At 42.6% G+C, this 274,595-nt stretch overlaps 42 protein-coding genes, 2 long non-coding RNA genes and 1 pseudogene across 57 annotated transcripts in view; 24 read left to right on the top strand and 21 right to left on the bottom strand.

Annotated features, from left to right (window-relative positions):
- LOC4326516 (hexokinase-3-like) overlaps positions 1-8,556 on the top strand; it is a 9,030-nt gene extending 474 nt beyond the window's left edge. Inside the window, exons 2-9 of the mRNA NM_001398018.1 lie at positions 2,501-2,648; positions 2,729-2,896; positions 5,449-5,523; positions 6,798-6,953; positions 7,075-7,173; positions 7,255-7,382; positions 7,503-7,584; positions 7,674-8,556. Coding sequence (NP_001384947.1) covers positions 2,501-2,648; positions 2,729-2,896; positions 5,449-5,523; positions 6,798-6,953; positions 7,075-7,173; positions 7,255-7,382; positions 7,503-7,584; positions 7,674-8,048 — 1,231 coding nt within the window. The 3' untranslated portion in view covers positions 8,049-8,556. The remainder of the gene's footprint in view (positions 1-2,500; positions 2,649-2,728; positions 2,897-5,448; positions 5,524-6,797; positions 6,954-7,074; positions 7,174-7,254; positions 7,383-7,502; positions 7,585-7,673) is intronic.
- Positions 8,557-10,828: 2,272 nt separating this feature from the next.
- Positions 10,829-13,670, bottom strand: LOC4326515 (cytokinin dehydrogenase 4-like). Its single transcript, NM_001398017.1, has 5 exons — positions 12,832-13,670; positions 12,583-12,710; positions 12,213-12,473; positions 11,816-12,078; positions 10,829-11,725 (listed from the first exon to the last, which is right to left on the bottom strand). Exons 1-5 carry the CDS (start codon positions 13,442-13,444, stop codon positions 11,401-11,403), a joined length of 1,590 nt encoding a protein of 529 aa, NP_001384946.1. The 5' UTR covers positions 13,445-13,670; the 3' UTR covers positions 10,829-11,400.
- A 28,265-nt stretch (positions 13,671-41,935) lies between these two features.
- On the bottom strand, positions 41,936-62,779 carry LOC4326513 (S-formylglutathione hydrolase). 2 transcript variants are annotated; one of them, XM_026022465.2, is made up of 7 exons: positions 62,539-62,779; positions 62,339-62,456; positions 60,860-60,907; positions 43,594-43,790; positions 43,336-43,434; positions 43,145-43,237; positions 41,936-42,319 (listed from the first exon to the last, which is right to left on the bottom strand). In XM_026022465.2, exons 1-6 carry the CDS (start codon positions 62,704-62,706, stop codon positions 43,166-43,168), a joined length of 702 nt encoding a protein of 233 aa, XP_025878250.1. In that variant the 5' UTR covers positions 62,707-62,779; the 3' UTR covers positions 41,936-42,319; positions 43,145-43,165. The 2 variants fall into 2 exon arrangements, with proteins under 2 accessions (XP_025878250.1, XP_015621309.1); XM_015765823.3 differs by having other exon boundaries at positions 43,172-43,237.
- A 1,315-nt stretch (positions 62,780-64,094) lies between these two features.
- Positions 64,095-68,445, bottom strand: LOC4326512 (probable glycerol-3-phosphate dehydrogenase [NAD(+)] 1, cytosolic). The gene is made up of 6 exons (NM_001398016.1): positions 68,205-68,445; positions 67,246-68,123; positions 66,095-66,316; positions 65,236-65,483; positions 64,957-65,096; positions 64,095-64,488 (listed from the first exon to the last, which is right to left on the bottom strand). The coding sequence occupies exons 2-6, from the start codon at positions 67,880-67,882 to the stop codon at positions 64,365-64,367; spliced, it is 1,371 nt and encodes a 456-aa protein (NP_001384945.1). The 5' UTR covers positions 67,883-68,123; positions 68,205-68,445; the 3' UTR covers positions 64,095-64,364.
- A 1,213-nt stretch (positions 68,446-69,658) lies between these two features.
- On the bottom strand, positions 69,659-72,838 carry LOC4326511 (eukaryotic peptide chain release factor subunit 1-3). Its single transcript, XM_015769649.3, has 3 exons — positions 72,715-72,838; positions 70,144-71,595; positions 69,659-70,049 (listed from the first exon to the last, which is right to left on the bottom strand). The coding sequence occupies exon 2, from the start codon at positions 71,564-71,566 to the stop codon at positions 70,256-70,258; it is 1,311 nt and encodes a 436-aa protein (XP_015625135.1). The 5' UTR covers positions 71,567-71,595; positions 72,715-72,838; the 3' UTR covers positions 69,659-70,049; positions 70,144-70,255.
- A 2,395-nt stretch (positions 72,839-75,233) lies between these two features.
- Positions 75,234-77,576, top strand: LOC4326510 (proline-rich receptor-like protein kinase PERK5). The gene is made up of 3 exons (XM_015772360.3): positions 75,234-75,428; positions 76,732-76,995; positions 77,208-77,576. The coding sequence occupies exons 1-3, from the start codon at positions 75,256-75,258 to the stop codon at positions 77,263-77,265; spliced, it is 495 nt and encodes a 164-aa protein (XP_015627846.1). The 5' UTR covers positions 75,234-75,255; the 3' UTR covers positions 77,266-77,576.
- Positions 77,577-78,400: 824 nt separating this feature from the next.
- LOC4326509 (uncharacterized) lies at positions 78,401-83,218 on the top strand. Its single transcript, XM_015777708.3, has 7 exons — positions 78,401-78,580; positions 79,882-81,357; positions 81,452-81,721; positions 81,881-81,961; positions 82,544-82,652; positions 82,739-82,805; positions 82,915-83,218. Exons 2-7 carry the CDS (start codon positions 79,891-79,893, stop codon positions 82,934-82,936), a joined length of 2,016 nt encoding a protein of 671 aa, XP_015633194.1. The 5' UTR covers positions 78,401-78,580; positions 79,882-79,890; the 3' UTR covers positions 82,937-83,218.
- A 787-nt stretch (positions 83,219-84,005) lies between these two features.
- Positions 84,006-87,348, top strand: LOC4326508 (uncharacterized). The gene is made up of 4 exons (XM_066306775.1): positions 84,006-85,581; positions 85,667-85,736; positions 85,837-85,910; positions 86,222-87,348. The coding sequence occupies exons 1-3, from the start codon at positions 84,227-84,229 to the stop codon at positions 85,840-85,842; spliced, it is 1,431 nt and encodes a 476-aa protein (XP_066162872.1). The 5' UTR covers positions 84,006-84,226; the 3' UTR covers positions 85,843-85,910; positions 86,222-87,348.
- Positions 86,596-93,996, bottom strand: ACA1 (calcium-transporting ATPase 1, plasma membrane-type-like). Its single transcript, NM_001398015.1, has 7 exons — positions 93,470-93,996; positions 91,182-91,236; positions 89,114-91,056; positions 88,871-89,029; positions 88,338-88,509; positions 87,921-88,219; positions 86,596-87,332 (listed from the first exon to the last, which is right to left on the bottom strand). Exons 1-7 carry the CDS (start codon positions 93,662-93,664, stop codon positions 87,024-87,026), a joined length of 3,132 nt encoding a protein of 1,043 aa, NP_001384944.1. The 5' UTR covers positions 93,665-93,996; the 3' UTR covers positions 86,596-87,023.
- A 227-nt stretch (positions 93,997-94,223) lies between these two features.
- Positions 94,224-96,379, bottom strand: LOC136354920 (uncharacterized). Its single transcript, XM_066306776.1, has 3 exons — positions 96,120-96,379; positions 94,845-95,028; positions 94,224-94,710 (listed from the first exon to the last, which is right to left on the bottom strand). The coding sequence occupies exons 2-3, from the start codon at positions 94,982-94,984 to the stop codon at positions 94,617-94,619; spliced, it is 234 nt and encodes a 77-aa protein (XP_066162873.1). The 5' UTR covers positions 94,985-95,028; positions 96,120-96,379; the 3' UTR covers positions 94,224-94,616.
- Positions 96,380-96,968: 589 nt separating this feature from the next.
- On the bottom strand, positions 96,969-99,700 carry LOC4326505 (nascent polypeptide-associated complex subunit alpha-like protein 1). The gene is made up of 4 exons (XM_015766682.2): positions 99,548-99,700; positions 98,610-98,691; positions 97,675-97,805; positions 96,969-97,577 (listed from the first exon to the last, which is right to left on the bottom strand). The coding sequence occupies exons 1-4, from the start codon at positions 99,608-99,610 to the stop codon at positions 97,245-97,247; spliced, it is 609 nt and encodes a 202-aa protein (XP_015622168.1). The 5' UTR covers positions 99,611-99,700; the 3' UTR covers positions 96,969-97,244.
- A 5,608-nt stretch (positions 99,701-105,308) lies between these two features.
- LOC4326504 (uncharacterized) lies at positions 105,309-110,185 on the top strand. The gene is made up of 5 exons (XM_015766813.3): positions 105,309-105,853; positions 106,878-106,987; positions 107,063-107,431; positions 108,147-108,831; positions 109,623-110,185. Exons 1-5 carry the CDS (start codon positions 105,559-105,561, stop codon positions 109,703-109,705), a joined length of 1,542 nt encoding a protein of 513 aa, XP_015622299.1. The 5' UTR covers positions 105,309-105,558; the 3' UTR covers positions 109,706-110,185.
- Positions 110,186-110,718: 533 nt separating this feature from the next.
- On the top strand, positions 110,719-112,475 carry LOC4326539 (uncharacterized). Its single transcript, XM_015786859.3, has one exon. It carries the CDS (start codon positions 111,585-111,587, stop codon positions 112,341-112,343), a length of 759 nt encoding a protein of 252 aa, XP_015642345.1. The 5' UTR covers positions 110,719-111,584; the 3' UTR covers positions 112,344-112,475.
- A 2,710-nt stretch (positions 112,476-115,185) lies between these two features.
- LOC4326538 (RNA-binding protein BRN1) lies at positions 115,186-120,740 on the bottom strand. The gene is made up of 9 exons (XM_015755219.3): positions 120,354-120,740; positions 119,171-119,253; positions 117,834-117,885; positions 117,627-117,752; positions 117,432-117,514; positions 116,991-117,173; positions 116,244-116,580; positions 115,731-115,874; positions 115,186-115,627 (listed from the first exon to the last, which is right to left on the bottom strand). Exons 1-9 carry the CDS (start codon positions 120,595-120,597, stop codon positions 115,497-115,499), a joined length of 1,383 nt encoding a protein of 460 aa, XP_015610705.1. The 5' UTR covers positions 120,598-120,740; the 3' UTR covers positions 115,186-115,496.
- A 4,620-nt stretch (positions 120,741-125,360) lies between these two features.
- Positions 125,361-127,102, bottom strand: LOC4326537 (photosystem II reaction center PSB28 protein, chloroplastic-like). The gene is made up of 2 exons (NM_001398024.1): positions 126,948-127,102; positions 125,361-126,026 (listed from the first exon to the last, which is right to left on the bottom strand). Exons 1-2 carry the CDS (start codon positions 127,021-127,023, stop codon positions 125,560-125,562), a joined length of 543 nt encoding a protein of 180 aa, NP_001384953.1. The 5' UTR covers positions 127,024-127,102; the 3' UTR covers positions 125,361-125,559.
- Positions 127,103-127,398: 296 nt separating this feature from the next.
- Positions 127,399-130,420, bottom strand: LOC107276608 (pentatricopeptide repeat-containing protein At3g16610). The gene is made up of 2 exons (XM_066306774.1): positions 129,615-130,420; positions 127,399-129,502 (listed from the first exon to the last, which is right to left on the bottom strand). The coding sequence occupies exons 1-2, from the start codon at positions 130,320-130,322 to the stop codon at positions 129,446-129,448; spliced, it is 765 nt and encodes a 254-aa protein (XP_066162871.1). The 5' UTR covers positions 130,323-130,420; the 3' UTR covers positions 127,399-129,445.
- A 3,334-nt stretch (positions 130,421-133,754) lies between these two features.
- On the bottom strand, positions 133,755-134,939 carry LOC4326536 (classical arabinogalactan protein 26). Its single transcript, XM_015788225.3, has one exon. The coding sequence runs from the start codon at positions 134,560-134,562 to the stop codon at positions 134,086-134,088; it is 477 nt and encodes a 158-aa protein (XP_015643711.1). The 5' UTR covers positions 134,563-134,939; the 3' UTR covers positions 133,755-134,085.
- A 1,362-nt stretch (positions 134,940-136,301) lies between these two features.
- On the bottom strand, positions 136,302-137,769 carry LOC9266490 (chitinase CLP). Its single transcript, XM_015784728.3, has one exon. The coding sequence runs from the start codon at positions 137,729-137,731 to the stop codon at positions 136,427-136,429; it is 1,305 nt and encodes a 434-aa protein (XP_015640214.1). The 5' UTR covers positions 137,732-137,769; the 3' UTR covers positions 136,302-136,426.
- Positions 137,770-143,118: 5,349 nt separating this feature from the next.
- LOC4326535 (chitinase CLP-like) lies at positions 143,119-144,601 on the bottom strand. Its single transcript, XM_015790311.2, has one exon. It carries the CDS (start codon positions 144,556-144,558, stop codon positions 143,230-143,232), a length of 1,329 nt encoding a protein of 442 aa, XP_015645797.1. The 5' UTR covers positions 144,559-144,601; the 3' UTR covers positions 143,119-143,229.
- A 1,695-nt stretch (positions 144,602-146,296) lies between these two features.
- LOC4326534 (chitinase CLP-like) lies at positions 146,297-147,887 on the bottom strand. Its single transcript, XM_015790792.2, has 2 exons — positions 146,866-147,887; positions 146,297-146,786 (listed from the first exon to the last, which is right to left on the bottom strand). The coding sequence occupies exons 1-2, from the start codon at positions 147,813-147,815 to the stop codon at positions 146,405-146,407; spliced, it is 1,332 nt and encodes a 443-aa protein (XP_015646278.1). The 5' UTR covers positions 147,816-147,887; the 3' UTR covers positions 146,297-146,404.
- Positions 147,888-148,972: 1,085 nt separating this feature from the next.
- LOC4326533 (putative disease resistance protein RGA4) lies at positions 148,973-158,308 on the top strand. 3 transcript variants are annotated; one of them, XM_066306769.1, is made up of 9 exons: positions 148,973-149,178; positions 149,548-149,639; positions 149,722-150,077; positions 150,188-150,674; positions 150,974-152,137; positions 153,216-153,428; positions 154,471-157,023; positions 157,385-157,524; positions 157,638-158,308. In XM_066306769.1, the coding sequence occupies exons 4-7, from the start codon at positions 150,252-150,254 to the stop codon at positions 154,516-154,518; spliced, it is 1,848 nt and encodes a 615-aa protein (XP_066162866.1). In that variant the 5' UTR covers positions 148,973-149,178; positions 149,548-149,639; positions 149,722-150,077; positions 150,188-150,251; the 3' UTR covers positions 154,519-157,023; positions 157,385-157,524; positions 157,638-158,308. The 3 variants fall into 3 exon arrangements, with proteins under 3 accessions (XP_066162866.1, XP_066162867.1, XP_066162865.1); XM_066306770.1 differs by lacking the exon at positions 153,216-153,428; XM_066306768.1 differs by lacking the exons at positions 148,973-149,178; positions 149,548-149,639; positions 149,722-150,077; ... (1 more) ...; positions 150,974-152,137; positions 153,216-153,428 and having other exon boundaries at positions 153,743-157,023.
- A 1,153-nt stretch (positions 158,309-159,461) lies between these two features.
- On the top strand, positions 159,462-165,408 carry LOC4326532 (putative disease resistance protein RGA3). 2 transcript variants are annotated; one of them, XM_066306771.1, is made up of 5 exons: positions 159,462-159,670; positions 159,818-159,939; positions 160,423-160,907; positions 161,178-162,341; positions 163,074-165,408. In XM_066306771.1, the coding sequence occupies exons 3-5, from the start codon at positions 160,602-160,604 to the stop codon at positions 165,255-165,257; spliced, it is 3,654 nt and encodes a 1,217-aa protein (XP_066162868.1). In that variant the 5' UTR covers positions 159,462-159,670; positions 159,818-159,939; positions 160,423-160,601; the 3' UTR covers positions 165,258-165,408. The 2 variants fall into 2 exon arrangements, with proteins under 2 accessions (XP_066162868.1, XP_015649424.1); XM_015793938.3 differs by lacking the exon at positions 159,818-159,939.
- Positions 165,361-166,958, top strand: LOC112937623 (disease resistance protein TAO1-like; annotated as a pseudogene).
- A 477-nt stretch (positions 166,959-167,435) lies between these two features.
- LOC4326531 (chitinase CLP-like) lies at positions 167,436-168,822 on the top strand. The gene has a single exon (XM_015794007.3). It carries the CDS (start codon positions 167,451-167,453, stop codon positions 168,657-168,659), a length of 1,209 nt encoding a protein of 402 aa, XP_015649493.1. The 5' UTR covers positions 167,436-167,450; the 3' UTR covers positions 168,660-168,822.
- A 1,835-nt stretch (positions 168,823-170,657) lies between these two features.
- Positions 170,658-172,110, top strand: LOC4326530 (chitinase CLP-like). Its single transcript, XM_015774032.3, has one exon. The coding sequence runs from the start codon at positions 170,718-170,720 to the stop codon at positions 171,975-171,977; it is 1,260 nt and encodes a 419-aa protein (XP_015629518.1). The 5' UTR covers positions 170,658-170,717; the 3' UTR covers positions 171,978-172,110.
- A 1,341-nt stretch (positions 172,111-173,451) lies between these two features.
- Positions 173,452-174,908, top strand: LOC9267890 (chitinase CLP-like). The gene has a single exon (XM_015776671.3). The coding sequence runs from the start codon at positions 173,493-173,495 to the stop codon at positions 174,765-174,767; it is 1,275 nt and encodes a 424-aa protein (XP_015632157.1). The 5' UTR covers positions 173,452-173,492; the 3' UTR covers positions 174,768-174,908.
- Positions 174,909-179,072: 4,164 nt separating this feature from the next.
- On the top strand, positions 179,073-180,613 carry LOC4326529 (chitinase CLP-like). Its single transcript, XM_015787446.3, has one exon. It carries the CDS (start codon positions 179,139-179,141, stop codon positions 180,405-180,407), a length of 1,269 nt encoding a protein of 422 aa, XP_015642932.1. The 5' UTR covers positions 179,073-179,138; the 3' UTR covers positions 180,408-180,613.
- A 5,666-nt stretch (positions 180,614-186,279) lies between these two features.
- Positions 186,280-187,596, top strand: LOC4326528 (chitinase CLP). The gene has a single exon (XM_015784718.3). It carries the CDS (start codon positions 186,298-186,300, stop codon positions 187,594-187,596), a length of 1,299 nt encoding a protein of 432 aa, XP_015640204.2. The 5' UTR covers positions 186,280-186,297.
- Positions 187,597-188,551: 955 nt separating this feature from the next.
- LOC136354889 (chitinase CLP-like) lies at positions 188,552-190,035 on the top strand. Its single transcript, XM_066306707.1, has one exon. The coding sequence runs from the start codon at positions 188,797-188,799 to the stop codon at positions 189,871-189,873; it is 1,077 nt and encodes a 358-aa protein (XP_066162804.1). The 5' UTR covers positions 188,552-188,796; the 3' UTR covers positions 189,874-190,035.
- Positions 190,036-192,715: 2,680 nt separating this feature from the next.
- LOC136355324 (chitinase CLP-like) lies at positions 192,716-194,458 on the top strand. The gene has a single exon (XM_066307735.1). The coding sequence runs from the start codon at positions 192,740-192,742 to the stop codon at positions 194,012-194,014; it is 1,275 nt and encodes a 424-aa protein (XP_066163832.1). The 5' UTR covers positions 192,716-192,739; the 3' UTR covers positions 194,015-194,458.
- Positions 194,459-198,239: 3,781 nt separating this feature from the next.
- Positions 198,240-203,321, top strand: LOC4326527 (vesicle-associated protein 2-2). The gene is made up of 8 exons (XM_015765155.3): positions 198,240-198,596; positions 199,810-199,880; positions 200,416-200,497; positions 201,105-201,220; positions 201,305-201,877; positions 202,422-202,484; positions 202,629-202,706; positions 202,797-203,321. The coding sequence occupies exons 1-8, from the start codon at positions 198,548-198,550 to the stop codon at positions 202,905-202,907; spliced, it is 1,143 nt and encodes a 380-aa protein (XP_015620641.1). The 5' UTR covers positions 198,240-198,547; the 3' UTR covers positions 202,908-203,321.
- LOC9271510 (uncharacterized) lies at positions 203,300-203,989 on the bottom strand. The gene is made up of 2 exons (XR_001542328.3): positions 203,842-203,989; positions 203,300-203,621 (listed from the first exon to the last, which is right to left on the bottom strand). It is a non-coding gene; the product is annotated as an uncharacterized lncRNA (long non-coding RNA).
- Positions 203,990-205,429: 1,440 nt separating this feature from the next.
- LOC4326526 (uncharacterized) lies at positions 205,430-208,473 on the top strand. Of its 3 annotated transcripts, none has more exons than XM_015765143.3 (2): positions 205,430-207,093; positions 208,060-208,473. In XM_015765143.3, the coding sequence occupies exons 1-2, from the start codon at positions 205,599-205,601 to the stop codon at positions 208,254-208,256; spliced, it is 1,692 nt and encodes a 563-aa protein (XP_015620629.1). In that variant the 5' UTR covers positions 205,430-205,598; the 3' UTR covers positions 208,257-208,473. The 3 variants fall into 3 exon arrangements, with proteins under 3 accessions (XP_015620629.1, XP_015620623.1, XP_066162864.1); XM_015765137.3 differs by having other exon boundaries at positions 208,039-208,473; XM_066306767.1 differs by having other exon boundaries at positions 205,430-207,132; positions 208,039-208,473.
- Positions 208,474-208,862: 389 nt separating this feature from the next.
- LOC9272650 (uncharacterized) lies at positions 208,863-210,527 on the bottom strand. Its single transcript, XR_001542329.3, has 3 exons — positions 210,382-210,527; positions 209,060-209,136; positions 208,863-208,975 (listed from the first exon to the last, which is right to left on the bottom strand). It is a non-coding gene; the product is annotated as an uncharacterized lncRNA (long non-coding RNA).
- LOC112937622 (uncharacterized) lies at positions 209,538-210,121 on the top strand. The gene has a single exon (XM_026022461.2). It carries the CDS (start codon positions 209,718-209,720, stop codon positions 209,862-209,864), a length of 147 nt encoding a protein of 48 aa, XP_025878246.1. The 5' UTR covers positions 209,538-209,717; the 3' UTR covers positions 209,865-210,121.
- A 4,970-nt stretch (positions 210,528-215,497) lies between the features above and the next one.
- Positions 215,498-220,054, top strand: LOC4326524 (lipase). 2 transcript variants are annotated; one of them, XM_066306766.1, is made up of 11 exons: positions 215,498-215,769; positions 215,842-215,911; positions 216,633-216,707; positions 216,834-216,899; positions 217,017-217,064; positions 217,153-217,220; positions 217,427-217,499; positions 217,577-217,738; positions 218,987-219,181; positions 219,438-219,526; positions 219,680-220,054. In XM_066306766.1, the coding sequence occupies exons 5-11, from the start codon at positions 217,026-217,028 to the stop codon at positions 219,867-219,869; spliced, it is 816 nt and encodes a 271-aa protein (XP_066162863.1). In that variant the 5' UTR covers positions 215,498-215,769; positions 215,842-215,911; positions 216,633-216,707; positions 216,834-216,899; positions 217,017-217,025; the 3' UTR covers positions 219,870-220,054. The 2 variants fall into 2 exon arrangements, with proteins under 2 accessions (XP_066162863.1, XP_015616791.1); XM_015761305.3 differs by having other exon boundaries at positions 216,625-216,707.
- Positions 220,055-220,270: 216 nt separating this feature from the next.
- On the bottom strand, positions 220,271-224,641 carry LOC4326523 (receptor-like cytoplasmic kinase 185). Its single transcript, XM_015761300.3, has 5 exons — positions 224,190-224,641; positions 222,988-223,184; positions 222,645-222,834; positions 222,051-222,442; positions 220,271-221,521 (listed from the first exon to the last, which is right to left on the bottom strand). The coding sequence occupies exons 1-5, from the start codon at positions 224,308-224,310 to the stop codon at positions 220,946-220,948; spliced, it is 1,476 nt and encodes a 491-aa protein (XP_015616786.1). The 5' UTR covers positions 224,311-224,641; the 3' UTR covers positions 220,271-220,945.
- Positions 224,642-228,851: 4,210 nt separating this feature from the next.
- Positions 228,852-230,337, bottom strand: LOC4326522 (putative glutaredoxin-C2). Its single transcript, NM_001398020.1, has one exon. It carries the CDS (start codon positions 230,247-230,249, stop codon positions 229,872-229,874), a length of 378 nt encoding a protein of 125 aa, NP_001384949.1. The 5' UTR covers positions 230,250-230,337; the 3' UTR covers positions 228,852-229,871.
- A 2,079-nt stretch (positions 230,338-232,416) lies between these two features.
- Positions 232,417-234,575, top strand: LOC4326521 (succinate dehydrogenase subunit 4, mitochondrial-like). Its single transcript, NM_001398019.1, has 3 exons — positions 232,417-232,643; positions 233,717-233,812; positions 233,967-234,575. Exons 1-3 carry the CDS (start codon positions 232,446-232,448, stop codon positions 234,306-234,308), a joined length of 636 nt encoding a protein of 211 aa, NP_001384948.1. The 5' UTR covers positions 232,417-232,445; the 3' UTR covers positions 234,309-234,575.
- Positions 234,576-238,411: 3,836 nt separating this feature from the next.
- LOC4326796 (probable leucine-rich repeat receptor-like protein kinase At5g49770) lies at positions 238,412-241,083 on the top strand. Its single transcript, XM_026022460.2, has 7 exons — positions 238,412-238,954; positions 239,078-239,298; positions 239,645-239,771; positions 239,862-239,936; positions 240,025-240,217; positions 240,392-240,524; positions 240,663-241,083. Exons 1-7 carry the CDS (start codon positions 238,801-238,803, stop codon positions 240,912-240,914), a joined length of 1,155 nt encoding a protein of 384 aa, XP_025878245.1. The 5' UTR covers positions 238,412-238,800; the 3' UTR covers positions 240,915-241,083.
- Positions 241,084-241,288: 205 nt separating this feature from the next.
- Positions 241,289-246,061, bottom strand: LOC4326795 (cytochrome c1-2, heme protein, mitochondrial). Its single transcript, XM_015763988.2, has 8 exons — positions 245,909-246,061; positions 245,399-245,460; positions 244,034-244,242; positions 243,435-243,714; positions 243,274-243,345; positions 241,969-242,085; positions 241,807-241,872; positions 241,289-241,722 (listed from the first exon to the last, which is right to left on the bottom strand). Exons 2-8 carry the CDS (start codon positions 245,450-245,452, stop codon positions 241,606-241,608), a joined length of 915 nt encoding a protein of 304 aa, XP_015619474.1. The 5' UTR covers positions 245,453-245,460; positions 245,909-246,061; the 3' UTR covers positions 241,289-241,605.
- Positions 246,062-247,155: 1,094 nt separating this feature from the next.
- On the top strand, positions 247,156-253,417 carry LOC4326794 (uncharacterized). 4 transcript variants are annotated; one of them, XM_015761935.3, is made up of 15 exons: positions 247,156-247,473; positions 247,871-247,943; positions 248,171-248,192; positions 248,336-248,414; positions 248,612-248,644; positions 248,781-248,929; positions 249,020-249,176; positions 249,943-250,183; positions 250,257-250,498; positions 250,950-251,213; positions 251,285-251,395; positions 251,822-252,046; positions 252,133-252,336; positions 252,757-252,933; positions 253,025-253,417. In XM_015761935.3, exons 1-15 carry the CDS (start codon positions 247,201-247,203, stop codon positions 253,241-253,243), a joined length of 2,469 nt encoding a protein of 822 aa, XP_015617421.1. In that variant the 5' UTR covers positions 247,156-247,200; the 3' UTR covers positions 253,244-253,417. The 4 variants fall into 4 exon arrangements, with proteins under 4 accessions (XP_015617421.1, XP_025878243.1, XP_066162862.1 ...); XM_026022458.2 differs by having other exon boundaries at positions 249,928-250,183; XM_066306765.1 differs by having other exon boundaries at positions 247,273-247,473; positions 248,603-248,644.
- A 21-nt stretch (positions 253,418-253,438) lies between these two features.
- LOC4326793 (probable potassium transporter 2) lies at positions 253,439-259,462 on the bottom strand. The gene is made up of 10 exons (NM_001408972.1): positions 259,309-259,462; positions 258,065-258,302; positions 257,599-257,847; positions 257,442-257,492; positions 256,607-256,867; positions 256,437-256,489; positions 255,844-255,958; positions 255,507-255,761; positions 254,236-255,380; positions 253,439-253,964 (listed from the first exon to the last, which is right to left on the bottom strand). The coding sequence occupies exons 1-9, from the start codon at positions 259,348-259,350 to the stop codon at positions 254,293-254,295; spliced, it is 2,352 nt and encodes a 783-aa protein (NP_001395901.1). The 5' UTR covers positions 259,351-259,462; the 3' UTR covers positions 253,439-253,964; positions 254,236-254,292.
- Positions 259,463-261,624: 2,162 nt separating this feature from the next.
- Positions 261,625-263,484, top strand: LOC4326792 (protein LATERAL BRANCHING OXIDOREDUCTASE 1). Its single transcript, XM_015772589.3, has 3 exons — positions 261,625-262,025; positions 262,224-262,471; positions 262,698-263,484. Exons 1-3 carry the CDS (start codon positions 261,744-261,746, stop codon positions 263,266-263,268), a joined length of 1,101 nt encoding a protein of 366 aa, XP_015628075.1. The 5' UTR covers positions 261,625-261,743; the 3' UTR covers positions 263,269-263,484.
- A 659-nt stretch (positions 263,485-264,143) lies between these two features.
- Positions 264,144-268,203, bottom strand: LOC4326791 (cullin-1-like). Of its 4 annotated transcripts, XM_066306764.1 has the most exons (10): positions 267,704-268,203; positions 267,498-267,593; positions 266,944-267,097; positions 266,751-266,844; positions 265,987-266,172; positions 265,830-265,877; positions 265,569-265,754; positions 265,396-265,482; positions 264,767-264,853; positions 264,144-264,681 (listed from the first exon to the last, which is right to left on the bottom strand). In XM_066306764.1, exons 3-10 carry the CDS (start codon positions 267,069-267,071, stop codon positions 264,595-264,597), a joined length of 903 nt encoding a protein of 300 aa, XP_066162861.1. In that variant the 5' UTR covers positions 267,072-267,097; positions 267,498-267,593; positions 267,704-268,203; the 3' UTR covers positions 264,144-264,594. The 4 variants fall into 4 exon arrangements, with proteins under 4 accessions (XP_066162861.1, XP_015625736.1, XP_015625726.1 ...); XM_015770250.3 differs by lacking the exon at positions 267,498-267,593 and having other exon boundaries at positions 268,063-268,203; XM_015770240.3 differs by having other exon boundaries at positions 266,751-267,097; positions 267,704-267,840.
- Between the last annotated feature and the right edge of the window lie 6,392 nt (positions 268,204-274,595).

Raw genomic sequence — 274,595 nt, 5'->3', positions numbered from 1 at the left:
TATCGCCTGCATCTTTTCGTTTCTTTTGCCGAGTCTTAATTAATTTTACAGACGAAACGTATTACTATTTTTTTTTGTTTTTTTCTTTAACCAACAATATTTGGTTGTTGGATCATACGCTTGCATCTCGCCGCCATCGCAAATGTGGTCTCTTCCTGATTTCTTGCCTTCCGGATGGCGTGGAGTCATGCGCACTTCACGCTTTTCTTTTGGGTGGCTGTTTGAATAGCTATACGAGCACAGATTTGCCTTTTGGTTTTGAGCTCTATATAAACGCGATGCTTTCTCTCTCGATCGTTTTGTTTTAAACTGGCGCACGACGATGTGCATTTCTTGCTGCTTTCCGCCCATCGGTGGCCTGCATTGGGCTTGTCATCCTTTGGACTAATCGTCTGAATGCTACTAATACTGAGTTGGGGCGTTTCACATATGGTGTTTATCTTATCTCTATTGTTGTTCTTGCTTCGTGGTGCTAATGTGGAACCATAAACAAATTTTGTTGGCTACTTTGCTGATGTGTTCATCCAATAGTAATCAAATTTCGTGCCGTCACTTTTCCTGATATGTTCATAAAGTCGCTATCTTTATTCGATTCCGTGTAATGCCGCGCACATTTCGGTCGATTTTCTTTCAGAAATTTTCGCAAACACTTGGGGTTCATAGATGCTGCCTCCTTTCATGGAGAGGCACAGAAAAACGACGCCCTTTTCATGCTTGGTCCCTCCGCGGGGGATTACAGTCTCTACCCTTCGTCTAATCGCCATTTTTGCAAGGATTTGCATAGTTGTGAACTTGTGATGTCTGATGCCGCCTGCAGTGCTATACCTTTGTGCCGGAGCAACTCTGGGGCGAAGACAATTAATCTGCCAAATGCCGAGAATTTGTCATGTGGCTCTTATGCCGCCTGAAGCAAAGCACTGTTTGGTTCGACGCTTGCTTTCATGGCTGGGTTGTTGTTCAGGCCGCCATAAAGGGGGCAGAGTGTGCTATCTTGGTAAATGAATCTGCCTACGCTTTTATGTACCCGGCATTGTGTTTACTGGCCAGGTTGTATTCCACAATGGCAGTGTGTGCTGGGACGATCTCTGTCAGATGGGAATCATTGCTTGAGGGGCACTTTTTTTGTTAGGAGTTCATCTTGTTTTGCTTGGGTGGATTAGCGCGAAAAAAAAACTGTGTGTTGAAGTGGTTGAGGATCCACATATGTGCAGTTACACGAATGATTCTGCTGTTGTGAGCTGATATGATTTTTAAATAAATCAAAACATTTGTGATGAAAGACCTACATCATTTCAATCCCACCTTCCGTTCTTTGCTCGGTTTCGACAACCCATTTCTTGGATGGTTGTACTTGCAACAAGTTGGCGTCTTGTTAGAACCTAGAACTGCATGACAGACGGATGCACATTGGTTTTGGTTGGCGTTTTGTATTTTTGTTTCTGTCACATGTTTGTTTTCTTGTTCGTTTTTCTTGATTGCCATGTGCCTTCGTAGTAAGTATATCTGTAAGCATTGTGCCAGTTTTTACTGTTTTAGTAACATTGTAGCTGGTTTGCATTCATAGTGTGTTTCTTTTGGATAGCATCGCTTTGTGGCAGATGTGTCTTGCTGTAAAATGTGGAGCGATATCTTAAATTAGTGTCTCTAGTAATCCATGTTCGCCAGTAAAAAATAAAGACAACCTTTCCCAGGATACCGATTTAAAACTTGAGACCAGTGTTACATATGAATAATTTTGGCCAGAAGTTTATGTACATAGTATACTATTTTCCAATGCTAGAGTTCTGTTGCAAGTACTCTTGCCGGCGTCTTGTCCACACAGTATCCTTGCAATATTGTGGGAGTAGCAGATGATCCACACATTCTATAATGGCACATTTGTCCACACAGTGTTGTATACCTGAAGAAAGACCATCTTTATGTTGCTGTTGATTAGCTCTCACCTAATTTGTTGTGTATGTATGCCCTACAGTATTAGATTAGCATATTTGGCAATGTTTGCCTCACAGATGCCTCACAACTTATGACAGTGATGAGCCATCTAAGGTGTCATGCGTAATGGTATATAGGATACAGAATAGGGCAATAGGCAAAACTTGAGCAGGCGCGCCAGTAGCTTAGTGCAGAACTGCAGATGATAATTTACATGGTTTTCAGTTTCTGCATAGTTACATCTTCTAGGTTCAAAATGTCTAATATAGCGCAATGTAATACAAAATTTGATTGAACACAAAAAGAGTGTTTATTAATGATTGCATTTTGAGGTGTTATATTTTCTCCTTCGAGTTGAAGAGCACAATTGTGCTGTTTGTTTCCTCAAGATGACAGTTGAAGCCCGTTGCTCCAAGTTAGCTTCTCTTTGCAAGCATTTTGTTTTATGAAGCCATGGTTGATGCATTCTTTATGCCCCCACGATCAGTTGTGATATTTACAGTTCTCTTGTGTGTGCGTGTCTATGGAACCATTGTACTAAATTTGTTCTGGCCATGCACTTCAACAGGAGTGAAGAAGGTGTATATTATTCTATTGATCTTGGAGGAACAAACTTCAGAGTCTTGAGGGTACAAGTTGGTGCGGGATCTGTGATCGTCAACCAAAAGGTTGAACAGCAACCCATCCCTGAGGAACTGACCAAAGGCACTACTGAGGTACTTGTTTAATCATATTTTCTCAGTTGTCTAATGTATATCCTGTATAGATGTTTAAGTTTTTTTTTGGTCAATTGCAGGGTTTATTCAACTTTGTTGCCCTGGCACTAAAGAATTTTCTTGAAGGAGAAGATGACCAAGATGGAAAAATGGCACTTGGTTTTACATTTTCTTTCCCTGTTAGACAAATTTCAGTGTCTTCAGGGTCATTAATTAGGTGGACAAAAGGATTTTCCATCAGAGACACGGTATGGCAAAATTTTTTCCTTGCTAGTTATCATATGGTTCAGTTTAATTTCCACATTGATGTAGTTGTATATAACCTACACAGCTAGTGGTTTTGGTAAATATTGTAAATTTTTCTATGGTTCAAGGTGAATGCATAACTAGCTACCACTTTTTTGACTATCTTGTGTTACTACATGAAAGAATATATACTTGTTACCTACTAGAAATTTGTAATGATGAGTCCTATTTCTGTTTGTGTTATGGGTTAGGATTCATAGGGGGTAAACACCGCCGGGAGGATAGCCGGGCGGCGACGGCTGCTAGGGATGAGAGGGGGACTTAGGTTGGGAGAGACTAACCTTGATTCATTGCTTAATTAGAATGATGATACAAACCATCCTTATATAGATGGAGGGAGGACCCAGTCTAATCCTATCCAACCAACTCTATCCTTATCCCTAGGGCCTCGACCCCTCGGCCCACTACCTATGACACTACATCCCTCCTTTCGAGCAGCTCGCCCTCGAGCTGCAGCACAATTTAGCTGACCCAAACGACTCCCTAAATAAAGCCTTATATGACTTAAGCCTTTTACATCTCGGCTTATTACTTTATGGCAAACTGAAATTGAAAGGATAAATAAATCAAAGATTATGATGCACCACCATGCTATCTCGCCGACATCAGATGTAGGTGGACCCCATCCCAAAGCTTTGAGAGAAAGGATAAGTCCATAGCACGTTGCAAGCTTGATTGCACATCTAATCTGTTTTCCAAGGTGGTTTGTAGATGGCACATTCAGATTAGCTCCACCGGACCAGCACAACAGCCATGGTGCCAACATTTCTAGCCCACACTGACTGCCTAAGGCCCAAGGCATAGTTGAAGGCCCTTGTGTTGTAATTTGTGGACCAGCCCACTGGCCCAAGAGCCACCAAGATGGCTTGATCGATCTGCTGATCCCACCAGGACGTGAAATCTTATCCACTGAATGCAACGCTGCCGGTAGTTGGAGCCGCGCTTCCGCCGCTCGTGGGCTGCGCAACTGCTGCGTCGTCTCCCACGCCTCCGCGCGCGACGCCCGCCGAGAATCAAGGGCCACGCCGCACTTCCCCAACTGCCGCGCGCACGAATCGCGCTGTTGTGCGCGCCGCGTTGCCAGGAGCCCGCGCCAATGCGCCTGCCGCCTTGCCGCTCGCTTCCCAAAAAAAAAACCAGCCCGCGTCTTCGTGGCAGCCGGAATCGCCGTCTTCGCCTCCGATGACCCCAGCAGCGGCGGCGCCAGCGCCATAGCCAACTGCATGGGCGAGGGCTACCCGAAAATGGCCCCTGCTCCTGCCAACAAGGATCCCCCGGCCGCCTTGCTTCAGGGAAGGTTGTCCCAGAGGAAGCAGGTGCAGCTGCCCTCGGCCGCGCACCACGCCGCGCGCCATGGCTTGCCCTGCACCCTGACGACCTGCCTGAATTACGCTTCTTGAATACATGCTGTCGTGGGCGCATGGATGATAGATGATGGCACGACACAATAGCCTCCATTGGGGAGGGCTGAGAGGATGGAGCCGCGGCCAGCGACGGCATTGCTGTGCCCACCACCGCCGTCTGCAGATTGCACTTCTCTTCCTTCTCGATTGGCGCATGCTCCGTCCTCATTGAGGCTGCAAGTACCGCCAGGTCGACCTGCATCCTTTTGAGGATCCGGATGCACATGTCTCTAGGATCTTTGATCATATCTTCAACAACCATGGCTCTGATACCAAGTTGTTATGGGTTAGGATCCATAGGGGGTAAACACCGCCGAGAGGATAGCCGGGCGGCGACGGCTGCTAGGGATGAGAGGAGGACTTAGGCTGGGAGAGACTAATCTTGATTCATTGCTTAATTAGAATGATGATACAAACCATCCTTATATAGATGGAGGGAGGACCCAGTCTAATCCTATCCAACCAACTCTATCCTTATCCCTAGGGCCTCGACCCCTCGGCCCACTACCTATGACAGTCTGTTGGATATTTGTTGTGGTTGCATAAACAGGGAGCATATCCTATGCACACAGGCCCTCGCGTGTACACACCGTGTACACCAACTAAAAATTATCACAAAAAATTTTAGGAAAATTCATACATGTACTTTCAATAGTATTACATCTACGTGCAAAGTCGCATCTTCAAATTCATTCTACATAGAGAATAACAAAAAAGATAAAATTCTGACAAAATTGCAACCTTAAAACTGTCAGATTTTTTGTTTATTTTGTTACGGCTAAAATATAATGAATTTGACGTTAAGATTTTAACCCTAGGTGTAATACAATTGAAAGTATGTGTATGATTTTTTCTAGTTTTTTTGGTGACATTTTTTAGTTGGTGTGCCCGTGTGTACACGTGAGGGCCTGTGTGCATAGGATATGTTGCTGCATAAACATGCATGTGTAGCCGTTTCCCTCAACTTCCTAACTAAATTATATTTTTATTTGAAGGAAACACATATTGCTTTGCTTTATTTTCTGATTTCTTCTTTGCTTCGATCTGACATACTGATTTTGAAACTGCTACTGTGAATAATGGAATCTTAGGTTGGCAGAGATGTTGCTCAGTGCTTAAATGAAGCGCTTGCCAATTGTGGGCTAAATGTGCGGGTCACTGCATTGGTAAGTCTTTTGCAACCGTTTTTTTGGTGGGTGTAACTCTGTTACATTTATACCATTGAATACATTTTCTTGGCTTGAAAGTACTGTTATAGTGCTTGTTCACTACTAGTGTGGAGCTTAGATACATACTTCCTCCGTTTCATATTATAAGACTTTCTAGCATTGCCCACATTCATATACTCCCTCCGTTTCACAATGTAAGTCATTCTAGCATTTCCCACATTCATATTGATGCTAATGAATCTAGACATATATACCTATCTAGATTCATTAGTATCAATATGAATGTATTCATTAATATCAATATGAATGTGGGAAATTCTAGAATGACTTACATTGTGAAACGGAGGGAGTATATGTTAATGAATCTAGACATATATGTGTGTCTAGATTCATTAATATCTATATGAATGTGGGCAATGCTAGAAAGTCTTATAACCTTTTTTTTTGATCTCAAGTCTTGTAACCTGAAACAGAGGTAGTAGTCAATAAGAAATGCATTCAAAAGATGACGCTTGCCATCGAGGAATTTGAAATGAAAAATCCGAAGGGTGACCCTCTAGTTCTTCTGTCGGGGTTGGTCTAGCTGTGACAGCCTTTCTTTCCCAGTGTTCAGTTCATAGTTATGAATTTGCTTGTAGAGTGCAAGCAGTGTTCTAGATAAGGGAACAGAGCTGGTAAATAAAGTAAAAACGGATGTACACAGATATATACTGATCATGTGTGTATCAGTAATACTCCCTCCGTCCCAAAATAAGTGCAGCCATGGTTTTCCACGCCCAACTTTGACCGTTCGTCTTATTTGAATTTTTTTTTAAAAAAATTAAAAACATAAGTCACGAGTAAAGTACTATTCATGTTTTATCATCTCATAACAACAAAAATGTTAATTATAAATTTTTTTTAAATAAGACGGACGATCGAAGTTGGGCGCGGAAACTCATGGCTGCACTTATTTTGGGACGGAGGTAGTAGCATTTTTTTGGGGTAGTGACCAGCTTCAGAGATGCTTGTTATCAGCATGTTATGTTCAAAACACAGAATAATCCTTGCTGCTAGAAACCTTCACTCAAATCAAGAGGACAATGCCATGATTATAGGGGTAGTGCAGTAATAGTATTGGTGTCATGGCCTGATACTATACCCTTGTTCTGTTTGGGATGGCTGCTGGTGTTTGGCCCAATGAAGTATAATGCCATTGTGTTATATTTTTATTATATTTTGTTGAGGAGTGCCTTTTAAATGATTATTCTTTTATGCTACTTTGTACTTAGGTGAATGATACAGTGGGGACATTAGCTCTAGGGCATTACTATGATGAAGACACAGTGGCTGCTGTGATAATTGGGTCTGGCACCAACGCTTGCTACATTGAACGCACTGATGCAATTATCAAGTGCCAGGGTCTTCTAACGAACTCTGGAGGCATGGTATCTTATTTTCTCCTTTATCTGTAGTCAGTTCAATTTCCTTGTCAAATGCTCATCAGCTTATGTGGAGTAAAGGAATTATGATGCCCATGTGCGTACCCTAAAACATTTCGTTAATCAGGTAGTAAACATGGAGTGGGGGAATTTCTGGTCATCACATTTGCCAAGGACGCCATATGACATCTTGCTGGATGATGAAACACACAATCGCAATGATCAGGTAGCAACCTGGGTAAAATTCAATTATTCTGGTATCTTGTGTTGTGGTTTAGACTGAACACTTTGTACTACCATGATTCAGGGCTTTGAGAAAATGATATCAGGAATGTATCTTGGGGAAATTGCAAGATTGGTATTTCATAGAATGGCCCAGGAATCAGATGTTTTTGGTGATGCTGCTGATAGTCTATCCAACCCTTTCATTTTGAGGTATGTCCGGATGTCAAATTCTACTGATGTTTGTTTCGTACCTGGTGTATTTCTGCATAAACACAATTAGTAAAAAGAAGTTGTTCTATGTGTTGTCTGATTTCAATTTTGCAAATCCAGCACACCGTTTCTGGCCGCAATTCGCGAGGACGATTCACCAGATCTGAGCGAAGTCAGAAGGATACTTCGAGAACATCTGAAGGTTAGCTCAGAATTATTCCAGCCATTTCATCGGGCACCATTCTTTTTTCCATTCCATCCATCTAGTTGTCTGATGATTCTCTCTTCCAGATTCCCGATGCTCCTCTGAAAACTCGACGGCTGGTCGTGAAAGTCTGCGACATTGTGACTCGCAGAGCCGCCCGTCTAGCCGCTGCAGGCATCGTGGGGATACTGAAGAAGCTGGGGAGGGATGGGAGCGGCGCGGCGTCGAGCGGGAGAGGTAGAGGGCAGCCGAGGAGGACGGTGGTGGCGATCGAGGGCGGGCTGTACCAGGGTTACCCGGTGTTCAGGGAGTACCTGGACGAGGCCCTGGTGGAGATCCTGGGGGAGGAGGTGGCGCGGAACGTGACGCTGAGGGTGACGGAGGATGGGTCGGGGGTCGGGGCTGCCCTCCTCGCCGCCGTACATTCGTCGAATAGACAGCAACAAGGAGGTCCCATATAGTGAGAGAGACAATGAAGATACAGCTAGCCCCTCTTGTTCAAATGTAAAAAAGGGACATTGTTTGATATCTATATTCATATATATAAAAATCTGGGTCTTGTGCAGAGAAATCCCGTTTTTTCTTGGCCTGCCATTCATGCTATGATAGTCTTACAGTATTTGCCATCTCTTGATTTCTGAATTCTCACAGGCGAGGTGAATAAGGCGAAGTGAATGGAATGAGAGTATGAGACGAGTTACGTTCAGTAGCTTGGTTTTCTACTACAAGTGGGGAGCATGTAGTATATGTTTTCGCATGCGCTTTTCCATTGGCAACGCACTGGATTCATGTAGCCTTGTTCTTTATTATGGCATATGGCATGCAACGTAGCTAGCTTGCATGACAGCATGAGTGCAAAACGACGTGCAATGGAGTGTAATACTAATAAAACTTATATAAAAAAAAGTGCACTCCACCTTTCAGGGATTAAAAATAAAAAATAAAAATAAAACGGAGCCTTCTAGAAAGAAAAAAAAAACAAAAGAAGCCCACTAAGCTCCGAGAGGGGTAAAGGAAGGAAGCAGAGGCCCACTCAACCACATGTTGCGTGGACCACAACGGCCCAAAGTCCGAGGCCCATATTAAACTCCCCCACCGCGTGGCGTGCGCCGTCTTCCTCGAATAGGCGCGAGGTGGAGGAAGGGCCACCGCCTTATTCTCCGCGACGCCTTCCTCCAAAAGTATCCTCTCGCCATCTCGCCGCCTCCCCGCGCTGCCCCCTCTCTCCCTCTCCCTCCCTTCTCCGCTCACCTCTCCGTCCGAATCCAATCCAATCCAATTCAACGTAAGCTCCCTCCCCCGTTCGCGCCTCTCTCCAAATCGCATAAGTTTGCCGCTTCGATTCGTGTGTCATGTTTTTTTTTCCTTTTTCTGCTTTGGTTTTTGAAATGGGGTTTCGAATTACACTCGTGTCCCCGTTGTTCGCGTTGTATGGAAGTGCGGGATTGTAGAACACGGATTAGATGAATCCTGGTACACACGTCACACGAACGGGTGATGTTGTTGCAAGTGTATAATCATCACAGCCATAGGTGGACTGGACTGCGATTGTGTCGTGGATAACTGTATCACCTGAACTCATTTGCTTGCGATCTTCATCAACTCAAGTGGTTTATCAAATTGTCTTCCTCCAATTATTGTGGCGCGTGTGAATTCTGATGGACATTGGAGGAGGTTTTGAGCAATCGCACGACTGCTGTTTGGTTTGCTCTGGCTTTCTGTTTCGCTGAATCTTCATTTCTGATGAAGGGGGTGATATTAAGTTAAACTGAATTAATTAGACTCTCTGGTGGGGGAAATGAGGTCAATCAACAGCAGATTCAGGCAACTGGCCCGCTATTAGTCTTCAGTCTGCTTATCGCTATTAGTCTTCAGTCTGCTTATCCTTTTGCGTGATTGACATATCACCAACTGTCAGAAGGGGACACATTACAGATAGCTGTAATAAATGATAGATAAGATGGAATCGAACAGTTGGAGTTTCACTGTGAGACTGCAGCTGGTTGTCTCTTTTTTCAATGTGTAGTCTGGAAGAACGTTTCTTTCAACTCCTAATGTGCCCCTTCCAGTTATGTGAGCGTGCGATAAGAAATCAAGAAGATAACTGTTACATTAGAACTGTCTCACATTTTTTTTTCTTTTCATTTACACCGAATCATGGTGAACATGTTCTTCTGCAACAGTGCATTGGCATGCATTATACTAATCATAACCTAAGTATTTATCTGATCACAAGCTTTGTCTAATCAGATGAGTAAAAGATTTGAAATCCTTAGCTGATCCTCCTTGTAATCTCAAGTGTGATGTTTTCAGTTTCAGATGAACAGAGCAGTGATGTTTATGTTGCTAACAGTATGTGCAATACTCATTGACAGGTGATGCTGCTGCTAGTAGTATCAGAGCTCTACATTGAAAGATTGCATCTGATTAGGACGGTTCAGGCCAGGGTATGAGCCAAACCTGGTCTTATCTGTACTCTGTAGTATTGATTAGATCAGTACATAGATTTGTCAAAGTTGCAAATGCTTTTACCTGTCACTATATTTACCTCTGTAGTTGTACTACTAGCAGGTAATCTGCTTATGTTCCACTTTGAATCCAGTTGAACTGTGCACTTTCATATGACACTGATCTTTTCCTTCCAAAAATGTAGTTGGACAAACTAACTAGGTTGTGCACCTTCCATGAGCTATCCATACAACATTATCTCTAGCCGAGTGTGAGTACCTGTCTGGATTTCAGTTCTGCTGATAATATTGTTTGAAGGGATTCTTATGGAAGTTCAATGTCACATTCAAACAGCAAAAGTATCACAGAAAGTGAAGGTCTGGATAATGTTGGGTGTGAGTGTGACTGTCAATAGTAGGATGTTTTCTTAGGATGTTATGAGGCTTAAAACATATAAGGGGCTACATTCCAGTAAAAAGTTCATTATTGAGCTGTTTTTTTTCCTTTGCTGACATGATAATTACGTTACTGTAGCAGATCATGCTCGATTGCTATAATATGCAGGAGCATGGCATTGTCTGCTTGCGGTTTGCAGTTTTCCTATCAATATGCCTGTTTGTTACCTCGTCAGAAGAATTTTGCACTATACATTGGTTCTGACCCCACACTTAATGTTACTACTTTCTATCTGATGCGCCATCCCACCGAATGAAAACTGTGTCACATCTTATGAAATCTCACAGCTCCACTCTTACTTTATTATATTACCTCAAATGGAGAATATATACGGTGATTATCGTATCAAGGGAATTATAAAATGATTCAGTCCCATTTATTCTTGGAGACGAATGATTAATAAGAAACTTTGCTGTTTTTTTCTTTAACATTTGCAAACATAACATTCGATTCATAAAAACTAATGTAATCTGCTGCATTTATGCAGATAGTACTCACATGCAACAGGCTGTGTTATTTGCTAATCAAGGGTCTACCCTGATGCTACCTTCTGCAGTGTTGTTAGCTGAACACAAACAACTTAACATGAGTTACACTAGTCAGTGATTTAGTGATCATTGAGGTAGCACAGCTCTTCTCTATGCTGTAACAACAGCTGGACTTCAGTTGCTAGGACCACTGTAATCCTCCAATCATTTGCCTCCAAAGCTGCAACCAGAGTTAAGGCCACGCTGCTTTGCTTTGAAGTCTTTTGTGAGGTATCTTCCACTACTTCTTGAGTTCTAGTCTACTGGTTGCCCCGCTGTGTTCTTTAAGCTACCTTCCGTAGATTTCGTCTTTACAAAGGATATTTTCGCTACATTTTTGTACAACATATGCTCTACAAAAGCCTTTTCACAGCATATACTGTCACAAGGACATAGGTAGTGATGCCTTTGGAAATATTCTCTGCCCTGGAGCTAGGATTGCTAGGGGATCGTACGTGTGTTTCCTCCGTTCAAATGTCTCCCACCTTGCTCCGAAGTGGGCTTTCCACTGCTTCTGTGTAGTGTAGGGTGCTAGATACTGTTTCATCCCAACACCATTCTTTTCACAGAAGTCCACTATTTTGTTGTTCAGGTTCATTGCATGTTCGACACTACCATGACCTGAGGATGATGGTGCTGAAGATAGGAACCCAACCAGGTAGAAAATTTCTTCATCTGGTATGACCACTGATGTTCTGTTGTCCCACCTGCATCAACCATGTTAAACTTTTTTTAGTTACCAAAACTTGAAACTGGATAGTATAGTATAGGACTGCAATTTGGCTAGTTATATTTACTTGGTTCTGTTCACTGGGTAAAGCAGTATGGGACCATTGTTGCTATCTTTTAGGATCTTGCCGAAGACTTCCTTTGCAAATTTGTGGACTGTGCTCCTTGGGATCAGAAGATTCAGCCACGGGTGTGGGACTTCCCAGAGGCCTTGAGCCCTCAGCTTCAGCTCAGAAGTGTGCACCCTGTCCAAGAACTCCAGGTATGTGACATCGGTGTAGAATAGAGTGGACGATATGTATCTGAGTCGAGATAGCAGCGCACCAACTTCCTGTAAATACATATACAAACACCAACCATTAATTAAAAAACACCTGCACGGCCTGGGCTATCTAATATCCTATATATATATTTCCTGATACGTCAACATCTTGATGCAAAGAGAAAATAATTAACTCAGCTCACCTGTTCCATGATGTCAGCCTCATCGTGGTTGAAGTTCATCGTCAGCTCAAGGCAGTATAGCACTCTTCCATCCGACTGGAACTGGCTTGCCTGCACTGGGTCCTGTGGCTTGAACGACGTCCTCCAGTTGTTGAGGATGCCTGTCCTGTTTATGATCACAAACCCTTCGATGTAGTCGAAGGTCTTCTCAGACGCGATCAGCTTCTCCTGGTCCTCGGTGAAGGTCTCAAAGTCCGAGTAGAGAACACGTATCCACCGCACCTGTCATTGTATATCTAATTAGTACGTGAACATGCACCAATGAAACGAATCAAATAATGGCCAGTTTTTCCATCATTGAGTTGACACAAAATTGATTGCTTGATGTTACCATCTTTGGAGCAGGTTCAAGAGCAATCCGAGCCCTGGTGATGATCCCAAACTGGCCCAGGCCGCCAAGAGCAGCGTAGAAGAGATCAGAGTTCACCTCGTGCGAGCAGGTGACAACTTCTCCCCTCCCTGCATTTGGTAGTTCATAGCAAGAACAAATTTAGTCATCTAATTCCTATGCTGTTGTTGTAGTAGTAGTATTAGAGCGGCTGTATATGTTTTTATCGTGCGTGGCGGGTTTGTCAGAGACCTGTCACAATCTCCAGTTGGTTGACATTGCTGACCTGCGGTCCATGCCGGAACGCCTGCCCGCTGACCCCCGCATTCGACAAGGTGCCACCGACTGTGAGATGGAGGTAGTCGGTCCATGACCTGGGCGCCAGCCCGTGCTTGAGCGTCTCATGCAGCACGTTGATCCAGAGCTCGCCGCCCGGGGCGTCCACGTGGGGCGACGCGCCGCCGTGCACCCGCACCGCCCTGGCTGCGGCGGCGGCGAGGGACTCCATCTTGACGACGATCCCGCCGGCGGCCTGGGACTGGCCGAGGAGCGAGTGGCCGTGCCCGCGCGCCGCGACGGTGAGCGGCGAGCTCCTGCCCAGCTGGAACACGCGCCTGACGGTGGCGGCGACGTCGGACACCGAGCCAGGGTGGAGCACGGCCGCCGGCAGGAGGCTGCACCGGTTGCCGAAGTCCCGGGCGGCGGCGTGGGCGTCGTCGAAGCTGAAATGGCCGTCGAGGCGCAGCGCCCCGAGCGACGCGACCACGTCGTCCTCGTCGGGGACGTGCATGGTGACCCCGCCGAGCGCCAGCAGCATGAGCAGCTTGAGGCAGTGCACGATCGACGGCTTCATGGCTCCCCGCATGCTTCCTGGTCTATATAAGCTCAAGATCCCAACCAGAAGTACTATCTATCTGTGGATCAATCGAGTTTGGCAGGTCGGTGAAACAAGCTTGGAATTAAGAGATGAGACCAAGCTGTATAATCTTGCTTGACACTGGCAGTGAGTGAGAGTTGTTGGGGGTGCAACAGGTGCAGGAAGAGAAGGAGAGCGAGAGCGAGAGGAGGCCACCAAGGTAGGTAAGGGGAGGGTGGAGAAGGAGGGAGGAGAGGGAGGGAGATTTAAAGGCCGGCCGGCCACGCAGGCTCAGCCTCAGGGGGGGCTCCATCGTCGTAAGTGGTATGGTCAACCAATCCTAGCACTGTTCGGGAGAATCCGTAAGAAGACTGGTTGCTTCCTTTGCTTGCACATTTGGATGCAGACATCTCCTAGTGCTTGCAAAGGTTCTTTTTTTTGGGAGTCCTGGTCTTCTCGTTTCAGGCTTCCAATCTTAAAAAGCATGGCCGGTCAGGTAGCGTACCACCATGTCGTGTGTTGTTAGCCCCAGTCTGCCAAATGTGAATGGACAGATTGAGCAGCAAATCGGAACAAACACACAAGACCTTCAGATTTCAGAACATGAGATATATTCTCCACGCAGTGCCATGGCAATTTCAGAGGAATATTGGTTTTGTTTCCAGTTGCAGAGGTGTATTATTCGACTCGATATTTTCTCATTAAATTGTGAGATGTTGACTTGGCTGCACTGTTGTCAGTCTCGGGCGAAGGAGTCGCCTGGAACCTGTCGCCTGGTCTGCAAATTGCGTTGGTAAGGTGATACATCAGTCTTCTCCGAAGCTGCCGTTGGATAATCAGGGTCGGGTTTGCGCTCGCAAATTTCACATGGCAAGCGAGCGTCTGTCTGCGTCTAAACGCACAGGGGGCATCTGCATACTAGCACCTTGTTCATATGCTGCTGGAGCTGATAAACATATCTACTTTTCTCCTTTTGCATGATCTTGCAATGGATCCGCTGGTGCTGAATAAAATTGGATTCGATCAACGTTTCGGTTAGCTCAATCGTATGGACATGGATCACCAGTGAGTTGTTTTTGCTTCTCAGAGCTATAAGAGACCGACTGGAGCAGCTGCTATCACATGATAAATATGGGGATCACTTGCCCCACTTGGCATCCTCAGACCGGGTGTTCCAATCAGCTCGTTCATTTGGGAATTGAAGATGCGTATGACTCTCACCAGCCAAGCCAGTTTCTCAGATCTAACAGCATCTCCCTGATGGCAACATATATGGTCAGACATATGCATTGCAACCACTTTTTTTCTGGCACGATTTGGACTGTCTTATTTGCTCCGGCTTGAAGTATGTGTGCATGGGAGCCTAGCTACGTACACATATACGCAAGATCAGCAGCATCCAAGCTTCTGTGGACATCTTTGAGTCCATTGCACGCACGCAGGAAAGCGATCAAACAGCTAGGTAGCTGACACGTGCGTGCATTGGAATTCGACAGCAAGGCAGCATGAACACAAAAAAGGCAGCAGCAGTATCTGCAGCTCCAAGCAGTATGCGATCTAGCTAAGCTTAGCTTTGCTGCTGGGTGTCAAAAAAGGGGAGATGAAAACTGAAACCGACACGATGGGCGTTCGCAGACGGCAGCGCATCAGACATTCAGAATGCAACCGGCAATTGAAGTGGTTTGGTCGAACTCGAACACAAAGCATGCGAAGCAGGGGAGACCCACCGGTCGTCTTCAGTGTAGAGACCACTTTGACCACTCATCACCCCGTCTCCGGCTGCCTGGTCAGGTAGGCAGACACCACGAGACAGATTCTTCTCCTCTCTGATCCCCTCACACATGGAAAAAAACGGCGCCTCCTCTCCTTTTTTTTTGTTGTTGATATTTTTGTTTTTGTCACTAAGCCAAATAGAACCACACTTTTTTTGTCATTGTGTTGCACATGATAAAAAACAAATGAAATACTATTATCAATCTTTAGTGGCAAGGCGAAAACAAAATCTCCAAACTTCTTTTGTTGCACTATGTATGCAAGCTATATATGTGGCTGCAAACTGCATTTCTCCAAATGCAATCCATTATGTAACAAACTATAAAGCTAACTGGTTACAGCGACAGGTTTGTACACATGAGTTTAATTGGTAAAGTTTATATGCCGTGTTCGCAAAATAGTAAAAATATATATAGGTGAGGATTCGATCTAATTCCTCCTGAGAATGTCCCATCGTGTATCTTTTTCTTCTTCTTCTCAAATTTAATTTAAATGCTGTTCTCCTGTGAAACAGTAGCACGAGAGAGAGTGGACAATGCCATGCGGGGTCCTGTGAAGTCTCCTTCCAGATCGACACGGTCACCGTGGGCTCCTCCAAGTTGGAGGCAACCACTGCACTGAGAGAATGGTTGGATGGCACCATGCACCATGGACGATCGTGTTGGCAATGACCGCTTTTCGGCACCTGACCTCGACGGCCTCCCGTTTTGTTGCGATGCATCGTTGTGTCAATGCCGTCCACACAAATCCTCATCAACGGCCACCTGAACGCACATATATATAATGTGCAATACGCTCCAAGCCTCCAAGGTAATGTGCAACAACTTCCACGGTATTCTTTTTTGTGTTCGCGAAAAAAAAAGCGTCCAAGATAATAAACATGGTTCGGTTTCTCTAGTTGCTGTTTCTTGACAGGCAGTTTTATTTGTAGAATCTAGCAGTTGCTGAAATCGTATTGCACAATGTATGTTACCTTCTTCGGTATAGGCATCCCACGAATTTTGGCATTTGCCATTTAGCTTCTAAAGCAATCATTGCATGGCATAATCCTCTGAAAAATCATGAATAGCATATACTCTTTTTGCGCAATCACCCATGTTGTCGACTTCTTGTGTTAGGTGTTATCGAACTGCCAAAATTTGGCTCTGACATAATTAGTCATCAACCAAACAAGCATTAGCCATGCTCATTCATACGTTTTCTTGTACATGGTAAAAGTGCTTTAACGAGTTAAAGATGCCATATTGTACGTTAGTTCATGCCACCATTTTAGTACTAGCTAGCTCCGGTTGATCGGTTGATTTTCTTTAATGAAGGGTATTTCGATTTCTAAATGTCAACTAAGTTTTGCAGCAAAAATGCATGCAGTCTAGTGGTTGCAGTGACCTAAGCAGTACCCCAAAGTCTTGAGTTCAAATCTTCATAGGAACGAGTTTCAGATATGATTGTTTGAGGGGCTAAGTTCTTAATTTAAAAAGGATACACATATCCGGTTAGATGTAGAGGCCGGATAAAAAATACCCCTCTAAAAAACTAAGCTTGGTAGTTTTTGACCAACATTTAGTGTATAAATTGTACCAACAGAGATTCATATTATTTCAAATTTCTTCCGCCCAAAGTTTTGTAGCACATACACAGACCACAGGTACAAATTCACATACACATTTTTCCGCAGACTGATCAATCGATCGGCCTGTATATGCATGTGACAGGCTGATTTATTATACAAGTAATTACATGATCTATTTTTAATAATAAAATGCTTTATATTTTCAGCCTATGCTAACAAGCATATATCCAATAGAGATTTGCTCCCGTCTAACAAAAAAATATCTCGAGCTACCGGTACCTCACATTACCAAATTATTTTTGATCGTTGGATCCAACAATACCCATCTTGTCTAGCTAGATCCAACGATCGGAAACGATTTGGTACCATGAGATATTTTTTGTTGGATCGGAGCAAATCTCTAACCAATAAGTTTTGCTGTCATAAAAACACGACATGGAGTGATCAGACGAATCCCCATCTCATCTGATAAGATAACTAACTCAATTAAAGTCTAAGAAAAATCATATAAACTCATCATATAAGTTTATATAAAATCATATAAGTTTATATTTGGCTCTGTTCGGCAGTGGAAGAAAGAAAGAAAGTTTGTTTCGTTTTCCGCATGCACGTTTCCCGAACTACTTAACGGTGTGTTTTTGTTAAAAAATTTCTATAGGAAAGTTGCTTTAAAAAATCATATGAATCCATTTTTAAAATTTAAAATAGTTAATATTGAATTAATCATACGCTAATGGCCCACCTCTTTCTGCGTATCTTCTCAATCTTCCAATCTTCTCTCAAACAGAGCAAGTTTAATAGTATAGCGCTCCAAATCACCTATAGCCAATGTAATAGCCAATTCATACAATAGTTACTTACTATACTATTAATACCTGGTCCCACATGTCGTACACACATTACGTATTGGAGTCCGTGTTACAGCTAGCTATAGATATGTAGCCCACTGCTCTTCTTTCTCTTCCTTTATCTCTTTAAAATATGTTTATAGCTGGCTTATGGCCTGCTATTGTACCTACTCTAAGAGTGTAGAACCATTGTGCATTAGGATCTTTGCTCTTCCTATGATAAAATGAAGGATCAAGAGTGTATATAGTTGGTAGATATGAACATACATGGTGCCGTAGAGGAGTATAATGACAACGCTTGACGGGACTTCTAGAAATTATAAAAATAAAACCCAACGAGATAATAAACTCAAAAAAAACTATAAGAGGTTCTAAGGAGAATGAATAGAAATAGTGGTAGACCGAGCAAACAAATAAAAAGTATATGACAGAAGTAAGGGGTAGCAGCTGGTGTGACTTTTAAAAACTATATAATTAGAAATACGAGGATAGCTATTTAATAAATCTTAAGTAAAATCATACTGAAAAATACTCCCTCCGTTTCAAAATATTTGACGCTGTTGACTTTTTAGCACATGTTTGACCATTCGTCTTATTCAAAAAATTTAAGTAATTATTAATTCTTTTCCTATCATTTGATTCATTGTTAAATATATTTTTATATAGGCATATAATTTTATATATTTTACAAAAGTTTTTGAATAAGACGAACGGTCAAACATGTGCTAAAAAGTCAACGGTGTCAAATATTTTGAAACGGAGGGAGTATATGATTTTGTTTGGGTGCTAGCCGCACAATCTTACGCGGGATTTATGGACAAAAGTTAGCCCGGATTACTTAGATCTTTGTTGTAGGAAAATGAGGGATTTGCTGAGTTCAAAAGTAAGAGTACTTCAGTGAAAAAGCACAAAATTCATTCCCAATTCGATTGCGCGGGCCACCTAGTTAGTTACAATATAAGTCAATATAAGTAGTATGTAATTATAATATAACATGGGTGTAAATTGTGTATAACTATATATTGTGCGTTGTGGCGGCTCAGTGGAAGAAGCAAGCGTGCACGATCGTAAGTCATAGGATCGAGCCCCGCACGCACATGTGGTTTTTCGTTTCCCCTCGTCACCGTTGCACGAACCTTCACGCGTATCTACCGGTCAGCATGAATCTTGGCGCACATTTGATGGCCAAAAAGATCGACATATTTTTTCACGATATTCTATCGAGAGTAAAATAGAAAATCCGAATCGAGATTATATAAGGCCATTTTGGACCGATACTAAAATGTGCCCTACTAATATTATAGTAGTTTGAATAGTAAATATGATAGTTTAGCTTGAAGCCAATTAGTTGGCAATATCCATATTCAATTTAACATAAATCTATAACTTTCATTATTATAATAAGATATAATTTTGCTTTTAATTTGTAATAGCAATATTTTTTAAGATACTAAAACTGTGTTATTAAGTCCATTTTCCCAACTTTACCTTCCGGTATGTTTTTTTTACAAAATTTTCTATAAAATAGTTACTTAAAAATTCATATTAGTCCATTTTAAAGTTTTTAAAACTAATTCTTAATTAATTATGTGATAATATGCCGTTTCGTTTTACGTTCTTAGGGAAGGAGTTTTCAACCATTACACAAGAACACACCCTGAAGCCCTAAACCAAACAAACCCATTATCTTTTTTTTTTACCTAGTCAATATAGGCCAACCAAATTTATTTAAGATTGAGAAATATGTACAAATATACAAAGTAATGGAAGTTGTCACGGAGCAACCTCCCAAAAGAAAAGGATTACATTGAGATTGAGGGACTACATTCCTATATTTCTGAAAATCCCAGCTTCCTTCCAAATCACCACTTCCTCTTTAATTGAACCAAACAGGAAACCAAACCAGCCGAGCGCCGCGGGTTCTAAAACACATGCATATTTCTTTTCTTCCAAACCATCATATTTCTTTCATTCCAAACCATCCAACAAACAAGCAGCACATGTCAATGGCGACCCCGTAGTTGTTCCGACAAGCCATAGTCTCATAAAAGGAAAGTGCTGAATATCCTTGTGCATCAATTATATAAGCCTGTGCACATGTGTTTGTACTATACTATCCATATGGTTGTGGGCGTGTTTCTGAGCGGTGACTTTTTGGGAGTTGGAGAGGGCAGAGTGAATAGGAGATGGCAATGTATGTTACCAGCTGGCTCGTCGGCGGTGGTGGCCGGCCGGGAGCGATCGCCGGTGCGGCCCCGGCCTTAGGATCGCGCGGAGGTGGAAGCCCGGGCCCACGACCCACGTGGCTCCCTTTGACGTTTTCCCGTGGGCTTTCAGCCCGTGGGGCCGCGCCGACGTGGCAGCCGCAGAGGGCGGCATATGACCTGTGGGGGCCATGGGCCGCACCGGTCTTTCGCCGCGGCGTACTTGCTGCCGATCTCACCATCGCCTTCTTCTTTAGGCTGTGTTTAGTTCCAATAAAGTTTAAAATTTAATTAAAATTGAAGACGATACGACTGAAAAGTTGTGTGTATGAAAAATTTAATGTGATGAAAAGTTAAAAGTTTTAAATAAAACTTTGAAACTAAACACACCCTTAAAATCTTTACAAGTAGCTTTGCTATGCAAATGGTACACTCAACTCATCATGAGCGCTGGCTGGTACCCCATGGCCTGCCTCTCAAACTACTGCTCGTCCACCATTTGGTCATTCATATCGATTATTTTCTCGTTCATAAATACCCAATCAGTTTTCTTTACCTCTTGCCCGTGAGCACAATGCAATTTTTCTTATCTAGAAAAGTTGGATACAAATTTGGATATTCGTGCCACGCTTTTCAAACGGCTAAACGTTGTGTTTCGTGCGAAAACTTTCTACATGTAAGTTGCTCTAAAATATCAGATAAATATATTTTTCAAGTTTGTAATAATTAAAACTCAATTAATCATATGTTAATACTACATGGTTTTACGTAAAACACTTAATCTTTATTTTCATGTATGATTTTCAAATATCACCCTAATCTGTATACTTCTTCCATAAAAAAACAAATATATATGATGTAACCTATACGATAGACTTTTGTCCAAATTAATTATACTAGAATATATTACATCTAATTTTAGATTTGTTTTCAAGGATGGAGGAAGTATGTATGCTATATTAGTAAATTGGCGTGTTATATATCGTTTGTTATTATTTTGTGCTATTTAATTGTTAAAGCATGTCCTAAAAGAGGGGGAAGTATTGCCAAAATTTTGTTTTGATTTGTCTAAGTTTTATATATATATATATGCAAATATATCGTGGTAAATTTTGTTTTGTTTATATATATATATATATATATATATATATATATATATATATATATATATATATATATATATATATATATATATATATATATATATATATATATATATATATATATATATATATATATATATATATATATATATATATATATATATATATATATATATATATATATATATATATATATATATATATATATATATGAAAAAACTACTCCCTCCGTCTCATAATATAAGGGATTTTGAGTTTTTGTTTGCACTGTTTGACCACTAGTCTTATTTAAAAAAATTTAGAATTATTATTTATTTTTTTGACTTACTTTATTATCCAAAGTACTTTAAAGCACAACTTTTCGTTTTTTATATTTACACAAATTTTTTAAATAAGACGAGTGGTCAAACAATGTAAGCAACAACTCAAAATCCTTTATATTATGGGCCGGACGGAGGGAGTAGATTGGTATATATATAAATTTGCCACGATAATTTCAGATGTGGATTGAAGATGTACTTGATTTTACCAGGCACAGGACACCACATGCTTTAATTTTAATTTGCTAGTACAACATGTATACGCCTATATGCACATCTCGGTCATCCAGTTGCGCATGCAGACATGAACAGGCATCGATATAGTATCACATGTCGTGTCAAGCAAACAATGGGTGGCCATAGCCATGCATGTCCTTATTTCCAAACTCCTTTTGACCAATTATCAGAAGCAGTGGTGGTACGAAAGACGGCCATGTGTAGCAGAGAGCGACCGAGCATTAAATTCACTTGGATGAAAATAACCAGGGCCAGGCAGGGCATCAGTGAGTTGGTCTATGATCAAAACTATGACAGAGACACTGCCGCTCACAATGTTAGTGGATATCATCTCTACTGTCTTTTGTTGTCTCTTGTGTCTGGATCCATTCCTAGGACGATGATGCATGCACTCCCTGTTGTAAGAAATGCAAGATTAAATTTTAATCATGAATGGTATAGTACTATCAATTTGCAGTCTGAAAGTTAACCATTAATTCCATTGTCTAAAAAAAGTACTGTCAAATATGACAAAATATATATATCATGAAAAATATTTTGCCAGATGAATACATATAGTCAGTACATTGATGTTTCTACACATTGAGTATAACCAAACTTAAAAAAAAACACGAGTGTGTGGAGAAGATTAACGTTTGCTAACATCAGTATTTGGTGAAAACCAGCGAATAAGTAAAAACCAGTGAAAACCGAACTTGGAAGCTCTCTAAATTCATAAAAAAAACACTGAAGAGAAGTGTAGGCATGAAATTCATTCTCACTAAATCTCAAGTTCAAATTTTAAACTTCATTTGGGAGGAAAAAAGAGATAAATTTTAGGTGAATAGAATATGACACTGTTCACCTGAAATTTACATCTTTTTTCTTCCTAGATGAAGTTGAGTTTGTAATTAAGATTTAGTGGTAATATATTTCATGCCTATATCATTTTTTAAATAATTTTTCTATCAATTTAGAGAACTTCTAAGTCCGTTTTTATGGGTTTTCACTTATTTGATTATTTTCACTGGACATTTTCACATCTGAATACAATTATAGTAGAGCATACGCATAAAAAAAAGTAATAACGGAAGATAAGCGTATTGGATGTATCCTCTAATGTTGATATGCATAAAGTATTAACCCCGTCCACAAAGATAATTAAGATCCTGAATATGCAGGAACAAGTATAATATACACTTATGTCAATAAGTGGATGACTTTTGGGATGTGCTGACACATAGTATTACATTCATCTCATTGTGTATGCATGCGTCCACGCATGTTCAGACAATGTGAGGGATACTTTAGGTGGGGGAGTACCGAGGATCACTATATTGAAATCCAAATATTTGGTGCATGGATTATATATAACTTTATATAAGCTGTTGTACATGTGCAGTAGTCAAAAGCTAGATGGCATCAGAACCAACCCTAAAAGCTGGGCCTAAGGCAACCCCTTAACTTGCTTTACTATGGTCAGCAGCCAAACCACCTGGTAATTGCCCAGTGTTTAGGTAGACAGTTCACTGTTTGATTAACTTAATTGGTCATCTATTGCCGGCATCTTTGAATAGGGTTAATTACTCCATGATATAACCATCATACATTTCACATCATTTGCAAACTAAAAATCACTACAGAGATAAGGGGGACCAGTTAATATATGGTAGCTATATATAGGATCAAACCAACACAAAAAATCCACTTCCTCTTATTATTCCACCAGACAAAGACGCATGCTGTAACTAGTCAGATAGTGATATACATTAATTGAACGGACAATGCATGTCCAATGACAAGTTTATATCAAAGCTACTTGCTCTACAAAACGCCTACACAATAACAACCAGCGGCCCATTGTATGTGAATTAATTAAATTAAATGGTAGGGCCGGTTCCAAGTTGGGACCTTAATTAATTAATTTGATGTATATGATCGTTTAATAAGCTAATTGCCTAATTTAGCTTACTTCAGATAGCACTTCTTAATTAGCATGACGCTCCTTTATTAGTATGTAATCCTTTTTTACTTGATAGCAAAATGAAAAGCCGAATCATATGTCTTCGCATGATTTTTCTTTTTTGCGAGGGAGTGATAATTAAGTTAGTGAAAAAAAAATGAAGTTGAGACATCCAAATTATTCAACCCAGAGAAAACCTTGAACATGGGTGATATAAATATATATACGGGCCCACATCATAATAAGAAAACTTGCATTTAGAGCTTCATTTTGCCAGTGATACATCGGTACATAATTAACTTCACTGTTTTCTAAAAAAAAACGAGATTTGGAGGGAAAGACGTCCCTCCAAACATATTTTAAGAAGAATTGTGAGTGTGTTGGTGATTGCCAGGGTTATGTATACCACATACCTAATAGTAATCGACTAAGCTCGGCAGGACCCACCACATATCAAGTCTTATACAGTATCGTACCTTATAAGGAGTTCCGGATAAGAAATGATAAATAGAGTTCTATATGGAAACGACAAGTACTATTCAGATTGTATCCATATTGGTCTTCCTAGTTTTACTTGGATAAGAGGGCATCTATGGGTATAAATACAAGCCCCCCTAGGGAGAGAGAGGGGACACCCACCATAGATGCACAATACACAAGCCAATATACACAAGACAAGTCGTCGGATATAACAACAAAGATAAGTCTAGACATATCCTATCCGGTACTTACGGAAGTCGGCAAGAGGGATCTAGCGTCATCTCTGATCTCGACGAGTTCGTACTTCAGGAGGAAGACTACTCTGTTGTCGACTACGAGTTGGTTATCTAGCCGTTAAGTCGACGACAGCTAGATAGGTTATCCCAAATATTATATTTGTGTGATCCAGATGAATAAAGAGCAACACCGGCTTCGGCCAACAAGATATAGGGCTATTACGTGTCAAATAAGGGGTCTGAACCTGTATAAAATCCCTGTCTCCATCTCTTTTACCTCAATCTCGCATATACCCTGGTACCAACGATCCCATACCATCCAAATACCTTAGTCGTGATCTCAAACGTCGCCAGTGATTGAACACGAGATTTCAGGGTTAAAACCAAACACCCCTTATCTATCAAGTGCATCTCAACTTCACTGTTAGCATGTTAAATACATTGGCTTAATTATAGAGATTAGAAAAGTATTGATTGACCAGCTGATATATGCATGGTTCTACAAAATCCAAGCATGTGATCCAAATCTATGTGGGCCCTGCCAATCTATGTGGGGTCCACATGAATGTAGAAATCCACCCTTTCTTTTCGCCCTAATTTTGTAACCAAAAGAGCCACATCCTACGTGTTTAGCAAGGGGCTAGGGCTACACTCCCTTAATTATTGTGATGGCAAGGGCAGGCAAAACATCATTATTATTCATACACACACACACACACAGAGATGTGTTTGCATATATTGGAGAAGTTGATGCTTATACACTACTGCTGAATCTAGTACTACCAAAAAGAAGACCACAGGTTTGATGCATGTATAAGCCTATAGCAGATAGGACTACTAGCTAAGCTATAGTATTAGTAGTTGTGTGCAAGTATAGTGTATCAAGTTATGTATATATATCAAATATATAAAATAAATTAAAAAGGTACTAATGCTCGGATGCATTTACTTGCATGATCACAGATTCAACAATGGCCAATAATATATGTATAGTGGTCCGCAACTCGCATTACATTAAACAAAAGTTTATTGAACATTGAATAGTGTTATGGTGTACTTTAGACCTGAATTTGTAGTTAATTAACTATATGTGTATGCCTTTCTCGCGCCATATGATGTATGAAAATAACTAGTATATTTTTATATATGTTTTCGTGTACGTACTTGGTTTGGCTTTTGTTGACATGACATGCAACAAACACAAAGGCAAGTTAACTGGTTTGACAATATATACTCTATGTTCTTAATTAGTTTGCTTTAGACGATCGATGCCTTTGGAGTTTGGACCGTGTATGGTCATGAGGCCGCTTGAGAGCAAGGTAGTCCAGGTCAAAGGCACGAATGAAATTAAGCTTATTATTTTCTCGAAAATATTTTTTAAAACTAAAAATTAAGCTTACTGTTGTATTTTACTAAGTAATATTCCTATTCATATGTTTTTTCCTATTAATTAATTCCGACATGTTTCGTTTGTGATGCATGGATGCAATCTTATCTTCTCAGCACCAAACGATTATTGGAATATACGCTCAACTTGATCATCTAAACTAGCTCGGTTGACATCACGCGATTGTGCAACTTGCGCATGCATGTAAAGTGGTGTACTGTTCCTGAATCTTTGTTACGTAACCAGAGAATTGTCATGACTCATCATCGCTAGTGCATTTACACGGGACGACTTTTCCAGGATTAAGATGTATAATTGCTACCTCCGGATCTCACGAAAATAATTATATTGTGGCATGGGATACACACTAGCAAATTAAATCTTCAGTCACTACAAACAATCCGTAACTTTCTAGCCGGTCAAAAACCATCAAGTATAACATGAAAATCGCCAAAATTAATTATTTCGCCGGCCGATCGTCAAGTCTGAAGCCAGGGATATACCGATTTCTTGGCTGCTAACCATAAGGGAATGTCTTCTTCGCGGTCGAACCGCCAAGCAAACTAAGAAGATTACGGACATTCGAAAGCATAGAAATGTAACAACTGACAAGGAAAGTTTTTAACCTTGCGGTTCTGCATAGCCGCTAAAAAAACATGTCTATACTTGGCAACTAGTTAGAACCGCTAAGAATATATTTAAACTTGGTGGTTGTTTTTTTGACCGCTAAAGAAATCGGTTGGCCACAAAAAAATTACGGTGTAGTGTGCAGTTGATTAGTGTATGTGTACATTCTTCTTGGGAGGAATATATATATATTTAAATTGTTGCAGTTGCATATACTCCCTGTGATCACAAAAGAATGCCATTTTAGAATTTATGTAGTCAACATAAATTAATTTTAATCATAATCATTGTTGTTTAAAATATAGGCTATGAAACTAATGTCGTAGCTAAGTTTATTGGAACAAAAGATTTCATAAATTAATATATTCTTATGCAACCATCTTTTAAATTTAAGCAAAAAGAATTAGGTGGTTAAAAGTTATGTCTTATTGACTTTGAAAAGTCTAAAATGTATTTTTTACTGGAGGGAGTATATATTTCTTTTACCAAACCGTGTGTTTTTACATTGTTTTGGAAGCTTCATCATAATTTATGGAAATGTTATGTTATTGATCTCTAACATATAAGAGGGGGAGTTAACTATTAAAGTCCTCTTTATACTCATAAATACTTATTATATTGAACACTGATACAACCTTACAATGCAACTTTAGCCACTAATATCTTACTATTATAATCTAGCTCCATCGTTTGCTCTACAACTTTTCAGTCACAACTAAAATTTAAATTTTAAAACTTGATTTTGAGTTTGTTTTGATGTTTTATTTATCATAGTTTATTTTAAACATTGGTTTTTAAGTCGCTATTAACACGTACACATACCCATACTATTTTCAAGTCGGTAATAAGGCCATGTTTAGTTCTTTGGGTGTAAAATTTTTGAAGTATACGGACACACATTTGAAGTATTAAACGTAGACTAATAACAAAACAAATTATAGATTATGCCTGTAAACTGCGAGACAAATTTATTAAGCCTAATTAATCCATCATTAGTAAATGTTTACTGTAGCACCACATTATTAAATCATGGCGCAATTAGGCTCAAAAGATTCGTCTCGCAATTTACACGCGAACTGTGTGATTGGTTTTTTTTGTCCACATTTGATGTTTCATGCATATGTCCAAATATTTGATGTGACTTTTGGCTAAATTTTTTTGGGATCTATACAAGGCCTAAGCAGCATTACGGTTTATAAGCAGTTGCAGCTGGCGAACGATAGGACTTATTCATAGAACCTACTAAAATTGTATAATATATGAATATACTATTTGGTGGAGTAGTGACGACTTATCAAAATTTCCATTTCCATTAGATCGAGAATATCAGTGTAAGCGCTACGATTTGCCACTCCAATAGCTAGTACTAGCTAGCTAGGACAGCTAATCTCTAGCTAGGGAGAGACGATTAGTAAACCTGGTTCGCTGACGATGTATGCACCGTCCATTCTGCCGACTTTGAGAAATTAAAGCTATAAACAACAGCCGCCAACCGTTGCTTTCACCCATGCATAAGGTCGCATTTCCCATGTAATGTTCTTCAGTTCAGTGGTGATCAAACGTACATTTAGCTCAACTTTTTAAGCTTCTAGAGACATTTAGCTTTGACAATTATGTATGTATGCATGGATGGTACTGATTAACAATAACGTACAAGTATCTTACTTCTTGTCTTTTACCTCATTGATCTCACTAAATGAAACACTGATTAGTTTATTGGTGGGAGTTATCTAAAGTGCTCTCTTAACCTAACTAATATGTAGCATGCCATAAGTTATGTCAAGTTGAAAGCCTAACTAGATCACACAGCTAGAGCTTCTATGAATATATATAGTCCTATATATAACTTTTGCTGATTTAAGCATGAAGCAACTAATCTCTGGCACCAAACACCGTATCTTAGTTATAATCATATAAAATTTGTAGTGCCTGTTTGAATTAATTACTAGCTGCTAATTGAAAAGCAGCTGGTTAGGCCGAATTAGCAACTGATATATTAAAACTACTCTCTTCATCTTAAAATACAACAATTCTACATTTAAATTTGTTTTAGAATTAATATAACAACCTTTTCACCTATTTTGTCCCAACCAATCACAACAATCTTATTTATTTTTTTACGTTCTCACCTTAACCAATTACATCAATCCTATATTAAATTCTACCACTTTCTTGATCACCATTAATAAATAGAAATTATTATATTTTAGAAAAAAGAGGACGGAAGGAGTAGCACTGAACCAACGATATCCAGCGACAACATGAGAGGTGAAGAAACCAACACTAGAGGAAATCAATCGCTAGCCAACCTTGTGCAAGCTTGCAACAGCATGCGTACAATCTAGCTAGCTATAGCTACTCGTCTGTACATATATTTTGGAGATCTTTTTTGAACAGGGCAACCTTTTTGTCCACAGTTAAATTAAAGTTCAAGTGTACATTCCCATTTGAAAAGTTCAAAATTTTGTGGGAGATTTGGTCTTTTGTTTGGTACATGCCGGGCGGCCCTGTTGCCGGAATCCGGATGCATTATAACCAAATTCAATTCTCTGACCGTGTTTAGCCCGGCATTATGTCACCTAAAGGCCGAACCGCGTGAGAGAGCACCTACTATGCAGTGGATATCTTTGTTAATTCATCTTTGGTCAGAATTTCTCTGCGTTGGAATGACCAATCGATCGATATGGTCGCTTGCTTCAGAATCTATGCTCTTTAATTTGGATGGAATTAATAATCAATCCTACTCAGATGCAGGGGTTCTGTTTGTTCGCTGTGCATGGATATATGATTCTCCAACAGAGAATTAAGCTAATTTGTGGAGTGAATTTATAGAATGAAAATTTAATTTAACTAAGATCTAGCTAAGCTATCTTTATTTGATAAAAAATATCTACTCAAAATTAAGCTAACTGAATCAAAGCTTGATAATTTGAACGTGCTGGGCTATGCAATGTTTTCTAGAGGTAAATATCAAACATTTTCACATCTTGAACTTAGTATAATAATTTGAAAGTTGTGGAAAACGTGGATGTTTGTTCCTGGTTTAAATCGATCTTAAGATCCACATCATTCTTCCCAGCACCTTCATTGGATCTTGTCTCTCATGAAGATTCTTTAGTCCCTTTCATGCATGTTTCAAATTTCGCTGGTTCAGCTGTCTATATATGCTTAGGTGTTGCATTGAAAGAGGGCAACCAATTAAGAGCTAGCATTTTAAACATGCTATGTATGAGGTGTACAATGTCTCAAATAAAAAAGGTAGCCATGGACAGTGTTTAGCGTTCCGTTCAAACTTCTAAAAATTCCGTAACATCACATGTTTGGACACATGTATGGAGCATTAAATGTAAAAAAAAACCAATTGCATAGTTTGTATGTAAATATAATTGCGAGATAAATTTTTTGAGCCTAATTATACCATGATTTGACAATGTGATGCTACAATAAACATTTACTAATGATGGATTAATTATGCTTAATAAATTCGTATCGCAGTTTACAGGCGAAATATGTAATTTGTTTTGTTATTAGTCTACGTTTAATACTTCAAATGTATGTCCATATACTTAAAAAAAATTGGCACACGAACTAAACACGACCATGGTGACATTTAAGGAGGTAAGATCGATAGGATAACTGTCTCTTACAAGACAGGGTTAATTCGTGGGGAAAATCCAATACTATCAGAAACCTGAGCTAGCTTGACAATAACCATTTTTCATGATGGGGCCGCATGCATCCCGTCAACGACGTTTTCCCCATCGACATTGGATTGTCCCTGACAGTTTTTGTTGGCTGTCGCGAAAGATACAATTTATGGTAGTGCAAGTGTGCAACCTCCCAACACACACTGGGGAGGAGGGAAAACAAGGGAAGAAGATAAAAGGACTAACCATTTTTACCATCTAAGATTATCTCGGCAATAGCCTATTTTAGAACCCTAATGACCAAATAAGGGGTTATCACCTTGTGAGGACCCTAAAAAAATTCCTCCAACTCCAGCAATAAACATTATTTCTCGTTCTCTTATATATTTCAACTTACACTCCATGTTTGCATCTAATTTAACACGACAATAAATTCGAACATATATTTATAATGCATAGAATTCAACTATATTCAAATTCGCAATTTCAAAGACCACAATCCAAATTCAAATTCTCAAACATGGAAATGACAAATCTTGGTAGCAAATGTTCAAGAGACCACTTAGTTCATACATAATGCAATGAAACAAATTATGGAGCACTTCAACAATTGTCTTCTGTCAAAACAAGTAACCGAGAATATACAGTGAGAGTAACCCTTGGAATATTTTAATCGTAGAAACCAACAGACATAAAACGGTTGTGAGAATCTCAATGAATTGGTTATTGCAGATTTAGCAATATGCTAAGGGTAGGAAGGTGGTGGCCTTGAGTGGAGCATGCTTGGAGTTATTGCAGATTTAGCTCAATGAATTGGTTATTGCAGATTTAGCAATATGCTAAGGGTAGGAAGGTGGCGGCCTTGAGTGGATCATGCTTGGAGGAGGGGGGAGCGCGCGCTGGTGACTGAGATCAGGGGTGAGGCCGATATGCTAAGGGTAGGAAGGTGGCGGCCTTGAGTGGAGCATGCTTTGAGGAGGGGGGAGCGAGCGCTGGTGACCGAGATCGGGGGTGAGGTTGAGGACTCCGGCGTAGGATGGTGTTGAGTGGAGCATGCTTGGAGGAGGGGGGAGCGAGCGCTGGTGACTGAGATCGGGGGTGAGGCCAAGGACTCCGACGTAGGATGGTGTAACAACCCTCCCTCCAGAACCGCGTAGCCAGCCCATCCGACGGGCGGACCCACTTACACATGCTATTCCACTTACACTTTCGTCCTCACTTCGTGTAAAAGGGTTAACCCGGGAGTGGTATGGTTGGAGGGAAGAGGCCTTATAAATTAGCTCCACTTTTGCTAAACTAACAAGGTCGTAATAAACATGCGCCCACAGCTCATATGGGCCACACATGCCTCATCATAATTGGACTAGGATGTCACAGATGGGGAGGTGGCGCATATCACGTGAATGGAGAAGACCATGTATGATGCATGAGGCCAAAAAAATAATTCCTGCGTGAGAAAACCGTTGATGGGGTTTGGGGTCTAGAACCCCCTAGGAATGAGGTTGTGTGTGTGTGTGGGGGGGGGGTGTTTGAGATTTGGGGTCTGACTATTTTGGTGGCTTTAGTACAATCCTTAGGCCTTCTTTTTCCTCGGCGGACCATAAAAACTATTATCTAAGAGCTGAAGCCCCGCTAAACAGACCTGGGTCACATAAAAATACTCTTCCATCAAGGATTGATGTTGTTTCTTTTTTAGATTACATGGAATATAGACATTTCTAGCTAGTACAATGTATAGCTTGAATTTGGGGAGTGCTCCAATAATTTAATTATTAAGGGCCTGTTTGGTTTCCAGGGACTTATTCTAAGTCCCTATCACATCGGATGTTTGGACACTAATTTGGAGTATTAAACATACACTAATTACAAAACCCATTCCATATCCTTGGACTAATTCGCGAGACGAATCTTTTGAGTCTAATTACGCCATGATTTTGACAATGTGATGCTACAGTAAACTTTTGATAATTATGGATTAATTAGGCTTAAAAAATTCGTCTCGCGGATTAGCTCTCATTTATGAAATTAGTTTTTTTTTATTAGTCTATGTTTAATACTCCAAATTAGCGTCCAAACTTCTGATGTGACATGTGCTAAAAAGTTTTAGCCCCATCTAAACACCCCCTAAGACACTCCCTCTTGATCATACATGCATGCACACTGATCCAGTCGCATGCCTGGCATATGCCTCACAAGAAACTATAAAACAATATTCTCCACCGGTGGGGAGCAATCTTTGTTGGCTCCATTCCACTGAAACGGTAGATCAGGAGACAAAAATAAAATTAAGGTGTGTGCGTGTGTGTGTGTGTGATATTCTGCCGATCGAATATGTGAAACAAAAGAGAGATCGATTCCATCAACGACCCATCAAAAGGGGTTTCACGCGTCTCGTCATTTCTTCTATAATCCCTATGGGAAGGTGATCGAGGTCAACGTCGATCTGTTGATGATTTTGTATATATTAACATATTTCTTGGACACGTTGGATGATGCTGTCTCAAACCAAACATGCTGGATCATGCTCCATGACGTGTCGATTGTTCATGCGATAATAAATGCTAAAACAATTCCATCCATTCGAATCCACAACAAAGCAAAATTAAAAATGCACAAATGTACGTCTTTCAGGGCGCATGCACCTATCATCTTAGTTCTCTTCGGATGAAACGTGTTCATTTGGTGTCAATGTCAAATTATTCTTTTCTCCTTCCTTTTTTTTTTGCGATGAAAGTGTCGAATAATTCTACTTGATCATTTTTAGCACAGAAGTGACTACTCCCTATAAACATCTTTCACTGCTAGCTATATATATTGCTGCTGTTAGAAGCTAGGAGATCTGGCTATCTAGGAAATGAATTTTTATAGAATCTATAAAGTGAATTATTGGGGGGCATACAATGTATCAAGCAGCAAACACAGCGCGAAAGATCATATATACGATCTTGATCGGTAAATGCTATTGTTATTGCTGAAATGGTCCCGGCCGGGTGCCCCTCTCGTAAAACCAGTTAATTCCGTTGAGCAATTGATCGGTAAATGCTATATAGCAGTATGCATATATATGCAATATATTTTGACGGCCAACCACCAAGTAACAACCTCCAAGTCTAGAGTGTCAGGGAAATCCTCCAAGTCTAGAGTATCAGGGAAATCCAGATTTCTTGGCTGGTAACCGTGAGGGAAAGTTTTAAAGAAATCAGCTAATCGACGAGAAAATTATGGCTTGCAAGTAGTAAACAAACTCTCTAAATGTAAACATATTGAATTTGATATATAATTATTAGATCTGTCACAAAGATTTGTAAATCAAAGACAACTATTTCTACAGTACATATATGTATGCATGTGTACATTACAAAAATATAGATGTGCAAAATGGATAGGAAATTTCCTTAAAATGACAATCAAAAGGGCAAACTATGAACATAAGATCCATTTTGCACATCCCTCGATCGAAAGATGATCCATGCATCCCTTCTCTAACGGCCATTTTGAAATTTTGCATTATCATATATATGAACATAAGATTTCTTTGGATACATGCCCTTTTCACTTAAAAACATGTTTATATATATATATATAATATACTGTATATCTCCAACCTTAAAAGAGTTCATCGGTAACCCCTTACGACCTACCTCAAGTTATAGTATTAAATATGTTTTATCCCTTTAATACTCCTTACCTTCGTATCTCTGGCAACATAACTTTTCTATTAATGAAAAGCAGAACTCTGATATTTTTCTCTTAGTACTAATATGTCGTAGAATTAGTATATATATCGTGTCCTAATTAGAAGGAGTTAGCACTTTTTTTTTCCTATATTTAGTTGATCTTGAAGTATGTTTGCCTTGTTTGCACGGACATATATGGAGTGATGTACTTTATAGAGATAATCCATGAAATGCCATTGATAAGCATCTAAGTCCCAAAAATGCCATCGACAAGTGTGAGTTCCAAAAAATGCCATCGTACAAGCGATTTTGTCCCAAAAATGCCATCGCCGTTAGGGTTCCGTCCATTCCGCGCAGTTAAATACACTGTTCATCCTATAGAACTTAACGGCGTGGAATGGACGGAACCTTAACGGCGATGGCATTTTTGGGACAAAATCGTTTGTACGATGGTATTTCTTGGAACTCATACATGTCGATGGCATTTCTGGGACTTGGACGCTTGTCAATGGCATTTTATGGATTATCTCTTATTTATAACATGCATTAATTATTATCTCATTCTATGCTGCTTAGTGTCATTTTCAAGATATTCTCTTTAATCATGCCTACAATCGCATGATGACATGATGTAACCACAATCCAATCTATGCATGTTAGATATGATAATGCCTCCCTCGTATATCTTTGTGGTCCAAATACAACATAAAAAAGAACCTTGTTGAGCTCATTAGAAATAAGGTGTGCAATACTAAAAGCTAGGCTGCAAATCCTGGATGACGCCGCACGAATTAATTAAACAAAATACAGAGAACATTAAAACATGTATGCTTTCATTCTATAAACCCCACTACTTGCCAGAATATTTTTCAAGCAAACTGTTGTCGTCTAGTATAGTATGTATGTAGATTAATAACTCCGAAAAAAAACCAAAGATAAAATGGCAAGCAGATAACTGAAAAATGCCCAGGTTTTGGGTGGAAACATCTGGGATTGTCACTAATTATACAAGGTTGGTGTATGTTAATGAATGATATATGTATTACAAATTACTTCTCCAGTTAGAGTTTAAGGGAGTAAAGTTTTATCCTTTTATTTTACTAAATATAGTCTTTTATGGCTTTAAAATAATATAACCTTTTTATATTCAGTCATAAACTTGTCTAGGACGTCGTTAAAATAAATTGGAAAAGGAAATCTACATTTTGTCTCTTACTTCTATCATCCATCAGTTATGAAACCAGGCAAAACCCGTCCCTCATCTTTCAAACCTTGATAAATTATTTTAGTTCCATAAAAACTTACTCAGCTGGGCGGATTTATTTCATTAATTACTGGGAGATAACAAAATATCTAATAAGTGATTGGTGGCAGCATAATTTAGGCCTTTTTTAGTTCGCGAAAAGAAAATTGTTGGGTGTCACATCGGACGTTTGACCGGATGTCGAAAGGGTTTCCGAACACGAATGAAAAAACTAATTTCATAACTCGTCTGGAAACCGCGAGACAAATTTATTAAGCATAATTAATCCGGCATTAGCACATGTGGGTTACTGTAGTACTTATGGCTAATCATAGACTAATTAGGCTTAAAAGATTCATCTCGCGATTTCCATGCAAGCTGTGCAATTAGTTTTTCATTTTATCTATATTTAATGCTCCACGCATGTGTCCAAAGATTCGATATGATGTTTTTGAGAAAAAAAATTAGGAACTAAACAAGACCCTATTAGCAAGTTCTGCCCTTCAATTTTTACAGTATATATAGGTGGCCTAATCAAAGTGGGTACCCCTAGAAAGCCCTAGGACAGCATCAATCTAGCCCTACTCCTGTCCAAAGTCCACAAGTTAGAAAAGTAGGGGCCAAGAAGAGAGCAAGTTGGGTAAAAGGGAGGCATGGCCTATTCTGATTTCTGAAGGTGGGGAGCATTTCTGAGGCACATATCATTGCCGGAGGGGGTGGAAAGGGTCATATTCATATGTAGGAGTATATGCATGCAACAGCAGATATATGCCTCCGCATGCATTTTGCTCTGTGTATGAGACAAATAATGTCCTCCATTTTAGTCCAAATAGTTGTACAACTCACTCCAAAAGAAGGATCCACTGTACTAGAAAAAGCTTCCAATCTCTTGTGCTGCATGTCTTAACTTTTACCTGAATCATACATCCTGTGCTACTACAGCAGCTAGACGTGTTATGGAATCAGACACAAATTATATGCACAGAAACGTAACAACTGCAGCATGCGTGGGTCATGGGCTCCATTATTTTGTTCTTAGGCTAGCTAGACAACCAATGTCAGCTAGCAAACCAACAATGAATTCTTGAAATGGTTATCCGTGTCACGGGCTCGATCGACTATTTGATGACTGCTGCATACATAAATGGTTATCTTAGACTTGCCATTGCGTTGTTAGAAAAAAAAAGTTATTTCCTCCGTTCCAAGATATAGCGACTTTTGACTGGGTATCTAGAAGTTGCTATATCTTAAGGTGAAAGGAGCACATATGAGTTCTTGATTTTTTTTGTTCCATTCCCGTGTTATGTTTTCTTGCATTCCAAACATGCCTAAACTTTTCTTTTGTTAATATATACTACTCAGAATGCCATATGTGCATGTCTAATGGTCCTTGATAATTGGTCCCAGAGCCACAATCATGTGGTGAATATCATAATTAAATCATACAGAGAAATCATGTGATGCACAACTAAACCCAATTAATAAGGAGAAACCATGTGATGCACAACTAAACCCCTAATAAGGAGTAAATATCCCTGATGAACATCACTATGTTAGCTGTACTCACTAGTTCTTGACAATTGGTCCAGTGCCACATCACCCCTCTTATCATCATGGGTTGCCATGAGACAAAGGCATGATGGCATTTGGGACTAAAAACCTCACCCTGTTAGTGGGTCTGTGCAGGGTGGGCAAGTGCAAGAGCTAGGTAGGGGCAGAGATGAGAGAAGCTAGCTAGGGAAGGTGGTGGAAATTATGCAAGAAATTTAAAGAATAATTGGCTATATATGCAGGGGGTGTAGGCTAGGCCCATCTCTACTCCTGTCTCTCCTTCTCACTACATTCCACCCTCAATCCTGCCCCCTTGTCTTGCTCCCAGCCCCTGTCAGGGAGGAACAGCAGGTGTTGCATGCCACCAATCTGCCTAAAGATCCCCTCCATCATTAACCATTTACATGCACATAATTAATAGTTTTTCCCCTTTTTTTTCTTTGATATGTTTTACTCCTTCCGTCCCAAAATATAACAACATATAGCTTTTAAAATTTTTTGTAAAATATAACAATTTTTTCACCTATATTCTTTTCTCAATCAATCACAATCTCTCACCTTTTAATTTCTCTCATCTACTCTCATTTTTGAACCAATCACAATCTTTTCTTATTTTATTTCACTTACTTTCTTAATACATATGTCTAGCCTCAGAACTTTGTATATGCTGGGACAGAGGTAGTACTTTGGATGAATTGATATGTTGATTAGCAATTAAAATAGTACACTGTAGGGTTTGCCTGTGAGCAGCCTCTCTTTTGGGAGGCAATTTGGTTCACATCATGTCTAGGATTGCTGGGAGCCTTCAGCACCAAGGGATTCTCCATGACCTAAGAAATCACGAGGTCGAAAACCATTTGCTGTTTAAGTGCAGAGATCTGATTTGCCTCTTTATGTAAAGCATCTCTGTTGATTTGTGGTATACTCCCTCCGTTTCTAAATATTTGACATTGTTGACTTTTTAGCACATACTTAACCGTTCATCTTATTTAAAAACTTTTGTGAAATATGTAAAACTATATGTATACATAAAAATATATTTAACAATGAATAAAATGATAAAAAAAAGAATTAATAATTATTTAAATTTTTTTAATAAGACGAACGGTCAAACATATTTAAAAAAGTCAATGGCATTAAATATTTAGAAACGGATGGAGTATATCAAACATGGCTCGTGAACGCGACCTGTACCCTTTTAATCCAGACGATAATGCATCATATCTGTTAGATCACTGCTGGTGATTATATTTATTGAACATATCTTGGCATAATATTCCCTTTTATTTTACAAAGCTACACAGACTGTAGAACGAGTATGTAACCTTGAAGCTGTATGTATGTACATTGCACAGCCGAGAGACTACAAAATAATGCAGTTAATATCAATCCTCCGATCTCACTTTGCATTCATATATATAGCTAGGATGGGAAGTAGCACCATATTCGCCTTAGCTTGAGAGATCTAGAAGGCTATAGTAGGTTAATATCCATTTGTATGCACTATTAACTATTTAGGCAGATTCAACCCTGGGGTAATGGCATTATCTTCAATTAAGGTAGTTCACGTCATCAAAAGACGCCCCCTCAAAGTTTTTCATGTATAAATAATACATACTCCATTTGTTTTAAAATATAAGTATTTCTAGATTCTTTTATAAAGGAAATACTTATATTTTTAGGAGGTGTTTAGATCAGAGGTGTAAAGTTTTGGCGTGTCACATCGGATATTATATAGGGTGTCGCATGGAATGTTCGATCGGGCACTAATAAAAGAACTAATTACAGAATCCGTCAGTAAACCGTGAGACGAATTTATTAAGCCTAATTAATCTATCATTAGCAAATATTTACTATAGCACCACATTGTCAAATCATAGAGCAATTAGGCTTAAAAGATTCGTCTTGCAAATTAGTCGTAATATGTGTAATTAGTTATTTTTTTAGCCTATATTTAATACTTCATGTAGGTGTTCAGACGGAGTGTAAAATTTTTGTGTGGGGAACTAAACAGGGCCCTAAAAAGAGGGAGTATAAAATAAGTTGTATGGCATTTAATATCGATTCTCACTTCTTTTTCTCTCATATCATATCTTATACATGATATCATACAATATTTGAATAAGATATATATATCCCAAACGTCACGAAGATATATCAACTTTATTCTCATCCACATTAGTAAAATGAATATACTAAATATGATGAGATGCCTCGTTAATTGACATGGTTCGTACCTAGCTCCTTCTCAACTGGAGTTCATGAATCATGACATTAAATAACATACATACCATGTAAGGTAAAAATTAAGGCGACACTACAACTGATACAGAGAGAAGTAAGACTTAAGCCTCAGCGTGAGATTTAACTTCAGCACGAAGACTCCACCAAATAGCATAAACATTACACTAGGTGAACAATTTTTTAGTTGTGTACTTAAATGACATGAATAAGATAGACTCTGGTTCGTGGTGTATGCATTAAGGCTGTGTTCGGGAGGACTCCTCCACGGTACGAAAAACGAAATACGTATTATTGCATAATTAATTAAATATTAAACTAATTTCTTTTTGAAAAATGTATTAATATGATTTTTTTAAAACAACTTTCACATAGAATTTTTTTTGCAAAAAAATACATCGTTTAGCAGTTTGAAAAAAGCGTACGCACAGAAAACGAGAGATGTGAGTTGGGAAAACTAGGGGAAAGAACACAACCTAAGGCTGCGTCCGTGAGCAAGGGTTGGGAACCCTCCCTCCCATGCACGCACAACGAAGCGACTGTTTAATGCATGATTAATTAATTATTAGCTAAAAAACTTGAAAAATTAATTAATATGGTTTTTTAAAGCAACTTATGTATAGAAAATTTTTACAAAACGCATCGTTTAGCAGTTTAGAAAACGTGCACTCGAAAAATGAGGGGTGAGTTGGAAAAGTTGGGGAAAGAACCCAACCTAAGACTGTCCCTGAGAGGTGTGCTTTTTTTAATGAAAACCAATAAGAAACCGTGAAATTTTAAGGTTCACCTTTTCGATGAAGGACAAGTAGATTTCGATGGTTCAACTTTTCGATTGAGTGCTAGATTCTGACCCCTAGCAGTACAACATTTTAGACCAAACTTCAACAGATTTTTTATTAAATTTCGGTCAGACTTTACCCTTTTATATTTGAATTTTCCAAAACCATTCAAAATTTTGTTGTAATTTGGTGTTCTTTTATAATAAAGATAAAGTTAGGGCACATAAAACATGAAAACCATTAATTAACATATGATTAATTGAAATTGATTTATTTAATATTTTAAAATAGCTTATAAATAGAAAGTTTTGCATGAAACGTACCGATAAGTAGTTTGAAAAACGTGCTAACGTAAATCAAGATAAAATTTATGTCTTAATCAGAAAATAACATCACTGAACCTCAAATTTTCACGGTTTTCGATCGGCTCTCTTAGAAAACGTGAACCCCCACCGCGCCCCTACTGCGAACAACCGCATCGCTTGGGATTACTGCTGAAGCGTGAGGGCGAAGCACTGAGCCAATGACAGGCTGCATGCCACCACCACGGTGCCTGTGAGCCACCAGCTACACAACTAGTGCAGGTGCTCGACCACACAGCTAAGCTAAGCTTGTGCATCGCAGGCAGCTGCCCTGCCATCGAAGCAAGGACCCATCTATACAGTCTACCTGGCTCAACTAGCTAACTAGCTAGGCTTGTGCATTGCAAGGCCACACCAGTCACACAGCCACAGTCACACCAAGCAGCAGGATGCGAGGAAGAGAAAATCGCCTGCATCACACTCACACGGATCGTTTCGCGCCCGGAGATCTTGACGCGATCTACCACCGTTGCGTCCGAAAGCGACGGTGGATGGACAGTCACTGAGGCATCTGCAGTTTCTGCACAGACACAATTCATTGCACTCGATCGGAACAGCTACTCGACCTGAGCTTGATGGGTGGGAAAAAACGATGATTTTTCCTGGAGTGATGTGTGATCCCTGATTCACAGATAGGGAAAGAAAATAAAGATGTTTCCTCTTCAACATTTTCTCCTGATTTGATCCTCTCTGACCTCACTAACGCCATCACGTTGGCACATAGACAGCTTGACTGATTACTACTGTTTCCATTCCAAAATACTATAAGCACTTGAAGTATTTTAAATTTGAGCATAAATATAAGCGCTTTTAGTAATATTTAGAGTACTATTTATCCTATCAATCATCTAGCATTTGAATTTCTTTTCATCATACCCTAATTCTCTGCTAAACAAAACTATGGAGGGAGTATTGTGGCTTCAGTATGTACTATGTAATTTAATTTAATATTTTGACAAGCACTTTTCTATCGACAAATTTTGAAACACATACTGTACGATGTTATCCAAGCATGCAACAGGACAAATATTACCATATGGCAATCCATTCACCATAACATGACAAATTCAAAGATTACCCAGTTGTAGCAACGAGTGCACACCTTCCAGTGGTTGTGAGAGAGCAGAGCACCATGGTAGCCTGATTTATTAGCTCGGTCCCGGAGGAGCGTTGAATCAAATCTGGACGTACCTGGCTAAAGATTTCCCCCTTTACGAGCACTATGTACGCATCATCATCGATGTGGTCGCGCGCGGCGCGCCGAATTGCGTTTCAGGCCCAGGACAGCGAAGGGGGCGGATAGTATAGTACCTACCCTAATCACACGCATGAAAACTGTACGCCGGTCTCACGCTGACCTAGTAGTGCTTAGGGCAGGCTGCGCCAACAGCGCTAATGCAGACGCATACAGTCACATTCTGGAATCATGTGAACCAACAATGTTCCAGTGATCATATATCTTGAATCATACATTGTGAATCTTCTCTCGTTACAGAAATCGCAAAAGGAATATCTCTTTACCTCTCAGTATTGTATAATTTCTATCGTTCACCCTAAAAAAGAATAGGTTCCAACTCAAGTTTTATGTGAAAGCTTTCACCACTCTGCTGTGCTTGGGGTCACATTTGCTTATCAGAATTTTCTATTGCAATCACGCACGTGCATTGATGCAACGTTTTGTCTATGTAGAGCGCATCACATAGGAAAAAACGACGCATAGGAAAAAGGTCACCCGAGTTTTGTATTGAGCTAGGATTCTAGGCATTTCATTCAGCTCAGCTGTCGTAAGACTTGCTTCCAAGTTCCAACCAGCGACTGAAACCGACCCGGTTGGCATTATCGTCATGGCTGCAGCCGAGAGCCGATGGAGCTAAGCGAAAACAGATAATTGACGTCGACTACACAGTCCCTTTGCACAAGAAAACAATTGCATGTTGCATGCTACGACAGCAGCAAATTGCAAGTATCGCAACAAAAGACAGCAGCAAATTGTAAATATACTAGCAATACATACAAGAACAGCTAAAGACAACACAAAAGTGCGGTTTCAGGGGGAGAAAAGAATTGGTTTCAAAAGGGAGCAGCAAATTGATTCTGACGTGGGAAGACATCGACATATTAGGCCTACTAGATCTTCGTCTGGGCTACGAGCCTACCAATCATATGATTTGCTTACCTGTAGAAGTCTAGACGAGTTGATCCACATTTCTAAGCTTAACAAATCGTTCACCAGGGTCAACAAATCTACAGAGTAAAAGACAGCGAAGGCGGTATCAAGATCCAATTATACTGTACTTGAATAGCCTGCAAAACCAAATCATTCATCTTATATCCAGCTGGAGATACTGTTCGACTCAGGCTATCAAAGGCACCTGACATTGTCCGGGCTGAGAAATAATGCTAGGGCATAGTAAGTAGAAAGATTGAAAGCCTCCCCTGTCTCTCCATTGCTTCAATTACATGTGGCTTGGTAGTCAGGCACTCTTCAGAAATTGAGAGTGGTGAGCAATGTGATCATCAATGAATGTAGCAATAAAAAAGTAGGAGTGGTCGTATCCAGGTTGCATGCGGAGAGTCAAAGGAGCTCCCACAGCCTTGCACGCCTCCTCAAAGTTGCGAGGTAGAAGCTGCTTTGCCAGAAATTTGTCATCCTCTCCCTGCTCAAGTTCACAAACCAGTGTAGAAAATAAGATATCTTACAGATGATGACTTCCTTTTTGCTTCATTTCATTGGAGTAGTTTAAGAAAACCATGTTAACAACCTAACACAAATTAGAAAATTTTGCAAACAGATGCACACTGGGGGGTATGAATGATAGCGAAAGGTCCTGAAAACTTATCAAAAATCAAGCCAATGCCTACTTATATTACGGTCCTGTACTTTCACCTTGTTCAATCAACACCTAATGATGCGTTATTCAATCTATTCAAACTGTTTTGTTGACATGACGAGGCAACAACTCACAATCCATGAGATATAATCTTTGTACAGTTATTGTGCCAACCTGGTGGAAAAAGGATGCTACGCTGATGGAACAGAAAGTATGTCAGATACAGCGATACTGCGTGAACATATGATAGACTCCTAACAAATCTAACTGTATTAAACGGTAGATGTTTACCACTTGAGGAGCTAACAGTTACACACCACAGAACTAAAATAGTTGCAACACGCCATGATGCAGTGCAAAAGAATTGGTTTCAGACTCTCATATACTAGCACACATAAAATTGATAAATGCCTCCCTCTTATGAGTTATGATTAACCATCACTTGCTCATCATCGAAGGGGGAGACCAATTGAAGGTCAGAGGTAATTGTTCAACTTCAAATTACTGTTTATGCCTCCTACAAGTACTTGAATGACAATTGGCGATTAGTCCTATATGCAATAACTATATGCCAAAAAAAAAAGTGGGTTAGCCATGTTCCAAAAACAGAATAAAAGAATGCTGGACCAATAATAAATGCAGGAGGCAGACCTGATTCAATTCATTGCCACGTCATACCTGGTCAATCAGAATAGGAGTTGAAATTTTGTTGCACTTCTTGATCAGGCAGGTTGCATCATATTCCTGCAGTTAGGTACAACAATGTGTGAGGGAGAGCGAGGCCACGAGGGTGAGGTGAAGGACTGAGCAAGAGAGAGATTTTGTCTCTACAGAGGAATTACCTTCCAATCTGATTTAGCTGGGCCCAAATAGTTTGAGAATGCTTTCTGACCCCAAGGGCAGTTGATTGGATTGACAACCGGAGAGAATGCAGACACCGACTGAAGAGAGACGACACAATAAAGCCAAGTGAGACGCAATGTGAAATGCCATAGTTGTCAATAACTGGGGAGATTTCTAAATTGTAGATTAACTTGAAAACACTTCATAGGTAGGACTTACTAGATGTGGATGTCTTAACAATGGCATAAAAAATGTACCTTGTATTTATCAGTGTTCTTTAAGTAGATTGTTAGTGCACCGTGCCCTCCCATTGAGTGCCCAAAAATAGATGCCCGTGAAGTGTTCAGCTGTTCAAAGTTGTCACTTAAAACTTTTGGAAGCTCCTTCACAACATAGTCATACATGCGCCAATTTTTCCACTTTTCATTTGTTGCATTCAAATAGAATCCAGCACCTACTCATTGATGGTTAAAATAGAAACAGTAAGCACATCCAACTATATTCACAGAAAGGAAAGTCCATTATCATGCTAAATGATTTCATTCATTGAATTCAAACAAAATCCAACATATACTTGACAATAGTTAAAATAGAAACAATGAGCACATACAACCATATTCAGATAGGAAAGTGCATTGTGAACATGCTAAATGGATTTTATTTGTGGTATTCAAATAAAATCCAGCACTTATAATATTTTAAAACAGAAACACATCCAACCATATTCACAGACAGGAAAGCCCATTATTAACATGCTAGATAGAACTTCAAATGGTGCTCATATATTCTTCCAAAACGAACAGAATGTTCTACGAGAGAAAACCAGAGCCTCAAATTGCATTAAAACTACTGTCATTTCCAACTAGAAAAAACACTTGGCATAACTTCTTTACATACTCAAAACAGAAATCATATCAAGACTAAACATCATATATTCAATTATGCATCATCAAGATCATACATATCCACGCAATATTTCTAATTGGATTCCCCTCGAAAAAAATATTTCTAATTGGATCTATTAAATCCATAACTGCTATAATTTAGGAGCATCATATATCAGCCATGACATTGAGTCTCAGAGGATGATATAAACACATCTTTGCTATGACAGTCGCGCTATTTTCTGGTTAAGTTCAGCCCATATTCAGATGCATTAATGTAAAATGGAAATGAACAATCCTAGCACAGTACAGGGTGATTAAACTATTGTTTCCTCAGTGACTCATGCCACTCAACATCATCGTGCAAACACTATGTCTTTGAGCATGAAAGTGGAGTTTACCACCAATATATCTTGCAATCAAACAGACCATCATTTCACTATGCAACACAAATATTATGTCATAACAAGCTCATATGAAAATAGGCATACTAATAGAATTCAGACATGCATGTAAAGCTAATACTGATTTGGGTAGTTTTTGGTCCAGGGATGAGCTCTTGTCCAAGTATTTGGTTTGAGCTAGTGCTGGACGAGATGTTCCAAGTTACCAAATATTCAAGAAGGATCCAGGACAATGTGGTCCTATGTGTGTGTGTGCGTGTGTTTTTTTTTGACAGAATGAGCGATGAAATTGGATCACTGGCCACTTCCAAGCAAAGTGACCATCATCCTTGTGCAAGGCATGAAGGGCTAGGACAGCAACTTGTTAGTGATATACCCTAGACGCAATCGCATCGATGACGTATGACATGCCATGTTCATGTTGGGGATAAGATATCCTTGTTATAATTGGATTACATTGCCAGGAGATGGCTTGGCCTCTTTTAAGGCATTTTAAGCGATCCTACATGCAACACAAGGGACAACACCCAAGCGAACGCTAGTGAGAGGATAATCACACTTCCGTATCAAAATCCCAAAATATTTTTTAAAAAATATTATATGCCCACTGCTATCTCTTGAGTAGGCCTGTATTAAATACTAATTCCATGCTAGCATTGTCAGTTGACTAGCTAAAGCATGGTATTGGGGCCACGCAACATCCCTTGCTTAAATAGCAAAGACTTCAAAAAAAATGCTTTTGGAATAACTACTAATTTTCTATAAGTTGGCTCTCATCAATTCAGGAATATGATGCAACTTTAAAGGAGAAACAAACTTTGATGATGTTTGGTTCAACAGAAGATAAAATTAATGTAATTTGCTAATGTTTACTAAAGAATTGTAGTCGAATACATTACACTGCTTGGTTGAGAGAATTGATATGGCATACCAGTTATGATCTGAGGCAAAGTCTGAGAAACTTGGATTTAGACAGATCTATTACCCAAACAATTCAATTCAGACAAAACAGATCTATCAGGAAAGCTACAGGAAAACGAGAAAAGGGATAGATACCAACAACCCACAAAAACAGCTATTGTTGCAGTGACAGTTCGATCAAGAAATTCTAGAAAGAGACAACCATAAAATACACCATCAAGAGTACATCGGGGGCAAGAAAGAAACCAATCCATGGCTGCAACACTGAGTTCGCCATCGATTTGTGTCTGTATGACAGCTCAGCCTAAGCATTGCCTCCCAGATCCAGACCATTAAGTGCATTAACTTTTGCGCTGTCACGCATGGGGGAGCCAGGAAACACTTGGAGAGAGCGATGGAGATGGAGAGTAATCGATCACTTAGACATAAGGGTAGGGTTGCAAAGAATAGGACAATGGTGGGATCAAGAGGAAGGAATGATGAAATCTTGGGATCATGAAGCCACACCTAATTATCCTTGTCATTGCAGGGATGAAATGTTGACCGTTTTGAGAGTTGAGAGACCTGTAGTTGATGGACCACAATCAGACCAAGGCAAATAGTTCAGGAGACAAATGTGGAGATTTTCCCCTAATTTGTGGGAACATACATTTGAGTTCCAAATTTAACCTCAAGTTTTTAATTGAAAATATATTATAACCTTGATAATCAGGTTTTACTTGAAAATAAAATGCAAGTATTCTTAGAGTCCAACAGTGTTACATGTATAGGGATACTTTAAAAAATAGGATTTGGGGGATACTTCTAATATATATTAAATTTATTCATTTACAAAACTTAATTACAATGGTCATAATCTTATCAATCCCCATGCAGCAAAAGAACTACTAACCTGGCAATCAAAATCAGTAAGTTTCATGCACAGAACATTGTGTACAAAAATCTCACTGTCAGCCTATCTACTCATGCCGAAGAGAGTCCGCCATATCTACTCATTCCTTATGTTAGCTGCATCTACATTGCATAAAGTCAACTTTATGTAGAGCACATTATGTCACACTAACCTCATGCCACCGTACCTACTTTTCCTTTATGTTAGCTGCATCCACATTGCATAAGGTCAACGTTATGTAGTAAATAATAAGTCACCATTAGAGTCACCAACTGACTACACTATATGAACAGGACAAATCGCGAAGTGAATCCACCATATAAATGTAGCACAAATTCAGTCAAACACTAGCCTCATGAGTCATGACACACTCATGCTATGTTGCTATTCGATAGATTAAATTTCAGATTATAGTTCAGAATACCAGGCTGATAGAAAGGCAAAATCTATATTTCATAAATAGCATATAACAAGGCTACATGCATTATTTCACGTGGGCAACGCGAGCAATAGCATGGGCATCTACAAAAAACACATCATTTCACAGGCTACATCGTTTCACTGCTTTACGGCGTGAGATGTTGAACAAAGAAAATTGCAGCTTCAACATCTCACGCCGCATTGTAATGGGTCATCTGGTATGGTACGTTCAGTTGCCCATTTTGGCATTGGAGCATCACTAATATTTCAGCGTGCTAGAAAGTCCGATCATTCAGACAATGGCAACCTTCCTGGCAAGAGGGGAAAGCACCTCGCTCTAGAGTACCCGCGAACCGGTGAACCTTTCATAGATACACGCGCTAGAGCTTGCATTGCCTAGTCCATGTAGCCTTATTATCTACTATCTAGAAATATGGATTTTTCTGTTGACCCGATATTGTGAACTCTAATGTGAAATTTAATCAATCACTTAGACGTTTGGCATGAGTTCAATCCGCCCATCCAGATTTCGACCACTCCAACATCAAGGCCTTCCATCGACTAAAGCTCCGGTAGAGACAAAACTCATTGAAAATTTTGGCCCCTAGTTCCCGAGGAATCTCTCGACCTTTGAGCATATGATGAGGAAAACACAGGTGATAAATGATGTGTTAGTAAACAGATATACATGTGGCAATTTTCATTCGCTACTTTGTTGTTTACTCGATGTGGAGCACCGCAAGCCATTCCCGCGGTGAAGCTCAGTTAGCAAACACACTTCACCAATGTAAATGCGCTAGTGGGGATTGAATTGAAATTGAAGCATAACCTTCAAGTGCAGTAGTTGGGATTTAAAGGTAGAAGATGAAAGGTTTGGCAAGCCGATAGCAAGAGAGTATGCAAAGCTCAACTCTAGTTGGATCCCAAGGCAGGTGCAAATCTTGACATTGCTCATGGTTGAAATGTTGTCCAAGATTGCATAAGAATACCTTGATTGTGTTGTATTGTCCAAACTACTTCCATTCAGAGAGCAAACCAAACTGCACTTGCTAAATAAAAATGTGTGTCCAAGTGAGGTAGTACTAAGCCTAAGAACTAGTCTGTGATTTCCTTCAATAGATGTTTTTATTTCCCAGCAATCTTCAAAGCATAAAGCATGCAGCAAAATAGCAGCTGCATGACAAGCATTACATGAACAAATAGCTTGCATTATCGTAACAAGGTTCACGAAGAACTAAAAAAGGGAACACTGACATTTGAAAAAAGTAAAATATAGGTGTCAAGTACAAATTTTTGGATAAAAGGAAGCACTATTTTATACAGAAATACCAATTTAGAGTTCAGAAACCAGAATGAAACTCTCAAGCAAGAAACCAAGACAATGTTTTCCTCAAAAGAAAACACTAGTTTTGGGAAGGAATCAAAATACAAATTAAATTGTTATATGCATGAAATTGACTTTTCCATTTATCGAGCACCAAAATTCAGAAAAGCAATTATAGATACCAAACTTTGTTTCCAAATCAAAATAAAATTGATGAAAATGATACATATTTTGTTGTAATACAACAAACAAGATAAAAGCTTTAGAAAAATAGATTTGTGAAACACGATAAAACACTAGAACAGTCTGGACCTACCAAATATAAGTGTTAAATATGAAATTAAGATGTTTTCAACAAAACAAAACACTATATTTCAAAAAATATATATTAGAGGATAGCAAGTTAAAGTCAAGAATCCAATGAGAAATGTCGGGCAAGAAGCCATGAGAATCTTATTTTGGGTACTACGAATCAAAATAACAAATTAAATTGTTAAAAACAAAATTGGGTTTCTTTATTTCAATAAATGGGAATACCAAATTTCAGAAAACCAATTATAAGTACCAAATTGAAAAGCTTTAGACAATGTTTTTCTCCATAAACAAAAACATGATTCTGAAAAACCAAATAAAAACTCTTGGAAAACCCATTAGAATTAGAGGTACAAAGTGAAAGCTTTAGACTCCACGAATAGAAGCGTTAAAACATTAAAAACGAGAATACTAACGAAGGACACAAAACGAAACATCAAACTCCAAAAATCTAATAGTAAGTACAATGATAAAAGATTTAGAATCCGAGTAGAAGCACCATGCATGAAACAAAGAGAATGTTCCATTGATAAAAGGAAACAACATCAAATTCCAAAATTCAAGTTCAAGCTAAAGACTTCAGAATATAAATGGAAGCATGAAACCAAGGCAATATTTTTTTTTAGATAAAAGCATAGACCATCTTGTAGAAAATCAATAGTAAGTACCAAGTAAAAGAACTAAAAACTAAATACAAATGTCCTACGGGGAAACCAAAATAATGTATTTATAAAAACAAACACCAAATTTAGGAAAACCAATTATAAATACTACATTTAAAAGCTTCAGAGAAGTTTTTCTCCATAATAAGGAACACGATTTGAAAAACAACTAGAAACATTCTTTTTGGAAAACAAAACTTCTAGAAAACAAATTAAAATCAGAAGTAGCAAGTCATAGCTTTTAGAATCCACGAATAGAAGCGTCAAAGAACTAAAAATGAGAATACATCTTTGATATAAGCAAAAACCACATTTCACAAAACCAAAATTAGAACCAAATTGAAGATGTAGAAGGATAAGCATGGTATTTACAAAAAAATAAACCAAAAGGATGTGAAAAAACAAACAAGAAACTTCTTTTTGCAAAATAATACAACTTTTAGAAAACCAACTAGAATTAGAAGTACCAAGTGAAAGCTTCAGAATACACGAATAAAAGCGTCAAATTATTAAAAAGATAATAGTTTTTAATACAAACACCCACATTTCAAAAAACAAAGGATAAGCCAACAAAATTCATACAACGGAAACACAAAACTGCAAAAATCCAAAAGTAAGTACAGTGATAGAAGATTTAGAATCCTAGAAGATAACCAAGAGAATGTTTTTTTCATAAAAGGGACTTCCAAATTCCAAAAAAAAAAAACAAATTATAAGTTCAAGCTAAAAGCTTTTAGAATCCAAATAGATGCATGAACCCAAGGCAATGTTAAAAAAAGGATAAACCACCTTTAAGAAAACCAATAGTAAGTACCAAGTTAAAGATTTAGATTATAAATACAAATGCAAGTCGGCGACAAAAACAATGCTTTCTTTTTTTACAAAAGCAAACATCAAATTTAGGAAAACCATTTAGAACGTTTTCTCCATAAAAGGAAAACACGATTTTGAGAAATTAACTACAATCATTTTATTTGCAAAATAAAACAACTTTCAGAAAAACCAATTAGAATTAGAAGTACACATGAAAGCTTTAGAATCCAAGAATAGAAGCGGCAAAGCACTAAGTTTTTTATAGAACCAAGCACGACATTTAAAAACCAAAAAAGAACATAAGGATCTAGAACAATCATGATGGTACTGACAAGGAAGGAAACAAAAGAAGTTCATTAAACAAAACCCCAGACTCCATAAACGCAATAATAAGTATGATGTTAAAAGATTTAGAATCCTAGTAGAAGCACCAAGCACGAAACCAAGAGATTGTTTTTATCGATAAAGGGAACATCAAATTTCTAAACATAGATAATAAGTATAAGCTAAAAGCTATAGAATCAAAACAAGAGCAAGAAACCAAAGCAATGTTTCCTTTCAATAAATTGATAGACCACCTTTAAGAAAACCAACAATAAGTAGCCTAAGAATCCAAATACAAATGCCAAGGAACCCAAAACAATGTATTTTTGTGAAAGCAAACAACATGTTCAGCAAAAGCAATAATTGGTACCAAATTGAAAAGATCTAGAGAACATTTTTCTCCATAAAAGAAACAATTTTATATAACTTTTGGAAACTTCTGCAAAACGAAACAACTTTTGGAAAACCAATTAGACTTGGAAGAACAAAGTGAAAGCTTCAGAATCCATGACTTGAAGTCTCAAAACAATAAAAACGACAGTACTTCTGCAATAGAGACAAACACCACATTGGACAAAACAAAAATAAGTACCAAATTGAAAATTTTGAAAAATCATAATGGCAATGACAAGAATGAAAACAAAAAGATCATAGAATCAAACATCAAACCGCATAAATTCAACAATTGAGTATCGTGTCAAAAGATTTAGAATTCCAAAAGTACCAAGCACGAAACCAGGAGAACGTTTTTTTTTTCAATAGAAGGTACACCAAATTCAAGAAAAAGCAAATTATGTGTTCAATCTAAAAGCTTTAGATCCCAAACAGAAGCAAGAAACCAAGGTAATGTTTTTTTTTTTGCATAAAATGATAGACCGTCTTTTGGAAAACCGATAGTAAGACCAAGTTCAAGATTAAGAATCCAAATACAAATGTCAAACAGGGAAACCAAAATATTTTTTTGTTGCAAAAGCAAACACAAACTTGGGAAAACAAATTATAAGTACCTAATTGAAAAGCTTTAGAGAATCTTTTTTCTCCATACAAGGGAACACGATTTTGAAAAAAGAACTATAAACATTCTTTTTTTGCAAAACAGAAGAACTTCTGAAAATCCTATTAGAATGAGTAGTACCATGAGAAAGCTTTACAATCCACAAATTGAAGCGCCAAAGCATTGAAAACGAGAATACTTTTTTATAGAAAACCAAACTAAGAATCAAGATGGCATTGACGAAAGAAAACGAAACACCAAACTCCATAACTCCAACAGTAAGTACCGTGAAAAAAAATTACCAAAATGTTTTTTGATAAAAGTAAACACCAAATTTCAAATAACAAGGAATTATTAAGTTCAAGCTCAGAAGCATTAGTATCCAAATAAAAGCATGAAACCAAGGCAATGCTTTTCTTATAAAATGATAGGCCATCTTTTAGAAAACAAAGAGTATGTACCATGTTAAAGATTTAGAAACAATTATGTTCTTCAAAGAAAATCAAACACCAAATTCAGGAAAAGTACAAAATTGAAAAGCTTTTACATATATTTTCTCCTTTTAAGGAAACAAGACTTACAAAAACTAACTACAAACTTTTTTTACAAAGCAAAATAACTTCTAAATCTACAAATTGGGAGCCAAAGCATTAAAAAACAGAGTATTTTTAATAGAAAGCAATAACCATATTTCACAAAACCAAAACAAGTACGCAATTGAAGATCTACAATGTGATGGCAATGAAAAAGGAAAAACGATTTTGAAGAACAAACTAGAAGCATTTTTCCGGAAAAAAAAATTAAACTACTAGCGAGTAACCAATGAGAATTAGAAGTACCAAGTGAAAGCTTTTGAATCCACGAATAGAAGCGCCAAAGGATTAAAAAGGAGAATACTTAAGTAAAGCTTTAGAATACAACTAGAAGCATCAAGTAGGAAAACAAGAAAATGGAACACCAACCACCATGTAACCAAGAAAAAAATCATTATAATTAGAAATTTACCAAGTAAAGCTTTAGAATACAACTAGAAGCGTTAAGTAGGAAAACAAGAGAATGAAACACCAACCACCATGTAACCAAGAAAAAAATCATTATAGAATCCAATTAGAAAACAAGTAAGATAAAAGCTTTAGAACAATAGATTTGTGAAGCAAGATAAAGGTTAAATATGAAACAGAAGATGTTTTCAATAAAACAAAACACTATTTAAAAAAACAATTAGAGAATACCAAGTTAAAGTTAAGAATCCATTAAGAAATGTCAAGCGAGAAGCCATGAGAATCTTTTTTGGGTAATACGAATCAAAATAACAAATTAAATTATTACAAACAAAATTGGGCTTCTTTATTTCAATAAATGGGAACACCAAAATTTAGAAAACCAATTATAAGTACCAAATTGAAAAGCTTTAGATAATGTTTTTCTCCATAAAGAGAAACATGATTCTGAAAAACGAAATAGAAACATATTTTTGCAAAATGAAACAACTGTTGAAAAACCAATTAGAGTTGAGGTACAAAGTGAAAGCTTTAGAATCCACGAATAGAAGTGTTAAAACAAAACGAAACATCAAACTCCAAAAATCTAATAGTAAGTTTGATGATGAAAGATATAGAATCCGAGTAGAAGCACCATGCATGAAACAAAGAGAATGTTTTATTGATGAAGGGAAACAACATCAAATTCCAAAATATGAATTATAAGTTGAAACTAAAACTTCAGAATTTAAATGGAAGCATGAAACCAAGGCAATACTTTTTTTTACATCAAAGCATAGAAAACCCAATAGTACGTACTACCTCCGTCCCAAAATAAGTGCAGCCTTGAGTTTCCGCGCTCAACTTTGATCGTCCGTCTTATTTGAAATTTTTTTATAATTAGCATTTTTGTTGTTATGAGATAATAAAACATGAATAGTACTTTACTCGTGACTTATGTTTTTAATTTTTTTAAAAAAAAATTCAAATAAGACGAACGGTCAAAGTTGGACGCGGAAAATTATGGCTGCACTTATTTTGGGACGGAGGTAGTACCAAGTAAAGGAATTAAAATCTAAATACAAATGTCATACAACGAAACCAAAATAATGCCTTTACAACAACAAACACCAAATTGAAAAGCTTTAGAGAACATTTTTCTCCATAGTAAGAAACATGATTTTAAAAACTAGAAACCTTTTTTTAAAAAAAAAACAGAACTACTTCTAGAAAACAAATTAGATTCAGAAGTAGCAAGTAATAGCTTTTAAAATCCACGAATAGAAGCGTCAAAGAACTAAAAGTGAGAATACTTTTTTGATAGAAGCAAACACCACATTTCACAAAACCTAAGTTAGAACCAAATTGAAGATGTAGAAGGATCAAAATGCTATTTACAAGAAAGAAACCAAAAGGAGGTCAAAACACAAAACACCTACGGCATAAAACCAATAACGAGATTTACAATCCCAGAAGAAGCACCAAGCATAAAAACAAAGAGTGTTTTTTCGATAAAAGGTAACAAGTTCCAAAAAATGAATTATAAGTTCAAGCTAAAAGCTTTAGAAAAAAAATAGAAGAACGAAACCAAGGCAATATATATTTTCACGATAAAAAATAGACCACCTTTTAGAAAACTAATAGCAAGTACCGAGTTGATTTAGAGTTAATACAAATGCAAGCAGGGCAACCAAAATAATGTTTTTTTATAAAAGCAAATAAATTATTAGTACCAAATTGAAAAGCTTTGGAGAATGTGTTTCTGCATAAAAGAAAACACGATTTTGAAAACCAAACTAGAATTTATTTTTTTTGCAAAATAGTACAAGTTTTCGAATACCAATTAGAATTAGAAGTACCAAGTATAAGCTTTAGAATCCAAGAATAAAAGAGTCGAAGCATTAAAAAGAGAATAGTTTTTAATACAAACACCCACATTTCACAAAACAAAAGGGTAAGCCAAAAAAACTAATACAACTGAACACAAAACTCCATAAATCTAAAAGTAAGTACCGTGATAGAAGATTTCCATAAAAGGGACCTCAAAATCCAAAAAAAAAAACAAATTATAAGTTCAACCTAAAAGCTTTTAGAATCCAAATAGATGCATGAACCCAAGGCAATGTAAAAAAATAAAGGATAAACCACCTTTAAGAAAACCAATAGTAAGTACCAAGTTAAAGATTTAGATTATAAATACAAATGCAAGTCGGCGACAAAAACAATGTTTTCTATTTTTACAAAAGCAAACATCAAATTTAGGAAAACCATTTAGAATGTTTTCTCCATAAAAGGAAAAAACGATTTTTATAGAAAACCAAACTAAGAATCAAGATGGCATTGACGAAAGAAAACGAAACAACGAACTCCATAACTCCAATAGTAAGTACCGTGATAAAAAAAATAAAATTATCAAAATGTTTTTTGATAAAAGGAAACACCAAATTTCAAATAACAAGGAATTTTAAGTTCAAGCTCAGAAGCATTAGAATCCAAATAAAAGCATGAAACCAAGGCAATGCTTTTCTTATAAAATGATAGGCCATCTTTTAGAAAACAAAGAGTATGTACCAAGTTAAAGATTTAGAACCAAATATGCTCCTCAAAGAAAAGCAAACACCAAATTCAGGAAAAGTACAAAATTGAAAAGCTTTTACATATTTTTTTTCTCCATATAAGGAAACAAGACTTTGAAAAACTAACTACAAACTTTTTTTACAAAGCAAAATAACTTCTGATCTACAAATTAAGAGCCAAAGCGTTAAAAAATAGAGTATTTTTAATAGAAAGCAATAACCATATTTCACGAAACCAAAACAAATACCCAATTCAAGATCCACAACAAGATGGCGATGAAAAGGAAAAACAATTTTGAAGAACAAACTAGAAACATATTTTCGCAAAAAAAGTGTACTATAGAGTAACCAATGAGAATTAGAAGTACAAAGTGAAAGCTTTTGAATCCACGAACAGAAGCGCCAAAGCATTAAAAAGGAGAATACTTTTCGACATGAACAAACACCACATTTCATAAAACAAAAATAAAAATGCACCACCTTTCAAAAAACAAATAGTAAGTACCAACTTAAAGATTTGAAATAGAATTGTCAAGCACAACAAGAGAATGTTTTTTTCAACGCAAGGGAACACCAATTTACGGAAAACCAAAAGTAAGTGCCAAGGTAAAGATTTAGAATCCACATAGAAGTGTCAATCAAGAAACTAAGAGATCCACATAGAAGTGTCAATCAAGAAACAAGAGAATGTCTTCCAGGTAAAATAAAACACCAATAAAAATATATACAATCCAAGAAGCGCAAAGCACAAAACCAAGAGAATGTTTTTTCGATAAAAGGTAATTTTAAATTCCAAAAAAAAATTAAATATAAGTTCAAGCTAAAACCAAGATAATGTTTTTCTGCATGAAAGATAACACGTTTGAAAAAACGAACAAGAGAATTTTTTTTTTTGCGAAATAATACAACTTTAAGAAAACCAATTAGAATTAGAAGTACCAATTGAAAGCTTTAGAATTCAAGAATAAAAGCGTCGAAGCATTAAAAAGAGGATAGTTTTTAATACAAACACCCACATTTCACAAAACAAAAGGTTAAGCCGAAAAATATCATACAATTGAGCCCAAAACTCCAAATTCCAAAAGTACCGTGGTAGAAGATTTCCGTACAAGGGACCTCAAAATCCAAAAAAAAAAAACAAATTATAAGTTCAAGCTAGAAGCTTTTGGAATCCAAATAGAAGCATGAACCCAAGGCAATGTTTTTTTAAAAAAAAGGGATAAACCACCTTTAAGAAAAATCAATAGCAAGTACCAAGTTTAAGATTTAGAATCCAAATACAAATGCAACTTGGCAACAAAATTTTTTTTTACAAAAGCAAACATCAAATTTAGGAAAACCATTTAGAATGTTTCCAACATAAAAGGAAAACACGATTTTGAGAAATGAACTACAATTATCTTATTTGCTAAATAAAACAGCTTTCAAAAAAAACAAATAGAATTAGAAGTACACATGAAAGCTTTAGAATCCAAGAATAGAATCGTCAAAGCACCGAAAACGAGAATACTTTTTGATAGAACCAAGTACCACATTTAAAAACCAAAAAGGAACAAATTAAAGATCTAGAACAATCACGATGGTACTGACAAGGAAGGAACCAAAAAAGTTCATTAAACAATACACCAAACTCCATAAACCCAATAATAAGTATGATGTCAAAAGATATATATCCTGGAAGAAGCACCAAGCACGAAACCAAGATATTGTTCTTCATCAATAAAGGAACATCAAATTCCAAAAAAGAACAAATTATAAGTCTAAACTAAAAGCTATAGAATCAGAATAGAGCAAGAAACCAAAGCAATGTTTCCTTGCAATAAATTGATAGACTACCTTTAAGAAACCAACAGCAAGTAGCTTAAGAATCCAAATACAAATGCCAAGGAAACCAAAATAATGTATTTTTGTAAAAGCAAACAACATATTCAGGAAAAGCGATAATAGGTGCCAAATTGAAAAGATTTATAGAACATTTTTCTCCATAGAAGGAAACACGATTTTAAGAAAACTAGAAAAAATTCTGATTTGCAAAACGAAACAACTTTTGGAAAACCAATTAGAGCTCGAACTTGAGAAACAACAAATAGAAGTGTCAAAGCATTAAAAACGAGAATACTTTTGCGACAGAAACAAACACAACATTTGACAAAACAAAAGTAAGTACCAAATTGAAAATTTAGAAAAACCAAAATGACAATGACAAGAATGAAAACAAAACGATCATAGAAAGGAACATCAAATCGCATAAATTCAACAATGAGTATCGTGTCAAAAGATTTAGAATTCCAGAAGTACCAAGCATGAAACCAAGAAAATGTTTTTCTTTTTTTTTCAATAGAAGGTACACCAAATTCTAGAAAAAACGAATTGTATGTTCAAGCTAAAAGCTTTAGATCCCAAATAGAAGCAAGAAACCAAGGTAATGTTTTTACTTTTGGATAAAACAAGACACAATCTTTCGGAAAACCAATAGTAAGACTAAGTTCAAGATTAAGAACCCAAATACAAATGTCAAACAGGGAAACCAAAATAATTTCTTCTTGCAAAAGCAAACATAAACTAAGGAGAACTAATTATAAGTACCAAATTGAAAAGCTTTAGAGAATCTTTTTTCTCAATACAAGGTAACACGATTTTGAAAAAAGAACTAGAACATTCTTCTTTGCAAAACAGAAGAACTTATGAAAATCCTATTAGAATTAGAAGTGCAACGAAAAAGCTTAACAATCCACAAAGCGCCAAAGCATTTAAAACGAGAATATTGTTTTACTAGAAAACAAACATCGTATTTTACAAAAACCAAAATAAGGAAAATTTGAAGATGTAGAAGAATCAAGATGGCATTGACAAGAAATTAAATTAAACACCAAACTCCATAACTCCAATAATAAGTATTGTGATAAAAATATCAAAATATCAAAATATTTTTTGATAAAAGGCAACACCCAATTCCAAATAACAAGGAATTATAAGGTCAAGCTCAAAAGCATTACAATCCAAAAAAAAGCATGAAACCAAGGCAATGCTTTTCTTATAAAATGATAGGCCACCTCTTAGAAAACAAAGAGTGTGTACCAAGTTAAAGATTTGGAACTAATTATGTTCTTAAAAGAAAAGCAAACACCAAATTCAGGAAAAGTACAAGATTGAAAAGCTTTACATTGTTTTTCTCCATAGAAGGAAACATGACTTTGAAGAACTACCTACAAACATTTTTTACAAAGCAAAATAACTTCTGAATCTACAAATAGAGAGCCAAAGCATTAAAAATAGAGTATTTTTAATAGAAAGCAAAAAACCATATTTTCGCAAGGCGATGAAAAGGAAAAACGATTTTGAAGAACGAACTAGAAACATTTTTTCACAAAAAAAAACTACTAGCAAGTAACCAATGAGAATTAGAAGTAAAGTGAAAACTTTAGAATCCATGAATAGATGCGCCAAAGCATTAAAAAGGAGTATACTTTCTAGATAGAAACAAACACCACATTTCATAAAACCAAAATAAAAATACACCACCTTTTAGAAAACAAATAGTAAGTACCAACTTCAAGATTTGAAATAGAATTGTCAAGCACAACAACAAAAGAATGTTTTTACGACGCAAGGGAACACCAACTAACAGAAAACCAAAAGTAAGTGCCAAGGTAAAGATTTAGAATCCACATAGAAGTGTCAATCAAGAATCTAAGAGAATTTCTCTTAGTTAAAATAGAACACCAAACTTAGAAACGAATCAGAAATACCATATAAGATTTTTTTTTTTTTGATAAAAGGAAACACCAAATTTTGGAATCCGTAAGTACCAAACATAATAGTTAAATTTATAGTAAATGTAAAGCACGAAGAACTCAACAGAGATATTTATTCGGTAAACAGCCACCAAATTACCCAAAGCCAAATAAAATAAACTTGTGATAAAAGGAAACACCATCTTGTGGAAAATAGATTGGTACCAAGCAAGTTTTAGAATCCAAATAAAGGTGTCAAATGCTAAATCAATAAATGCTTTTGTGACAAAGGATGAAATCCAAAAGTAAGTGCCTAAGTAAAGATTTAGAATCCAAATGTAAGTGACAATCAAGAAACGAGAATGTTTTTTAGGTGAAAAACAAATTAGACAACCAAATCAAAGTGTCTCGAACAAAATTGGTTTTCTTTCTTTCAATTAAAGGAAACAACTACTTTCAGAAAACCAATTGTAAGTACCAACATAGAGCTCTACAAACAAAATGAAAGTATCAACATGAAAACTATATGTTCCGTTTATAAAACAAACCAAATTTATTTTTTAAAAAATAGAATAAGAAATCAAAACTTTTGAATATAATCAATTCAACAAATGGGAATACCAAATTTTAGGGAAAAAAATATAAGTACCAATATAAAGTTTTAGAATCCAAATAACATCATCGAGCATGAAAACAAGATATGTCGTTTAAAAAATAAGAATTACTAAAGTAAAGCTTTAGAATACAACTATAAGCGTTAAGCAGGAAAACAAGAAAATGGAACACCACCACCATGTAACCAAGAAAAAAAATCATTAAGCGTTGCCAAGAGATGTTTTTACAAGATGAATCCAATTTATTGCGAAACCGATCACAAATGCCAACTTGAAGCTCTAGATAGAAATGTCAATCAAGAAGCCAAGAAAATGTTCTTTAACACGAATCACTATTTTTTGATAAAAATCATAATAGCAAATTAAAGTGTCACACATAAAATTGGGTTTCTTTGTTTTAATAAAAGGGAACATCCTGTTTCAAAAAAAATTATAAGTATACCAAACAAAAATAGAAATGTCAACCATGAAACAAGTAGATTCTTTTATGAAATGAACCCCAATTTTTGCAAAACAAATGATAAATACCAAATTAAAGCTTCAGGTTACAAATAGAAGCATCAAGCAAGAAGCATAAATAAAAAGGAATCACCAATTTTAGAAGAACAAATTAGAAGTAGCAAACTGAACGAGTAGAATCCAAATAAAAGTATCAAATACAATATCGTTTTTTTAAAGGAAGTTTAACACTATTTTTCAAACAACCAATTAGAGAGCATCAAATCAAAGTTTAGAATTCAAACAGAATTGTCAACCAAGAAACCAAGAAACGTTTTTTCAATAAAAAGGAACACCAGTTTTGGAGAGCAAATCAGAACACTTAATTAGTGTCACACACTAGACTGAATTGTTTTGTTTAGATAAAAAAAGGAGCATCAAATTTCATAATACCAATTATATGTATCAAACATATGTTTCAGATTCCAAATGAAAGGGTTATGCATGAAACCAAGAGATATTTTATAAAAAGAACCCCTATGTTTGGACCAATCAGAAATACCAAAGTTTAGTATTCGAATACAAAACAAAATAATGTTTTATCAGTAAAAGGGAACATCACTTTCAGACAACCAATTTAGTAACCGAAATATGTGTGAAATACAAAATCAGGAAATGTTTTGCGATAAAGGAGAACATTAATTTTTGGAAAGCCAAGAGAACGTTTATTCCAGTCAAAGAAAACCATTTTTTCAGAAAACCAATCATAAATACCAAATTTGCTGGTCATTTTTACACGTTACATTTCCATTCGTAATAATGTAAAGGCTATCAGAAATGATAAAAAGAAATACAAGACATTTATTTTTTAGGGGAATATGTCCAACAATATTCCGTATCATATTAATTGTTTACTAGAATAATGCATTATTTATGTTTATAGATTTTCAGCAGAGCATACTGCTGTACATGACCATTATGTGTATAGATTTTCAGCAGAGCATACTACTGCACATAACCAGCAATGAATAACAAAAAAATGGACGGTTTGCTAGGCATATCTTACAGATTTAGGACAACAGATGAATGTTTTCTAGGACATGAATCATCTAAACAAAGCCAACAAAGAGATAGTCCATTGTTTATGGCAAAGAAAGGCCATGCAACATGTTGTTATATGGTATAGAATGCGAAGAGCACAACAATTGAATATTGTAGATTAAATCCTTACCAACACCAAAATCCCAACTGTCTGCCTCTCCCTCTATATTAAGCCCACCTGCATGAAGAAAGGAACAGAGCAATAAGAGAAGGAACTGAACTGAATTGGCAAATATGAAAAGGATAATAGCTGCTCAAATCACATTAGAGCATACACAAATTATTTGTGAGTACAAAGGAGGTGTCAGAACTTTACAATCAAAGCAAAATGTTACCAAAGCTATTCCTAACTCCAAACCAGGTAGACTGAACCGACATTTATATATATAGAACCACATCCAAAGCAAGAAAGAAATAATTCATAGATAGATGTCCTTGCCAAGAGGGGGATCTTTTTTTCCCTTGCCATTAAAGTTGATAACATCAACTGACACATTAAATCCAACTAAATATCTACAATGGATGCGATGTATCCAAGCTCCATAAACCAGAAGCACTGAGTGTTGGACTGCTGGTACATGGCTACATAAAGGTTATTTAACCTCCTTTAGGAATAACATTGTCAAATATTTATTATGTACAGCAGAACTACTAAAGTACAACAATCATCGTAGAAGACAATATAAATGCTTCCATGTAGTAGAAAACATCTCCAGTACAAACATAAATCAGCACGATACAATAAGTCATGGATACACAGATAGGCACACGCTCACACATACAAACAAAATAGATCACAAAAATAAAAGACAATAAACTGCAGCAAAGTACTAAAGAATTGTAATGCTTAGCATATGGTCAAGGGCAACAGGGAAATCATATTGCGTGAGTGGCATAATATCATGATCATCACATGTCAAAACACTGCTGCAGTGACAGACCCAACCACGTGATTTACTACTGATTGTTTTGCATCATGTATGATCACATGCTGTGAAGCCATCTACATAGGAATCAGTGTTCAGAAAACATTAGTCTAACCCTAAACAATAAATAAAGAACACAAGAATGGTTATGCAATGCCGCCATGGAGACTCCCTGCTCCCTACAGTAGCGATCCTGCTGTGTAAAATACAATGCACATGAGTGCATCAGTATACTCTGATCCCTTTCGCTGTATTAATTGACAGTGAGCAAACTAAATGAAACCTAGCAGCAGCCATCTGATAAAACAAACAGCAGTTAGCTTGTGACCCTAAAATCCTTATCAATGGTACTCAATGGTTTATGCGCCGCCTCCATGGAGGCTCTGAATCCCTACTGTGTAAAATACAATGCACAATGAATGCATCAATATACTCTGGTCCCTTTCGGCTTTCCTAATAGACAATGAGCGAATTCGAAGAAACATAGCAGCAGCATTGATACAAACTAACAGCAATCTGATACAAAATCTCTCTCAAGGGGTCCTCCAGTAGCTCAAAGCGTAATCCAGCAAATTCTCGCCAAACAATCAAAATTCCCCCCAAACAAGTCTCCTGAATTCCACTCCGGAACGCATAAACCCTAGAAATTGTACGCGACGGGAGGGGGATCAGGTCTCACATACGTGGGGAGGTGTCGGGGGCGACGAGGGCGATGCCGTGGGCGGCGGCGGCGCGCTGCGCGCCGGCCTTGGTGACGAAGTTCTCGTCGTTGCACGTGAGGCCGGAGAGCCAGTACAGCACCTGCGCACAACCACGCGGTAGCATGCGAAACCCCTCATCAGATCTCGAGGCGGAGGAGGAGACGAGGCGGAGGAGCACTTACGGGGAGGTCGGATGCCGGCGACGGCGGGAGGAAGACGGAGAAGGTCATGGGGCAGCCGAGCGTGGCGCTGTGGTGGCGGAAGCGGAGGTTGTGGCCGCCGAACATTTTGGTCCTGCTCATCTGCTCCAGCGCCGCGACGGGTGGGGGAGAGGGCGCCGCCGCCGCCATCACGCCGATCCGCGCGCTCGCCTTCGCCGGAGCGGGAGGAAGGGGAGGGGGAGAGCAGTGTGGAAGTGGAAGTGGAGGAGGGGACGAGGAGTGGTGGCCTTGGTGGGGTTTGGGACCGAAGAGGTTTCGAGAAGAAGGGTGGGGTGGTTGCCTGCGCGGCTGCGCCTGGGCCTTGTTGGGTGGGTGGCGGTGTAGATGGGCTCTTATAGGAGACGGGAGGAAATATCCAACTCCGACTCGGACTCCGACTCTCCGTTTGTGCTTTTCTTGGGCCGCCCGGAAGCCCAGAACCAGAAGCCGTTGAGGCAGTCCAATTAATGAAACAAGTCCACTTTAAGTCCATTTTTAACTCCCTAACGTATAGCTCTAATTTAATTCGTATCCCTGAAACATGATACCAAATATCTTGACCCTAAATATTAAAATCAGTTTAATTTTGACTCCTTTAGTGGTTTTAGAGGATGGTTGCGCTAATGTGATGCTTTGACCTGATCTATCCCGCTAAGTCATCTCATGGGCCCCACGAGATGACTTAGCGAGATACAACAGGTCAAAGTGGAACGTCAACGACGCTACCCTCCAAAACTACTAAGAGAGCCAAATTACAATGGTTTTAATAGTTGGGGGTCGAGATATTCGGTATTTGTGGTTTAGCGATATGAATTAGAAGAGCTATATTTAAGGGAGTTAAAGTGAACTTAGGGGGTGTTTAGATCCAAGAGTATGAAGTTTTGGCGTGTCACATCGGGTATTGTATAGATGTCGCATAGAGTGTTCGGGCACTAATAAAAAAACTAATTATAGTATCCGTCAGTAAACCGCGAGACGAATTTATTAAGCCTAATTAATCCGTCACTAGCATGTGTTTTCTGTAGCAAATACATTGTCAAATCATAGAGCAACTAGGTTTAAAAGATTCGTCTCGCAAAGTAGTCGCAATCCATGTAATTAGTTATTTTTTAGCCTATATTTAATATTTTATGCAGGTGTTTAAACGTTCGATATGACAGGGTGTAAAATTTTGGGGTGGAATCTAAACAGGCCCTTATTCCAATTCAAAATCATGGCATCTACACCAGAATTCAAGTAGGAGCATGTGCAACTGGAGAAGTTTGTTAGAATTTTTGATTGTGCGTGTGCAGCCCAAAGAGAAAGGGCAACTCAAAATTTGAACTTTTGACCTTAAATTTAGAGTTGATTTTGGGGTTTTTTTCATCAAAGTTTATTTTTCAGCCTTTGCTTATAGATCGCTAAGAACACGTATATAAAAGTTTTATTCACAAATTATTTTTCGTTTGCAAATATGCCATTTCGCTTATTCCCCGAAATGTTTATTGACTGTGCACTCTGTACGCCATGAATCATGATGATCAAAGAAGCACGAACAATTCCAGGAAAATAAGCCCCCATGAAACTCACACATGGCGTGTGTAGGAAATTCTTTATTGACTCTGTGCACTCTCTCTTGTACTGTTGTACGGCATGATAATCAAAGTACTAACAATTCCAGAAAAATAAGCCCCATTGGGATTCACAGTTCACACATAGGCCAGCGACAATCACCTTCTTCAGGCTTAATAACGAATGATGCTAAGCATGTCAAACTAGAGGTCTCATCCAACCTTGTTTATGTTCTAATCATATACAGGACGAACAGGTCATGGTTTTCCTAGGAGAGATGGGCGGTAGAATGCATGGCTTTGCGCCATCTCAATCCTTTCACGAGGATCATTCATGGTTTCATCTCTCAGGGCTTGCAGAATATCTCTTGTCGAGAGCTCCCTGTAGATCAAAACAGTGAGTTAAAGATACATTGCTGGTTGAAACAGATGTGTTATACTAAGTTATAGAAAAAGTTGATGATTGACCTTGACATGTAAGAAAACAAGTTTGTTATGCGCAATACACACAAGCGCCTCAAAAGAAACTGCTTAGAATTTTAACCAGTATTTCAAGGAAAAATCTAAAGAGCACCTACTAATGAAATGAAATGTCAACAAGCACACGGTACTTCTGAGCTCTTTATGCCCATAGACTTCTGCATGCTGGAGCTATGTTGAGTTCATGAAGAAAGGTGATTGTTTTCTTACTGCAGTTTATGATACTCTCTACAATCTATTCACACTGGCAAGTGGAAACAGCTAGAAGCAGTGAAGGATGTGAAGTTGTGAACTGCATTCCTCGTGCATACTGTACATAGTTGAAGGAGCCCAGAGCACCATAGCCATATTGGTAAAACAGAGCACAGACCTTTTTATTAGTATTCTATAGAGCCTCTTCAAGATCGGGCACAGTTCAGCAGGTGCAACTTGCTTATTTTCCTCTGGGTGTTGCACACTTAAGCTGGGTTGACTGAGAAGCTCAAAAAATGCACCAACAGCAGAGATACCCTGTAGAGTGAAAAGTGAACAGGTTATATCCAGGATGATGTGATATCTTTTGCAAGTTTTGACTTCCAGCATTCTTCAAAAATACGCTCAAAATTCATATAACTTTCGGGGAAAATAATGAGTAGTTTTATGAGATAACCTGAATCATCCCCTTCCCCTTGATGCTGTCGCCCATGTCAGGGCTCAGTTCTCCCTTCGCTAGCATTTGCCCATACCACGCATTGCGACCTTTCAGGAGAGTAACATAAGTATCAGCCAGCAGAGGGCCAGCAAGTTTCTCAGGTTGTTCTGTGAGCAAATGAGTAATGAATATCATCTCTGACGTGCAATGAGCAAAATACACCGACTTGCTTGTTGCACTCTCATTAGTTAAAGCTGCAACCATTCCTGGAACAGAAAGTGGGTTATTATTAATCTCAAAACATGACATATACCTTGAACAGAGAGAGAAAAAACTATAACTTGTAAACAGTCTTCAAACAGAACTGTTGTGAACGTCGAGTTGGTATAATGCAAAAGAATATGAACTTGTAAATATGTGGTCAACCAAATTTGCATTAACTATCTTTCACATACCCATAGCAGTTTGTGGCAAATATGAAACAGTACATTTTTCATCCAGGCTAGCCAAAAGCAACGAACCGGAGTTTGAAAGAGTACAGTTCAAATCAATATAGACCACAGTTCAAACTAGAATGGAAGAAGCTAAGTTTTCAGATAGTCATGAGCTTCTCAGACTAGATGAATGGTTTGTTTCAGATTGGAAGAATAAGTAAATAAACTCAATTACCCAGACAAATGGAGGCAAGTGATCATGGTGTGAATTAAACAAATTAAGTAAAACCTGAACATATGGCAAACCCATGATTGAATGGAAGGATCAGTGGAGAAAGCAGCAACTCCATTCGTTTGTTAGTAGGATTAGTTAATTATTTTTACTGTTATAAAGATAGTTAATATTTTGGAAAACAAACAGAACGTATTTAAAATATTCTTACCAGCACCGATGGCGTAGACATTCTTCAAACCACCCATCACCTCATGTGTAACAAGATCACTGTTATCCCAGACAATGAAATGTGGTTGTCTCAGAAACTTAGCGAGAGGTTTCCTCCACTTGTTGGACCCACAGATTCGAGCATTTGCATATTCTTTGTTATAAATCTCTGAGGCAATGTTTGGGCCTCCAAGATATAGTATATTCTCAGTTGGAACTCCAGCTGCAATTTATTTTAAAATGCTGAATTAGTTGTAATTTGAATAAAACAAGGGAAGGAATAGGTTGGGTCAACGAAAGTTAATATCACATAAATGCATGTCAAGATAAGACCATCTTTAGCATGAGTCAGAAAATAAGTAGCATGTCCCTGTCTATAATGAATTGACAAGAACAGTGTATTTGTGTTTTCATGTAAACAGTCTTCAAACAGAGCAGGCCATGTGATGTGATTAAGCAAAACCAAGGGTTAGTGCACACCCAAAATGTCAATGAATGCTACAGAATTATACTCCCTCCGTACTCGTAAAGGAAGTCGTTTAGGACAGCGACACGGTGTCCAAAACACAACTTTGACTTCTTATTTCTATAAAAATATTTATTAAAAAATGATATATGTATACTTTTATGAAAGTATTTTTCAAGACAAATCTATTCATATAATTTTTACATTTTCAAACTCAATAACTTGAGAGTTATTCATGATTTATATTCCCAAGGTTTGACTTAAACATTGTCCTAAACGACTTCCTTTACGAGTACGGAGGGAGTACATGTCATGGCAACTATAAGTACTGAATACATTTTTGTTCTGTAAAGCTGGACATTGACAGTTACCTGATAAAAATACTGAACTGGTACTTCGGAATGTCATGTGCTCTAGTTAATAGCATCAGCAGCAGAAATTCAAACATCGAAGAGCACACTGTTTAAATCATTAATAAGCCCTTCACTCAATGTATGCCCTTTGGGAATCATTTAGTAACCTATTTATCCATAGTACAGTACTATGTGTTTCTTTCATTAAATATATTTATTGCAACCTTCCACTAACCAACTCCATTTCTATTCCTTGATGACACTATGACATAAAGAGTATCTTAATAGGTGAGCATGTAGGCATAAGCAAAGAGATAAGAGAGAGCTGCTTACTTGCAGAACTAATCATCTGCGTGGGCGTAATGATACGAGGAATTGGGTCCAAGGATGCTTCTATCCCCTTTGCGAGCGAGATTATCACCGGAACGCTGATCCGCTCCTTCCAGTACTTGCTGATCTCCTCGAACACCTCCCTCGTCTCGGTGGATGGAAGGCCGTTCACCACAATGTCAGCATCCCAGACAGCTTCCTGCAGGTTGGTGACCACCTTGAGAGGGCAGAGTGGCGTGTCGATCATGTTCAGGCAGAAGCCGTCCCTCAGTATCTCATCGGCGTACAATGTCCTGTCGCCGAGGCGCGCCTCGACGTACTTGAGGTAGGCGCAGCGGCGGATGAGCCGCCTCAGCACGTCCTCCCTCGAGTTGATCACCTCGAACAGATGCTCCGCGGTGGTCCGGTCCACCGACCGCCCCGCCCGGCGCCATATCCGTATCTGAACCTTCTCCCGGAAACGGCCGTAGGCGTCCTGCAGCAGGGCGGCGAAGACGCTGCCCCACGCGCCGGCGCCAATGCCGACGATCTTCAGCAAGTCGCCGTCGGACTTGCCGAGCAGGCGGCGCAGCTCGTCGAGCCTCTCCTCGGTGCCATTGCCGCCGTTCACCGATCCATTCACGTGCACGCTCCCGACCATCTGTCTCCTCTCGCCAACAGCCGTAATTCAGCAGCGAAATCAGAGGCGTGCGCTCTCAGCGGCAATTGATCGAGCACCTTAAGCGCGAGGCTTTCACAGCTTCCCAGCTCTCGCATCACCCAACGACCACGCGCGAAACCGCTTCAAACACCGCTCACCAACCAAGAACCAAACACCCCCCACCACAATGCACGCACTCGCAGCAGCAGAATCCCAAGAACAGGTGATCCACCACCACCACCTACAACCACACAAAGACATCAAAAAGGGCAACAAAAAGGATAAGTAGAGAAGGAAATCATTCCTTACAACCGTCACCCACCTCCTCCAGCTCAAGGATACCGGGGGCGGAGGTTGGATGGGTGGGTGGGTGGTGGATGGAATGGAGAGGATGCAACGGCCCGTGCCGAGAAGCTGGCGCTCAGCTCATCTTGTTAAGTGGAGGAGTAGTAGAGTGTAGGGATGGGCGAGGTGGATGGAGGCATTAATGGAGATGGACGGCGCCAACGATGCAGTGGCCGCCATTAATGAGCGAGCGAGCGACGAAGTGGGCGAGAGACGACGAAGGTTCTCCTGCTCCCATCTCGCTGGATACTTGTTCCTCAACTTAAATCAATTAAAAAAAAAAGCACTTCCTCCGTTTCGCAATATAAGAGCAACCACATTCAAAAGCAGGTAATAAGACATAAATGCACCTCTATTACCAGGTAATAAACATTATGGTAAGGGGTAACAACTGCTACCCGGTTTTAGTACTACTACCGGTAGCAAGAAAATAAAGAAATAATAGATGTGCAGCAGCTTCATGGGGTAAGCAATTATGTTATATAGAAAATGTATAGTTTTTTCAGTGGCCCCACCTTACTACCCCTAGCAGACAAAATATACATTGTGAACTTCCTATGTAGCTGCTACCTCTGTTACATGGGCCCACGCTAATGCCCACTTGAGCAAGATACATTGGGCATGCCCTAAATTATTATAGCACTTCCCACATCTATATTGATATATTCATATTAATGTTAATGAATCTAGATAATGGCTTACATTGTCGGAGGGAGTATGTTCATATGCACTATAGCTGTGTATAATGTTAAATCAAATTCAGTTGGACTTGGATCGTAATTTTCTTATTCCAAATCTCTTTGGATTAGCGAGAATCCTGCTTCAAAATCCCTGCTCTCCTCATCCGAATGGATTAGGCAGATATCAACAAGACTACTCCGTACATCAGCATTCAGCACTATGGTCGTAAAACATCAGCAGGTTGTGACATGCGGAATTGCAGACGAATTCTCAGTCCTTCCGCGTACAGAGATCGCAATCTCGCATTCGCATTGGCTGTTGTAAGTTGTAACCTGTACTAAGCCTGTAACATTGGCAACGGAAAGGAGATCAACACGGAAACAAATCGCTGTCAGGGGAGACCCGTGTATCAGCTCGTCTGATCGTGGGCTCGGACGCATTCATTCCAGGATTTGTCGCGAGTGCCAACCACCAAACTATTTCCCGGACAACTTCAGAGAGAGAGTCCAGGTGATCTGTACGTGCTTGTCCCTGAAGGGATGAACCGTGAACGAACGAGATGTTCCAAGGTATACTGATAGTCTAGTTCGCCGGCGAGTATTACTATACAGTCAGCATGGCTGTATTGCTTAAACATGTAAAAAATTAAATGGACATGGTTGCGACTTGCGAAACAGTAAAAACAATGAAGTAGAAGATGAACATGGATATGCATGGTTTAAACATGATAGGCCTTAACACATCCAAACATAGTACTAACGACTCACTTTAGTTTAGAACCACGAGTAGCTGCTGCAGCAGCAACAACAAAACACACAGACTCGACTTCACATGCTCATGCTGACATAGAAGCCACTCCTTATTGACAACTTAGAATTTAACTACTAAAATATACGAACACGAGTAGCTGCAGCAGCAGCAATGCATGACAGACTTAGAGCACATGTTTAGGCTGACATAGAAGCCACTCCTTATTGATAACTTAGAATTTAACTACTAATAAATATGATGGTCTTCCGATGGAGGAAATCATAATGCATCATTTATTCTCCCCATGAAACGGACAGAACTTGACTTCTGCAGTGGTATCATGCTTCATGACATGGCGACAATCACTATGTCTCAGGTCTTCTCTTCACCCCTATAAAGACAGGAAAGATAGAAGATTAGATCCAACGTCACAGGGTACATGGAAATATATGATGTTTACAGGTTGATTGCAATATGTCATGGACCTTAAGTGTTCCCCGATGATCTTGTGGACGTCTTGGCCTCCTCTTGTCCCGATGCGTTCGGGGCCAGCACAGGCTCCTCCCGGACCGGAATCACTGAAGTTTCAATTGATTGCTATTCGTAGTCTTCATCGTACTCCTCATCAGACAAGTCTTCGTAAGCATTGATCTCAACCTGATAGCGGAGAATCCCCCCTATCCCACCAAAGCCCCTGACAAACTGAGAACCTTCCTGCGACTTGTTCGTGACAAACTCTAGGCTGCAACCAAATTGCCGGTAATTTTCTGCAAACCACTCGAGCAACAAGGTCTTTTCTATTACCTCCAGTTCTGCAGAAGTCGCCTTATCTCGGAAGTTGCTCTGATCTGTCTCCTGTGCCTTGTTGAGGTGCTTTACCGTAGTTTCTCCAGTGACAGAATTTTTCAAAACATATCGGTTGATATCAAGATTTTCCCACACAATCAGTGTCTCAACTGCACCCATTTCAAGTGCTGACATCGTATCATCCACACTAAAAACATACTTCCCAGTGTCTTGGCTAATCTCTTCAAAATACTTCCCAATCAACTTCTTTTCTTGAATGAACTTGACATTTGAAAGCTCTTCAGCAGATATCTCAATAGCCTGGTTAAAGCCATTCTCCCCACCATAAGAAACGTCAACCACCTTGAGTATCTTGGCTTGTAGACGCTGATCAAACATGTCAGATTGACTCAATTCAGTCTTAAAGTCAGCAGAACCAGCTATAATGAGCCCAGAAACATTTGGCTGGCTGGTGGCAGGGTTGATGAAGAATTGGGTAGCAAGCTCAGCTGTCTTGCGCACATAGTTGTGGCGTTTCTCCATGCGTAGGCGGGCAAAGCGAAGTGCTGACTGCCCTCCTCGTCCATGTTTCTTGGGGAGATCAACAGAAAACTTATGAAGAACTTCTCTTGAGTTGCCACTGAGTGTTCCGAACAGCGTCCCGTTGCCATCCATGATGATGAAGCCAAACTTGTCATCAGATTCCAACAGCTCATTCAACGCTTCGGTGTGAAACTTGTTGTCACAAAGGTACAATGAAGCATTGATTGGCCTGAACGGCTCAAAGTCAACGGTGACTTTCTTTTCTTTGCCCTCGTCTGTGACAATGGTTCCAGTGTAAAGCACTAATCCATTGGGGGGAACTCGGTTGTACAGCTTCAACCTTTGTTGAGCAGATGTGATAGCAGCCAAAACAGATTGCCTGTTGACTCTGCTCTTGATGTTTGAGGCAGTTCCGTATTCATCACCCAACATCTTGGTGACTCGAGAGACCTGATCACGAGGTGGCATGATCAGTGATATCATGCTCGTCCCATTTCCACGTGCAGCATCAAGTCCTTTAATCAACTTCTTGACCTTCCAGATCTCAATGTTCTTGTCAGTTTCATGGCTGTCAGCCATCTTGGTTGTACTCCAACTTCTGTCTCCACCTACAATATAGAATATCCAAGTAGGTACAAAATGTTAACAAAACTTTCTGAAAGGGAAAATATAGTATACAACCAAGATCAGAAGTTTAAAGGGTAAAAAGATAATACTCCATCCGGTCATTATTAATATTATGTTGGGAGTAAGTCGTGATATATTTAGTGCCTAGATGGAGTACGTCGTGATAGGTTTATCTAGCCATAGAATACCTATTCTAAAGGAAATAGATGTGAAAATTTAAACATGATAATTGATAGGGATAGGCAAATAAGGAATGACTAGTGTTTGAGTGTAGTATGTCTAATGCGAAGAAGCTAAGGTTAATCAGATAAAAGGTATTAAAAATAGTGCAACAAAACTGCCAGGAGTTGCATGATTTTTCTACATTATAGATACGGAAGGGTGCAAATAGAAAAAAAACATATATACTTGAAAAGGATCAGCTCCAACTTTACATGATTTACTTAGCAATTCTAACAACATATATGGCAATAAGTGATAAAATAGCATCATACAGGAAGATGGAAAATCCAAAGCTATTCAAAGGAAGATGATAAGGTCATAGAAAGCAGTATGTATTCAGATCAATGGCGGTGCATACAGATTACAGAGCCTATATACAACGACAGGATTGAATAAGATTAAAAATCTAAGAAACTCAGCAGTTGAAACACGATTGTCCTGATTGTTTTCTCAACAATTGAACAAAAAAAAACAAGTTTAAAAATTATCAGTGTAGCAGAATTGACAGTCCTAACATCTTATCCCTCATAAGCAACTTGCACACAGTAAAGGTGAACTACACCATATAGGCACATTCAATACTACTATTCGCTTTGTGAAGCTGTGAAAGTAAATGTTTTTTTGGTAACAGCAATAGAATGTAGTGATGAGCGAATTAGGCTAGTATTCCAGTATTCCACATGACATCAACGAAATCCGCAACTATCTTCCTTCGCCGCCGACCCGGCGAAAAAAAAAATCCACAACTATCTAGATTGGTGTGAGCATTCGTAGCCAGAACGGGGAATTCGGACTCACGATTAGTTACACGCAACAGAAAAGGGCGTGAAAAGAAGATCGCGGGCAGATTGGAAGAACCGGAGCGGCGAAGGATTTACCAGCAACGGATCGCCGCTCGGCGGCCCCCGGCGGAGGGGAGGAGGAGGAGGACGACGACGACGATTACGAAGAGAAAAGCTCGTGTCGTGCTCGCAGAGGTGTGGTGTGGAGGCGGCCTGGATCGAGGAAGACGAACCCTATGCGATCCAAATATATAGGGCGCGCGGCCAAGCAGAATCAGGCCGGAACTCCGCGGTTTGGGGAACGGACCCAATGGGGATTCCCAACATGGATTGGGCCCGCCCCACGCACATTTGATCTGTTTTTTTGTTTGCGTCAGACGCGGCACAGCAGAGATCGCATCGGACCCGGCCTTACTTCCGTTCAAGGGGCTGTTCAGATTACAGTCAAATTAAATTTTATTAAATTTTGGTAATGCTAAATTTTTAGTAAATTGATAATATTGTTAAAATTTTGGTAGGATTTTTTATGTATTTACTAAAATTTGGTAACAAACTAAATGTAAATATATTTTTGACAAATTATGTCAAAAAAATGTTTATGATGTATACACCAAGGCTGTGTTTAGTTCACATCAAAATTAGAAGTTTGGTTGAAATTGAAACGATGTGACGGAAAAGTTGAAAGTTTGTGTGTGTAGGAAAGAAATTGGAACGATGTCACGGAAAAGTTAAAAGTTTGTGTATAAAAAAGTTTTGATGTGATGGAAAAGTTGAAAGTTTAAATACTCCCTCCGGGCTGATAATACTTGTCATTTTGGACAAGGGCACGGTCTAAAAAAAACAACTTTTGACCACTATTTTTCATTATAATATGTATGAAATTGTTAGCAAATATATGATCTTATTAAAGTACTTTTTAAGACTAATCTATACATGTAGTCACCATATTTGAAAGATAAATATTTTAAAAATGATTAATAATCAAATATTCTAAAGTTTGACTTCACCCTTATATAAAACGACAAGTGTTATCAGCCCGGAGGGAGTAATAACTTTAGTACTAAACACGGCGCAAGCAACTTCGTTTGCCGATTGATAGTGACGCGTTTAAGACCTGGCGTTTGCCTCACATCCAAGGATAGCACCATCGGTACCGTGCATACCAAGAAGGCAAGAACCGTGAATCCGTCGTACCGATACCAACATCAAACAAGAAACAGCTAGTATAAATAGTTAAAACTAGCGTGATGACGCACTGACGCCACTAAAAACGTGAGAGCTGCTTTGTAGTTTAGTAAACTTGGAGTAATAACTATACAGAAATAGTATAAAACTTTCAATTACTTTTTTTAAAAAAACTTTTAACTATAATATTTATTTATTACGTATTTTATAAAAACAGTTAATGCTAAGCACTGTCTTTAACTCCGCATGGCTGTGCAACACGTGCCACATCTCACTAGGGACACGCGCGTGCCGTCATCATGCATGGATGCCCTTACATCTGGTGTTTTGTAGGAGTAGCAGTTAGGGCTGTCAACGAGCCGAGCTCGAGCGAGCTCGTCTGCCCAAGCTCGAGCTCGACACAAGCTCGAGCCGAGCCTATTCTACCTTCGAGCTTTTAGGCAAGCTCGGTTCGAGCTCGTTCGAGCTCGAGCTCGGCTACCGAGCTCGGTCATAAGTAGTATAATATATATTTTAATGATAATCTTTTGATAAGTATAATTATTTTTTAGTTAATCACACTAATAAAAGAGTAGAAAATAATTAAAATAAATATATTATGCTAACACATGCTAATTTATTGTGTAAATAGATACTAATATATATATTTACCTATTAGTTTATTATATTAATAAGGTGAACATGCAATATGAACTATAAATAGTCAAGCTCGGCCAGGCTCGGCAAAAGCTCGAGCTCGGCTCGGTAAAGCTCGCGAGCTTTTGCTCAGGCTCGGGTTCGGCTCGTTTGAAGCTCGAGCCGAGCTCGAATCGAGCCTAGGACGAGCCAAGCTCAAGCTGCTCGCGAGCCTCGAGCTTTTTTGACAGCCCTAGTAGCAGTATGTTAATCACTCTGGTCATGGAACATATGTCGGCATATCTCAAATTCAAGTTTTTAAAACTTTTGAACAGATCAAGATATATTGAAACCATCCATGTATAAACTTAAAATGTATTCCCATTGTATAATTTTATTTATTTTATAAAGATAACAATTATAAAATCTAGGCTGACAAGCTCCTATGTTTTGATGAACTTTAGGCAGTGTTTGGCTAACGGGTTTGGGAAATGATTTCCCATCCACCAAAAGACATCTTTAAACCATAACCATTCATTCTCCTTCTTTCATTTAATCCTAACCCTTTATTCATTTCCCCATCTCAATTCCACTCCCCATTTCCCATTATCCAAACATACCCTTACTTTATCAAAGGTTAATGAGAAATAGTAAAGGAGCGGCAGAATACACTTGCGGCTGCTTAATGGGCCCCACCGTGCTATCTCGCTGATTCGGCCCAAGCAATACGCTCGTAGGCTTTCTTTAACAGGCCTAATTAGCAAGAGGCCCAGATAATAGACTAGACCAAAAGAGGAACCAGCCTAGAGCACCGCGACCATTTCCCCGGCTCGCCCGATGTCGCTGGTCGCCTACGACGCCTCGTCCGACGAGGAAGACGCCGGCGGCGAGCCGCCGGCCGCCGCGGCGGCTTCTCCCGCTCCCGTCCCCTCATCCTTCGGACCTCGGCCGAGGCCTCCCTCTCCCTCGACGTCGGTCGGCGCCGCTCCTCAGCCTCCGCCCCACAGCCAGTAAGCCCATGGTGTCTCCCTAGGGTTTCGCTTGTAGGAATTGGGGGAGGATAAGGGATTGCTGCGGGAGACGTGGATTCGGGCGTTTCCTCGAGCATTTGTGTTTGTACTAACTAGGCTTATGGTTTGATTAGCTGACCACTTACCACTGAGTAACTTTGAGATACGTGGATGTATATGTAGCTTTGAGATGCAGACGAGTCTCACATGCATATTAGGATTTTCTTGAAAATTGATACATAGAAACACGCGAGGATTGCTTATTTTTCGAAATTTTAGGAGGGTGCAATAGATATCAAGTCAGTCTTAAGGTTTGGTATTTAGAATCTCATGTGCCTTCTTCTATTTGATTGGTAGCTCAAATTCTTAATGTGCATTCTTGTTTCAAAGCTGATCATATAATTTATGCCTGCATATGAAGGAACAGCATAGAATTGGGACAATTACTGATATAAATATGTAATACTTATGCATGTCGCCTTCACTATGTTTATAATTCTTGCTAATGACTGTGGGCAAGCTCATGGGACTGCAAATGTTGACCATTAATAGCTATATTGTGGGGGAATGTGCATCACATTTGAAACAGTTTATTTGTTACTGACTGTGAATACTTCACTGTGCAGTCTATCACTACTTACCACGTAACTCAAATTGATAATCCCTTTTGTTTCTTCTACTTTAGCATACCATTATTGCAATTTTGTTGCTTCACTTTTGACCTATAACACAAAAGAGTTTCTGTGAGGTATTCGGTTCCTGTTCTGATGGTTTTTCATACCTTTACTCATCCCACTAATCCAGTAATGGCCTAATGAGTTCTACGCAAGTACATTTCCGTGCATGCACAGTTTTCTGAATTTAGCCTTGCAGGTTTGATGTAGGCATGTTGTGTATCATGGCACTTATATGCACTTGGTATTTTTATTCACCAAAAAGTCTGTAAGCAACTTAGTGGCCATTCCATGTGGTGAAGCTGGAAAAGTTTTACGCTATTCATAGCATATGACTGTGGAGTTTCCAGTGTGTGAATCCATTCTGTTCGCACATATGTATCTTACAAAGGTTTCATCTCCTTATCATATCTCCGATGAAATTTCTTATATTCGCTGGTCTCTATTATCTTGATGTCTGATATAGGCTTCTCATTGGTTGAACTTGTCTGACTGGAAGTGTTATATGGATTCATAGCTAGCATATATTTTTTAATTGCTGTGAAGGACTAGCCACCCTGTCACTTTCTAGGTTTTAATGCAATATCAAAGAGTTATTAACTTCTCGCATTTCTGCCTTTTCTCTCCAGGAATATTTCTTCCACTAGTTCAAGTAATATCTCCCTGCCCACACCGTCACTAGACCTTCCAGATGTTGCAGATCTGTTTTCTTCCCCTTCTCTGCCCTCTAGAGGATCTACTTCTATGATGGACAGCACATCAAGGAAACGAGAATCAAATGGATCTGCATTTCAAGACCCACGCAGTAAATTTCCAAGGGTTCAATCGGGACAATCTCGTGGTGCCAGGATCGCTGCTGGGAACACGTTAGTTCCACCACAGCTTAGTGGAAGGTTAGCCTTACTTTCACTTACTTAAGAAAGATGATTGGTACATGACCCATAGTACTAGTTAGTGCTTTCCTTAAAGTGAATCAAATGATTGAGCATACTATATTTGATAAATAGGCGTGCTCTCCCAATTATGCTGACAGAACTTCTTCAGCATCATATATCTGTTGTCTCCGAATAATATTTGTTATTTTTTGTGTTTTTCTTTTTCACAGGAGCAACGTTGTCACTGAAGATATGACCAAGTTGTTTGTGGCTAGACGCAAAGAGTAGTGCTGATGTTTTTGTTAGCCTCTAATTGTAAACCATCAACGAATCTACGGCGCCCCATGGACAGAAGGACCTGATTGGACGATTTGCTATTTGCGAATTGTGATCTATAATCCTAGACAGCTGGATTGGGAATGCTCTCTTTTTTCACATTATCTAGTGCCCATGCAATTGATGTTCACTTGTGTTTATGAGCAATCCGTGATATGTTAAAGCATGTGACAGTGTTAGGAGAACTAGAAACTTGTCTATTCTTAAGAACTAGATGTTGTTCATCATCTGGTTAGTAAGTAGTAATGGATTACTATCCGCTATGTGGCAAGTTCTACCTTTACTTAGAAATATGTGCATTATAGCGTATCATGCATTGCGATAATTTTTATTTTATTTTATACTGATGCATGTTAACTTACTGTGCAATGGCACATGAGTTTACTTCAAACATAGCTTTTCTTTTTTCTTTCATTTCTCGTGGGAAGAGCTCTTTTTTCTTTCATTTCTCGTGGGAAGAGCTGTTTGTTTCAAGATTTCTGCGCTATAAACTATCTTCACTTTTTTAACATAAAAAAATTAGGACAATTTTTATCAGCCTCCATCGTTTGCTTTATTAGTTTATCGCCAAAATCTAGAATTTGAAACGTCATTTTAGTGTTGATTTTATCTTTTATTTCTATTGTAGTTTACTACAATTATAATATGAAATGGAGGGAGTACCATTTATCAGCTTTGACTTCTAAATCGATAAGAATGCATATAATCGATAAGGACGCCTATAAAAGTTTTACTAGTGAATTTTCTTTTCTTTGCTTCGTTTAATGTTTGCTTATGACTTATCATTCCTAGAGCAAACAATTTGATTATCCATGATGAAATAGTGATTTTTTTTCCTTTGCTGCGTTTAATGTTTCTTTAAGACTTATCATTCCTATAGCAAACAATTTGATTCTCCATGATGAAATAGTGACAAATATTACAGGAGCATTCCAACTTTAAGAAATAATCGATCCGAACAAATTTTCACATCAAATTTATTTTCTCCCAAAATGAGGCGCGCAACACAGCTCAGAAGAGAAAAAAAAAGGGCGGGGTGTTTTGGCTTCTCCAGCACACTTCCCTCCTGCGCGCGGGCTTGGAACTTGTGCTTCTCTCCCCCTTTTCTCACTGCACTCGCCGACTCATCTCACCTCTCTCTCTCATCCGTTCCCCAATCCATCCAGGAGTTCATGGCGGATCAATGGCGAAGCGAAGGAGCTAAACCCTAGAGCTCTCCAGCGCCTCGTTCACCTATCCAAAACTAAAGGTGGCATCCCCTTCTCAGGTAATTTTCCCATCCCTTAATCGGATCATCGTGTTTTAGTTACTTTTCACGCGATGCCTTTTGGTAACACCGAATCGCGCGTTTCTCGAGTCGATTTTTTCGGTTCTTAGTGTTGAACGCGCCGATCGATCGGTGGCAGGCCCGTTGGATTCGATCGTTCTCGAATTCGTCGCACCCGTTTGTGTCTAGTAGATGTATTCTCACCTTTCTTCGCAGTATATTTATTGTTCAATGGCACGGCAATGATCAATTTGTGATAAGATCCCCTTGACGGATCATTTGCTGCCACAGCATGCTAGTAGTAGATAATCTGATGGATCATTTGGAGAGATGGATTTGAATAGTGAAGTGGAGTTTAGTGTTCTTGTTCATTGAGAAGAACAGCCTGCGTTTATTGCTATATACTCCTATTCTAAAATAAAAATTGCTATATACTAGTATTCGTCAGTCGTCTGTTACATATTTGACTGGGTGATAACCAAATTTATCATAAAATCCATTTTTCCAATAGCAATAAGCATATGCATTACTTCTGCGAATACACTGTCTGATATGAATCAGAATCCAACATTTTTTTTTGGCTCTTTCTAGTTGGTACGAACCCCACATCAACTGTAATACTAAAAACCGACCATAAATCTTGCTGCCTCTCTCGCTCTCGCCCGCGTTTAGCTTGCAACCACTGACCGCCGGTGCCGCATCTAATCAACTGCTGTCACTACCTGCATCTGGAGATCTTTCCATTCATGAGCTCGACGGCGGTTGCCCCCTCTGTTGGTGAGCTAGGCGGCAGCCCCCTCCCTTCACTAGCTGTCTAGCTCAATGCCTGGTCACACCACCACCCGCGCCAAGAAGATTTTGGATTTTGCAATTTTTTCTTAATTTTCCGTTTATTTTTGTAAGGCAGGGATTTTTGTTGGCTCTTTTTATTCCAAACAATTGGGTGGAATTTCCCAAGGGGATCCCGTGACACCCAAAAGGTCCCTCCTGTGGATGTTCTTCCCTGTTTTTTTTCACCCCTAGCTCTCAAACAAGCCCATAAACGTTGTTTATTTTACTTATGATCATACACTTCTGTCTTCCGTGTGCATAAATATTTTGGTATGTGTATCTTGATTTAGAAACTGTAGCATCTTAAAATATGTTCCTCTCATATACACAGTTCAGTCTGAGAAGATTCCAGCTCTTGGTTTCAAGTATTGTCTACTCAGCATTTAGGCCATGATCGATCAACTCCATGTTGTTAACACCATTCACAGTTAGCCTACAAGTTCATAACAGGTGTTTTCTGTCTATTTCAGTATTACAGCATGCACATGATGACTTCTGCAAGCGGATGTGCAAAGTTGGATTACCTTAGTTCGCAGGAGCCTGGTGATGAATCACAGATCAACGCTATTGACATTGTGGATAGGCTGCTAGTAGAAGATGATATAGAAACTTATCAGCAAATAAGCATCGACCAGACAACGAGGGCAAAGTCAGCTTCTACTTTAGGTTCAGATATAGCTCAATGCCTGGCCAAAAGGGCTAGGTGCAGTTCCCCACTAAAAAAGGCTGGAAATTTTGACTGGGTTGATACCCCCACTGTTGATGATTGCAGAACCAGTATTATTTCCATGGAAAATACAGTAGATCGTGCTAATAATCAAGTGAAACACGGTGGCTGTGGATCAAGTACCAGGGCTTGGCCCATACTAGAATGCATTGATGAGGACTTGGGTACTAATTGTCTGAAGAAAACGGAACCATTTTGTGGTACTGATGATTTATACCAAGAATATGATATTGGGCCAAATACTCAGATGGCAGCTGAAGCCATGGAAGCATTGTTCAATGCTTCAACTGTCAGTTATGATGTCAAGGAGAATGAACGTCCTGAAGATTCTGTTGTTAAAAATATGACAAAAGGAACCAAAGTTGATAAGACATGTGCAGTTCATTCACCAATTCAAAAGAGAAAGGTAAACTTCTTGCGTCACAGATCAGGAGTGGCAACAGAATACAAGCAAATCAAGGTAGATGATACAGTAAGGGAAAATGGTGAAAGTTCAGTCTCTCATACAAACACATCACAAACCAGGAAGTATACGAAACAGATGGCAGGGAAAGCAAAAAGAAACATCAGCAGTGGGATTACTCAAAGAGACATAGATCATGAGGTGTCAGAAGTAATCACAAGATCTGGTACAAATGACTCAAATATTCCTCTTTCACTAGATACAGATGCTTTAATCCATCCTAAAAGGAGGAGGACATATATATTTACCTCGGGAAGCTCAAAAATTGAGTTCATTGAAGCTATCAAGCCAACGGCACTTAGAGCCAAAACTACAGAAGTAAAACAGCTTTCAACAGCTAACACAGTAAGCGTATCTGATCAAGATACCACAAGTGGCTTGAGAATGAGTCAACATTCTTCTTTTGCTGATCATGAAGCATCAGCAGGTAGTTCATACTTCAATCCACTTGCAGAAACTTTTACTGTAGGGCTTGAAAAACAGTCAATACCTGAGAAGAAGGGTCATGACTCTAGTTTGATGCCCAGTGTACCGCTGAGAGAGCTAAATGGTGCAGGGCCCCAAGCTAGGACACGTACATCAGAAACACCGAAGAGAGTCCTGAAATCACCAGGTTCCAGAGAACTTGCTAACCTCTTTAGAAATGAAGTATCTCCAGTATTGCAATCTAGCAGGCGAAGGAGAAAGCATATGTCCACAGTCCGTGTACTACTTAGCCAAAGTATGGGCAATGAAACCCTCAACGATCAAACAAAGGTACCATCCATTTCTTAATTGCACAAACTACACAGAGTAATGAAAGGTCTCTCAATGGTTCTCACCTCTTAAAACTCTATTTGGCCATTGGCAGATTTTGATACATTTTGGATTATCAGTGGCAACAACTATTTCAGAGGCTACACACTTTGTTGCTGAAAAGTTTGCGCGCACAAGGAACATGCTAGAGGCAATAGCTACGGGCATACCTGTAGTCACACCGGCATGGCTTGAATGCTGCAGGGAAGCTAGGAGTTTCATTGATGAGAAAAGATACATTCTGAGGGATATAAAGAAGGAAAAGGAGCTAGGCTTTAGCATGCCTGTCTCACTAAGCCGAGCTTGCAAAAAACCTTTGTTAGAGGTGATATTTTAGTTTATTAGCTTGAAAAATATAATCAAAATGAGAACAAATACTAGCAATTTTTGGCAATTATATTATCTTGATGCCAAGAGATACTTTAACTTCAGTATGCCAAAATATGAAATGTTTATGTTACCTAAAAATTTATTGAATTTCCAGGGTAGAAGAGTGCTAATCACACCAAATGCTAAACCTAGCAAGGAGCTTTTGAAAAGTTTAGTAGTGACTGCTCATGGCAAGGTATACGCTTGTTATATACCTCTGTTCAAATCAATCTGAATTTTCTTTTGGAGCACTTTCCTTGTCTTTGGTAATCTACCCTTTGTTGCATTCATTTATTCTGTGTTGTCATCTCAACTATCTCCAGATTTTAGATGGTACTTGTTTCTGCAACAGTATGAACTTTCCAGCTGCTTAGAAGTTAATGCACATAAAGGACTTCAATTCTTCACATTGTTATGTAAAGTGCACAAAAATCTGGAGGCATTGTGTTTGTGATGCAACAACAAATACGAGTAGGATCAACGTGGATTACCATCAATCTGGAACATTTTCTAGTGACCTGTGTTTTTTACAATGGAGATTTCTAGTGACATGTGTTTAATTCAATTTTGTTGTTGCCAATATTACTGATTTGGTTTCAAGATATAGCTAAAAGGTGTGATGAAAGTTATCAAATGATTTGTGGTTCGTTTTTAATTGCATTTTCTCTGTTAAGAACACTACTTCATTACATGCCAATATGTTAGGATCCCATACTTGGATACATAATTTCCATTTCTTAAATTGCTTGCACAACGATTACATTTGTTGGTTTGCCAGGTGTTGGAGAGAAACGCAATGTCCAAGATGAAGAATAGAAGTTTAATGGGAGCTTTTGTAATCTCTTGTGAACAAGACTACAAAATATGCGTGCCATTCATTAAGAACGGTGTGTGCTACGCTCCCTGTACCTAATAAAGTTCTGGGGCTTACTCCATTTGTCGTAAACCGCTGGTTGATGTTGCACCGTTGCAGGTTTTGAGGTGTTTGAATCAGAGCTTGTGCTTAATGGTATTGTCACCCAGAAGCTAGAATTTGAAAGGTACGCTCTTTCTCGTCAGATTGTAGCGTTATCATTTCCAATGGAATGAACATCAAGCCATGCCTGATAACTCAACTCCCAACTGGTGGCCGTGGCTTCTATCTTGCAGGTATCGTCTTTTTTCAGGATAAAACCGTGTGAAGTGTCCGCGAGTCTTGATAAATTAGGTACTATGCAACAAAGCGTATTATTGTACATAAATCCTTATTATATTCCTCTAGTTACTCGTATTCGTATGTTTCCTCGCAAATTTGCGAACGCTTGTTGCAAGTATTTATCCCTGCAGCCTCTTCTTGGCATGACTATTTCTGTGGGTAGACACCAAGCTCTTGTGTGAAGAAGAATGATGATGTCATTAACATGGTTACTCATTTACGTGTCATTGTGGATGAATAGTTCAAGTTCTGGGCTTCTTGCATGATAGTGAGAGCCTTGCCCAACTCGAAACATGTGAGTTAGTGTGGCAGGTAATTGCCGAAGTGGATGGGTTCTCTGGTCACTTTTAACGCCCCCTTGATACACATAGCTCCGCCCCAGAAACCTGTGCACCAGCTAGTTGCAATCAGCTCTAAACATTTGTTCGAGCCAAGGAGCGTGTCATCGTGTCGACAGCCAAATGACTTTTTTTTTTCTCATCTTAATAGGATCCACACGGATTCTCTGATGAATGATTGGACGGATTATAGACGGAAGAAAATTGCTTATTTGGATGAATAAAATATTATAAAGCTAACGAAAAACTTAGAGAAAATTAGTTAGACAACTATGAGAGAATTTTTTTTATTGAAATTGTATTTTTAAGGGTTAGTGTGTGCTTTGTGTACGTATACGTCTGTATTGTATTGTGTTTCTTAAAAAAAAGATAGTTTTTTGGATAACGCTCCTCGTCAGTGGATCGATCCGAAAAAAATATCACTCTCTAAACTTTTCAACCAACTACCTACTCTTTTATTTTAGCTTTCTTTTTACTTCATTCATACATACATGTCTCAATCTTCAAAATAATTATTTTTTCTAAACTATTTATCCAATTCTGAGTTTTTTTAAAAAAAATCTTTTGCCACTTTGCCTACGTGAGTTACTATATGAGGTAGCCAGTGTGGACCAGTGATATGCAATGTCTGTTTTGCCCCTCGCCTTCGTTTCTCTCCTTGGAGATGAAACTCCCAATTTAACCAGCCGTCTCTCCTCTCCGAATCCGTTCGCTTGGCGGATCAACTCGTTGGATGCAAATCCAATTCCGATCAGGAGTAGGCATTCACTCTCGTTTCCTGCCGATATAACTGAGCGCTAGATTGGCCATCGACCACATCACCAACAACTCTCGCCGCCTCACACTCGCAGATCTGACAGTTGATTTGGGGAAAAAAAATTCAAAAAATAAGGAGAAAATCTTTTCGCCGCCGACGAGGAGGAGAGGGATGTCGCGGCCGAGGACGACGAGATGCCCAAAGCGGCCTGCGCCCCAGCTGGCCGTGGCTCCGTGCGCCGCCACCGCCAAGCGCCGCCGCCTCGCGCCCCCCGAGTCGCCGTGGGCGTCGTTGAACCCCGACCTCCTGCGGCTGGTCGCGGAGCGGGCGCTCGCCAGCGACCTCCTCGACTACGTCCGCCTCCGCGCCGTCTGCGCCGCCTGGCGCTCCGCCACCGCCTGCCCGCGCGGCCGCGGCATCACCGACCCGCGCTTCCACCCGCGCCGCTGGATGATGTTCCCCGAGGGCCACGGCCTCCACCCCGGCCACGCCAAGCTCCGCGGGTTCGTCCGCTTCTTCAACCTCTCCACCGGCGCCCTCGCCCGCGCCAAGCTCCTGCTCTTCCAGGACCACATGGTGCTCGACTCCGTCGACGGCCTCCTCCTGCTGCAGCGGGACCACGACACCGCCATCCGCCTCCTCCACCCCTTCACCGGCGACATCGCCGACCTCCCGCCCCTCGAGACCCTCCGGCCGCAGATGGGTAACACCACAAACTCCGTTCTGTGGAATTACAACGAAGAGAAGCACAGGATAGGTTTCCTCAGAGATGTCTGCGCTTCTGTCAGTGTTAACGACACTGGCAGCATCACTGTCATGCTGGCCTTCCACCTGTTCAACCGGGTAGCTTTCGCCGCCTCCGGCGACCTGCAATGGACTCTGTCCAAATGTTACTTTGGGCGCCCCTGCTGGAGGACATTGTCATACCAAGGGAAGCTGTTTATGGTGAAGGCTAAGCACGATATAACCGGCAATTCAGACATTCTCCAGATTGATCCACCCAATGATCAGGATGCTGAAGGCTCTCCTTTGCCAGAGAAGGAGCTGGCACCGAAGCTGGTTGCAACAATTCCTAAGGACAAGCTGTTCGGCCCTTGTTTTCTGGCAGAATGCGACTCGGAGATACTGATAATTGGCCATGACAGTAGACCCACATCATTAGACTCACAGACCATGCTGCTGCCTTTTGCCTACAACGACATTGGAAATTACACTCACACTTCAGTGTATAGGATTTCTGACCTTACCTCAGGAAGATTTAGTCCGGTGGCGAGCATTGGTGACCATGCCTTGTTCATTGGTCCACGGACTATCTGTGTCTCCTCTAAGGCACTTCCTACCATTTTCTGTGGTGATACTGGTGGTTATATATTTCACACTCCTCCAACGGAATTGTTCTTTACGCAATACCACCTCAGCAGTCGTACCTGGTCACCTCTGATTGATGGAAGCATTGGAAATTCACCTCCACCTAGGCCGTATAGCCTCATTCACCATATCTTAACATGTTGCTATCGTAAATATTGGTAAGTGTCTTTACTTCATTGATGTTCCTTCGTTGCCTTTTCATTCTACCTGGCATGCTAATTGTTTCTTTTCTCATGCTTATAGGAATAAGGGGCTGATTTTTTACAGGGAGACAACACCTTCGTGGCGTGTTAAGCGAAATTGCCGAGTTGGTGTAAGTCTTATTTCTGATATCATGCCTCTTTTCTTATGCAAACACTTGAATCCTACTTATTTTTGACTTTGCTGGTTCATTTTATCTTTTTTTTTTCTAGGGCTAAAAGACTTGCAATACGGAGTTTGGAACACAAATCCTTTGTGGCGTGTAAAGCGAAATTGCCGAGATGGAGTAAGTTTTACTCCGTATTTCGGATCTCTTGATTATGCAAATACTATGTTTGGCACAGCTTCAACTCCAGCTCCACCTCTATTGGAGTTGTAGCTCAGCCAAACAGTTTCAGCTCCACCTAAAATAGGAGCGGAGCTGAGTGGAGCTCTCTTACAAAATATACTAGAGATATGGAGCTGGGTTTAGGCAGCTCCACAATTCCACTCTAGACCCAACTCCTGAAGCAAAAATTAGGAGTTGTAGCTCAGCCCTAATACGCTTGCCCTACTTCTAATCTAATTAATGGTATTTCCATTTTTCTTTCTTTCTAGGCCTGAAGGACTATTGTGGAGTTAAAGTATACGATCCTATTTTGTCGCTGTCAAAAACTCCAAAACCCTCAACTATATATCTGAACTTTCTGAATCCATTTCGGGATTACGCTACGATGGAGAAATCTTTAAATTGGAGCTCAGGCAGTGTTTGGCAAATATCTAAGGGAAATGATTTCCCACCCCTCTTTAAATCTTAACCATTCATTCTCCCTCATCCATTTAATCCTAACCCTTCATTCAATTCCTAATCCCAATCCCACCTCTCATTTCCCATTATCCAAACACACCCTCAATTCATGAATATGAGGAGAAGTCGGCTTGAACATCGTGAAGATGGAGAATTTGTAATCTCTTTGGTGAAGATGGAGAATGTGTAATTTCTTATCTAAGAGATGATATAACACGTCAGCAAGAATTTGCTGCATAAAAGAACCTGGTTGCACAAAATAGAATAGTTGAGAGGCTCAAACCAACAAAGTAAGGGTGCATGCATGCCCTCAATTGAAAAAAAAAACGAAATGGCAAGTACATGCTCTTGTTATAGTTCAATTTTGTCTAACTGAATTCTATCCCTTGGATCAAAACAATGACAACTTATTATCACTACCAAATCTGAGGGGAAAAAAGAAGACGCAATGACAAAACCTACTCTTTGGAGGAGTTAAAACTACGATGTTTGTGTGAAAAACTGAATGTCTTCCGTTCGGGAGGAAAAAAAAACTGAGTTAAACTACGAAGTTTGCATGCAAACTCATCTCCTTCTTTATGAAGAAAACGATGATCAAAATGCCTGCAAAAATCAAACCGCACTCGGGCCGGTGGGGATCGGCCGGTATCCGTCGTGACGATCAGAAGCGTCGCTGCCGGATTCGACCGGGATGCACTTCAAGATGGCGCCGATGACCAAGCCGACCGACCCGATCAGCACGCTCGTCAGCCACAGCTTCCCGCTGAGATGCACCGTGTTGGCGAAAGTCCCAAGGAGCTCCACCATGATCACCTGGAACCCCGCCGTGACGCCGACCACCGCCGAGAAGATCCAGCTGCTGAAGATGCCGCTGAAAACGTTGATCTTCTCCATCTCCCTGCTGTTCACCTCGTTGAAAACCTAGCACATATATAGACAGAAATTGTAACTTGTAAGATGAAAAGAACTCGAAGATTAAACTAGGGGAACTGTTTTTAATCCCTCAAGGGATGTCCCCTCTTATGTTCAAACACCATTTACATAATTAAAAAAATCTTTAGATATTTGAGAACATTCATACAACATGAATATACTACTCCACAAAATATCGAGCCTACATTCAACCCACGCATCGAGAAATAAAGAAGATAAAGCCATGTATGAATGGTATTAATTCAATTCACATCCTGATTTGTTTTTTTTCCTGCAATGTGTAAATCGAGTTTGAATTTGATTTTTCGTGGAGCGACAGATGTCATGTAGTTTTGTACAGTTTTTCCCTTTTTCCTTAATATACATTGGTCGGCATTCTTTGCCATCCCGGCGAAAAAAAAAAGATATCATGTAGTCTACATTGCCATTTTTTTCTTTAGAATTTTTCACAACCATTTATATTGAATTTGATTGAAAAATTTATATGAGGGGACATCCCCCGAGGAATTAGAGAATCCATTCCCATTAAACTAAGCTGAACAATATGCATTTCATTGCATTAGTAAGTATAGTTACCTGGCAGAAGACAAAGGTGTTGAAGACGAAGGTGTTGAGTAGGCTGTCAGCTTGAGGGCCATTGATCTGGAGGAGGCTCTTCCCTCTGAGGAGGAGGACGCCGAGCACGACCAGCTGGTAGATGCTCTGCCCGACGATGTTCCTCCACATCACCTTGGTGATGAAGTTGTCGCCGCGACCCACCGGCGGCCTCTTCATCATCGCGTCGTTCGGCGGCTCTGTCGCCAGCGCCAGCGCCCCCAGTGTGTCCATGATCAGGTTCACCCACAGCAGCTGCACAATCGTCAGCGGCGCACTCCCTGAATCGCCAACAAATTCATCATAAATCGGAACAAGAACCAGAGAATTCTTATACCTGACCATGACCAGAAGAAATTTTGTCAACTTTTTGTACGAAAAATTTCAAATTCTTAATACCTGTGAAGGACGCAGAGATGAAGTTCACCATCAGGGCGACCACATTGACGGTGAGCTGGAACTGGACGAACTTCTGGATGTTGATGTAGACGGAGCGACCCCATTTGGCAACGTTGATGATGGTCGAGAAGTTGTCGTCCATGATGATCACATCGGCGTTCTCCTTGGCAACCTGATGAACAAGCAAAAACCCAAAACATTCATCAAGTCAATCAAACTCCAACCTAAAATTTTGTAACAAAGGGCAGTAAGTAGTACTCTCTCTGTTTCAGGTTATAAAACGTTTTGACTTTGATCAAAATCAAACTACTTCAAGTTTAACTATTCAAGTTTAACTAAGTTTATAGACAAATATAGTAATATTTATAATACCAAATTAATTTCATTAAATCAATAATTAAATATATTTTTGTAATAAATTTGTCTTGAATTGAAAATATTTTTTTCTACAAACTTAGTCAAACTTAAAGCAATTTGACTTTGACCAAAGTCAAAACATCTTATAACCTGAAACGGAGGTAAGTAGTACGAACCTCTGTTCCAGCGATGCCCATGGCGAGGCCGATGTCGGCCTCGTGCAGCGCCGGCGCGTCGTTGGTGCCGTCGCCGGTCACCGCCACCACCTCGTTGAACATGCCCCTCAGGTTCGTCACCAGCGTGTGCTTGTCCAACGGCAGCGACCTCGCCATCACCTACAATATTCAGATCAGCTCTCCGTGCTGCAAAATTCTTCAGGTGAGAAGAGCTCTCTCGGATTTCAAGAATCAGCTACGTGCCTGGATTTTGGGTATGATCTCTCTCATCTGGTCGGGATCCTTGTTCCGGAACTCGGGCCCTTCGATGGCGATGCCGTCGTCGGTCAGGATGCCGCACTCCCTGGCGATCGCCTTCGCTGTGTTGATGTTGTCGCCGGTGACCATGCGCACGTTGATGCCGGCGGCGTGGCACGTCGCCACGGCCTCCCGGACGCCGGGGCGGAGCGGGTCCTTGATGCCGAACACGGCGATGAGCGTGTACCCTTCGCCGGGGATGTCGCCGCCGCCGCCGTCGACGTCCTGGTAGGCGAGGCAGAGCGTGCGCAGCGCCTCGCACGCGAACGCGTCGATGGCGCTCGCCACCCGCTTCGCCTTGGCGTCCGTGAGCTTCTCGACGTTCCCGGTGCCGTCGAGGACGAGGCTGCACCGGCTCAGGACGACCTCGGAGGCGCCCTTGAGGAACGCGCGGGGGCGGCCGCCGGCGCTCGGGGACGCGATCACCACGGCCATCGTCTTCTTCACCGAGTTGAACGGCTCCACCTTGAGCTTCCCGGCGCCGGTGTGCTCGATCCTGGCGCGCTTCTCCACCGCGAGCCCGAACTCGAGGATGGCCGTCTCGGTGGGCGTGCCCATGATGGTGTGCCTGCCGTCCTTGCCACGGACGACCTCGGAGCCGGAGCAATGGAAGACGCCCTCGAGGAGCACCTTGGCGAAGGTCTCGGACATCGACGAGGTGAGCTGGTCGAATCCCTTGGCGTTGCTCATCGTCTGCGCGGCGCCGGACGCCCAGATCTTCTCGACGACCATGTGGTTGGTGGTGAGCGTGCCGGTCTTGTCCGTGCAGATGCAGCTCGCCGACCCCATCGTCTCGCACGCTGAGAGGTGGCGCACGAGCGCGCGCTCCTGCATCAGCTTCTTCATGGCGAACGCGAGGCTGAGCGTGACGGCGAGCGGGAGCCCCTCCGGCACGGCCACGACGATGATGGTGACGGCGACGGCGAAGAAGTTGAGCACCGCGAGCGCGTCCACCATCCGCCACCGCAGCAGCCCGCCCGGCGCGCCCGCCTTGCCGAGCAGGAACCTCGCCATGAGCACCGTGAACGTGAGCACCGCGAACGCCAGCCCGATCTTGCCGATGATGGTGGCCACGCCGTTGAGCTTCACCTGCAGCGGCGTCTCGTCCTCGCCGCCCTGGCTCAGCGTCTCCATCAGGTTCCCCCACTCCGTCCGCATCCCCACCGCCGTCACCAGCATCCTCGCCGACCCGTCCTGCACCTTGGTCCCTCCGAGCAAGAACCGGTTCGCCGTCGACACGTGCACCGGCTCGCTCTCGCCGGAGAGGTTCGACTCGTCGACGACGAACGAGTATCCATCAATGAACAACCCGTCGGCGGGGACCTGGTCGCCGATGGACAGATGCACGATGTCGCCGACGACGATGTCGTAGATGGACACCTTCTGCCGGTAGCCGTCGCGGGTGACCTGCACGTCGATCTTCTTCTTCTCCTTGTCCAGGTCCCTGAACTGCAGCGACTGCTTGTAGTCGCTCGCCGCGGTGATCATGACGACGAGGAGGATGGTGAGCATGATGCCGACGCCGTCGTACATGCCGCTCGGCCACCCCTCGGTGGCAAGGCCGATGGCGACGGAGACGGCGGCGCAGAAGGCGAGCAGCAACAGCGTCATGTCCTGGCTGGCGTCCCACAGAAACATCCAGAACGTTCTTGGCGGCTTCTCCGTGTACTGGTTGGCGCCGTAGACCTCGGCGCGGAGGCCGGCGTCGTCGGACTTGACGCCGTCGGCGAGGGACACGGCCACCTTCCGGGCGATGCCGTCGACGCCATTGTGGAATCTCAGGCTCTTGGTGTCGTGGCCGCGCACGATGGAGGCGAGCTCCTCGGCGCTGACGGAGAAGCCGCATTGCCGGGCGAGCTCCGGCAACGGGTGCTCCGTCTTGCGGACGGCTGAGGAGGATCGGAGCATCGCCATTGTTACAAAATCAAATCGGAGTGATAAATTTCGAGCAAAATTGAAAGCAAACGTTTTTTTTTTTTGTTTTGTTTTTTTGAGGACGGTTATCTGTACGTACCATCGATGAACTGAAGTGCAGCTTTCTGAACGAAGAGTGCAACACGAAGCTTCTCCTGTGGAATATATCAAAGGGGAAGATCAGTATAGCAAATTAACATAGATTGTTTCAGGTTTTCGAAGTTAATTTGACTGTGTTTCAGAAGGAGTAGAGTTGTGTTGGGTTGAACAGGCAGAATCACAGGGTGTACCATCAAGTTAATGAACTTATTTCCAGAGGGAGATGCTAATTAAAACCATGTGGTACTATGTTCTTTGTTAATGCGAATGGACGAGTTTTTTCTTATGCCAAGGATGTAACGTTCATATTAATTATTTTAAATTCAGAGCTCCTGTTTTGTAACCAATGCATACATACGTCAGTTTTTTTTATTCAGTCATATGCTATAATGCCAATTAAGATCCTACATTCAGACTAGTAGAATGGAAAGAATATTTTCTTCATGACAATACCTTCTAAGTTTCCCTCTCCTTTTGGGGGCGAATTTTAATTTTGATTTTTAAGAGTAGTTCTAGGCAAACTAGTTTTTTTTACCTAGTCTTCATATAACCATGAAAAAATTTTGTCGAGTAACAAAGGCGCCAAAAATATCGCATAGAATTCAAAATCAGCGTCAGTTCGAGAATAATCTACAGCCTAGCCAAAATTTGGTACCATATTTTTCAGTGCAAAATTTGTTATCTCTTGGTAACTCTGGCAACTAGGACTAAAATTTTTTTGTTATCTCTCAAAGACTATATAAATTTATTTTATGAGGAATAAATAGCAAGAGCAAAGGCTTCGACACTATATATACTAGAACAATTAATGCTATATTGGTGGGTGAATTCCTTTTGTGCCACTAAAAGTTTGCCCAAATCATCACGTGGCATTCCCTCTTTGAATGACATGTGGGTCCAAGGTCCAGATGTCGGTAAGACATCAATGACAAATACTCCAAGGTCCAAGGTCCAGAAGTAGGAGACATTGTAAACTTTTCAATGGAAAATTTTAATACAATTAATAAGTATTCAAAACATGGAAACCTGACTTTTAATGTAGCTTAATTCTGTCATGTACGTTAACTGCCAAAGAAAAGAAAGACGGCCAAATTAATATTGTATAATGTCAGCCATAAACTTAATTTTGTACACATCCATTTTAATTTGTGGATCAGATTGTAATGGAACACATATTTCTTTCCTGATGCAGGGGGTGGATCAAGGCCTGGGCTCACCGGCGTATCACACCACTACAATGCCTTGTATTTCTAGTGTTTAAAGGTGTCTATAATATATTTATTCGCACACGTGTGCCAAGGCTCTAGCAGCCTCATCATTAGGCATATTTTCTCATATTTGCAAATGAAAATCAATTTGTGAATAAAACTTTTATATATGTGTTCTTAGCGATCTAAAAGCAAAAGCTGAAAAATAAACTTCGATGAAAAAAACCCAAAATCAGCTCCAAATTTAACGTTGAAAATTCAAATTTTTGTTGATAAGCATATGAATATGCCAAACAATGAGGCCCTATAATTATTTTTTTTCGCCACTATCCTAATGGGAGATACCTCAGAGTTTTATGCACATCCTACCTTACCGAGTCGATCCAAAACATTTTTTTTCGCCACTATCCTAATGGGAGATACCTCACGGTTTTATATACATCCTACCTGACCAAGTTGATCCAAAACAGTGAGACTCGGATTTATTGGATTTGAGTCATTTTAGTTTTGTTGTACAAAATATAAAACTATACTCTAACTAGGTGTATAACATTTATGAAATCTAACATGTAGGATCAACTACATAGACCAATGCCATGTCGGTCCACGCCATTCCCACTCTATCATGCTTCAAAGTTGCATGTAATTCCTGATGTGAGGTGTGAGGTGTGTCCGTGTGTGTGGAGCATGCACGCAGATGACGCGTGCATGCTCGATCGTGCATTGCAGATTGCAGAATTCAGATCTAATTAAGTGACGCATGCAGTGATCGATGCAAAAAAATATTTTCTTTATTTAATATTATATAAGTTGTTTTGATTTATTTTTCAAGTTATTTATTTTAAAGTTAGATCAAGTTTATGAAAAAAATATAGCAACAATATTTAGTACTAAATTAGTTTTATTAAAGCTAATAAAATAAAAAAATATATTTTGTAAATTTAGTTAAAGCTAAAGTAGTTTGATTTCAAAGAAAATTCAGAATTACTTTAATATGAAAAGGGATAGTAGAAGGTAAGATGGAGAGGGAGATAGGCGATCGCCGGCGACGCCGATGGAATTGAAGAGAGCAGGTACGTACCTGGATCTTGCGGCGCTGGGTCTCGGCCTGCGAGCGCTTGTCGAGGTCGGGTACCATCCGGAAGCGGCGGCGGCGGTTCTTGACGAGCGTGCCGACGGCATCCCGCCACCGGCGCTGCGCCTCCTCCGACGGGTTCTTCGCCGGCACCTCGAAGCTCTTCAAGAACTCCATCGACTTCTTCCGGATGAACGACATGATGATAGCTAGATCGATCGATATTTCAAAAACTCTCTTCTTCGATTAATTGATCTCCCTTTTACCTTTTTCTCGATGTGTCCTCGATCGATCGCTTCTATGTATCTACGTGCTAATCACTAGCAATCTGGGATTAGATTAGGCTATACTGTCTCTCCCCTCCATGACGACCATGATGATTTTTTCCTAGTGATGGCCCTCTTCTTCTGTGAATGAATGAACCGCCCGCCCTTTGCTTGTTTTGGTTTTTGGTAATCTCGTTGCGGCGCATGTCACGCGTGTAGACCCGATTAACCCGGCGATTAGTTGGACAGGATCAAAACTCTAAACTTGCTTTGTTAACTCAAAATTACTGCTGCTCTCTATAGCCCGATCCGTGACAATCTCTACGGCCCAAACATATCCCGGGTAAACATAGCAAAGCCAACGCGCTACCAAATTTAGATTGCTTTTGTTTCTTTTCTCTTTTTTTTTAGCACAACAATATGTTTTTTTTGAAAAAAAAGAAAAATTCAATGCAAGACCCATGGTAAAAAATTGACATAAAAGGCAGTGCACAAGATTTGAAGTCTTTGTACTATAAACAATAATTATACTCTGGTGGCAAAATTTGATAGACAAAAAAAATTTGACACTTGTTTGTGCCTTGATCCTAAATTAGTCTGTTTTTTTTCTAGTGCAACAGACGGAGCTGGGGACAAATAGTTCTACGATAGTACAATTATGTATAGTTTGAATTCCTGGCAGAAAAATATATATATATTAATGGTTGTAAAAGTCTAACGCTGACTTTGAGAACGATACTAGTAATATACTCCCTCCGTCCCAAAAAACCTCATGAATCCCCTTTGTCCAGGTTGAGTTTTTTTTGGGACGGAGGGAGTATGTTTTTGGTCACCATGATAATGAGGTTGTCATTTGAGAAAGAACTTCAGACTTTTAGAATGAGGCTTCATGCATGCTTGAACATCTTCATGCTTAGCCAATGCAAATAGACAGCCACGATTATCACTGGGAGTGTCAACGGTATGAGCAGGCAGTAATACCTGTAAATATAAGCAGAAAACTAATTTAGGTGATTCCGGTGCAACCGTACATCAATGCCCTATGCAGTAAAAGAACATATCTATGAAAACAGTGAATGATGCTGAACATCTGTTCTGTCCTTGTTTTTACTTACCTATCGTTTTGGATTGCTGACAGAAACCGGTTTTCATATGGTGGAAGCATCTTGGTCAAAACCGCAGCATAGAAGAAACCCACAAATAATATGATGCCAAATGCGATGAATGCCGACCCAATCAGCTGGTCCCTATGCATCTTTAGATCAACCTGTTTGACCTTTGGTGTGCAATCTCCCGCTCCTAAATAGATGCAGGCAATGGTGAATCAAGAAACTAAAAATATCAAGTCAGGTACTAAATGAAGTTTGAGGAATCGTAAGCAGGATTTACAAGTATGCCGATAGCCAAAAAAGAAAGAACATGACCATAGTGTAAAAGAAAAGGAAGGTGCTTTAATGAAGTGTGTTGAATTTCACTGGGTGTCTAAAATGTTTACTCACTGAATGAATCACCGCAATATCAATTTTTTACAGTTCTTATACAGGAGATCCAAGTGCCACCATAAGGACTGTTTTGACTTCCTACGGAAAATTACATAACCTCTGATGATAAAAATATTTCTCTAGGTGACACTCAAATTCTACCTGAAGATAATTTGGTCAGAACAGGCTGGAAAGTGGATAAATGCCATTGTTGTGGTGTAGCACTACTCATGTCCCCTTGGCAAAGTTTACTAGGAACATATGTAAGCTGTTCATCTTGCTTGAACATGTATTAATCGTAGTAAACCAGTGATAGTTGGCATATCTGCAATCTGTTGGTCAAATATGGAAGGCACAAAATTGGCCGTTTTGAACACAAGCTTCATGCCCACCCAGTTCCGGTGGACTTCTTATATTCACCATCGGTTAATCTATTGAGCTCAAAAAAAATATGCAGTGGGGACGTGCAGGAGAAAAATGTGAGAAGTTTACATGATCAGTTTCAGCATCAGCTTCAGTTAGGAACTGCAAAATGTTACTAAGAGTTTTAGAAGAAAAAAAAGAAGAGTAAAATTAAATGTTGTGGATTTTGCACGATCAGTTTCAGCATTGCCTTTTCAGATCAGAGCATAATCTTTTCAGTTCAGAGCAGCACAAATGTGCCAGATGTTCAACAGAGGCAAGACTGCAGAAGTGCAGGCCGCGGCTACTTCTCTGAGGCATTGCGTCGAACACTTTGCGCTCGTAAGGTTGGAGCAACAAGCAGCAACTCAGTCACGCCCATCACGCGTCGTCGCCCAACCGGGAACGAGAGAGAAGAGCCTAATTCCGCGGAGAAAACCTCGACAAGGGGAGGGAGAGAAAGAAGATAAGAGATCGAGCGGCCGGCGGGCGGCCATACGCGCCTACCTGGTATCCGTCAAACTGTTGGGCGGCGCGTGCAATCGTTGTGGCGTTCTCCCCGCCTTGCGAGCTTGTCGCGTGTGGTGCGCGCGCGGTGCACCGGCACGCCGCCGCCTTGCCTCGGTCTTATCGCGTGTGGCGCGCCGCCGCCTCCGCCGCCGGTGCCTAGGCGGCGCACCAGCCCAAGTGCCCAACTATGGCAAGAAGATGAAGGAAGATACAGGACGGGACGGCCCGTTTGTGAGTTCGATGACTTGCTGCGAATTGAGTTCTCTGTGCAGTACTGATGGTTTCTTCATATCGCTACAGCCCTAACCTCTCCCTCATAAAAAATTCAATTCCAACTATTTACCTTAACACACACTTGAAACCTCGCTGTCTCATAAATAATCCAATCCAATTCTAATTATTTTTACCACTTGAAATCTCACCGTCTCATTAATAATCCAATCCAATTCTAACTATTTATTTTTAGTTGAACACATGCGTGAAACCTCTCCATAAATAGTCCAATCCAATTCTAACTATTTTTACTTGAACACATCCGTGAAACCTCTCCTTATAAAAAATCAAATAGCTATTTACTTGAACAAATGCTTGAACTTCCTATAAAAAAATCAAATAGCTATTTACTTGAACAAATGCTTGAACTTCCTATAAAAAAATCAAATAGCTATTTACCTGAGCACATGCTATGCTAGCATGTACACATATGTAGTTAGGATTAGTTTTTTTTTTTACATAGTAGTACATATACCTAATTTGAGCTGTTACAAAATTCTACGACGCGCGAGTGGGCAGATCACAAGTGTTGCACAGAATTAAGCCAAATGTCAGTCCCACAACACTCTTGGATGCAAAAAAACATACTCATTCACATTCAACAGTTTTTCGATAATAGAAGCCATGGAGCATGCAGGCATGTGTAGCGAGACCAGTGAATGAAAAAGGCATATTAAATAGCAAACAGTCGATCTTATCAAAGGATGATATAGGCCTTGAAGTTTCGTAACACTACCTACCGCTCTCAAGATAGCATAACCAAGGAGGAGGGTTCATCCTATCAATGCGCCCTCAACATTAAAATTTAACCCACAAGTTCCATCCCCACCACAACGTTTCGTGATTCCACTAGTTCGTCAGCTCCATGATGGCAGTGACAATGTCACCGTTAGCAGCCTTCAGCGCCTTCACCGCCCTCGATCTCGACACGGTGGCCTGTGTCATCACCAGTTCAATGTCCTTCGGCTCGACGCCAGACTCATCGACCTCCTCGTCATCCTGAGCTGCTGCAGAAGGCTCGGCCTTTGAGATGACGTTACTCAGGTCAGGTGCCTTGAACTGCTCTGCAGCTTGAGTCTGCAGCTGCGAGCTCAGATCCTCGATCTTCGCCTCACCGAAGATGACGTAGGTGTCTGAGTTTGGGCTCTTGAAGACATCTGGTTTAGAGATGACGAACAGAATCTGGTAGTGCAGGGAAAAGTTAAGCAAAATGCAATGGTATATAACAATTCTGTGAGCCTACAAGAAACAATGGCATAACAGTGATTAAGCAGCTCACGTTCTTGCTCTTTTTGATAGTGACACGGCTCACACCAGTGATGGTCTTCATGCCAAGTTTCTGCATGGCTTTCCTGCTCTTTTTCTCGCTCCTACTCTGCTTAGACCTTCCACTAGCATCACCTCCTGCTCCTGCAAAGCATAAAGGAAAGCCATCAGCATTTAGCAAACACTGGACAGTAAGTAGCAAACACTGGACAGTAAGTCTACAATACCACATAGAAGTATAGTTTTTCTGAAGCCTTTGACTGTTTTCGAGTAACCGTGAAACAGAAATTGGGTTCTAATGATAACAGTTCTTGGTTGGGGATTTATAATTGTAAATTTGAACTGTGAACTATATATCCTCTTAGATTGGCCTGACATCAAAGGCACAAATACTAAACTCCTAGTGAAACAAATATGGTATCACTTATGATATTATATACAATACATCTAGCAAGCTCCACCAAGATTATCAGTATATTCTTAACCAAGATCTGTTCAAGCATTCATCCTGTACCAATAAGGCCCTGTTTGGAAAGTGGGAGATGGCCATGGTAATTGAAATTCTTATGTATCAAAACAAGACCTAACGGTGCTATCACAGTATAGCATGTGAATAAATTTTTAATGCAGATGGCTCACACTGACAATTCAGGGAAGCATGAATAAGTTTAAAAGAACAAGAACATAACATGACAAAAGAAGAATTAAAACAACAAAAGTCATAGTTCTAGTATGGAAAGAATAGAATATTTGCAAAATGGAACTGAAGGTAGCAAATCAGTTAACTACAAAAAAAACTATTTTGCGCTCCATAAATATCCATCGCTTCAATAAATGAATTATAGATTAAAGAAATAGAGAGATGTTTCATGCGACAACCAGAGAATGGGCAGCCACCTGATATATCTATCCTTTATATTACAATAACTAAAATGGATTCCAACACACCTTCTACATCATCATCTTTGTCATCCTCGTCATCATCATCATCCTCGTCATCATCGTCATCCTCAAGGATAGGCTCATCTCCCTGAAAGCATGCAAAATGACATTTTCTTTAACTGACTGTCAAGTAACAAACATGCCCTGCAAAGCAGGGCCATAACCCACAACAGACCAAGCCACATGCAGAATAAAATAGTGAGTATTCACGCCAGTGTATGCTATTTCCAAATTGAAAATAAGCATGCTATGCATAAAAGGAAGGACTTTTCTCAAGAGTAAAAGAGAAGGGCTTGTACCTTTGTGCAGTAGGAAAACAAAGAATCCTAGAGTAACAATCTAATTAACAAATGAGCCCAAGTTACTAATGTAACAATCACTATAGTTAAACAGCAGTAATCTAGCTTCAGGGTGCTAAACAATTATAACGCTTTTAATCTAGCTTCAGCATGTTCATAATCAATTTAGAACTTGTAATCCTTAATACAGGAGTACCATGAAAGCAGAAGTACCGATCTCTCTTCATAGGTGAATCGCCAAACAACATGGAGCACATAACTACTACTAGCACGCAAGAGGCCTATAGACTTACAGCAACGAGAATTCCAAGAAAGGAAAATAACTCCTGATTGCAGAGGTCAACAGAGTTCATCAACGAGAATCCCCATAAAGTAAAAAAAGAACTCCTGATCGCAGAGGACAATAGGATCCCCAGAAATCCACACTCCAACAACCACTCAGTTCGCCACCCAAATCTCGCACCTAAAAGCCGCGCAACCTCAGCAGCAAACGAGATCCGGCAGTTTACCACTACGATCTAACCAAACCCACCGATCTAAAGTCGCACAAATCCTAAAAGATCGTATCCTTCTTGAACAGACTTCTATCACACAAGAAGAGGGCAACAGCGGCGGGGGGAGGGAAGCTGGGAGTGGACGGATCACCTCGATCTTTTGCTCCTCGAGGTGCTTGCGGAGCAGCTCCTCCTGCGTCTCGGCGGCCGTCATGGTGGCGGAGAGCGAGCGGAAAAACCCTAGAGTTCGAGGAGGAGGGGAAAGTAAACCCTAGGGATCAGAGAGCAACAGCGACGGCGGAGCGGAGTAGAGGAGAGGAGGCGCTGCGTTTTATTGACTCGGTGGAGATCTTACTGTTGAAATGGGCTGGGCCGTCTATGTAAGGCCCATTTATTTGCTATTACTACGGAATTTACTGTGTTTTTCCCCCCCTACTTTTTCTTGAAGTGTAGGTAGAAAAGATATTGTTTTCGACTTTATGTAAGCTACCTCACATTCGCATTATTTTCTATAGAAATCTCAGGGGGAAAAGGAAGCCGTTCAGTAAGGACCAACAAAATGGAAATATGCTAAAAGAAATTGCAGGATTCTTAGGTATGAGATGTGAAGGGGGCGTGGCTACGTTGAAACTGCCACGTGCGCATGACGATGGCCCATTTTGCAAATTATTAATTATTATAATTATTCATAATCAATAATTATAATAGTTTGTTAAGTATGTTACTGAAATGTATAAGTGACACTCGATATTTTTTTAAAGACCCCTTTGAAATACATTATAGGAAACACATAGGAATAATACACATACAGAAATTAATGTTGCATGTTTTTCTAATCTTGTAGGAATAGAAAATATAGGAAAGATGAAGAGGAGCCTCTAATAGCATCACAGGAAATTTTCAAGAAGTTAGACCTCTTGCTTATTTTTCATATGAAATTGAACCATATAAATGTAATCCTATGAGAAGATCCTACCATTTTCTATAAATCAAATAGTTTTATAGGAAATTGAATCCTTCAAAATTCAAAATCCATTTGATATTTCTCAATTACAAAGGGGCTTAGATTCCGAAAATTGTCAAATAGAAACGTGGCACGAGTGGATCGGTGGATAAAATTGTTAGCCAAATGGCAGTATGTGTGCGGTAGCAACAGTTCCATTGAAGTCCTAGGGTCCGTTTTTGGGAGCTTTACGACAGCTGCATCTTCTCCCAAACAAAAGCTCATTCTAAAAAGTATAGTTTTTTTTTTGAAATTCTAAGAATATGGGGTTATAGAATCCGGTAAAATGAGTTTCATATTTTTCCAAATTCTCGTAAGCTAGCTACGAAATAGATGCTTCTCGAAATTTTAAGCTTCCCAAACAATACCTACACAATACCTAGGAGGCTCTACAAATATGTTCTGCCCTTTAGACCCCATTCAAATTGTTGAAACATTATTTGAGGGCACATTCTCCGTAACTTACTCCCTCTATCATATAAAAAAATAAATTTAAGATCGGATATGACACATCATAATACTACGAATTATGACAATCGTATGTCAACTAGAATGTGTTACTAGGTTGTCTTTTTATGGAACTAAGGTAGTGTGTACTACTATAGATTATCGTAGACATGGTGTCCAAACTTACAATGGGAAAGTTTTCCTCATCGTTGTTTTAAACAACCTTTTAAAACAAGTTTCTCATTTTTTTAATATTTAATTTATTCGTCCATGCTTCGAATAAATTGTCATAAACACTGTTTCATCTGTCACCTAACCCTGATTAGAGCAAGTATAATAGTAGGCTATAGCCGGCTAAATGCTGAGTTGGAGAAAAGAAGATAGTAGAGAGAGGAGAAGCGGGCTGTAAACTTACAGCCGACTTGGACACAAGAACCAAGAAATTCTGTTAGAGAGACAAGTAGGCTCTATGTTAATTGTGAAGAGTTAACTATTATATGGGTAGGCTGAGAGAAGGCTATAAAGAAACTTATAGCCAGTAGGTCGGCTGTATTATTACCCCGCTCTTAGCAGGAGTACTACGAGCTGAAAACGGCACAGGAATTTAATAAAAACAGCGAGTACAACCCGACAGTGCAATGAATGAAAAGATAATAACTAAGCATAATAATAACACTCTAAACTCATCAGCTATTCAGCTGCAGTACCTCAACGTACAGCAACTGTACATTCAGAACCGTATGGTGTGTTTAGTTAACGCCAAAATTAAAAGTCTGGTTGAAATTGAAACGATGTGATAGAAAAATTAAAAGTTTACGTGTGTAGAAAAGTTTTGATGTGATAAAAAAGTTAGAAGTTTGAAGAAACAATTTACGACTAAACAAGGCCTTAAATCAGTCATCAAGCGTGACTACAAAATGTAGGTTAACACCGTACGTCCCCCCCCCCCCCCCCCCACAAAAAAAATAAAATTAGCTCATCCTTCCAAAATCCGTGAAAAAAAGATGCCGACGTTTCATCACCCAGGAGTTGTTCGTTCCTCTGTCTGTCTATCTGATCAAGAACTTCTAGAGGGAGAGAGACAGAGATGCAAACGCGAGGAGAAGGACGACGCGTGAGGCAAGCGGCGGGTAGGTGCATGGTCCTTGTAGCCGGAGGACGGCGACGGAGATGGAGTCCAAGTGGCGTCTCCTCTCCTCCATCCCCGACAGCGAGTGGCTAACCCACCCTCACCGTCACCTGGCTCTCCTCGCCGCCGCCGCGGCCGCCGACGATGACCTCGACCAACCCCACCCAACGCCGCTTCCATGTGGGCCCCGTCCCCCACGCGGCGCCGCCGCCGCCGCGGCGCTTCGGTTTTGAACGCGGCCGCTGATAGCGTCGGCGACGGCGAGTTCGTGCTCTCTCGTTTACGTGGGCCCACGCGGTCAGTGACAGCGGGTTCTCGTAAGGTGAGTCCATGTGCACCGGGTCCATGAGCCAGCGACTAGCGAGAGAGGTTCAACACTTCGTAATTTACGGGGAAAAGCACGTGGACCGACTCGAGGACGCACGTACGGATCTCTCCGTGCACCTGGTCCGCATGGACCCGAGGCTGTTTTCTTTGCTATGAGTTGGGAACTAAAAGTGATTCATGAAAAAAATAAACGGAGCGGCAAGATTATCATACGATTAATTAAGGAATTTTGACGCTGTCACATCCTAGTATTATAACTCTGGACAGAGATATGTCTAGATTCATTGTACTATAATATGTTACATCTAGTTCTAGATTTGTTTTTTTCGAAACGGAGGGAGTATGGAGTATTAAATATAGAAAAAAAAATCCAATTATACAGTTCGCCAGGAAATTACGAGACAAATTTTTTAAACCTAATTGCGCCATAATTTGACAATGCGGTGCTGCAACTGCAATAAACATTTGCTAATGACGGATTAATTAGATTTAATAAATTTATCTCGTAGATTCCGTCAGTTTACTAGCGGAATTTATAATTTGTTTTATTACTAGACTACGTTTAATACTTTAATTGTGTGTCTGTGTATTCGATGTGACATGCGGGGACAAATTTTTTTACTAACTAAAGAGGCCCTAAGTATTAGTAAAAAACATAAATAAATAAACTAATATGACTTTTTAAAGTGATTTTTCTATATAATTTTTTATAATACTGTGAGTTGGGAAAAAGTGTACGTAGAAAACGATAGAGAGTGGAGGTTGGCAAGCCGGAAGCACCATAAACGAACTCGTCTTGATCAGGTGCAGTGGACCGTGCGCAGGGGAGGCTCTCTCGCTCTTCCGCGAGAAAGCCAGAGGGGATCGGAATAGGGGTGTGGGGCCCGGGCCCACGTCACGGGTCTCGCCTCCTGGTCCGGAGGTCGCTCGCCGATCCATCCGCCGCTGGCTGCACCCAAAAACCGGGATCTCCTGTGGCTGTTCGCCTGTGGGGACTTGTTGTGGCGAGGAGGCATATCGCCTTCGCCGTCCCTCCGACATTCTCCCGTTTGTTCACTGTTTGGTTGTTGATTGTTGGATAAGCACTCGCCCTCTCACAGCACTGGAGAGAACCGGAGAGAAGGCCGGGAATGATCGAGATGGGGAACAAAAGGATCACATTCTCTAATGTGATGTTTCACCTTACCTTTTCTTTTTCGCGTTCATTGATGATGCATTGATAGTTCGTAGCTAGATTTATATTGAAATGGTTAGCTGATTATATATTTATAGGCAAGAAATTAGTATCGTGTTGTTTCGTACGAAGAAACTATTTATATCTGAAGCGTATAAATTTTTATATATCCTGGAGCCAGAATTGAATGTTGTACAAGTAAAAATAAACTTGAGATCAGATCAATATGTTTCAACTATATGACTTAAATTAGAAGGGTGCTTCAAATATACTCTACAAAACTCCATCCTATGTTGTCTAAAATATATACTCTCTTCATTTCAGTAAATGTTTTTTTTCCATTCACATATATCAATACAAAACTCAAAAGACTATAATAGTTCCACTTTATCAAATCACAATGTAATTATTCCTCTCTTTAATTACTTGCAATACATTTATATCGTATTTTCACAAATTCCGATACCATAATTACTAAAAAAAATTAATTTGAGACAAATAGGAGGGGTTAAAAATGAACTTATTATGCGACGGAGAAAGTATATATGTTTTATGCTTCTTCGTATGAAAATACAATGTTATGCTTGTTATACAGTGTATTTGTGTTGTTTTTTAATTGTATTTGTTCGTCCCTCTACTTCAAAATAACTCCAACTAAAGTTACTATTTATCTGCTGGTCAAAAAATAAATAAACATTATCATTTTTCTAGATGTTCAAAAATAAACCATCAAATCATACACTCTTAAAATTTTAAGAATGTTAAAATCTCTGGACTTGAAAAGAAACGAAGAAGAGTGAGGTGCATGAGCGGTCCCTAAACTCGTGCGAGCATGTCATCTAGATCCCTAAACTATCAAAATGTATTTTCGGGTCCCAAACTTGCCTTGAGGTGTCATCTAGGTCCAAACGAGCTCTAACCCGCTCCATGCGCTGATGTGGCATGCCACGATAGCACCTACGTGTTAGTCGAACCCACGTGTCAGTCACATATAAAAAATAAAAAAAACATATTTTATCCTCTCTACCTTAGAATTTTTATCTTTTTATTACCTAAGATGAGAAAATATGGTTTTTAATTTTATTTTTTATATATGCTTGACATGCGGATTTCACTGACATGTAGGTGCCTCCGTAGCAATGCCACGTCAGCATATGGAGCGGGTTTGAATCCATTAGGACCTACTCCCTCCGTTTCATAATGTAAGTCATTCTAGCATTTTTCACATTCATACTGATGCTAATGAATCTCGACATATGTATCTATCTAGATTCATTAACATCAATATGAATGTGGAAAATGCTAGAATGACTTATATTGTGAAACGGAGGAAGTATATGACACACATGACAAGTTTAAGGACTTAAAAATACATCTTAAGAATTCAAGGACTTAGATAACACACATACACAAGTTTAAGGACTGCTATGTACTTAAAAAAAACTACACCTTCTAGGTAGCTACCACTCAAACACTCACAAGGTTCACTGGCCATAGAAGATCCAACCCCTACTTTGCCCCCTTCCAAATTCAAAATCTTCAAACCAATCCTCACCAAAAACCCAGATAAAACAAACCAATCACAACACCATGAAAAAGGAAAAAGAGAAAGAAAAAGCTAAACCTACAAATTTATTCCACACCAACACAACCAGAAAGAAATTAACGACCTTAATTTAATAAACCGAGCCAACAATAAGTGAGCTTTACCCACTTAACTCTAGTCTAGTCCACTACTACTACTACTACTCGGCGTGGTCAGGTCAGGTCAGGTCACTCCAACCGCAGCGCTGCTCGTCGTCTTCCTCCCTTCCCTTCCAAAATTCCACTCCAATTCATTTCACGTTTCACCTTCGGCTCGGTGCGGTGCGGTTTACCTCTCACTTTCTCTCACCTTCCCTCGCCCACCTCAATCTCCTCCTCCTTAAGCAACGACGCCGCAGCAGCGGAGGACCACCACCACCACCACCCAGCCCTAGCTCCACCAACCGGATCGCCCCCCCCCCCCCCAGCAATGGCGTCCAAGGAGGCGGAGGCGGCGGCTGCCTGGCGCCGGGATGCGTCGTGGTGAGATCGCGCCGCATGGGGAAGGAGGCCGTCGGCGAGGGGCAGCACCAGCAGCAGCGCCCGCCGGATGGGGCAGGGGGCGGAGGAGGCGGAAGAGGAGGAAGAGGAGGAGGAGGAGGAAGGGGAGGTAGCGGGCGACTGGGGTGGTGGTGGTGCTGCTGCTGCGGTGTCGGTGGGGTGGTGCGGCTGAAATGCGTGGCGGCGCTCGTGCTCGGCGTCGCCGTGCTGCTGTCGGCGGTGTTCTGGCTCCCGCCGTTCGCGCGGCGCGGGAGGGGATCGGAGGGCCCGGATCCGGGCGCCGGCTTCGATGGTGAGAGCCCCGCATTGCCGAGATCTCTCGCCTTGCTCGCTTTTGATTCCGTTTCGTTTCCGTTGCGTCTGGTTGCAATGCCCCCCCGACGAGCGGAATCTGCGGTTCGATTTCTGATTAGCTCGTGGCGGATTCATGAGTAGGCAGTGTTTCTGAGGTTTGGATCTGGATGTACGGAAATTTGAACTGACTGTGGCGACCCTGGTCAATGCGATTTATGTTTCGTTCGATTTGGATGCGAGACGGATTAATTTAGCCTTAGCGTAGCCATTCTATCAGAGGATACCATGCAAATTTCCTCGCGTATAGCTGTTTTCTGCTAGATTTGATGTCGGTATTTGATCTGTATTGCGTTAGCCATGTGTCGGTGCTTGTTTTGCACAATGAGTAAGTTAGAATTTAATGCTAAAAGTGGCAACTCCGTCACTCTCAGCTTGTGGTTCCATACAATTACCGAATTTGGTGAGCTGTGACCCAACTATTTTGTGAGAATTGCACATCTGTGTAGGAGGTTCTGTCACTGATATTTGTGTTGTTGGTTCCCATTTCCCTTTTTGCATTTTTCAAAGGTTTGCAATGGCTTTATTGAAATGCTGAAGTTGAACCGTAGTAAATTACTAGCCAATAATTCAGGTTGCAGTCCATTCCATATTTATTACTTCCTCCGTTTCATATTATAAGACTTTCTAGCATTGCCCACATTCATATAGATGTTATATGCCTAGATTCATTAACATCTATATGAATGTGGGCAATGCTAGAAAGTCTTATAACCTGAAACGGAGGTAGTAATTGTCTAATGTGGAAAAGCCTGTTTGGCATTTACTGTTTACTGAAATTGCACTTTTGGAATGGTTTGCAGAACTTTTAATCTTTATTTCGGTCATTCTGCAGTACAAATATAATGTTCTTTATTCTGTTGTGTAGAAGTACTGGAAGTCTAGAATTGCACAATACATGTCAATCCTTCTAAGCACTTTATTTTAAGACGCGTGTCTTACGAACCGATATTTTTTTCTTCCAGCTGATATAGTGGCAAGCTTTAGGCTGCACAAGATGGTTCCTGAGCTGAATGGAAATGCATCAAAGCTTGAATTGGACATTTATGAGGAAATCGGCATTCCTAACTCCACTGTATGGCCTGCAGACATCTTTTATTTATACATTTCTTTCATCACGTCACAATCTGATGTTTGAATACTTATACAGGTGGTAGTAAATTCACTACAATTAGTTGGATCAAACTGGACAAATGTTATCTTCAGCATTGTGCCTTATCCAAAGAATTTGACTTTATCGTCAACAGGGCTGAGCATTCTTAGGTCTTATTTTATGTCCTTTGTCGTGCGGCAGTCGACACTCCAGTTAACCGAGTCCTTATTTGGAAATTCATCGTCCTTTGAAGTGCTTAAATTCCCAGGAGGAATTACAATCATTCCGCCACAAACTGCTTTCCTTCCTCAGAAACCTCATGCAACTTTTAACTTCACTCTTAATTTCCCAATCTACAAAGTGCAAGACAGAATCGATGAGCTAAAGGATCAAATGAAAACTGGGTTACTGCTCAATTCCTATGAGGTTAGTGGTACCTTCTGGCTTAACTCATTTTATATTACCTTCATTGTAGTTATTAAGTTATATGGTAATGTGATTATACTAATGAATTCTGTTCATTTTATGTCGCCTCCTTTGAAGTTTCCTTCATTTTTAAATATGTTAGTTTTAGATATTTGTTTAATTTAGGCACTTTCTCATGTGACATGATGTACACACACAATCCTGTAGACATAGCATGCTTTGCTGCATTTCTTCCTCATGATTTCTGGTGCTACTGAACAATCTTGGTTCAGGGGTGCGCGCACAAAGTTAGGTCCGTAAGCATGAGAGAGCACACAGTGCTTGAACAGGTGATTTTGAGGATATGCTCTTGATTTAAAATTTTTCATGAAGCCACATGGAAAAGGGGTGCAAGATTAGCATAGCCAACCCAAGGAAGTCTCTGTTTATCTGTCTACAGTCTCATCATACTTGAATTTATACCATTTTCTGCTTTATAAATACATGTGTCCATTTCATTTTCATTTTATTCTATGTACATACAAATAACGGATGATGCTTTTGATATAGTCTGCTAAGAACTATCTGTAAAGAAAGGGGCTGGTATTTTTAATCCATCATATGAATTTCTATTGGTGGATCTTACATTTTGTTGTGAAAAAGTTGATTAGTGTATATTGTATCATTGCCTTCTTTTTATTCTTGGCTTAAACTTATATTATTGTGTGCATTGTAGAATCTGTATATCAAGTTGGCGAATTTGAATGGTTCAACGGTTGACCCTCCAACTATTGTTGAGACCTCCATTTTTCTTGAAGTTGGGAATCACCAGCCATCTGTACCAAGGATGAAGCAGTTGGCACAAACAATTACTAATTCATCTTCAGGAAACCTGGGTCTGAACCATACCGTATTTGGCAGGGTGAAGCAGATAAGCCTTTCATCCTATCTTAGACATTCTTTACATAGTGGGGGTGGTTCTGAAGCACCTAGTCCAGCACCCATGCACCATCATGGTCACCATCACCATCATCACCATCACCATGGTCATGAAGACAGCAGGCATTCGGCTCCGGCTCAGGCTCCAGTACATTACCCTGTGCATGAACCCAGATATGGAGCTCCACCTCCATCTCGGTGTCCATATGGTACTGACAAGCCAAAGAATAAAGCTCATGTAATGCCAGCTCCTGAGCCTACAGCCAATGGCCATCATTTTGCTTCACCAGTTGCTTTGCCACCTCACTCACTGTCACCACGGAATCCCAATGTGCACAGTAGGTCCCCTATTCCATCCCCTCCAGTTCTTCCAGAACCACCTTTGCCCACTGTTTCTTTTGCTCATGCTCATCCTCCAAGTGAACATACATCAAGAAGAGATCCTGCTGGATTGTCGGCTCTGGCCCCTGCACCTCATTCATGTAAGTTTTTTGCCTTATCTTTTTAAGATTCTCTCAACTGCTAATGAGTGTTATCTCTAAGAGGAATTCATTCGTTCACTTTAGAATGTCGGAAAAGAATACTATAGGATTCTTGTAGTACTAATTATATCCAGCTGGACAATTTGGACTTCTGTTTTTTACTTGCTGTTTCTGCTCCTGAGGCTAATACGGTAAATCCATTTTGTTTGATCTTTACGCTGATTGCTGAATCGAGGTTGCATTTCTGTGAAGTCCAGATCAGGCTTGAGTTTGCCTATCTGCTGATGGTACCTCAGCTAAATGGAGTTTTAGTTCAGCTCACAATTGATTGAGATAAACATTCATAGGTTTTCTTCTGGGCAAACAAGTACCTCCATCTTAGAAAGCATAGTTTTGTAATCCTTGGGATCTAGTTGCCTTGGATGGCAAAATATTTGTGAGCCAAGAGAAAAGCTCAGTTACGCTAGATAGTGTACGCCAAGGTGAAAAGTCAAAATCAAACAAGTTATTTTGGATGGGATAAGAAATTTCCTCTGCTAAATTTTATATAGTTGTGTTTTAACATTAATCGTTACCATGTCTTTTATGGCTCGTGCTCATATTTCAGTTTATGTTTGATTTATATCTGTATCTGATTTATGCAATCATTTGAGAACAGTGCATTACTCAATTGCATCATGAATTTACAAGACAGTAAAAACGCTATTGATGAATCTATGCTTATAGAGTTATAATCTGTTTACCTCATGTATCAGCTTTCATTTTTTTTACCATTCATTCTGCTGTTGCAGCAAACGCTACTCGGAGCCTGTGGCGTTCCATTCATTGGGCCAACATTGTGCCTCTTGTGTGTATTCTAATGAGCCTACTATGACGAAGAAACACGCGGCTAGACAGATGTAAATTAGGGAGGTTTCAAGAGGTGATGAGGCACCACCTGTTCTTCTTGTCTGGCTGTAGCCGGCCGATCAGCTCCCGGGCCGGCGGGCAAGCACAATACAGCGTCCCACACGGCCTCGGCGTGCTGTTATACTTCTTGTTAGTGCATGTAAATATGGATGGGGGGGGGGGGGGGTGGGGTATAAGGCAAATGGGCAGCAGCTGTGCCTAGGTCAAAGCCACGGTGGTGGCAGGCCCTTGTCTAGCACTTGTTGCCCGGGTTTTGCTATGTACTACTGCTGTTGAGAAGAGGATCTTCAAGTGTAAAAACCACTTCTTTTTTCTTTTTAATATGAGAGGGGCATAGAATCTACCTCCAATTTTCAGAGGTCTATTTTGGGACTATGCTCTGGAGCATCTGTCTTGTTGAACCTATAGTTTCTCATAATTTTTTGAGGGCTTTCCTCTTGAACCAGTTTGGTGGATTGTTTCTGATCAGTTTGCTTCTGAACCGTACAAGGTTACTGGCCGAGCGTTTGCAATCTCATTTTGGGTTGAAACGCAATCCAGCGCGATGACGAATTTCATGGAATTTTGTTAAAATTCGTTTGAAATTCAACATAGATCCAGCAGTTTGGAAGAGCTCAGAACTCCATGTGATAAAATTCAATAAATTTGTGAACCAAGCCTAGCCCACCACATTGAGGCTGGGGACTGCAGTTGATGTATTAGGGCACTCACACTCAGGGAGGGTTTACAAAACCGCGCGATTATCGCGGTTACCGTAACCTTTTCGGTTTTTAAAACCACGGCATGTCTCGAGGTTACCACGCAGTAAGAGGAACCCTGCTCACAGTGCGTCCTGGAAAATGCTACGCCTGGGCTTCCAATTGGGCTAAAGAACCATATTAGCTACATACTTCACAATGCATGTTGCTTGGAGTGGGTCCCACCTATCTCTCTCCACTCAGTTTTATCTCTCCCTCTCTCTCCTCTCACACTTTCCCCACCATTCTCTCTCCCGGGCGAACGAAGCGAAGCGGCGGCACGCCGAGCTCCACGCCTCCACCTCTCCTCGTCGAGGCCGAAGGCGGCGATGTCATTGTTCGATAGCGTCGGCGGAGCGGCGGCGGCACCGAGCTCTACGCCTCCATCTCTCCTCGTCGGGGCTGGAGGCGGCGACGCGACCCATGCTGCGGGCGGAGCTCCCCGTCCGGCCTCCTCCCTTGGTGGCAGGCATGGATCGGGGGGCTGCGCGGCCAGCGAGCTTCGGCTGGCGCAGATCGGGGAGGACGACGGCATCGGTGCTTCTCCCCTCCCTCCCCCTTCTTCACCTCTTCTCTTGTGGGCCCAAAAGCTGTAATTCTGACGATTCTTGGCGAGGCTCCGAACTATGTCTAAGTGGAGGGGAATCTTTAAGCTGGCTGCATGAGGGAGAATGATACCTAGGTGTACTGTGAATGGCCTTAGGGCACTTGTGCTCGAACACCTGTCGTTAGTGAGGACTGAGGAATCAGTTGTCGGTTTGTATCAGTATCAGAATTTACAATCCTTCGCGTGAAATTTCGTGATTTCAAGGTGATTCAAAATCAGATTTCGAGAAATTCAAATTCGCAACAGTAAATCCGGTCAAAACTATTCTCGGCTTACGACATCTCGCAGTCTCGCTTATGAATCCATGATATGAGATGTGATACATTAGCATTCTAGCACGGCGGTGGCATTGAACGGCCGCTTCTGCCGAAGAGAGAGAGATTCCCACCTCCCTCAGTCCCTCCCGCTGCCCGTACCAGTACGATTACGACCAAAGTTAAACTGCTGTCGAGTTGTACTCGCACTAACTGATCCACAGCGCGCACCGGTCTCCGCCTTCAATGCATCATCTTCGCCTCTCGACTCAATCTGCCACTCCCCCAACCATATTTACATCCCCACTCTTTAATCACCACCCTCCTCTCGCTCTCTCTCGCCATCGATCGATCGTCTCAACCTCAACCACATTATTGCAAATAATTAACCACATTGCCAATCTGCATTTGCGAAATGTCGCGTGCTCGCGTCACGAGCTGCTGAAATACCTCGCTTTCTCCTTCTCCAGCTCCGGTGATCATCGGCTGATCGCCATGCCGTCGTCTTACCTGATGAGCAGGAGGTTCTCCTACCGCAGGCTCAAGAAGCTTCCAACGGCGGCGGTGGCGGCGCCGCCTGATGTGCCGCAGCAGCTGCAGGAGCAGTACTACGCGGCTATCACCGCCGCCGCCGCGGCCGCCGCGCAGCATGGCGGCGGCGGCGGCATTGGCAGGAGGAGGAGGAGGAGGATGAGGCCGAGGCTGAGGATCTCGAGGCTGGCGAGGGTGCTGCGGAGGAAGGCGGCGGCGGTGGGCGGCGCGGTGAGGGCGTCGGTGGCGAAGGTGGTGCGGCGGCTCAGGGAAGGGAGCCCCTACGTCGGGGACCTCTTCGCCGGGAACTACATGTTCATGCAGGTCACCCCGTCGCCGACCATGGCCGCCGCCGCCGGCCTGGCCAAGAACGGCGTCGTGCCGTACTACCACCACGGCATCATCGGCGGCAAGAACAGCAAGCTCGGCACGACGTGTTCACCTAGCGTGATGTACAAAGTTAAGTTCAATTAGTTTGATTTGACACGTACTACTACTTAATTGGATATCATCTCGTCATTATCTTTTCCTTCTTTTTTTTTTTACGATTGTCAAAGTGTCAAAATAATTAGTTACTCGAGTAAAGTAAAGTTAATTACTTCTGTATGACAGGATGATTCTGTAGGACATTGCTTTGATCTGCTGCAGAAGCAGAATTATTCGATTTTGCTGCGAGTTTGTGGGGGCTCATACGTATACGTCATTGGTTGTAAATTTTGTTCGATTTGAGCACAGACATCGCAATTAGTTTGTGTTGTGCGTGGACTGGACGGTGGACCATTGCCAGATGGGCACAATCGTGCGCATCGGCAGAGGCGGCGAGACAGCGCGATGCGAGTTGCGAGGGAGAGGAGGGCACGGGCCACACGGCGGAGTTGCGCGAGGAGGGGCGCTCCCTCGCGCCGCCGGGAGACGCGGCGGAGGACATCGGTCGCCGTCGCCGGCGAACACCAGGATTCGATAGAGATCGAAAAGTAGTAGGTGATTTTCGCAGGAGCGGAATATTGGTAAGGGTCAGACTTGCTGTGTTGCAACCCCTCGTTCCCAACACATTTCCCTCGTTTTTCACGCGCACGTTTTTTAAACTGCTAAATGGTGTACTACTTAAAAAAGTTTCTATATGAAAGTTGCTTAAAAAATCAAATTAATCCATTTTTGAAAAAAAAACTAATACTTAATTAATTATGCGCTAATGAAACGCTCGGTTTTTCGTGTGGAGGGAATAGTTCACAATTCACATCGAGCTCATGCGAACACAGAGGACTTCTACCGCCAGTTTGACACAGCTTCAATAAAAAAAATGAAGTCCGGAGCTGAAGTCCACATTTTCTGGAGCTAAAGTCCAATCAAAACAATTTCAACTTCAATATAAAAATAAAAAATGAAGTGAGCTGACTAAAGTGCTCTAATAAAATAAATTAGAGAGGTAGAATTGGGTTTTAGTAACTCCATAACTACAATTCAAACCCAACTTTTGAAATTAAATTTTGAAATTAAATTTAGGAGTTTAGACCCTATCAAATGGGAAAGTCACACGCGATCAAACCATACAACTATGTCACTACCAGAGCAATCTAGGCCATCGGATCTCTTCCATTTCCCCTTCCAAACTTCGCCAGAGAGGAGATGACCTCCCCACCTTCGCCGCCATTTCTTGTGCAGACCCGCTGCTAGGAGGAGAGTGATTTGCAAGAAGATCGTTTGGCGGCGGGATGGCCACACGGCGTCGGTGACGGCGTCAATGGCAAAGAGCCCCCAAATCCCCTACTCCCTAGTCTAAAAAAACCTAATCCTAAATTCAAACACAGGATTGGTTTTTTTTTTGGGACGGAGGGAGTATGTTGACCTCTTTGGCGGCAACTACATATAGACGTTTGTGCAGGCTACGCCGTACGTCGCAGACCATGGCCAGCCTGGACAAGGGGGGCTTCGTGCCGTGCTACCAAGGGATCGGTAAGCATTATTACAAGTTTGTGGTACTCACCAATCACCAGACTGTTTTCTCGTACCAGGGTACTCCTTCCGTCGTCTCATGTTGTTTGGAAGTACAAGTTCCCAACACTTTTTTCTTGTTTTTCGCGCGCACGCTTTTCAAACTGTTAAACGGTGTGTTTTTTAAAAAGTTTCTATACGAAAGTTGCTTAAAAAATCATATTAATTCTTTTTTTAAAAAAAATAGCAAATATCTAATTAATCATGTGCTAATGGACCGTGCCGTTTTCCGTGCGGCCAGCTTGTGTTGGGAACACAAGGTTCCGAACACAGCCAAGTCGTTTTAGGTTTACACTAAGCTAATTTTTTTTAGTTTATTCAAGTTTATAAAAATATATAGTACTAACATCTGTAACATCAAATTCATAATTGAATATTTTGATAGTATATTTGTGTTGAAAATGTTGCTTTATATATATATATATATATATATATATATATATATATATATATATATATATATATATATATATATATATATATATATATATATATATATATATATATATATATATATTTGGTTAAATTTGAGGAAGGTTGATTTAGGACAAACCCATAATGTAATACTACGGAACAGAAGGAGTGATGTTTAATTCAAGCAGATAGCTTGAGATTGAATTCCTGATGATGCACTACGGAGTTATTCAAACTCTTTCACTGTTTCACATGCCCAAACTGAGTAGAGACTAATCAGTGAGTTTGGTGCAGAATGCAGATGTGCCTAATGAGCCGTGCATGATAACCGTACAGCTACTCAGCTAACGCGTCCTACTCAGATAACCCGTTGTGCACACGCAATTAAGTACACTGTCACAATCATAGCCAAAGCTGGCAAACATACACAGCACGATCCATTTTGATGTTGGTAGCGGCGAGCCAGAAAGGAGAAACTCTTTTTCAAAAGTTCAGATGAGTTACTGCAAAACAATTGGCCGTTTCGCGGCTGTGGCGCCTCTTACCGGTTAATTCAGGGTAAGCACAAGCAATTGCAGCGTAGTCCTGTCGCTGCTGGTTGCACATGAGAAAGGACAAAATTGTTGTTGGGACAAGCTAGAAAGAATACCCTGTGTTGGGGCCCATGGCATGGCCATCTGGAGTTGTTGCACGATGGAGTGCAGGGGGTCCATTGCTTTTATCCTGTTCTGAATTTCTGATCTGCATCTGCTGCTCAGACATCAAACTCTCGCCCCACCAAATTTCATATTCTGAATCTTGTCAAATGATACTCCACGTTAGTACTGACAAATTATTACTACTCCACTTAATATGAATCACTGACAAGCATTTTCCAAAAGCATCAGATTTCCATGGGGGGATTTAGACATGATAAGTCAATAATGGTTCAGATAATAGTTTTGGGTGAGTCCGGAATCGTGTCAATGAGAAACCGGAATCACTGTCAGGAGAAAATGTCCACAATTGAATGAATCTGACTTCTGATGTACAAGGGTCTGATGAAACAAATTCTACCACTAGGCTGCAGTAAATTACACGACGTAACAGTGTTCAAGAATGTGAATTGAACAAAGAAGATACACGAAGCTCCCAATGCTGCGGCCAGAGCAAACAATTCAACGATCAATTATCTGACAAATATGTACCAGGAACCTGATCGCGTGGTCATCATAGTTTTCGTCAAAAGGGTTTACTGTGCTTGGAGTTGTCTCTCTTGAGTTGTACTTTGAGTTTTTTACTGCCTAATTGGAAACCGTTCATCACACCAATGGCTGCCTGTGCGGAAGCAGGAGAATCGTAGCTTACAAAACCTGCACCCGTTAGAAAACAATTAGCAGACTATAAGCAAAATGTGTGTGTGTGTGTGTGTGTGTGTGTGTGAGAGAGAGAGAGAGAGAGAGAGAGAGAGATTACCAAAGCATTTGCTGGAACCCGTTGCTTTGTCTACAAAAACCTTAGCACTTAGTACTCTACCGAACCTCTGGAATGCATTGGAAAGGTCTTGGTCCCCATAATCTTGTGGGATATGATAGATAAATAGATTAGCTCCTGGAGGACCTGTAAGCATGAAGACTAGTCTTTAAAACATGATGGACTTCAAAATGACAGCTACACTGATAGTAAACATATATTCAGAAAGAGAGAGTATTAGTTAGCACAATCAGGTAGCTAACCATTCTTCAATATCTTTGTTAGATTTTTGTTCATCTCCTGAACTCTGATGTCCTTATATGCATTTGGATTCCTCATGTACAGAAGCACATTATAAACATTTCAGGATAACGTACATGGTATAGAATCAAAAGCCACATGATTTTTCTCGGAAAATGTATTGCTAAGGTTGCAGCTTTTTCCAGATAACATCTTGGAAGAAAACGGTGTTTTCTCCAGCACAAAGGCTAAAGGTGTAAGTAGAATGTGTCTAACCTTCTATTTGGCCACCAGGATTGCTACTGGGACTAGAAGATGCAGGAGAATTTGCATTTACAATTGGAACTTTAATCGAACTGAACGAATTCCCGAAAGGACGATTATTCATGAGACCACCAGGGTAGGATCCAGCATACTGCACACCAGGTACAGGTGGATAAGGGCTGCTTAACTGCATTGCGTTGAATGATCTAGGAACTGAATTAGGGGACAGTTCAGGGTTGACTCCTCGTATAGAGTTTCCTTGATTAACAGGTTGAACCATGTTTGGGAATGTGGCTTGATTCTGCATAGGAGATAAGGGGTACTGCATAAGTCCGTATGTCCCTGGTGGCTGCAAAAGAAAACAAAATCAGACTTATTCCAAGCAAAATATGTGTGCATTAAAAAAAAATCTTAAGCACTCTCTTGAAGCTCAATGCTAGGGTTTGAAGTACCGACAAAATTTTTCTTCTGTGAGAAAGTACCAACAATATAATGAAGAACGAAGATGAAGAATTTTAGCAGTTTGGACAAATGCCCCTTTTACACTGAATATGGCAAGAGCCACCATTTATGTGTGTAGCAGTACCAAATAGTGGCCATGAAACAACGTGAACCAAATTATTATTGGGGCATATCCTGATAATGTTTTCAGGTGACAAATAATATTTTTAAAGAAGAATATGACTAATATAGTTCTTGTGCTAAGTATACGACAATGTATGATGTAAAAAAAAATATTAAGAGAAAAGCACAAGTCACCTGATAGCCAAATCCATTATATTGAGGCATATATCCCATCTGTAAAGCCCCAAATAATGAAGATTGTTGCATAGGACTCGCGCTAGGCATATTAGATGATTGCAATTGAGCCTTTTGTGCTTTTCGGGCCTGCCTTTCCTTTTCTGTATCGGCCCATTTGACAACCAACGGCACACTAGAGCCCTAACAAATAAATCAGAAGAGATTATAATATATTCATGAAAAATAACGTGGGGTTTGAGAAGGGATGTAACTGGATAATATAATGCAGACACAAGGTATCAAATAAATGCAATAGCAGAGAGTGTCTTTAGCTTTGACTGTTTATGTGTATCAGACTCATGACTAAGTAGAGCTATGGATCATGTTCATGTGTGAATTGCAGTACATTTCAATAACCACTAAGAATTTTTCTGCTATTCTAACTAATTTCTGGCAAACCTCTATTTTGTGCTTCCCATTTAGAGCCTCAATAGCTGCCACTGCTTGCTCCTTTGTTTCATATTTAAGGAATGCACAGCCAGCTGCAATAACACAGTTAATTTAACAAAAACATTAGGTATTGTAAAGTTCCAGAGTCAACCAGTGCTTCTAGCTCTAAATGGTTAGGAAAATAGGTTATTCACCAGATCTCACCTTTACTTGTTTGTTGTGAACCCCTTAAAATCTGTAAATCCTTGATATTTCCATATTTGGAAAATAAATCAGTCAATTCGGTGTCCGTTACATTTTTTGGAAGCATTCCAATAAAAAGCTTGTGTTCTGGAGATCATAGCAAGTACAAGCATGAGTGCAATAAAATCAATGGCAAAAAGAACAGTTCTATGTAAAGGGCAATCATACCTAGTCTCTCCAACTCTCCATCAGCATATTTTACTTGTAAAGGACTTGATGCCTGAATTGATGAAAGAAAACGAAGATTGTCATCAGATAAAAGAAAGAAGCAACTGGGAATGTTTGGCAGCTATTCATGAACAAGGTGTCACAACAGTAGCTATTAACACTATAGAAAAAAAATGTCACGTAAATGTGCCTTGCTGGCTCCCAAAGTCAGTGATTACCAACTACCACACTCATATGCACTCCAACTTTTGTCCAACATTAGGACAAAGTCCTAACTTCCAAGACTTTATAGTTTGTTTCTATCATCATCCATGTTTCACGTCTCAACATTACTCATCTGATTGGGAGTGGGATTAGATGTCCAGTCTTATTCTGTGATTAACTGGGTGAAGACACCTGAACTGTGAAAGTAACATCAACCTACATAATTTTTTAAAAGTTTCCAAAACTAGTGAAATCATGAAGCTTTTTCATTCCGAAGAAAGAATTTGGTCCACCAGAGTATGCACCAGAATTAGTTTGAGATTTTGTCCCTATCTCAAAAGTTCTATTCAAATCCTAATCATAACACTCAGTCCATATTGTTTGGTCAGTTGGGAGTTGGGACCTCAGTTAGGTATGCTACAAAACTGAAGCTACAATCAGTTCATTTCCATACAGGATGGGTACAAAAGTGTGATGGCCAGATTGGTGATCTAACTTTTGTTAGGTGTGCCGCTATGAGAGTAAGATAGACCATCATGCAGCTGTTGACAGGTTAAATTTCCTATAGATCCAACTTTATTGCTGTCAAAGACCAAGCACACCCACTACTTGTTCATAGTGGTGTGGCTCGAAGTTTAGCCCTGCCTGAGGGTAAGTGTAATGTTTTTGTTTTCCAACCAAATATACATCCTTGAATCAGATTACTCGTTAACTATGCTAGCCATGAAACAAAACGTACTGAAACTAATACATGCATATCAGCAGCCTTGCAGCAGAACTGTGGAGAATAATGATGTTACTTATTGACTGAAAAATAAGGATAATCCATGTCCAGTGATTTTTAGACCACCCACCACAGATATTTAGCATGACCATTCCAAATTCTAGACCCCCTACCCAAGTCAAATTTCACCAGTGCCCCGCACTCCCACTACAGATTTCATTTTGGTCCCACCAAACAGCCAAATACATGCACAAGCTTCCAATGCTGTTCCTTGGCAACCAGATTATGGAATTTCAAAATCACATGTAATTTTCACCCCATAAACACGGGATCAGCTTGCAACAATTCAACTAAGGAAAACAGCATGAATTCAACTTTAGCATTGTAATATATTCCAACGATCACGTACCCCAGGAAGTGTGTGCTTATTGTGGTAAGCGTTCACTGCCTTGTCAGCCTCTTCCCTCGAGGGGCATATGAGGAAGCAGCACCCTGCATTAAGTTCATGACATCCAAAATTAGCATCAACCTGAGAGGCAGACAGATATAGCGAAGAAATAGAAAAAAAAGAAGAAGAAAGGCTATCAGGTGGCATGGGGCTACAGAGACAAAGAGAAAAGCACAAGCGGAGCAAATCTGGCTTGTCAATGTCCCAAATAAGAAGGATGCAGCATATGCCTTCTAATTTTGCAGCGATGTCTGCTCCACCCAAGTTTCCATTTGTAGCACGATCTCTAGGGTCTATGAAGCATTGAAAAGTGACTACTCTACACAATGCTAACATAAAGAAGTGAAAATTCACCGAATCGGGTAAAAACCCAAACTATCATCACATTTCTAGTTCGCTCAAATTAGAATAAATCATTGAACAACGTAATAACTTAGTTATCTCGCATAATATAAAAAAATGCATGACCATCTTGCATTTCTGAAGTCCGAGCAAAGCTCAAAATAGCCAAACAGAAGTCCGAACAAAGCTCGTCTTATGATATTCTGAAGCCCGATCCAAACTAAGTTCCATGCTCCAAAGCTCGAGTAAGAAGTGCCAAAATTACTGGTGGTAAGAGAAAATAAGTGGCCTGATTTGTACTCGTAGAAAGCACATTTGCGGCACAGCATTGCTCCCTAAACAAATTCAAGCTACGCACCCAAAGAAAAAAAACGCCGATAAACGTTCCGATAAAACCGCATTTTGAAAAACAAAGCAGAAAGGTGAAATTCGAAACGGCGTTGGACAAATTCGACTGATGAAACGCAATTCAGACCAATACCACTCAAAATTCAAGCTAAGAGCCCCACCAACGCCCCCCACCAACCAGATTAATTCGGCGCGAGATCTCGCTCCAGCAATGGAGCATATCAAGGCTAAAATCAAGAAGCACACGAAAATCCAGCCAAAAACGCTCGAATTCATTCCTCCGACGACATTGCGCGGAACAATCGCCACAGAAGCACGCGCGGAAGAAGCAAAGCAAAGGGGGGGAACAAACAGCCGCGGAGCTCGAATTCCCCGCAGGCATTGCCCCCCAAATCGAGCCCCGGGGCACGAGCAAGCGCCCGCGAGCCCAGATCCGGGGCGTACGGATCCGCACCTCGCGAGGCCTTGGTGGCCTTGTCCTTGATGACGGTGACCTCGTCGACGATGGCCACCTCCTGGAACATGGCGAGCAGCTCCGCCTCCGTCATGTGCTTCGGCACCTGCCCCACGAACAGCTTCACGCTCTCCTCCTCCGCTCCACCACCCCCACCCCCACCACCACCACCAGCGGCGGCGGTAGCGGCTGCTCCTCCCCCCGCCTCCGCCGCCGCCGTGGCCTTGTCGCCCTCCTCCGCCATTGGGGCCCGCCCGCCCGCTAGGGTTTCCGCCGGGAAGCCGAGCTGTGTGCGTGGGCGTGGGCGTCGCCGCGTGCTCGGCTGCTGCGTCTGCGTCTGCCTCCGCTCTCCGCCTCGGCGCTTGCGGTTAAGCGGTTTTCTGGTTTAGTTTTTTGTGGGTTTAGGTGGTGGTGGAGATGATGGAGTTGGAGTTGGGGAGCAATTAATAATTGCTAAATGGATATGCATGCAGTTGTTTGTACTGCTCCTCTCTCTCTCTATCTCTAAACTTTCTCTCTCTACATGATGAGAGAGAAGAAGAAGAGGGAAGGACTTGAGAAGACAAGGGAGGGAGGTTGTTGTCCTTGTGATGTTCTTCTTCTGTTGTTATAACGGTTTTCTTGCCGCTTCCTTTTTTGTTTCCTTACATTTATTTTATTTATTTTATTTTTTAAAAACATAAATTATTGTGTCTGTTAGGTATTGTCTGAATTTTTTTAAGTTTTTTATCATGACTTATATATATGTTGTTATACTATGATTAATCAGAGAATTATGGTTTTGCGTTTCTTTTTTTTTTTTGGTCTTGTCTCTATCATGAGGTCACAATAATCAATTATATGGATATGACTAGTGCTGAATTTTATTTACGATTTTGCTATATCTCACTCGAAAGATTTCTTCTTATCTCTCACTCGATTTTCTCACTCAAATTTACAGTGTGTTTTCTTGTAAATTACAGTGTAATTTATGAAACTTACACCGTAACTTTTGTAAGTTACGGTGTAATTTTTGAATCTTCGCATGTAAGTTTTGAAATTTATATTGGATTTGGTCTTTTTCTTGAAGATATGGTAATTTAGTGTCCATTATGGTGTTTCTTAGTTGCTTTTTGCATTTTAATGTGTCCATTGGATTTTAATCTAAAGATTAAAAATCTGTGTGATATGATCATAAAAATCTTTCGAAAGATGCATAGGTACTCCCTTTTATTTACCATGTGTGTTAGTATGCTATTAAGACTTCAGTATGCAAAGTATGAGGTGGCTTAAAATTTTAGTTTTTCATGGGTGATAGAAGATAATGATGGTTTGTCGTGGAATGAAGGTTAGGTTAGACAGCTAATCAACCACGCATCGTGGGCATGAGTTTGACGAGCTCAAGATAATGGAGGTTATGTCAACTCATGGACCACTTCAAATTTCAAAATTTATACACCCATTTGTGTGCTGCAACTTGTATTAAGGACTCTGAATGCAGCTGAAATTTGGGACTACAACTATGTATTCATGTCAGCAATAGAGAAAATATATACTACTCCAACTATGTAATCATGTGATAGCGATTTGCAATTTCAAAAAACGGTGACTGAGTAGTGGATCATGCAAGATAAGAAAATAAAAACAAATACAATTGTGGGTTCTTTTAAAATTAAATTTGTATATTGAACACTACTAACACAAGTTTCGGTTTTGTTGCTAGATTGGGTTCCACCATGCATGCATGCATACATAGATTGGTTTCAAATGAAAGTAAATTAAATGGCAGCCATGGATCTGGGGAATGTTGGACAGGGACATAAAAGGCTACACAAGCCAATCGGAACAGCGGAACTCTCACTGTCAATCCTTCTAAAACAGAGCTGGCATGTTTGATTGGAGCTTGCTCTTCTCAACAAGTCTGTCTCAAAATGGAATAATTGGTTTTGCTCAGGTAAATCTGTCTAAATCGGTATCTCCTAATTGCGAATCAATGCATAAACATATACAAGGATGCTATATAATAGTATACGTAGTAGTAGGAACAATCTACTCCTACTTATCACAGTTGTCGACTTGTCATTGCCAGGTTCAAATTGAATCATACTCCATCTGTTTTATATTATAAATCGTTTTTATTTTTTCCTAGTCTTTTAAGTTTGATCAAATTTATAAAAAAATATAATAATATTTAAACAAACAAACATATTAACCATTATCAAAATACATTCAAGGTTACATTTAAAGAAACTGGTTTGATGTTGTAGATGTCGCTAATTTGTTTGACTAATAACAAAGTCAAAACGATATGTAATATGAAATGGAGTATTACATTGATATAACTATTCAATGATTCTGTGGTTACCTATTAATCTTCCCACATGAGCAAAAAAAAAAAAGTTACTAATGCAATGATACATGATCACTTGACTGTGAAAAAAAAACTCTTATAGAAAAAGATAAAGGACAGAGATTAGGAGGCTATGCTACTTAGCTCTCGATCCGCTTTTAATGATGGGGGTGCCCCATGAAACATGATCCAGATGTGTCTGAATGATTCGGGGCACTGCTGAAACCCAAAGCTCTCCTTGGATTATGCCTCCTGATCTTTAACAAAGCTGATCACTGTTTAGTAGTATTGTCGGATTTAGCAGGCACTTAAAAAATGAACCAGAATTGTAATCTTATCCATTTATTGTATATACTTCGTTGCAATTAACGACTTACCCAGATCCCTAGCTAATGAGCATTATATGCGGCTCCTTCAGGTTAACTTCAGCAGAATGCAATATTACTATGATTAATTGCCCCAGGTCCGAACGAGTCAAATCAAATCATCCTCTGTTGTGTGCTTTGGTAGCAATAATGAGCCAAATTGCAACTTTCTGCTTTGCGAGGGAAGAAGCCTGCAGATACAGTGACACACATTCTGCTATGCCCAGACTCCAGAATCCAGCCATCCAGGCCATTACCTTTTCAGAAAGAAAGCAGATGTCTTTACTCTTTTAATAACTGTACTATTACTCCTAACTGCAGCGCCATATAGGGCAGGCTCACTCATCTGATCGGTAATCACACAGCTGGTAGATATTGTACTCTAGTCACACAAAAAAACGAATCTAAAATTAGATATAACACACTCTATTAATAAATCTGGAGAGAGCTGTATCCAAATTCATAGTACTAAAATGTATCACATCCAATACTAGATTGGGTTTTTTTATGAGATGAAGGAAGTACTGGAAAGTGTCAATCTTAGATGAGAACCTCGACCATCCTAGCTAAGCATGTTTTCTCGGTTCACCTTTCTGATTGAGCGTCGAAACTCAACCCCCTGGTTTTCACCAAGTTTCAATCAGATTTTGATAAATTTTTAGTTAAATTTAATGTTCAACTTTTGAATACTCGAAAACCACTTGAAATTGCACTCGGAATCTACTTTGTCTCATGTTGAAACCTCAAAATTCCACAGTTATTTATCTGTTTTCGTCGAAAACATGAACCCTCCTTCCTCAAGAGAAGCTGAACAAATATTGGAGTGTGTACTGAAGAGCAGGAACCCAAAGTTACCCAGAGAAAGGACGGTCAGGTGTACAAACCGACAAGCATTTATACCACATTTATTACAGATGGAGGGAGAGATGGAGGCTTCAGCCGTTTGGATTTTGGTTAAAATTAAAGGTAATGTGACTGAAAAGTTATGTGTGATGTGATAAAAAAGACTGAATTTTGGATCCAAACTTTAGATCTAAACACAGCCAGAGATCCCAGCAGCAAATTGCAATTGTTAAAAGAGGGCAAAGTGTGTGTGCGTGTGTGTGCATTTCTAGGCTGGATTCCAGTGCAGCCACATGCGTTGTGTCTGCTGCCGCCGCGACCCATTTAGGACAGGAACAGCCAAGCCACTAGCCCGTGCTGACCTGCTAGAATTAACCAGGTGAATCAACTTAATACTGCTCTAGGGCTGTGATCTTTCCTTCGAGTTCCTAACCTCACCTCCCTCTTTCTCCACGCACACGCTTCCCAAACTATCAAACGGTGTATTTTTTACAAAAAGTTCCTATATAAAAATTGTTTTAAAAAATCATATTAATCTATTTCTAATTTTTTTACTAATACTTAATTAATCATATACTAATCAGTCACTCCGTTTCCGTGAGAAGGGGAGAGGTCCCAACCCTCCTAAATAACACAGCCGGCTCACCAGACACCACCAATCTGTCTCTGTTTGATCCTCGTTGTCAAGCCCACAGCTAAGCTAACTCACTCCTTTAATTGCTTAATTAACTCCACCTGACACTGACAGGACATTTAGGCAGCTGCTGACCGTACTCATAAATTATACTTCCTTTATCCACAAACACAAATATATTTCACGTTTAAATTTATACTCCTTTACAAAAGTGGTGGACCCCACCTACCATGATAAATTTTGTAAATAACCCTTTGAACCTATTAATACTAGAAAACAATAAAATCTAAATGGTTAGTCACATGTAAAATCATATTTAGATGGATATGATTGGCAATTTGCCGGTTCGTTAAAAAAAATATTTAGATGGATATGTCTATAGTAAAAAGATGGATAACACATTCTTAAAAAATGTATTTTTATTTATTTTAAATAATATTATAATGTATTTTTCCTGTAACAAAGCACGGCGGAATTCAGCTTGCAAGCATTTATGGATGACTACCAATCATCTGTTATGATTCCTTGTATTTATCAGTGTTGCACTGAGTATGATGTTTTCTACTAATCAGATACTACTACCTCCATATTTTAATGTATGACGTCGTTGACTTTTTATCCAACGTTTGACCATTCGTCTTATTCAAAAAAATTATACAATTATCATTTATTTTATTGTGACTCGATTCATCAACAAATGTTCTTTAAGTATGATATAAATACTTTCATATTTGCACCAAAATTTTGAATAAAACGAGTTATCAAACGTTGATCGAAAAGTCAACGGCGTCATACATTAAAATACGGAGGGAGTACTATAGTAATTTCACTCCATATTAATCTCTGAAATGCTTATAGGGGTATTTACGAATACAAAATTGCACTCATAGAAGAAACGCAATCAATGCACACACCAAACAACTCATCATGTATCGAGCTTATGATGATCAGAATTCATAGGTATTTACACTGAAAGAGCACACAGTACATGCTCAAGGCAGTGTGAGGGGGAAAAAAGGAGAAAAAAAAAGGCGATCACTTCTTGACGAACTGGAGGCCGTTGGCCTGGGAGTACCTCTCCATGAATCGCATGAACCTGTCCCACTCCCGCGGCGTGCGCATGACGTACTTGGCCTCGATGAGCGCCGGCTTGCCGTTGACGAACTTGGCGCTGACGTCCACCGACTGGAGCACGCCCTCGTCGTCGATCATGTAGAAGCCGGTGATGTCGCCGAGCTCTGCCGACGAGTCGAACACCGACGGCTGGTCGAAGGTGAAGATGGCCACGCCGTTGGTGCCGTCCCGGGACTTGGTCAGCCGCACGTCCGGGATCGTCTGCTCGTCGGTGCCCTGGATGAACTGGATCGCCGGCCTCGCCGCCATCATCACCACCTGCATCGACGGCCGACTCCGGTGGAGGGACGCCGGCTTCGTGCGCCGGCACTGCAGGGAGACGCCGCCGAACGATGAATGCAGGCTTTGGCTAGGGCCGCCTGACGAACCTGAAAAATGCCAAAATGCATAGCAGTAAATAGACTGATGTTTAGTAGTATTACCTTGATAGTTTCACAGGTAAATTAACATGGTGCATGGGTTATTTTGCTGTTTAACAATCAAATGCTACACCAGATATGTTTGATCATGGCTTGAGGCTTGAGCTGTTGAGCTCCTTTGGATCTTCTTGCTTAATATGGGTGATTTCAATGGGACAATCTCTGAGTAAAAAAAAATGTTTCTGACTGCATTTCTCAACATCCAGGTCAGATAATGCCATTTTTTTCTGAAACGTTTCTATTAAGATACACGATGTTTATATGAGCAAAGGTGTGTTGATTATGCTACAAGTAAAATATATTGTGTATGGACCAATTTATCTTCATTTCAGTCCTCAAAAATGTAAGAAAATTCCATGTCTCAATCCTGATTTCTGTGTATCAGGTTAATTCTTTTCCAGATATCTCTGAGCCAGTAATCACTAAAAATTTATACTACGCATATGTTTTTTTCTTTCCACATAGCTTTCATTCAGAGAAGAAAAGTTCGTCAGATAAGTCAACTACTATGAATGTGAGATATAAGCCAAGTAATCTGTGTAGCTCTACGACTACAGAGTTGAGAGTACAGTCCATTTTCTGAGCATCCAAGGCCTGAAACCTTGAACCACAGTTTAGTGATCAAATAATATGTGGCTAACTAGCTATGTGCTCAGTAGACAGAGGTATATTACATTAAGAAAAACAACTTAGCTTTATATCATGTTAATCCAAGGAAAATTACATTCTTAGCAAAGTATAACAAGCATGATGCAACAAAACAAACATAACTTCAAACAATCAATTCTGACCTATCAAAGCAAGAACAAAGCCCAGGAATATAATAACTACTTCGAAGAAATTAAAATGCAGCTTCACAGAGAGCCATACCTGCGGGGCATCGTCGGGGCTGTGCTCGTGCCGAGATCGGCGAGGCGACGGCGAGAGCTTTCATCACAGCGGCCATCCTGCTGCCGTTTGGTGGCTCTTGGAGGAGGTGGTGGTGGATGAGCGCCAAGGAGGAAGGAAGGAGAGGAGGGGTGAAATGCAGAGGGAGGTCGGGGTTTGAGTGGTGCAGAGGGGGAGGGGAGTGCAGAGAGCGATTGGGTGGTGGCGTGTCTCAAACAGAGCCATCCATCCATCCATGCTTCTGCTCATCTGGTGCCTATTCCCCTCTTATAACTACTTTTTTATACCATCCCTATGGAATTTAGTATTTGCATGTATACCCTTCTCCACATTTTTCTTAATACATTTTTAGATTTGTGACTTGCAAGGAATAGAAGAAATTACACATGGTTAGCAGCAGTTAATATATATGCATGGCTAAAAAATGATCATGAAAAAAAAAACTGTAGCGGAATCATATATTCAATACTTGTACCATGTTCTATCGAGCATGAAACAAGAAGTATCTGGGGTCTTGAGAAAAAAAAACATTTCACACATTAATGGGGATTTCGACCTGTGCCTATAATACATATATATAGCTTCTGTGGTGATTGAACTTACAGTTTAACCGATGATGCTGCGGCCACGGGGCTTCATCAATCCTTTATCTTGCAAAATGTCCCTGACTTGCACTGCGCCACTCCACATGTCTTGATACGCATACAGGTTAGACATGGTCACATAATATCCACTATTTTCAGGCTCCAGACAGAGCAAATGCTTGGCAACGGATTCACACATCTTCAGTTCAGATTTCTTGCTGCAAGCACTTAACAGCGCACCCCAGACTCCATGTGCTTGTTTCGATGGTAAACTCTCCACAAACTTATGTGCTTCCTGCAGCCGACCAGCACGCCCAAGCATGTCTACAACACAGACATGGTGTTCTGGGGTTGGGATAATCCCAAAATGTTCTATCATAAGATGGTAGTACTTCAATCCTTCATCAGTAAGTCCAGAGTGACTGCAAGCTGACAACAGAGCAATAAAAGTACTTCTTGTAGCTTTCACTCCAGAATTATTCATCTTCCAGAAAATTTCAATCGATTTCAACCCAAGCCCATGGAATCCAAAAGCTGATATCATGGAATTCCAGCAAGCAATCGATTTTTCAGCAGAAGATTCAAATACTCTGATCGAAATGTCCAGTCTTCCGCACTTACTATACATATCAACAAGTGATGCTGAAATAAAAACGTTAGTTTGCAGACCAAACCTGACCACATGCCCATGAATGTTCTTTCCTTGCCTAAGATCCCCAAGTTGAGTGCAAGCACAGATAATGCCGACAATAGATATTTCATTGGGTTCAAAATCCTCCATCTTCTTGTAGAACTGAAATGCCCTCAAGCCTTCGTTATTCTGTGCAAAACCAGAGATCATGCAATTCCAGGAGCACAGATTTCTACCAACGAGACTAGAGAAAATTAACTCAGCACTTTCAGTATCTCCAAATCGGAAGTACATGGTAAGCAGGGCATTCTTTACCCTTAAATTGAATTCAATCAAGCGCTTTAGCGCCATGCAGTGGATGGACTTCCCAAGGGACTGCAGTTTCAGGTTTCCACATACTGATAAAACACTGACTAATGTAATGCTATCAGGATTTAGTGTTAACGTTGAATGCATAAACTGAAAGGCTTCTAACGCATCTCCGTAGAGTCCATTTTGTACACAGCCCACAATTGCTGTATTCCATGAAATAATATCTGATATGGGAGTTATGCTTTCCAGCAGTGAAAAGGCGGCCAGAGAGTCACCACAGCATATATACATGTGTATCAGAGAGTTAGCAGCTGAAACTCCAGTCAGAAACCCATACTTCAGGATGAAAGAGTGAACAGACTTGCCAAAGTTAAGGTCTTGTGGACAAAAACATGAAGGTATAACAGCTACCACAGTGCTCAAGGTGCAGCTTAGGCCTTCAGATAGTAGTCCTTTGAACATAGCTTTAGCCTCTTCTCCAAGTGAATCGTTTCTTGAGTAACCAGAAATCATTGTGTTCCATGAGATCAGGTCTCTCATTGGCATTGTCCTGAACAAAATGCGTGCTGTAGATGGGTCATTGCATTTCATATACAAATCAAGTAAGCTATTTCCTACAGAACACTCCTCGTAAATATGTCCTTTTTTTATTATGTATCCATGGACTTCTTTCCCTTCAGGAAGTAGGCCATGATCACCACAAGCTGAAATTATAGTCACTAAAGTGGCAACATCTGGCTGGTTCTTTGATCTCATTTCTTGGAACATACACATGGCTTCATTAACTCTATCATTCTCTACCAGCCCCTTGATCATAGCATTCCATGTTACCAAATTTTTGTTGGAAGTGCTTAGAAATACCTCCTCTGCAGCCTCTGGAAACCCAAGCTCATAATAGAATGTTATCAGGGAATTTGCCACCGAACTGGTAGTGTCTTCGTAACCGAGTTTGATCACAGAGCTATGGACAGACTCCCCAAAGGAGAACAGGTCCTTGAGATGAGAGCAAGCTGAAAGGACACAAGACAGGCTCACCTCATCTGCCTGAAAACTGGAACGGACCATTTCCTTGAAGTAATATGCTGAAATCTCAGCAAGTCCATTAAATAAGCTTCCACTTACCATAGAATTCCATGATGTAGTGTCCCTATATGGCATCCTCTGAAACACAACCTCCGAAGAGTAAAAATCCCCACACTTTGCATACATGTCCATGAGAGTATTCCAAAGGCTCAGATCAGTGTCTAGGCATCTCTTCAGTGCCATTCCATGAAAGGCAATCCCATGCTCCAAGCTCCTTGCACGGGACGCCCCCGACAGCATAATGACCATTGACGTCGAATCAATCACCCCAAGCACGTCCACCATCCACCGGAAAAGGACCACAGCATCGCCATAACGGCAGTTCAACGTCAAAGCACTGATCGCGGCATTCCACAGGATCAAGTCCGGTGCAGCGGCCTCGTCGAACACCTGCAGAGCGGAGCACACGTCGCGCACCCGGGAGTAGGCCGTGATGACGGACGTGCGCACGGGCGGATCCAGCACGGCCCCCGACTTGAGAGCCGCGCAGTGGAGGGCCGCGACGCCGTCCGCTTCCTCGCGTGACGCGCCCCTGCATGCGCCGAGCGCGCGCACGATGGAGCTGGCTCTGCGCGGCGTTTCGTCGAGCAGGTGGTGGGCATCCGCCGGTGCATGGTGAAAGCGAGCTGTGAGTTGGTGGAGGAGGAAGGGGTCGAGAGGGGAGGCGATCTGGACGAGCGCGGCTGTGGAGCGAACCGCGGTGGCGGGGTTCACGGCGGCGAGCAGTCGGGGAGTCCGGCGTAGCATCCACCGCCAGTCCGCCGCCGGCGCTAGGCGTTAGCTGCGGCAATGCGAATATGCGACCGCATCGTTGGTTTCAGGCTTCAGAAGGTTCGATTGATTGCGCGGTTCAGAAACTTCAGAACTCAGAAGCATAGGCCTCGACGGCCCAAAAGTTCGAGCCCATTCAACAAGGGTTTGGGCCCATTTGGGCTACGGCAATTTCAGCCCAGCTGGGAGCTGTTTCAAAGCCCAGCAGAAGGATTAATTTCGGTCAGTTTCAGGTTAAGCCCATTTTGATTCAAAGGAAATTCAGGGTGTGTTTAGTTCTTCGGGGGTAAAGTTTTTAAGTATATGGACACACATTTGAAGTATTAAACGTAGACTAGTAACAAAACAAATTATAGATTCCGCCTATAAACTGCGAGACGAATTTATTAAGCCTAATTAATCAGTCATTAGCAAATGTTTATTGTAGCATCACATTGTCAAATCATGACGTAATTATGCTCAAAAGATTCGTCTCGCAATTTACATGCAAACTGTGCAATTGGTTTTTTTTCACATTTAATGCCCCGTGTATGTGTCTAAACATTTGATGTGATGTTTTTGGCCAAAATTTTTTGGGATCTAAACAAGGTCTCATATGAATTTTAGAGAATTTCATTCCTATAGGAATTTTTTCTATATAGCCCTTTGAATCAAATAAATAAATTCTATAGAAACCTATGAAATACCTAATGCCAAGTTTTGGAGAAAAACTAACATAAGGTTCTACCTCATATAAACTTTCCATTGAGTTTTTATCTCTTCTCTAATTTCTGTGTTTTTCCTACGGTTCAATCAAACAGTTATTCCTGTGTTTTGCAATACTCTGTTTTACACTTACATTCATATCAAAGTCATGCATTTTCCTATTCCTACGTTTTTTTCAATCATGCAATTAAAAGGGCCCTAAACTTGTTCAGTTTTCAGTTGAAAGCCCTGCCCTAGAAATTCTTAAATAGAAGTGGTCCCTTTTTCAACTCTTAAATTTGTAAAATTAGTTGAAAGCAGAGCCAATTATGTAACCATGTCAACCCAAACAGACTAATTAACCCTAGGCCCGAGTAATAAAGTTCTAAGCCCAACTACACATATACAGCGATCCCAGTCTCATCAATACTGCTCAATCAAGTGCTTAGTATCTTGCCTAATGCTAGACTAGGCCATGCACCACAGTAACTAAGGGGGTGTTTGGGAGAGAGGGGCTAAAACATACTACCTGCGTCCCATATTACTTGTCTTTTTGAGTTTTTATTTATCAATGTTTGATCATTCGTCCTATTCAAAAAATTTTGGAATTATTATTTATTTTGTTTGTCAATTGCTTTATTATCAAAAGTATTTTACATATGACTTATCTTTTTTTATATTTGCACTAATTTTTCAAATAAAATAAATGGTCAAACGTTACAAATAAAAAGTCAAAAACACCATCTATTATGGGACGGAGGGAGTAAGTCTCTCCTCTAGAGACTTATGGTTTTAAGAGTTTAGCCCCTCTCTCCCAAACACCCCCTAAGCACACTAACTTCATCCCTCAATGATGTTGTTAATCTACTCCCTTCTCTCTTCCCCTAAAGTTTGGCAGGACAGCATCCAATCCTGACGTCCAAGACGACACGGCGCAAACAATGGAGATTCTTCCAACCATCCCTCCCATCTCTGGATGAGGAGCAGCTAGGACATTCACGTGACAAGCCTCGCTTAATAATACTAACACTCCATCCATTGGCCTCTTCTCACTACACGAATCTTCTCTCATAGACACACACTCGCGCTCACATGCTTCTTTCACATCACCATTTTCACCATTCCAGCATCTTCAGACACCGGTCGTGCTCTTTTGTTGTTCTTGGGAACCTCTGCTCAGCTTCCCTCATACCCAAAAGTCTTGTCAAATGTTCAGTCTTGTTTTTACCTCGACATCGAGCAGTAAACTTCACTGTGCATCTGCGTTGGATGCTGAGCCGGATAGTACGTGACACTGTAACTCCATTAACAATTACCGGAGGAGTGATTTAGTTTAGATGCTTATTGGCAGATTAATCATAAGGTAAACAGTAACAGAGGCGAATGGCAAATGGACACTACACGTGAAGAGACTGGGCAGGTCAGGGCTAAGAAGACATGGTCGACTGATCCCATCTTGATCATGCTCAAACTCACGGATGTCCTTTTCCTATCATTGGATGCCCTTTTTGTGTTTGCAGCTATGCACCAGCTTCCTTTCTCACTTCACATGTTCGTGCATTGCCGTTTTATACTACTAAATATCAGCTCTGTTGATTTAAATTCAGAACATTTTGTGAGAGTTGTTGTCTGAATGTTTCTGATTCAGAGACTCAAATGGACCTCTGGAAATGTGGTAATAATCACGCATTTGAACTTATTACTTTGGGTGACAACTTTTTTGACCTGCCAGGTTGAGAGTGGAACAGTGATATGGGAATAGGTAGAACAGTAGGACATTTTTGTTCTTTGTCATTTGTCCATGATATGTCAGGACAACAATGCACAGCTGGTCTTTCTACTGATCCTTGATTTGGTACCACCAGCTTTGCATAGCATAGCATATCTCATCCTTATCTTCAAACTTTTCTTTGATTAGTTTAACCTTAGCTCATGCAGTTATCTTGTAAACTTCTCCGAGAGAGCAAAGGAAGCTAGTAATTATTAAGAACAAATACTATTTGTTAAAATACTGTAAATTGCAAAAGAAAAACCATTTCCTTGACAAGTATGCTGGTCCAACGGCATCCTCTGATAGTCTGATTAGGAGCTTCCAATTTTTTATTAGACGGTTTCCAGAAACAACAGTCGATGTTCTTTGGTAGTAGATGCATTGTTCAGAGACCACGTGAGCTTCTCTTACCATGAATTAAACTACAAGATCACATGCCTGCAGTTTGATCATGTCTTAAAAAGTTACTAATTTCTTGGCAGAGTGGCAACGCCAGAAGCTTTACGGTAATCATGAGGTGATCATCAACCTAAAGAAACAGGAAAGAGAGAATATAGAATTTCGATGAATGGCGTTCCAGTTGCATACTGCACTTTCTGGTGAATTATTATGTTCTCTTTTAGATATTTTTTCCTTGTTCTTTATTAATTCATAAAGCCACACTTTTTTCAGGTTATGCGCAGTTCTGGAAAGAGAAGGAATAAATAATTCCCTAGCCTGTACACCGAATGGTTTAATCAGCATCAAATACTCCTAACATGAACACCAAAACAATCATAAATACCATTATTACTGCTTGAAGCAGAGTCACCGCCACTGTGACTGGCTTGTGGGCCCATCAAACCAAGAACAATTGGCTCGTGTATCAACTATCAACTGTTGATGCAGAATTGCAGAACATGAACATGAAACAAGAACAGGGAATTGGAACTGAAGTTTCAGTGAGTGAGAAGTGATAGGAACAGACTATTATCCTCTCTGATTTTATTACAGCAATGAACCAAGTAATCCCCTCATAACAACAATTACAAAACAGAAAGAAAAAAAAAACTATAGCATGTAGCCGCCCCCATCCAGAAACAATTACGTAAACTTGACAGAAAAATTTACAGGAGATCGAAAGCTAAAAAAATTTAGTGAAATGAAGCAACAATTTCTTCACAATTTTTGCTGCCAAGAATACAAAGCCAACCGACCAACCAACGGCCAACTTTTTTTCCTGCACGACTGAACCCGAAGGCTGCAACTGCAGCTGCAGCTGCTGTCGCTTGCACCACTCGCCCACTACACCAACCACATGGCCACTAGCCCCACGGCCACGGGGAGCGCCCACGCCGCCGCCGCCGCCGTCGTCGTCGACGGCGGCGGCGCGCGGGACTGGGCGGCGACGGCGGGCGCGGAGCCGAACGGGGCGAGCGCGGAGTCCGGCAAGAGCGCGTCGGGGTTGGGCGGGCTCGGGCTGGAGGGGATGGTGGGCATGACGTCGGACGGCGCCTCGGCGGAGCCGTCGGAGTCGGGCCCCGGGGACGGGAGCAGCGGCATTATGTCCGGCGAGAGCGCCGGCGCCGGCGGGAGGACCGCCGCGGGCGCGGGCGCCGCGTGCCTCCCGCCGCCGTGGCCCGGCCCGGTGGGGAGCCGCGGGTACTCCGGCGCCGCGGAGATGGCCGACGTCCGCAGCGCGGCCGCGGGCGCCGCGAGGACGACGAGCACGAGTACGAGGAGGAAGAAGGCTCGCCCGCCGCGCGCGCGGGCGCTCGCCATTGGTGGCCGCGTGCGCTGTGGGTGGTGAGGCGAGCGTGCGTGAGCGTGGGTGCGGGCGGCGAGAGCGAGGCGGATTGCTCGACGATTTGTATGGCGCGCGGCGTACTGTAGTAGCTGTAGATGCGTGTGTTTGCGTGAGATGTGAGAGCTAGTTCAGCGAGTGGAGTTTGGAGTGGTGGTGGTGGTCTCGGGTTTTGGAGTTTGGTCGGGGTGGGCCCGAGGCATGGGCCCAAGGCACATGTTGTATGGCGGCACGCTCGTACTGGGCCAGGAGTAGTAACTGCCGTATTTCTCGGCTAGGCTTTAGTGTATGTAAGACTTTTTAATGGGCTCAAAGTTTGGGCCAATGCTACGGAAAAGGAATGACCGTAAGAGCAAGTTTAATAGTATAGCCAACTACTAGATCCAATTCATCTATAGCCAATCTAATAGCTCATTCATACAATAGTTACATACTACACTATTAATATCTGGTCCCACCTGTCATACACACACTGCGTCTTAGAGTCCGTGCTATAGCTGGCTACAAATCTGTAGTCCGCTGCCATTCTCTCTCTTTATTTATCTTCTTAAAATATATTTACAGCTGGTTTATAGCCTGCTACTGTACTTGCTCTAATTTGGCCCAAGATAGGTCCAAAATGGCTCGATCGCTTATTCGGCAGCCCAGGAAGCAGCGAGCGTGCAAAGTGGTGATGCAACTGTGTTTCTTTGTTGTGAGAGTTAACTGTAGGCTGAATTAAACTATTCGCTGTGGAGTTAAAAAGTAGCCTTCCTCTTATTGTCTGCGTTTGTATTGTGCTTTTTTGAAAAAAAAAATCTGCATTAGAAGGTAACAGATATCATATATCATATATAATATAAGTAGATAAAGATTGAAGATGTTTCCGTGGTCCGTTATCTGTTAGAGTCGATTTAATGTATATATACCTACTAGAATATTTTTTTTAGTCGCCGCTTTCCTCTCACATTTTTTTTCAAACAGTTTTTTAATGGTCCGTCCAGTTTTTTTTTGCCATTTTCTTCCTCCCCTTTTTTTTCTCGCATGCAGTAAGGGCTTCTAGTTTTCGGTTTTTCTTTCCTCACCGTGTTTTTCCTTCGCTAGGCCGAACCCTACCTCTATCACCACGTCGAATTTGTCTATCCATGTGTTTCCTCCTCCAATGGATTACAAAAATCGATTCCCCACTCATCGCTCATCATTTTTCCTATGATTTTCTCCTTCAATTCGGCTTGGCCTGATTTAATCACCATTTAACTGTCGCCGATGATGGCCGGCCGGCAAGCTTCCTTACCGTTTTTATCATGAGTTTTGTTCGCTCCAATTTTAGAAAAACGGAAAGAGAAGATCGAGTGGATCAAAAGCCCTAAACCAATTTTAGGAGATCGAGAAAGACTCGGCCAAATTTGATGGGGAGAATCAGTTTAAGCATCGTAAGGGCATGGGCACGGCACCATCTTCTGGAGGGCTCCACATGTGGGTTGGGCCAAAAGAAAGGATTAAAAACATCTTATCCGTTTCAACGGATGGCCATTTTTTCAGTCATAAGTGAAAAAACAATCGCAAAACCTTATTCAGCTGAGTGTTTTATTTTGTAACTTGATGCTGCTCTGGTGTCTGGTCTTGTGATCGAAAGATATACAGAGGCAGCAACCTTCTGTAATTTTACGTGTCAACACCTTCTTCGTTTCTACATCTTTATGATAAAACAGCATTTTAGTGCTGCAGTGAAACTCTATGAAGGCTGCCGAGAGTTTGTTCAACATTTGTACAAAACTGAAACAAACACCTCCATATTTCAAAATTTAAAAGAAAAACAAACAAACACCGCCATTTCAGGACGTCAGACGTTCAGAACCAGGCTCAAAAGGGCGACACACAGCCCGTCAAGCGAAAGGACAGCTCCCCGCTGAACCACAGCAACATCTTGTCGAGGTCGAACACCAGAAGGTTCGTGTCCAGCTGCTTCAGCCCGAGCACCATCGCCGGCTCGCCGTCCACCGGCATGCCGCCGCCGGCCTCCATCTCGAGGATCCCCACGCACATCCCGCGCGGCGTCTGCACCATGTAGTTCTCGGTGAACAACCTCCAGATGCCCGTGGCGCCGGCGAGCTCCAGGTCGATCGTCGGAACGTCCCACGTCGGCGGCCGCTTCCGGAACGGGAACGCGCCGTCGTAGCACAGCTTGAAGGGCTCCACCGCCGGCACGCGCACCACCTTGGCGTAATCCGTTCCTCGTATGGCGGCGTCGAACGCCTCGGCGAAGGCGCGGAACACGTCGGGCCGCATGACGGCGTACGGCGTCGTGGTGCTCAGCACGACGCCGCCGCGGCCCGTGCGGGCGTCCATGTCGAGCGCGCCGGCTGGCAGGGACGCCGGGACGTCCCGCCCGTACCAGCTCACCGTGATGCCTTTGACGGGGAGGTAGTAGCCGGGGTTTCTTGGGTTCGTCAGGAGCGGGGTGTACGGGAGGCTTTCCGTGTAGTTGACGATGCCTAGACTCTCCGTCCCGATGTACACCGGCGTGTCGCCGAACGCGGCGAATCCGGGGAGGCACAGGGCGAACTTGTTGCCGAAGCTGCGCTGCGCGGCGAGCTGCGACGGCAGCGAGAGCGGCCGCCGGGAGAACCCCGCGACGCCGGTGGCGCCGGCGGGGAGCGACGCCAGCAGCCGCTCTGGCGCGCACGCGCCGACGGTGGCGAACGCCTCCGGGCACAGCAGTTTGGTGCCGCTGCTGGTGGTATTAGCCGACATGGCGAAACTGGTGAGATCGCCGGTGGAGCACTCACCGGTGACCGGGTTGAACGGGTGGGCGGTGCAGGCGCAGCGCGACCCCGCCTCGCGGCCGGACCAGAACCAGCCGCCGTCGACGTACCGGCAGCGACGCGGCTGCTGCTGGTTGGCCGCGCCGCACGCGCCGGACAGGCACGACACCGTGGCGTGCGTCGACGACCGGCACGTCGACCAGACGAGAGCGCCGGCGAGGTCGACGACGAGAGGGGCATCGTCTTTCTTGATGGCGATCGTGTAGAGGGAGGTGTTGGTGTCCCTGATGAGAGGGACGATTAGGGGTAGCTTGTACGCTGCTGGTGTTGCATGCTGATCACCGGTCGCCACCAAGCATGATAGCAACAGAACCAGTGACACAATGGCTGGAGTGTTAGGCATGTTGTGTATTCAGAAAATCTGATGGATATATTGGGAAGGTGATTGGCTGGCGACAGAAATGGGCATAGTTGAATGTATTTGTACTGCTACTTCAGGAGTAGTAGTTCAATTAGTTTTTGGTCAATATTTGTAGGGTCAAGATGCCACCGATCCATCATGCATATCAAGGAGTTGACGATGGCCTTTTAAATGAATATAAGAGCGAGTACTGTACTGTACACTGTTGATTAGCACCCACAGTTTGGATTTTAAGTCAGGGAACCCTGGTAAGGATCTGGCTGTATGTCTATCTGCAGTAGTACACAATTACGCATCACACGAGATCAATGGTAAGGGAAAATTGCCCGTTTGGATCGATCCAAGACAATCCGGCTCGGTTCTGGAGTCTTAGGTTATAAACATTGGGCTGGATTATGCCCTGATGAAACCATCTCATACCCATGGTCCGAGCAAGCACTAATCAAGGGCACGTACGGTTGTCTGACATTGAACGATTATAAGAGATAGATTATATAGAGTAGGACTTTATAAATATGGAGAAACATCCTATATGACGACTTTCTCCCGTTATATAGTGCAGCAAGGGTAAGTGGCTAAGAAACCCGATTTTTACAAATTCTCACCGACTAGTTTCTCGGAATCTTGAGTTTCCCAAACGGAGCCTAAAATAAGCTTTTCTGGCCTAGCAGGATGTTTGCTTTGGGGCAACAAAAGTACAAAACATGAAGGCGACTACAAAGTGAGCGCAAAAATCGAGCGATGTTTCACTGCAACTAGAAAAAAAATGTTTCACTACTAAATAGAAAATTTGTCAGCCTACAAAAATCGTGAAACATAGTTGAAACACCATTGAAACATTTTGTTTTCATGGATGAAACGTCAAGCTTCAACCCGCTGAAACATCACAAATATGAAAGAAATCGAAAGTAGAAATATGAAACACCATCTAAGTATCCATCACAGATTCAACCCCCAAGACACATCCAAATATATTGGCTGTAACATAAAAAATCATGAAAATGTACTGGTCTAGATCTGGTTTCTTCCTCCTCTCCGATGGTGGTTGGCTCCTCCGGTCTCTGTTGCAAATCCACACCAAGATGCTGCAATGCCCTTCTACTCCACTGAGGCGGGTAGCTGCTGCTGCCCAAGCCTTCGTCACCCCATCGTCGCCAACGAACATGAGCCGCGCCACTTACAGATTCATGTAGGGAGCACTGTCTTCCTACAGGTTCCGCCCATGCCGATGTCTGCAGAATCTGGCCGGGAGCTGCACGGGAAGGATGCCCCCCCCCCAATCCAACAGGGGCGCTGCTCGCAGCAGCCATGACTCGACGACACGAAGGAGATGAGCAGCATCTCTCCGACAACCGTTGAGAACTTGCGTGGGAGAGAAATGAGAGAAGGGGTCACAGGATATGTGGAACGAATGCCCAGTATTTTCTTATCCATCGGATGCTCGATGGGTAGCGTTTTTGAGGAAACATACGGGGTAGACCGAGTTTAACATCCATTTCCTAGTAGTACATACAGGGAAAATATGTAGTGGAAACCACATATGTAATAAAATCTTGAAAACTACTATTCGATTAAGAATTGGACGTCTAAAATTTATCCACAATAGTAAAATTAGTAAAATTTTTACTCATGATTGAGTAAAATGGTAGTTTCCACTTTCCATGATATCTCTATGCCCAGTAAAACAATTCGTAGCACTTCGATAATGAAGCACTGTCAAGACTGCCGGAAGCTTATTCAACACTGGTTCTGAACTGAAGCATACAACTCAGTCTAAGGATGCGGGAAAGCGTGGATGTTGGATTTATTAATTAGCTCGGTTCATAAGACGACAAGGAAGAAAGGGTTCTCTTCAAGTCTGGTGAGTTTGATTTATCTATTTGGTGATGACATCGGTTATCTGGCCATGGATTAGATCAAGTCAAATTTAAGACGGTAGATGAAGTTGAACATGGTCTTCGGAGAGTCTATGATGTGACAGCTAGGAAGAATTCAATTCACTTGGCAAGATGACTGTGGTGATATGAGAGAAGGTGGAGCAATGTTGCAGGTGGAGTCAGGAGGAAGAAATTACAAGGATAGCGGGAGTCTCTTGTTTACGGTGAGCCTGATGGAGGCTTGTCGGGGCAGCTCGGCGTGAGCGGCGAAAAAGGATCAACTCAAGTCTTGGTACACGAAGGTTCGAGCAAGTAACAGATTCGGATTGGCGTGACATATTCGCCAAGGTGGAGTTTGTTAGAGTTTGTGTCGAATATGTGTACGTAGTCGGTTACAGTTTAGGACTTGGAGTTGTACTAGGTGTAGGACTAGAGTATAAGTCGACTCTATCCTAGATTCTCTCATAAATAGAGGGGCGTGCCTGTTGTAACCGTATGGCGACTTAGCATAGCGAGAGGGAGCGGCTGCCGGCATCGACCGGCCGTGAGTCGTTGTAACTCTGATACGTTGTATATGCTGGATCAGGGAGGAGCGCCCGTAATCAGTGCCCCGGAGATGTAGGCCTTGGCTGAACTCCGTTATCAAATATCGTGCCTCGGTGTCGTCATCGTGTTTGGATCTTCTATGACGTTTCTTCCGCGTTTGGTTTCCGATGTGATTTCGGGCCGGTTTTATAACAGAAACATCCAAATATATTGGCTGGAACATCAAAAAAAATCATGAAAATGTATTGGTCCAACTCTGGTTTCTTCCTCCTCTTTGGTGATCGTTGGCTCCTTTGGTCTCTGTTGCAAATCCACACCAAGATGTCATAGTGCCCTTCTACTCCACCGAGGCGGGTAGCTGCTGCTGCCCAAGCCCTCGTCACCCCATCGTCGCCGACAAACAGGAGGCACGCTACTTCCAGATTCTTGTAGGGACCATTGTGTTCTTGCTGCTTCTGCCCATGCCAATGTCCGTAGGATCTTGCCGGGAGCTGCACGGGAAGCTAGGACGCCCCCTCCCCCACCCCCCAATCCAACAGGGGCGTTGCTCGACGACACAAAGGAGATGAGTAGTGTCTCTCAGTCCGCCGTTGAGGACTTGCGTGGGAGAGAGACGAGAGAGAGGGGGTCACGGGATATGTGGAACAAATGCTCAATATTTTCTTATCCATCAGGCGCTCAATAGGTAGCGTTTTGGACGAAATATACAGGGTAGGCTAAGTTTAACATCCATTTCCTAGTATACAAGGAAAATATGTAGTAGAAACCACATATGTAAAGAAAACTTAAAACTACCTTATTGATTTAAAATTGGACGTTTAAAATTTATCCACATCACCAAAAGTAAAATCAGTAAAATTTTCGGGAATGCTACATACCGGAATCCCGTCCGGACGGGACCCTTGCTAATTCAAAGAGGAACGATACCTGACCATGCACGTCCCGAGCAGCAGCAGCAGCCTGTACAGGGCACAGTGCCGCTCCAGCACGTACGCATGGCTGACATGGGCCGCGGCGCTACGGCGCCCATGCCCGCACCGTCGACGCACTACCCCGCGCGCGACCGCGAGCTCCTTGCCGGCAGCGCCGTCACCGGCGCAGGGGAGGAGGAGCCCAGCGCGGACGCAAAGACAGATGAGGAAGTAGAGCGCGAAGGTGCTGCCCTCGCCGCGTCGTTGGCGTGGAGCACGACGAGCACGTACTTGGCTAGCTCGTCGAGGCGGCGGAGGAAGCGGCCGCCCGTGACAAGCTCCGACGTGGCGTGGACGGTGGAGGATGCTGCTATCGGCGACGAGCTCCGGCGTGGGACATGGATGACGAAGGACACGACCGTCGGCGACGAGCTCCGTCGTGGGATGTGGATGACGAAGGACGCGGCCACCAGTGACAAGCTCCGACGTGGCATCGACGGTGGAGGATGCGGCCGTCGGCGACGAGCTCCGGCGTGGGGCGTGGATGATGGAGGACGCGGCCGCCGGCGACGAGCTCCGACATGGCACGGACGGTGGAAGATGTGGCCGCCGGCGACGAGCTCCGGCTCGGGACGTGGACGGTAGGACCATCGGCGACGATGCTTTAGTGCCCGGCTCCTGATATCTGGTAGGTATCGTCTGATACCTCGTATGTATCACCTTCTACGTGATAAGAATCGCATGATATCTGATAGGTATCACCTGATACGTGGTAGAATCGCATGATACCTGATAGGTATCACCCGATACCGGTTAGGTATCAGGACCTGATACTTCGCAAGTATCACCCTCTACGTGGTAAAAATCGCATGATACATGATAGGTACCATCTGATACCTCACAAGTATCATCTGATACGTGGTAGAATCGCATGATACCTGATAGATATCACCCGATACCGGCTAGGTATCAGGACGTGATACATCGCAAGCATCACCCACCACGTGATAAGAATCGCATAATACCTGATAGGTATCACCCGATATCGGCTAGGTATCAGGACCTGATACATCGCAAGCATCACCGACCACGTGGTAAGAATCGCATGATACCTCATAGGTATCATCTGATACCTCGCAAGTATCACCTGATACGTGGTATAATCGCATGATACCTGATAAGTATCAGGACCTGATACATCGCAAGCATCACCCACCACGTGGTAAGAATCACATGATACCTGATAGGTATCATCTGATACATCACAAGTATCACCTGATACATGGTAGAATCGCATGATACCTGATAGGTGTCACCCGATACCGGCTAGGTATCAGGACCTGATACATCGCAAGCATCACCCACCACGTGGTAAGAATCGCATGATGCCTGATAGGTATCATCTGATACCTCGCAAGTATCACCTGATACGTGGCAGAAACACATGATACCGGTTAGATATCAGGACTTGATAACCACCAGGTATCATTTATCAAGACCGATCCCACCATGTATCAAATATGATACTTGGCCATCCAGTTATATGGTACTTGATACCAACCGATATCACACACGATGCTTGTTATGAGGCATGGCACCCACTCGATATCAGACATGTGTGATGCCTGTTATGAGGCATGGCACCCACTCGGTATCAGACGTGATACCTGATAATAGAATTGATGCTCACCCGGTATCAGATGTGATACCTACCTAGTATCAGATTTGACACCTGGTAGCTAGGTAGGCTACTACTTGCTATACTGAACTAGTTTAGCTATCACATGAAGATTTTTTGCGTATGCACGTGGACAGAATGACAAACGATGGGGTGACATGACACACCTTTTGAGACACGATAACTGACATACTAATTGAACGGAAGGAATTGTCCGGCTAAATTGCTTATAGGCCTATACTGTCCGAACGGTATACCGGTATATAGCAGCCCCAAAATTTTTACTCATGATTAAGTAAAATGGTAGTTTCCAAGATATCACTATGCCCAGCAAAACAATTCGTAGCACTTCGATAATGAAGCACTATCAAGTCTGTCGGATTCTTATTCAACACTAGTTTCTGAACTGAAGCATACAACTCGTCGTTCAGGCCGTGACGGAGTGACTGATCACTGATCAGGTCGATCTTATAACCCGATTTGAGAAGAATATGAACAACCCGCCAAGCGAAAGGCCAGATCCCCACTGAACCACATCAGCATTTTGTCCAGATCGAACACCAGCAGGTTCCAATCCAGCTGCTTCACGCCGACCACCATCGCCGGCTCGCCGTCCACCGGCATGCCGCCGGGACCCATCTCGAGAACCCCGACGCACAACGCCGCCCCCGGCGCAAACACCAGGTAGTTGTCGTTGAACCACGACCAGGTGCCCGTGGCGCCGTCCAGCTCCAGGTGGATCGTCGGAATGTCCATGCTCGCCGGCCGCTTCAGCATCGGGAACGCGCCGTTGTAGCACAGCTTGAAGGGTCCCACGGGCGGGTGGCGCGTCACGTTGGAGTACGTGTACTTGCTCCTCCTGATTATGGCGGTGTCGAACGCCTCCGCGAACGCGCGGAACACGTCGGGCCGCATGACCGTGTACGGCGTCGTCGTGCTCAGCACCACGCCGCCGCGGCCAGTGCGGGCGTCCAGGTCGAGCGCGCCGGCGGGCAGCGACGCCGGCGTCTCGGGAACGCTCCATGACACGGAGATGCCTTTGACGGGGAGGTAGTAGCCGGGGATTCTTGGATTCGTCAGGAGCGGGGTGTACGGGAGGATCTCCCTGTAGTCGACGAAGCCTCGGCCCTCCATCCCCAGGTACACCGGCGCGTCGCCGAACGTCGCGAACTGGGACATGCACAGGGCGAACTTGTTGCCGAAGTTGCGCTGCGCGGCGAGCTGCGACGGCAGCGAGAGCGGCCGCCGGGAGAACCCCGCGACGCCGGTGGCACCCGCGGGGAGCGACGCCAGCAGGCGCTGCGGCGCGCACGAGCCGACGGCGGCGAACTCCTCCGGGTGCAGCGTTCTGGTGCCGTTGACGGTGGAGTTAGCCGACATGGCGAATGTCGTCAGATCGCCGGTGGAGCACTCGCCGGTGACCGGGTTGAACGGGTGGGCGGTGCAGGCGCAGCGCGACCCCGCCTCGCGGCCTGACCAGAACCAGCCGCCATCGACGTACCGGCAGCGACGCGGCTGCTGCTGGTTGGCTGCGCCGCACGTGCCGGACAGGCACGACACCGTGGTGTGCGTCGACGGGCACGTCGACCAGACGAGCGTGCCGGCGAGGTCGACGACGAGCGGCGCGCCGTTCTTGATGGGGATGGTGTAGAAGGATGTGTCGCTGTCCCTGACGAGCGGGACGACGAGGGGTTTGTACGGTGCTTGCTGCTCACCGGTTGCCACCATGCATGAGATCAGCAGAACTAGTGACACGATTGCAGGAGGGAGCAAGCACTTGATAGGAGGGTTAGCCATGTTGTCTATCAGAATTTCAGATAATCTGATGGATTTTGAAGGTGATTGGATGTGGACAGAAATGGCATGTATATGTAGTACCTGTGGAGTTATTCGATTCGTTTTTGATCAGTTATTTAGGGTCAAGATGTCACCGGTTTATCATGTCGAGGAGTTGACGATCGATATCCTTTTAAATGTGTATCAATACACTGTTGATTAGCATTGACAACCTAAATTTTAGAAGTCAAGGAACCTAGATAAGGATCACTTAGCTGTATTTCTAGGTGAAATATGAGATCAAATAATGGTAGGGGAAATGCCCGCAGGATTTCTCTGACAATCCGGCTTGGCTCTGGAGTCTAAACATCGGGCTGGATTATTCTCTGAAGTCTGAACCATCTCAAAACAATGTTCCGAAGGAAGTATTAATTAAGGGTTGTCTGACATGATTATAAGAGATGTTAAGTACATAGGATTTTAGAGGTGGGTGAAGCATCGTCTATGGGTCACTTTCTCCCGGTGTACGAATGCTTTCTGATGTTCTTTTGATTCCAGGTTTCTAAACAACAACCAGAAACTTTACAAGTATGTACGGAGATGGTTCAAAGTACGGAAAAGGTTTCAAGGTGCTTTGTTCCGGCATGTATCAAGTTTTAAGTTTCACGTATCATCAAGTAGTAACGAGCTTGAAATTTCTGCAAAAAAAAAAAAAAAACAAACAATCAAAGATTCAGAGAACGGGAGATGGATTTTTATCTCGAGGGAGGTGACATCCCCTTATTTTTTGCATGGCATTTAAAAAATCATCAATTTTTTTTAAAAAAAATTGTTAAGATAGATCAATATATGATATATCATTCCACAACCATGTAAGTTAAAATTTAACTTATACAATTCGAAACAAAAAATAACAAACTTAACCGCAAATTATACGTTCTATTCAATGTCAAATTTATTGTTTTTGTTTCTAATTGTATAAGTTGAATTTAAACATACATATTTGTGGAGTGATATATCATATATTAATAGCTATTTTATCAAAGCTATTAGTTTCCTGTTATTTTAGAGAACCTCAACAACAGTTCTCAAAAATATAGTAACGATATTATCGGAAAGCTGCAACTTTTAAATGTCTTACAAATTTGAGCCCCATATGTCATAGAATTTGCTATACTCGTGTTGTTTAAAGTTGGGTCCACATGTAGTAGGCACATAGGGGTAAAGTTGCACTTTATTATTATTATTACTGTTGTTGCATTTTTCTCAAATAAAAAGCTAAAGTAGTAGCAAAGCGATAGTTTTGTTCAAATAATTGCAAGTTTCTGAAAATTACTTAAGAAAATCATTTATACCATAGACATCCACTGGTGATTGGTGACAAACATTTCTGCAATCTCACATGTCACAACCGCCCGGTTCAAGCAGGAACTACACAGCCAGCCAAGGGAAAGTTCATCAGCGCACTGATTCCAGTTCAAACACCAGCATATCTTCTCCCGGCTGCTTGCCGAGCCCCATCGCCGGTATTTGACCCAGTTCTTGTAGTACCAATGTCTATGGCTGGGCTGCTTGGTCACTCCAGGATTCCTTTGGGCTATACTAATCCCGTCATCCGGTGAGCTTGGACACACACACACACACACACACACACACAAACAGAGAATCCAGACATCGTGATTGAACAAGTTTAGATCGATTACTTTTGAATTTTGAGCTTCAGCAACAAAAGTTTCATCCCTGCAGGATTCATCAAGGCTGGTACGTGACAGCTTATTCTGTTCCAATGTATACTACTCAAGTTTGAGTACAATGACTACAAGCACTGGAAATTGGAAAACGCCTGAGACACGATAAAGTTATTTCCTCACAAAAAGCTTGCGCTGTAACAATTCGTCAGGTCCCATTCCAATAGCCTGCTGAAGCCGAGCGTGCGTTTGTCCAGATCGAACACCATCAGGATGTTCTCCAACTGCATCCCGCCGAGCACCACCGCCGGCTCGCCGTCCACCGGCATGCCTTCCGGCCCCATCTCCACGACCCCAACGCACGTCTCGCGTACCAGGTAGTTGCCGTTCAGTATCGTCCAGTTACCCGTGGCTCCGGCGTCCAGCTCCAGGGTGATCGCCGGCGCGTCGAAGCCCGTCCGCTTCATCATAGGGAATGACAACATGGTGTCGCCTGCGCCGCCGTAACAAAGCTCGAACTGCTTCTGCCTGGCCACCCTCGCCATTCTGCTTTCCGTTCCTCTGCCGTGTGTGGCGAAGTAATCAGCTAGAGATCAAACATTGGTTATGGCGTAAGTTTGTCTCGTGTCGGATGCTGTACCTGGTCACGACTGTGTCGAACGCCTTGCCGAAGGCGCGGAACACGTCGGTGCGCATGATCGCGTACGGCGTCGTGGTGCTGAGCACGACGCCGCCGCGGCCCGTGCGGGCGTTGAGGTCGAGCGCGCCGGCGGGCAGGGACACCGGGACGTCGCCGGGCCCGCGCCACGACACGGAGATGCGTTTTACGGGGAGGTAGTAACCGCCGTTCCTCCTCGGGTTCGTCAGGAACGGGGTTCGCCGGAGCATCTTGGTGTAGTCGAAGGGCCCGTACGGGTTGTAGTTGGGCAGGTACACCGGCGTGTCGCCGAACGTCGCGAACACCGGCAGGCACAGGGCGAACGTGCTGCCGAACCGGCGCTGCGCGGCGAGCTGCGACGGCAGCGAGAGCGGCGTCGTCCCGGAGAACCCCGCGACGCCGGCGGCCGCCTGCGGCAGCGACGGCGACGCCAGCAGCCGCTCCGGCGCGCACGCGCCGACGGCGGTGAACGACTCCGGGTACAGCAGGTCGGTGCCGTTGGTCGTGTTCGCCGACATGGTGAATGTCGTCAGATCGCCGGTGGAGCACTCGCCGGTGACCGGATTGAACGGGTGGGCGGTGCAGGCGCAGCGCGACCCCGGTTCGCGGCCGGCCCAGAACCAGCCGCCGTCGACGTACCGGCAGCGGCGAGGCTGCTGCCGGTTGACCGCGTCGCACGCGGCGGACTGGCATGGCACCGTGGAGTGCGTGGACGGGCACGTCGACCAGACGAGCGCGCCGGCGAGGTCGACGACGAGCGGCGGCGCGCCGTTCTTGACGGAGATGGTGTAGAGTGAGGTGTTGTAATCCTTGGCGAGCCTGGAGACTAGTGGCTTCTGATCACTCGCAGCTTGTGCTGTGCACCGGACGAACACTTGCACTGCGATGGCAGCAAGAAGCAGCACGTGCACAGGTTCAGGTGGACGAGGCATGATGCGATGCGTTGCTCTGAACAAGCAAAAACGTAGCGAATGATCGAGGTGATTAGGATGAAGAGAGACGCTGAGATAAGATGGTCTCTTTTCCGTGTATTTGTATAGCGATTTAGCAGGGTTAAGCGTTGACCTATACACGTAGTAAATGTCGTGCTAATTTGATGAGATGTATCTCAAGGTGGACTGAACATAACAAAACCATGGATCAAACCAAAACCCAGCTGCAAACAGTAGATGATCAACACTAGGAACCTAGGATCTCCGCTTTGATTCGTGTGTAAACTTCGGGCTGGCTGGTTCAGTTGACCACAGGTACACGGTTATCCTCGTGAGTCGTGACCAGTTAATTAGCACCATCGGCGTAGCAAAACCACGGCTTCGATCGTCAGTCCGTCTCGCCTCGCCTGTACTGTAAAGGAAAACTATTTTAAACTCTAAAAATTAGGTTTTGCATGTCACTCAAATGGTTATAAATTTTTTTAAAAAACAATAAGATAACTTAATATGTGATAGATCAATCCACAAACATGCAAGGCGAAATTTAACCATAAAATAAAAAAAAATAAATTTGACTATAAATATACGTTAACTAGCTGTAGTTTAATTTATTTTTTGTGCAACTTATATAAATTGTATTTCAACTTGAATATTTGTGAAATGATACATCATATGTTAATACATCTTTTTTTTTTAATTTTTTTTAACCATTTGAGTGGCATGCTAAGAGTCAGGACATCTTGTCTGTAATCACCATGGGAGCATATTAGTGTAGGGATGCAAGCGGGCCGACTCGCGAATTCACTCCTAGGTCAAATAAATGATAATTCATGGGTTTTTGTGTCGTGGCCTAACTTGCCGCATCTAGATATGCAAGTGGGTCGATTTATAAACATATTTATAGATCAAGTTAATATATATAACATGTGAGTCAAACCTGCGGTTTATGCACTAATTTTGTCTATAAGCGGCTTCCCCACTTGCACCCTTATATTAGTGTGTAGTACTGTTGATAGCTCGAGCGACATAATTTTGGGCTGCTTGGGCTACAACTCTTTGGGCCTTAGAGCAGCATATGTTTGCTTGGACTAGGCTGCGTGTGAGCCGAAGGCCCAGCTCGAAAGCTTGATGGGCTGTGGTGGCTTCAGGGCAGCGGCGGCGCAGACGATCCCGTGAGTCCAGCCACGGGGGGCGGAGCGAAGCCACCGGCGGCGAGGTGGTGAAGGGGGCTGGAGGCGGCGTCCGTTCGAGCGGCGGCGGCCGGATCGATGGATCGAGTCGAGCACCATGCGCCCCTGTGTCCCGCGGCTCGGGTCGGCTCGGTACAGGCGGAAGTGCAGCGGCGGCGCCTCTCCTGGTGTTGGTAAGCTCTCTCTCTCTTTCTCTATCTGGTTCACTGTTTGAGATTGGAACGAATCCCCTCCTTGCAGTTGCAACCCAAAAGTTGGAAGTGATTCCGCGGCCTTTGCTGCTGGCTCTTCCTCCACCACATTCCAACAAGCCGTTGTCCATCTGGAATAATAATTCTGGATCGTGTGTGGTGATCCTGCATCTTCACACGTACTGTAGGCCTGTTAGATCCTTCCCAAATTGATGTCTTGTAAAGACTAAAAGATGCAGATTGAATGCTAAGTTGTCGCTGGACTAGTCTCTTCCCCCATCTTTATCCCGGTTTCACTTCCGTTTTTCATTCATCTTCGAATTGATTTTTACTGTTTTCTCTTACTCTCAGTGCCAGGAAGGCCGCCACCCACCATCCACCAAGCGTGCCAAGCCATGGTCTCAACAATACTTCTTTCTTCAAAGGGATGATGCTTGCAAATCGTAATGCTTTCTCAGAATCGATGTGTTTTGCCTTTAGACGATATAGCAAGCACTGAATTGTCTACACTGCACTGCACATCAGGTGTCGATGCAAAAAGGCTACAGGTCAAGAAACAAAGAGATGCAAATTGTGCCACTAAAAATCTATTTGGCGGGCAAACGGGTAAAGCAAGCGACATATTGGTGGAGCATGCCAATCGCAAGGAAAAACTCTCATGGACATGCAGTTGTGGACTGTGGTAGGGTCCTCCACAAAACAAAGAGACGAAGTGCACTTGTGGGTAGAGAGCTTTCACAAACAAACAGGCAGCATACATTCCTGTGGGAGAGAGAGAGAGAGAGCTTGCGCATGTGCTAGCTGTCTGGTAGCTTGCGCATCTAAGGCAAGTTGTTGGATAAGTCTCCATAGTCATTTCTTCTTGTTGACAGATTACCCAGGTTTCACCATTGTTTGGCTATTGCAAATCATTTTAATTTTATCTTCCAATTAATTTGGACTGCATCGCTTTAACCTTTTCTGTAAAATATTAAATATGTATCCTCTCCAGGAAGGCCACCACGCACCACCTACCAAGCGCACTATGCCATGGACTAAACTACGTGAACTGTGCCATGTGGTATACTACTAGTATATGTGTGGCTGCTTCCCCTCCCGATCTACATCTTGCTTCTATTTCACAAAGCCATATTCCTGTTGATAGAGTTCACTGTGAATCTGCCATACCATCCATGAGCGGGATTGGAGGGATGATTGCGAGTTCCGTGGCGAATCGGGTCGCCAGCAGGCTCAGCGAGCTTGTGGTGGAGGAGGCCACTCTGCTGTGGAGATTCAAGGACGACGTGGACGACATGGAGGAGAAGATGAGAGATCTGGAGGCTGTGATACAAGATGTTGATGGCAAAGCACGCCAGGGAGGAAAAGATGGAGAGGCGGAACGGCGGTGGCTCAACAAACTCAAGTCCGTCGCCTACGACGTTGAGGACGTGCTGGATGAGCTCGATGCTGCTCAGCTCATCAAGAACCATCAACCCAAGGTACTCACTTCCACTTCCACATATTGGTGTTTTGAATAAAAGTTCTATGATTCATCTTTATGGATCAATTTACTTGCTGTACATGCCTGACTTTCATTGTGGAATATTTTAGCATTGTGCCAAACCAATTAATTTCTAAAATTAAAAAGCAAAGTTGTCTTTTCCACTATAAACACTTCTCTAGAAGTTTGCTATTAGACTGTCAATTCCCGTTCCATACCAGACTATCAGATACTATCGTGGGTATACAAAAGAAAATTAACATAGCGGATGATATTGACTTCATTTTTATTTTTCAGCTCAAGTTATTCCTTTCCCGGAACAATCCGCTTCTCCGGAAGATGACCATAGCCCGCAACATGAAGAACTCGAGGGAGAAAATAGTCTCAATAAAAAAGGATAGCATTAAGCTTCATCATGTGCATCGTGAACTAGTGGCAGAAGGGAGTAGAGACAATGAAACTTTTGCAGATGATGGTGACGTGGACATTGGAATGCTAGGGAGGGATGCCGAAACAAAAAAAATAATCAACCTTCTGTTGAACACTGAAGCTAAGGAGGATATCTCAATCATCCCAATTGTTGGGCTTGGTGGACTAGGGAAGACTACCTTAGCCCAAGCAGTTTTTGCAGACAAAAGGGTCAATGTCTTTGATTTGCGAATCTGGGTCTATGTTTCCAAGGAGTTTGACCTGCTCAAAATTGGGAAGGCTATCATCAGAGGAGCAAACAGAAGTATCAACCTGGACAACTGCAACTTGCAGTTTGTAAACAATAATCTGAAAAAAGAACTTGCCAACAGAAGATACTTGATTGTTCTAGATGATCTCTGGGAAGAATATGGAGAAAATTTGGAAAAGTTGAAGCAGATGTTACAACATGGCGGAAAGGGTAGCAAGATTATAGCAACTACACGTAGTGGAAGCGTAGTGCAAGTACTATACACTGGTTATCTTGCAAATGAACGGAAAGTATGTCCGGTGCCTGAGCCTGATCATATCAATTTGGGTGTTTTATCACCTTACGACTGCTGGAGCGTCATGAAGCGGAGAGTATTTGGGCCTGATGATGGCCAAAATGGCTTAGAGGAAATTGGAAGGCAAATTGCCGAGAAGTGTGGAGGACTACCACTGGTGGCAAATGCTCTCGGGCAAGTAATGTCTGAACATAGGACGGTTGAGGCATGGACAGATATAAGGGATAGAAAGATTGTTTTGGATTTCAAAGCAGATCATCAGCAAGACACTATAGAGCGCCTAATGTTGAGCTATTACTATATGAAGCGAGAATTCAAAATGTGCTTTACATATTTGGCAGCCTTTTCGAAGGGTTTCGTCATGGACACTGATCGCTTGATCCAGCAATGGATAGCCCTTGGATACATTGAAGCACGAGATAATGGTCAAAGGTGTGTCAACTATCTTTTGCGGATGTCCTTTCTTCAGATTTCCAAGTCTTCCATGGTAAGTATCATAGAACACCTTTCTACGGTTCATGTCTGGATATTGATGCATCATATGCTCACTAGGATATGCTTTGCTAGTAAGATAAATTTATACATATGCTTCCTCTAGAGTATTAACCTTAATAAGTAACATAAATAATTTATGCTAGAGTATCCTAATCCAGTCCAATAATCTTTCTTTTCTTGTAGCTTTTAATTTAAAACCCACAAGTTAATGTTTCAACATCTGCATTTTCAGTTCCAAATTAAATACTTATTTTTAAATTTAATACGTTTAAAATGATATATTCAATACAATGCTTCAGTTTGATAGGTTACACACCTTATTTAGTTTAGGGTAGTCCATTGTTTTTGTAGATTTACACTACAAAAGATATATTTCATTATATAGACGAAATATCTGTTCATCTCATCAAAATAAGTGCAACATTGTTTTTTTAATTATTCCTTTTGCGCATTTTGTTTCTGCTACTTTTTGTGGTGTGTGTTTTTTTGCCACTCTGTCTGGTTTTTCATTATTTGTCTAGTATTCAAAGTTGAGGGTAAAAATAAGCAGTTCCGTAGTTTAGGGCATTCAAACCTACAATTAGATCAACCATCTAAATGCTTGGGTTCATGGCTTTATACAATTTATACCTTAAAACAACTTACTAATTCTAGAAATAATTTAAACAGTGTGACTTCATTAAAGATAAGGCTGCATCTAACCTACACCTTCGATCAACCATATGTAGCCTAGAAATAATTAAGATGGTGTGGTTCTGGGGGAAGAGAGAATTAGCAATACACAACAATTAGTTGAGATCGACTTTATAAGATATATAGATTAATCACTGCTGCTGAAATTAATTATACCTACTAATTTTGTGGGATTTACAATTTATTTTTGAAAGGAAATGTGGCATCTGCTGATTTAATTAAGAAGGTTAGAAAAGGTACATAATGTTGTAGTTCAGTTTTGGTAGTAGGCAATGAAAAAGGGAAAAAACAACTTAAGCAGCTTGTACATGGCAAAACACTATTTACATTGTATTTTGCAGCACCGTTTTAAATTTTGATAGTAGCTTTCCCTGCAGGTTAGTCCAATGCACACCAAAGCTCCACGCAAGCTCACCATGCATGATTTAGTGCATGATCTCGCAACAATAATTGCTCCTGATGAATTCCTTGTCATGGACGCTACCATGCCAAATACATGGAGCAAAGCTAATAATAAGCGTTATTGCCGACATGCACAGTTGGTCAACTACCAGAAGCAACCCAAGTTTTTCAAAGATCTACCAAGCAAGGTTAGAACCATTCATTTTAGGGAGTGCATTGGATCGCAACTTCCCCGAAAGGCATTCTCTGGGTCAAAGTATATACGGATCTTGGACCTGAGCGGATGTTCGTCTGAAGGGCAATCTATCCCTGTTAGTATGGCGTTGCCATCCTCCATTCGTCAACTGATGCTGCTAGCTTATCTTGATGTCTCAGGCTTGCCAATTGCAGCACTTCCTAAATATTTGCATATGTTTCAGAATATGCAAACTCTAATTCTATCCAATTGCTCTCTTGAAACCTTGCCTGCTAATATTGGTAACCTACACAAGCTTTGTTATCTAGACTTATCAGGGAATAGTGACCTCAGTAAACTTCCGACATCATTTGGAAACCTTCTCAAACTTTCTCTCCTCAGCCTATCTGGGTGTACTAAACTTGAAGAATTGCCTGAATCAATCCACAACCTTAAATGCTTAGAACAACTAGACATGTCAGGTTGTTGTGCTCTTCAAAATCTCCCTGATGAATTTGGCAGCCTTTCTAAGCTCTCATTTGTAAACTTGACAAGTTGTTCAAAGCTAACCAAACTACCAGGCAATTTTAACCTTGAGTCTCTTGAGCATCTAATCCTTTCAGATTGCCATGAGCTAGAAAACCTACCAGAAGATTTTGGGATTCTTTATAGACTAGAGGTTTTGGACCTGTCTGATTGCTACAAGATTCCAGTGTTACCAGAATCCTTCTGCCAACTTAAACATTTGAAAGACCTCAATCTTTCAGACTGCCATGGCCTCAAACAACTCCCTGAATGCTTCGGGGACCTTTCTGAGCTCCAGTTTTTGAACCTCACAAGCTGTTCTAAGCTACAGTCATTACCCCAATCATTATGCAACATATTTAAGTTGAAGCATCTCAATTTGTCATATTGTATAAGGATTGAACATCTTCCGTCTTTGTTTGGTGACCTTCAACTTCAAGTCTTGAACCTTACTTGTTGTTATAGTCTGCGAGACATGCCAGATAGTATCAGCGACATGGCTAGCCTCACGCTGCTTGATGTTATTTCAGGAACAAAAGGTGTGCTTGATAAGGCTTGGTCCATTAAAGAGTGTCTAAATTTACCTGGCCGTGAAGAACATGATGTACATGAGATAGAAAATGGAGAGTGTTGCAGTATAGTGGAGCTTGGGAAACTAAGTTGTCGTGCACTGGGAATTCAACATCTTGAAAATGTTGAGCGGCTGGACAATGCAAGGGAAGCTAAGTTGCGTGATATGACTGACCTTCGGGAACTAACTTTGTCATGGGGACTTGGTGGCACGAGAAATGTGGACAAGGATGAAGAGGTGCTTGAGAACCTATTACCTCCTCGAACTCTTGAAAGTTTTATGGTACATGTGCAAGGATTTCCCTAACTGGGTGTCTGGCATCTCCTCCTACCTCCCTTGTCTCATTTACTTATGTCTTTCTAATTTAGCAACATGTGATTCTCTTCCTGCATTTGGACGGTTGCCAAACCTGAGATTTTTTTGTATGAAGAATATGCCCACCATTAGAAAAATTGGCAGAGAATTCTACGATGGGGAAGGGAATTGCAAGAAATTAAGAATTATTTGGTTAGAACGAATGGATAACTTCGAAGAATGGTGGACAACGCGGTCGGGTGAAGAAGATAGAGAGTTCTTAATCCCTAATTTGCATTTTTTGAAGGCAGTTGACTGCCCAAAGTTGAGTTTCCTCCCGTATCCCCCTAGAAGTATGCACTGGTCATTGGACAATAGCGATAAGGTGTTGCCAGAACGAGGGTTTGGGAGCCTTGCATCTTCCACTCTTCCTTTTCGTGTGGTCATCAACAACTGCAAATATCCCCCTGACATGTGGGTAAGATTTCAACATCTTGCCACCATTGAGATTTTTCAAGTTGAAGGTTGCAGTGGGCTGAGGACCTTTCCAGACATCCTTCAAAGCTTCGTCTCCCTCAGAGAGCTATATTTGTGCTCGTGGGAGAACTTGGAAATATTGCCCGAATGGCTGGGGCAGCTCATTTGCCTAGAAGTCATTGAATTCATCAATTGCCCTGTGTTGACTACTCTGCCTACAAGCTTACAAAACCTTACCTCTCTGAGGGAACTGTTGTTGCGGGGATGCAAAGGGCTGGAGACACTTCCTGAAGGGATGGGCCGGCTTATTTCCTTGGAGAAGTTTATCATCATGGATTGCCCCAAGCTGACTTTTCTGCCTGAAAGCATGAAGAACCTAACCGCATTGATAGAGCTGCATTTGGATGGATGCAAAGGGCTAGAGACACTACCAGAAGGGCTGGGGCTACTCATTTCTCTGAAAAAGTTTGTCATCAGCAATTGTCCCAAGCTGACTTATCTACCTGAAAGCATGAAGAAACTAGCCACTCTGATAGAGCTGCGGTTGGATGGCTGTAAACGGCTGGAGACACTACCAAAATGGTTAGGGCTGCTCATTTCTCTGAAAAAAATTGTCATCAACAATTACCCTATGCTAACTTTTCTGCCTGAAAGTATGAAGAACCTAACTGCTATGAAAGTGTTGTATTTGTATGGATGCAAAGAGCTAGAGATACTGCCAGAAGGGCTGGGGATGCTCATTTCTCTGGAAAAGTTTGTCCTCATCGATTGCCCCAAGCTGACTTTTCTACCTGAAAGCATGAAGAACCTAACCGCTCTTATAGAACTGCGGTTGGATGGATGCAAAGGGCTAGAGATACTGCCAGAAGGGTTGGGGCTGCTTATTTCCCTTGAGAAGTTTATCATCAACAATTGCCCCAAGTTGACTTTTCTGCCTGAAAGTATGAAGAACCTAACCGCTCTTATAGAGCTGTGGTTGGATGGATGCAAAGGACTAGAGATATTGCCAGAAGGGCTGGGACTGCTCATTTGCCTAGAGAAGTTTATCATCATGGATTGCCCAAAATTGACTTTTCTGCCTGAAAGCATGAAGAACCTAACCGCTCTGATAAGGCTGCTGTTGGATGGATGCAAAGGGCTGGAGATATTGCCAGAATGGTTAGGGATGCTCGTTTCCCTAGAGGAGTTTATCATCATCGATTGCCCTAAGTTGACTTTTCTGCCTAGTAGTATGAAGAACCTAACCGCTATAACAGAGTTGCGTTTGGATGGATGCAAAGGATTAGAGATACTGCCAGAAGGGTTGGGGCTGCACATTCCACTGAAAAGGTTTGTCATTAACGATTGCCCCATGCTGACTTTCCTGCCAGAATTGCTTGGACATCTCACTGCCCTAAAATGCCTTGATATCCAAAGTTCTCCCAATTTGACATATTTGCCTGAAAGCATGAAGAATCTTACTGCTCTTGAAGAACTATGGTTGGAAGGGTTCAATAGCCTTCCGGAATGGATAGGGCAGTTCATTTATCTGAAAGAAATTAGCATCTTCGATTCCCCCAACTTGACATCTTTGCCAGAGAGCATATGGAACATTACCACCTTAGAATTATTATATATTTATTTTTGTCCAAGACTGGCTGAATGGTGCCAAAGGGAGGATGCTAACAAGATATCTCGCATCCCAAAGATTATGTTAGATGGTGAAATATTTATACCGGGACAAGCAATCGATGGATGAGAGGTATATGAGTAATAACTATTCTTTTCATTCATCTATTAACGTTTGCATTTGCTTCAACATTATATTTTGATCTAGAAATTCAATGATGCAAATAATATTTGTCTTGTCTGGTATTTGTTCTCACGTCATCCCTCAACGTTTTGCAATTAGTTGAGCTCTCCAATTTCCAACTGAGTGTGCTCTAAACCTGTCACACTGTATTTGATTGCTGCTTTATGAACGAATATTTTATATTACTGATGTTAATCGATTCCTCAGTCCTCACCTAGCTGTACACGTTTCTTAACTTGTCTGTTTTTGTTTTCATCTTGTGATATTTTCAGCACAAGCAAGGTTTGGCTAATATGCTATACTTTTGCAGAGCGAATCAAGGCAGAGTGAACCATAGATCAAGCGGTCTTTTGCCCAGGACAGAATGTGTAGAGAGCAAAAAAGGAGGGACGAAGCAAAATTCTAAATCAGTCAATTCCAACAACTTCTGAATATTATTTCACCTTCAAGGTATACTAAGTCTCCACTCCCATCTGTCTATTACATTTTTCACTTGCTGGTTGGTACGTACGCTACCGCATTTTGAATCGACAGTAAGCTAATCGAGTACTAGCATCTATCAGAGGCTGGAAGCTCCGTCAGGGGCGTCCTCTGGCCTCGGCCGTGGTACTCGAAGCTGTCGCTCAAGCGGCAGTTCGCCGTCACAGGCGCCACGTCCGGCGTGGCGTGTCCTTCTTCGGGAGTGGGCCGTACAATCTGATGCCGCTGTCCGCCGACGCCGTCCGACGTGAGCAGCATCCTCTCCTACAACGACCAAGGTCAGGACCAATGAACCCCTCGACGAACAGCATCTACCTCCGGGGCATCTCCGTCAACCAAGAAGAAGTCCGGCCGCCTCCCTCCAGGCGTCGGCGTGCTCATGTCATGACTCGACGTGGCCGCGCGCGCCCTACACTGCACCGTCCTGCGACGCCAAGGAAGGCGACGCCACCGAGGATCGATACCGTGCATGCCGAGCGTGAGCCCGTTGGAGGATTCACCTGCGCCCATGACACGCGGAGGCGGCGGCGGGGAACTGGATGATGATCGATCGGTGTTGAGTTGTGAACCAAAGTTCATTTGCACATAATAAATATCAGTTTCTGCTGGAGCGAAGCGCCCCCGCGGTATGGATCGTTATCCTTTAGGGTTTCACCTTCATGTATATACCTCTTATAAGCCGCCATTCGGTGTTGTAACTTTACCCCGATACAGTGAAGATATTTTATTGGCTGGTGTCAGTGATTTTTTCTCTCCTCTATTGTTTTTTATGTTTATTTGCCTATCGTTTCCTATCAATCGGGTCCAACTCGCTAGCGCAGGTGGCGAGAGCGACACGGCGTGCTTGGCGTTCGTCGACTGTGGTTGGGCAGCGACGATGAGCGCGGTGACCGTGCGGGCGTTCCAGATGGAGAACGTACAACGTAACTTGTTGCTGTTCGATGAGGCCGCGTCCAGACTACTAAGCTGGTTCAGTCAGTGGCACCCTTTGGTTCATCAGGATATCTTGGGTTGGTTTGGTTTGTGGTCTAAATAGGTCTTACCAAATTTTGTCAATGCCAAATTTTGACAAGTTTTGACATGACTAATTTTGGTAAGGTAAAATTGTATTTGGATTGAAGTCAAAATAGCATAAGTTCACTATTGAAATGGCCTATTTTCTTAGACATGCTAAAATTTGACTTCAAACCAAATAGACACTAAACACTATTGAAATTGCCAAATATTGGTGAGGCTAATTTAGGCAACAAACCAAACCAGCCCCTTGTGGCAACTTCAACCTCGAGACAAATTAAACTATCTCGCTCTTTGTGATCAGGATGGATGAACCGATCATATATATGCCTAACAATTCTTTTTATTCGCGACGTCAATATACTACAGTTAATTTGTCTACAGTTCTCATTCTCGCTTGTCGCCGTGACCAGTTGGCGCTAGCTTGACGATCTTACAATGTTGGGACTGATTTGACTGAATGAATGAATTAATTAATGAGATGTATCACAGTGGGCTAAATAAACAGAAGTACGGATTAAGTCGTCCAGGCATCGCCATTACCTTATCAACGCTAGGAACTTAGGAGTTTCGATCTACAATCCGCTTTTTGATAATTGATATGTGCAAACTTAGGGCTGGTCGCGTCAGTTGACAAATGACAACCGGCACGTTTGCAACATGCAAGGCGGGTTGACCTTATTTGATTTATAAAGTGTAGCAAATTTTTTCTTCAAAAAGATCAGTGTACCAAAACCACGGGTCCGCCTCGTTTTCGTCTGTACGCGCCATGGGCCACTTGGCCTATGTGGGCCACTCGGCCTACGACCATTTTGGGCCTAAGAGGAGGTGTTTAGGTGGGCCGTCGGCTGAAGATCTCGTCTAGTTGGGGGTGAGCCCAAGAGGACAGAGGCGGCGGCGGCGCAGATGCTCTCCTCACCCCGTGTCGGCCATAAGGGCGGAGCGAACACACCGGCGGCGAGGCGGTGAAGGGGTTGGAGGAGGCGGTCGAGCGGGTTCTCCCTCTGCAGAACGATGGATCGAGCCGAGCACCTTGAGCCCTTCTATCCACAGGCGGAAGTGCAGTGGCTGGCGGCGCCTCGATTTCCTGGTGTTGGAATCGGTAAGCTCTCTCTCTCTATAAATATGTATATCCGGTTCAACATTTGGGATTGAAACGAATTCCTCTAACACAACTCAAAAAATTGGAAATAATCTCATCTTGCGAGTTGCGACCCTGATTCTTGCCTTCTTGCTGGCTGTTCCTCAGTCAGTCCCATTCCATCCGGAGGAGTAATTCTGAATAGTGTGTGGTCCTCATCCTCACGCACGGGCCGGGTAAATCCTTCCAAAATGGATGTCTTGTAAGGCTTGAAAAGGATTCAATCTAAGGCAAGTTGTTGGATAAGTCTCCATAGTCATTTCTTCTTGTTGACAGATTACCCAGGTTTCACCATTGTTTGGCTATTGCAAATCATTTTAATTTTATCTTCCAATTAATTTGGACTCCATCGCTTTAACCTTTTCTGTAAAATATTAAATATGTATCCTCTCCAGGAAGGCCACCACGCACCACCTACCAAGCGCACTATGCCATGGACTAAACTATGAATTCCTTTCATCAAAATGCTGATACTTGCAAATCTTAATGCTTTATCAGAATCAGTGCATTTTGCCTTTAGACGATATAGCAAGCACTGAAACTGCCTACTCAGCACATCAGGTGTCAATGCAAAGTGTGCGCACTAAAAAATTTTTTGCCGGGTCGGCCGAAAGGTTCGGTCGACCAAATTTCATTAAGGAAAACGCACTAAAAATTTTAAAATCTATTTGGTGGGCAAATAGAATAACTTTGCTCATGCAAGCGACATGTAGGTGGAGCATGCCGTCGCATGGAATAACTTTGCTCATGGTGGACTGTGGTAGGGTCTTCCCTAAAGCAAAGAGACGGAGTGCACTTGTGGGAAGAGAGCTTTCACAAACAAATTGGCAGCATATACTCTTGTGGGAGAGATAGGGAGTTTGTGCTCTAGCTGGCTGGTAGCTTCGAGGCCATGAGCGGGGTTGGAGAGATGATTGTGAGTTCCGTGGCGAGACGGGTCGCCAGCAAGCTTGGCGACCTCGCAGTGGAGGAGGCCACTCTGCTGTGGAGGTTCAAGGATGATGTGAATGACATGAAGGAGAAGATGAGAGATCTGGTTGCTGTGATGCAAGATGCTGACGATAAGGTGCGCCAAGTAGGAAAAGATGGAGCAGTGGCACGGCGGTGGCTCTCCAAAGTTAAGTCCGTCGCCTACGACGTTGAGGACGTGCTGGATGAATTCGATGCTGCTCAGCTCATCAGGAACCATCAATCCAAGGTACTTCCACATATTGTCGTGTTTGAATAAATGTTATATGCTTCAACTTTACGGATCAGCTGCTGCACATGTGTGATTTTCTTTGTGGAACTTTTTTGCATCATACCAGCCCGATTAATTTCTAAAATTAAAAAGGAAATTCATCTTTTCCACTACCATGCCATTTCCCGATCCATATCGGACTATCAGAGACTAGTCTGAGTAGATGAAAATTGATCTACAAAGGACACTAATATAGACAGTGACTTTGACTCCAATTTTATTTTTCAGCTCAAGTTATACTTTTCCTGGAACAATCCGCTCCTCCAGAAAATGACCATAGCACGCAACATGAAGAACTTGAGGGATAAAATAGTTGCAATAGAAAAGGATGGCAAGATGCTCAATCTTGTGCGTCATGAACCACATGCAAAAGGGAGTAGAAGCAACGAAACTTTTACTGTCAGTGATGATATGGAGATTGGAATGCTAGGGAGGGATGCTGAAACAGAAAAAATAATCAGCCTTCTATTGAAAACTGAAGCCAAGGAGGATATCTCAATTATTCCAATTGTTGGGCTTGGTGGACTAGGGAAGACAACCTTAGCCCAAGCAGTTTTTGCAGACAAAAGGGTCCGTGTCTTTGATATGAAAATCTGGGTTTATGTTTCAGAGGATTTTGATCTGCTCAAAATTGGGAAAGCTATCATCAGAGGAGCAAACAGAAGTATCAGCCTAGACAACTGCAACTTGCAGTTTGTACAAGATAATCTGATAAAAGAACTTGCCAATAGGAGATACTTGATTGGTCTAGATGATCTCTGGGAAGAATATGGAGAAAATTTGGAAAAGTTGAAGCAGATGTTACAACATGGCGGCAAGGGTAGCAAGATTATAGTAACTACACGCAATGGAAGTGTAGTGCAAGTACTACACACTGGTTGTCTTGCAAATCAGCGGAAAATATGCCCTGTGCATGAGGCCGATCATATCAATTTGGATGTTTTATCACCTGATGACTGCTGGAAGGTGATGAAGCAAAGAATATTTGGACCTGATGATGATCAAAGTGGCTTAGAGGAAATCGGAAGGCAAATTGCTGGGAGGTGCGGGGGACTACCACTGGTGGCTAATGCTCTTGGGCAAGTAATGTCTGAGCAAAGGACCGTTGAGGCATGGAGAGATATAAGAGACAGAAAGATTGTTTTGGATTTCATAGTAGATAATCGGCGAGACACTTTGGAACGCGTCTTGTTGAGCTATTACTACATGAAGCCAAACTACAAAATGTGCTTTACATGTCTTGCATCATTCTCGAAGGGCTTCGTTGTGGACAGTGACCGCCTGATCCTGCAATGGAGCGCCCTTGGATACATTCAAGCAAGGCATACTGGTCAAAGTTGTATTGATTATCTTCTGGGGATGTCCTTTCTTCAGATTTCCAAGTCTTCATCAGTAAGTATTTAAGTTCCTGTTTGGCCATTCATGCACTGTATATTTATTATTTGGGGGTATGGCAGTATGCCTTGCTAGTAAAATGAAACAGTGACTTTATATTTACATTTTTCTTGTAGGTAACTTACAAGTAATGGTTACATAGATAGTTCATCATTACTTGCTAGGAACATATGTTTCTGATAGAATATTTTATGCATGATTGGTCAAACATTCGTAACCAAACATTTCAATATCTTCATTTTTTATTCATAATTCTATTTTAATTACACTTATTCTCAATATATATTATATTTTTACTTTGCTATACTCGTGCTTGAAATTGGGTTGCAATACCTTTCGTAATATAGCCCCTATTTATTTCCATTGAGACTGTAGTGAGTATTTATTATCACCTGTAACCCTAATTATTACCTATAGTATTTTATAGTCTATTCACTGATACATGCCATATTTCATATTCCAACACAAAATAAATGTGCATTCCTTGTAAATATCTTCTTTTATTTTCCTATTGGTCTATGTGCAGTACAAATTACATTGTGTTTTTTGACAGCCTGGAGAATAATAGATATAAATGTGTTTGTAATCTGTTTTGTCTTGTTTCTTTGATTTTGCCATTTCTCAATCTGTACATGTAAGAGTTCGACATCCATGAAAGCTGTTCAAAAGACATGTATTTCATTGATACTCCTACCTAATAATTTCAATGTCTGCTTTATATTTTTGCAGGTTAGCCCAGTGCATGCCAAAGCTCCACGAAAGCTCACCATGCATGATTTAGTGTATGATCTTGCAAAAATAATTGCTGCTGATGAAGTCCTTGTTATGGATGCCAACAAACCAACAACATGGGACAAAGCTAATGAGCATTACTGTCGACATGCACAGTTGGTCAACTACCATAAGCGAACTGAGATTTTTAAACATATACCCTGCAAGATACGAACCCTCTGTTTTAGAGAATGTCCTGAAATGCAACTTCCCCGAAAAGCATTCTCTCAAACCAGTTACATACGTATATTGGACCTGAGTGGATTGTCCAATGAAGAGCAATCTACTCCAAGCAATCCAGTCCTGCCATCTTCCATTCGTCGACTGATGTTGCTGGGGTATCTTGATGTCTCAGGCTTTCCTATTATATCCCTCCCTAAATCTTTCCACACACTTCAAAATATGCAGAGTCTAATTCTCTCCAATTGCTCTCTTGAAATATTGCCTGCCAACATTGGTAGCCTCCAAAAACTTTGTTATTTGGACCTATCAAGGAATAGTAACCTTAATAAACTGCCGTCATCAGTCACAGACCTTGTTGAGCTATATTTTCTAAACCTATCTGGGTGTGCTAAGCTTGAAGAGTTGCCTGAATCAATTAACAACCTTAAATGCTTACAGCATCTAGACATATCAGGTTGTTGTGCTCTTCAAAAGCTCCCTGGTAAATTCGGTAGCCTTGCTAAACTCTCATTTGTAAACTTGTCAAGTTGTTCAAAGCTAACCAAACTTCCAGATAGTCTTAACCTTGAGTCTCTAGAGCACCTAATCCTCTCAGACTGCCATGAGCTAGAACAACTACCAGAAGATCTTGGTAATCTTTATAGACTTGAGGTTTTGGATATGTCTGACTGCTACAGGGTTCAAGTGCTACCAAAAACCTTTTGCCAACTTAAGCATTTGAAATACCTTAATCTTTCAGACTGCCATGGGCTGATACAACTCCCTGAATGCTTTGGTGATCTCTCTGAGCTCCAGTCTTTGAACCTCACAAGTTGTTCTAAGCTACAGTCATTGCCCTGGTCATTATGCAACATGTTTAATTTGAAGCATCTTAATTTGTCATATTGCGTAAGTCTTGAAAGTCTTCCATCTTCACTTGGTGACCTTCGTCTTCAAGTCCTGGATCTTACTGGTTGTTATAATATGCATGGCTTGCCAGATAGTATCAGTAATATGAGTAGTCTCACCCTGCTTAACACTGCTACAGGATCAGAATGTGTGTTTCATAAGACTCAAATTATTAAAAAACATTTAAATTTGCCTGGCACTGTAGAACATGATGTGCATGAGATAGAAAATGCTGATTTCAGCAGTATAGTGGAGCTTGGGAGACTGCGTTGTCGTGAGCTGGAAGTTAGACATCTTGAAAATGTTGAGCGGCTAGAAGATGCTAGGAAAGCTAACTTGCGGGATATGGTGGAGCTTCGTTGGTTAAAATTTTCCTGGGAACTTGGTGGCACAAGAAGTGTGGACAAGGATAAATTGGTGCTGGAGAACCTCATACCTCCTCGGACTCTTGAAGAGTTTTTGTTGGATGGGTACATGTGCAAGGATTTCCCATCCTGGTTGACTGGCATATCCTCCTATCTCCCTTATCTCATGTGCATTAGGATCTGTAATTTAGCAACATGTGATTCTCTTCCTGCATTTGGCCAGTTGCCAAACCTAAGACATTTCAGGATGAATAACATGCCCAGCATTAGGAGAATTGGCAAGGAATTCTATGGAGAGGAAGGAAACTGTAAGAAATTAAGAGTTATTTGGTTGGAAAGAATGACTAACTTGGAAGAGTGGTGGACAACACGGTCCGGTAAAGAAGATGAAGAGTTCTTAATCCCTAATTTACATGTTTTGAAGGTAGATAACTGCCCAAAGTTGAGTTTCCTACCATATCCCCCAAGAAGTATGAACTGGTACTTGGACAGTAGCGACGAGGTGTTGCCAGAACGAGGATTCAGGAGCCTTGTGTCTTCCACTCTTCCTTTTCGTGTGGTCATAGGTAATTGCCACTTTTCCCCTGACAGGTGGGGCAGACTTGCCACCCTTGAGATTTTTGAAGTACATCGTTGCAGCGGCTTGCGGACGTTGCCCGATGTCATCCAGTGCTTTCTCTCTCTTAGAGCAAGTTTAATAGTATAGCCAACTACTAGCTCCAATTCAATTATAGCCAATATAATAGCCCATCCATACAATAGTTATGTACTACACTATTAATACCTGGTCCCATCTGTCATACACACACTGCGTCTTGGAGTCCGTGCTATAGCTGGCTACAAATCTGTAGCCCGCTGCTCTTCTCTCTCCTCATTTATTTCCTTAAAATATGTTTGCAGCTGGCTCCTGCTCTTAGAATACTAGAATTGGGGTTTTGGGAGGACTTGGAAATGTTGCCAGAATGGTTGGGGCAGCACGTTTCCCTTGAATACATTACCATCATTAATTGTCCCAAGCTAACATCTCTGCCTAAAAGCTTACTGAACCTTACCGCTTTAAGAGAACTGCGGTTGAAGGGATGCGAAGGGCTGGAGACGCTACCAGAATGGCTGAGGCTTCTCAGAACTGCCAAGGTGACTTTTCCACTTGATCGCTTGAAGAATATTATCGCTCTCAGAACTGCTGTTGGAGGGATGTGAAGGGCTGGAGATATCACCAGAATTGTTTGGACACCTTGCTTCGCTAAAATGCATTGAAATCCAAGGTTGTCCCGATTTGACAGATTTACCTGAAAGCATGAAGAATCTTATTGCTCTTGATGAGCTATGGTTGGGAGGATTCAGTAGCCTACCGGAATGGATAGGGAAGTTCATTTGTCTGAAACAAATTAACATCTTTGATTCGCCCAACATGACATGTTTACCGGAGAGCATACGGAACCATACCAGCTTGAAGGAACTATAACATTTGGAACTGTCCAAGACTCATTGAGAGGTGCCAAGGGGAGGATGCCAGCAATATTTCTTACATCCCTAGAATCATATTAATAATGAAATATTCATACCGGGACAAACAGCCGAAGGATCAAAGGTATGGAACCTCCCAAAAACCCAGTAATATTTATTCATTTCATTTGCATTTTCTTCAGCAGTATATTTGATGACCTAGGAATTCAGCAAATAATATTTATCTTCTCTATGATATATGTTATTCTTAGGTGCTATCTCTTAGTTGTGCAATTAGTTCAGTTCTCTTGCATGCCAAGTTAGTGTGTTGTGTGCCTGTGATGCCTCATTTGAGTACTGCTTAGTGTACGAATACTTTGTGTTAACGGGGATTAACGGATCCCTCGCTAGCTGTGCATGTTTTTGAATTGTCAGTTTTTTTCCAACTTGTGATATTTTCGGCAGCAGGTGTGATTCGTATTAATCATTTAATCGTATGTCATAATTTCTGCAGAACACGGCAGAGTGTGGGCATTCTTCTCAGGACAGAGAACATAAACAAGAGAGGCAAGACGAAGAAAAGCTCTACATGCATGTCTATTCCAGTGATTTCTGAATATGCTGCCATCTTAAGGTAACTATATCGCAGCCCCCGTACTGTGTTTCTTTGGTTGTTCCTCTCATTTACGAATAGAATGATTATTGTGCCCTTCTGCTTTAAACCATGTTCTGTCCTATCAGTTTTCACTTGCTACTCATGTTGTAGCACATTTGGCATCTCTCCAGTAATGACTAACCGTGTAGCTTGCTCTCAGGGACTGAAGCTCTAATTTGCATTGAGACCTTATACATTGCATTTCCAGTTCACCATAAAGAACATAGAACAGAACAAATAATCACATGATGATTCAACTGTTAAGATGCAATGGGCTTTGTGTGGCAGCGAATTCGAACAGGCCTTTGCTCTGGGCCGTTTCGAGAATCAACAGATTCTTGTCCTAAATGGATTGGCCATTTTCCCCTTCGACTATGTGAGCTTGCCCTACCTAATTCATGCGTATCATATCAGTGAACTGTAGGATTTAATTTGTGCAGTTGTACGCACGTAATCCAAGTATATAACTTGAAATAATAACGAACAAATTATAGTTATCAAATGAACAAATCCATGTATATATAACTTCAGTCAATCAGAATGGTCAAATACCACTGGCTACATAACCAGGAAGTAGAACTACTGTAGCTAGCTGTACAACGAAATAGATTCAGAACTTCAAATCATTATACTAATCAACCATACTTATATTATCGATAAGCAAGCGCGTTTTTATATAGGATAAGCAAGCTTTGACCCTTGATCTTACATAAAAACTCAACAAGATCCCAACTAGTACTCATTGCATGTCTGTACCTTTTACATGCAACCACACAACTCAGCTACAATACCATCAAGATGGCTATGATTTCCCAAGCATTTTTTCTCGCTATCATCTTCTTCATTCTTGTGCAGTTGCAAGCTTCTCCATCTCCTGCAATCCAAGCCTTGGTAGCTCCGATCACCAAGGACACCAAGACTGGGCTCCACACGCTCTCCATCTCCAACAAGAACTACCTGCTTGACCTCTCCGGACAGCTACTGTGGTCACCGTGCTCACCCTCCCACCCCACCGTCCCGTGCTCCTCCGGCGAGTGCGCCGCCGCGTCGGGGGCGCACAAGTCCTGCAACAACGGAGGACGCGCGTGCACCGCCCGCCCGACGAATCCGGTGACGGGCGAACGCGCCGTCGGCGACCTCACGCTCGCTGACATCGTCGCCAACGCCACCGACGGCAAGACGCTGACCTCCGAGGTCACCGTCCGGGGCGTCGTCTCGTCATGCGCGCCGGGCAGCCTCCTCAGGTCGTTACCGGCCATGGCGGCCGGCGACGCGGGCCTCGGCCGTGGCGGGGTGAGCCTGCCGACCCAGCTCTACTCGAAGCTGTCGCTTAAGCGGCAGTTCGCCGTCTGCCTGCCGAGCACGGCGGCCGCGCCCGGCGTCGCGTTCTTCGGCGGCGGGCCGTACAACCTGATGCCGCCGACGCTGTTCGACGCGAGCACCGTCCTCTCCTACACCGACCTGGCCCGGAGCCCGACGAACCCCTCGGCGTACAGCATCAAGCTCCGGGGCATCGCCATGAACCAAGAGGCGGTCCACCTCCCTCCCGGCGCGCTCAGCCGCGGCGGCGGCGTGACGCTCGACACGGCCGCGCCGTACACCGTCCTGCGGCGCGACGTGTACCGCCCGTTCGTCGCCGCGTTCGCCAAGGCGACGGCGAGGATAACGCGCATGCCGAGCGTGGCCCCGTTCGAGCTCTGCTTCAACAGCAGCGCGCTGGGGTTCACCAGGGTCGGCTACGCGGTGGCGCCGATCGACCTCGTGACGTCCGGCGGCCGGAACTGGACGGTGTTCGGGTCGAACTCGCTGGCGCAGGTGGCGGGCGACACGGCGTGCTTGGCGTTCGTCGACGGCGGGAGGGCGGCGCGGAGCGCGGTGACCGTGGGCGCGTTCCAGATGGAGAACAACTTTTTGCTGTTCGACGAGGCCGCTTCCAGGCTAGGGTTCAGTGGCACCCTCTTCTTCATCAGGACTACCTGTGGCAACTTCAACTTCGCAAGAAACTAAAATGGGCTCACCGTTTGCCACTATAATTCAAATTTCAAAATAAGGATATAATTCTCGCTTTTTTTGTTGTCAACTTGTCGTGACCATTTGTAACTTTGAATAAGAGCTTGTATTGGTGAGACATTGGTCGCTTGAACTAAGATACAAGCATTACGATTGTGCAGTGTTGGGACCAAGTGGATATCTTGAATGGCCGTGAATGCGTTTTGCTCTAACACGTAAACCATAGTATTAGTATCTTTTTTTCTTCTCTTTTGGTAGTCAAACTGTGACTCTTGATTTGGAGGAAAAACATAGGAATTTTAGAGGATTTCAATCTTATAGGAAAATTTCCTATGAAGCCCTTTGAAACAAAGGATTGAATCATATCTAATCCTTTGAAATTCCTATGGAATGGACAATCCTATAGAGATTTTAGAGGAAATTTAGCAAGAGCTTCAACCTCTTGCTAACTTTCCTTTAAGTCTATATCTCTCATCTAATTCCTGTGTTTTCCCTGTGGTTCAATCAAACGGTCATTCCTTTGTTTTTCCTACATTTTGCAATCCTCTGTTTTACTCTTACATTTCTATTAAAATCCTACGTTTTTCCTATTCTATGTTTTCTTAATCCTACGATTCAAAGGGGCCCTTTGAATTAATGGAAAAACCATAGAAATTCTAGAGGATTTTATCCTATGGGAAATAATTCTATAGTCTTTTGAAACAAAGGATTGTTTTCTATCAATTCCTTTGAAATTCCTATTGAATGAAACTTACTAGAGCAATCTTACTAGAGCAATTTTGGAGAAAAATAAGCATGAGGTGCATGAGGTCTCACCTCATGTTTTCCTCTTCATGTGTCTAAGTTTCCTGCGTTTTTTCTGTGTGCTAATCAAACTACACCCGTGTTTCAAAATCCCATAGGAATTCAATAAGTGTGGCATTCAATTCCTACGTTATTCCTATTTCTCTGTTTTCTTAATCCTGCGATTGAAAGGGGTCCTGAAGTACTAAACCATATTGCATCTGATTCGATTTGTCTTGGCAAAGTGAGAAGATAAGGTTGATGGTCCCGTGGCGTGTTTGGGGAGAAGACTCTTGTGTCGGCGCGGCACTGTCTGTTCCTGCGCGAGAAGATGAGATGAGTTTTCGTTAAGAGCTTTGTGTTGTTTGTGCTGTGTTTGCGCCGTTGACTCTGCCGCGTATTGCTCGGTACTCCATCGCAAGATCCGACATGGTAGCAGCTCTGAAGTCTGAACCCCCAATAATCAATCCAGATTTTCGCAGTCGATGCAGATTGCAATGCTGTTGTGGTGAGAGATCGGGGAGATGCGTTCGAGATGCCTGCGTTATGGCGTTCGTTGAGATCGGAACAATCTGCTTTGGCCATGTTTAGTTTTAAAGTTTTTCTTTAAACTTTCAACTTTTTCATCACATCAAAACTTTCCTACTCATATAAACTTCTAACTTTTCCATCACATCGTTCCAATTTCAACCAAAATTTCAATTTTGACGTGAACTAAACACAACCTTCGTTGTAAATTCTTGAGATCAGGAATGACCGGCCTGTTTGGAAGGTATTTTTTCGGCTTACTGCACATTTGTAACCTGCAGTCCTTCAAGTTCAAAGCAGACACTGAATTGAACCGGCAAACAAACCCAATCTCACTAGTGTCAAAATCTGTGTGCTGCTGCCTCTGCAATTCTGAAACCGATCTCCTGTGTCCCCAGTGTCAAATTCAGGCTGCTACACCAACTTCCTACCCTACACAAACGGCAGTGAATAAACAATCGTTGAATCCAACAGAAGGGAACGTCCGTGACAAAGAAACGTCCCACTGTACCACATTCCCATCAACAAAAGTTCCAGATTTGCGTCCTAACTCCTAACCAAGTGACCAAAGCCGAACTCTCCCTTCATCTTCATGGAGTCCAGCCTGGTTGCAAAACGTGTGGCATTTGCAGCTTCACTTCATCACGTGTACTATAAATAAAGAAGAAATGGCCGCGTCGCACCAAGACACACACAAGCTTAGCTACGTACAACATTCATCATCCATCACCCATATCGTTCAAGATGCCGCCACGAAACGGCAACCTCGTCCTCGCCGCCGCCGCCGCCGCGCTGCTCGTGCTGCTGGCGTCGCCGCCGTCGTGCTCCGCCGCGGCGCCTCGTCGTCGGGACCCCGTGGTGGTTCCCGTCACCAGGGACCCGGCCACCTCGCTCTACACCATCCCCGTCAGGTACTACGACAACCTCGTCGTCGACCTCGCCGGCCCGCTCGTCTGGTCGACGTGCGCCGCCGACCACCTGCCGGCGTCGCTGTCCTGCCAGGACCCGACGTGCGTGGTCGCCAACGCGTACCGTGCTCCGACCTGCAAGGTCACCGGCGGCGGCGGCGACTGCAGCAAGAACGTGTGCACGGCGTACCCGTACAACCCGGTGACCGGGCAGTGCGCCGCCGGGAACCTTGCCCACACGAGGTTCATCGCCAACACCACCGACGGCAAGAACCCTCTGATCCAGGTCTCCGTCAAGGCCGTGGCGGCGTGCGCGCCCAAGAGGCTCCTGGCGCGGCTGCCGCGCGGCGCCACGGGCGTCGCCGGCCTCGCCGCCTCCGGCCTCGCGCTCCCGGCGCAGGTCGCGTCGTCGCAGGGCGTCGCCGGCAGGTTCCTCCTCTGCCTCCCGAGGCTCGGGTACGGCCAGGGCGTGGCCATCTTCGGCGGCGGCCCGATATACCTCGGCGAAGGGCTGCCGGACTTCACGACGACGCTGGACTACACCCCGCTCGTCGCCAAGAGAGACAACCCCGGCTACTACGTCACCGCCAACGCCATCGCCCTCGATGACGCGCGGCTACCCCTCCCGAGCGGCGCGCTCGCCGCCGGCGGCGTGGCGCTGCGCACCGCCGTGCCGTTCGGCCAACTCCGGCCGGACGTGTTCCGCCCGTTCGTCCGGGAGTTCGAGAAGGGCCTGAACCGGAGCGACGCGAAGGTCGCCGCCGTGGCGCCGTTCCCGCTCTGCTACAGGGCGTCGATGCTGGGGAACACGCGGATCGGCTACTTTGTGCCGGCGGTGAGGCTGATGCTCGCCGGCGGGAAGAACTACACGATGACGGGGACCAACTCGATGGTGGACGTGAAGGGGGGCAAGGCGTGCCTGGCCTTCGTGGAGATGAAGTCCGGCGACGCCGCCAGTTCGCCGGCGGTGATCCTCGGAGGGTTCCAGATGGAGAACATGTTGCTGCAGTTCGACTCGGAGAAGAAGCGGCTCGGGTTCGCGAGGCTGCCGTTCTACACGTCGTGCAGTAACTTCAATTTCACCAAGACTCAGTAGATAATTTACTTACTTACCACTGTTTCGCGGCCATGTAACTGTAACTGTAATGTCGGTGTCCGGCATGCCATATGCCCGTATCTGTCACCCATTTAAGAACTTTGCTTTTAATATATAGTCCATCTACCATCTACATGCAGTATTTGAAAAATGTTCCACGTGATGCGAATATTTGATGTTGAGTTGTGATCCAAATTTATTTGTACTTAATAGAGGCCAATTTATGTCGTAGTGGAGCGGAGGCCCGTCACCGGTAGGCTTAGGCCGGGGGTACGGATCATCGTCCCGTCACCGGTAGGGTTAGGCCGGGGATACGGATCATCGTCCCTTTTAAGGTTCCACATATATATATATACCTCTTGTAAGCCGCCGTGCGGCGTTGTAACCTCGCTCAGATATAGTGAAGATATTTTGCTGGCTGACGCCTGTGGTTTTTTTCTCTTATGTTATAGGAGGGTTTTTCACGTTAAATCTCGTGCCTTATGTGATTAATCTATTGTTATTTATCGTTTATTTGCCTATCATTTCATAACATTTGAAATTGATATCGGATTAAACACGCTGATGAAATGTTCTTGGATTAATTTAGCCGTAGGATGGAATTTGAACGTGAAATGAAGGCCGTTTTGGGCCCTGAAATCTGGGCCTCACAAAGGCCTGCTCGCTACCTGACGTGATGCACAAAAGGCCCAGTTTGTACAATTGGGCCTTTGGCCTAGCAGAGTCCACGTGAGCCCAGTTTGGCAGATCGAGTTCAAAATCCTCGGGAGAACACGCGGCCGCGCGCACCGGAATTCACAGGGCTCCGCCCAATCGAGAGCCTAAAAATCTCTACAATTTCAACGCGAATCCTACACGAAACATGGGGATTTTCTTGGATGGCATCTGGCGCTCGCGCCGGTGGATGGATCTCGAACGGGGTGGAATTTCTCGAACCCATGTACGCGTTTGACTTGATGGAAATGGTTGATGCCTCCAGCTAGCGCGCATTGACCAAGATCCGATTTGTATGCTAGTGGGATCAACTAAACAATGCAGATCTCGTTGTTTTCAATGCGTAGAACTCTGTCACGACCTGGCAAGTTTTTTGGTCACTCAAGCAACCTTCGCTTGCACTCTGCGCTCAGAGTCATGAGCACCACCACTTCGGAAGTACTACGTGCTCGAAAATGTGATCACCGACATTGGGATACTCAATTCCATGGCTGTAATCACCCATGTGATGGAACAGAGTGACAATTAATGCACATGTAATAGCTGATAGCTTAACTCACCCGAGCACACTAAACTGGCCTAGATCAAGATTGCTAACTAGATGTCATGGCGTGCTGGAGATAAAAACTGTTTATAATTTAGAAAACACCAGGTCTGGATCCCCAGCGATAGCAGAGAAATGTCACACGCATTCTGCTGTGCTGCACAGGTGCTGCGACGTACTGAGTATATAAACCATCACACTTGGACACACCAATTCACAGTGCGTGCTAGCTAGTTTGCCCAGGCTAATAACCAGCAATGTCGCTCCACCTCCTCCTCGCCGTCTCGCTCTGCGTCGCCTTGGCCTCGTCGTTGCCATGGGCAGCAGCTAGTGCCAATGGCAATGGCAATGGCAAGCCGCTTGTCGCGGCCATCACCAAGGACGCGGCGACCTCGCTCTACACCGTCCCCATCAAGGACGGCCGCCCGCTCGTCCTCGACCTCGCCGGCGCGCTCGTCTGGATGTCGTGCGCCGCCGCGCACCCGACGCTGGAGTGCCACCACCACTTCTGCATGCACGCGCACAGCTACCACCCGCCGGGATGCCCCCACAATGGCTATGGCCGCGCCGACGTCGAGGACCCGTTCCGGTGCAAGTGCACCGCCCACCCGTACAACCCCTTCTCCGGCGAGTCGGCGACGGCCGACCTGACGCGGACGAGGCTGTCGGCGAACGCCACCGACGGCAAGAACCCGCTCTACCCGGTGTCGTTCGCCGCCGTCACCTCCTGCGCGCCGGATTCCCTCCTCGCGAAGCTCCCCGCCGGCGCCGTCGGCGTCGCCGGGCTCGCGCGCACCAGGCTCGCGCTGCAGGCGCAGGTGGCGCGGTCGCAGAAGGTCGCCAACAAGTTCGCGCTCTGCCTCCCCAGCGGCGGCGGCGGCGACGGCGTGGCGATCTTCGGCGGCGGCCCGCTCTTCCTCCTCCCGCCGGGGCGTCCCGACGTGGCGGCGACGCTCGCCGGCGAAACTCCCCTCCACCGCAACAAGGATCTCCCCGGATACTTCATCTCGGCGACCAAGATCGCCGTGAACCAGGAGCAGGTGCAGCTCTACACCCAAGAGCCGCTCGTCGTCGAGCTGTGCACGAGGATCCCGTACACGGCGCTCCGGCCGGACGTGTACCGAGCGGTGGTCGACGCGTTCGCCAGGGCCACCGCCGGCCGGAAGCGCGTCACGCCGCCGCCGCCGCCGGCGGCGCCGTTCGAGCTGTGCTACGACTCGCGCGATCTGGGGTCGACGCGGCTGGGCTACGCCGTGCCGCAGATCGACCTGGTGCTGGAGGGCGGCAAGAACTGGACGGTGTTCGGCGGCAACTCGATGGCGCAGGTGAGCGACAACACGGCGTGCCTCGCGGTGGTGAAGGTGAAGGGGGAGAAGGGCAGCCCGCCGCCGCCGGCGGCGATCATCGGAGGGTTCCAGATGGAGAACAACCTGGTGGTGTTCGACGAGGAGAAGCAGCGGCTCGGATTCAGCGGCCTGCTCTGGGGGAGGCAGACCACCTGCAGCAACTTCAACTTCACTCTCGCCGCCTAGATCGAGTCGATTCCTCGAGCTCATAGCTTGCATTTGCATCGGAGATGTGCATGCATTTTTTTTTGGCATTATTATTATTATGAGTTGTGATTTGTAACAAGTACATTTCGATGAATAATGGAGAATACCACAGATTTGTTACTGAGAGCCTGAAATCGAAGAGGAATACAGGAAAAAAAATGTCAAAGCTTAAAGCGAAGTTACTGAAAGCCTGAAATCGAAGAGGAAAACAGGAAAAAAAAATGTCGAAGCTAAAAGCAAAGGGGAAAGCAGGGAAAAAAATTGGGGTTTAAGCTCAGAAGGTGCATCATCTGTCCCGAATAATATCAGGTAGAGCGCCGGACCCGCCGGTGCTGGTGCTTTTCGTCATTGCTTGACGATGCAATCGCTACGTGCGGAACTATTTAAAATGGTCGATCGTAATGTGATTGAGCAGTACGGTACTAAACTTAACTCCGACGTTGCGAGGCAGTTATGGGCCATGTTGGGCTTGGTTTAGTCCTGCCGTTCTGAGGCAACGATGGGCCGGGCCTTCCTTTCCAGTCCAATTGACAGAACGCGGTGGAATTGCCCTGCACACCTGAAGGAGTATCTACCACTTGGGGGGAAAGGCAGAAATGATGGTACACTTCGCAGATGATTGAGATTTGTGATTCACATGCTTAGTTAATTTGAACTAGCACTGTACTGTTTTTTTTCCCTTAAAGAAAGGGAAAGATCACGTTCAAGATTACTCCCTCGGTTCTAAAATAAGTGTAACTGCTGATGAATTCTAACAACCTGTCAAACCATGGATTGTTGAACTAGTCCCACAAACATAGCAAGCAATTCAAGCTGAAATGCAGCAGTTTACAGCGGTGTTCGTCTGGTACACATGCTACATGAACCCCATCAGGTCCTGCATTTTTTGTGGAAACAAAGTCCTGAATGACATATTGACCTTTCAGTTAAAAAAACCTTCCAGTTTTTAGCACCCCATATATCTGGTGAAAACACCAAGAGGAAGCGAGAATTTAGCATTAGCATCATCTGCTGTATTTTGCATCAGACCTTCAAATTCCAGACTAGGTGAGGACATCGATCCGGCGGTGGGAATGAGAACTGCTTTTCGCCAAGACGATTCTGTTCAACACATATGGGGCTAAACAGGAAACCCAACAGATAAGAAAGACATGTCGTCAGGATTCAACTTGTTGGAGAGATCTGTTAGACATCATTTACTAATTTTCTAAACTTTATGTCCTTCAGCTTTCTCTTATGCACTGCATTCAACTAGAAACTCGATCTGACCATGAATTGGATAAGTAGCCCGTGCAGATAACACCACTGCTCGGTGGTCTAAGACATTCAGGGCAGAGGAAGAGAGGAAGGTTATAGTCGATCGACTATATAGTGTATACGTTAGTGATCCTTATTTTTTCCACACATATGCATCAGATGTGCATCCATTTTTTTTTCATTATTATTATGAGTTGTGTTTTGTTACAAGTACAATTCAATGAATAATGGAGAAAGGCCACAGATTTGTTACTGACTCAGAAATTTCTGAGATGTGATCAATGCATCGCTGAAAGCCTGAAACCGAAAAGGAAAACAGGAAAAAAAAAGAAGGTAAAAGCTGAAAGCTTGAAACCGAAGGGGAAAACAAAAAATCGTCAAAGCTCGGAAGGCACACCCATCTTGTCCCGAATGGTTAAATCAGGTAGACACACCGGACCCGCCGGTGTTGGTGCTTTTCGTCATTGCTTCGTTGCAATTGCTACGTGCGGGAGTATTTAAACAGGTCGGCCATAATGTGATTAAGCAATACGGTACTAAAAAAAGTCTAGTGCCCCAAATCGAAGCGACTGCCAGGGCTTCCGGTTGGGCCGGAAGGTGACATCCAACAGAGACAACTCAGACTTAGTTAGGCTGGGCTTTGCCCTGCCGTTTTGAAGCAACGATGGGCCGCGCCTCTTCAAAAAAAAAAAGAATTTTCCATTTCCAGCCCAATTGTGAGAAGTGTTGGATGTGGTACGGGCTACGACACACTACAGCATACACGAATTATCAAATTTATTGACCCGTAAATGTATACTACGAAGATTAACAGCCCCATCGCAAAACGACGTATTTACAAACGAAAAAAAAAATTATAAATAAACTTTTATATATATGTGTTCTTAGCGATATAAAATCAAAGGCTGAAAATAAACTTCGATAAAAAACCCCAAAATCAACTTCAAATTTAAGATTGAAAAATCAAAATTTGGCTGATAAGAATAAGCATAAGCACAAGCGAAAAGATAAGGCCGTAAGATTAAGTGTAGGCATACAAAATGAGAAAATCGTCAACACATGATTAATTGAGTATTAATTATTATTATAAATTTAAAATTGATTTTTTTCAAAATATATTTGAAAGCAAAACAACTTTTACATAAAAAGCTTCCGCATAAGACACAGTGTTTCAACCGTTTGAAAAACATACTAATGAAAATTAAGTTAAAATCTAATCTTAATAGTAAAAGAACGGGGCTGCAACAACTTCAACTTCTCTCTTGCGGCCTAGATCGCATCAGATGCTAAAGTTAAAAGTCATTATCAATACATACTGGACTTGAAAATTGAAGAGGAAATCACCAGATGCTGTCAAATCATCCTGGGATTGAAGAAAAAAATTCCTAGATTACGTCAGATGGATACTGAAGTCGTTGTCAAAAATGCATATTGAAATCGAAGATAAAAAAACATGTCAAAGCTCAGTGGTGCACAATCTCTGTCCTAAATGATCAGGTGAATACGCCGGACCCGCCAGCGTTGATGCATTTCGTCATTGCTCGGTGATGTACTTGCTCCATGCCGGACTATTTAAACCGGTCGGACATAATGTGATTAAGCGGTATGGTACTAAAAACGTAGCGAGTGTGCGTGCTAGGGGTCCCTCGTAGGGTATAACAACCAATGGCCCAAGTCTGATATAGGCTTTACTAGGATGAGCTTAGTCCGACCGTTGTGAGGTCAACTTGGCTTGGCTTAGTTTGACCGTGTTGAGGCAATGATTTACAGGGCTTTTCTTCTCACAAAAAAAGAAAAGAGAGACCGCTTCATTTCCAGCTCAATTTACAGAAGTGTTTTTTTTTGAACGGTCAATTTACAGAAGTGTTTGATATGGCACTCAAGTAAATAGGCCATATATAGGGTCTTTAACTGGAGGAAAGTACTCCAGAAGGCTGTATATCGTAGGTGCACTTTGCATTTTATGAGTTGTGTTCTGTTACAGTTTTCCCGACAAATGGTTTCAAAAAATATAAAAGAAACAATTTTTATTTTATGAATTGTGATTTGTTACCATTTTTTGACGAATGATTTCAAAAGATAAGAATGCAAAAGGAAACTTATGAAAGCTCAGTAGCGCACACGTCCTTAAATATATGGAGAATGCACTGGACCCACCAGTGCTGGTGCTTTTCGTCATTGCTTGCGATTGGTTACATTGGAGGACTATATAAAGTGGTCGTGCATGATGTGATTAAGCGGTGCGGTACTAAAGAACGCGACGAGTAAAAGGTCGAAGCCATATGGCATGGGCTTGAAGTTGGGCCGGAATGTATGAGTGGAAGGGCCTTCTGTTGGCTCGGCCATCAGCTCAGCTGGGCTGCTTTCCATTGTATTGTACTGTGAGAGCTTCAACTATCTGAGTAATCAACCTGTTTTCTTGAGTTCTACTCCCTCGGGGACGAAAAGGAAGAAGTCAGAAAATGAGTTGGAGTCATTATTTTGTGTGTATACCCGACAAGATGGCTGAGGCAGTGAGGTGTAGTACGTGATTCACATGCTTGATTCATTTCATCTATATTTGAAACAAATAAAATAAATTCGCGTTTATAGTTCTATAGAACTAGGACACTCGAATCTCGATCGAGCCCATCCACGTGCCGACTGCCCACGAGTCAACTTCGTTTGCCGACTCCGATGTAAATCACCACCGTGCAACAACGGCATGGCTCGTTTTTCTTTCCTATGCATGGTGCATTATATTTCCTCTCTGCAATACTATTTGCCATCGGTCACGTTCACGTGTATATATGCCACCGTCACGCCTTCTCCAGGGCTAATTTATTCGCCGTGCATGCATACATGATGCTCACATTAAAGCACGTGTAACGGTGTAAGCATCTGGCGATTGCATATTAATTTGCATGGCGAAGCTTCCAATTGAATGATACAAAAATTGAAAACAAAAAATTAGTACTTACTACCTGACAGGCCACGACCACTAGCTCGATCTATATAAAGAGCAAACCATGCATTCATCAAATCACATCAGATTACCACACACTAATCACGATTAGCCTAACAAAACTCACGTACATATATACACGGTACACCATGTCGTCGCCGCAGGCCAAATCCAAAGGCAAACCGCTTCTCCTGGTGGTCATCTCCTTCCTCGCCGTGTTGCCGTGGCACACGCTGGCAAGCGGCGGCGGCGGCAAGCCCCTCGTCACGGCCGTCACCAAGGACGGCGCCACCAAGCTCTACACCATCGCCGTCAAGGACGGCCACCCCCTCGCCCTCGACCTCTCCGGCGAGCTCGTCTGGTCGACCTGCGACGCCTCCCACTCCACCGTCCTCCCCTACGAGCGCGAGTGCGTGGAGGCCAACCACTACACGCCGCCGAGCTGCTGGATGCAGTACGGCGGCGCCGGCGGCGACTACCGCTACGGCAACAAATGCACGGCGCACCCGTACAACGGTGTCACCGGGAGGTGCGCGCCGGGGGACCTGACGCGCACGGCGCTCGCCGCGGACGCCACCAACGGCAGCAACCCGCTCTACCCGGTCACCTTCCCGGCCGTCGCCTCCTGCGCGCCGGGCTCCCTCCTCGCCTCGCTCCCCGCCGGCGCCGTCGGCGTCGCCGGTCTCGGGCGATCCGACCTCGCGCTGCACGCGCAGGTCGCGGCGACGCAGAACGTCGCCAAGAAGTTCGCGCTCTGCCTCCCGAGCGTCGCCGTCTTCGGCGGCGGCCCGTTCGTCCTCATCTTCCCCTACTCGCGGCCGGACATCATGCAGAAGCTGTCCTACACCGCGCTCCGCCGCAGCCCGGAGCTCGCCGGCGGCAATGGCGGCGGGTACTACATCACGGCCAAGAGCATCGAGGTGAACCACCACCAGGTGCCACTACCCAACCACGGGGCGCCACTCGTCGTCCAGCTGAGCTCCATGGTTCCGTACACCGAGCTCCGCCCCGACGTGTACGGCCCGTTCGTCAAGGCGTGGGACGAGATCCTGCAATGGCCGAAGAAGGTGGCGCCGCCGGTGGCGCCGTTCGAGCTGTGCTACGAGAGCCGGACGATCGGCTCGAACCGGCTCGGCTACGCCGTGCCGGACATCAACATCAACCTCGAGGACGGCGCGGCGTGGTACATCTTCGGCGGCAACTCGCTGGTGCAGGTGGACGACGCCACGGCGTGCTTCGCGTTCGTCGAGATGAGGCCGGAGAAGGTCGGGTACGGCCCGGCGGTGGTGATCGGCGGGCACCAGATGGAGCACAACCTGGTGGTGTTCGACGAGGAGAAGCAGCAGCTCGGCTTCAGTGGCCTCCTCTTTGGGCTCCAGACCACCTGCAGCAACTTCAACTTCACTGTCGCTGCCTAATGGTTTACAGTTAGTACATAGTTAGTACTAAAATTGAATAAGAGAACCATGTGTCCACTGTGATCGGCCCTCTAGCAAGAACTTAAGTTATAGAGGTCATAGATTGTTGTGAGCCATTTACTTGAGTTATGGAGGTCGTGCTGGTTTGCATGGATCAAGATTCATTGCGATTTTTCCTATCAGATAAAATTCAATGCGATTTCGTATTTGCTCATACTTTAGATCGATCCATCTATCTTGTGTTACCTTCAGATCAACACAAGAGCATATGTGCTTCCAGTGCAGTACACATAGTTCTATAGTTTTATAGTAGTACTAGTACCACACTATCACTTCAATGGAATTCTCACTCGATCCCAAAATGAACTATACATAACATGGGACGTTAGGGAAAGTACTACGAATCATATTGCATTACAATGTGTTATATCGTGAATGTATTAGATTTGTTTATTGTGGATTGGAGGAGTAGATCGAGAGTGAAGCTTGACACGATCAGCGGCTTTGGATACATGCTCACTGCAGACACGTGCAATCTTGCGCAGAATCTAACGGGCTTTGCTGCCCAGATTTGCCTAAACCGGCCGGCAGCTAGCTCATCTTTGATTGCAAAATTTGACCTTTTCACCTTGTGATTATCTAAGTCAGCCAATCTTATCGCAAGTCACATTAGTCAACCGTAGGGAGAAGTGTTGTATATACTCCCTCTGTCCCCGGATTTTAAGTTTTTGCTTGCAACGTTTGACCACTCGTCTTATTCAAAAATTTTTGAAGTTATTATTTATTTTATTTGTGACTTACTTTATTATCCACGGTACTTTAAACACAACTTTTCATTTTTTATATTTGCAAAAAAATTTTGAATAAGACGAGTAGTCAAACATTGCAAGTAAAAACTGTCACGCCCCGAACTAGCCCCGAGCGGGACTAGCCCGTGACGCTCCAAATTAACCTGTTAATCGATATCAGTCCCAGGAAACAGTGCTGGTATCACAGGAAGACAGAATATCACAGCAACAGAGGTCTCCTTATTATAGAGTAGGAGTACAGTCATGTTGGGCTGCGGACAGATCCCGAGCTCACAACTGCATTACAAAAGGGAAGCGGAAGCCAAGACTTGGATCACACATCACATGCGCGACTTGGGAACTAGGCCGAAACCCTAAAACTCATCGTAGCCGACTTGCTCCTGGAAGAACTCCTCGTCAGCGGGATCCACTTCATCTTCTTCAGCAACTGGGGGGGGATTATTTATATAGAGCAAGGGTGAGTACAGGAGTACTCAGCAAGCCATGGAAAATAAGTGTTTAATGCAGGCTTCAAGGAAAGGCTGTTGTTTTTGCAATTGATTTTATTTAAACTCTTTTCTGAAACAACTAAGTGAGTGCTTCTCAAACGACACGGATGAGACAGTGCGTCTCGTCCGGTCGGAGTATGTGCAATGTATCAGTCTTTTGAATTGATCAAGATTGGCACCTGGCCAACAGCTTTCAAACGGCCACCCGGGCCTGGCTGATCCCATCAGCCGCAGATTTTCCAAACATCAATCCCAAACCACATCAGCAAATTTCACAAAGCAGTAGTCAAACAAAACTACGCTAGGAATCACCTCACATCCGCCCATGACCGTGGGCACGGCTGTTCGAACAGTTTAATAATCTCTGCAGAGGGGGTACACTTTACCCACACAACATTACTAACCCGGATCATCCAGCCCGTGCAGAACAGCCACGACTAGAGACCTTAAGGCTTTCATGACAAGACATTTCGAAAGCCGACACAGGTTCACCATATGCCAACGAGAGGGGTCCCAAACCAACACCAGATTAGGTCCCAGACCATACTGTGCCAGGAAACCCGGGGGTTCTCCCCGACACCACCCCGTTGAATCCACATGTCTCTTGGCATCATGGCTCCCCCGTTTAGCTAGTTACTCAGCCAGGGGTGTCCCATTCCACCCATGTGGTCGCACTTGTCTTATGTTCGGATGAAATTCCAAGGAAACGGTCCTTAAGTGCAAGAGCGGGAAACCATACACCCGGTACGTTCCCCGGTCCGCGATTTTGGAAATTCATTTAGTTCGCAAGCACCGACCCAGGTGTCGGGTTTTCCAAGTCTTTTGTAAAACCCAAGTTTTACCCAAGATGTTTCTCAGATTTTAAGGTTGAAGGCGACCGTCGATACTCGTGCAGAGTGCACGATTACCGAGGCGCAACTAGGTGGTTACAAGGGAACATGGTATAACAATTAACAAAGGAAGGATCAGACGCAATGAGCTAGGTAGGCCCATCGGTCTGCCTTGCAGACTGGGCAAACAGATTAAGTGCAATCCTATCAATGCATAATATTTTTCAAGCAACATAATTAAGTTCAAATATAGGCTCAAGATGTTCAAGGGTGGCTTGCCTTGCTCGAGATCTTGAGCTTGATCCTCGAAATCCTCGCACTGCGGGTCTTCGGGCTCCGGAACTACACGCGAAACGGGACAACTCAGCAAACGGCGAAAATAAAGCCCTATTATTGACCTCTAAGCATGCCATTAGATAGATCTCGAGATTTGAGGAATTTTGGAAGTTGAACGGAGTCAAACGGACTTACGGTTGGGAAGATATTGAATTTCTAAGATTATTGGATTTTTGGTAAAAAAAAAGAATTTATTTAAATGCTTTTTGAAAAAGAAAAGAAAAGAAAAGAAGGAGGGAGGCAAATTAGACTTTCCTCGGGCGGCTGGGGCGCGGCCCGAGAGAAAAGGGCGGCTCGTCCAAACTTAACGGGCCGGCCGGCCCGAGAAGGCGGCCCAAAACATGCGCGCGGGCAGGGAGGAGAGAGAGAGCCGGTGGGCCGGGTCCATCCCGCGTGGTCCCGGGTGGGACCCGCTTGTCGGCGACTCGGTTCACCGTGAGCGAGGTGCACGCGGGGCGTGCTAGGGTTTGGGGAGGTGAGGCGCAGCGCATGCGCGCGGTTCGCGGAGGACGCGGTGCGGCGGGGCCACGCGCAGCCTCACGGCTCGCGGTGGACCGCACGCGCGAGTGGGGCGGAGGGAAAGCGGCGGACCGGGGTCAGCTTGACCCGGTCGCGGCCGAGGTGGCGCCGACGTGGCGCTTACGTGGCTGCCACGCGGGCCGGCGGGAGGTAGACGACGACGTCGGCCGGAACGGACGGCGGACGACGGTGGCGGGCGGCGGAGCGAACCACGGCGATACAGGCGAAAGCGAGCACACCGGGAAGTTGCTCGGGACGAGGGGAGACGAGCCAACGGCTCGGATTCGCTGGGGGATGCTCGACGGCGGCGGATTGCGGTGGCGGCAACCGGCGGCGGGAGAAGGGGGAAACAGCGATGGCGCGACGGGAGACCGATTCGGGCGAGCTAGAGCATCTACGCGACTCCGGGAGTCCGTTGCTAGCGTAGGATTGGGCGGAGCTACGTCGAGCGAGGCCGGCGACGAGCGGGTGCTACGGAGCACGGGCGGCGACGGCGGCGAGCACACAGCGACCGGCGGCAACGGTCGGGGCGGCGCCAGCTAGCTACGGGGAGGCTACTCGTGCTACTACCCGAGTCTAAGGGGAGGAGATGGAACGAGGAGGGAGAACGGAGAGAGGCACTACCGTGCGGGGGTGATGGGGCGCAGTGACATGAGGCCGACGGCACGGGAGTTATCTCTCCGGGCCTCGGGCCGGGGAAGAGGAAGAAGACGAGCACCCGGAGTCCCCTTCCGCGTCCTAGCGCGCACCGGCTCCTCCGGCACACGCGACGGCGGCGGTCGGCGAGAGGGACGACAATGGCGTGGGTGAAAAACGGGGGAGATTGGGAGGGGAAAAAGGAAGGGAGGGTGCCTGGGTTTATAGGGCGGCAATGTTGGTTTGGAAACCGACCTTGGGCGGTCAAGGGAGCGAGCCAGCGCTCGGCGGTCGCGGCCCCAACGGCGACAGGGGGGGAGGATGACGCCGGCGGGAGGAAAAAGGGAAAAAGAGGGAGAGAAAGGGGGCTTGCCCCCTTGCCACTTTGGGGAAAAGGAGGAGGGAGAGAGGGCGATGCGGCAGAGGTGGGGGGAGCTCTGCCTCCGTCCCTTGGAAGCACGCGCGAGGAGGGGCGGGGCCAAGGCGATGACGACGGCGATGACGGCCGGGCGGTTTGGAGCGGAGCGACGACACGGGCGGCAGGCGCTGACGGCGGCGGCGACTGGCCGGTCGGCCACCATGGCACGCGTGCGCGCGGGAAGCAACGGGCGGCGTAGCGATTTAGGCGGCGTCGGCGGGAAACGGCAGCGAGGGCGGAGGGCGCTCGGCTCGGCGCGGCTCACGCGCACGCGTGCGCAGCGCACGGGCAGAGTGGGGGAGAGGGAGAGAGAGAGAGATGGGGAGGGAGGGGGAGATGGGCCGAGAGGGATTCGGCCCATCGAACCTGAGGGAGGCGAAATAGACTTTTGCGGAGGGATTTGATTTGGGAAGGATTTGGATTCGGGATTGAACTTGGCGATCGATCGGAGATTTGAGATCCGGAATTGGCACGGACACTAGACAATAAGCAAGGAAACAGATTTCGAAATTAGGGTTTTTAGGAATTACATTTTCCCGCTAGGCGCCACGACGGAACGGGCGCTACAGAAACTCAAATCCCTTTATACTGTGGGACTGAGGGAGTACTATCGGAGATATGGGCCCGGGGGTATGTGGAGTAGAGGGGAATTATTTTCCTCTCTGGCCACGTGACTCCACAGGTTGGCCCCACTCGCGCGCCACGCGAGTCGTAGAAGCGCCGAGGAGGGGCCTCGGGGCATGACGTCACCCCCTCGGGCTCTCCCGCGGCTTCGCCCCGAGGCCCTCGCCCAGCTGCCACGCGGCAGAGAGAGAAAGAGCAAGAAGGGAGCGCAGGCTGAACAGCCATAAATGTGCGACGCCCCAACTGTCCCTCACCGCAGTTAATACGGTAAGGGCAGAGACGTGCGGCGTGCCTAGCGAACCCCTGTTCATCGGATGTGACCGGTCTGTGACCGGCCCGTCTCCGTCACATCCGTTGGATAGGGCGACCATGTCCTCACGTCGCCCTTGTCCCCGACGGAGTGGGGGTGGGTATGACCCGTCACATCCGAGCGCAACTCGATGAGGGGCTGTTGCATGTCATCGTTCATTTATAAGGGAATGACAGGGCTGACCCCCGTGTCAGGCGGAGGACGGCGCCGGGTTCCGCGCAAGAATCAGTTATTGCTTAGCTTCCGAGAGAAGGCACAGTTTGAAAACCCAAAAAGATGGAGTGGGGTTCCCCCCATGGAGGGTAAGTAGAGGCGGCGCATGTGGCATCCCCTTAAGCTATAAAAGGAGGACCCTACCCACGGAGATGGGGGACGACTCCCAGAAAACCTGAACTTGAGAAGGAAAGACGCAGGTGCGCTCTCTGAGGGGGAGGAACCCTTGTAAAAATCATTCATAATCCCAAACACAGGAGTAGGGTGTTACGCTCGATAGCGGCCCGAACCTATATAATCCGACTGCGTGCATTCACTCCTGATAGTCGTAGGGACGAGCAAACGACTAACGAGAGGAGAGCCTCCGCCCCCGGCCGAACTCACGAAAGGGGGGTCTCACGACTCCCCGCTATTGAGGGTTTTCCTCGACAAGTACCCTGCAGGCTGCAGCATGCCACTTCAGGTTGACTTTACCACGTCTATGACTGTGCGAGCAATGCAATTACCATATATGGCTGCGTGCTTCTTCAAATTAATCAGAGTCAACTACAGTACATTTACGGATTTACCGACTTACGTAGGTGCAATCCATCGAAAACTTGCACACGGTAATTGACCAAACTCGCTCTATATATATAGTGATCGAACTCACTCTCGAAATCAAGGTGTAATTAATCAGAGTAAAAACCAAGCAAAAGTACAGTGTCATGTCGACGTTACGCTGCTACTTCTCGCTCTTCCTCTCGCTGATCCTATTGGCGTTGTTGCCACGGACGCTAGCCAGTGATGCGTTCCAAGCACCAAGGCCAATACTTGTCCGGATCACCAAGGACACCTCCACCTCGCTCTACACCATGTCCATCAGGACCGGCTCGCGCCTCGTCCTCGACCTCGGCGGCCCGCTCCTCTGGTCGACGTGCCTCGCCGCGCACAGCACCGTCCCGTGCCGCTCCGACGTGTGCGCCGCCGCGGCCGTCCAGGACAACCCGTGGAACTGCAGCTCGAGCACCGACGGCCGCGGCAGCGATGGCGGCGGCGGCAGGGGCCTGTGCGCGTGCTCCGCCTACCCGTACAACCCGCTCAACGGCCAGTGCGCGCGTGGGGACGTCACGACGACGCCGATGCTGGCGAACGTCACCGACGGCGTGAACCCGCTGTACCCCGTGGCGTTCCCGGTGCACGCGGCTTGCGCGCCGGGCGCGCTCCTGGGGTCGCTCCCGTCGGGCGCCGTCGGCGTCGCTGGGCTGTCCGGTGCTCCCCTGTCGCTGCCGTCGCAGGTGGCGGCGTCGCTCAAGGTGGAGAGGAAGTTCGCGCTGTGCCTCCCCGGCGGCGGCGGCACCGGCGCGGCCATCTTCGGCGGCGGGCCGTTCCACCTCCTGGTGGTGCCGGAAGAGTTCGGCATGGTCTCGAACGGGCTCAGCTACATCAGCTACCTCAGGAACCCCAAGAACGGCGGCTTCTACCTCGACGTCGTCGGCATCGCCGTGAACCACCGCGGAGCGGACGTGCCCCCGGACTCCCTCGCCCTCGACGCCGGCACCGGCCACGGCGGCGTGATGCTGAGCACGGTGGCGCCGTACACCGCGCTCCGGCCGGACATCTACCGCGCCGTGATCGAGGCGATCGACGCGGAGCTACGCCTCATCGCGCGCGCGCCGCCGTCGTGGCCGTTCGAGCGGTGCTACCAGAGGTCGGCGATGTGGTGGACGCGCGTGGGGCCTCCGCTCGCCACCGTCGACCTGATGCTCCGGAGCGGTGGTAACTGGACGTTCTTCGGCTCCAACATGATCGTGCAGGTGAACGAGGAGACGCTGTGCTTCGCGATCGTCGAGATGGGGCCGACGCCGGCGATGGACGAGTCGCCGGCGGTGATCATCGGAGGGTTTCAGCTTGAAGACAACCTGCTGGTGTTCGATCTGGAGAAGGGGAGGCTGGGATCGACTGGCCTGCTTTACTGGATCCGGACTACGTGCAGCAACTTCAACTTCAGCTGGGGGACTCCGTAGGCACGGTAGCGCGGGATTGAGATCCTATGCAGTCAAATACACGGTGCCTTTGTCACAGACATGTAGGTCTAGGGATCATCGGACTCATATATCAGTGATAAAGTCACGTGACTTCAACTGCAGAGGATTTTGATATGATAGCACGAGGGATTAGCACTTTCGATATGGTTTAAAAAGTTTAGCGTTTCCACACCCACTTGAGTCTTGCAGTTAAATTTAGTGTGTCGTAGCGTAATTTGCCTAAATCCATTTCCTTTGTGTTAATGTGAAAACTGCATGCATTTTGTTTCGCTGAAATCCATGGTCTTCCATAGTTAAATGCTCGGCTTCTCTGGTTTGAAGGTAGGCGGCAAGCAATCCAATTCAACGGTTTAAAATGGCCCCAAGTATCAAAGGCTTTTATCGGCCTATTGGGCCGGGCCTCGTCTGTAAAACGTGCTCACGCGCCACACACGGTTTTGCCCATTTTTATTTGGGGATCACACCTTCACGTCGCCGACTCACTGCTGCTTGTCACGACTCACGAGGCTGTTGATGGAGTACTAGTACATCGATTTTTTTTTCCAGAGCTTCGACTACTTCACTTTGGATAAAGGAACCACGTACTGGCGTTGCTACGCAAAGCTTCGAAACGAGGATCCATCCAAAAAAACCACATGGTCTGATCAATGCCACTACTACTCCATCGTCAGAAGAGCCTGAGCTGACCTGAGCACGCTAATCCAGCACGAGGTAATTGACCAAAAATAATTCTTGCTCCAACCCTTTTCTAACATTTAAAATATGTTTCAAAATAATCAATCACTTTCAATTCTACTCTATCCACCATCTCACATCTAACCGTACATTATTTATTAAGGACTATTATAGTTTTATTTCTTAAACTTTATATATACTAAACAATCTAGAACAACAAGTATTTTAGGACATAGATAATAAAAACACACACTTCCTCTTCCATCCCGGTCGCAGTACGCACATCTATATTATGAGCAAAGGACATTGCGACGTTGATCAAAGCCATTGAGGCCACCACCGATTCAGCGAGAATGACGTCGTTACGCTGCAGCAGCGCACGTGTGCTCCCATGGCTCGGACTCTCGCTTCTGCTCGCGTCACTGCCACCTCCGACCGCAATGGCGGCCACCGATCGCCGCCGCCCGACGCCGTCCAAGCCCATCGTGGCGCGCCTCGGCAAGGATGCCGCCGCTCGTCGTCGACCTCGCCGGCCCGCTGCTCTGGTCGACGTGCCCGCCCGCGCACCGCACGGTCCCATGCAGCTCCAGCGTGTGCAAGGTGGCGAACTGGTACCGGTCTCCGGCCAGCTGCCCGTACTCCGACGGCGGCCGGCCGGGCTCCGGCGACAGGGGGTGCGCCTGCGCCGCGTACCCGTACAACCCGGTGAGTGGGCAGTGCGGACGCGGGGACGTCGCCGCCGTGCCGCTCGCCGCGAACGCCACGGACGGCAAGAACCCGCTGTTCCCGGTGTCGTTCTCGGCGTTCGCGTCGTGCGCGCCCAGCGGGCTCCTGGCGTCGCTCCCGTCGGGTGTCGCCGGCGTCGCGGGGATGTCGAGGCTGCCGCTGTCGCTGCCGTCCCAGGTGGCGTCGTCGCTGAAGGTGGAGAGGCAGTTCGCGCTGTGCCTTCCGGCCAGCGGCGGCGGCGGCGACGGCGCGGCCATCTTCGGCGGCGGGCCGTTCCAGCTCCTAGCGGCGCCGCCCATGGAGATCGCCGAAGGTCTCCGCCGCAACCCCGTGCCCCTCCTCAAGAACCCCAAGAATGGCGCCTACTACCTCCGCGTCACCGGCATCGCCGTCAACCTCGAGGCGGTGCCCATCCCGCCCCGCGCGCTCGACCTCGACGTCCGCCGTGGCACGGGCGGCGTCACGCTGAGCACCGTCGCGCCGTACACCACGCTCCGGCCCGACGTCTACCGCGCGCTGCTCGGGGCGTTCGACGCGGCCACGTCGGGTATCCCACGCGCGGCGGCGGTGAGGCCGTTCGAGACGTGCTACCGGGCGTCCGCGCTCGGCACGACGCGGCTCGGCTTCGCCGTGGCGAACATCGACCTGGTGCTGGGCGGCGGCCGGAACTGGACGCTCCCCGGCGGCAGCTCGCTGGTGCAGGTGGACGAACAGACGGTGTGCTTCGCGTTCCTCGAGATGATGGGGACCTCGCCGGCGGCGGCCGACTCGCCGGCGATTGTCATCGGAGGTTTCCAGATGGAGAACAATCTGCTGCTGTTTGATCTGGAGAAGGGGACGCTGGGGATCAGATGAACTGATTTTGTACTTCCATTTTAGTAGTACTTCAGAAGTCCAGATGTGTGTAACTCACGTACTGTTGGTGGGTTAGCGATCGGAATAAACGACCAAACGGTAAGATCAACCAAATAGTAATTACGGCTACAAACACAGTCTAATCCTTTGGGCCGAAGGAGGTTTTGAGAGCGTGGATTATAAGCTCTCGAGGGGACATCCCCTCATTGGCTTCTACAATCCATAACAATTTGTGAAGATAGATTAATATGTGATATATCACTACACAAATATGCAAATTAAAACATGACTTCTACAATCCATAACAAAAATAATAAATTAAACTGTGAATAGTATACACATACTCACAATCATATATTTGTTATTTTTGCTATGGATCATAGAAGTTATATTTTAACTTGCATGTTTGTGTAGTGATACATCACATATTAATCTATCTTCACAATTTTTTTCATATTTTTTATGTCTATTTAGATAGCATGCATTTTTATGACTGTTTGACTATTTTTTAAAACAGTTTCCGAGGTTTTGACGAACTTGTTTGGGACGCAAGAGTTTTTCTCAATTTGTACAGGATTTAGACCGTTCTATCTGACAATGCCTCTTCTCTGAAAAAAAACTGTTTATTTTGTTTATTTTGCAAAATTCATATGACACCTTTGCCTAACATTTAAATGCAACCCTTACTACTGAATTTTGCAGTGTGATACCCGTCAAAAAAATTTCGCAGTGTGATGTGTGAGGAATGGAATGCACACCTTGAATGCTCGGGCTCCGGATTCAGCTTAGAAGGCACTTCATAAACAGATCCTTGCGACGGCAGATTCCTTCAGTCTTTTGCATGTTTGATACTTTGATGCATCGTTGAGACAGTTTTTGTACCCCCTGAGCATTTTCTTGAGTAGTTTTGTCATATGAAAGTGTAGTAATATATTGTTCCTGATGTTCATGTCACAACCGTAGCAAGTTTTCTTCTGCGAGCATTGCTCGGATGATCTGATCTAATCTAATATGACGATGTAGCTTAGCTAACTACAAACATCTCTCTGAAGAACAATTCAAAATCCATATATACTTGAGCATCAAGCTTGTGATTGCCGATGATGGATTCTAATATCTCGGATAGACGTCCACCCGTTTCTTGCATGCCACCTAAATGATTATGAAAAAATTCTAAAAAAATTCACAAGATAGGTTAATATGTAATATATCACTTCACAAACATGCAAGTTCAAATTCGACTTCTACGAGTTGTAACAAAAATAACAAATCAAACTCTAAGTAGTATACGTATATTCACAGTCAAATTTGTTATTTTTGTTATAACTTGTAGAAGTCGAATTTGAACTATAACAAATTTGACTGTGAATATACGTATACTAATTAGAGTTTGATTTGTTATTTTTGTTACAACTTGTAGAAGTCGAATTTGAACTTGCATGTTTGTAAAGTGATATATTACATATTAACCTATTATGTCAATTTTTTGAAAATTTTTCGTAACCATTTAGATGACATGCAAAAAAAACGGGTGGACATCCACCCGAGTGTTTAAAATAGTTTCCTGTGATTGCCATATGACACTCTCACACATATTGCATTGAGATCAGACGAGCGCGGAATGAGGATCGCCGAACCGTTCCAAAAAAAAAAGAGGATCGACGTTTTCCCAGCCGAAAAATGGGGTCGGAGTTTTAGTCTCCGAACCATTGGCGGTATATTTTCATTTTGTCCTTTTCATTTTTCCATCTCTCTTCGTTAATTTTTTTTCCCAATCTCTCGTTCCATCAGCACATCATCAGGATGAACGTTTTCCTCCGCGGGAAGCAATCTGGACCGCTGAAATTTGATCGAACGGTCAGGACATGCCCAAATTATATTACACAGGACCCACATTTTACACCGAGTTAAAGCCCAGGCTCACGAATTAGGTCCGGTCTAGTACAGCTGGAGCTATAGCCCAGCCAAATAGTTTCAATTTCACCTTAAATGATAGTAGAACTGAATGTAGCTCTCACAAAATGAAAAAAAAAAAGTAGAGCTGAGTTTAGCATGCTTCATAACTTTATTTCAGATTCAACTTCTGTATCTAGATTTAAAAGTTGGAGCTGAAACAAATAGACCTTTAATCAACCCAACACCAGCACACCGCCAACCGTTCACACGATCTGGACCGTAGAAGCTTGATCCAACGGTCCATGGTCCATGGATAATACTGAATTGCGAGTTCGTGACAAACGTGACTAGCTAGTGAGAGGTGCTGAGAATCGAAGCTGGTGAGTGTCACGACTAACAAGAATAATATCATATCCTTCCCAGATATCGGTGAATTCGTTCAAGTGGCGTACGCAAACCTCAAGGTTAGCATTATGAAAACCCATATGATACTAGCCACGAGGTAATTGTCTGAGCTAATTAGCACAAACAGCACGTGCAGATGTACTTCGTAGACTTCATATACACGCCTAGTTGAAGTTCCAATATCCTCGAAAAATAAAAGAAAATCCAGTGATTACAAGGGTTTACCAAATCGTTTTACATGAAGTTAGCACCGCCTCACAGTTTGACTGTTATCGTGATGTATACTGTGGTTTCAAAAACTGAGAAGGTTACTGCACGTGATAACCAGGTTTGATGGTTATCGTGATGTATACTGTGGTTTCAAAAACTGATAAAGTTACTGTACATGATAATCGGGTTTGACGGTTATCACGATATATACGGTGGTTTCAAAAACTGAGAAGGTTATTGCACATGATAACCGTGGTTATGTAAACCCTGCTGGTCTACTGTCCACGTAGACAAACCACTATAAATACGCATACAGACGCATGCTAAGTCACCCACAAATTAAACATACTCGGCCATGTCGTCCAGCTACAAGATCGCGCTCGTGCTCTCGCTGCTCGCGGCGCCGCTGCTGTGCGCGCTCGCCGCCGGCGATGGCCAGCACCGGCCACCTTCCAAGCCCATACTGACCCGCCTCGCCAAGGACCCCTCGACGTCGCTCTACACCGCCTCCGTCAAGAACGGCGGCGGGCAGCTCGTCCTCGACCTCGCCGGCCCGCTCGTCTGGTCCACGTGCCCGGGGAAGCACCGGACGATCCCGTGCGGCGCCGGCGTGTGCGCCGTCGCCAACCGGAACCACCGCCCCAACTGCCCGTACACCGCCGCCGGCAGCAACGGCGGCGACGGCGGGCGCTGCGCGTGTTCCGCCACCGCGTACAACCCGGCGAGTGGCCAGTGCGGGTACGGCGACCTTACCACGGTGCAGCTGTCGGCGAACGCCACCGACGGCAAGAACCCGCTGTTCCAGGTGTGGCTCTCCGCCGTCGCGTCGTGCGCGCCGCAGCCGCTGCTGGGCTCGCTCCCCGCCGGCGCCGCCGGCGTCGCTGGCCTCTCCCGGGCGCCATTGTCGCTGCCGCTTCAGGTCGCCGGGCAGCTGAAGGTGGAGAAGAAGTTCGCACTGTGCCTCCCCACCGCCGGTGATGTCGGCGCGGCCATCTTCGGCGGCGGCCCGTTCTGGCTCCAAGCCGCGCCGCCGCAGCAGGTCAGCGACCGTCTCAGGTACACCCCATTGCTCAAGAACCCCAAGAACACCGCCTACTACATCGGCGTCATCGGCGTCGCCGTGAACAGCGTCCAAGTCCCCCTCCCCCCGGGCGCCCTGTCGCTCAGCGCTCGCCAAGGCACAGGCGGCGTCGCGGTGAGCACGGCGACGCCGTACACCGCGCTGCGCTCCGACATCTACCGGCCGGTGCGCGACGCGTTCGCGGCGGCCACGGCCGGGCTCGCGCGCGCGCCGGCGGCGGGGCCGTTCGACCTGTGCTACCAGAAGTCGGCGCTGCCGCCGACGCGCATCGGCCCGTACACGGCGAGCGTCGACCTGATGCTGGCCGGCGGCCAGAACTGGACGATCGTCGGCGCCAGCGCCGTGGTGGAGGTGAGCCAGGAGGCGGCGTGCTTCGCGTTCGTCGACATGGGCGCCGCGGCCGCGCCGGCGGTGATCATCGGCGGGCATCAGATGGAGGACAACCTGGTGGTGTTCGACCTGGAGAAGTGGCAGTTCGGGTTCAGCGGCTTGCTACTCGGCACCATGACCAGGTGCGGCAACTTCGACTTCAGCATCGGCAGCCAGTGAGTGAATCGTACGAGCAGAGCGTGAATGCACGCACAAAATAATCAGACACGACACGTTCAGGGTTACTCCCTCCGTTAAAAAAAAAAAGACAAACCCTGGTTTCCGTGTCCAATGTTTGACTGTCCGTCTTATTTGAAAAAATTATGAAAAAAATTAAAAAGATAAGTCACGCATAAAATATTAATCATGTTTTATCATCTAATAACAATGAAAATACTAATTATAAAAAAATTTCATATAAGACAGACAGTCAAATGTTGGCACAGAAATTCAGGGTTTACTTTTTTTTTTTGGACGGAGGGAATATGTGTTGTTGCCATTTCGACACGTGTCAGTCAATTAGTTGAGATGATGATAAATCTCACTGTCTTTTTTTCTGTAGTATCGTCGGCCATCCGTCTGTCCTATTTCAAATCGATGAATAAAAGTGTCCTCAATTTGTCAGCTTGGTTTGAATTCAGTTCATGTACTGTCCGCTAAAATGGCAATAATCTCGACATCTCTTCGCTGCTTCGTAGTAACAAGAAGTGTTCCATCTGAAGCTGAACTATCTGAATTTCTGAAGAAACAAAGATAAGCTCCTTTCTTTTCAAAAAGGAAAAAAAAGGAGCTCCCTGGGCAGAAATGAATTGGTGCAGTCTTCAGGTAACTATCCAGTTTCGGCCCATTTAGACGATGACCAACTCCCAACTTGGGCCGGCACTGCCATATTATGGCCTCGTGGGTCCACTCAAAGATCCCAGAATCTGAGCCTGAGCTATGCACGTCACCATGTCAGCGTCTGCCTCTCCTCTCGTGTCATCTCATCTCATGATCAGAATTCAGAGTTTTTTCAGACCTTTCCTTTCGATCCATGGATAGATCCAAGGAAAAGTTAAGAGTAGTAAAATAAACAGCCAAAATTGCTAAAGCGACCTCTTTTTTTTTCTCTACTTTCTCACCATCACACCAAAAAAACAATTAGGGGAAGTATAAGTGACATGGTGCTTAGAGTCATGAGTACATGACTCCACCCACCAGGATTTAAATCCTAATGTACATGTATATTACGCACATGCAGGTAGACTTTCAATAAGATTTTAATGAGACCAGTGATGAGTCGCTGAATTTCGTCTCGTAGAATATGTGTTAGGGGACACATCCGAGAGGATATGAGTGTGGTATTATATATACAGTGATATGTGCGCGTAACCTAACACCCAATGCTGGGAAAAGAGAAGAGCAGAGAGCATGAGCAGTGGATGGTGATTAGCGAGAGCGTTACGGCCACTGTACCAACCTTCGGTTTTGTCAGCGAGTGTGATGGCCACCGGCGGTGAGAGCGTCCGGAAACCTCTCGTTTTCTAGGAGCGGTTTGGCTGGAAAAGGACTTGGAGCTACTGTGCTAGCTAGGAAATTGGAATGGCCGGTGGTCGGTTGGAGAGTGAGACCTCAACCACCGTAGACGAAAACCTGAGTACCTTTGAAGGAAATCAAGTCCCAGGGAGGACAGGGCGATTTACACAATTATGTAGATTTTGTTTTTCTTAGTGAGTGTTTGATTACTGCTCTCTCGTTTGAAGTTGAAGCAATTTTTTTAAAAGAAAAAACTACGGTAAAGTTGCTTTAAAAATCATATTAATATTTTTTTAAGCTTTTAAAAATAATATTTTTTTATTTTCTCATTTCTCCTTCTCTCAACACACTCTAATAATACATTTTTTTATAATGACATAGGAGTGCTAGTGAAACATTGGCGGGGTTGGTTGTTCGTTATATTGTACTACTAGTATTTAGCATTGATAATCGTTTTTATGTATACAACTGTAAATATTGCATCATGTACATTTCAATTTCTATATTATGATGATATTAATAATGTTGCAATTGTGCAAAACAGATTAAATCCCCACGCGAGAAAATAGGAGCACTGCCTTTCTTTAGGGAAAAATATAGCTAGCATTACTAGCGACCATCGACATAACCCCCGAATAGATATCCCCAAAGGAGAAGTAATTACTATAATGTAATAAAGTCAAAAGCATGTATGCTCTATCTTAGAAACCTACATAATAGTTATTAAATGTACTCCTTAATCACGATATAATTGGAAAGAAGATCATATAGCTAACTTTGAGGAAAAGTTTTGTTATATAAATCAGACAACTTTAAAATCATGATTCTCATGCCACTTGAATCATTGCGTGAAAAGGATTTTCTTTATGAAGACTCTTTTCTTCTTTTTTCATTGTGTATGTAATACTACTAACACATTAACAAAGTTCTGTGTCCTGACTCTATTTCGTAAAGACTCCTTTTTTCTCTTTTTTTTTTCATTGTGAAACAGTACACTGCAAAAGTTGTCTATCCTAGCGTGCTTCCAATTTATTAAACATGGTACAAAGCCATTTTCTTATATTTAAGACTTCAACAACCATTTTCTTTATCAGAACTTTAATAATTGCTCGTATATGGACATGAAGAGTAGAGATATGCACATACTCCACTTAGGTAAAAGTAAAACAAAAACCAAATAAAAGGATTCTAGAGCATGTGCTTTGTTTGTTAGGAGTAGTTCATACAAACAAATGTAAAGTAAAACAACAAAATAAAATGAAGAATAGAATAAAAGGATTCTAGAGCTAGTGCTTAGTTAGTTAATCTGTATCTTGCAAGCAACAGATAACCTCACCAATTTAGTGATTCAACACCATCAACTTCACTCTCAAGTCTCATCTGAAGGGAGTAAAAGAGGATTTACAAAATCGTGTGACTATCGCGGCTATCACGTGCGATAATTTTCTCAGTTTTTAAAACTATGGTATATACCACGGTAACCCCACCCTAAACTGTTTGAGAAACGCTGGTAGAGCATCAATCACAAGCATCAATGGCTGCTCTGTTGGGTGTGCAACTACACTGCTACAGTATTGATGGATGACCATGATGCCGCACCCTCTGCAAGACTGCAAATCCACGTGGAAATCCACAGTCAATGTCCCCCTGGATCTCTCTCGGTAGCAGTAGAAACCAACCAGGCCGGCCCACGTGGCGGTGGGCCATTGGACCATTTGACGATTCGGTTGATACTTGCGCGACCCTGCGCGGGGTACTGGTAGGAATGACTTTGAGCGGAATGAATCACGCCGTATATTTCCGGGCATGTGCCGTGTGTGGCACCAGACCTGCACCTGCCACGTCACTTGCCGACACGACAACGAATGCTGCGGGACCCACCTGTCATAGGCATGACAGACCAACTGAATATTTGCACCCAGGGGCCCAAATTCTCGCCTAATGTCAAATAAGGGTTGATCCCTCGGGTCACAAATATAAGTAGACCAAATGTTTATTCTATGCACCAACTTTTTTTGTTAGAAACACAAAATAAATGTAGACACCCCACGCACACTCATTCCTTTTAAACGCACACACGCACACACACCATGCCTCTATAAGCACCTCCATTCCTTCAGAAGGCTGGACCGATATATCTTGAGATTGACGAAGTGACGTCTCGCCGTCAACGAGTACGTCGCTTCTTACTGAAAGAATAATAAGTTGTAAACGTGTGCACCCGTGACAAATCTAGGATTTAAACTCGGATAAATTGGTTTCACCATAAAGAACCTAACTAGTTGAGATACGCTCACTTCGCATACACCTTATGATTAGATAAGTATGTGTCACCAGGAATAATAGGCTTTGTTCGAGAGAGTTTCCGACAGATGCAACCAATTCGATAATCTTGAGTTCTTACAAACAACTATAGATTCGCACTTTGGATTTTGAGATTAAGTAGGTGCAAAATCTATAAATGAATTCCTAAACATGAGACCTAGAAATGAACTATAACTATAGTAGGCATAACAACCTAGAAACCTGCTTATTTGACAGATTCTCACTGACTGTTTACCAATTACTTCCTTCATCCAATAAGTTAATATATTACTAGTATGCATCATATCCAGTACTTTTTTACTTCCTCTCCGTTTAAAAAAAAAATCCAATCTTAGTAAGGATTTGGTGACCAAAATTGTTACCAAAGGTGATTCTCAGTAAGGTTGGTTTTTCTAGGACGGAGGGAGTAACTTACCGTGGGATGAAGGGAGTATCAGACTCTGTAACACAAAAGGTGTAGTATAAAATTAGATTTTGTAGGGGCGTAATGTGAAAAAACGGGTAGACATACGCCGGGTTGGCCCGCACCAATGAAAAGGCCGCCCCCATCAATCCTCCAGTCCCTGGAAAATCTCGCCTCCTTCTGCTCCGCGTCCCCGAGAGTCGCCTCCTCCTCAAAACGGCTTCGAGAGAGAGTGGTGGTGGTGGTGGGCCTTCCCGTCGTCGTCTTCGACTTCACTCCAACTCCACCTCCACCTCCACCACCCCTCTCTCGAAGCCATCGCCGCCTGTCTCTCCTCTCCAGCTCGCCCGGTCAGAGTCCGCGGGGGATTCGATTGATTGGTAGCTAGCTAGGCTTCCGCGCGCGGCGACCCAACGTCGGTGGAGGCGGTGCTGAAGGCCGGGCGGCGTCTCGTTCGTGGTGCGGTGGAGATGGGCCAGGACCTCGCCGAGATCCACCCTCGCGAGCTCCAGTTCACCTGTAAGTCCCCCCCGCTGCCACGCCACCGCCACGGCGCCACGCCTCACCACCCCCTAGATAGAGAGTGGAGTAGAGAGTAATTCCGATCCGTCTCGCGTTAACGGGCGAATCGACTTCAATCGAGTGGATTCCGTGTATGTGTGTCGTGGTGTGCGACTTCCCTGCCTGTTTCTTCGCTTCGCTGTAGTATTACTTTGTATCGTGCCGGGTATTTTCGCCCTCAGTGGAATTTAATTTGTAGCCTCTGTTGATTGGAATTGGTTCCAGTATTAGTGTTCCAAAACTATTTCCCCTCGTTTGGACTGATCAACAGGTTTAAGGGTCTTAGCGATTTTCATTTCAAATTAGTGGGAATTTTCGTTCCACTCTGGTTTCTATTTTTTTCATTTCTTAGTGGTTTTGATTTTCGTTTCACTGTCATTTTTTAATTTTTCTTGTCTGAATGGTTTTGATTCTGTTTAGAGGTGTAGGTACTTGCAGAATTTTTTTTGTTAGATTATTACAGTGTTAAGTGAAGAAGCAATGAGTGATTTTGTTTTTACTGTTAACTTTTCTCTAGGTTACTTAGATAACATTCTACAAACATGGCTCCGGAGTTTGGAATTTTCTGTAAACTTTTGTTTTGGAATTTTTTAAAGGCTGCTTTTTTAGTGGGCTGCTCCTTTTTCTGTTCGTTTGGTTACTGACAGGTCGATTTCGTGGTGCGAGTGGTTGTAAAGTCTGATGTCTGTGTGTGGGAGAGGGATCTGATTGCTTGTCTAATTGGCTTACCTGGATTGGATGCGGTTGCAGTAACTACTGAGAATGGACTGATACAGCGATGCACATGCTAACAATCATAAAAGGAGGGAGTGGTGGTGTTAGTTTTTACCTTTTAGTCATGCATCACTCAAAAGATCATCATGTGCTGATAAAAGAGGAAGGGGAGTGAAACTGAAAATTATCGTATCCTAGTTCTGCAGGTGGTTTTCTTATGAACTGTGCAATTTAGAGTACTTGTCAAATTTGCACATGATTAAATTGGTCTTTGCAATTTTCATTGGATGAACAAGACGGTCTCGTACTGGTTCCTACCACACCTGTATTTGAAACTACAACATTCAGCCATATAATTGAAATGTGTTTAACTGCTGTACAGTATAGGATACAAAACACATTCCGTCTCAAAGTTTTGAATGATAATCTGACTTGGTATCTCATTTATTATTGGCAGTTGAGGTGAAGAAGCAAAGTTCATGTACTGTCCATCTTGTCAACAAATCCAATGAATATGTCGCATTCAAGGTTTGTCAGTGCTCTCAAAGACAAATTCAAATGCCGCTTGTTTTTATGTTAAGTATAGCTCCTGATGGTGTACTGTGTACATTGTGCTATCTAAACATTGTGTATCCTTTCCTAGGTAATTGTAACCATGAAGTTGTCCATCAGTACTATTATTTTGAATGCGGCTATGGCCTTAATTCTTGAATACCAAATGGGCATATCAAAGAATACATATTAATTTGTCTGCTACTACATACAACTACTTTTATTTTTCTAAATTTAAATGTCTTTTTATGGTATTGTACAAGAATTATATAGTGATGCTAGATACATATTTATATGGTAACCTAACGAGAAGGCTGGAAAATTGTATTTTTAATGCAAGGTATTTCCTATTGTTTTTAAATGCCATTTCTGATGACACTAAACTTAGATATTTTGTTTTCTGAATATTATGTATTCTTTAATCGCTTTTATGCTCAATCAAAGGATGATAATTTTTGCCGTTTGAGCATCTAATAGGACTATGTCTGATATTGCCCTTCAAATTTGTTAGGTTAAAACAACATCACCTAAAAGGTATTGTGTTCGACCAAACACTGGAGTCATCCTTCCAAGGTCAACATGTGATTTCACAGGTATGTTCAGTAGCTCACTACTGCATTTACTCACTGGCAATATTGTTTTGTGTATGCAAGGATTATTGCACCGGAGATATATTTACTTACCTTGTTGATCTATATTAGCATATACTCCCTCCGTTTCAGGTTATAAGACATTTTGACTAAGTTTGTAGAAAAAATTAGTAACATTTTCAACCCAAGACAAATTTATTATGAAATTATATTCAATTATTGATTTGATGAAACTAATTTAGTATTATAAATATTACTATATTTGTCTATAAACTTAGTCAAACGTAAAACAGTTTGACTTTGACCAAAGTCAAAATGTCTTATAACTTGAAATGGAGGGAGTACGATAAAGTGCATTTTGTATGCTCATTTTGGAAAGTCATGCAAGATAGCCATTTTCATTTTCTGTGGAATCTATATAAAGCTTTCTAGGAATGAACTCATTCCTAGTTGAACTGTGCAGTAAAGAAGCACAGTGTGCTTTCTTTTGGGGGAGAGTAATTATTAGACAGATGTTTCTTATCGTTTATTGGTTCTGTTATAATTTTTACCAATCAGTTAAATTGCTCTTTTCTCTTATTGATTCTTTTCTTTACTCGTCTGAATGAAGTTACCATGCAAGCACAACGTACTGCTCCACCAGACATGCAATTAAAAGACAAGTTTTTGGTTCAGACAACAGTTGTCCCTTATGGAACATCAGATGAGGACCTTGTTCCTTCTTATGTAAGCACATAAGAATATGACCCCCTTTTTTTTGGAAAGAGCTGTACACATGGTGTTCTTCTAACTCATCATTTTTTTTTACAGTTTTCTAAAGAAAGTGGCAGATATATCGAGGAAAGTAAATTGAGGGTTGTTCTTGTTAGTGCATCTCATCCTTTTGGAGAGCAGCCAATTAATGGAATTCCAAACACTGAGGCAGCTGTTGAGGTTCCTTCATTAAAGGACACGTTGAACATTAAGAATGAAATTCCAGTTGCAGAGAAAGAGGTTCATTCCCCTCTGGAAGAAGACCCAGTTGTTATTCCTGCACCCCCTTACCCTGTCAAGGAGGCTCCAATTCTCAGAGAAGTTCCTGTGCATATTTCCCCTGTCAGGGAGACTTCATTCCTGAGAGAAGTTCCTGCACCCGTATCCCCAGTCAAGGAGACTCCAATCCTGAGAGAAGTTCCTACACCATTGAAGGAGACACCTGTTATATTGACAGAATCTCCACCCCCTCCAACAGATACCTCTTCCATTACTGTCGAATCTCTCCATCCTTTCGAACAAAACCTAGCAAGTTTGAAGGAATCTCCTCTAGAAGAAACTCTTCCAAAAGCAGCTGTCGTGTTAAGTGAGCAAGGGGCTGTCAATGTGCAGAGTCGTCAACTATGCCATGTAAGCATTTCCTCTACTATTTTCACATGCCCCTTAAGTGGAGTATAAGGCAAAAATGAGTTGAGTTTCTGGAGGCCTGCAGTGCTAGTCTTTGACTGAATTTTAGCTGGTCAGGGTTCTTGCTAACCATCTCAATTGGAAAGTCTATTAGTGGCTAGATTTTTACAAAATTCCACCTATTCCTGGTTAAAATGTCTCCACTTAGTTTTCAAACACCATGGCATAAGAATGCTTACTTGTTCTGACTATTGATTCGAATTTTGGTCACATTTGCCAATCGTCCATTGCATCCAACATCCTTTAATTGGTCATACACAACAAGTGTATTTCTTGAAATAAGTATTTTATATTTTGTGATTCTTCTATCTTCCATTAAACTGGAAGTAGCTTTAATGAAATAAATATGCAACTAGATACAATGCACTAAAGCTAAGCTGCACTTATAGAGATCTTCAAATTACATATTTTTCTCACTACATTTCCGATCTGTCTCTTAAACAATCTTCCCACTAGTTTTATTGAAGTTGCTCTGTATTTTGGACAGGTAACGGAAGATGTTCAGAACCTGAAGTCAAAGCTCAATGGTCTCGAAGTAAAATTGGAAGAGGTAATATTTTGGACAGGACAAATCAATAGTTCAGAATGAGATCCTCCTGAAACATGGAGCTTATAATGCTTGATAAACTAAGATTTTAATCTTATATTCCAGATAATACTTTCTGAAGTGAAACACAAACTTTCTGATTTGCAGGCTGAAAAAATGATAATAAAGCTGAGAGAAGAGAGCAGAACTACCACCCAGGAGCGGGATAAGTTACAGCAAGAAATGGTATGACTCAAATTCCATCCTGAAACCACTGGTCATATACTATGTTTCATGCATGACATGTCTACTAATTCTGATGCATGGCTTGGCTAGATGTTTCTACGAAAGAAGGGAACACCAAGGAATCAAGTTGGTTTCCCCTTGCTGTTTGTGGTTTATGTGGCACTTCTTGGTACTTCTCTGGGTTACCTCCTGCGCTTATGAGGTCAAGTTCTTCCAAAAACCCATCAGCTGGACACTTCAGTTTGTCACAAGAATTGGAGGGCAGCTACGCATCAATCTTGAAAGGGGAGCATTCCTTAGCATCGTATTTCACTAGCCATTATGGTTTTGCATATAACAAAGGTACCAATTGCCTGCGTGCATAGAACAGCTTTTACATCTGTACAGAACCGTCCAAGAGATGCTGCTGGCTCAGTAGACTAACCCGGGATTTCTTTTCTCTCCCCTCACTGGGGTTTTTATAGTGTGTTGGATTCGGTTCTTTCTTAGAATCGGTGCAGTTTTCTTCGTTGTTTTCCTTTTCACCTGGGCTGGTGTCAGTTTGAAAACTGTCAGGTTGTATTTGATTTGACATTTGTAAGGCATCAACGAGGTACCAAAGCAGAACCATCATTATATCGTCGAGTTGCTAACAAATGCAAACAAGTAGGATTATGCATAACACCCCTAGAGATAAGTGACAAAGTAAAGAGCATATATAAGACTCTGCAAGCTGCTATCAGGTACTTGTTCTTCATCAGAGGATGTGTAACGATTTTGGTCCCATGTGTAATGGTAAACACATCGCATTATTTCACTAGGTGGGTAAGGTCAGGGTGGTATCAGAAGGGTGACGATGGGCCACCCGGGCCTGGACGCCCCAGCAATGGCCCACAACAATCCTGGAGCAAGCAGCAGCAGCAGAGGACATAAAAACTGCACAAGAGAGTTTCAGAGATTCAAACTTTTGATGAGTTGATATGTGAAATTTCGGTGGTGTGTGCTTCGATTGGTTGAACTTGCACATAACGTAGACCTTTTAACTCATATGTGATAATGTGAATTCCTAAGCAGATGAATTAAAAACTTTGTTTGCAATTGCAACGCGAGGTTAAACTTCCAGAAAGTTTAGGGCAGTGTAATGTACACAGCTTACCAGGACCCCATGAAACCTCCAAATCCAGGCCCCCAGTAACCAGGGCCAGGGCCTGGGCCACCCAGAAAGCCAGGTCCAGCAGGAGGTAGTGGGGCCCATCCTCCAGGGCCACCTCCAGGAGGGCCCCATCCCCCAGGGCCACCTCCAGGAGGGCCCCAACCGCCAGGGCCTCCTCCCGGTCCTCCAGGCCCAGGTGGATCCATTTCACCGAGAGAAAATGCTAGCTACAGCTTCACAAAGAACTCAATCCAAGAACAGAATTTTCAGGAGCGAAGGCAACATATCCTTGCAAATTGCTGTCATATGGTTTGATTTGATGTTGTAGTTCCAAGTGGACGATTTATAGGCTTGCAGTGAGAACAGTAGTTGTGCATCGGTGCATGTAACTAACATTCAATGGCTTGCATCATGCCAGTATGCAACTCTCGATCTCACCCACTGGTCTCTCTTTCAACTTTTCAACTACTGTTCTCTCCTTAGCAACTTGCATTCCAGATATTCAGGGGCAAAATTCAGACAGCTCCCGATTTACTCCAGTTAGGTGAGTATACTATATCATTTCCAACAGCTTCATCTCATGGCATGATCAATCAAGATGTCAATAGGAGATGGACGCAAAATGAGCTTTTAGGAATCAAACTGAATTGGTGGACAACTACTCAAGGAATTGGCTACAACTCTATACAAGCATGCCAAAAGAAAAGGAAGGTCAGTACAGGAAGGACTAGCTAATGACCAATGAATAGAGAATATCAGACACAACCTCACAGTTTAGCTAGTCAAGGAGTACTTTGAGGTATTCTACCAAGTATGGAGCAACGACATCACCCTCACGGAAGGTGCCGACGATACCATAACTTCAAGATGGATGAGCAATGGAAAACACAGTGTGAGGTCAACCTATATAGCACAATTCAACGGAAGGATAAACTCAACTGCAGCAAAAATAATTTGGAAACAATGGGCACCCTCCAAATGCAAACACTTTGCCTAGCTATTGCTGCAAAATAGGATTTGGACAACAGATCAGCTATAGATCAGATAATGGCCAAACAACTATTTCTATCAACTATATTATAGGAATTTAGAAACAGCTCAACATCTCTTCAAAGATTGTCCTTTGACAGATTTGGGAGAGGGTCCTAAGTAGGCTGAACTGCAATGAAATTGACATGACACATGATGAAAATGAGCCGCTGTTGGACTGGTGGATTAAGAGAACATCTCAAGGTGGGAAAGACAAAGCCAAAGAAAACAAATCAGTCCACATGCGGGTAGCATGGGAAATACGGTGTGAGTGGAATAGACGTGTGTTTCGAAATCAAGAAAAAACTCTGATGCAGCTGCTGGATAAGATACGCTGCTGGACAAGATACAAGATAAAATCAAGTTATTGAGAATATGTGGAGCAAAAAACATCTCGAGATTATCCGCCTAAGACTCAGTTTTTCTTCTTTTCCCTGTCTTCCTTTTCTCTGTTTTTCCCCATCACCATTGGTGATCATGTAAATACTTTTTTTCCTACTTAATATAACACCAGCTTTGCTGGCTTCAGTTTCAAAAAAAACCGGCAGCATCCATCTCAGGTAAAACAGCTCATCAAATTTAGTATTATAAAGTTAAACCTCCATCTGAAGCTGAAAAAACCACCTGGAATTACCTACAGCCTTGCTAAAGATTTTTTTTCTACGAATATATAGAACAATGAGGCTGCAATTAGAGCACTAAACACATGTCACAAAACCTCCTGTTTGTTTATGGTTTCCCTAAATTTGCAAACGCCATATGAACATTCGTTCATGCATGCGTGCATGCAGCATATATTTTCCCATGCAATCCTCTCTTGTGTCTCCTACATTCTCTCCTCGCCGTCGTCTCCTCCTCCTCCTCCTCCTCCACATCGCCGGCCGGCCGCCGCCATGGGTTGCGGTGGCTCCAAAGAAGCTGTGGCCACCGGCAACACCGTCGGCTCCACCGGCGGCAGATCCAGCCGCCGCCTCTTCCGGCGGAAGTCCAGCGTCGTCGCCGCCGCCAACGCCGCCCCGTCTCACGCGCCGCCGCCGCCGTCCGACGAGAGCTCGGCCGCCGCCGTTGTCAAGGAAAGCAGTGTCAACGAAGAGGTCAAGGGGAAGGGCAAGGCGACGCCGAAAGAGAAGGCCATTGATGAGGAGAAGAAGGATGTCGAGGAGAGCACCACGGCGGCCGCCGCCGATGAGGTCGTCGTCAAGGACACCGGCGTAGTGATCGTCGAGAAGACGACGACGGCGGCGGCGGCCAAGGCGACGCCGGCGGCCGTGAAGAAGATCGTCGAGGAGAAGAAAAAGGAGGAGGCCAAGAACAAACAAGAAGCTGTCACCGATGATAAGAAGAAGGAGAAGGTGATTCCGACCAAGGTCGCCATTGATGAGAAGAAAGAGGATGTAGTAGTGCCAATGAAGGAGGAGTTCGTCAAGGAGAAGGAGAAGATCACTGACGCCAAGAACGACGTCGCATCAACCGAGAATGTCGCCGCCGTCGATGAGAAAATTAAAGCAGAGGAGGACAAGAACAAGAACAAGAACGACGACGAGGTTGTTGCCACGGCAACAATGGAGGCAGCCGTCGAGGAGGAAGACGACGACGAGGCGGCATTAGCCGAGGACGACGACGACGACGACGACGACGAGCAGCCCAACGACGACGAAAGCATCACCTTCGCGGTTGCCCCCGTCGCCGAGGACGACGAAGGCAGCGTCACCTTCCCCGGCGCCCGTGCCCGGCCGGTCGTCGCCAACGCCGACGAGGTTCATCAGGAGGATGACGTCACTAGTGTCACCTCGCCGACGACTGCCCCGGCCACCCTGGAGAATGACACCAGTAGTAGCGCCGCCGCCGCCTTCCCGGCCGCTGTCCCGGCGCCGGTGGCCGGCGAGGAGGTAGCACAACTAGAGCAACCTAGCTCTTCTAAGTCCAACAATGGCGAAATGGAGGCGGTGGCCGGAGTTGATCAGGCAGAAGATGCCAAGAAGGAGACAAGCAACATTGAGGCGATCAATGTCGAACAGGAGGAGATCAAGGTCGAGGAGGAGGAGGAGAAGATCATCGTCTCACAGGAGACAGAGGAGGAGGAGGAGAAATCCGCTGTCATTTCGAGAGATGAGATCACCAAGGTCGAAGTCGAACGCGAGGAGATCAAGGTCGAACACGAGGAGATCATCGTCTCCCAGGAGACAGAGGAGGAGAAATCCATTGCCGTTTCGAAAGATGACGATGGTAAGGTTCAGAGGGAATGTCCCTAGATGTTTGCATGACGTATAAATAATATAAATTTTTTTAAAAAAATAACATAGATTAATATGAAATATATCACTCCACAAACATACAAGGCCAAATTCGATTTCTACAAATTGCAATAAAAATAACAAATTAAATTAAAAATAGTTATCATTAATTATTTTTGTTACAACATGTAGAAGTTGAATTTTAACATGCACTTTTGTGAAGTGTTATATTTCATATTAATTTATCTTGTAATTTTTTAAAAAAAATAATAACTATTTAGGTGGCATGCATGAAACAAGGAGATATCGCCTGAGGGATGAAAACACTTTTTCAATTTAGTTTCTTTGATTGCTAAACATTACACGCACAAGGACTATTTATCTAAAAATAATAATCTGAAATTTCCTGCCTCCCGTTAAATATGACATTCTTAACTATATTTTGGTTGAAATTTCAAAACTTTGATCATCCACACTTATTTAGTTTAAAAATTGAGATCATACAGGTAAAATTTTTATTTAGAATTACTTTTAAAACATTATGATTTTAATAGATCATATTATTATATTCTAATACTTAGAAAATAGTGGTCAAAGTTGTGCACCAAGGACTGCATAAAATCAACAGTGTTATATATATCTAATAATCTAAATACGAAGGTAGCAGCTCAAAAAAAAAAAACCGAAGGTAGCACATGCACATGCTATTATCTCATCTATTGTGTTTATCAAAATCAGGGGACCCAACGATCATTATTCTTCTTTTGCATCTTTTCTAATCATTTTGTCTCTAACAACATTATTCCTTACATCCAGTGATCTAGGCATGCTTGCATAAATTGCAATCTATAATTCTGCTGATCTGTTTTCCTTTAAAAATAAAAAAGAGATGAACTTTATCAGCTGCCGATTTCAACTGCTCACATAATACTCCTAGACGTTCCCATTCCATGTGCAGGGCAATCAGATGGGAAACAAACAATTGAATTGAAGGAGGCCATGACAGCAACAAAAACGGATGAAAAAGGAGAGGAGCAGGTCGCTAAGGATAAAAAGGATGACGAACAAGAACAACAAGCCACCGCCGCTCCAATTGAGTCGCCGAAACAAGAACAACAAGCCACCGCCGATCCAATTGAAGCACCGCTGAATTGAAATTTGAAAATGAGACGCATCGTACCAAACAAAATGCATTGCTGCATGCCTCCACGAAATGTCCAAATTTTCTCCCTTCAGTTTATTAGCAAGAAACTGTACATGATGCTTATCTGTTCTTGTTGGTTAAATACTTCATCTTCAACTGAGATGATGACTGCTAGTTTGTGCAATTTCGAGTATTTAACGTTGATTAGCATGTGCTGTATATGTATTATTTAATAAGCACGTAGATTAGGGGTTGCTTGGCTTGTAATACAGCCACGAGGGGATCAGTAAATTGATCTCTCATTATTGCTGAATCTGTCACCGTCAGAGAAAAAAATTGCAGTGCAGTCTAGGTCAGCCTGCAGCCCTTGTGTTAGTTCAGGTAAGAATGTTCTTTATTCAGATTAAGCAGCAGCAATTGGTAGCCATCTTTGCAAGTCTTTATCCACATTAGGAAGCCTAATTGCAGTCAGGATCATGATACAGTGACAGCAAGTGGCTATTAATGAAAGCTGATGACGTGCGTAGCGTAACCCAAAGTGATGTGATTATCATGTGAAGCAGTGGACGCCCATAATTGCTACTATTCATATTTTATCATCTAATAACAATAAAAAATACTAATAAAAAAATTTCAAATAAGACGAACGGTCAAACGTTGAACATGAACCGTACAAAACTGTATTTATTTTGGAACGGAGGGATTACTCACCAGAATATTCAACAGTGTCCTGTAAAAAAAAAAGAGAGGAACCATTGTTTTTCAGAACCGTGCTAGAGAAGAATAAAAGAACAGGTTCTCAAATTAATGTGACCTGGTCTTTCACCACTTGGCATTTCCGTATCATCAAAGGGTGGATCCAACTTGATTTTCAGCGCATCAGCGATGATCCTATATCCAAATTAATACTACGTCAATGACAGTGCCAGTTAACTGAATGTATAAGTTTGCATTGATCAGGTCTTGGCTAAAAGAGAGATGATCAGGTCCACCATACTGAAATCTGAAAGAAATTAAAAAAAACTAGACATTTCAAGATTAATCAACACTAGTAAAATCCCGAAATGCACTTCAATCTCTGCATAGTTATAACTTACAAGAACTCTATCCTGATGTGCTGGTAGTGGTGGCCATGGTTGGTGCGGAATTGGTTGTTCGATTTGTCTGATATCCAACCTAAAGGACATAGCCATGGAAAAGAAGTTGCATCATGGAAGGGCTAGACAGTGATGCCTCAACAACCAGCCAGCCCACATGATGCTTGAAAGCACCCCAAGATTCATAGCCAAAGTGTCATAGAATACAGAGACGAGACGACCTCCATCCGGAGTCTTTCAGAGTCTTTCAGATTCAGAAAACCCACTACTGCCAAGAAGCCCTGCTTCTCTTCTACTTCCTCTCAAAGAAAGAGACCGAGAGAAGTTCATCTTGCAAGCCAAGAACTCTCGTCCTCTCCTTCTGAAGCGGGTGGCATGGGGAAGCTGTGTTGCAGCCAGACGGACGACGATCCGGAGTTCAACCTGCTGGGGCTGCTCGTCGCCGTCGTCCTCGCGTTGCTGCTGCTGATGCTGTGCACGCCGCCGCGGCGCAGGCGCTGCGTGGTGTACCCCTGCTACTAATGGCGGCGGCGGCGGCGGTGCTCCGATCCTCTCAGATGAGCAGAGGGGATCGAGGAGAAGCGACGAGGCATCGTCAAGCTTTAAAGCCAGGCATAGGTTCCGATCTTTTCTGACCGATTTGCATATGCTCAGTTTCCGAAATAATTTATGCTGAATTTCGAATTGTGATAGACTCGTTTCTGTTGCGAGTTGTTAGAATTTTTATGTGCATACTGTTGATTTGCGGCCTGATGGAATATATGAAATGATTTGGAGAACCGTGTGCTTCTGCAACTTTTGTGTAAAAACCCGGAAACTTCAGAAAAGGTGTTTGTATTGTAGTAGCAACCGTATCTGAACATCTTTCTGTTAAATCGGTCGAAACAAGCAGAATAGGATGCTGCTGGGATGGAATGAAAACAAATCGGAGGTAGGTTTATACTCCATTGTGAATACCGAGCAATATGTACCTGATGTAATGGTGCATGTAACATAGTACGATGTGAAGAGAATTAGAGGTGAGAGAAGAATAACGAACCTAGGGTGTGCATGATTTCAGTAAAGCACAGGTTCAGCAGATGCATGGGTCGTTGTGAGTTGGGGACCTGATCGATCTGGGGCAGGGAATGCAGCACAGCAGTAGGTGACAGAAGTAGGAACTTGCAGTAGTAGTTGGATGATGATGATTTGAGATGGGGAAACTTTTGTAAGCACTACATATCAACTAAATAGTCATGAAATCTTTTTAAATTTTTTAATATGTAATATATTACGCCATAAACATGCAAGTCCAAATTCGCCTTTTATAAGTTACAGCAAAAATAAAAAAAATACACTAGTTACAGTTTAATTTGTTACTATTTTTATTATTTTTATTGTAACTTGTAGAAGTCGAATCTAAACATTGAGTGATATATTATATATTAATCTACCTTGTTAATTTTTTTATAATTATTTAATTGATATAAAAAAAAAGGGGTGTACTTCCATCTGGGAGATTATAAATTTAGAATCCTATCTTCGCATCGCCGCCGAAGCAGCAGCACTAACCGGCGGAGAAGAGAAGCCGGTGGTCACTGGTCAGGGTCACCGTTGGGTTGATCCAGTCCAGATGCGAGAGCATGCATATGCAGCCGTTTCGCACGGCACGGCACGGCATCGCACGACCGCGCTCGTGGTCGTGTGGCGGTGGGGTTGGGGGGACGCGCGAATTAATCAGCGAGTTTGGTGATAGTGAGCCCCCGCGCTGGGCCTGGGTGCGCCGCTGCAGCGCTGGCTTTCTTTCCATCGCATCGCTCCGTGGGCTCCGCGTCCGGCCTGGGAGGGGGAGATGGGTGGGCCGTTATATAAGGCAAGGCCCGGTTGGTTGATTTCTTCAGGAAAAAGTTCACTTTAGGTTCCTTCGCTCGCATATATTAGTCTCACTAGTTGCCCTAATAAACCGAAGCCATTGACAAAATTTGTATTTTCAAACATAATTTTTACGAATTTGTTTTAAGATATTTTCAACTTGGTTTTTTTTTCAGTGTTGGCTTTTAAGTCGCTAACACACATATAAAAGTTTTATCTAAAAATTATTTTTTATTCTCTAATATGTTGGTTTTGCTTATTAGAGAATTTTTATTCTCCAATATGTTACAGTAGTTCATCCGTTCTAAAATATCCTTTGTAATAATATTTTAAAACGAATATAGCATTTAGGCAGTACTGCACACCAAGATCAAATGGTTGTTGGTTAGCTGCCCTGATCAGGTGACCTGATGACCATACTGGAATATTGGACCTGATCAAGGAGAGCTCTGCTCCGTAGATAGACGCTGCAGCTCGATATCGCCGAGAATCGCAACATCATGATTTGATCAGTCTGACGTGCGTGATCACTCACCGTGCACTGCAGTTACAGGTAGTAGTACCATCCTATTGCTAGATGATGCATCTTCAACAACCGAATCTCACCGCTACACATCCCAATATCTTGGGCTTGCAGAGCGTGGAATCTAATCCGTTAACATTATTATTGAGATAAATTTGGTAAATCCAGTGCTTCCACATTTCCATGCATCCTGATGATGCTAACCTGCCATCCTGCGTCGGCGATCGCTCAATATGATGCGATTCGATTCAGGCACGCAGCACCTCCTTTCGGTTTCCCGCACGTCTGAATTACTCCCTCCTACTCTAAATGTTCGCCGTTGACTTTTTTAAACATGCTTGACCGTAAAATGTGTAAAACTATATGTATACATAAAAGTATATTTAACAATAAATCAAATGATAGAAAAAGAATTAATAATTACTTAAATTTTTTGAATTTTTTAAATAAGACGAACGGTCAAATATTTTAAAAAAAGTCAACGGCGTCAAATATTTTAGGATGAAGGGAGTATATATTAAGCGAGTAATTAATATGAAGAATTTTTCTCTCTCGCCTTTTCGTGTCAGGCTTCTTCGATTCCAGAGGTGAGCTGCTCCGATCGTTCAAGCAACGAGGCTATCACACGCTAAATTCGCTGCCATTTCACGCGACGTCGATGCTTAATTGCATGCTGACTCGATCGATCGCTCGTCTTTCAGGTAGCAGGTTTCAAACAAGGTTTAGATAATTAAACATTTCAGAAAGAAGCCAAATTAATCAAGCCTCTCTATTCATATATATGACTATTGCAGTACACTAGCTACTTGCGCATCATAATATATCATACTTATATCGTTACATCGTTATTGCCACATGAAGAAGTTACGTCGAATTCATGCATAACCAACTCAACAAACTGATGGATACTCGTGCAGAGTAAAGAGACCAAGCTATAGCTCTAGATGCGATGTCCCCGGCAATGACGACACCATCACTAGTTTGGTGCAACATACCCATACTTTTTTTTAACGACTCGCACGAGACGGTGCGAAATTATATTGATAGAGCAGGAAAAAATTACAAGATTATAACCCTGAAGGGTCATAACCAGGAGAAAGAAAAAAAATATACCACCACCCACGTACCGGCAACGCCAACACACACGACCAGGAGAAGGTTAGCACCGGACCGGCCGCCGCTAGACCAACAAAGGAACACAGACGAGATCGCCCTACAGCAAGGGGGTGCCAAAACGACGTCTTCAAAAAGAGAAGCGACGGAAGACCGCCGCCGCCGTCCATCAGGGCTCAAAGGAGCCAAGACTGGGCTTTCGCCCGGTAATCACCCTTGAGGTGTGAGACAGCACGACAATGCCCTCAGGAGGGGGAATTAACCATCGTTGTCGGTTCAGCCAAGGCCGGGTTAGGTTTTCACCCGCCGCTCACCATCTGCGAATCTACGGCTGATGCACCGATGCTCCACCACCACTCAAACTCTGCTGACATGTGGGGCCCCTGCACCGACGCTCCCGCCGGCCAGCCTTCGTGCGCCGAAGACCGCGCCACACCCACCGGCAGCTCCACCATGCACCGAGGCGCCTCTTCCACCGCCGGCCGCGCCTCTCGCGCCAAGCCGGCCTCCTCCACCGGACGCGCCTCTCGCGCCAATCCGGCCTCCCTCCATCAGCTGCGCCTCTCGCGCCAAGCCGGCCTCTATCTCCGCCGCCCGCGCTTCTCGCGCCGAGCCGGCCTCCGCTGCCATCGGCTACACCACTCTGCGTCCAGCCGGTCTCCGACCCCTCCTTCAAACGATGCTGCGCCGGCCGATGCAGTCGTCTGCCACGCCCTCGGCAAGCCGTCCGAGGCCGCCATGCCTCCTCCCACCACCGTCACGGTCACCACCTCACCGTCGCTGCCGTCACCTCACACCCAACTCCTTCCCCACCTCCACTGCCACATCCTTCGACGTCGCCACCGTCTCCTCAGTCACGGCCGCTGCAAGTCGGCTGCCGTCGCCGATGCCGCTATCACCAGCCACCGACGCCAGCAGTTGTCGTCGCAAACCGCTGGCACTGCCAACGCAACCGCCCCAACGCCATCGCCGAGCTCTCCGCTGTCGTCGCAACCGCCACCGGGGCAAAACCATCTCCAGCGCCTGGATCTGGTCGCCAATGCCAGCCTCGCCGCCAGATCCGGCCTCCGTCGCAAGCCTCGCCGCCACCTCCATCCCCGCACCATCTCCAACCCCACTATCGACGCCCCCAGCAAGAGAAGCAGCACGCCGCCAGCACGCACGCCATCCCTATCGCCATTGCCGTCTCCCCCGCCACCGTCGTTGCCTTCCCCGGCGCCAGCCGCCACCAATTGCTGCCACCACCCCGCCACCTTTAATCCCCGCCGCCACCACCACCAACTGCCACCGCCACCTCACACCGACCCGCCGCCGGCGGCCTCCCCGCCAGATCCGGCCGTGGCGGCCCGGATCTGGGCGGTCTTCGCGCGTCCCGCGCGCGGCCTCCCACCGCGACGGGAGAGGGAGACGAAGACGAGGGTGAAGCCCCGTCGCCGCCATCCTTGCGGCCGCGCGGCTTTGCCGGTGGCTGCTCGGACGGCGGCGAGGCGGCGAAAGGAGGAGGGGGGAGGAGCGGGCGACGCCGGCGGTTTCCGTCTCCCGTGTCGCCCGTGGGGGAGGCGACGCGGGGGCAAAATACACATACCCATACTTAAATTACAGTGAGAAAACTAAACTATGTGCAAACAGTATTTTGTGGGTGCCGTACATTAATTGTTGACTGTACTGTGCGTTATCTAGCAGCACTACCTCGGTCGTATTCAAATGTAGCAGATTCTAGTATTAAAAAAATTATTTTAGAATATAGTAATTCACCTCTTATTCTCACATAAATCGTTTTTTTTTTCAATCAATCATAACCTTCACATATCTAATTCAACATATTTTCTTCATACTAGCAAAAACCCGTACGTTGCAACGGATTATTCTAAATAGCCAAAAATATTCTTGGTTGAAACAAGATTCTTCATCTTAAAGGACAAAGAAAAAAATGCCATACTTGGTTTTTAGTTCAGATTGATGACTTCATCTGTGTTATCAAAATGCATTTTTCATATGATTGTAAAATATGTAATCATTAATAAATTGTGTTGTATATCTCATTTAAACTACAATAAAAACCTAAAAAGTTTGTAAGTTTTTATAATCAAGATTGCAATAAGCAAATTAATAGAAAATTAAAAAGACTACTCCTACGCAACTACTCCACCCTAGTACGTGATGAAAAAGCTACACTCATAAATCATAACTCATATTGAAATTATGACCTATGTGTCGAATTTTAGAATTCGTTATATTATATTTTAAGATGGGGATACACCTTTAGGAGAGACAACTGACTATATTTAGTTATTCTTCATATGATAATATACTCCCTTCATCCCAAAATATAAACATTTTTAGCTATGTTACATTTTGGAACTGAGGTATTAATAAAGGTAAAAAATGAAAAAAAAGGGAAAAAACTGTAGCAAAAAATCGCTGTTCAGTACGTGTGGAGCCCACTCTATGGCATGGCCGAACAAGAAAGAAATTCGGCTGCAAAGACCGAAGACGAAGAGAGAGATGCTCTGAACCTTATCGGATGGCGATCCGCTTCCTCTCTCCAATCTGACCCGAAACCGCCATCCTAATCAGCTAAATCCAGATAAGCATTAGGGGCAAATTGGTCATTTGACCCACAAGACCGGCTCGGCTATATATATATCTTCGCTAATCCTCATTTCGTGTTCCCTCTTCTCGCTCCTTAATTTAATCTTTAATTAATTTATTTCTCGCCTCTCTTAACTTATTTTGCTCCTCACTTTTCTTCACTAGCTCAAACACTTACACGAACTCGGATTGTTAATAATCTTTTACTACTCCTATATACGGCAATAAAATCTTCGATTTCATCGATTGGTCGCCACTCTCCGATTCCCCCCAACTCGTCGGTAGCAGGTAGCTCGATCGCGCGGCGGCAGAATTTCCGGGGTGGATTTGGCCGATTTGGGGCATCAGGTGAGTTGATTTGTGCAAATTTTGCCAAGATTTGCCATGGGCGCTTGGTTATTTCTCTCTCTTTTTTGGTAGGGCATGGAGCGCCGCGGGCTACTAAAGGCGGCGCTTTTGGTGTGCTTGATTGTGCTTTGCTCCGGGAGAGGTGGGTAATTTAGCTCCCTTTTTTACTTCAAAATGTTGTAGTGGATTCCTTCCTGCTTGCATTTAGAGCTGGTCTTTTTTGCTTGATTACGTTTTAGCTTGCTGCTAGATGGAAATATATTGGGAAATCTTCAAACAAATAATTTGCATAGAACTAACTTAACCGTTTTTTGTTGAAAAAAATGATTAACGGGAGAATTGTTCACATTGGGCAAGGAAACTAGCAGTGAACCACAATATTTGCATGCCTCGATGTTTTCCCCCTTTGTAGTGCCTACTAGTATATTGAAACAGTATGATAGTTTCTTTTTCCATTTTTTTACTAGTATAAAATTACCTTCTTTCAATTTAATCTTTCTGGTTAAAATGGCTGGTTGTAGCTGTATCTAGTTGCCATTGGTACTATGATATATAGTGCAAAATTTCAAATTCCTTTTGACATATCAAAAGGCTATTACAGAAGAACTATAAGGGTTCTTTCATGCAGCTTTTTATTCAAAGCTGTTGCATATCCTCTTCGACTTTGAATCCAAAAGTTTAGCTGTTACAATAATGTGTTTTTTTTCTTTTTTGTTTCATGTTACATAATCATTTTCTGTCACTAGTTATATCTTTTCTACATGTATCCAGCATGTTGAATGTTGCTTCGCTAGATGTTCATTGTTTTCCTTTTTAAAAGGCTGATGCTGGTTCTTTTACATTTGGTGAAAAAAGAAATTCAGGTCATTCAACGCCATCCCTCTACCACCATATATAACCCAAAGCTTGCCAAGACACTTGTGGAATATGCTTCAGCTGTATGTTCATTCACCTTTTTCTTTATCTAAGTTATTCCTGAATGTTAGATCATCCTTCAATATGGATCAACCGTTTGCAACACGTTTTCTAATATTTTGGAGTTTAACATAGAGGATGTCCTGCAGATCTATACTGCTGACCTGACACAATTGTTTACATGGACATGTGCTAGATGTGGTGACCTGATTGAGGTAATCCTTTATCACTGGTATACTTTCTGTTTGCCATGACATGATTTTGTTTGACTTTTGGGCAACTTCCTGCAATTCTTGGCACGGATGATTGAAGTAAATTTGTTGGATGCCCAGGGGTTTGAAATGATGGATATCATCGTAGATGTGGAGAACTGCTTGCAGGTTCGTTTCTGCCTGTGTACATCATAACACTTATCTTCATGTCTCTAGTAGCATCTTGTATGTTGATAATATTTTAACAAATGTGCAGGCATATGTAGGTTTTGCAAGTGATATCAATGCTATAGTAGTTGTATTTAGAGGAACTCAAGAGAACAGGTAATTATCGTCTGTTTCGTTTTGCTTGCTTACTGAAATTTCTTTTTGATTTTGATCGTTCTATTACTTATAAGGGTATTCTGTTGTGTATTTTGGTTTCATGTGTGCATACTTCACATTTATAAAGTACTTGACCTCTATTCTAGGTACTCTCTTAATTTAATAAAGTACTTACTTTAATCTGTACTGATCCTTCAATTTCGCAGCATTCAGAACTGGATAGAGGACTTGCTATGGAAACAACTTGATCTTGACTACCCTGGTATGCCTGAAGCAATGGTGAGCAATGTTAGCTTCAGCATTATGAGTTGCAACATTGGCAGACCAAATTCATTTTGTGCTCCACCTCACCATAGGTACACCGAGGATTTTATTCTGCTTATCATAACACAACAATGCGAGATGGAGTTGTCAGCGGTATTCAGAAGACTCGAAAATTGTTTGGAGATGTTCCGATCATGGTAACAGGGCATTCAATGGGTGGAGCTATGGCTTCGTTTTGTGCACTTGATCTTGTTGTGAGTACTGCATCTTAACTGAATTCAATAGTGTTCACTTTTAGCTCCTATATCACTTTCTGTTTAGAAAATTACACCACATATTGTTTCTCTGCTTAGTTTTGTGCAATAAATTATAAACATTTTATTCTCCACATCTGACTTCACATAAAAGAGAGAAGTGTTTTATTTTGTTGGAATTTGGAAACACCTTCTTCCATGATAATACTTTATATTCTGGTCAAATGGACAAATAGTCTGCGAAGCTGTCGAGCCTTTTTATCTTCTTGGAGCCGATCTTTCATCTTTCCTTTGCCAGCCTAGTACTAATTTTCAGTTATGTAGTAGCAATCTACATCTATGGTCGGTTTGTAGGTTTCCATTCCTTACTTACAGTGGCGGAGCCAGGATTTCTCGAAGCCTAGGGCTCAAAACTAAATACTAAGCTATGGTCATTTCCGATGTTAGAATGATATTTTTAGCGGTACGAGAAACAAGAAAGCTTATTAGTGTATGATTGATTAAGTATTGACTATTATAAACTTAAAATATATATTTATTTATATATTTAGAGAAACTTCTATATTGAAAACTTTTGTATGAGAAACACTATTTAGTAATTCAAAAAACATGCACATGATAAATAAGACATTTTTTCAGCCCAAACTCACTTAAGAACTCAGCCTAAAGCTACCCAAAATTCCTATATAATATCTCTGTTTTCAAAATATAGCAATTTTTAGTTACGAATCTAACATAGAATTGTCTGGATTCAACACTTGTCCAGATTCGTAACTAAAAATTTGTTATATTATAAAATAGAGGGAGTACGTTAGGTGGGCTATTATATATTCTCGACCTCGTAGGATAGAGCACGAGGTGTTCCTACAGATAGGCATATTTAGCAAATGTATCACCTAATGCTATCATAGAATGAGGTTTTGTTTGTAGAATTGTTGGGATACATGCCTCCTTTGCCGGTCCAAAGAAGTATAGTAGTAGTATGGACTAGAGAGTTCGGCAATTAAAATAGGCCTCCAAGTAATGGTAGTGAGGGATAGAATCGATCTAAGTCCCAGGCTGGAGTATACGCGTAGGGCTGAGACATGGAAGGATCAAAATATCTGTTGAATTTTCAGGTATAAGACCGTTAAATTTTTTCCCACGCCTGGGGCTCCAGCCCAAGTTGCCCCAGGCGTGGTTCCGCCCCTGCTTACTTACCTCCAGGTTTTGCCTCTACAGCTAAACAGGAATTCTGTTTTCTTTTAGGTGAACTATGGGCTAGATGGTGTGAAGCTAATGACATTTGGGCAGCCTCGGATTGGCAATGCTGCTTTTGCTTCCTTTTTCAAGAAATACTTGCCTCACGCAATCCGAGTTACCCATGGTCATGATATCGTGCCTCACCTGCCACCATACTTCTCATTCTTCCCACAGAAGACCTACCATCATTTCCCAAGAGAGGTACGATACACTCTACCTGTCTAATATGCTTACCTGAAACTCAATACCTTGAACCATATATGCATTTTCTGACGAGATCAATTGCTTACAGACAGTACACATGCAATCTTACTCATCTTGCATTTCCATAATTTCCCAATGCATGATGCAGTGCTGAGTGCTCCTTTTCAATATGGTTCTATCACCTTGACGTAATCGACCGAGTTCAATAAAAATCCTCTTTTTTTTATCTAAAAAAGATGCTCTTTTTCTTCAGGTATGGGTTCATAACGTCGGACTAGGAAGCCTAGTGTACTCGGTAGAGCAGATCTGTGATGATTCTGGTGAAGACCCATCGTGCTGCAGGTACTACCCCTCTTCTTCTTCTTCTCCATATGCACAAACACAAGCAGATGGGGGGTGAACCACACCTCATCATCTCCTCTCCTTTTGGTGACCCTGAACCTGATGAGCTCTTCATGATCTCTCTCTTTCTTTGACGCCACTTTCACCTTTCAGGTCTGTGAGTGGGAGCAGCGTGCAAGACCACATATACTATCTCGGCGTCAGCATGCACGCCGAGGCATGGAGCTCCTGCAGGATCGTCATGGACTACAGCAAGCTGCGTTACCGGATGGACATCAATGGCAACATCGTCTTGTCAAAGCATCTGGGTTTGTCAGGTGACCTAGAACACAGTGACCAATGATTCAAAATGGAACAGATTTAGTATAATGGTAGCTTAGATGTGTTATATTATTGTACAGTACTACTACACGTGTGTTCCTCTCTCTGATGCTCATATGTGTCAAAATTGTTCATGCGTCAGAAGAGGATTGGGAGATGCTTGCTGTAAATGTGGTTTGGTAATGTGAAGCATTGTTCAGTTCACAAGTACTTGCGTTGTTGCATTACAGTACTACCTCCGTTTCATATTATTTATCAGACGTTTTACTTGGTCAAACTTGAAGAAATTTGACCAAGAATAAAATCCAAACATCTTATAATATGGAAAGGAGAGAGTAGCAGCTAAGCATCAGATAGCTTCTGCAGATAGCAACAATGCGAAGAGCACTGCCACACCAATCAGATTTGGTTTGATACAGCTCATTTGGCTTTGCAAGATGAACACATGATTGACTACTACTGCAAAATATTACATGTACAACACATTGGCTCTGAAATAGCTTGATACAGATAAAAACCTCTTGCTGCATGTCGAACAACGTTCACGCTAAGATACATGAGAGGTACAGTAAGCTAATACAAATAAATAAGTGCTCAGGCAACTCAAAAGAAAAGAAAAGAAAAGAAAAAACTGTACGAAACACAGGTAATGTGTCCTATCTCCAAACCTGAATTCTCATCGGAAGTAACTTCACGTCCTCAGGTAGCCAAACCTGAAATGCTGTAACATTCGTAACACAGGTGGTGCTGAGCATGAGCATGGCGATCAGGTAACCAAGAAAAGGCATTCATCAGGTTCCTCTCTTCTGTTGCCTACCTTTCCAGCTGAATTTTATCGGCTCCCGAACGGAGCCGAACTCTAAAGACACATGACACAATCACATTCACAAGGAATGGACGCCGGGAGATCTAAGACATGTCAAATAGCAATGACATAGTGACCATGGAGTGGCACTGATGGCCGGGGAAGAACAAGGGTCTTATTCACAGATAAAGAACCGTGTGGAACCAATGCAATGTTACTTGATTGGATCCGTTTCGTGTAGATGAGCAGATTCATCCTCCGTAGACTGATTTCTGAAACAAAAACCCTCCGATTTACTCATTTGTACTATCAAAGCTGCCATGACCATTCGGATGCTTCCGTTCTCGAGAATTCTCCCCCCACGTTTTGGCCTCTGCAATAGCACGCTGTCTATCAGCAGTCCTTGGAGTCTCTCTTTTTCTTCCTGTTTGAGCTGGACTACCCATCTGCGACCCTGTCATGTCTAAATCATCCAATCCTGATCTCCGGCCAGAATCACCGGTAGAACTAGTCCTGCTAACCTCTGCTCTTGATGACCTGGCAGCTTCCCTCCTCAGATCTGGAGAATGATGATTTGGCGAGCGCACACTGCGTCGATCTTCATTCCACCCAGCTAGATTTCTGGCCCTAGGAGTTGACGAATTGCTCCTGCTATGTTGAACAGGGGCATTTGGATCATATGTCTGAGAAGCTAGATATGAGAGTGCAGTGACAACATCTCCTATATGAGGGCGAGTGGTAGCTTGCTCTTGTAAACACATGGCAGCAACAGCTAAAGCCTGATACAGACCCCTCATAGGGAAGCGACCTTGGAGCATTGGATCAGCCATTTTAGGGAACTTCCTGCGGTCCTTGAATAGTGGACGAGCCTGCAAACAGATGAAATGTATTGATTATCCAAAATAAAAATGTCCACGAAGTTTTTTTTTCAATTAAGATTGCATTAGAAACTGGTTTCATTTACAAATTTTGAGCGAGCAACAGAACATCATTTGTAAGAGAATGGAACAGCTGAACTATAATGCCCCCCAAACTCTCAAAATTGCTAAATGTTTGCAGCCATCAGCAAAATTACCAAGGTGGATGGCAAATATCGGTATCAAAACAACAACTTTTCCTGGCCACAAGGAAACAATTTGGACACTTGGAAGTAAAGGCCATCCATGATCAAATTGTTCATGAGCTAGCACAAACACTACAATTATTTGTTGTGTGATTGTAAAGAAACAGGTGGGTGGCATCAGTTTGATTGGCGGGATTGTATTTCACTAACAGTACTAAAATAAAATGCTGAGATACATGTAATGCTTTTATTTTCAAAAGAAGAATGCATACAATGGGTGTCACTGGCATATATTTATTATGCATTTATGATGCAAGTATAGTATAAAAACATACCCATGCCACTAGGTTTTGCTCCCCCTGTGGCTTTGTGTTGTCAATTGCTTTGCGCCCTGTAATCAGTTCGAGGAAAACAACACCAAAGCTATAGACATCGGATTTCACTGTGAGCTGCCCAGTCATTGCATATTCTGGGGCACAGTAGCCATAAGTTCCCATCACACGTGTTGAAACATGGGTCTTGTCACCAACTGGACCAAGTTTTGCAAGACCAAAATCAGACAGCTTGGGGTGAAATCCTTCACCAAGAAGAATGTTTGATGATTTGAAGTCACGATAAATAACTGGCGGGCTCGCCTTGTCATGTAGGTATTCTAAGCCCTTGGCTGCACCTGCAGCTATCTTCATCCGTGTGTTCCAGTCAAGAGGTTCCTTATCAGGTGGCAAATCTACAAAACAGAAATTGGAAAACCTTTTATCTTCATTTGAAGCTGCCATTGAACTTTAAACATAACAGGATGCCATTAAACAGCTGTACTAACTACCAAGTATAGTACTTCACAATAATGCAGTACTACTACTTTATGTACATTGCTTCAAGCGCCCATGGACTCTTGCAAGACTAGAAAGGCAAGGAGAAGATAGACAAACCATGCAAATGGTCTTCCAGTGATCCCAATGGCATAAACTCATAGACAAGAAGGCGCTGGTCACCATCAGCACAATAGCCAATTAGATTGACCAGGTTAGTGTGATGTAGAAGACTGAGCATGAGGACCTCAACCAGGAATTCTCTATTTCCTTGAAGACCATTGCGATCAAGTTGCTTCACAGCAACAGCCTGGGAAGTGGTATATTTCATTAGTGCTCCAGGGATAAAGCAAAACAGCAATTCTGCCAACATTTTACTGAATATTAACTAAATCGCTGAAAACCTAAACTTCAAGTATTTAGTAAAATCTCAATAGATCTAGATAGGTTAAGAAAGACTGACCTGCCCAGTCTCCAGGCGTCCTTTATATACACGGCCAAAACCTCCCTCTCCCAATAGGCAATCTTGTCTGAAGTTCTTGGTGGCGGCAGCAAGCTCACGAAAAGTGAACGTCTGTGCAGCAATATTTTGGTTGTTCCCATCTCTTTGGATGACAACGTCCTTCTTAGAGTCTAATCCACCATGTGATCTCGATTTATCTAAGAAGAAAATGTTGTAGAGTTAGTAATCAGTTCTTTTTTCTTTTTGAGGGGCAGAGTAATGGTTGTGTGCTATCCTCTGAGCATTAACACTCTTATCAGCAGAAACATAAAACTAAATCAGTCATTTAAAGTACTGTATTTAGTACACTTTACTACTCGATAGAAGCCAACGAAGCAGATTTCACCGATCCATTTGTGAAGCAATACTCAAAGCATAAACAGAATAACGTAAAGACAAAGCATGTACTTCCAATAATCCCTCCCCCAATCAGTTTCATGAAGAAAAGATCCACAATGAACTGTCCTAGGTCACTAAAATCAATCCTTATTATATCATGTCAACCCCAGGTCCTTACAGATAATTTGCAACATGCCAAAGATGAACCAGCTGCCAAACTGGACAGGTACGATGGCCAACATACCCGCAATTCGTATACTCAAAAAAACAAAATGAAATGACACCTACATATTTGTATATTCATAAACAGTATCGAGTTCAAGGACTAGTAAACAACACATCCATCACTTTCTACCCCCATTGTTCCCACACAAATATACTATCCAGCCTAAGACAACTTCAAAATGATCCTGAGCCTTTACCCACACATCTAAACAAGACAAACCATCAAAATCAACACTATATATTCATGAATCTCCTAAAATTGCCAGGACGATACAGATTTTCTTAATAAAACCTAGCCATCCTAGCCACAAACTATGGCAAACAATGCATTCCCCTATTTTTCCTCTCTAAATGAAGAAGAAAGCGTGCCTGAGCCTAAATACAGCCTCCAAGCTTACTAACACGACAGCAACCCTGCACATTTGTCTAACTTAAATCACCAAATCATCGTTCGCGCACAGCAAAGCAGTACAAACACAACATGAACAGGAAAACCACAGCGCCACAAGGCAGCAGAAGGAAAGAAAAAAAAGAACATCTGAAAGCCGCAGCAAAACGCCGCGAAAACTAATTCCAAGATCCAGTTGTCCTCCACGCACCTGATCCGACCCTGGACACCCCGCGATCCGCGGAGCCGTCCTTGCGCGCGTCCTTGGAGTCAGCCCCGGGCTTCTTGGCCTCCCCCTCCTGGGCCGATCCGAAGCACAGGAAGCAGCTCATCCAAGCAGAACCTTCCCCCCAAAAAAAAAAAATCCAAACTTTCGCTTCACCACCCTCCCCGCCGCAGCAAGACGAAATGGGGTGTTGGACCCCCTCCCCGATCTGAGCGCACGAACCTCCCCAAAATCGGACTTTTAAGCGGGCGGCGGGGGTGGGAGGGAGTGGGGTGGGGGTGGAAGCTACAAGGAGGAGGAGAGGAGGAAGAAGAAGAACATGAGGCTAGGGTGCAAAGAGAAAGACAAGTAGTAGTAGTAGGAGTAAGAAGCAAAAGTCAGCTCTGGGGCAGAGTGAAGAAGAGAGGAGAGGGGAGGGGATCTTTGGGGGCACATCCACTTTCCTCTCCTGCCTGCCACCTCCTCTTTTAAATGGCAAGAGAGAGAGAGAGAGAGAGAGAGAGAGAGACTCTCCTCTTAATTCTGGCCCATGTTTGCATCACCCCCACTCACTGGCAGGCCCTGAACAGGTCAAGCTCTCTTTTTTTCTTTTTTTCTTTTCAGGCTTCACAAATGTCATATTGACCCTGACCTCTCCAGTAAAAAATTTCACATGGATACAACGTTTCAGAACTCAGAAGGCAAAGTCATACAAGAAACAGAGTTTCATGGGTTGTCCATATTCCCTGATAATTTGCCTTCATGGCTTGTCCATATTCCATGATAATCAAGACGGTTTATTAAAAAATAAAAATTAATCTTTGAGTAAAACTCTTATATATTTTTCTAGCGATTTAAAAGTCAATGCTAAAAAGAAATTACGTTGAAAATATTTTAAAATCAACTACAGAATTAAGTTTTAAATTTTAAATTTTGACTTTTGCTTTGGCTTATCAAGCCAACCGATAGGGCTTAGATTGGTAGGTAGTTTCAGTAAACGGCTAGTAGAATTTCGATTTTTTAAAAAATACAGTTAAGATGTGATAGATGAGCTGGTAAAGTAGTAGAAAAATAAATAGAAAAAAAATAATTTAGAAATAATTCATGAAGCATTTCGAAAAGCAAATTCATGGGAGAACAGGACTATGTAATTCACTAAATAGGCTTGGAGTTACGGTGGTAATAACTTATGCGTTGAGCTACAGCTAATAATAGCAGCAAAATAAAAAGGAAAAAAATAATTTATAAGCAAAATTTTTATATTTGTATTATATTAAATGAAAAAAATCACTTGCTCTGGTGTTAATGTACAATGTCGTTAACTTTTATGATTTTTTTTTCTTGTGATTATATGTTATTTAAGCCGGATTTATATTTTACATATTTATATAATATTTTAGTAAAATATATAGTTAAACGCACGTTGAAAAGTTGATGGGGGCTATTCAGTAATGCTAACGGTTGTAGCTTGCGAACCAGCTGCCAGCCACGTTTCATATTGTTGCATAAGCCAGTGTTTCCGAACAGCCTCAGTAACACACATACACTAAAAAGGAAACTAGAGAAAGCAGATTTTAAATTTGGACTTTAATTATGTTTGATAAGTTACTACTTCCTCCGATGTTAATGATATTTATCTAGATTCATTAACATTAATATTAATGTAAAAAATACTAAAATGACTCATTGTGATACGGAGAAAGTACCAAGCAGACATCCAGATCCTACGATAAACAGCTCGTGGACGGTTGGCCACGTCGACGCCTAGTACTAGCGTAGCGTCTCTTTTGGGTTGGGTTGGGTTTTGGTGGCGTCGTTTTCGTGGGCCGCCGAGGAAGCAGGAGGGGTGCAAAGTGGCGCCACGCCACGGATTTTGCTGTTCCGTTCTGTCACGACGGAAACGGCGCGCTCCACGCACCAAAACGTTGCTGACGTGGCACGCCCCACCACCACCACCGCTCGATCGGGTCGGTGTCTCGACCGCTCGATCCATGGTGTGTGTTTAGTTAGGGCCTGTTTGGTATAACTCCAACTCCTAAATATAACTCCAGGAGTTGAGTTTAGAGTGGAGTTATGGAGCTGCCTAAACCCAGCTCCACAACTCTAGTACATTTTGTGAGAGAGCTCCACCCAACTCCACTCCCAGTTTTAGTGGAGCTGAAACTGTTTGGCTGAGCTCCAGCTCCAGGAGGGGTGGAGCTGGAGCTGGAGCTGTGCCAAACAGGGCCTTAGTGGTTTAGTTTGACTGCGTGCCTGTCTGTATTAGTAGTACGTGTACGTAACACGAGATTTGATCGTGTCGTGGCAGGCGTTCACACCGCCCCGAGAATTTTCTAGAAATTGATCACGCCGGCAAACCGTCCAGGACGACAGGTCAGCAACTGCTGCTTCTGCTGCAGTTTGGTACAGTACGTGCTGAAATTTGAAAAAAAGCAATCACAACGTTAAGTTCATGCTTCCTCCGTCTCAAAATAAGTACAACCGTAAATATCCATACCCAACATTTAACCGTCTATTTTATTTAAAAAATTTATAAAAAATTTAAAAATATTTAGTTACACTATTCATATTTTATCATCTAATAGCAATAAAAATACTAATCATAATTTTTTTTTAATAAGACGAACGGTCAAACGTTGAACGTGAATAATACAAAACTGCACTTATTTTGGGATGGAGGGAGTAATAATCATTGTATTGAAATTTATAAAAGTGAAAATAATTATACTATGAATAGATAAAATAATAAATGGTTACACTGTGATTGGATAAAGTATTAGTATTCTTATATTTTGTCTTTTCGTATCTATATTAGTATATGATGGATAAAATTAAATTATTTTGAGACAGATGTAGTAGTTTATATTAGTATAGGATGGATAAAATTAAATTATTTTGGGGCGTAGTACGCGGTCTGTATCAGAGCGTCACAGTATTATGCCGATTGTGATTGGTCAGGCGGTTAATGATGCCTCACGGGGAGAGATAATACCGATAAGCTTGTGCGTGCCACTGCACTGGGCCTCTTTGGGTTGGACCGTGCGGTGCGGCGTCCGATCTCGGATGGCCCAGTCCATCGAAAATCTTGGCCCATCTACGTACGTGACAGCCCGAGATGTTCTGGGCCTGATAAAACGGGCAGGGCTCTCTCATTCTCACGTGGCCACCGACCGGCGTCTCGGTGTTGTCGTCCATCAGCAACCCGACGACACAACGCAAGAGCATCGATTAATCATGTGCTATACTCCCTCTTTCCAATTTCCCCATGGTTTTATGTGCGCATGCTTCTCTAATTCTTAAATGTTTTATTTTCTAAAAAATTTATAGGCAAGTTGCTTTAAAAGTTCATATTAGTTTTTTTAAGTATTATTAGTGATACTTAATTATTCATGTGTTAATCCGACGCTCCATTTTACGTATCGGAAGAAAGGGTTCTCAATAATCCTTATCTTCAAACACATCCTGGTTGGCATCATCCATACTCTCTCCTTTTTTAAAAAAAATGAGTATATTTACAAAACTACAGTTATTTTAGCTAAATTATCGTAAAACTAAAATTTTAAGGTGATGTTTTATGAAACTATAGATTTAACACTAAATTTATCACACAATTATATATTTAAGACGAAGTATAGCAAAACTACATATTTAATAACAAAGTTATCACAAACCTATAGATTTTTGAGTTTAAATTCTTAGCACTAGTGTTATGTTTGAGTTATAAACATCTAAGTTTTGTGATTAAATTAACACTAAATTTATAGTTTTGTGATTACTTTGTTACTAAATTTGAAGTTTTACGATACTCTATCTTAAATATGTAGTTATGTGCAAAATTTAATATTAAATATGTAGTTTTGTGATAATTTGGTTAAAGTATATATAGTTTTATGAAATTTACTCAAAAATTAATTCATATATATGAATATAGGCATGCACTGTAGTACTTATTCATGTTTATATTTTGCTAAGATTCGAATTTTTTGAACCGAGGGTGTACGTACGTGCAGCACGCGGGTATATATATAAATACACACGTGCAACACGTTACGCCGAGTGCTAATTGGAATCGCTACGAACAAAGCTAGTAAATTACTATAGTACACTATATAGGATTCTATGTGTCTGCAACACCAAGGATCGAGTCACACATCAACTTGCATCTACTACTGTGTTGGATTCCAAGAATATATCTCTCTCGTATCTCGATCTCGCTATGTACTCCCTCCGTTTCACAATGTAAGTCATTCTAGCATTTCTCACATTTATATTGATGCTAATAAATCTAGATAGGTATATATGTCTTAGATTCATTAGCATCAATACGAATGTGAAAAATGCTAAAATGACTTACATTATGAAACGAATGAAGTATATCTTTTCACCAAGTCGATGCGCCACGATTTGTGAATAAAGGATTACTCTCACGAATATGTTCTACCCCTCTAGCTGCATGTAAACGAAAAGTGAGACCGGTATGTAATACAATACTCCCTCCGTTTCTAAATATTTGACACCGTTGACGTTTTAGCACATGTTTTACCGTTCGTCTTATTCAAAAACTTTTGTGAAATATGTAAAACTATATGTATACAAATAAGTATATTTAACAATGAATCGAATGATAGGAAAAGAATTAATAATTACTTAAATTTTTTGAATAAGACGAACGGTCAAACATATTTAAAAAAGTCAACAGCGTTAAATATTTAGAAACGGATGATATCTTAAATTTCTCAAAAAAATTACAAATTTAATGTAGAGTATCATAAAATTGTAGATTTAGTAACAAGTCATAGCCTTATATTATAGTGCACTGTGACTTGCGCTATATATCATCAGGTATTCAGCACTTCAATATTTTTTTTAAAAAAAACGCACAAAAACCTTACACACGTTAATATATTAGACACCTCAATAATTCTCAAAGATACACTATAAAGTATGACAAAATAGAGAGCTAATTTGGCCCAACTTGACTCTGAGAATTACCTAGTAGTAACTTTTTTTTGCAGGTACTATAACATGTCGTGAGAATTTGTTTCAAACGTCTCAGATCGACTCCGACAACAAATCTAACAAAATTTGACACTGTTGTTTTCAGGACTTTGCCTTCGTAAATGCAGGGCAAAGGATCACTGGATCAGTATATATGGTGCGCACTGCGTAATTTGCATCATGGCTTCATGGGACACACATTGAGCTACTAAACCCTTCATTAAATCTAGCGGCTACTTTTGAAAACTGAAAGGCATTAGCCGACATATTTGTACTTTTGCAGCTAGCACTGACATATAGGAGTAGTTTAAGTTAACCCTTTCTCTGGTCAGACTACTTTGAATTAATGGCACCTAATTAAAGCCTAAAGCAAAGGATCAAAGCTAATGCCTTCAGCTCTTCATGATAATTAAGTAGTACACTAGCTAATTAATTAACTAATCTGATCTTTCTGACCAGCTGAACACATACTCATCACTTGCAAAGCACTATCTTCCATACATATGTACGTAGGTAGAGGTACAACTGAAGATCATATGCATGTATGCTAATTAATCTGACAGATGATCTCCCCAAAATTAGTTAATTGCCTGCAGTACTGATGCATTGTGCATACGACCATCAGTGAAGATTGATGACATGCATATTGCATGTAGCAGAATTAACAGTAGTAAGAGCTAGTTATCGCCATTAATTAATTGATCGATAGTTAATTAATTGATTAGCTGGTAGTATATAGGAGTACTTCGTATCTCTGAGCCAGAGGGCGCCGGCTTCGCGGAGGAGCGGGACGAGCTTGCCGGCGAGGTGGAGCGACATGACCTGGTCGGTGGGCCCGACGAGCTTGCCGCCGATGAAGACGGCCGGCACCGGCGGCGTCCGGCCGACCATTCCGGCGAGCGCCCTCTCGACGTCCTTGCCGTTGGGGTCCTTGTCCACCTCGTGCACCGCCCAGCTCACCCCGAGCTCCGAGAAGAGCGTCTTCACCACGTGGCACATGAAGCAGTTGCTCGCCCCGAAGATCACCACCGCCCTCTGCGACGACAGCCGCGCCACCCTCTCCGCCATTGCCAACCTCTAGCTCTCACTTCGCTTCACTCTAGCTCGATCGAGCTAGATCTATGGAGACTTTCGAAAATTCTTTGAGTAGTTTTGGTTGTGATGGTGATGATGAGAGAAGGCGCGATGCTTATTTATAGGTGACGGGAAACTGAACCAAGGAAGAAGAAGAGATAATAACTAATTAAGGGCTCGTTGGCACAGCTTTAACTTCAGCTCCACCTCTCCAGCTAAACAGTTTTATCTCCATCTAAAATAAGAGTGGAGTTGGATGGGGCTCTCTCACAAACTGAACTAGAGAGTTGGAGTTGGGTTTAGGCCGCTCCACAACTCTACTATAGATCTAACTACTGAAGCTAAATTTAGAAGTTGAAACTCTAATAAACAGCCTCTGGCACTGATTGGGAATGTTGTGCGCTTATTAGAGGTTTAGTACTTGGATTTTTTTCTCTAGCTTTGCTTTTGGCCGGAGGGGACAGCATTATAAAAGTTGAATTATTTATTTGATTGAAATGGGGGTATGCCATGCAAATTGAGGTTTTACTATGATCAAAATATATATTTATGTTTTTGTGATGAATAGAATGAAATGCTGAATAGATGGATGACTTTGTGATAATTATTCGATGGTACAGATAAATAAATTAGCTATTATAAAAAGTTAAAAGTGGATTTAAAACAACATTATAATATGTTTAAATATAATTTTGTTTTTTTAAAAATTGTACTGTTTATAAACTCGGGAAATGCACATGCTAATGTTATTGCAAAATTCACAGCGCTCCATTCCATTCTCCTAAAACAAAACACGAATATTAGGAAATGATTTAATATCAAATAATTATAAGGATAAGGCTTCGAACCCAGACCAACTAGCCCATCTTCTTGTGGAACTAGCCGGAAGACTTCTAAACGTTTCTGAATTTTAAAATGAGGATAATAAGGCAAATTGATCTATATATAGAGTAGCAAATATAAAAAAAAAATGCACAACTAGCTAAGAGCAGATGCGCGAACCAAATTAAACACTAATATTTGCTGGACAATCTATAAATTATTTTACAACACATTTGAGCTTAATTAATCGACTCTATCGGATAATTAGTTGCCTGCAATTTGAGCTGAACTTTATCATACCGTACAGTAATGTATACTAAATTAACCTAGAGATGCCGATAAGGTTTGGATCCGCCCTAATTGCTTGTTTTTACCATTTTAACAGGACGAATAATGCCCTCTGGGGGTAGACATATCATGAAGCACATTTTTCATTTTTGGATGACATTGGACCAAAATCCTTTTGTTTAATATCCCACTTTATATTTTCTACGTGTCCGCATAACAGAACCAGGAATTTCCACGTCAATGCCGGAATAAATCGGCAGGGTTAGTGTTAAGCAATGAATTTCAAACGCCAAGCATCCACTCAAAGAATAAACGAATCCTCTGGTACCCTTTACATGTCGGGAGAATATATAAGCCTACTAAAGGAGTAGTAATTAATTAATTAAGCAGGTTGTAACCGCCCTATCTGCCTTTCTAATTATCTTCCACTAATTAATCAGGTACTGTGTGATGATCGTGTTGAATTGACCCTTGTTAAATTTATGCAGGTAAACAAATGATTGATATTATTCGATCTCTACTTCTAAATGAAGAAATTAAAGAGAAGAATTTTGGTTATTCCATATTTCAGAAGGGACTACTATTGATCTTTCAACAGGTTTGAAGTTTCAAATCTTACAGAATTTTCAACAATGTATACAACCCTTTTTGAATGAAATAAAAAAAAGAATAAACATGTAAAAAATCGTAAACTTAATAAAAATCTAATTTTGGTGCACTGTAACAGTGTAACTAAGTATAAATATAAATCAAATCTAAAGAACACAAATCTTGATGCAAAGATTCCACGGACGAAAAATCAAAAAATAGAAGTCCAAAAATCTGTTGCAAGTGAAATAGCAAAACCGTTTAGGATAGCTCATCTTTTTCTTGGGCCTGATTATCATGGGCCTTTGGTCCAGTTCCATGTATGGGCTAGTATTCGTGCTACCTATATGGGCCAGGCTTATGGCTACCAATGCGGCCCATGTACGATGACGTGTACCCTATTGTCTTCTACTAGCTCTCTCCCCCTCTACTACCTTCCTTACTCTGCCCGTGAAGAGAGAGAGAGAGAGAGAGAGAGAGAAGGGGGGAAGAATGGCGTCGCGCCTCCTCGCCCGATCCAAAGCCCTAGCGCTCGCCCTGTCCCGCGCCGACGCGGCGGCGCCGGGGCCCGCCGCCGGAGTGCAGTGGCTCCGCACGCTGTCCTCCCTCCCCCGCGATCCGGCCGCCGCCGCCTCCCCCGCCCCCGCGCCGCGCCAACCCGCCGTGGGGTCCCCTCTCGGCCTCTCCAAGGTTGACCTCTTCTTCCCTCGCTTCGTCTCTCTCTAGGCGTATGGATTTTGCGAGCTGAACTAGCTGTTTGGATCGGATCAGTGTGTGTGGCTTGTTTGGGGTGATGGGTTTGTAAGCGAGATGCCCTAGTCCACGCGCGATCTGTAATGTTTTTTTTTTCTTAATTGCATTTTTATTGTTTGGTTCTGTTGTGTTGTGCTTAGATTGATAGTCTACTAGTAGTTCTGGTCATGCTTTTAGTTATAATCTAGGTTTGGGGGAGATAGGATGTCGTGGGAAAATGGCGAAGGGAATCAGTTGGGAACCTGGGACTGTAGCAGCAAGTAGGCCATTCTCCTGCTTCACCACCCGCTAAGTTCATAGCAACATATGGTAAAATGGTATTTACCTTTTGTTCTGATTCATCGCGTTACCAGGCTCGTTGAATTCTGGGATGAAAAATTGGGCAAACTGTTAGTACGATTATCGAGTGAGGGAAGGGTGGAGTCATGTATCTGCTCACCTCTTGTGTATTAACCTAAGTCTTTATTTTTAATCTTTGCATATCACTCCAGTTAGTTTTGGTAGTTTTTTCTTGGCCTTCATGATTGTTTTGTTTGGCTTCAATTGCTGTTGATGAGCCAATGACTTGGAATGTAGCTAATAAATCTGAAAATAGAATAGTTCCTTGACACAAAAAAATCCCTTGGTTAATCTCATCACTATCTGCACTAGTTGTTGTTGGAAAATGTTATGTCCTCTCACTGGTATCTGAAGATATTTGCAATTTGATACCATGCTTAAGTGGTTCATTGTGGTGGGTAGCACCTGCTGATAATTTAGTACTGATGATTATGCAAGATGATCTTTCCTTGTGGGAATAGCTAATTTTATTTGGCGCCATCCATTCAGTGCTTATTGTCTTCTGATAATGACATCTTTAAGAGAATCACATTGTGAATTTGTAATGAAAAATTGCTGTTCGTATGTAACTTGAATACTTCTGTTCTCATTTTCCCCTAGTTCAATGCATGAGTTTATTGTGTTCCTAAGAACTTGTAAGGGACTTTTCTAATGTTATCATATGCAAACAGATTCCAGGATATGAACAGACATCTCGACTCAGTGGTACACAAGTATTGCCTCGTTGGTTTTCTACTGGAACATCAAATGGATCTTCTGCTCAGCAGGTGCGTATCTATCCCTAGTGCATATTATATAGGCTTCTGCATTTATTGGATTGTTTTCACTCCCCACCAGTCAATGCTAGATATTTCTTACTATCTCACTGACATCACATAAGACAATTACTGGGTGACACAATCTGATGCGCTGAATACACAGGAGGGAGCCACCAGAAAGGTAATGGCATTCAGCCCATTAGAAGCAAGCATCGCCAAACCCAGAAAAGGTCCATTGACATCTGAAAGCTGGAAAGTGAAGCAGACAGAGCTACTAACACGATCTACGTATTACATGATCCCAACTCTGCTTCTTGTATCAAAGAACAGCATCAGTACGTCTCTTCTGGTCGCATCAGTATTCCATCAAGTCTACATGTTCTACAAGGAGATCCTTCTGGACTATGTCCATCACGATATCACCAGGAAGTGGGTTTTCATATACTTCAAGATTCTCCTGATAATCATGGCCAAGGAAACAGTTGTCTACTTCGATTTATTTTAAGTTCATGGTAGTTTCTTGAGAGACGTGTTAGGCACCCATCTGTACACTGAAAATAATCAAGATGGACAAATGCCTGCTGCTGGTTTCCTCTGTTCTGCAGTTCCAACTTGCTATCTTTTTCTGATTTTGGCTGAACTGATTTAAGGCCAACTAAGGCACCAAACAATGTATTTCTTCAAGCAACGATCAGTTTGTCCCTAAAACCTTAGATTGAAAAAGTCTCCTGATTTTGTAATAATGGTATATATCAACCTTGAGTTCTGTTAATTTCTCGTCTTCTGGAATCGCTCCCAGTTGTCGTGTTTTGCAGTAATATATGAGCTACTGTTAGTCTATTCCACCACTAGGGAGTTAATTGCTCTTGCCTTGTGAAATCATTCCAGTTGCAATTTTCTCTGCTCTTGTGTACCACTGACATGATTAAACACTGTCGAAGTTGGGTGTTGCACTATTGTTTTGGCTGTTGAAAGCATCAACTGTCTTCATCCTAAAAATGATACTATCTGTTATGAAATCCGTGCAACTAGACCACATTGATCCAGTATTGATATAGCACAGGCCAGTTCATGCTGCTGAGTTAGGCCAATGTACTGCCCATCATACAATCGTACTGTACTCGTACATTGTAGATCCAAGTACTGTCCTCTGCAACACAAAATCTCATGCTGATCTCCCAGGCCCCAGCTGAGACGCAATATGCACTCAAGTTTCGACGACCAGCAGCTGACTAGGTACAGGCGTATGCATATACAATGTTCAGACATGGATGTAGACAGCAGATACCAGTGTCCCAGCAAAGCTGTGGTCAGCAGTATACTCTATGATCATAGTGTCCCGTAATTTAAACCTCTCCGGCAACTTGGGATGAAGCAAGGCATGTGTTGTCTGTCTGGTGTACCAGATTGTATATCAATGGCTGTTGGAATACTATAAGTTCAGATGAGGCACTAACTGAAGAACAGGAATCAGACTGGAGATTTTGGTATATTTGTTACTATTACATTTCTGATTTTTGATTCTTTTTTCTTCTTCTTGTTGTTTGTTTTTCAGATCTTGTGAGCTGCAGGGATCAGGATTTCAGCGTTCATATCTATGGACCATTGGCCTGCTGCAGTGCAAACCATGTGGTGAATGGGCTGGCGCCTGCAAAAGAAATGTACTCCACCCGTCCCATAATATAGTGACTTAATACTCGATTAGACACCACTTGCCACCTAGCACTACGAATTAAGGTCTGTTCAGATTCATAGTACTAGGTGATGTCTAATCGAGTAGTTGCTATATTTTGCACCGAGAGTAGGCAACACGGCTGTGGTTTTCTTGACTGCTCACCTTTGCTGGCATGCTGGGTGGTCTGTCCATCTGTCCTTTTCTCTCTTCTCCTGCTTGACAAGGGGAGCTGCTGCATTAATGTTGTTTGGTCCTGAATCCATGGCAACATTTGGTGTTCAGGAAATTTGTGCAATAAATGCATTACAGCCCTATAGGACTATAGATACTTTTCAGTTTTATTGCTCCAGTCCGTTTGAAAACCTGGCTAGCTTCACTGGTGCTTTTCTAGGTTAGAAAACCAGCTTACCAGCACACTATTGCAGATGCAACTTTCAAGAATTACAGTTTTTATCTTGATGTTAATCTTTTTTCAAGATCCAGCAGTACAGCAGGAGTAAGCCAGCCTACTGATCCTTTTACAGTCTCTGGGTTCACCATATTATACAGGAAGCTGACTTCAACATGAAAGAATCATTAGTAGAATCCGATGGTAACATACACTACAGTTTTAACACTTGAAATGAAGTACACCTGCCATTAAAGCTCCTTATGCAGGCTTTCAGTTATCTAGTTTCGGATTCCTATATACTTGTAGTTTAGGTATTATGATACTTGATATAGATGGCAATACTTTGCGGACTATATAGTTTATATGGATCTGGTAAGAAGTTATCTAGAATTCTGCACAAGACAGGCTGGAAGTTGGCCTGTTGCAATGAGTATTTCTTTTTTGTGGCAGTCATTGGATTCTCATCTGCAGAAGGACATGGTGCATGTGCTCCTCTTCTTTAATCTTTTGTTTTCTTTGGCTTTTGGCTGGTCACTTAGGCACACTGAAGATGTTTATATCGATATATGTTAGTATCTGGAAATCAATTGAACTTTGCATCTGAGATAATCTCCATGAACAGTCCAGGTTCATTGCAGCCGCAGTGTTCATGTAAGCATATAATTATATGGAACCAGTATTATATGCTACTAAGACTGGTTAAGGTCTAGTTGGTGTTGGAAAACTCAAAATTGACTTTAATCCATGGATGAACCGGATCACTTGAATGTCTGTACTTGGCCACTTAGACTAGAATTAACAATACTTTTTTGGATAAAGTGAGTAGAATTAACGATACTGATGTCAGCTTGCTGTTTGATTTGCAGTTTTTACTTCAGTCGACAGTGGAAGAACCGAAATTAATGAGGTATGTGTAAATCAACTCTGAGAATTAGTCAGTCTGATGATCCAGGTAACTGCATTATTTTGTAATTGCATTCAGATAAACGTACGCCTGCAGAATGAAATCTTAATTTACTATAGATAGATTTGGAACTAAACAAATGTTCAGATGTCCTGCAATTTTCTATCTGTAATGTGTACGTACGAGCGAGCAAATCTGATAATATATTGGATTCAGATTTGGATCTCAGGGAGTATCTGACTGGACCCCCTATTACTTGTTACAACTCGCATTGGTTTAAAATATAAAACAACTTGCATTCTGCTAGCCTGCAAAGAGTTGTATTGCACATTGTCGCCTAAATCATTTAGATTCTTCCATCAACTAAACGTAGCAAGTGTCTGTTAGGTAAGTCTTGCTTTAATGTACTCTGAAAATAAAATGCTTTCTGAAAAAATCTGAACTCGAAACAGCACGAGAATTTGCTGCAGAAAAAAAGTGACCAAATTCTGACCTATCAAGATTAGCATGAACTGTTCAGAGTTCAATTCGATGGAAATACTTTTGGTCGAATATAGAACTCTGTAGTTTCAAACCTACCAAATCCCATCTGAAATGCCTGTAAAGGTCGTCCTCATTTTAGACATGATCTTCAATCTTTATTTCCCAGTGGTAGCCACCACATTATGCCTGCTCAATTCTTTAAGACCCTAAATGAACCCAATGTTTTTGATGTCGTATTGGTTACATCAGTTTTTCTCGAGACCTCTTTGATTGAGGTCAGCATGTGCCTTTGTATCAAACGTTTTCATGCATATAGTTTTCTAACCAGATCGATCAACTGAACATACTTGTTTCTTGTTATGACATGACCAAATTGCAGTAGTTTAAGCGAGGATAAATATTTGGGAATAACAACTTGCTACCACTTGCCAGCATAAAATGAAACTGAACTAACCTCGAGCATGCATAGGCCATATCCAAAACATGATATGTACAGACAGACAATTATTCTGAAAACTAGAAACTGAACCACAATCATTATTTACAGAAGTAAAAAAAAAAAATCAGAGAAGCAGCAGCAGCTGCTGCAAATTTCAACCTTCAAAGCTCCCAAGTTCCAAGATTGTATTCTTCAGTCTTCAGTCTTTCATCCTCCAAGAAAATCTCTCTCTGTTGTTATTTATTTTTCTTCTCTAACAGGGAGACTGGAGACAGGTTTTCACTTTCTGGTGACAGGAAACTTTGAGGAGGCCGAAAAGAGAATGCTTCTCCTCCCTTTCTGATGCAGGTAGCCATGCCATGCATTGGTGAGGATGGCACGCACTCCTGTACACAAGATGACAAGTGCATCATACTGCCCGGCTTTCCAGCCTATCACAGTCAGTCAAAGGAAACCTAGTGGTCCCCTGCTTAACAGCTAGCCCAGGACACCCCCACTAGGTCCTACCTGTCCGATGCTCTCCTGCCATTTTGACACATTTCGGTAAGCTCTGAACTTTTTCATGCAAAATTTGCATGGAATTCAGTCCATCCTAAGCTACCTTGGAGAACTGGCACACTAACACTTGCATTTGGTTTAAGTAAATCTTCAGGCAAATGCAGAAACTTACTTACCAATTGATTTGATTTTACCGTTGTGGCCGTGGTGATTTGCAGACTCATGGACACATGGGGGGGCATGGCGCAAGAAGGCGCCCAATTGCCATGTGGGGTTGGGGGGGCTTTGCATTCATTCATACACCCACCTGCGCTGCTGCTGCTGCTGCTGCTGCTCGTTCATGGTGGTTGACGGATTCTTTAAAGAGCACAGCCAGCCTCGCCGGCCAATTCTGCAGGCTCGCGACGACGAGCTCAGCTAGCTAGCTGCTACCTAGCTAAGAATCCTACGACATTGCTGCTGCTGCTGCTGGCGCTCGTCGTCATCATCAGTCGTCTTCTTCATTGGCAGAGGTAAGCAAAGTTCGCTTCTGCATTGATGAATGCCGAAGCTATAGCGGTTCTTGATCGTATCATCGAGGGTGGTCGATGCCCCGGTCGCCCGGATCATGGCATTGCCAACCGCGGTGGTAGCCGGCATTGCCGCCGCCGTCGCCACGCTGCTGGTGGCCGCCGCCGTGGCCGCGGCGTGGTGGTGGCGCGTGGCGCGTCGTAGCCGCCGGAACTCCGACACCGGCTCGTCGGAGACCCCTCCTACACTAGGTATACGTCCATATATAGCAATAATCACAACTTGATCACATCGAGTTTGGTCTCCAAATTTAATTATTCGCAGCAGCATCGATCGATCTGTAGCTGATTATTAGCTTGGTGATGATTGGGCAGTGGAGTGGGGCAGGTGTGGGCGGACGTTGTCGGCGCCGGAGTACCAGGGGGCGAGGCAATTCTCGCTGGAGGAGCTCGCGCACGCCACCAAGAACTTCAGCGACGCCAACCTCGTCGGCGCCGGCAGCTTCGGCCCGGTCTACAAGGGCCTCCTGCTCGACGGCACCGTCGTCGCCGTCAAGCGCCGCGTCGCCTCGCCGCGCCAGGACTTCGTCGACGAGGTACACGCAAACTCTGCCTCATCAAAAATCATATACTTGTGCTGACGTCACGTCATCACTGCATTGCGTCATATGAGTCATAATCTCATTGACATTTTCAGTTGGTAATCAGTACACTTGTTCCTGAAAATTGCTCCTTAATTGTTGTCACTTGTCAGTGTCACATTCCATTTTATTAGTTGCATTGAGTTGTTGATCACAGACAAGCCAGTGAATGCCTCTGTAACTTTTCTTTATTATTCTTAGAAATAGCCTCTCTGATTGTATGATAATTGTAAAAATTTGTAACCGAGTGAATTCACTCTCATTTTTTGACAAAGAAAAATGAATTCGCTCTGAATTTCAGGTCAAGCGGCTATCAGAAATCTGGCATAGAAACGTTGTCACTCTCATCGGCTACTGCCAAGAAGGAGGTCTACAAATGCTGGTGTTCGAGTACCTGCCCAATGGCAGTGTCTGTGGCCATCTGTACGGTAATATAACAAAGTTGATGATTCCTGTCAAATTCGAAGCCCAATTTGCTTGAAATTTGTTTCAAACAATAATGATCTTACACTGTTTAGCAAACACCGGCAAAGAGTCAATGACAAGACTAGAGTTCAAGCAGAGGCTCTCAATAGCAATTGGAGCGGCCAAAGGTGACAAAACATTTCAATTTTCATGTGCAGTGTTTCCTCATCAAACCAAAGTGTACAACACAGTGTCTGAAACTATGAAAATTTTCAGGTCTGAATCATCTGCACAGCCTCGTGCCTCCTTTGATCCACAAGGGCTTCAAGACGAGCAATGTTTTGGTCGATGAGAACTTCATCGCGAAGGTGGCTGACGCCGGAATCGACAGGCTGCTCAGAGGATTCGACGGCGCCGCGCCGTCGCATCATCCGTCGTCGTCTTGCAGCAGCATCTACCAAGACCCAGAGTAAGCCTGAACATTGTGCCGTTTTAACTGAACTTTTGCCTCTGAAATTATCAGAAGTATGAGCTGCAACTACATTGTGCAGAGCTGTAAAAATGTTAGCACTGCTTTCTGTAATTCACCAATATTTTTGTCTTACCATCATTTATATTTTGATGGGCTATTTTTTTCTCTCAGGGTGCATTCCTTGGCGCAGCTTTCTGAAAGCAGCGACGTGTACAGCTTTGGGGTTTTTCTTTTGGAGCTCATCACTGGCAAAGAAGCAGCGAGCCTGATTTCTTCAGAACCAAGAGAACCTCTGGTTCATTGGGTAATGCATATATTCAGCATTTCTTTTAGCAATTCATTTATTCAGTATGATTCATCCAAATATTAATTAATGTACAATCTTCCAAGTAAATTTCATCCAGAAACAGAGATTCATTTTTTTCTTGTGAAATTTTGTCAGATGGAGTCACATTTCAGTTCGAACAACGAGGTGACGGATCCAAGGTTGGGAGGCAGCTTCACGTCGGAGGGGATGAAGGAGCTGGTCGGGCTGACGTTGCAGTGCGTCAGCACGTCGGCGAGACGGCGGCCGAAGATGCGGCTGATCGCGGCGGAGCTCGACCGGATTCTGGAGAAGGAGATGAGCCTCACCACCGTCATGGGCGACGGCACCGCCATTGTCACGCTCGGTAGCCAGCTCTTCACGTCCTGAACTTCGTAATCGACAGGGAGGTTGGCAGAATTAAATTTGCATGCATGCCTGATATTTGTAGCCATGCATGGCAAATTGGCAAGAACGATGTGTGTAAGTAAAATTGTGTTTGGATGTGCAATTTAATCTGACCACAAGATGATTAAAGTTTGGTTCTTTTTCATCAGCATGCAACATGCATACGGAGTGAGATCATCAAACTTACTTTTCTCTAACACGATGTGGGCTACTGACATATAGGCCCTCTACCCAGTGAATTCATATGTTAGTGACTCAAAGTCAGAGAAAAATAAATAAGAGGATCCTCTTCCCATGCATCCACAAATTGCCAATCAAATGATCCATAACAACAAAATGGAGCAGGGAGGCAGAAATACAGTAGTGTTAGTGACACTTCATTTTTTTTCTCCATCATCTCATACTGATGACTAAAATTAACATTACACTGGTTCGGAGTATAAATATGCTTATGAGATCTATTTGACTATACTGTTAGATGCTTGCTGGTACATTTGACAGGCCAAAATTTTAAAATAATGCCCAGCACAGCTGGGAGTAAATGTAACAAAGGAAAAGAGTATTGTGCATGTTAACCATGCCAACGGCAAAATGTACATCATGATTCATGTACGCATTATTCCAATACTTCAAATTATCAGCCGATGCTTTGAAGAAAATGAAGAACTAGTCCTCAATTAACCACATCAAGGACCAGCTTGCGCGACTTGTAGACGGACCACTTCATGCGCCGGTAATATGCAGCTTGCAGAAGTGCGAGGGAGAGTAGAAAAATCCATTTCACTCCCATCTAGCACAATTCCAGTATGAAGAAATTAGACAATTAACAGTAGAAATAGAGGACAATTCTACAGGGAGGTTCCAAGAGGGTTACCAGTTTTCTCTCTTCCATCTCAGGCTCCGCCGCCCATGACAAGAACGAGACAACATCTTTTCCCATCTACAATTTACATATGAAAATAGTCTAATACTTCAGTGATAAACCACAGCTTAACTAAACGGTGCAGAGTGCAGACAACTCAAAAACAGGAGCTACCTGGGCTTCTGTAGCTGGAGTGCCATCTTCATACTCGACTGCTCCATCAATAAGCATCTTGGGCATGGCTATGGCACCACCAGGGAAGTAGGGATTGTAATGCAAGCCTTCACGAATCTAAATTTCAAATCAACGCCAGAAGGTTAGGACACTGCAAAAGCAAATTTAGGGAGTGCACTAGGAGGAGTAACAATAACAGAAGCACTTTAGCAGGCAATCTCAACCAAGAGCGAAAAATGTGTTTCACTGGAAATGTTTGCAAGCTGGTAAATCCTTAATTCAGTATTAGAATATTCAACAGTACTATTTGCAAGCTGCTAGATCCTTTCAAGTTCTATGAAATAATCCAGGTTTCCTGACCAGAAAGTGGCACAATACACTCCAAGATTCCATGTATTACTGACCAAAATTTCAAGCGGAGTAGAACAAAATTGGTGAAAACGTTGTTCAAAAAAAACAAACCAAGAACACAAGTTTTTGCACACACAGTACATAACCAATTAAGAAAGGGTATTTTGTATATTACATGCTGGTATAATGCCTATCTATGCGGTGTTCGTCATTCCAACTAACCTTATACTCCATCCATTCCAAAATATAAGGCATAATCACCCTTAACCCAAAGACCAAGAAACAATTATTATCACCTCATTGTTTGAATCATCCTAATAAATATAATGCATACACCCAATAGAATTAGAGATTTTAATAATTAAAGAGTTAAAATAATAATAATTTAGTGGAGAAGAGGTGCTAGTTAATTGCATGCATGCATGCACGCCTTATATTATGAAACATCTAAGAAAAGTAGTTGTGCCTTATATTTTGTAATAGAGGGAGTAAAAGAGAAAGAACTAAAAGGAAAAACAAAGCTCTGAAAGGATCTGGAAAGCCGGTAACTATGCCTAGAGGGAATTTTCAACAGCACCAACAAAGAAAAAAGTATAACATGTTGCATTAATTCAAGAAAGGACAGAAACCTTGAAAAACATGAACGCTAAACTAGAACAGGAAACACCGTATTCATCACCATGAAAAAAGATAGTGCATGATGGATAGAGATGTAGCTTAAGCAATGAATGCACATATTGCATTGTCAAGGACTCGTAGTCCAGTAAAAAATGTGTGGCATGGTCTGCCCAATGCATCCATTGATATAAACTGTTACAAAACCATAGAGCACACACCAAATTATCTCCACTCCCTACAAATCTAACAAATCAGATACTCAGAGAATCATATGTGAAACCTACAAGTAGCGACCAACACTAAAATAACAAAACAATATGTATGAGAGAGGGTTACCGAAACACCAGCAGGTGGATCACGATAACCAGTGAGAAGAGCAAAAACATAGTTCTGGCCATTGTGCCTGGCCTGAAAATATGTAAAAAACAAAGAGTTAGATACAATCTAGAGATGAGAAATTGCACCACATGTGACTGACAGCAATTTGTGAGTCTCACCTTTGTGATTAGACTGAGATCCGGGGGGTATGCCCCGCCATTTGAAAATCGAGCTGCTTGCTCATTTGCGTAGGGTTGTGGGAAACGGTCGCTCAGCTTACCTGGACGTGTGAACATTTCACCTTCATCATTAGGACCGTCAACCACTTCAATCTCAGCAGCCATTGCTTTTGTTTCCTCTTCTGTATAGGCCACACCAACCAAATCTCGGTATGAAATCAAGGACATTGAGTGACAAGAGGCACACACTTGTGTATAAACTTGATGGCCACGCCTTATTCTGCTCATATGTTTTTAAAATAAATAAATAAAGAGGTGAAAGAAAAGATAAAAATATGAAAAAAGAACAGCTCAAAAGACTACCTCAGCAGCATGGGCATATAACAGTAACATTGACACTGCAACATTTGCTTATCTCTAAAATAACAAACAGCATAGTACACTGATGTTTCTTTTATGTTGTACCACATGATGGGGGGAGTATGTTTTTCTAGTTAATCATTATATATTAGATGCACGATTGCTTCTTGAAATGAAGTCAAGTAGTCTCTAGTCAGAACAAGCTATTTAACAAAAATAAGTCTATTCGATAAACTTACGATGCATGATCATATGAGCTAAGGATGCCAGCATGTGGCCAGGGATAGTGTGGGGCTTCCAACCCATGCTCCGCTTCATCAGCAGATGCAATTGTAGCAAAACTTAAAAGGCCAGAAGCACCAACTCCCAGAATAGCCAATGCTCTCAATCCAGTGAAGCCAGAGGACTCTTCATGATTTATCCAGGATGAAGAGAGCGGAGATGAGCTCTGCAAAGTTTATGGTTTCAAATAACAATAGCGAATTAACTTAAATAAATAGTCAATTAAGTTAAACCATTATTGTTCAGTTGCCGCAGTATTAATGAGTCAGCCATTCATTCAACAATTGCATTTAGGTGTTGTGGATTCCTATTAGAGGAACCGACACAAAGCAAAGCAAATGGTATAAAAGAGTTGTAGGAGATAAATTAGGAGTTTCTTGTTAAGTTAGAGCCTGACAGTTGACCCCTTTTTGTTTTCTATCACTATTTCATTTCCTTGTTTTACTTCCAAGCACGGGGATAACTCCAGCTGTTGTGGGGTTTTTTCCCTTTCTTCTACCGATTGGAGAAGCATTGCCCTTTTGCCTGACTGTTTAAGGGTGTGTTCGGATGCCCCTTTTCCCAACCCCTCTCCCTCGTTTTCCGCCGCACGCTTTTCAAACTGCTAAACGGTGCGTTTTTTGCAAAAAGTTTCTATATGAAAGTTGCTTAAAAAAATCAAATTAATCCATTTTTGAAAAAAAAAGCTAATACTTAATTAATCACACACTAATGGATCGCTCCGTTTTCCGTGCGGGAGGGATTAATTCCCATCCCTGAAACCCGAACGCACCCTTAAAACTACACAGTATCCCTAACCCTGCTGGCCTGCTGCCCTTATCTGCCATCATGACACCAACTTTCTCATCCCCTGGTGAGCCCACATTATAGTCTATACAACACAACTAGGCTAAAACAGAAGGCAGCTGCTTTACTCCAAACAAAGTACCTACAAGGAAAAATCTAGAACTACCAAGATAACAGTAATCCAAATGTCTGGACGAGTAGGATGGAGATTCTTTGATTGATAATAACACAAATACAATACTTCCTCCGTTTCAGATTATAAGTCATTTTGATTATTGCTTTAAGTTTGACCAAGTTTGTAGGAAAAAAGTAGTAAGATATTCAACACAAGACAAATATATTATGAAAAATATTCAATTATAGACTTAATAAAACTAATTTGATATTGTAATATTAGTATATATGTCTACAAACTTGATCAAACTTGAAATCTAAAACAGAGGCAGTAGTAGAAAGGACGTGGAATAAATTTATAATTTTTAGCAAAAGAACCATGTACAAGAATAGGGGGGAACCGAAGTTCTCACAGTACTTACAGATGGACGAAATGCTTTCTTCAAAAGCTGACTGATGCCCCTCCCAGCAGCCATTTACAATGCTGTATCAAGCATCACAAACAGAGGGATCAAAATTTCAGGATTGCAGACTTGCATCACAATTATACTCCTATTTAACTTTGCATCAGTAGATGTAACGAATGGAGAGAGAGATACAGTGCGACAGTCTCACACAAAAACACTAGGAACGATATTTGATAATAGTTCCCTAAATCCCCATAAACGGATACTATCATCTTACACTGTCGCCTACCACTACCAGGGGCCAAACTAGTGTCGCGGAGATTGAACTGAACCCCGAATTCCTCTTGTTTTGAAATGAAACTGCCCCTTGTGGACTCAATTTCCATCCGACCACGCATCGAAGGAATCCGGAAGAAAATGGATAGTTCCAAATCCGAACGGATTACCAATCTAGTACAAAGTATCTATCTACTCAAAACTGGCCCGGAAGTGGTAGACGATGGAGTACGGGAGAAGAACGAATACCTTCGGATCGATTCAAGCAGCGATGATGGAGGCAGGTGGAAGGAGGAGGTCGCCCGCGCGGCGCTGCACCCCGCTCGCCGGCGGCGGGCGCTCGAGAGCTCCGCGGATCAGGGAGAGTCAAACGGAGAGGGAGATGGAGGAGGAGGAAGGTGTGAGAGAGAATCGAGAGATGGAAGACGAAGGGGGCATTTTGGTAATTCTCCATTTCTACGTGGGCTTTGTGGCGCTTCGAGGGCCGCTTGAAGATGCACGAGCGAATGCATCGACACGGCGGCATGTTTAAGCTTCATTAACCACCACTTTCTCTTTAAATATTCTAATTATTTTTTAAAAAAACACGGTATAAACGCATATGCTCGTAACGCACGCATACTCGCCTCAATAAACTTACACACCCTACCTTTATAAGTATCTTCGAAATAAGGGCTCAATAAACTTACACACCCTACCTTTATTAGTATCTTCGAAATAAGGGCCGACATATCTTGAGTTTAATGAAGTCATCATGGACGGACGCTTACAACGTGTGTACACTCACCATATAAACACATACACACACCTATGGGTACTATTTTGAAATAAGGGCTCGATATATCTTCGGTTCGACGAAGTCACTACAGATACCCCGCTGTCGATGTTATGTCGCCTACCACTAAAAAAAATAATTAGCTATCAATACAAGCATCTTGTTAAATCTAGCATTACAACTTTCCTATATTATTATATTTTTTTATTATCAACTAATAATTAAATCAGACATTGGTCGGTTAGTTTTTAGCAGTGAGAGATTGGAGCTGGATTTTTCAACTTTCAGTGCTTTTAAAAAAAATAATTCTACAAATAGATCTTTAGAAAAGTTTATTTTCGGAATGAACCTTTTTCGTGGCGCCATGGTCTAACATGACAATGCCAATAACATTGGCGCCATCTCCCTCGTCTGCCGGTGAAAGCTAAGTCGCTAATATGAACATTAGCACCAAGGATCCATTTGTAAAAAAAGGAGACCTATCTGTAAAAACATATTTACAAATAGATCCTCAGTCACTAAATATTTTTAAGCGAGAACCTATTTGTAAATATTTTTCTATAACATTGAATATATTTGATTTTATATTGAAAAAATTACTATATTCTTTTTAAAATTTTATTAGTCTTAACAATGTTATCCTTTCCTTTCTCCTGGGAGTGGGACCCAGCAGGCAGTGAGAGCCAGCGTCACAACGACCTGGGCGTGCGTGCGTGGACGCGGGTGCAGCGGAGGCAGGCAGGTGTCGTCCAGAAGCCGAGGCCACATGGCGGCCTCCGCCGCTTTCGCCCTCCTCTTCTCCAACCTTCCCCAACCGCTTCGTCGCCGCCGCCCTCCTCCTCCTATGCTCTCCACGCTTCGCCTCCTCCGCCGCCACCACCGCCGCCGCCGCCTCGCCGCCGCCTCCTCCGCCGCCATGTCGTCGTCGGGCGGCGCGTCCTCCTCCTCGTCGTCAGGGGAGCGGCACGGCGTGGGGCGGAGCCCGAACCGCCTCGCCGCCGAGCACAGCCCCTACCTGCTGCAGCACGCGTACAACCCGGTGAGTTGAGTGAGTCTCCGCGGGGGCGGATTACGTATTTACGTTTACGCCGTCTTCGCCTCCTCTCTGCGGGATTTTGTCGAGCACCTTGCGCTCTCTTTGAGTTGAGAATGAGGGGATTTGATCGGCTCTTCCGCCGCTTTGGGAGGCATCTCGTAATTTGTAATTTGTAGAGAATCACTGAGCACACCACTTGTGGGAGCTTTTCCTCGAATTAATTTGAGTATCACGTAGTCGACGATGACCCTATGGTTATGGAGATAAAGCGATTTTTTTTTAAAAAAATTATCTAATTCTTAGACATGTAAGAAGCTAACCGAGAAAATTGTTTGATTGTTTTTTTTAAAAATTTTATAGAAGAAACTAGATTAGTGACATACTTGTTTACTTAATGCAGGTCGATTGGTATCCTTGGGGAGAAGAGGCTTTCGAGAAGGCTCGCAGAAAGGACGTTCCCATCTTTCTATCAAGTATGAAGTGTCTAAAACAACAATAGGAACAGTGCATTCTCTCAAATATAATAATACAATAGTGTGCCGTGGTAAAGTATGGTTACAATCATTGTAACTTGAACTGTTTTCAAGTGGAATCTAAGCTAAAAATTCATTCAAATTCACCCTTTCCATATTTATTTTCTCCCTTCTTGTATTCTAACCGCTTATTTTGCTTCATGGCAAATGTTGATGTGCCCGTGAAGTTGGCTATAGCACATGCCATTGGTGAGTTGCCTTTAGTATCTCCTTTTGCTTTTATTAATATCATGTATATTCGTATTATGTGTGATATGTGACTCTCTTCTGCATCTTACACTTCATGTTTAACATCAGTATTGGTTACTATTATTTTTGGTTGAATTTCAAAGGTGCCATGTGATGGAAGTGGAGTCTTTTGAGAATGATGAAATCGCAAAGATTCTAAATGATGGGTTTGTTAGCATCAAGGTACGGCTATTCTGATATTAATTGAAGTGTTCCAGTAGCATTTTTATAGTCATATCATTTTACATGCCTTCACTCCTGGCGAAAAAAAATAATACATGCCTTCACTGTGTGAAAATATATGTAAATGCAATGTAATGATGCTTCAAAAAGAATCAATGTAACTGTATTGCTTTCCTTCTGATTATTAGTTTTGACAGGTGGACCGTGAAGAGCGACCAGATGTTGACAAGGTAATCTTCCTAAGTGTCCCAAGCTGAGTTGTTTTTTTTCTTATTTTGTATCTTCAGACTAAAAGGGTCCCTTGTGTTTCTGTTTCCTTAAGTGTTATACTTTGTTCTTTATTAATCATGGTATATCATCGTTTAGGTGTACATGACATATGTATCAGCACTGTATGGCGGTGGTGGTTGGCCTTTGAGTGTCTTTTTGTCTCCTAATTTGAAACCGTTGATGGGTGGTACATACTTTCCTCCAGATGATAAGTACGGAAGAACAGGATTCAAGACTATTTTAAGGTATCAGCTGAAGTTTACTAATTCTGGACTTGGTTACTGTAAGTGCTTAGCTTCTGTGTAATTTGACACGCCTACACTTGCCTTCTTTAGGAAGGTTAAGGAGGCCTGGGAAACTAAACGCGATGCGCTTGAGAAGACAGGAAATGTGGTCATCAAACAACTGCGAGATGCATTATCTGCTAAAGCTAGCTCTCAAGATATGCCAAATGATCTGGCTGTTGTTTCTGTGGATAATTGTGTTGAAAAGGTTCGAGAAATACTCCATATATATCCACGCTATCATATTTATAAACTCTGGCATGGTCTACTTGAAACTGACTGACCAAATTGATTTCTTTAATGGTGTAACAGTATTGCAGTAGCTAGATTATTTATTTTTTTAGGATGATGAATCCTAGCCTTGTAAGATTTGCGTCACAGTTTAGTGATACAAACATCCTATACTTGTATGCTCCGGAAGCTTGGTTAGATCAAATCAGTATCTTAGGTTCATATGTGGTTAAGCAAGATGAACTTTTCAAAAGTGCTGTCACAAAATGGACTTTGCTCTGTTGTCTGAACTTCTACAAATGTGCCTGATGTAGACGAGGTTCAAAAATAGGGATAAAAATAATATAAGGTCTTCAATTGCAGGTGTTTATGTTTGAACATGCGATGGCTGATGGTACATATTTGTATGTCTTTATTCTTATGTTATTATTGAGTAGTCTATCAACATTGTTTTTCCCTGTACTGGTACACTCTTTTTTGACATATTGCATTGATACACTTCTGAATTAGAATTGAATATCAGCATACAAGGATTTTGTTCTGGTCAATTAGTATATGTAAGCAGCCAACTATGTTGTAGTTGTGACCTTTTTTTTTTGTGAAAAACACTGCTTATGGAATGAAGCTTATAGAGAGCCTGAAAACCTTGGGTTGCACAACTTACTTTTTCATTATTTTCTTACTAGCATCATTATTCATCAGATATATGTGCGCTTACAGATTCTCAGCTCATATCTATGCAGTTAGCAGGCAGTTATGATCCAAAATTCGGTGGATATGGCTCTGCTCCAAAGTTTCCAAGACCTGTTGAGAATTGTGTAATGTTATATAAATTTCGGAAGCATTTGGAATCTGGACAGGTGAGTGAATCCCAAAATATAATGAAGATGATAACTCATACATTGCAATGTATGGCAAGGGGTGGAGTTCATGATCACGTTGGAGGTGGCTTTCATAGATATAGTGTGGATGAGTGCTGGCATGGTAAGTTCAAGGCTAAATTTTCCGTCATACCACTTTGTGGAATTCCCCTCACATATCTCCTCTCTGTATTTAGTCCCGCATTTTGAGAAGATGTTGTACGACCAAGGACAGATAGCTAATGTATATCTAGATACATTTCTGATCACGGGAGATGAGTATTATTCTTCAGTTGCACGTGATATACTTGATTACTTGAGGAGAGACATGATCGGAGAAGAAGGTGAAATTTACTCAGCAGAAGATGCTGATAGTGCAGAATATGATGGTGCTCCAAGAAAAAGGGAGGGAGCTTTCTATGTGTGGACTAATAAGGAGGTACGTCCATCATCCATGAACTATTCTTACTAGTGCATGTGAACATTTTGTTACATAAATACCTCTTCCCAGTCCATAGAAGGTGGGCTTAATGATTTAAACTTCTTAGACTAATTTGTGAGGCTTAACCCTATGTTCAGTTGATTTGAGTTTTACTGCTATCACATCCTGCTAATATAGATATTAAACTCTTCAGTCCCAGTTCCACTTGATTTATAGTACCATTATAGCCTGAAGATTCTTTTGTTCCATACCAAATGTAAGCATTGAAGGAAACGAATTTTGTAAATACTACTCAGTTTTATACAATAGCTCCTAAAAAAATAAATAGTATCTGTTTGGTAGTAGTTACATTAATAATTCCATTGAATTTACACACTTACATTATAGTGCCTGAGATCTAGAGATATGCATCTTTTCATTAAATAGGTACATTATGTTCTTCACACAGATTGAAGACACACTTGGGGAGAATTCAGAGCTATTCAAGAATCATTACTATGTCAAATCATCTGGCAATTGCGACCTTTCGCGGATGAGTGATCCTCACGATGAGTTCAAGGGTAAAAATGTGCTAATAGAAAGAAAACAAGCTTCTTTGATGGCATCAAAGTGTGGCAAGTCTGTTGATGAATATGCTCAAATCCTGGGGGATTGTCGGCATAAGTTGTTTGATGTCCGGTCAAAAAGGCCAAGGCCACATTTGGATGATAAGGTTCTTGCTTAAATGTCTGGCACATCCATTTTTTTATTGTCACATAATGTACTAACTACAGTCTATTTTAGGTTATTGTCTCATGGAATGGACTAGCTATATCTGCTTTTGCAAGAGCTTCCCAAATTCTGAAATCAGAACCAACTGGAACCAGATTTTGTTTCCCAATTACTGGGTGCAACGTAAAGTTTTCTGCTCCACCCTCTAGATATTGCTTCTCATTGTAATGCACATGATTGATTAATTTGTCATTCACTTTGTTCTCTTGTAATCTTTTCCATGATTTGCTGTGGCAGTTTTCCTTGGTCAAACAGTCTCTTGGATGTGCATGCCCATACATGATCTGTTTAATAATAAATGGAAATGTTGCCTATGATGTTGTTCCTTGGGTGACGATGAAAGTAGCATAATGTTGTATTTGAACATTCTTTTCTGCACATGTGGCGCTCTTTGTTGCTTCATATGGCTTCATATCCAGATCTTAGCTACCTCATTAAGTGCGATAAATCTTTTCCTTACCTGGTCTGCATCATCATATTTATCCATTGCCCATCGCTCTGAAATTATTTCTTGAGTTTTCACCACTTATGTATGTGGATATTTTGCAGCCAGAGGAATATCTTGGAGTTGCAGAAAAGGCAGCACGTTTTATAAAGGAAAAACTATATGATAGCAGCTCAAACAGGCTGAATCATAGTTACCGAAATGGGCCAGCAAAAGCACCAGGTTTTTTGGATGATTATGCTTTCCTAATAAACGGGTTGCTGGATCTCTATGAGTATGGTGGTAAGATAGAGTGGCTTATGTGGGCTGCTCACCTTCAAGTCATTCAGGCAAGGAATTTGTACTTGTTTGCCACTTCTATTTTATATCTTGCATAATTTGCTTTGTTCTTTGCCATAATTGTTGACATATGCAGGATGAATTGTTCTTGGACAAACAAGGTGGTGGCTATTTCAATACTCCTGGAGAAGACCCTTCTGTTCTTCTGCGTGTTAAAGAAGATTATGATGGTGCGGAGCCTTCTGGTAACTCAGTAGCTGCTATCAACTTGATCAGATTGTCCAGTATATTTGATGCAGCAAAATCCGATGGTTACAAATGCAATGTTGAGCATCTCCTGGTATGTGATTATTTCATGTTTCTCTATCCATCTGTAGTGTGCTTTGATATCATAACTGTTTACACTTTGTATTAATGTAAAACAAATTGTGGCTGTGTACATCCGATTTGGATGTAGAGGCTGGGTTTTAATCCATTTTCCAAAAAAAAAAAAAGTGCCTTGTGATTTCTGAATCTTGAATTGATCTTTCATAGAAAGTAATGGTACTGTTTGGGAATTGTTCACCAGATGGTGCTGTTTCATGTAAACACATTTAAGCCTATTATCAAGACTGATTTAATTATATATAAAAAATAGTTCCAACATGAGGCTCAAGGTTAGCCTCTGATGTCAATTGGCGAACAAGAAGTAACGTTTCCAGCTAAGCATCTGGGAACAAGAGATTTGCTCATGCGTGTTATACATTTTTTTGTTTCGTAGGCTGTCTTCCAGACGAGGCTGAGGGAACTTGGTATAGCACTGCCGTTGATGTGTTGTGCGGCAGACATGCTATCTGTCCCGTCCAGGAAGCAGGTGGTTCTGGTGGGGAACAAAGAATCGACTGAATTCCGTGACATGGTTGCTGCCGCATTTTCGACATATGATCCAAATAGAACTGTGAGCGATGAACTAGTTGATCATAAATTCTACATTCGACGTAGCGTCTCTACTGTTTTTACTGATCTGGCCACCCTGTTTGTTGATCTAGGTGATCCAAATAGACCCCAGGAACACCGAGGAAATGGGATTCTGGGAGAGCAACAACGCCATCATCGCGCAGATGGCACGTAGCAGCCCACCGGAGAAGCCAGCGGTGGCGCACGTCTGCCAGGACTTCAAGTGCAGCCCTCCGGTGACCTCTGCAGACGCTCTCCGCGTGCTGCTCAACAAGACAGTGGCAGCTGCTACTTCGTCTGCTGCTGCCTGAAGCGTCTTTCCCTCCTACGGCTATGGAGCTCCTCTGGAAAGTACATAAGTAACAAATCGGCAGAGTTTTTAGCCTGCAGAAGGTTTAGCTTTCGGGTTCCCAAAGCTCTTTGAGCCGCCTCGGTTGTGTGTAGATATTTTTCTCTTAATAAAAGCACTGTTTTCATCTTGCTTCCCCTTGAGTTGCAGGCTGTTTGGAATGTATGAATCTCACATTTCACACGAGATAAAAAAAACCAGTTTGCGTTACAAAGATCCCGGCCCAAGGGATCTCAGGAAAAGTGGAGTTCCAAATGAAAAAGGAAATCATACTGATGTTATCTAGTATCTGGTTTATTTGCAGAGAAATTCCACGAGGCACTGTATATCTACAGATGTTCTGTTCCATAAGAAATTCATACATGAAAGAATATATGTGGTAATCGCTTCCTAACAAAAATTGGGATATATCAGCTACGAGAACGCATATTTCCATTACATAGCTGCAATAAAAACGGGGACGCATATTTCCATTACATAGCTCCCATAAAAATTACAGAGCATGCATGTAAATATACCAAAAGGGAAGAGCAAACTACGATCATTAGATCTGATGCTTTATTTGAGCTAAATGATCATATTAACATAGAGAGCCTCTTCATCTGTACCAACTGAAACTGAAAACGCATGGATAAAGCATAGGAATCAAAGCCTCGACTCCAAAAAGGCGGCCACAGGTAGCACTGGAGAGGGAGAAATGAAGATGATTAGTCAATTATCAAATGATATAAAACCAAAAATAATAACTTCCATTGCTATAGATCCGATGTTGCCAAAGTTAATTGGTTCCTCTAAAGAACAGCATATACTTAAAAAGATCTTTCGCTCACCAAGTTCTCTCTGGAATATCTTCCAATTCCAGGGATATAGCTGCGGCGCATATCCAAATGATAATTACAAGAACAAAAAACTGGAACAATTGTAAGTTCATATGGTTTAATGGCTAGTACTCACCATGATTTGTTGCTACCGGGTATCCACGTGACGTCGTGACCTGCGATGAGCATCGCGCTACACTTGGTACGCCATTCCAACTTCTATCAGACTAATATGTGGAATGTGCAGTGTGACCGATGGACCTCTGCAGTTCTTCCGGAGGAAAGAGTAGCCAACATCAATTGCAAATCTCTTAAAAAAACTAGAGTTCTTCCTAGCTTTGATATAGACATGCCCCATGACGTAGGTTACCCCTGTATGTTTTGCCTCCACAAGTGCTAACAGCTCATCTTTAACCTGTTGATCCATGTCATCCTCCTCTGGCAGCTCAAAGCGAACACGTCGCCTCCGGCTCACATTAGGTGATTCCTGCTCATAAGAGGATTGCAAGCTTCGAAGACTCTCTGATTTAGTGCTCCTCATCGTCATGGAGTCAGCTAGGTCATTGGAATCTCTCACAGCTAGTGGAGAGTCATAGTCATCAGATGTTGTTATGACGGCCATTCGTCCTTCATTAGCAGTATCATAACTTGCTGAAGAAGATGCATCCTCAGCTTCCATCATAATGAACTTCCCAATGTTCATAACTAACATGTTCTCAAAATTGTCATCATCTCTCTGAACATCTTTGTAACCATACCTAACAATGCAGCGGTACATCCGATATGCTCTAGGTCCAATCCTGCCCACAAGGTATCGTTCATCTGGCGACACATATGGTACTGGTACTGACTTGACACAAAGAAAGACTAGGACTTCATGAAAGGCAGGGAGATTAGTAGTGAAATGTGTGAAGATGTTGGGTACACCAGTCACCAGTTCTGTGTAAATCAGACCAATTCCTGGGACACGAACTACGTCAAGGCTTGGACCCAGGGACAGGATATATCTCATTGATACCTTATTCTGAAGATCATACTGGTACTTCTTCCTTGTCCCATAGTGCCAAATATACATGACAGACATGAATATTAAAGCAAGCACAAGCGGCACCCATCCTCCCTGAGTAACCTTCATGAGGGATGAGGAGAGATAAACAACTTCAACGGATCCGAATAATAAAAAGAAAGATAGAGCAAATATTATGTTCTTTTGCCAAACGAAGATCATGATCAATGCCATCAAGAATGTAGTGACAAACATAACAGTCATGCACGCAACACCTGCAATGACAAACCATGGCAATGGCAGTGCTTAGACTCTTAGCACTTGAGTATACTGGAAATATACAAAAGGCTATATGCAAGGAGCTCTTGATCACGTGAAAAATCATGGTTACAGGCGCTTACCATAGGCATTACCAATAAGTGTAATATCACGGAATGCAACTGTGACAGCTACACAGAGCACCATAAGGATCCAATTTATTTCAGGAATGTATATCTGTCCATAGATCCACCTTGATGTGTGGACAACCTTCACTCGAGGGAAACATCCCAACGAATGGCACTGCTTCACAATAGAGAATGTTGCTGAAATGACAGCTTGGCTACCAACAACAGCAGCGAGAGTGGCCACCACAAACACAGGCCAAAATATAGGTCCTGGATGACAATTAAAATTAACATTACACTTACATATCTGTGTGCATGCATGCATGTGAGAGAGAGGGGTGACAGTGCAAACCTGGGATAGAATCATAAAAACCTGTGGGCATGTCAAGGATATTTTTTGACAGAAATGCCGCCTGACCCATATATTGTAATATAAGACATGGGTATATGATGGTGATAAAAGCTAGCTGTAACAAGGACAAAACATGGATATATTTCAGCAATAGAAAAAAAATAATGAGCAAAACTGGCAGAAGAAGCAAGCAAAGTTTAGTAAACATAAATTATAATTACTAGCAAAGAATACTATATGGAATCCAGGAGGAGGCTTCAAAATAAAAATGAACCAGATAGGTCACATGAGAGAACTTGTACGAGCAACATTAGTCCACAACAAAGAAAATGACTAGGTTCCTCCATTCCTTTTGAGCCTCTGGTTGGTTTCAAATATGTAGTCACAACTCACAAGCTAACTAAATTTATTTTCAGATAAGGCTGTTTAGTACATTAACTTTTTGCTTCCGTTATATTTTCCCTCAAATTGCTTTCTCTAAGTTTCCATGGTTGCTTTACTAGGCAACACAATATCACACCATAACATATATTAACAGACCTAGAAGTATATCTCCACAAAGTGAGCAACTAAAGACAGATAAGTTAACTCACCCTGACAGATGCACTCGTGAAGTGACCAAGGTCGGCAAACATAGCTTCACAGCCTGTAAAATTGAAACAGAAAATGAACCTTAAATCCCAACAAGTATTTTACTTACCAAAGTAAAGTACAACAAGAATACAGATTATACCCCAAGAGTAAGGAGTAAATAGTAACCAACCTGTCATAGAAAGAAGTATGCCTCCTAGAGCAATCCAACCATCTTTACCTGTCGTCCTAAAGAACTTAACAATATAATATGGAGAGAGAGCTTGGTATATCCTTGGGTTCCAATGTATTATGTTGTATAAACCAATTCCACCAATGCAAAAGAGCCAGATGACGACAATTGGTGCAAACATGAACGCTACCTTCTGAGTACCTCGGTGTTGCAATGCAAATAGACCAACCAACACAATGCATGAAAGGAGTACAACAGAACCTGTACAGAAAATAAGTTATTACACTTAATCCCAAAAGTAGAATAGCAATAATTCCTAAAGGAAATTGTTTATCACGCAAATAGGATGGAAGTCTCACTATATAGAAATAGTCACCAGAAAAAAAATATAGTAGCCAGAAACTTATACTGGCCAACCTTTGACATGGTAAATACAAAATACTAAATTTTGCAAGATACTGTGCAGGTGCATGGTAGTAGCAGGCAGACACTACAAAATACATGGTAGTAGCAGGCAGACACTACAGAACTTAAATTTTGCAAGATACTGTGCAGGTGCATCTTGACATGACAAACTAATATTCTCAGGGAAGTAAATCAAGTGCATTCAGATGTTCACATAAGTAAAAAATCCACAATAATATGAAATTACAGTCAAAACAGAGGTGCCTACTTTTGAATGCATTCAGAGAAAGAATAATTCTATTGATTAATACTTACGAACGTAATTACATAGGGCTGTAAATTTGAAATTGACAATACTCACTCAACAGCCTAGATGTGTTCTAAAATTGTTGCACTAAGGAGTTATGAGTTAGAGGTATATTGTACTTACGATCATGTAAACCAGTAGCTCGAACTTTCAATCCAGACATAGATGACAGAACTGGAGGGGGAAAAACAAGCAGAACAAAGCACATCAACATACAAAGAGGTTGATATGTAACAACTTTGAATTACATGAACTAACAGAGAGAGATGGCACTATCCACCTGAGATTGCTGGAGTAAGGATACCATCACCAATCATCATGCTAGCACCGCACAGAACTATGAGGAGAAGCACGGTTCTGGCATTCTTGTGCTTCTCCATGAACCTTCTTAGCCAAGGTAAAGATCCATGACGTGAAGTAAAACCATTTCTGTAGTATGTCGATAGCTCTTCATCTGCTGATTGTTGATTTGGAAGAAAACTAAGTTTCGCATGCCTGCAAAGCAGTGAATAAAGAGCAAACGGCCCACCTACAAAAGTGACAGGAATTACTTATTTTTCTTCAGGTTGAACAAAGATACAGAGTAAATTTGTAAAAAGAAAAAGACAAGAAGAAGCCTGGTAGTGTGATACTCCAGCAAATAGATTGATAATATATTTACTGTAAGCTGATTCATCAAGATGATAGATAATGTAAGGTCAGGTGTGTTTATACCAAATTTCCAAGAAATAGTGTGTACTGTGTACCTTCACCATTGTCATCAGCACTTAATACAATAGTGACATACTTCAGCAAAGGAATAAGTGTGAAGGTCCAAAATATCAAGGAAAGAACACCAAAGACTGTTTGCTCATCTTGATATCGACGTAGTCTTCCTGAGAATGTACTTTTATAAACGTAAAGAGGTGATGTGCTTAGGTCCCCATAAACAACACCAAAACTCTGGTATGCTAAAAGCAGTAAATTCCTGTAGTGTTGCCTCCACTGAAAATATGTGGAAAAAAAAACTACCATCAGGAAATGTTTCCTTGGAAGTATGAATTTTCATGCTAGTTACTCTTAAGTACCATAATGATCAATCATCAAATAACCAAAAAAATGATCAAAGAGAACGTACCAATACCATGAATATGCAAGTACTAAGGTTTACATATAACAGGCTGATATTAATAAAACTTGCAAGCATCATATGACTAATCAAAATTATCAACACTTGTACGTTCACAAACTCAAGCAGAGTTACCGTTTAGTATATAGCATTAAGGAAAGGGACAGGCATTAAGTGTATACTGATGTTTCTGAATTTACCGATAACAGATGGTAATATAGTAACTTATATCTGCGAATAAATCTAACCAAAGAAAACTACAATTTAATTCGATAACTTCATCCCGACAAGTTACAGTCCTTTCCATTTACAATGAATTGCAGGCTTTTGTATCATGTGACTATAGTAGTATGTGGACTACCGCAAAGTGGCCAATGGGGATCTTCCATTACGAATGATAAATCTATCTGCTTAGCAGGTGTGATCGTACGTCCCCTCTGAATCAATTTTTGAAATCATAATCGAATCCCTGGACCACCTACACGATCAAACCACTCTACACGACCAGAACAAAATGAAGACCTAAGGATTTCACCAAGCGAAACAAACAAACAAACCCAATGACGACCGATTCCTCCAAGCGAAACCCTCGCCATCGAACGCCGATTTTTTTTAAAAAAAATCGCGGGTGAAATTCCTCGCAATGAAACCCTTGATCCCATCCGAAACATAACTCAAATCCACAAAATCCCACCCCCAAAATCATCCCTCGTAATCCACTTAACCTACCAAACCTAGGATCCAGCCTCCGCCCCCCCCCCCCCCCCCCCCAAAGCGCAATCCGCACCAGCACAGAGAGAGAGAGCGCGCGTGAAGGAGAGCAGAGAGACAGGGCAATGAGGGGGGGAGGGAGCAGAGCGGCCGGAGGCGGGGGGCGCGTACCGGCAGCTGGTCGGCGCCGCCGACGCCGGCCTCGGCGTCCATCGATCGATCGGCGGCGGCGGCGTCGCGAGAGCGCGGCGCGCGATTCCGTCGAGAGGTAGAGATCACGAGGAGACAGGAATGGAACGGAACGGGTTATGGATGGATCACAGATGGCGTCGTACTACTATCACTATCATTATTAATTACCATTATGCCATTTTACCCCTCCCAATTCGTAATTAGGCCATCTTTTTAGGGTGTTTTTGCATATCTCGAGCAAATCTGAGATCACGAGGGAATGCAGATGTAGGGTATGCTTTGGGAGCTACTGGCAGCTAGAGATTAGCTAGTAGAAGCTCCCCAAACAGTATAGATTTTCAATCAGATACTCTCAGTTTCTTCGGATTTTTACCAGCTAGCTTATCAGAATCTTAAAACTCTCCGATCAGGATCATAGATGAGTTTGTGGGTCTTTTGAAATTTAAAATTTGAATCTATGAAGGGGTAGCTGCTAAAGAGAAGAATAATTATTGCAATTTTTTTATAAAACCGAACAAAAATGGATGAATTATTGTATAGCTGGATGATGACTGACGAGCAGTGGCCACTCGCCGCGCGCAGAGACAAACTATGATTGCGAATTGAGGAAGAAGACAAAATAAAAAGGAATTGTTCGCAGCTGCCGAAACTTGGACCGTCGTAAGTTTGTAAGCAAAATGGCCCATATAAAAGCCCATTGAATTGAGTTCACCAGAAAAGCCCACAAGAAGATGAAACAGACTGACCTGAATGGGCCAAGCAACCTCGATTTTCTGGGGCTCCATGAAGCCCATGTAACACACTCTTCTTCTAAAGACAAAATCTTTTAGTATTTAAGATAATGGAATACACAAAATTGTGAATCAAATGAGTTATAGTTACTTTGTTCAATGTAAGTTATTGTTAAAAAAAGTTCAAAGGTGCACCACCATCATCTAGCCTGACTAGCCATGATTATCAGGCGATAACATAAACTAAATCTCAATCTCCAAAAAGGGGAGAGAAAGAGAAGAGTGAGAGATGTGAAATCGGTCAGAGTTTGACAAAGATCTGAAGATTCTGAACCAACTCGTCACTCGATGGAGAGATCGGAGATAATTGCGGTTGCGTCACAAAACCACGATTCATGGCGCAGCAGCGTCGTCAAAAGCAGCAACCAGGCGAAAGCAAAAGGCTTTACAAAGACTAAAATTAAAAGCCTAGAGCGCACTAATGGTTTTGCATTAATCGGTCAGTGAATCCGGTCAGGGTGACAAGCAGAAAGTGCAAAACAAAATTTGATGATTCACATATCTCTGCATGATCATCGATGAATCTCACAGTCGCCGGCTGGGATTCTGACGAATTCCTGATCCTAGTAGGCTGCTGCAGCTGTTTCAGCGACAACAGTTTCCTCTGATTCCTGAATCTTCAGTGGATGTTTCTGGACCTCAATAATCTTGCCCCCTTGGGCCCACACGTCATCTGCCTGACGTGTCACCGACACATCCCGGACAGAATGCTGACCGGTGAGCTCACATGTGACACAACACTGCACTAAGAACTGCTACAGTGTCAGTAGCTTTGCAGCTAGCTATGCACTATGCTCTCTGCCACTGCAAGTGATCTCCAATACAAGTGCAACCATGCATTTCTCGATCTCCCTTTCACCACCATGCCAGTGGACCAATCGATAAACGCAAGTTGATCACCTAAACAAGACAGAAAATGCTTCTTCTCGAATGCTTGAACCACCAAGAAAAATCGGACGGGCAGTCTCTAACACATATGCACATATCCAAGTCTGTATCTCTATCTCCAACCATATAACATGCACCTTTAATGATATTCAAAACGAATTTTCTCTTAAATTACTTATCTAATCTATAATCCGATCACACCGCTGTATTCTTCATAATTAAATCTTTATAACAAGATATCGTATGATTATATTTTGATGAAAGAAAAACATATGTTTCAATCCACTAACACTGGTTGTTTCATATGTGATAGCGATATGTTTCAACGTGTATTTTCATCATGTTTCATAAGCTTTTTAAATGTTTTAGTTGCTAATTTTTTGTTTCATCCTATATAACTTGATATTTCACTCGTTAGTCAACTGGAACATTTGACGGACCAATTTTTTTTTGGTCATGCTGCATACGCAGGTGGTGTGATGACACGCAAACATCATGCGTCCGATATTTGATGGAATATCGGATGTCCGACGCAGAGTCATCTCCAAACAAGACAGAAATTATGCAACTAATTTTGAACTGTCGCTAATTGGTACAGTAGTTACCAATTCAGAATGGACGGCGGTGATGAACCTGGCAGCCACTATATATAAACCACACTCAACCAAGATACTCTGATCAACTGGTGAGTTTGGAGTAGGGCATAGATTCTTGGAGAACTGGGCAAATTTTGGCATGGATTCTGGTGCTGCTGCCGTCTGCGCGGAGAAGGCGAGTGAGATCATCAAGATCGGTCAGGTTGATGACGTGCAGGAGCTGCAGCGACGACTGTGCTCCGCCACCACCGTGCCGGAGCGGTACATCAGGGACGGCGACGACCGGCCGGATCACGCCGTCGTCGACGACGAGCGCGCGCAGGAGCGGATTCCGGTGATCGACGTCGGCGAGCTGCAGCGCGGCAGCGAGGACGAGCTCGACAACCTCAGGCTCGCCTGCGAGCAGTGGGGCTTCTTCCAGGTAATTAACACTACGAGTTTATTTTTTTAAACGACTTGCACAAGAAGTGCGAATTTCTATTGATATAGCAGAAAAAAATTAAGATTATATTTCTGAAGATTATAACCAGGAAAACGAAAAATTATACCTCCACCACTACAAGTTTATTGATTAATTAGCTAGCTAGATTGTGTTTGGGAATGATTTAATTGGTTGTAGGTTGTGAACCATGGAGTGGAGGAGGAGACGATGGAGGAGATGGAGAAGGCGGCGAGGGAGTTCTTCATGCTGCCGCTGGAGGAGAAGGAGAAGTACCCCATGGAGCCCGGCGGCATCCAGGGCTACGGCCACGCCTTCGTCTTCTCCGACGACCAGAAGCTCGACTGGTGCAACATGCTCGCCCTCGGCGTCGAGCCCGCCTTCATCCGCCGCCCCAACCTCTGGCCGACAACTCCGGCCAACTTTAGGTAACAGCTTCTCCCTCCATCCGTTTTATTTAATGCCGTTAACTTTTTTAATTAAACATATTTAACCGTTCATCTTATTTAAAAACTTTTGTGAAATATATAAAATTATATGTATAATAAAAGTATATTTAACCCTAAATCAAATAATAGAAAAAAAATAATAATTAATTAATTTTTTTAATAAGACAAAGGGTTAAACATGTTTTAATGGCGATCTCGAGTGCAGTAAGACGCTGGAGAAGTACTCGGTGGAGATCAGGGAGCTGTGCGTGCGGCTGCTGGAGCACATCGCGGCGGCGCTGGGGCTGGCGCCGGCGAGGCTGAACGGGATGTTCGGGGAGGCGGTGCAGGCGGTGAGGATGAACTTCTACCCGCCGTGCCCGCGGCCGGAGCTGGTGCTGGGGCTGAGCCCGCACTCCGACGGCAGCGCGGTCACCGTGCTCCAGCAGGACGCGGCGTTCGCCGGGCTGCAGGTGCTCCGGGGCGGCGGCGGCTGGGTGGCCGTCCATCCCGTCCCCGGCGCCCTCGTCGTCAACGTCGGCGACACGCTCGAGGTGCTCACCAATGGCAGGTACAAGAGCGTGGAGCACCGGGCGGTGGCCAGCGGCGAGCACGACCGCATGTCCGTCGTCACCTTCTACGCGCCGGCGTACGACGTCGAGCTCGGCCCGCTGCCGGAGCTCGTCGCCGACGGGGAGCCGCGCAGGTACCGGACGTACAACCACGGCGAGTACAGCCGGCACTACGTCACCAGCCGGCTCCAGGGCAAGAAGACGCTTGAATTTGCAAAGATTTAAGTTGATCGATTGATCACCGAGTAATTCAGTATAATTAATCAACCTAAAAAGATCAATTATGTTGACACAATACTTGCGTTTGAGTTATTGTTTATGATAATCTGAAGTATACTAATGTTACTATACTCTGAAGTCTGAAGAAGTATTGTACTATGTCTGGTGTATGTACTAGTATTCCACAAAAATGGACAAGCATAATTTGAACGATTTTCATAATCATTTGGTATTCAATATTTCATCTACAGTGCTGGATAAGATGATCAGCACTACCTCGTGTTGAAGTTAGCTGTAGTAGCTTTTTCATTTGTGCGTCAAAAGTACAGGTAAAGGTGCTTTAAACTACGATCATTCTTTAAACCCATAGACAACGGAAAAGCAAAAGCATTTGACTAGCACGCTTCGAATGGTTTCGGCAAAAAGGAAGACGAGATGACCCTACATGGATTATGATTGATCTTAGTCGAGCTTATCACACTTTTAGATACCTTGAAGGTAAGGCACGAATCATACAGGGAACATTAACGGAGGCCAAGATATGTACAGATAGCACTTTCTTTCAGAAGTTTGGTGGTCATGAGGCCCCATTTTCTCTGATAAACATTTTAAAGTACGGCATTGAAATGCTGCGAGAATCATTCAATGTCAGTCCAATAAGTTTCAAGCATCATTCACCATGGTACTCCAAAATAGAAGAACAATCAGTTGTAATCAATTGGCCAGAATGAACCACAGGAACTCACAGCCTCACAGGCCTCGAGCTGTGACGTCTTCTAACGGTCATTCCATCAAGACAGGCAATCAAAGCAGAGTAGAATCAAGTCACAGAAAACTAGATGAGCAGACTTCAACAATGAACAGCATCAGAAGCAGGCAAAGGCAAGGCAACAGATTACGCGTACCCATTCATCAGATGTCATGCCACAAACTTTTGATGTGGACAGGCACATGCACTCACCCTAACACCTAAAGGCAGTAACAGGAAACACAATGCTGTCTAGCATCCTGTACATCTCGAGCGCATCTGATTCTGCGGAACGCTATGCACCATGAGGCAAAGGAGCCGGAATCATTATGTTTAGGTGGACTAAGAATTAATCTCTTGTGTCCATGCAAAAAAGAAGTATGGATTCAGTATAGCGTGCACATAGAACTCTAACTGAATCTTGCCAATGAGATCAGTGATAGGTCAACAAGATCTATACGTGGCAGCTTCGAGCTATCGCAAAAACCTAGCTGCACAAAAGGTTCTCGTTCATGTAGACCATGTTCTAAAACCCTTCTATATGTAACCTGGCTTATAGGCAGATGTTAGCTAATGCTACCTTACTACTCCATGTGACTGAAAGAATTGTTGTCCAAGCCATTGTCAATTGTCAAGCGACTGCATCTGTCCAGAAGATCATCCTCTACAGTCTGCTATGAGTAAATGAATGGTTAGTTGCAATCTATTAAAAGGAAATGAGCTATCAAACGATACTGGGAATGCAGCTGAGTTTACCTTGTATGTTTGAAGCAAAACTTGACCACCAATATGTTTCTCTTTCGTATAGTTTTCATAAGCTTGCATCAATGGAGCACTAACAGCCTGTTACAGAACAGACAGAGTATAAGAAACAATAGTATCTCAGTTTTCTTTCTTTTCAATTTTTATCAAAGTCTAAAGTAACAAAATTTAATTAAAGATATTTTTTAAAAAAACAAGCATGGTAGCTGATGCAGTGCAGTGGTCCAAGTTTAAGCAATCATAACCTTATCAGGTGCAGGGGGCAAATTGAAAATTGAATTTGAAACATCAAAAACATGGGATAGATAAGGACTGCTTGGCTTCTACTGGACACAGTACACTCATGAAATGCAGAAAAGAACTTGAGCTCATATGCACCCAAGTTATAGTTCATCCATCTATGCACTAGCAACTGCACCAAATTTGTGAAAAAATATGGTCTCATATGCAATGTATATACAAATGACTTTTGTAACACCCATTTTCTTTTTGCAGGTCAACATGTCATTACATATTGTCAATGTATATATATTCTTTTTTAGAATCTTTTAAACTGTAGAAAGTATGATGGGTGCACATGAACTCGAGGTCATAAAACTGTACTCGTAATGATCCTAGCTTACCTTCAAACAGAGGCCTGAACCCTCTTCCTCAGAAATACACAGATAGTGAATCAGTCTCTTCATTTCCTTCTGCACAGTTTCCTGGACCTACAAGATAACACATATAAACAGTGTTCAGAAACTACAAAGGAAGTAACACTGCCTCACTACGTAGTTCTATTGAAGTAGGTTACCTTAGCAAGGTAATCTTGCAAAGGGTATTGCACAATCCATTCATAACTTTTCCTGGAGTAGTACAAGTATGTATCTTGAATAACAGCACTTTTCAGCTTGGTTTTGACTTCAGAACGACATATGCCACGCATAATACCCATCAAAAGATCCATATCAACATTGCATCCATCACGCTCTTGGCGAATCTGGGATGAATTAATTGTTATGCACAGAAGGAATGCAGTTAAAAGGGTAATAAAATGTATACCATGTCAGATTACCAGAGTCAGTAGAACATCTGATATTTCATTATTGAAGTAGGAAAAGACCTGGCAGAAGGACATGATCAGTTGTGTGTACAGAAATAGATACGTAAGCAGATTATTATCACAAATGCACATGGAATATTAACTAAAAGAATTATTGCGTGACACTCACTGGAGAAAAGAAAGAAGTAGCAGCAGCGTCTTCAAGCGAAGGTAGTTTCTTATGTGTAACAAAGCAGCGGTCCAAATAGGCCAAAAAGCCAGTTGTGAATCTAATCATGGCACAATAGTTTGACCACATTTTCACAAGCTCTCTCCAAAATAAGTCACCTTGCTTATGCATCAGATGGGGTAAAACCTAAATACATAAAATAAGTGAACCAAGGGATAGAACGGCCGAACTCTCTTCTCCAACTAAAGGAACTTGTAACACACAAGATGCAAACAGATACAATCATATGTTAATAAGATTTTATATGTGAGCATGCCTGTTTCACGTATTAAATTAATAATATGTGAAATGATAATAAGCATATCAAATAATAACACATATTAGTCAAATCAAACATGCCTGTTTCACAACAGCAGAAGGACCGCTAAGTTGCTATCTTTTTTCCATGGGTACCGATACAATCATATGTGCATGTGAGCTTCATTTTTATGGGAGGCATGGTGTACAAGACCTAACTTCCCTAGGCCTAACAGCAGTACATCAAACAATATGTTAATAAGATTTTATATGTGAGCGTCAAGACAGTGAGCTGTAACAACAGATTTTACAACAGATGATCTATGGAGGTAAATGAAGTTGACATTTCATTAGATTCAAATTGAGGATTTCAATCATCATTATGCAACACAATAAACTTACTTGGCTATGTCTAGAAATATGACATTGTGGATTTAAAAACTAGCAACAGTCTAGTACTGTAGTACCATTGCACAGACGCAACTTTCATGTGTTGCTTTGTAAGAATTGTACATCTCTTGACAATACTGGTCTTTCTGCACAGCCATCCGGTAAGCGCAACTGGAAAACATAGAGGAATGTATGATGAGCAGCAAGTTTTTAATACCATGTGGATAACCGAGAACATGCATAATGTGCAGTGGTAAGATAGAAGCATACTCATAGTAATTCATGTACTCATTCACAGTTGGCCTTCCACCAGGGCAATCCTCCAAAAGCTTTGAGCATTTCACAATCCCCTGTTCCAGGATCTTCCAGCCATCCTCAAAGCGGAGGTGCTCGTTCATTTTTACTGCTTTGCTCCTGCAATGAACTGAAGCGATGGAAATATCAATAAGAGGAATCGATTTTTATGTATCCAGCAATGTTTGTTATGCAAGGGGATTCAGAGAACGTAGAAGTTTTATACAAATAGGCAAAATAACACAAAGTAGTTTCTTATTAAAAATTTCAATAATGTTGCATGATGACATGAAAATAATACTCCTGTTTTTCTTAATTCAATAGACAGTAGCACTCCTGAGTAGTATCCAACTACAAATTTCATCCATGTGCAGTATGCGACACATAACAATCAACCTGTCATGTACCACAAACCCTATTTCCATCCAAATCAAGGAGCTATAAAAATGATGTCATACAGATAGATACATATAAAGGACCTAACAACAATTCAGCATCCATGTCAATCGTTACAGTAGACAGAGGACAACCTAACGTAGGGGCATGGGGATTAAGCCGATTTCCAAAAAACTTCCGAAATGAACAAAACCACCACGCATCAAACGAATCCTCAACAAACTGGATGACTGGAGAGAAAAAATATTTCGATTAGATAGCCCACACCAAAACTCAAGATGAGAACCCACGCAAGACGAAAATATTTTGATTAGAGTTCACCACCAACAAACGTACTAACCTATCCAAATCCATCCCCTCAGCGATGGATCAGTGGTGCGCACGGGGAGGCCTACTCGAAAGCCTTTGCCGGTGAGGGATCGGTCAGACTAACGGGGAAGCCGATAGCCGCGATTCATCCCTACGTGTTGAGCACCGAAGAAGGCGAAGGGGCGAGGGCTACTTCCTAGAAAATCTCGCATAACCTAGGGGGCGGGCGGGCGGCATCCACCTCGCCGGAGAACGCCCATCGGATTGGATCAGATTGCTCGGAACACAACCCGATTCAACCAGATTAGGGGGGAAAGCGAACCAACCAACCATCAATCCAATCAACCAGGAACTCGAGGGGGAGGAAGAGGAGGAGGAGGAGCTTCTAACCAGGAGAAGTGCGCCGGTGAGGATCGGGTCCTGATCGCCGCCGCCGCTGCCGCCGCCGCGGGCTCTCGTCTCGCCTGTCGCTCGCCGGCGATTGGCGAGGTCAAGCGGGTGAGGAGGGTTTTGAGGGGTTTCTCTCTCTTCTCCTCCGTCGCAGGTGGGAACGCAGATAAAAAGGTGGGCCCCGGGAGGCAGTGCCTTAACGTACTATATTATCATCTCCACAATCCGTATTTTTCGGGACAAAATTATTTTCTGAAAAGATCGCTTTATGTGTAGTGCTCTACCATTTCCTCCTCATTTGTTTATTACTACTAGTAGTAGTATAGATAAATTTTGTTAAAATAATTTTATTTCTCTTTGAGATGAAAAATATTTTCGCTTTAGATGGATTATTATCTACGATAAATCAGAAATGGATTAATCTCGTCGAGAAATATTAGAGATAAACTTTAGCAATTACTGTATTGTACTGACATGTTCTTAAGAAAAAAATGGCTGAAAAATCTCTGAAGCCCATAGGTGAGAAAACCTTATGCGGACCAAATTCATCTTTAGGCCCATATATCTTTCTGAGGATTCATAGGCCCATATATCTTGGACACGCTTTCAGCCCAAATTCATCTCATTTTCTCCATGGGCTCTGCTTATCTGCCGAATTCGTGGGCTTAAATCTGAACTGCCATAGCAATGTTCAGAGGAATTCCATGTTCAGATAACGAGTTGCAGTAGAAAGTTCTGAAGAAGTCTGAAACTCTGAAAACCCATGTGTGTTCTACTACTGTTTATACTATGGCACATGTATTAAAGTTTTAAGCACTGTGCTAAGCATGTTTTCTTACATGCTCCCAGAATAAAACGTGGCCTCATCATGAGCTGCATGCATTGCAGGGCCGTACCTACCTACTGTACCTTACGTGTATTATTGCCTTGGAATTCTCACATTAATTTCGCCAAAGCTTTTTCTCTGAACCTGTTCTGAACAGTAACTGTAAACCATTACCCGACGTCTGCTGCTGCTGCTGGCGAGTGACGAAAACGTGCTCTGCTGCTGCTGCCTTTGTCCAGCATCTTCTTCAGCACTGCAACAGTTGACAGATTTAAGGCCATCGAATCATCAACCTTAATTCATTTGCAGTTGCAGGGATCTCTGTCACCCACATTAATTCTCACATCAGTGCAGTCTTCACTCGAGAAATCAAAACCTGAGTGTATAAAAACAACAAAACTCGATAAGTTTCTTACTATCTCTGAAACTCTCTCTTCTTTCTCTGCATCACAAGGGGGATATTCTCTTGAGGTGAAGAGAAATGCAGGGAGAGAGGAAAAACAAAAACAAAAAAAACAAAAAACATCATTTTGAATGTTCAGTAATGCAGAATTAACTTCTCTTCTGGTGATGCATAACTGTCGATTAAATGGATCATTCAAAGGCGCAAAAGTGACGTCGTCATCGTATTCCATTGTTGCCAGAGGTGCCACGAATGATGGATCATTCACCTGGTCAATGTTTAAATTACTCCTACATTTACTCTGCCTCTGACGCCTCTGTCGTTCTTCGTCGTCGTCGCCTGCAGAGCGCTGGCCGCGCGGTCCCTCTCCTCCGGCATTTGCAGAGCAGATTCAGCAAAAGTTTCAGAAACCAGCTGGTGGACGGCCGGAGAAACGCATGCCGACGGCAGCTAGCGACCAACTTCATCTGCGTCATCTGTCTTTCTCTCTCTCGGCGTCATGGAGTGTATTAGGGGGTGTTTGGGAGAGAGTAGCCCCTCTCTCAAAACCATAACAGCTTGTTTGGTAACTTGAGGGAAGGGAATTGGGAGTTTATACGAGGGAATTGATGGTGATATTAAAATGGGAATTTGATTTTTAATCCCAGTATCTTATTTGGTAGAGGTGGTGGAAATTGAAAGGGAGTTTAGTTGGAGTTTAGGTCATTAATGAAAATGGATGGCTGAGATTTGTTTAGGCAAAATAAAGGAGAAATTTCCTCCTAATTACCTCCCCTACCCATGTATTGAAAAGGAGGGAGTTTCTCCCTCAATTCCCCATCCCCATCCCACCAAAATTCCCATGTATTTCAACCAAACAAAACAGTTAATAGCCTCATCCCTCTAAACTCTCAATCCCTCTTAAAAGCTCCCTCCAACCAAACAGCCGTAAGTCCCTAGGGGAGGGACTTATTTTTTTGAGTTTAGCCCCTCTTTCCCAAACACCCCCTTAGGGTGTGTTCGCAGTATTAGCTTTTTTTTTTCAAAAATGGATTAATTTGATTTTTTTTAAACAACTTTTTTTAAAAAAACGTACCTTTTAGTAGTTTGAAAATCATACGCGCGAAAAATGAGGGAGATGGGTTGGGAAAAGGGGTGCCGAACACACCCTTAGGGGTGGAGTAAGTGATTAACCCACAAAACTCATTTATAAGCTAAAATAAACCACAAACCCGCTTATTTTGATAAAAAGTAGGTTCGCGGCTGACCTACTTACACCACTAATTACATTGCATGCAGATGCAGTAATACAGTACGTACTCGCTACATCCTAAATTATAAACGCTTTTTAAAAAATTTTCACGTAAAATTAAATGAGAAATGGTTAAGATAAGATGACAGGTGAAGCACTAATTTCATGAGTAGTGAATGGGTGCATGAGGCATGCATTTACATTGGACCTGGGGTAGGCATTTACGTCGATCCATTGTACGTACAGTACGTGCGTACCTACGACGGTAGGATGGTCGTACCCCGTGCATCCTAAGAGCAGTTACGATAGCGAACTATTAGCCAGCTATAAATATATTTTAATAAGATAAACGATGAGAGAGAAAAGCAACGGGCTACAGATCTGTAGCCAGCTGCAGCACGGACTCTAAGACATACTATGTGTATGACAGGTGGGACCATATATTAATAGTATAGTAAACAACTATTATATGAATTGGCTATTAGATCGGCTATAAATGAATTGGAGCTAGCAGTGGGCTATACTATTAGACTTGCTCGAGGACTCAAGGAGAGGCGTTGAAAAGTTATCATAAAATTTGAAAAAAAAATATCAACGCAGATCAATATATGCAATATATCTTTCCACAAACATAAAAGTTAAAAATCCTACTTATACAATTCGAAACAAAAATAACAAATTTGACTACGGATTACACATTATATTCATAGTTAAATTTATTATTTTTGTTTCTACTTGTATAGTTGTATAAGTTGAACTAGCATGTTGTCCCGCGCAGATTACCCGCTAGCATCATTATATTTTTTTCTCGTATAATAACATATATGTTTTCTCAATTTATTAATATATATAATATATTAAAATGACGACATAATTTTAAATTTCATACTAACTTTACCAAACTACCAATGTGAATCACCAATCAACAGTGGCATATCTAGGATTTTTTATATGGATGATCCAACTTATATAATTCTTTTAAATACTCTAAATATAACAAAGTTATAACTATAAACTGATCTAATGTGCATCATAACATATTAATAAAGAAGTTATTTTTCCTTTTCTAAAAGTTTCTTTTCACATATGTATATATATGTATTGGGTCAGGATTTTTTCAGGTGGTCCCGAGTGGACCGGACTACCCCTGGATTCGCCTATGCCAACCAACCCAGCCATCAGAATGTCCGACTCCCACACAGTCACACTTTATTTCATTGTGGTTAGGGGCTTAAAGTGAAGTCTTGTGATTTTCTTATCTCCTTATTTGCATCTATATATCTATAGTCTAAAAATTGGGCTGTGATTTTGTTTTTTCTCGTTTGATTAATTTACATCGTAATTTTAGGTGTTTATAATGTTTATTTGCATCATTTTTACTGTATATGATTTATAAAAATATATATTACAAGTAAAATTATATCTAGTTTTGAGAGTTTATGTTACGAAGTTCACGTAAGGTCCTCTAAATATATAGCCGGACCCTGTAACCTGGTCATAGTAAAACGAGTATGATTAATTACCATGTGCATGTAGCATGTTCATGTAATTGTGCTAGAGCTGAAATTAACACAGGTAGAGAAATGCTCTTTACTCCCGGTTGGGAATCCCCTATAGTCCCGGTTTTCCAACCGGGAGTAACAATCCGGGACTAAAGATCACTATCTTTAGTCCCGGTTTAAATACTCGGGACAAGAGATCGATATTTAGTCCCGGTTGGTAACACCAACCGGGAGTAAAGAGAAGAATCTTTAGTCCCGGTTGACAACACTAACCGGGACTAAAGGGTTAGTTCCAGGTTTTTTTCCATTGTTCTTTTGAATATTGATTTCACACCAATCTCTCCAAAATCACAAAATCAATCAGAAATTCCAAATCGAAATCAAGATGCTCCCTACATCCCCAGATCAAATAGCAACATCACAAATCATAATATTCACATCACAAATTGTCAGAAAAAAAACATCACAAATTCTAAAAAAAAATTACATCACAATCACAATCACATATACATCACAGATCACAAATACATCACAGATCAAATAACACAGATCCAGATCCATTGAATCACAAGTTATTAAAAAAAGAAAAATCTGGCCGCTGCCACCGCTGCCTCCTACCGCGGGCGGCTACCGCCGCCTCCTCCTGCGCGGGCGGCCACCGCTGCTGCCTCCTACCGCGGACGGCCGCCGCAGCCGCCTCCTCCTGCGCGGGCGGCCACCGCCGCGGGCCGTCGCCACCGCCTGCCGCGGACGGCCCCCACCGCCTCCCGGCACGAGCCGCCGACCGCGCCAGGGTCCCCGCCGCCGCGCTCCAGGGCCGAGCTCCTCCGGCTAAGTGTTGTGAGAGAGAAGTCTGAGAAGAAGATAAGGATAAGTGTGAGAGAGAGGAGGAGGAATAGGAGATAGAAATTTTTTGAGGATAGCAGCAATGGATTATATACGGTGTACTTGATTTTTAGTCCCGGTTGGGAACAACAACCGGGGCTAAAGTCAGGATTTTAGTCCCGGTTGGTAACATCAACCGGAACTAAAGATCTTTAGGGACTGGCAGCCTCTGATACGACATGAACCGGGACTAAAGATGATGTTTATTCCCGGTTGGTGTTACCAACCGGGACTAAAGATGATTTTTAGTCCCGGTTGATAACACGAACCGGGATTAAAGATGATATAGTCCCATTACAATTATAAACCGGACTAAAAATGCTTTTTAGTCCCGGTTTTTAATGGAACCGGGACTATTGTGAATTTGGTTGGACCGACCAAATATGGTTTCTCCACCAGTATGATCGATCAAGACATGCAGGAGTACTCCTTCCCTATCGATCATATCACTCGCCAGCTAGCTGTTGTTGTTTGCTCTCTGAAGATACGGCCGATTTGTATGTCACATCGTGTCGTCGCAATAATTAATCATCTGACCAGCTATATATATCTTGCATGCATATACCATGCAGAGACGGTCGAACAGTACGTTTTCACAACGAAAACGTGCATGAAAATATGCAGTGTTACTTCAGTCCAAACAGGAGAAAGTACGTATGCATGCATGCACATGTGTGTTCAGTGTTTTGCATCTCCGCATGCATGCATGCATCACGCATTCACGCCAACACGCCAGAACAGCAAATATAATTAATCTCACATATATAGCAGTACGTGTTTTGCAGCGATTAACATCCATAATTCAGCACATATAGTATTTTCGGTTTATATATACTCCCTCCTTCCCTAAATATTTGACACCGTTGACTTTTTTAAACATGTTTGACCGTTTGTTTTATTCAAAAACTTTTGTGATATGTGTAAAACTATATATATACATAAAAATATATTTAACAATAAATCAAATGATAGAAAAAGAATTAATAATTACTTAAATTTTTTGAATAAGACGAACGGTCAAACATTTTTAAAAAAGTCAACAGTGTCAAACATTTTGGGATGGAGGTAGTAGCATATATGCTGAAACTTATATTACTTACATATATAGTAACCTGAATTTTTATAACCCATTGGAGATAAACACAACTCCCATATCTTCGTGTGGAGGCGATAGCTTTTCGTGTCAACAGGCGGTAGCCGAGGTGACTGTGGCCCGACAATGGGGGTGGCTGTGGTGGGGCGACGAGGTGGCGATGACGCTACCTTAGTCGCGGGAGAGAGACCATATGTTAGCGATAAGAGCTAGTAATTTGTTGGTGGAGGCACTAGGAGGCATTGGGAGACGGTGGTGGATCTACAGTGTGAGCTATCGGAGAAGGAGGAGAATCGTGGTGTTGAGGTAAGTAGTGAACCTAGCGATATCATTAAGCCCTAACAACTTAATAATATTTTTCGGTGTCGATGGCTATCGATGGTGATGACGATAATGCCAAAGTCCCGACGGTCACCCGATCTACCCGAGAGCTGAATCAGCCACTGGCCGATAGCTAGGTTGTGAATAGGAGAGGGCGACGTCCGCAAGGTGCATGAAAATCACACCTGACACCAACAAAACCCTCGACTTAATTCATATATCAGGCATTATTATTTCTCGCATTGGCCGGCTTGGTTTCGTCGTCGTCTACA

The sequence above is a fragment of the Oryza sativa genome, chromosome 1 (assembly GCF_034140825.1).
Source record: "Oryza sativa Japonica Group chromosome 1, ASM3414082v1".
NCBI classification, from domain to species: domain Eukaryota; kingdom Viridiplantae; phylum Streptophyta; class Magnoliopsida; order Poales; family Poaceae; genus Oryza; species Oryza sativa.
This window is presented reverse-complemented; position numbering and strand designations above follow the sequence as displayed.

What these genes read in the sequence shown, in the direction of transcription:
- LOC4326528 (XM_015784718.3), top strand. Translation starts at nt 186,298, where the DNA reads ATGTCGACGTTACGCTGCTACTTCTCGCTCTTCCTCTCGCTGATCCTA.
- LOC136354889 (XM_066306707.1), top strand. Translation starts at nt 188,797, where the DNA reads ATGCCGCCGCTCGTCGTCGACCTCGCCGGCCCGCTGCTCTGGTCGACG.
- LOC4326509 (XM_015777708.3), top strand. Translation starts at nt 79,891, where the DNA reads ATGCACATGATGACTTCTGCAAGCGGATGTGCAAAGTTGGATTACCTT. An exon ending in GCAAAAAACCTTTGTTAGAG is followed by an intron (nt 81,722 to 81,880) that starts GTGATATTTTAG and finishes TTGAATTTCCAG; the next exon opens with GGTAGAAGAGTGCTAATCAC. An exon ending in TAGTGACTGCTCATGGCAAG is followed by an intron (nt 81,962 to 82,543) that starts GTATACGCTTGT and finishes TTGGTTTGCCAG; the next exon opens with GTGTTGGAGAGAAACGCAAT.
- LOC4326791 (XM_015770248.3), bottom strand. Translation starts at nt 267,071, where the DNA reads ATGAACGAGCACCTCCGCTTTGAGGATGGCTGGAAGATCCTGGAACAG. An exon ending in TGCAAGATTACCTTGCTAAG is followed by an intron (nt 265,483 to 265,568) that starts GTAACCTACTTC and finishes GTTATCTTGTAG; the next exon opens with GTCCAGGAAACTGTGCAGAA. An exon ending in GTTCAGGCCTCTGTTTGAAG is followed by an intron (nt 264,854 to 265,395) that starts GTAAGCTAGGAT and finishes GTTCTGTAACAG; the next exon opens with GCTGTTAGTGCTCCATTGAT.
- LOC4326539 (XM_015786859.3), top strand. Translation starts at nt 111,585, where the DNA reads ATGCATCATCTTCGCCTCTCGACTCAATCTGCCACTCCCCCAACCATA.
- LOC4326534 (XM_015790792.2), bottom strand. Translation starts at nt 147,815, where the DNA reads ATGCCTCGTCCACCTGAACCTGTGCACGTGCTGCTTCTTGCTGCCATC. An exon ending in TTCGACACAGTCGTGACCAG is followed by an intron (nt 146,787 to 146,865) that starts GTACAGCATCCG and finishes CACACACGGCAG; the next exon opens with AGGAACGGAAAGCAGAATGG.
- LOC4326524 (XM_015761305.3), top strand. Translation starts at nt 215,845, where the DNA reads ATGGAGCGCCGCGGGCTACTAAAGGCGGCGCTTTTGGTGTGCTTGATT. An exon ending in TTGTGGAATATGCTTCAGCT is followed by an intron (nt 216,708 to 216,833) that starts GTATGTTCATTC and finishes GATGTCCTGCAG; the next exon opens with ATCTATACTGCTGACCTGAC. An exon ending in CTGGTATGCCTGAAGCAATG is followed by an intron (nt 217,500 to 217,576) that starts GTGAGCAATGTT and finishes ACCTCACCATAG; the next exon opens with GTACACCGAGGATTTTATTC.
- LOC4326793 (NM_001408972.1), bottom strand. Translation starts at nt 259,350, where the DNA reads ATGGACGCCGAGGCCGGCGTCGGCGGCGCCGACCAGCTGCCG. An exon ending in AGCTACTGGTTTACATGATC is followed by an intron (nt 256,868 to 257,441) that starts GTAAGTACAATA and finishes TTTTCTGTACAG; the next exon opens with GTTCTGTTGTACTCCTTTCA. An exon ending in TTTTTATGATTCTATCCCAG is followed by an intron (nt 255,762 to 255,843) that starts GTTTGCACTGTC and finishes ATTGTCATCCAG; the next exon opens with GACCTATATTTTGGCCTGTG.
- LOC107276608 (XM_066306774.1), bottom strand. Translation starts at nt 130,322, where the DNA reads ATGCTACGCCGGACTCCCCGACTGCTCGCCGCCGTGAACCCCGCCACC. An exon ending in CTACATCATGGAATTCTATG is followed by an intron (nt 129,503 to 129,614) that starts GTAAGTGGAAGC and finishes GTGTCCTTTCAG; the next exon opens with CTTGCTCTCATCTCAAGGAC.
- LOC4326521 (NM_001398019.1), top strand. Translation starts at nt 232,446, where the DNA reads ATGGCGTCGCGCCTCCTCGCCCGATCCAAAGCCCTAGCGCTCGCCCTG. An exon ending in CCCCTCTCGGCCTCTCCAAG is followed by an intron (nt 232,644 to 233,716) that starts GTTGACCTCTTC and finishes ATATGCAAACAG; the next exon opens with ATTCCAGGATATGAACAGAC. An exon ending in ATGGATCTTCTGCTCAGCAG is followed by an intron (nt 233,813 to 233,966) that starts GTGCGTATCTAT and finishes CTGAATACACAG; the next exon opens with GAGGGAGCCACCAGAAAGGT.
- LOC136355324 (XM_066307735.1), top strand. Translation starts at nt 192,740, where the DNA reads ATGTCGTCCAGCTACAAGATCGCGCTCGTGCTCTCGCTGCTCGCGGCG.
- LOC4326530 (XM_015774032.3), top strand. Translation starts at nt 170,718, where the DNA reads ATGCCGCCACGAAACGGCAACCTCGTCCTCGCCGCCGCCGCCGCCGCG.
- LOC4326529 (XM_015787446.3), top strand. Translation starts at nt 179,139, where the DNA reads ATGTCGTCGCCGCAGGCCAAATCCAAAGGCAAACCGCTTCTCCTGGTG.
- LOC4326533 (XM_066306768.1), top strand. Translation starts at nt 154,729, where the DNA reads ATGTGGACAAGGATGAAGAGGTGCTTGAGAACCTATTACCTCCTCGAA.
- LOC4326511 (XM_015769649.3), bottom strand. Translation starts at nt 71,566, where the DNA reads ATGGCTGACAGCCATGAAACTGACAAGAACATTGAGATCTGGAAGGTC.
- LOC4326510 (XM_015772360.3), top strand. Translation starts at nt 75,256, where the DNA reads ATGTCGCTGGTCGCCTACGACGCCTCGTCCGACGAGGAAGACGCCGGC. An exon ending in CAGCCTCCGCCCCACAGCCA is followed by an intron (nt 75,429 to 76,731) that starts GTAAGCCCATGG and finishes TTTTCTCTCCAG; the next exon opens with GAATATTTCTTCCACTAGTT. An exon ending in CCACCACAGCTTAGTGGAAG is followed by an intron (nt 76,996 to 77,207) that starts GTTAGCCTTACT and finishes TCTTTTTCACAG; the next exon opens with GAGCAACGTTGTCACTGAAG.
- LOC4326795 (XM_015763988.2), bottom strand. Translation starts at nt 245,452, where the DNA reads ATGGCTGCTGGGAGGGGCATCAGTCAGCTTTTGAAGAAAGCATTTCGT. An exon ending in AGAAAGCATTTCGTCCATCT is followed by an intron (nt 244,243 to 245,398) that starts GTAAGTACTGTG and finishes TAAACTTTGCAG; the next exon opens with AGCTCATCTCCGCTCTCTTC. An exon ending in ATCCACCTGCTGGTGTTTCG is followed by an intron (nt 242,086 to 243,273) that starts GTAACCCTCTCT and finishes TTTGAAATTTAG; the next exon opens with ATTCGTGAAGGCTTGCATTA.
- LOC4326505 (XM_015766682.2), bottom strand. Translation starts at nt 99,610, where the DNA reads ATGACGGCCGCCGAGACGCAGGAGGAGCTGCTCCGCAAGCACCTCGAG. An exon ending in CAAAGATGATGATGTAGAAG is followed by an intron (nt 97,806 to 98,609) that starts GTGTGTTGGAAT and finishes TATGCTTTGCAG; the next exon opens with GAGCAGGAGGTGATGCTAGT. An exon ending in CTATCAAAAAGAGCAAGAAC is followed by an intron (nt 97,578 to 97,674) that starts GTGAGCTGCTTA and finishes CTGCACTACCAG; the next exon opens with ATTCTGTTCGTCATCTCTAA.
- LOC4326522 (NM_001398020.1), bottom strand. Translation starts at nt 230,249, where the DNA reads ATGGCGGAGAGGGTGGCGCGGCTGTCGTCGCAGAGGGCGGTGGTGATC.
- LOC4326504 (XM_015766813.3), top strand. Translation starts at nt 105,559, where the DNA reads ATGGGGAAGGAGGCCGTCGGCGAGGGGCAGCACCAGCAGCAGCGCCCG. An exon ending in TCCGGGCGCCGGCTTCGATG is followed by an intron (nt 105,854 to 106,877) that starts GTGAGAGCCCCG and finishes TTTTTCTTCCAG; the next exon opens with CTGATATAGTGGCAAGCTTT. An exon ending in TACTGCTCAATTCCTATGAG is followed by an intron (nt 107,432 to 108,146) that starts GTTAGTGGTACC and finishes TGTGCATTGTAG; the next exon opens with AATCTGTATATCAAGTTGGC.
- LOC9267890 (XM_015776671.3), top strand. Translation starts at nt 173,493, where the DNA reads ATGTCGCTCCACCTCCTCCTCGCCGTCTCGCTCTGCGTCGCCTTGGCC.
- LOC4326794 (XM_026022458.2), top strand. Translation starts at nt 247,201, where the DNA reads ATGGCGGCCTCCGCCGCTTTCGCCCTCCTCTTCTCCAACCTTCCCCAA. An exon ending in GGCCACATTTGGATGATAAG is followed by an intron (nt 251,214 to 251,284) that starts GTTCTTGCTTAA and finishes AGTCTATTTTAG; the next exon opens with GTTATTGTCTCATGGAATGG. An exon ending in CATATGATCCAAATAGAACT is followed by an intron (nt 252,934 to 253,024) that starts GTGAGCGATGAA and finishes TTGTTGATCTAG; the next exon opens with GTGATCCAAATAGACCCCAG.
- LOC4326526 (XM_015765137.3), top strand. Translation starts at nt 205,599, where the DNA reads ATGGTTTCCCTAAATTTGCAAACGCCATATGAACATTCGTTCATGCAT. An exon ending in CGTTTCGAAAGATGACGATG is followed by an intron (nt 207,094 to 208,038) that starts GTAAGGTTCAGA and finishes TAATACTCCTAG; the next exon opens with ACGTTCCCATTCCATGTGCA.
- LOC4326532 (XM_015793938.3), top strand. Translation starts at nt 160,602, where the DNA reads ATGAGCGGGGTTGGAGAGATGATTGTGAGTTCCGTGGCGAGACGGGTC. An exon ending in TCAGGAACCATCAATCCAAG is followed by an intron (nt 160,908 to 161,177) that starts GTACTTCCACAT and finishes TTTATTTTTCAG; the next exon opens with CTCAAGTTATACTTTTCCTG. An exon ending in AGATTTCCAAGTCTTCATCA is followed by an intron (nt 162,342 to 163,073) that starts GTAAGTATTTAA and finishes ATATTTTTGCAG; the next exon opens with GTTAGCCCAGTGCATGCCAA.
- LOC4326538 (XM_015755219.3), bottom strand. Translation starts at nt 120,597, where the DNA reads ATGGCGGAGGAGGGCGACAAGGCCACGGCGGCGGCGGAGGCGGGGGGA. An exon ending in TGGAGAGTTGGAGAGACTAG is followed by an intron (nt 117,753 to 117,833) that starts GTATGATTGCCC and finishes TATGATCTCCAG; the next exon opens with AACACAAGCTTTTTATTGGA. An exon ending in ATGGGAAGCACAAAATAGAG is followed by an intron (nt 117,174 to 117,431) that starts GTTTGCCAGAAA and finishes TTTATTTGTTAG; the next exon opens with GGCTCTAGTGTGCCGTTGGT.
- LOC9266490 (XM_015784728.3), bottom strand. Translation starts at nt 137,731, where the DNA reads ATGCCTAACACTCCAGCCATTGTGTCACTGGTTCTGTTGCTATCATGC.
- LOC4326513 (XM_015765823.3), bottom strand. Translation starts at nt 62,706, where the DNA reads ATGGCGGCGGCGGCGCCCTCTCCCCCACCCGTCGCGGCGCTGGAGCAG. An exon ending in CAGTTGGGATTTTGGTGTTG is followed by an intron (nt 43,791 to 60,859) that starts GTAAGGATTTAA and finishes ATCAATGAGTAG; the next exon opens with GTGCTGGATTCTATTTGAAT. An exon ending in CTCCTATTCTGATTGACCAG is followed by an intron (nt 42,320 to 43,171) that starts GTATGACGTGGC and finishes GAACTTGAGCAG; the next exon opens with GGAGAGGATGACAAATTTCT.
- LOC4326523 (XM_015761300.3), bottom strand. Translation starts at nt 224,310, where the DNA reads ATGAGCTGCTTCCTGTGCTTCGGATCGGCCCAGGAGGGGGAGGCCAAG. An exon ending in GACGCCTGGAGACTGGGCAG is followed by an intron (nt 222,835 to 222,987) that starts GTCAGTCTTTCT and finishes ACCACTTCCCAG; the next exon opens with GCTGTTGCTGTGAAGCAACT. An exon ending in AGCAAAACCTAGTGGCATGG is followed by an intron (nt 221,522 to 222,050) that starts GTATGTTTTTAT and finishes ATCTGTTTGCAG; the next exon opens with GCTCGTCCACTATTCAAGGA.
- LOC4326512 (NM_001398016.1), bottom strand. Translation starts at nt 67,882, where the DNA reads ATGGTCGGGAGCGTGCACGTGAATGGATCGGTGAACGGCGGCAATGGC. An exon ending in TGTCTACGCCATCGGTGCTG is followed by an intron (nt 65,484 to 66,094) that starts GTAAGAATATTT and finishes TTTCTGTTCCAG; the next exon opens with GAATGGTTGCAGCTTTAACT. An exon ending in AGGGGAAGGGGATGATTCAG is followed by an intron (nt 65,097 to 65,235) that starts GTTATCTCATAA and finishes TTCACTCTACAG; the next exon opens with GGTATCTCTGCTGTTGGTGC.
- LOC4326535 (XM_015790311.2), bottom strand. Translation starts at nt 144,558, where the DNA reads ATGGCTAACCCTCCTATCAAGTGCTTGCTCCCTCCTGCAATCGTGTCA.
- LOC136354920 (XM_066306776.1), bottom strand. Translation starts at nt 94,984, where the DNA reads ATGCATAGGGACCAGCTGATTGGGTCGGCATTCATCGCATTTGGCATC. An exon ending in TCAGCAATCCAAAACGATAG is followed by an intron (nt 94,711 to 94,844) that starts GTAAGTAAAAAC and finishes TTATATTTACAG; the next exon opens with GTATTACTGCCTGCTCATAC.
- LOC4326792 (XM_015772589.3), top strand. Translation starts at nt 261,744, where the DNA reads ATGGATTCTGGTGCTGCTGCCGTCTGCGCGGAGAAGGCGAGTGAGATC. An exon ending in AGCAGTGGGGCTTCTTCCAG is followed by an intron (nt 262,026 to 262,223) that starts GTAATTAACACT and finishes AATTGGTTGTAG; the next exon opens with GTTGTGAACCATGGAGTGGA. An exon ending in ACAACTCCGGCCAACTTTAG is followed by an intron (nt 262,472 to 262,697) that starts GTAACAGCTTCT and finishes TCTCGAGTGCAG; the next exon opens with TAAGACGCTGGAGAAGTACT.
- LOC4326527 (XM_015765155.3), top strand. Translation starts at nt 198,548, where the DNA reads ATGGGCCAGGACCTCGCCGAGATCCACCCTCGCGAGCTCCAGTTCACC. An exon ending in ATGAATATGTCGCATTCAAG is followed by an intron (nt 199,881 to 200,415) that starts GTTTGTCAGTGC and finishes CAAATTTGTTAG; the next exon opens with GTTAAAACAACATCACCTAA. An exon ending in GTCAACATGTGATTTCACAG is followed by an intron (nt 200,498 to 201,104) that starts GTATGTTCAGTA and finishes GTCTGAATGAAG; the next exon opens with TTACCATGCAAGCACAACGT.
- LOC4326796 (XM_026022460.2), top strand. Translation starts at nt 238,801, where the DNA reads ATGGCATTGCCAACCGCGGTGGTAGCCGGCATTGCCGCCGCCGTCGCC. An exon ending in GGAGACCCCTCCTACACTAG is followed by an intron (nt 238,955 to 239,077) that starts GTATACGTCCAT and finishes ATGATTGGGCAG; the next exon opens with TGGAGTGGGGCAGGTGTGGG. An exon ending in AGCAATTGGAGCGGCCAAAG is followed by an intron (nt 239,937 to 240,024) that starts GTGACAAAACAT and finishes GAAAATTTTCAG; the next exon opens with GTCTGAATCATCTGCACAGC.
- LOC112937622 (XM_026022461.2), top strand. Translation starts at nt 209,718, where the DNA reads ATGGGGAAGCTGTGTTGCAGCCAGACGGACGACGATCCGGAGTTCAAC.
- LOC4326508 (XM_066306775.1), top strand. Translation starts at nt 84,227, where the DNA reads ATGTCGCGGCCGAGGACGACGAGATGCCCAAAGCGGCCTGCGCCCCAG. An exon ending in TGTTGCTATCGTAAATATTG is followed by an intron (nt 85,582 to 85,666) that starts GTAAGTGTCTTT and finishes TCATGCTTATAG; the next exon opens with GAATAAGGGGCTGATTTTTT.
- ACA1 (NM_001398015.1), bottom strand. Translation starts at nt 93,664, where the DNA reads ATGTCGTTCATCCGGAAGAAGTCGATGGAGTTCTTGAAGAGCTTCGAG. An exon ending in TGCACTTCAGTTCATCGATG is followed by an intron (nt 91,057 to 91,181) that starts GTACGTACAGAT and finishes GATCCTCCTCAG; the next exon opens with CCGTCCGCAAGACGGAGCAC. An exon ending in ACACCTTTGTCTTCTGCCAG is followed by an intron (nt 87,333 to 87,920) that starts GTAACTATACTT and finishes TATATGTGCTAG; the next exon opens with GTTTTCAACGAGGTGAACAG.
- LOC4326515 (NM_001398017.1), bottom strand. Translation starts at nt 13,444, where the DNA reads ATGCGGGGAGCCATGAAGCCGTCGATCGTGCACTGCCTCAAGCTGCTC. An exon ending in CCAACTGGAGATTGTGACAG is followed by an intron (nt 12,711 to 12,831) that starts GTCTCTGACAAA and finishes TACCAAATGCAG; the next exon opens with GGAGGGGAGAAGTTGTCACC. An exon ending in TTGAACCTGCTCCAAAGATG is followed by an intron (nt 12,474 to 12,582) that starts GTAACATCAAGC and finishes ATACAATGACAG; the next exon opens with GTGCGGTGGATACGTGTTCT.
- LOC4326531 (XM_015794007.3), top strand. Translation starts at nt 167,451, where the DNA reads ATGGCTATGATTTCCCAAGCATTTTTTCTCGCTATCATCTTCTTCATT.
- LOC4326537 (NM_001398024.1), bottom strand. Translation starts at nt 127,023, where the DNA reads ATGGCCGCTGTGATGAAAGCTCTCGCCGTCGCCTCGCCGATCTCGGCA. An exon ending in GCCCCGACGATGCCCCGCAG is followed by an intron (nt 126,027 to 126,947) that starts GTATGGCTCTCT and finishes GGCATTTTTCAG; the next exon opens with GTTCGTCAGGCGGCCCTAGC.
- LOC4326536 (XM_015788225.3), bottom strand. Translation starts at nt 134,562, where the DNA reads ATGGCGAGCGCCCGCGCGCGCGGCGGGCGAGCCTTCTTCCTCCTCGTA.